At 38.0% G+C, this 288,358-nt stretch overlaps 3 protein-coding genes, 1 long non-coding RNA gene and 2 pseudogenes across 14 annotated transcripts; 3 read left to right on the top strand and 3 right to left on the bottom strand.

The window, feature by feature from the left end:
- The first annotated feature begins 1,370 nt into the window (after positions 1-1,370).
- On the top strand, positions 1,371-62,781 carry DNM1L (dynamin 1 like). Of its 8 annotated transcripts, XM_019935389.3 has the most exons (21): positions 1,371-1,541; positions 31,296-31,443; positions 35,224-35,262; positions 36,731-36,777; positions 37,186-37,257; positions 38,500-38,586; positions 44,372-44,534; positions 46,936-47,056; positions 48,446-48,577; positions 49,505-49,711; positions 53,225-53,345; positions 53,576-53,731; positions 53,979-54,068; positions 55,448-55,540; positions 58,233-58,289; positions 58,962-59,039; positions 59,335-59,367; positions 61,504-61,680; positions 61,839-61,948; positions 62,077-62,236; positions 62,530-62,781. In XM_019935389.3, exons 1-21 carry the CDS (start codon positions 1,440-1,442, stop codon positions 62,584-62,586), a joined length of 2,250 nt encoding a protein of 749 aa, XP_019790948.1. In that variant the 5' UTR covers positions 1,371-1,439; the 3' UTR covers positions 62,587-62,781. The 8 variants fall into 8 exon arrangements, with proteins under 8 accessions (XP_019790948.1, XP_019790954.1, XP_019790962.1 ...); XM_019935395.3 differs by lacking the exon at positions 59,335-59,367; XM_019935403.3 differs by lacking the exon at positions 35,224-35,262 and having other exon boundaries at positions 1,372-1,541.
- Positions 60,879-74,398, bottom strand: YARS2 (tyrosyl-tRNA synthetase 2). 4 transcript variants are annotated; one of them, XR_004529000.2, is made up of 6 exons: positions 73,592-74,396; positions 72,576-72,743; positions 66,868-67,023; positions 66,387-66,557; positions 65,500-65,777; positions 60,879-61,417 (listed from the first exon to the last, which is right to left on the bottom strand). XR_004529000.2 is itself a non-coding variant. In XM_019935446.3 (5 exons), exons 1-5 carry the CDS (start codon positions 74,371-74,373, stop codon positions 65,618-65,620), a joined length of 1,437 nt encoding a protein of 478 aa, XP_019791005.1. In that variant the 5' UTR covers positions 74,374-74,396; the 3' UTR covers positions 63,549-65,617. The 4 variants fall into 4 exon arrangements, 3 of the variants coding, with proteins under 3 accessions (XP_019791005.1, XP_019791022.1, XP_019791013.1); XM_019935446.3 differs by lacking the exon at positions 60,879-61,417 and having other exon boundaries at positions 63,549-65,777; XM_019935463.3 differs by lacking the exons at positions 60,879-61,417; positions 66,387-66,557 and having other exon boundaries at positions 63,549-65,777; positions 73,592-74,398.
- Positions 74,399-134,650: 60,252 nt separating this feature from the next.
- LOC101315782 (S-phase kinase-associated protein 1 pseudogene) lies at positions 134,651-167,363 on the bottom strand (annotated as a pseudogene).
- A 4,915-nt stretch (positions 167,364-172,278) lies between these two features.
- LOC141275890 (uncharacterized) lies at positions 172,279-176,643 on the top strand. The gene is made up of 2 exons (XR_012324455.1): positions 172,279-175,065; positions 175,200-176,643. It is a non-coding gene; the product is annotated as an uncharacterized lncRNA (long non-coding RNA).
- Positions 176,644-180,264: 3,621 nt separating this feature from the next.
- PKP2 (plakophilin 2) lies at positions 180,265-264,103 on the bottom strand. The gene is made up of 13 exons (XM_019935366.3): positions 263,647-264,103; positions 251,436-251,548; positions 250,414-251,087; positions 242,505-242,640; positions 224,300-224,507; positions 217,410-217,587; positions 195,154-195,271; positions 194,124-194,288; positions 193,034-193,207; positions 187,793-187,946; positions 183,660-183,849; positions 180,868-180,955; positions 180,265-180,737 (listed from the first exon to the last, which is right to left on the bottom strand). The coding sequence occupies exons 1-13, from the start codon at positions 263,858-263,860 to the stop codon at positions 180,669-180,671; spliced, it is 2,481 nt and encodes an 826-aa protein (XP_019790925.1). The 5' UTR covers positions 263,861-264,103; the 3' UTR covers positions 180,265-180,668.
- On the top strand, positions 187,815-201,267 carry LOC101316164 (very-long-chain (3R)-3-hydroxyacyl-CoA dehydratase 1-like; annotated as a pseudogene).
- Positions 264,104-288,358: the final 24,255 nt, after the last annotated feature.

Raw genomic sequence — 288,358 nt, 5'->3', positions numbered from 1 at the left:
AAATAAATTTAAAAAAAAGTATTTATTGAGTGTCTATCATGTGTTCTGTTGAACAAATCAAGCATATTCCCCAGGGCCACTGTGTATGGCTGTGCAGGTTAATGGTACCCAGTGAAGTTGTGCGGGGCACAACTTCCACTACTGGAGGTAGTCCTCACTCTCAAGGAGATTATATCTAGTGACTTCTAGGAAGTCTTGCTTGAACTTTCACTCCCCTCTCAGACTAGAAAAAGCACTCCATAATAAACCCAGTCATAGCACTTTATCCATTTGTCTATAATGGTGTCATCCTCTGTTAGACTGTAAGCTCAGAGGGTACTGAGGTTGGGACTATCTTGTTTGTCCCTTTCCAGGGGCTAGGGATGCATCAGTGAATTAAACAGTCAAAAAATCCCTGGCATCTAGGAGCTGATAATCTAGAAGAGAGAGAGAGTAAACAAGTTCAGTATATAGCATGTTAGATGGAGATACACACTATGGAAAAAAATCAAGTAGGGAAGGGGTCTTTCTCCTCTCTTACTTTGGATCTTTGCTCAGATGTCACCTTTTTTTATTTTGAGAGAGGAAACCTTTGGAGGTTCACAGTAGAGGAGAGATACTATCTGTCTAAAAAGAAAAACATTTAGGAATAGAACAGTAAGCACACTTAGCAAACAACTAGTAAGGCAGTTATCAGCTCTCCACTTTGCCAGGAATCAGGTCACAGTGAATAAAGACTTATATAGAATATAGAGAATGAGGGCCCAGCCTTTCCCCTCTAAAACTCTGACACTTTCAGATTCTTTCTAAACACATTTTTAACAAATATCCTGGAGAACCCTCGTGTTCTAACCTGAGCTGGTTTTGCATTGTTGCAAAACAGCACCTCACATCTTTTAGTATCAGCCTACAGACCTTTCGTACGTGGCTAGGGTGTCTGAGGCTATGGAGCTCTTCTTTAAGCCTTTCTAACCCACCCTACTTGAAAAAGTGTCCTTATCAGGAAATGACGTCCTGGATACCAAGAGACTCCGTTATACTTAACACATATCCGGAATTTTCACACTGGTTTTGCCTCGAGGATAGGCATAAATGTACCTCTTCCTTCCGACTCTCTGGGCTTCGCTCCCTAATCTTTAAACAGGAGCCAAGGAAGCATCCTCGCCCCAAGAACCCCTCTCTCCTCATAGGCCACTCGCCCGCGCCGCGCAGCCTTCTGGAAGCTGTAGGTCCCAGAGGTCCTCCGCGTCAGAACTACAACTCCCGGCAGCTTTTGTTTCCCCACACCTCCCTCTTGGCGCATGGCCTGTCGGGAGGGGGCAGGTAGCGGGGGGGGCGGAGTCCAATGGGTGCTGGCTCCCGAGGAGAGGGCGGAGGAGAGGAGGAAGGAGGCGGGCTCTGGGCCGCGGCCCCATTCATTGCCGCGGCCGGCCGGGCGGGGGTTCGGTATTTTCCGAGTTATGGAGGCGCTAATTCCTGTAATCAACAAGCTCCAGGACGTATTCAACACGGTGGGCGCCGACATCATCCAGTTGCCTCAGATCGTGGTGGTGGGAACGCAGGTGAGAGACGAGGGTGGCTTCCGCCCAGGCCAGAGCCCGGGGCGCGGGCCTGGACGGGACTGCGGCAGCGCTTGCTCCCGGACTGGCCGTCGCGGCCTGTGGAAGGAGGGCGCTGTTGCGCCTGGGCGCCCGGGGCTGCGTTCCACTGGGGCTTGGAGTCCAGGGCCCGGCCCGGAGGCGAGGGGCGGAGCCGGCGCGGCGGTCCGGCGGGTCCCGGGGGCGGGACGGACGGGCGGGCGGGCCTAACTGGAGTCCGTCGGGACCGGGCGCGGCTTCGCTCGCGGGCCGCTGCTTCCAAGGGCGCCTGGGGGACGCGCGGGGCACTTGGGGCCGCACTGCGGGGCGGGTAGCCCCTTCTTGATTGGTTTCAGGGCAGCGGGGTGTTTTGTTTCCCTCGTTGCCTTGCTCAGGGGCTGCGGAGTCAGTTTTGGAACTGCGGAGTCGGGGCCGAGAAGGCCGCTACTGTGTGCACCTGAGTGTTTTCCTGCAGTGTAATCCAGGTTTCGAGAACGCCGAAGCAGTTAAAAACAAAAAAAAAACCAAACCAACTTGTACTTGGAGTTTGTGAGTGTTAGGAGGGGTATCCAGTTTTTCTGCGTAGGCTGTGGTTTTTGTCGTCCATCTAAATTGGGCATCAAGGGTCTCTGATCCTTTCATGTTGGCATTTCTTATATATAACACATTTTTATATGCGGAAATATTGAAGAAATAAATGTTATTTCTAGAAGTGACAGAGAAGTATAAGTTTCATTTTTTCTGCCTGCTGCTTTTCTTGGTTGAAGAGTAATCAACCATAGGCCTTTTTTTTACTAGAGTTCAGAGAAACGCATTTTAGAGATTACTTAGTATATTGATTTTAGGTGCTTTCCTTTTTTAATGATGTTTTTTGTTGGAAAGGGGACGGTTTCCTCACTTTCCACGAGGTTCATCGCTACATCTTGCTACAAAATTGATGTGTAGGGTGTAACTATTTTGAGAGGGAACTTAATGTTAAAAGTATAATAGAGTATGTCCAGACACTGGAAACCTTGGAAACCATAGATATCCTAAGGTGGGCGGGAGGGACTTTTCAATAGTTAAAGCAATAGAAATTATTTCAGAAACACATTTCCTTTGTTGGCCATGGGATTGGTATAGATTCTGCCCAATCCTCCCTTAATATTTGTAATGACTAGAGACTCTGGATCATCAACATAATAAATTATGAGAAATATACTTTTTTGGTATATTTTGTTTACTGTTGTGTTCCTATTCCTAGCTCTTGGAACAGTCTGGGGTATGTAGGAGATGCTCCATAAATACTTTGAATGAGTTACTAGATAGTATTTTTAAAACACTGGGGCTTTTATCATCAAAACCGATCTGTTTTTGTAAATAAAATTAGAGATGATATAAATTAAATCTTCTTGGGTAGTAATTTGGAAGTGTTTCCTAGCTGTAGACCAGAAACTTTCCATATACTTTTAAGAGAGTCTCAATGCTTTTTAAGCATGAAGCAGTAAAAGAATCAGAGCTATAGTGTGTCAGTATAAATAGTTTAAAATCAAGAAGGTTTTTTCTTACATGAAATAGAATTTATTTCAGTGAGTACACCTGTTCGCAAAATTGGGGAGGGGACAGGGTAGAAAAGTAAAGATTTCACCATTGTGAAAACCATTAACATATGCCAGCAAAAACCATTCTAGTAGTGATAATTATATGCCACTTTTGCATGTTGATGTTTGGAATTACTCTGAAGGGAAATATTCAGTTTTTAGACTTGATTTAATGAGGGTTATCTCCATTCGTGTCCTTATTAGCTGAAATTCAGTCCTTTATTATTCAGGTACAGAAGAAATAAGAATAGAAGCAATGTCTTTTCTCCCATAGTTTCCTCAATATGTTGGAAAAAAACCTCTTCTTGATTTGAATACAAGTACACCACTACTTTGTCATCTAGGCTAGTTAATGTTGTGTAACATGTATATATACAGCACCTCACATTCATATTTAATGGAGTAGTGTACAGTGAGTGAGTTCCAGATGTAGTAAATGTTCTGTACGTAGTTCAACTGGTAAATTTCTCAGTGGCAGTGATCATGTCTCTGTCTTACGCTTTACCTGTACTTTAAATAGCTACAGGTCGCATTTTTGGGAACTTTTTATAACAGTGATTCTCAAACTTGGGTGTATATAAGAATGACTTTGAAAATAAGTTTCCTGGACCCCATCTGCAAAGATTTTGATTTTATAAGTCTGGGGTGCTCCAGGCACCATAGCCAATTCTGATGCAGATGGTTCATAGATGTATATAGTATATTAGTGAGTCTTTGATTTTATAGCGCATGAAACTGGAAAAAGCAGGGAAGCCTAGTCTAAGGGCATACTGCTGTTAAGTAGTAGGTTGGTTTTGGTGGCATTCTTGCTCCAAAGTATCAACTTCCAGGCAACCTTTGCTGACCCCTAAATATTTTAAACTTTGATTTCTTAAATTGCCCAAGTAATACTGTTTTGGGGCCCAGAGAGTTGGAGTAGTTGAGGAGAGAGATGTTTACAGCTGTCGATCATTCACAGTTTTTATGATTTAGCTGAATAAATTGCTTTCCTTTTTCTCTAGCCAAGATCCTCTGTGTGGAAAGAACAGAAAATGGGGAGAGAGAAGGTTGATACTTTTAGACCTTGGTGTACTTTGCAGGTGGAGAAGGAGATAAGATTTCAATGACATTTGTGACTCAACTTGGGAAATTTAATCACTGTTTCTTAAGTTGAGAATTGGAAGGGGGAGCCCTCCAGGTATGTAATCCAAACCACAACCTAATATAGGAATCTCAATACAGATGACATTAACCTGAGACTCTGGCTCAGTGCTGCTAGTATTGTGCTTTTTTTTTTTAATTTGTTTATTTATTTTATTTTTGGCTGCACTGGGTCTTTGTTGCTGTGCGCTGGCTTTTCTCTATTTGAGGTAAGTGGGGACTACTCTTCGTTGTGGTGCTTGGGCTTCTCATTGCGGTGGCTTCTCTTGTTGCAGAGCACAGGCTCTAGGCGTGCGGGCTCAGTAGTTGTGGCTTGCGGGCTCTAGAGCTCAGCCTCAGTAGTTGTGGCACACGGGCTTAGTTGCTCCATGGCATGTGGGATCTTCCCAGACTAGGGCTCGAACCTGTGTCCCCTGCATTGGCAGGCGGATTCTTAACCACTGCGCCACCAGGGAAGCCCTGTGCTTTTCACTTTGCCTTTTATTTTGGTAATTTCAGCACTCTACTTTCAGTAATTCAGACAAATACGGAAGGAAAAGGAATCTTGGATTTTAAATGACCAATCTGCAAACCAACTGTTCAAATTTAACATTTAAAAAATTAAAATATAATTCATATAACATAAACCCTAACATTATAAAATGTTCAATTCAGTGGTTTTTAGTATATTCACAAGGTTATGCAACCATTGCCACTATCTTATTCCAGAGCGTTTTCATTACCCCAGAAAGAAACTCTGTATCCATTAGAAGTCACTCCCCATTTTATGCCCCCCCGCCACCGCTCCTCTCGCCTGGCAACCACTGATTTCTGTCTCTATGGATTTGCCTATTCTGGACATTTCATATAAATGGAATCATACAATATGTGGCCTTTTGTGTCTGGCTACTTTTGCTCTGTTTTTTAGGATCATCCATGTTGTGGCATGTATTAATACTTTATTACTTTTTATGGATGAATAATATTCCCTTGTATAGATATGCCACAGTTTGTTTATCCATTCATTAGTTGATGGACATTTGGGTTATTTCCACTTTTTAGCTATATTGAATGATGCTGTCATGAACATTCATTAACAAGTTTTTGTGTGAACATATGTTTTCAATTCTCTTGGATATGTATAGTTGACACTTGAGCAACATAGGTTTGAACTGCGCAGGTCCACTTACATGCAGATTTTTTTTTACATGCAGATACTACAGTACTACCAACTTATGAAGATTGTTTTCAATGAATACTGCACTACTACATGATCTGTGGTTGGTTGAATCTGTGGATGTGGAACTGTGGCTCCAGAGGGCCAACTGTATAATTATATGCAGATTTTTGACCACCCTGGAGTCAGTGCCTCTAACCACCTGTGCTGTTCAGGGGTCATCTGTACCTAGGAGTAGAATTGCTGGTTCATTTGGTAACTCTTATTTAACTTTTTAAAGAACTGCACACTTTTCCACAGTGGCTGCACCATTTTACAAACCTTTATCTGGTATATGAGGGTTTCAGTTTCTATACACCCTCACCAACTCTTGTTATTGTCTTTTTTAGAAAGTGCTAAATTATTCTGGAATTCTTTATTTAAAAAAAAGCCCCCCCCATCCCCTCCTCCTGCATTCTGCAGCACTGTTATCTACATTTTATTAGCTCCTTCTGAAATCTTGCTCTGTCCTGCCTGATATGCCTACATTTGTCTTGTGTTTGTAGAGGTGATGGCTTCATTAAGTTTAGCAATTTGGTGCCAAATATTGATCTTAGTTTCATTCCTTCAGTGTTTTCTTGTGAGTACTCTTAAATAAACTTATGTTTTTCCCTTTCCTTTTCTTTTTTACTAGTTTTCTCTGTGTAGATCATGTGCTTCTTACTTAAAAAAAATTTTTTTTAAAGCATTGAAGTGAAACTGATATAACATAAAAATTAGTCATTTTAAAGGGTACAATTCCGTGGCATTTAGTACATTCATAATGTTGTGCAACCACCACCTCTTTCTAGGTCCAAAACATTTTCATCACCCCAAAAGAAAACTCTGTATCCATTAAGCAGTCATTTTGTAATTCTCCTTTCCCCCCCAGTCCCTGGCAACCACCAATCTTCTTTCCTTCTTTATAGATTTACCTATTCTGAATATTTTACAGAAACAGAATCATACAGTATGTGGCCATTTATGTTTGACTTCTTTCACTTAGTATAACATGGTTCATTCATATTGTAGCATGTATCAGTACTTCCTTTTAATTGCTGATTAATATTCTATTGTATATACATACCATGTTTTATCATTCATCTATTGATGGATATTTGGATTGTTTCTATATTTTGGTTGTTGTGAGTAGTGCTGCTGTGAATATTTGTGTACAAGTATTTGAATACCTCTTTTCAGTTCTTTCGGGTATATACCTACAAGTAAAATGCTGGGTCATATGGTAATTCTATGCTTAACTTTTTGAGGAACCACCAAACTTTTTCACAGTGGCTGTACCATTTTACATTCCCCCAGCAACATACTAGGGCTCCAGTTCTTTATATCCTTGTCAAAACTTGTCATTGTGTCTTTTATTATAGCTATCCTGATGAGAGTGTGAAGTGGTATCTCATTATGATTTTGATTTGTATTTCCCTAATGACTAATGATGTGAATACCTTTTTAGGTGCTTGTTGGGGTTATTTGTCTTCTAATTGTTGAGTTGTAAGAGTTTTTTATATATTTTGGATACCAGACCATTATCAGTATATGATTTGCACATATTTTCTCCCATTCTGTAGGTTGTCTTTTTACTTTCATGATCATGTCCTTTGATGCACAAAAGTTTTAAATTTTGATAAAGTCCAATTTATCTATTTTTTTTTTTGTTGCTTGTGATTTTAGTATCATATCTAACACATTATCAAATCCAAGGTCATGAAAATTTATTATTATTTTGTGTTTTCTTCTAGTTTCAGCTCTTACATTTAGGGTTTTGATCCATTTTGAGTAAATTTTTGTCTTTGGTGTGAAGTAGGGGTTCACCTTCATTCTTTTACAACTGCCTGTGCAGTTGATCCAGGACTATTTGTTGGAGACTATTCTTTCCCCCATTGAATGGTCTTGGCTCTATTGTTGAAAATCAGTTGACTATAGATGTATAGGTTTATTTCTGGACTCTCAGTTATTTTCCATTGGTCTATAGGTCTGTTATTATGCCAGTACCACACATAGTTTTGATTATTGTAGCTTTGTAGTATATTTTGAAACCAGAAAGTATGAGTCTCCCAACTTTGTTCTTTTTTTTCAAGATTGTTTTTGCAGTTAGGAGTCCCCTGCCATTCATTCCATAGCAGTTTTAGAATTGGTATTTCCATTTCTGCAAATGAGGTTGTTGGGATTTTGGTAGGGATTGTATTGAATCTGTACATTGCTTTGGGGAGTATTGCCATCTAAATATTAAATCAGATCTAGAATTCTAGGTTGATAGGTTTTTTTCTTTCTGATCTTTAAGTCATGCTATTGCCTCTGGCTTCCAAGATTTCTGGTGAGAAATCTATTGTGTTATTATTGGTCTTATTGAGGATCTCTTGTATTTGAATTGATTCTCTGCTTCTCCCTTGCTGCTTTCAGTGTTTGTGTTTGTCTTTTAACAGTTTGATTATTATTTGTCTCCATGTGGATCTCTTTGTGTTTATCCTGCATGGTGGAGTTGAGTTCTTTAATATGTAGATTCATGTCACTTTCCCCATGTTTTCCTGCTTTTATGGAAAAAGTGGGAATTTTTATGGATATTACTTTTGCTTTTCAGTTATCCAGATCTCACTCTTTTAATTTATGTTCCAGATAGAACTGGGCCTGTATTTTATAACCAAGAAAAAAATTCCTCCCTAAGGACTGTTAGGTCTCTAGCATTTTAGCAAGTTTCGATCCTGGATAATTGAAGTGGTTTAAATTTTAGATTTATATTTTGCCAATAGGTGGAGTGTTTGAGCTCTGCAGTAAAAACTTGTTAGTTTATTTATTTAAAATACCATTAAGTTAATATTTCTAAGGATACTCAGAAATATTTTATTTAAAATAAATAAGACAGGGACTTCCTGGTGGCACAGTGGTTAAGAATCCGCCTGCCAATACACACAAATTTTTAGCCCCTTAATATACAGGGGACATGGGTACGATCTCTGGTCTGGGAAGATCCCACATGCCACGGAGCAGCTAAGCCTGTGCACCACAACTACTGAGCCTGCGCTCTAGAGCTCGCGTGCCACAACTACTGAGCCCATGTGCCTAGAGCCTGTGCTCCACAATAAGAGAAGCCACCACAGTGAGAAGCCCACGCACCACACGAAGAGTAGCCCCTGCTCGCCGCAACTAGAGAAAACCCATGTGCAGCAGCAAAGACCCAAAGCAGCCAAAAATAAATAAATTAAATAAATTTAAAAAAAGACAAATATTAAAGAAACCGTAAATCTAAAACTACTTCAAAATAAAAAGTTAAAAAATTAGGAAATGTACATATTTATCTGTTATATTAATATCAAATAAATAATTGAGAGGTCTGCTTTATACAATGAAAAGTAAAAATTTAGAAGTGAAAAACTGAATCAGCCTTGGTTAATGTGGCATCCATGAATATTTACAATGATCCCATTTTCAATTGCATCAAAAGAATACAACTCCCTGCTCCCAGTTGATGTTAGGTATCACAAAGAACTAAAAATATGACAAAACATTAAGGCTCCATCTCAAAATATAAATTCAAAACACTATAAATCTCAGTACAGTGCAATTTGGAAGAAACTAAAAGATGACACTGAAAGCATACACACAAACTTTTAGCCCCTAAATATACAGGATATTGAATTGATTTGGGGAGTATGTAGAGATGAAAAAAGCAGAAGACGTTGCAGTGCCAAGAGAGTCCTATTTTCAGAGCATGCTGGCTGTGACTTTTGCCACTTTGGAACTGCTGTAGCCACTCACCTTCCTGGAAAGAGTGCAGACATGGAGTGTTTAAATCACCAGGGAGAAACAAGCACTGATCTAAACAATTGTTGAAGAAACCTATGGCCATTTAGAATACTGAGGTGAAAATTGGGAGTGCACAGACATGTTTTGTTTGGTCGATGTGTGTTGACACATAAAATTTTTAAAGACTTGTGATATAATTGACATTATGTTAGTTTCAGTTGTATAACATAACGATTGACAAGTCTAAACATTGGGAAACAATCACCACAATAACTCTAGAATGCCAATAAGTCTAGAGTACCAATAAGTCTAGTAGTCCATCACCACACATAGTTACAATTCTTTTATTTTAATATTTTTTTGGTTGCAGTGCGTGGGCTTCTCTCTAGTTGTGGCGTGCGGGTTTTCTCTCTCTAGTTGTGGTGCACAGGCTTTAGGGCACAAGGGCTGTATAGTTGTGGTGCGTGGGTTCCATAGTGTGTGAGCTCTGTAGTTTGTGGCACACAGGCTCTCTAGCTGAGATGTGTGAGCTCGGTAGTTGTGGCGTGTGGGCTTAGTTGACCTGTGGAATGTGGGATCTTAGTTCCCTGACCAGGGATCAAACCCGCATCCCCTGCGTTGGAAGGTGGATTCTTTACCCCTGGACCACCAGGGAAGTCCCAAAGTTCTTTTTCTTATGATGAGAACTATTAAGATTTACTCTCTTAGTAACTTTAAAATATACACCACAGTATTATTATCTCCAGTCACTATGCTATACATTACATCCCCAGGACTTACTTTATAATTGGAAGATTGTACCTTTTGGCCACTTTTACCCATTTCACCCACCCCCCACCTCTGGCAACCACCAGTCTGTTCTCTGTATTTATAAGTTTGTTTTTTTTGCTGTTTGTTTTGTTTTTGTTTTAGATTCCACATATAAATGAGATCATGTGGTATTTGCTTTTCTCTGACTTATTTTACTTAGCAAGGTCCATTTATGTTGTTGTAAATAGCAGGATTTCCTTCTTTTTTTATGGCTGAATGATATTCCTGTGTGTGTGTGTGTGTGTGTGTGTGATATACACACCACATTTACTTTATTCATCCACTGGTGAACTTTTAGGTTATTTCCATTTCTTGGCTTTTTGAAATAATGCTGGAACGAACATAGGGATGCATATATCTTTTCAATTTAGTGTTTTTGTATCCTTCAAATAAATACCCAGAGGTGGAATTGCTGGATTATATGGTAGCTCTATTTTTAATTTTTAGAGGAACCTCCATACTGTTTTTTATAGTGGCTGCACCAATATACATTCCCACCAAAAGTGTATGAGGGTTTCCTTTCCTCCACATCCTCAGCAACACTTATTTCTTGTCTTTTTAGTAATAGCCATTATAACAGGTGTGAGGTGATATCTCATTGTGGCCTTGATTTGCATTTCCCGGGTGATTAGTGATGTTGAGCGTCTTTTCATGCACCTGTTGGCCATTTGTATGTCTTCTTTGGGAAAATGGCTACTTGGGTCCTAAGTTCATTTTTATTTTAATTTTTATTTATTTATTTATTTTGGCTGTGTAGCTTGTGGGATCTTAAGTTCCCTGACCAGGGATCAAACCTGGGCCCTCGGCAGTGAAAGCCGGGAGTTCTAACCACTGGACTACCAGGGAATTCCCTTAATTTCATTTTTAAATCCGGTTATTTGTATGTGTGTTGTTTTTTGTTTTTTGCTCTTTAGTTGTGTGAGTTCTTTGTATATTTTGTATGTTAGCCCCATATTGGATAAGTGGTTTGAAAATATTTTTTCCCACTCCATGGGTTGCTTTTTCACTTTGTTGATGGTTTTCTTTGCAGTGCAGAAGCTTTTTAGTTTGATGTACTCCCCCTTGTTTATTTTTACTTTAGTTGGCTTTGATTTGGTGTCAAATTCAAAAAATCATCACCCAAACTAATGTCAAGGAGCTTACAACGTATGTTTTTTTCTTCTAGGAGTTTTATATTTTCGGGGCTTATATTCAAGTTTTTAACGCATTTTCAGCTGACTTTTTTTTTTTTTTTTTTTTTTGGTATAGTGTAAGATAGTGGTCTAGGTCATGCTTTTGCATGTGGGCTGTCCAGTTTCCCAACACCATTTATTGAAGAGACTGTCCTTTCCCCATTTTATATTCTTGACCCCTTTGTTGTAAATTAATTGTCCGTATATGTGTAGGTTTATTTCTGAGCTCTCTGTTCCATTGGTTTATGTGTCTGTTTTTATGCCATTGCCATACTATTAGCTTTTTTTTTCTTGGCCGCGCCATGTGGCTTGTGGGATCTCAATTCCCTGACCAGGGATTGAACCTGGGCCATGGCAGTGAAAGCCCAGAATCCGAACCACTAGGCCACCAGGGAACTCCCAGATTATTATAGCTTTTTAACAGTTTGAAATCAGGAAGCATGATGCCTCTAGCTTTGTTCTTCATTCTCATGATTGCTTTGGCTATTTATTTATATATTTATGTGGTTCCATACAAATTTTAGGATTATTTGCTCTGTTTCTTTGAAAAATGCCATTGGAATTTTGATAGGAATTGTACTGAATTTGTAGATTGCTTTGGTTAATATGGACATTTTAACAATCTTTTTTTTTTTTTTGTGGTACGCGGGCCTCTCACTGTTGTGGCCTCTCCCATTGTGGAGCGTAGGCTCCGGACACGCAGGCTCAGCGGCCATGGCTCACGGGCCCAGCTGCTCCACGACATGTGGGATCCTCCCAGACCGGGGCACAAACCCGTGTCCACTGCATCGGCAGGCGGACTCTCAACCACTGCGCCACCAGGGAAGCCCTAACAATCTTGATTCTTTCAATCCATGAGCACAGAATATCTTTCCATTTATTTGTGTCTTCAATTTCTTTCATTAGTATTCTATAGTTGTCAGTGTACAGGTCTTGGTTAACCTTCTTGGTTAAATTTATTCTTAGGTATTTTATTCTTTTGATGCAATCTAAATGGGATCATTTTCTTAATTTCTCTTTCTGATAGTTTGTTATTACAGTATAGAAACACAACCTACTTTTGCATATTGATTTTGTATCCTACAACTTTACTAAATTCGTTGATTAGTTCTAACATTTTGTGGAGTCTTTAGGGTTTTCTACATATAATATCATGTCATCGACAAAAGTAGCAGTTTTACTTTTCCTTTCTGACTTAGATGCCTTTTCTTTTTCTTACCTAATGCTCTGGCTAGAACTTCCAATATTATGTTGAATAGAAGTGGCAGGACTGGGTGCCCTTGTTTTTTTCTAATCTTAGAGGAAAAGCTTTCAGCTTTTCACCATTGAGTAGTTGTGGGCTTGTCATATGTGGCCTTTATCATGTTGAGGTATGTTCCCTCTTTTACTCACTTTGTTGAGAGTTTTTTTTTAAATCATGAATGGATGTTGAATTTTGTCAAATGAATTTCCTGCATCTATTAAGATAATCATCTGATTTTTTTTTTTTTTTTTTTGCGGTACGCGGGCCTCTCACTGTTGCGGCCTCTCCCGTTGCGGAGCACAGGCTCCGGATGTGCAGGCTCAGTGGCCATGACTCACGGGCCCAGCTGCTCTACAGCATGTGGGATCTTCCTGCACCGGGGCACAAACCTGTGTCCCCTGAATTGGCAGGTGGACTCTCAACCACTGCGCCCCCAGGGAAGCCCAATCATCTGATTTCTATCCTTCATTTTGCTTGTTTGTTTTTTTTGGCTGTGTTGGGTCTTCACTGCTGCATGTGGGCTTTCTCTAGTTGAGGCGAGTGGGGGCTACTCTTCATTGAGGTACATGGGCTTCTCATTGCAGTGGCTTTTCTTGTTGACGAGCACAGTCTCTAGGCACACGGGCTTCAGTTGTTGTGGCATGTGGGCTCAGTAGTTGTGGCTCACGGGCTCTAAGAGCACAGGCTCAGTAGTTGTGGTGCACAGGCTTAGTTGCTCCATGGCATGTGGTATCTTCCCGGACAAGGGATCGAACCTGTGTCCCCTGCATTGGCAGGTGGATTCTTCACTGCGCCGCCAGGGAAGTCCCCTTCATTTTGTTAATGTGGTATATGACATTCATTTGCAGATGTTGAGTTATCCTTGCATCCCTGGAATAAATCCCACTCGATCATGGTGTGTGATCCTTTTAATGTATTGTTGAATTCAGTTTGCTATAATTTTGTTGAGAATTTTTGCATCTATGTTCGTGAGGGATATCGGCCTGTAATTTTCTTTTCTTGTAGTGTCCTTGTCTGGTTTTGGTATCAGGGTAATGCTGGCCTTGTAAAATGAGTTTGGAATTGTTCCCTCCTTTTCTTTTTTGGAAGAGTTTGGGAAGGAGTGGTGTTAATTCTTCTTTGACTGTTTGGATTCACTGGTGAAGTTGTCTGCTCCTAGACTTTTGTTTGTTGGGTGGTTTTAATTACTGATTCAGTCTCCTTGCCAGTAATTGGTATGTTTAGATTTTCTTTTTCTTCATGAATCAGCCTTGGTAGGTTGTATGATAGGAATTTGTCTATTTTGTCCAACTTTTTGGTGTATAATTTTTCATGCTAGTTTCTCATGATCTTTTCTATTTTTGTGGTATCCATTGTAATCTCTCTTTCATTTCTCATTTTACTTATTTGAGTCCTCTGTTTTCCTTGGTGAGTCTAGCTAAATGTATGTCCATGTTATCATTTTAAAGAACCAGCTCTTGGGCTTCCCTGGTGGTGCAGTGGTTGAGAGTCCGCCTGCCGATGCAGGGGACACGAGTTTGTGCCCCGGTCTGGGAGGATCCCACGTGCCGCAGAGGGACTGGGCCAGTGAGCCATGGCCGCTGAGCCTGCGCGTCTGGAGCAATGGGAGAGGCCACAACAGTGAGAGGCCCACATACCGGGAAAAAAAAAAGAACCAGCTCTTAGTTTCAGTGATCTTTTCTAATTGTTTTTTTTTTTTTTAAGTCTCTATCTCATTATTATCTGATCTGATCTTTGATATATCCTTCCTTTACTACTAACTTTGGGCTTGCTTTGTTTGTTTTTTAATAGTTCCTGGAGGTGTAAAGTTAGTTTCTTTTTCTTTTCTTTTTTTTTTTTTTGCGGTACGCAGGCCTCTCACTGCTGTGGCCTCTCCTGCTGCAGAGCACAGGCTTTGGACGCGCAGGCTCAGCGGCCATGACTCATGGGCCCAGCCGCTCTGCAGCACACGGGATCCTCCTGGACTGGGGCACGAACCTGTGTCCCCTGCATTGGCAGGCAGATTCCCAACCACTGTGCCACCAGGGAAGACCTAAAGTTAGTTTCTTTATTTGAGATCTTTCTTGTTTCTACATGTAGACATTTATTGCTGTGAACTTCCCTCTAAAAACTACTTTTGCTGCATTCCATAAGTTCTGGTATGTGGTTTTTCTATTTTTATTTGTCTCAAGATATTTTTTGATATCTGTTTTGACTTCTTCTTTCATCCATTGGTTGTTCAGTAGCATATTGTTTAGTCCCGTGAATTTTCCAGTTTTCTTCTTAAGATTGATTTCTAATTTCATACCATGATGGTTGGAAAAGGTGCTTTATACGATTTCAGTCTTCTTAAATTTATTAAGCCTTGTCCTGTGGCCTAACGTGTGATGTATCCTGAAGAATGTTCCATTTGTGCTTGAGAAGAATGAGTACTCTGTTGCTTTTGGGTGGAATGTTCTGTATATGTAAAGTCCATCTGGTCTAACATGTCATTTAAGGCCAATGTTGATTGATTTTCTATCTGTATGATCTATGAAGATCCCCTACTCTTATTGTATTGCTGTGTACTTCTCCTTACATGCCTATTAATATTTGCTTTATATATTTTGTGCTCCTATATTGCGTGCACAAATATTTGCAAATGTTATATCCTCTTGTTAGATTGACCCCTTTTTCATTACATAATTCCTTTTTTTCTCTTAATGGAGTCTTTGTTTTAAAGTCTATTTTGTCTGATGTAAGTATGGCCACCCCAGGTTTCTTTGGTTTCCATTTGAATGGGAATATCTTTTTCCATCCTTTCACTTTCAGTGTGTGTGTTTCCTTACATCTGAAGTGAGTCTCTTGTAGGCTGTGTAGAGATGGCTCTTGTATTTTTTTTTTTTAATCCTTTCAGGGTACTCTGTATCTTTTATTTAGAGAATTTAGCCCATTTACAGTTGCAGTAATTTTTGATAGGTATGTAAATGCTTATTGCCACTTTGTTAATTTTTTTCTGGCTGTTTTGTAATTCCTTTGTTTTTTTCTTCTCATTCTTTTTCTTTGTGATTTGATGATTTTCTGTAGTGATATTTTTAGATTCCTTTTCTTTATCTTTTACATTTCTACTATAGGTTTTTGGTTTGTGGTTACCATGAGGCTTACTTAAACCAGCCTTTATTTATAACAGTCTATTTTAAGTTGATAACATCAGTACAGTGCATTCTAAAGCTCTACATTTTACTCCCCTACCTTGCACATTTTGTTTTTGATGTTATAACTTACATCTTTCTAATCTTTTTTTTTTACATCTTTCTAATCTTATGCATCTATTAATAAGTACTGCAGTTATAATTATTTTGACTACTTTTGTCTTTTACTCTTCATACTAGATTTATAAGTGATTAACCTACCATCTTTATGTTATATTATCCTGAATTTTACTAAATATTTATCTTATTTATGTATTTATTTATTTATTTACTTTTGGCTTTATTGGGTCTTTGTTTTTATGCGAGGGCTTTCTCTAGTTGTGGCAAGTGGGGGCCACTCTTCATCGCGGTGCGCGGGCCTCTCACTATCGCGGCCTCTCTTGTTGAGGAGCACAGGCTCCAGACGTGCAGGCTCAGTAATTGTGGCTTACGGGCCCAGTTTCTCCACGGCATGTGGGATCTTCCCAGACCAGGGCTCAAACCTGTGTCCCCTGCGTTGGCAGGCAGATTCTTAACCACTGCGCCACCAGAGAAGCCCTACATATTTATCTTTACTAGTGAAATTTATAGTTTAATGTTTCCCTGTTACTAATTAGCTCTCTTTCGTTTCAGCTTAAAGGAATCCCTTTAACATTTCCTGTAAGGCCAGTCTAGTGGTGATGAACTCCTTCAGCTTTTGCTTGTCTGGAAAACTCTTATGTCTCCTTCCATAGTGAAGGAAAACTTTTCTGGGTAGAGATTTCTTGGTTGGCAGTTTTTTTTCTTTCAGCACTTTGAATATGTCATGCCACTCATTCCCTTCTGGACTGCAATGTTTCTATCCAAAAATCTGCTGATTGCTGATGATTTTAGGGGGGATTTTCCTTATACATAACAAGTTGTTTTTCTGCTGTTGCTTTTAAAGTTCTCTCCTTGTCTTTAACTTTTGACATTTTAATTATAAATGGTGTGGGTCTCTTTGGGTTCATCTTTTTTGGAACTCTCTGAACTTCCTGGATCTGAATGTTATTTTCCCTGGGTTAGGGACATTTTTAGCTGTTATTTCTTCAAATAAGTTTTCTACCCCTTTCTCTTTTTCTTCTTCTGAAACTCCTATAATGTGAATGTTGGTCCACTTGATGTTGTCCTATAAGTCCCTTGAACTGTCTTTTTACTGCTGATTAGATGAGTTCCAGTGCCCTCTCTTCAAGTTCACTGATCCTTTGCTTCATGTAGTCTGCTGTTGAACCTCTGTTTGGTACTTTCTTGTATTTTCTTTCTGTTGAAAGTCTCTCTTTGTTCACTCATTTTTTTGAGCTTGTTTAGCATTTTTATGACTGTTAATTTGAACTTTATCAGATATATTATCTCCATTTCATTAAGGTTTTTTCCTGAAGTTTTACCTTGTTCTTTTGTTTGGAATGGATTCCTCTGTTTCTTTATTTTCCTTGACTCTCTGTGTTGGTTTGTATGCATTAGAATAAACAGCCACCTCTCCAAGTCTTGTAGGTGTTGTGAGTTCCCTCGTAATTGTGGGTCACTACATTTGGGGTGAGGTTTATGGTGAGATTGTGTCTCCAGCCTGTTTCGATATGGGTTTTTGTCATTTGCCTGATATGTAGGAGTTGCTCAGCTAATTTTTTAGTTTCTTTCAGAGGGAATTGTTCCATTTCTAGCTGTAAATTCTGTGTGTCCATGGTAGGAGGTGAGTTCAGGATCCTCCTATGTTGCCATCTTGAACTGGAACTGATACACACAATATGTTTAAAAAAAAAAAGAGTTGCCAGTGTTTAAAAATTGGTGGATTTAATGGAAAGGGCCAGGTTTCTGGTTTTTCCTTTAAAAAAATCAGAAAATCTGATAACACTACACCCACATTTACAATGGATTTGAAAAATGCCTGCTTTAGATGGGTCAGGCTGTATTTAGTTAGCCTTCCTTCCTTATCATAATATATGTGTTGCTCTTTTTTATAGTTTGAAGACAGCAATGAAATGTTAACATGTTTTCATGTTTCTATAAAAAGGGGAAAGTTAAAGACTACCTGGGAAATGTTCTTATATTTTTACTATTCCTGAGAGACAGTCTTTTATTTTGTGAGATGTGAGATCTTATATTTTTAATACGCAAACAGAATGTCAGAAGAATACAATCTGATGTCATTTTGACTGAAGTCTGAGTTGATTTACCCATTCAGGTTATCTGCTTTGTTTGTGGGGGCAGTTGAGTTTGTAACCCATGTTTGTTAGTTTGCTAGGGCTGCCATAACAAAATACCACACAAGACTGGGTGGCACATAAACAACATGTGCACAGAAGCAACAGAAATTTATTTCCTTACAGTTCTGGAGACTAGAAGTCCAATATCAAGATGTAGGAAGGTTTGATTTCTTTTGAGGCCTCTCTCCTTGGCTTGCAGATGGCTGCCTTCTCTCTGTGTCCTCACATGCTCTTTCATCTGTGTGTCACATCCCTAATGTCTCTCTGTTGTCCCCAAATTTTCTTTTTTAGTAAGGACACCAGTCAGATTGGATTAGGGCCCACCCTAATCACCTTGTTTTAACTTAATCACCTATTTGAAGGTTGTATCCAAATATGGTCACATATTGGGGTATGAGGTACACCTTTTAAGGGGGTTAGAGCTTCAACATATGAGTTTTGGAGAGACGCAGTTCAGTACACAATAACACGTCTTCAAAAAAAACCTATATGTAGATACATAAAAACGTACAACTAACTGAAAATTAGTAGCCATAAAGGAGACTAAGGTAGATAATCACAGTAACAAAATGAGGTTAATACAGGATTTAGGAGAGAAATTTAAAAAGTATTTTTTGTTTATACCTATACTTTGTATTGTCATATTTAAGAAGAAAGAACAAAACGGCATAGTGGATGGGGGTGATGGGGAACAACAGTCACACTAACATTGTTGAAAACCTAATTTATGAAATAGAAAAACAACTTGAGGAATTCTATTAAAAGACAAATCAAAACCGTATGTTATGAAATTTATTAGAGATGAGAGACTTGATGGTGAGAGCTAAGAGAGCCAAAATCCTTTCATAGTTGATTGAGAAAGAACACTTGGATGGACAAAGAATAATCAAACAGTGAGCCAAAGTCCCCCACATCTTCAGATTTCAATTGCTGGGCACAAATATTGAAAGGATTGACATACCCTGGGTAAATTTCTGAAATCCAAACTTTTACAAAACCCCGGAATTCTCCAAGTGTCAAAATAGAAGGAAGGAGGAATAAAAGATTTCCTAAAAGGGAAAGAGAATCAGCCTGGCATCAGACTTTCAATCTGCAACAGCAAATGTTAGATGCCATGGAGAAATATTTAAAATTTAGAGTTCTCAGAGGGATTCATTGTGATTATAAAATTCTGTATTCATCTATACTATAACCATTATTTAAATGCAGTGAAACATACTGAACAAGAGAGAACAGAAAAAAATTTTTTAAAAAATTCCTTCATTTCCCATCCAAGATATTGTGAAATAAAATTGAAATCTTACCTGAATTGCTTCCAGATCTCTGTTGTAGCTTGAATATAGTACTTGGAACTTTCTAGCAGAGTTGGACACCTAAGCTAGTATAAATCACTTGTACAGAAGGCCAGGGTGGACAAAGGGACTAGTCCGTAACCTATATCCAAGCTGTGTGTGGCTATACCAGGTGTCTGCTTAGGGTATGGGAGGGTGGTGGAAATGGAGCTTCTTTAATTACCTCATCAATATGAAATCCCGTACCACATTTGAGGCATTAAAAATTATTTTGAAATATTGAAAACATCGAAAAGGTACAAAGGATAATATTAGGACACCATTGTATCTACTTCCCAGTTTAAGAAAAAAAATATTAACTATCTAGATGAATTTTCCTTCTTCCCACAGAGACATAACCAATTTCCTGAATTTAGTGTTTATCACGCCTATGCATTTCATTTTACATATAGTACATATGTAGATAACATAAGTAGTATATATTGTTTTACATGTTTTACACTTACCTGAAGTAAGTGACGTCAAATAGTACATATTCCTCTTCAGTGTTATTTTTACACAATCATACATGTGAGATTTATCCATACATACACATATATATTCCTAGTTTGCTCACTTATACTGCTGTAATCTAGTATATGAATATATCAAAATTTCTCCTCTCCTTGAATATTTGAGTGTTTGCCCTTGTTTGCTATAGCAGTTTTAGTAAACAACAGTGCTGGAAACATTCCTATGAATGCTTCATTGTACACGTTTGAGAATTTCTCTAAAGTATCAAGTAGTGGAATTACTAGACTGTAGGGTATATGTATTTTCATTTTTACTTGATATTCTTACTTGCTCCTCAGAATGTTTGTAACCATTTACATTCCCATGTACAGAGTGGAGTTTGTTTATTTGTTTATACCTATACTTTGTATTGTCACATTTTAAATTTATGGTATTTCATTGTCCTTTTTATTGCAGTTCCCCGATTACTAATAAGTTGGAGCAACTTATTTCTTGGCTCTTTGTGGTTCTGTTGTGAGTTTCTGTTCATATCTCTGCACATGATTTTCTATTATAGTATTCATCTTTTTCTTAATGGTTTGTAAGAGTCACTTTTACATTTTGGTTGCTAATTCTTTGTCAGTTACATGAGTCAGAAATATTTTCCCCCAATTATTGGGGCTTCCCTGGTGGTGCAGTGGTTGGGAATCCACCTGCCAATGCAGGCGACACGGGTTCGAACCCTGGTCTGGGAAGATCCCACATGCTGCAGAGCAACTAAGCCCGTGCACCACAACTACTGAGCCTGCGCTCTAGAGCCCACGAGCCACAACTACTGAGCCCACGTGCCACATCTACTGAAGCCTGCACACTCTAGAGCCCGTGCTCCAGAGAAGCCACTGCAATGAGAAGCCCGTGCACCACAACAGAGTAGCCCCTGCTCACTGCAACTAGAGAGAAAGCCCGTGCACAGCAAGGAAGACCCAACGCAGCCAAAAAATAAATAAATAAATATTTTTAAAAAAGAAATATTTTCCCCCAATTATTTTGTATGAGTAAAATAAATTTTAATTTTGCAGTAGTTGAATTAACAATCTTTTCTTCTCTAGTTTGTACTTTCTATCTCAAAGTCATGAAAATATTCTTATGTTCTCTAATGTATAAAGTCATGATTTTTAACAGTTGTTTATAATTGTTCTGGAATTTGTGAAATGTATAGTTAACTGGTTTTTACCATGTCCATAGAGTTGTGCAACCATCACCATGATCTAATTATATATTGTATCATCCCCAAAGGAAAGCTTGTATCCATTAGCAGTCACTCCCTACTCTCCTCTGCCCCCAATGTTAGGCAGCCACTTAATCTACTTTCTTGCTTCTTCTGGACATTTCATGTAAACAGAATCAAATAATATGTGGTATTTTGTGACTGACTTCTTTCACATAGTATAATGTTCCATATTATAGCATGTATCAGTACTTTATTCCTTTTTATGACTGAATAATATTAAAAAACTTACATAAAGCTAAACATTAGTCTGAGTGGGTTAAATTTCTTTGTTGGGGATTCTGGGAAGATGACAGCAGTGGTAGAATAGTTTCCTAATCCTTGTATGACTTTCCCATAAAAACAGAACAAATAAAATAGGAAAACTCAAAATCCATGAAGAACATTTAGAAGAATATTAGTTGAGCATGTTTCTCTCTACAAACACTCAAACACCAGTAGTTTGGGGATAGACCACTAACAGCTCCAAGACCTGTGTATTATTGTGTATGAAAGAAGACTAAGGAAGCAATGGAACTTCAAATGAATGTGAGAATTGAAAAATAGCCAAAAGGCAATCACTGGAAAGCCTGGAGGGCCAGTTTACGAATACCAGCTGAAACTAGGAGGAGTTTTGCACACACTGATAATGGGTGAGTGAAAGAGGTCTTTTGTAAACCCTTAAGGGACTGGAGGACCTTGAAACTTCTAAAACCAACCAAAGCTACCTTCCAGGACCAATCTGCACATGAGAAGGAATTGACATTACAATTAAACATCCCCTGAAGAATACAAAGAAAAGAGAAGGTCCAGATAAAAGTGGTAGAGAGGAACAGAATCAAGATATCTCAGAAAACAAAGAACTTTATTTCCAAACACTGTACAAAAACAAGAGGGAGTTTTAGAGTGAAGTTAGAATAGCTATTCTAGGCCAAAACTCCTTCTGAAACTTCAGGAAAATGAACTTCATTTAAATATCAGCAATATGAAATGATTGTTGTCAAAAGTTTACAAAGTATCTGAAGAAAAATGGGACTCTAAATAGCATTCCTATAGACAATGAAAGCACACCAGAAAGACGTCCACAAAACAGATGAAAACCATTAGATATTAAGACAAAAGGCAAGACAAAAGACATTATAATCAGAATAAGGCATTTCAAAAAACAAAGTTTGCATAAGAAAAAAATTTTTTAAATGCTAGGTGGTAGAACTTTGTGAAATATTAGAATTGAAAGAAAATTTATTTTAGAAATGACAAATTAGAAGAAAAACACCAGGGCATATAAACATAACAGATAATACCTTTGAAAGAGAAAGATGTTGAAAAGGAGGAAGACATTTTTAAAGATGGGATAAAAAGGAGCTGTAAAAAGAATTTGATAGAAATTGACATATTGAAAACAGGCAAGGAAGATCCAACATATGTATAATAGGAATCCCCAAAGAAGAAAAAAATGATGGCAAGGGAGCAGAACAGATACGAAAACTTACAATTTAACTGAATTAAAAACAGACTTGGAACTCCATTTTGAAAGAGCTCAGCACATGCCTGAGAACATTGACACAGCAAGACCAACACTAAGACACAGTCTAGTAAAATTATTGAACTTTAAAGGAAAAATAAAAATTCTTCAGGCTTCTAAGCAAAATCAGGGAAGGAAAATCAGATTATTATATTTTTCAACAGTAAAAATTTATGAGAGAAGATCTGTTCTTATTATGAGAGAATTTATGAGAAAAGACACAATTTATTATGGAATTCCATATTTAAGATACTCAAGAAAGCACGAGCCCAATATTTTACATATAACCAAACTGTTTTTCAAGTACAAAAGTCACAAACTGTTATCAGTGTGCTAGAACTGAAGAATATTGTTCCCATTGGCTCTTCCTGAGGAATCTTCAGGAAGAGAATCAAAATGACTAGAGAGACATTAATATAAGGACTGACAGTACTATACATATACTTGTAGAACCAAGACTTAGTGGGGTTAAAAAAAGGAGGAAGTACAGTCTGTAAACAGATGAGAAGGAGAATAGAGGAATCATGTGCAAAATATTTAAAAAACTATTTTCAGTAATCATATTGGTGGTAGTAGTATTGGTATTATGATTTGGAGACTGTGTGTAATGTGAAATAAAAAGCAAATGAGTGTTTTCTTTTAATTTGGCCACAAACTGTGTCCTTGAGAACCAAGATTCTCAGTATAGAAGAAAGAAGATAGAGATGACTCATACTGAGAGATGTATGTGTGTGTGTAGGGTGGATGGGCCAAATAACCCTCTTCCCCAGAAAACAAATCCAGCAAGAAGAAATTAACAGTATTAAAAATAAATAATTACAAAATGAAATCAATAAAATACAGATTTGACCAATAAAATCAATATAATAGTCAATTGGGAAATCTGGTCAGAAAAAAGAACATAAAGATAAAATATTAGAGGACCTAGAGACTGTCATATAGATTGAAGTAAGCCAGAAAGAGAAAAACAAATATCATATATTAATGCATATATGTGGAATCTATAAAAATGGTGAAGATGGGGCTTCCCTGGTGGCGCAGTGGTTGAGAGTCCGCCTGCCGATGCAGGGGACACGGGTTCGTGCCCCGGTCCGGGAAGATCCCACACGCCGCGGAGCGGCTGGGCCCGTGAGCCATGGCCACTGAGCCTGCGCTTCTGGAGCCTGTGCTCCACAACAGGAGAGGCCACAACAGTGAGAGGCCTGCGTACAGGAAAAACAAAAACAAAAACAAACAAACAAAAAAAATGGTGAAGATGAACCTATTTGCAAAGCCAAAATAGAGACATAGATGTAGAGAACAAACGTGTGGACACCAGGGGGAAAAGGGGTGGGTGGGTGGGATGACTTGGGAGATTGGGATTGACATATATATACGCCTAGGTATAAAATAACTAATAAGGACCTGCTGTATAGCATGGGGAACTCTACTCAGTGCTCTGTGGTGACCTAAATGGGAAGGAAATCCAAAAAGGAGGGGACATGTGTATACATATGGCTGGTTCACTTTGCTGTGCAGCAGGAGCTTGCACAACATTGTAAAGCAACTATACCCCAATTAAAAAAAAATTTTTTTTAAATGGGGGAAAAAAGATAAATACTAGAAATAAGAAAAGTGAACAATTTCTAAGAATATTATAAGTATTTATGCTTATAAATTTGAAAATCCATGAGAATTACTTGACTTTTCTGGATAGATTTTTAATCAAACACATAAAGAACAGGAAATTTCCGTGTTTTTTTTTAACATCTTTATTGGAGTATAATTGCTTTACAATGGTATGTTAGTTTCTGCTGTATAACAGTGAATCAGCTATATGTATACATATATCCCCATATCTCCGCCCTCTTGCGTCTCCCTCCCACTCTCCCTATCCCACCCCTCTAGGTGGTCACAAAGCACCTAGCTTACCCCTCCCCATCCCTGTGTCCTCAAGTCCATTCTCTACGTCTGCATCTTTATTCCTGTCTTGCCCCAGGTTCATCAGAACCCTTTTTTATTTAGATTCCATATATGTGTTTTAGCATACAGTATTTTTCTCTTTCTGACTTACTTCACTCTGTATGACAGACTCTAGGTCCATCCACCTCACTACAAATAACTCAATTTCGTTTCTTTTTATGGTTGAGTAATATTCCATTGTATATATGTGCCACATCTTCTTTATCCCTTCATCTGTCAATGGACACTTAGGTTGCTTCCATGTCCTGGCTATTGTAAATAGTGTTGTAATGAACATTGTGGTACAGGTCTCTTTTTTATTTTTATTTTTTAACACCTTTATTGGAGTATAATTGCTTTACAATGGTGTGTTAGTTTCTGCTTTATAACTAAGTGAATCAGCTATACATATACATATACCCCATATCTCCTCCCTCTTGTGTCTCCCTCCCACCCTCCCTATCCCACCCCTCTAGGAGGTCACAAAGCACGGAGCTGATCTCCCTGTGCTATGCAGCTGCTTCCCACTAGCTACGTCAGTGCCACTCTCTCACTTCGATCCAGCATACCCTTCCCCCTCCCTGTGCCCTCAAGTCCATTCTCTATGTCTGTGTCTTTATTCCTGCCCTGACCCTAGGTTCTTCAGAACCATTTTTTTTTTCTAGACTCCATATATATGTGTGTTAGCATATGGTACTTGTTTTTCTCCTTCTGACTTACTTCACTCTTAGTCCATCTACCTCACTACAAATAACTCAATCTTGGATTCCTTTTATTTCTTTTTCTTCTCTGATTGCTGTGGCTAAAACTTCCAAAAGTATGTTGAATAATAGTGGTGAGAGTGGGCAACTGTGTCTTGTTCCTGATCTTATAGGAAATAGTTTCAGTTTTTCACCATTGAGGATGATGTTGGCTGTGGGTTTGTCATATATGGCCTTTATTATATTGAGGTAGGTTCCCTCTATGACTACTTTCTGGAGAGTATCATAAATGGGTGTTGAATTTTTTTGAAAGCTTTTTCTGCATCTATTGAGATGATCATATGGTTTTTATCCTTCAATTTGTTAATATGGTGTATTGCATTGATTGATTTGCATATATTGAAGAATCCTTGCATTCCTGGGGTAAACCCCATTTGATCATGGTGTGTGATTCTTTAAATGTGCTGTTGGATTCTGTTTGCTAGTGTTTTGTTGAGGATGTTTGCCTCCATGTTCATCAGTGATATTGGCCTGTACTGTTCTTTTATTGTGACATCTTTGTCTGGTTTTGGTATCAGGGTGATGGTGGCCTCGTAGAATGAGTTTGGGAGTGTTCCTTCCTCTGCAATTTTTTGGAAGAGTTTGAGAAGGATAGATGTTAGTTCTTCTCGAAATGTTTGATAGAATTCACCTGTGAAGCCATCAGGTCCTGGGCTTTTGTTTGTTGGAAGATTTTGAATCACAGTTTCAATTGCAGTGCTTGTGATTGGTCTGTTTATATTTTCTATTTCTTCCTGGTTCAGTCTCGGAAGGTTGTGCTTTGCTTTTTTTTTTTTTTTGAAGGTTGTGCTTTTCTAAGAATTTGTCCATTTCTTCCAGGTTGTCCATTTTATTGGCATATAGTTGCTTGTAGTAATCTCTCATGATCCTTTGTATTTCTGTAGTGTCTGTTGTTGCTTCTCCATTTTCATTTCTAATTCTGTTGATTTGAGTCTTCTCCCTTTTCTTCTTGATGAGTCTGGCTAATGGTTGATCAATTTAGTTTATCTTCTCAAAGAACCAGCTTTTAGTTTTATTGATCTTTGCTATTATTTCCTTCATCTCTTTTTCATTTATTTCTGATCTAATCTTTATGATTTCTTTCCTTTTGCTAACTTTGGGGGTTTTTTTTGTTCTTTCTCTAATTGCTTTAGGTGTAAGATTAGGTGGTTTATTTGAGATTTTTCTTGTTTCTTGAGGTAGGATTGTATTGCTATAAACTTCCCTCTTAGAACTGCTTTTGCTGCATCCCATAGGTTTTGGGTCATGATGTTTTCGTTGTCATTTGTTTCTAGGTATTTTTTGATTTCCTCTTTATTTCTTCAGTGCTCTCTTGGTTATTAAGTAGTGTATTGTTTAGCCTCCGTGTGTTTGTTTTTTTTTTTAAGTTTTTTTCCTGTAATTGATATCTAGTCTCAAAGCGTTGTTGTTGGAAAAGACACTTGATACGATTTCATTTTTCTTAAATTTACCAAGGCTTGATTTGTGACCCAACATATGATCTAGTCTGGAGAATGTTCCATGAGCACTTGAGAAGAAAGTGTATTCTGTTATTTTTGGATGGAATGTCCTATAAATATCAATTAAGTCCATCTTGTTTAATGTGTAATTTAAAGCTTGTGTTTCCTTATTTGTTTTCATTTTGGTTGATCTGTCCATTGGTGAAAGTGAAGTGTTAAAGTCCCCTACTATGATTGTGTTACTGTCTATTTCCCGTTTTGTGGCTGTTAGCATTTGCCTTATGTATCGAGGTGCTCCTATGTTGGGTGCATAAATATTTACAATTGTTATATCTTCTTCTTGGATTGATCCCTTGATCATTATGTAGTGTCCTTCTTTGTGTCTTGTAATAGTCTTTATTTTAAAGTGCATTTTGTCTGATATGAGAATTGCAACTCCAGCTTTCTTCTGATTTCCATTTGCATGAAATATCTTTTTCCATTCCCTCACTTTCAGTCTGTATATGTCTCTAGGTCTGAAGTGGGTCTCTTGTAGGCAGCATATATACAGGTCTTGTTTTTGTATCTATTCAGCCAGTCTATGTCTTTGGGTTGGAACATTTAATCCGTTTACATTAAAGGTAATTATCGATATGTATGTTCCTATTACCATTTTCTTAATTGTTTTGGGTTTGTAATTGTAGGTCCTTTCCTTTTCTTGTGTTTCCTGCCTAGAGAAGTTCCTTTAGCATTTGTTGTAAAGCTGGTTTGGTGGTGCTGAATTCTCTTAAATTTTGCTTGTCTGTAAGGTTTTTAATTTCTCCGTGGAATCTGAATGAGATCCTTGCTGTGTAGAGTAATCTTGGTTGTAGGTTTTTCCCTTTCATCGCTTTAAATATGTCCTGCCACTCCCTTCTGGCTTGCAGAGTATCTGCTGAAAGATCAGCTGTTAACCTTATGGGGATTCCCTTGTATGTTATTTTTTGCTTTTCCCTTGCTGGTTTTAATATTTTTTCTTTGTACCTAATTTTTGATAGTTTGATTAATATGTGTCTTGGTGTGTTTCTCCTGGGATTTATCCTGTATGGAACTCTCTGTGCCTCCTAAACTTGATTGACTATTTCCTTTCCCATGTTAGGGAAGTTTTCAATTAAAATCCTTCAGATATTTTCTCAGACCCTTTCTTTTTCTCTTCTTCTTCTGGGACCCCTATAATTTGAATGTTGGTGCATTTAATGTTGTCCCAGAGGTCGCTGAGACTGTCCTTGATTCTTTTCATTCTTTTTTCTTTATTCTGCTCTGCGGTAGTTATTTCCACTATTTTATTTTCCTGGTCACTTATCTGTTCTTCTGCCTCAGTTATTCTGCTATTGATTCCTTCTAGAGAATTTTCAATTCCATTTATTGTGTTGTTCATCATTGTTTGTTTGCTCTTTAGTTCTTCTAGGTCCTTGTTAAAAGTTTCTTCTATTTTTTCCATTCTATTTCCAAGATTTTGGATATCTTTACCATTATTCTCTGAATTCTTTTTTAGGTATAGTGCCTATTTCCTCTTCCTTTGTTTGGTCTGCTGGGTTTTTACCTTGCTCCTTAATCTGCTCTGTGTTTCTTTGTCTTCTCATTTTGCTTAGCTTACTGTGTTTGTGGTCTCCTTATCGCAGGCTGCAGGTTCATAGTTCCTGTTGTTTTTGGTGTCTGCCTTCTTTGGGTGAGGTTGGTTTAGTGGCTTGTTTAGGCTTTCTGGTGGAGGGGACTGGTGCCTGTGTTCTGGTGAGTGGGGCTGGATCTTGTCTTTCTGGTGGGCAGGGCCGTGTCTGGTGGTGTGTTTTGGGGTGTCTGTGAACTTAGTATGATACTAGGCAGCCTCTGTGCTAATGGGTGGGGTTGTGTTCTTGTCTTGGTAGTTGTTCGTCATGGGGCGTCCAGCATTGGAGCTTGCTGGCCTTTGGGTGGAGCTGGGTCTTTGTGTTGAGACAGAGATCTCTGGGAGAGCTCTCACAGATTGATATTGCACGGGGCTGGGTGGTCTCTGTTGGTCCAATGTCCTGAACTCGGTCTCCCACTTCGGAGGCTCAGGCCTGACACTAGGCTGGAGCACCAAGACCCTGTCAGCCACATGGCCAGGTACGTGGAGATTTTCTTGCCTTTTGGGAAGTCAGAGGTCCTCTGCCAGTGTTCAGTAGGTGTTCTGTAGGAGTTTTTCCACATGTAGATGTATTTTTTTTTTTTTTTTTGTGGTATGCGGGCCTCTCACTGTTGTGGCCTCTCCCGTTGCGGAGCACAGGCTCCGGATGCGCAGGCTCAGTGGCCATGGCTCACGGGCCCAGCTGCTCCGCGGCATATGGGATCTTCCCGGACCAGGGAAGGAACCCGTGTCCCCTGAATCGGCAGGTGGACTCTCAACCACTGCACCACCAGGGAAGCCCTGTAGATGTATTATTATTATTATTTTTATGCGGTACGCGGGCCTCTCACTGCTGTGGCCTCTCCCGTTGAGGAGCACAGGCTCTGGACGCACAGGCCCAGCGGCCACAGCTCATGGGCCTAGCCGCTCCACGGCATGTGGGATCCTCCCAGACTGGGGCACGAACCCGTGTCCCCTGCATCGGCAGGCAGACTCTCAGCCACTGTGCCACCAGGGAAGTCCCTGTAGATGTATTTTTGATGTATCTGTGGGGCAGAAGCTGATCTCCATGTCTTACTACTCTGCCATCTTGAAGGTCCCCATTGCGTGTTGTTTAAATTATTTTAGAATACAGAAAAGAAATGGGGGAAGCACCCATTTTACTTATGAGAGCGGCAAACCTGGACTCCAAAACGTAGCAAAACCGGATGTGCCACATAATCTTAAATTTGACACTCCTTATCCACTCAACATTAGTTTTCTCCATCATAGGGGACCTTTCTGGACAATAGGAATGTCCTCTGCCTATTGGGTTTGGAAATGGGGAGCCTTGGCAGGACTTAGAGAAAGGAGGAGACTAAAGTCTGGGTATTTATTCCCCTGGCTTACTTCCTATGTGTAGGTGCCTTTGGCTGGCTCTCTAAAAGTTCTCATCCATCTTTTGGAGCTTGTGAGTGATAAGAGCTGCTCTGTCATTACCAGCCCACGTTATTGCACTATCCCTTGTGATCCCCCTCTTCCAAAACTTTGTAAATAGTCCACTTGTAAATAAACTTTCCTTAAATTATTCTAACTTGAATGGGCCATCTGTTTCTTGTAGACCCTTTCTGATACAGTAGATGAGTTTAGGGTGTTTGCTTTTGTAGAAGTATGAAATTAGAAGATGTACTAGTTTTGACTAAGAAAAAATACAGTAAGGAAAACATTCTGTTACAGAAAAATATGAATTACAAAGTTGAAAAAATAGAAAATTTGTAAACATTTATGTATAATATAAAAATACATAATAGAGACAAGTTTATATATTATTTGATTATGTACTGTTTATTAGTATTGTGTCTATGTTAAATTTCCTCACTGTGATCATTGTAGTGTGGTTATATAGTAGAATGCCCTTATTCTTAGAGATATGCCACTATATTTAGGGATGAAATGTCATGACATATTAACCTGCTCTCAAAAGGGACAGCAAAAGAAAAGATGTGTGTGTGTAAGAAGAGACATAAAGCAAATGTGTCAAAATACTAATAATTAGTTAAGGTATATGGTACTTTTGTTGCAGTATATGGGTATTCACTGTTAATATTCTTGCAACTCTTGTGGCTTTGAAATTTTCAAAATAAAAAGTTGGGGGAAAATATTCAAAACAACAAAAAATAAATACTTATATGGATAAAGATCTTTATAAACTAATAAGACACATAATACACCAGCATTTGAACAAGCAAATCACTGAAGGAGAAATACAAAAGGCCCTTAAACAAAGTGATACTAGGCTGAATAATAAAGAAATGCAAATTTAAATGAACTGTCAGTGTTTATCTATCAGAAAAAGTAGCAAAGACTCAAAAAAGTGGTAATGCCCAATGCTGATGGGGATGCAGCAGATTGAACATAAAGCATAGCTTGGTGCCCCCCATCTTGTAGTGTGCAGTCTGGTAGTATCTGAATGCATAAAATCTGTATGCTCTTTAATCACAGCAATTTCATTTAATGAACTAAGTAAATCTAATGAGGTAATAGGATAAGTGAGTAAGGTTATATGTACAAAGTATGTTTATTGCAGCATTGTTAATAGTGGCAAAGACCATTTAAATGTCCATCAGTTGGGGTTTGGTTTTACATACAGAATACTATTTAACTATTAAGCACAGAAGTAAATATATTGATATGGAATGATATCCCTGATTGTTATATTAAAAATAAAAGTGGGTTAGAGAAAAATACACATAGTACTACTATCCCATTTAAAGTAAAATATCTACATATTCTGGGCATAATTTTATGTATACCAATATTATATAGGTTTTGAAAATACCTAATATTATATGGTTGAGAGTATCAGAAAAGGTAGGAAAATTATGGGGAATTGGGGCTTTCATATTGTCACTCTCTTTTGTTTTGAGTTATAAATTTTTATATATCCCATGAAATAATCATAGATATTGTTACCACATAACTAATTGATTTTGCACTAGGGTATATATTTTCTCTTTTTGTACTTTTTTATTTTAAAGAAATAAAGATCATATAATAGATAATAAACTTCATTTTAAACTTTCATTTTAAAAGACTTGGCAATAATTTTTTTTAAAGTAATTATATAGCATAGTCTTACTGAGTTACAAAAAAACCTGTTAAGAAACTCATTTTGCTCTTGTGTATTCCGTTTTCAGAGCAGTGGAAAGAGCTCAGTGCTAGAAAGCCTAGTGGGGAGGGACCTGCTTCCCAGAGGCACTGGTATTGTCACCCGGAGACCTCTCATTCTGCAGCTAGTCCATGTTTCACCCGAAGATAAACGAAAAACAACAGGAGAAGAAAATGGTAAATTTTAGAATTGGAATATAAATTATTTAAAAATTCTTCATTTTTGGTCCAATCTTCAAAAGATATGAGCTAATTAGAAATTAGTGGCTGTAGCAAAATCAGGAGTCTTGTGAAGAAAAGTGGTATGCGTCTTTTCTCATGTTAAAAAAGAGTAATTTTTGTTGTTTTTGAGGACCGTGAGTCAACTTGTTTGAAAAAGAACCTTTTTGGTAATTCAGTTTAGTAAACTGTTGTTAATGCTATTTAGTGGGGGATCTAGTGAGCTACTTGGTAAATGAGAATCAGTTATTTTTAAAAGTTTTTGTGTCTTTTGGAGTGTTTTAAACTTTTTTTCCTTGTGTTTAAAACAATGTTTTTGCTTTTTCACTTTGTTTTAGAATTTAAATATTTTCTTTTTTTTGCCACGCCACGCGGCACACGGGATCTTAGTTCCCCGACCAGGGATCGAACCTGTGCCCCCTGTAGTGGAAGCACAGAGTCTTAACCACTGGACCACCAGGGAAGTCCCTAGAATTTAAATATTTTAGATTCTAGTTTAAATATTTACTTTTAAATAAAATTAAAATGATTTAGCTTTTCAGCATGACAATGTTATCTTACCTTCCCTTTTCTGGTCTTGCCATGTGTCTGCTAATTTTGAACCTTTGGCCCTTCAATCTAAGATGAATATTATCATTTATTTATTTATTTATTTATTTTGCAGTATGCGGGCCTCTCACTGTTGTGGCCTATCCTGTTGCGGAGCACAGGCTCTGGACGCGCAGGCTCAGCGGCCATGGCTCACGGGCCCGGCCGCTCCACGGTATGTGGGATCTTCCCGGACCGGGGCACAAACCCGTGTCCCCTGCATTGGCAAGTGGACTCTAAACCACTGCGCCACCAGGGAAGCCCTAAGATGAATATTATTTTTAGAAAGAGTTTTTTTAAAAAAAATTATTATTATTTTTGCCACTCCACGTAGCATGAGGTATCTTAGTTCCCCGACCGGGGATTGAACCTACGCTCCCTGCAGTGGAAGCATGGTGTCTTAACCACCAGACTGCCAGGGAAGTCCCTAATTATTATTATTTTTTTTACTATCCTTCTCTTGCTAAGGCTTACCTATATAGCACATACTTTTTAGAGTCCTCCCTCACCCAAATAGTAAACGTGGAGTATCATGATAAGAAAATATGCACCATCCTTTATAGCAGTTCTTCTTTGGTTAAACTGAAAATATTTTAAGACACACTATCTTTTTTTTTTTTTTTTTTTGCGGTATGTGAGCCTCTCACTGTTGTGGCCTCTCCCGTTGCGGAGCACAGGCTCCGGACGCGCAGGCTCAATGGCCATGGCTCACGGGCCCAGCCGCTCCGCGGCATGTGGGATCTTCCTGGACCGGGGCACGAACCCGCGTCCCCTTCATCGGCAGGCGGACTCTCAACCACTGCACCACCAGGGAAGCCCTAAGACACACTATCTTTATTAGCATGTTTTAAATTGCCTATTAAATATGTATCCTCTATTAATCATACTTTTACATTAGTGAGGTTTGGAATATTTGATGAGAGTAATATGTTTAATCTTCAGTGTTTGGTTCACATTTTGTCTTATTTATAAAAGTCTATAAAATGTTCTAAGTATTAAATTGCATTTGCAGCAGAGTACCATGTTTGTTTCTCATTCTGCAGAGATCTGTTTTCAGTGAAGTTTCATTCTGTTTCTTACATTCTAATCTAAGATGGGATGATAATTTGATGCAATTGGAGTTACTTTAATTTCTGTATCTGATCTTTTCCTTTACTTATTATAGGAGCATTGTTGTGATAGTTTGATTTTTTTTTTTAAAGGGGAAAAAAAAAAGACCTGTCATGAGCATCTACAATGACTACAGAAAGTTAATCGCTAAAGCAAGTTAATGAATTTGTAGATGTTAACATATAATGATATAATGATAAATATTTTTGGATAGACTGCCAGAGGATATGTAGGAGTCTTTTAATTATATTAGGTAGCTTCTTGGTATATTATTCATCGCTTTGCTTTTCTGTAATATTTCTTTATTATTGAAATTCTGAACCTTGAATTTAATCATTTTGGACTAATTTATGGTCCAGCTTCAAATGTATAGAATAACTCTTTAAAAATTTCATTCTCACTAACATCATCAATTTTACCAAATACCTTAAACTAAGACTTCAAGAAACTGTATGGTGTTAAGTCTGTTGCTTTTAACTCTTCATTTTCTTCAGTCACCTTGAAAAGGGCAGATGATATCCTGTCTCTCAGAAACTATTTGCAGATGTGGGCAGTGTTTCTGGAAGGGGTGTACATTTCAGCTATAGAAGTGTCAGTTCCTTGGTATCTCTTTGTTTGTATGTCCACTCTGTTTTGTTGATGTCTCTTCTTGGTGGTTGGTCAGTAAATCTGCATATCTTTACCTATATATATATATATTTTTTTTTTTCCCCAAGCTTAGTGCTTATTTTTTATATTAAAAAACATAAAACCTCACTTCAAATGACAACTCAGCCACCCAGAACACAAAATAGATTTTGTAAATTTTGAGTACTAAATGTCATATATATTATTAATAACTAGAATAGTTCTTTAACTTCTCATCAGAGCCCATTTATCCTTAGGATAAACAGTTCTACCTTACTACAAATCATTCTATCCTAGAGGAAATTAGGAACAGTGAAGCAGGAGACAGCCAGAAGAGTATGAACTACCTGACAGCCTGGCAACCATACAGGAGAAAGGGGAGGAAAACATAAAGACAGGAGAACTTCAAAAAAAGAAAAAATCAGTGTCTAACCATTTTGTATAGGGATTTGTAGCCTCAAAGGGCTCTATTATGTAACAAAGGCATAAGTTACCATTAATAGGTAAGTTTAAGAGCAGTGGATTCTAACATGACATGGAGCAGTATAATCCATTTTAAATATAGGTCCATCAAAACTGGCTAAACTATTTAAGTATTACTATGTATAATTCAATTATCAGGAAAATTTATATAACATGAGATCCCTCATTCTGCCAACTACATAGGATAATTGAGGTGTCAATATATAGATTTATAGTATTTCTCATCTTGCCCCCCACTTCTGCCAATGTAAAAGAATTTTCTGATAAAATCTTATTAAAAACAAAAACTGTTTTCAAGTGAGATGGTGATTTAGTTTGAACTCTATGATTACCTTTTATATATTTATAAGAAATAAATTAAGTTTTCCTCAGATCTCCTTGTAGACTAAATCCAAAAGTAGCATGCTGACTAAATACCAAAATTGTTTCTGTGGTGTTCTGTTAAATTCAATATATATTTCAAAGAAAATAATCCCTTAGAAAGCTCAATTGGTAAATACGTTCATATTTACTTTAAAGGTTTTGAAAGATGTGTTTGATATGTTTTGTAGATTTTTTTCCACTAGGTAATTTATCTTTACCCATAGTTATCAGATGTCTAAGACAAATTTTTGAATAGTAAATTAATTTTAATCCACTTTGTTAGAATTAGAAACCAGAGGTGATATAATTAGGTGTAATGGAAAATAAAAAATAAATTATGGCACACTATATACTTCATTTGTGTCATTTAAAATATTATATAATCCCTCTAATTATAACTAATTGTAATGGAAGTTTTCTAGTTGTAAATTTGGAATAATTGAATGCATTTGAAATGGCATTTGAAATGTGTTCAGGTTTTTTGCACACTTGATTTTTTAGAAAGGTTTCAAATATTAGGGATAAGCACTAAACTTATCATTCTGTGCTGTTTCTCTTTAACTACAGACCCTGCTACATGGAAAAACTCAAGACACCTTTCTAAAGGTTTCCTTTATCCATTTGTTTTTGGCCCTTCTTTTCCTATTGTGCCTGCATGTGTGCTTTTGTACTCTTACAGGCTGTGTGCATTTTTTTTCTTCCATTTTTATTTGCCTATCCACATTGATTGATTGCAGGTGTTAGTGGTTCTTGTTACCTTTTGGCATTGCATCAGAATGCAGGCTTTTTTTGGTGGTGAATGTAATTTATTTTATTTTTATTTTTAAAAACATGCTTGTGAAGCCAGGCCTCTTCTATATGATAAGGTAAATTAAGAACACCCCTTTGGTATATAGTACCTGCCTCTGAGTTCTATTCATCTAGATTACTCCAGTTCTCCAATGAGACTTCTTGGAAGAAGGTACTAAGCTTCAAGTAGGTGAGCATTTTACTTGCAAAAAGGATCCAGTTTCTTTACCTTTATCCCACCAAAGAAATTGATACACCTTTTCCTCAGTAAATATTTATTTGAATATCTTACAGTCATTTTAATTTGATCTCAGGTGGCTGGTATGTGTTATTCATAAACTTAATCATTAAGACGTTTGAAACTCTGAATTTGGCAAAAACGAATAGCTGTGCTTCGGGGAGGCAAAGTTAGTTTACCTTTCTACAATTAAGCATTTCTAGCTTTTCTGGGAAAATCAGAACAAAATTTGCTCTCCAAGTCTCAGATCACTCAAAACAGTACCTGCAGTGAATAATTTTTCCTTTTTTCAGCAAGTGCAAGAGGAGCAGACCTATTATTGGAAACTACTGGCGAGTAGCAACTCCATACAGGGCATATGCCAGGTTCCCCACACCCCATGCCATTTCATTTCTTACCTACCTTCAATTCCAAGGGAGAACATAATCTTGTTCCTGGGGGGGAAAAATCACGTTGAAAATGCATATAAATTATGGAGTAGCTTCACACTACTGAGAGAGCTCTTTAAAGTAACGACAAATTGTGACTTTATGGGTTACCAACAAGAAACCAAATTAAAATAAAAACGACAAAACAGAATGAAAAGTTAGCTGTTTCATTCACATATTGCAAATTTTTATGAGTTACATGTAAATCTATTATATATGCTTTTTGCATTATTATTCAGTATGACTCATAAGTTTTCTTCTTTTAGCCATTAGCTTGAGTATTTTCATCAGATAAACTGCTTTTTATGTGTAAGATATTTAAAAATAAAGTATACATATTTTACTATAATATGAGGAGAGGTAAACAATTTTATTTGTTGAAATCTAGATTTCAAATAGTGGGAAGACCTGTGAGCAACTCTGAAATTAGTCGTTTCTGAAATACCTGGTACAATTCTTAAAATGTGAGAGTATAATTTAGCAGATCTTAAAATATACGTTAACTTGTAGTTAATGGCAAAATAGGAAAAAATAATATTGTACTGCCTTTTTGAATTCCTAAATAAAGATAAAAAGTAATTTCCATAGTTTCCAATAAATGGAATTTTTCTTTTTCCAGGGGTTGAAGCAGAAGAATGGGGTAAATTTCTTCACACCAAAAATAAGGTAATTGTAGAAGAATATGGTGAAGAAGTAACATGTTGAAAACATTTTTTGGGGGTACAAGTAGTTGATAATTTAGTTTCTTATGATTGGCAATGTAGCATTGTTATCTTGAAGCAGCTGTTCCTTATAAAATAAATCTTAACATTTCTAACCATAGTAGTTTATTTGGAAAACATTTAAGTTGAGCCCTGTTCTCTCTGAGACTCTTAACTGTTGTGGGCTCAGGCAGCTTTGAAAAACTGATATAAACTATGACTCTTTGGCTCAGAAAAAATATATGTGTATATTAGAGTTTGTTTACTAATTCTCTGAAGCAGATCCATAGACATCCTTGAAATTTATCAAACCCTGCTTAAGAACTTTTAATCTTATTTTGAATACCGTGTTTTTTGTTTCAATAATTTTTAGCTTTACACAGATTTTGATGAAATTCGACAAGAAATTGAAAATGAAACAGAAAGGATTTCAGGAAATAATAAGGTAGGCATCTCTTTAGAGCTGGAAATTATACCCATTGATAAATATATCATCAAGAGTATTCTGGTCTTTGAAACTAATGGAGTATTTTCCCAAATATATAAAAACTTTATTTAATACCTTTTGTTTCTTAGAGTTTTTATATGCTATCAGATGTTTCATTTAGGTGTTTATTCTTGATCTTGAGATTTATATATCACTTTATTATGTAACTTTTTAATTTAATACTTCCTACAGTGTTATCTTTTTCTGCTGGATTGACTGTATTCTAATTTAAGAAGCAATATATAACTTACAAGATCCATGTATTTTGAAGAGCTCTTTTTCTTACCTGAGTAAGGCTAGATTTACTTATGAAAGCAAACGGGAAATTAAGGGTTTTTTTTTCAATGAAAATGAAAAATAATGTTAACAGCTGAATTGTCTTCTCAGATTCTGAGAATTTAAATTAAATTAGGTGTCTAAGATACGATTAATTTTGACACGAGGCACTATCACTGACTCCCTTAAATGCTTCTGTTTTCTCTCTCTTCTTTCTTTATTCTTATTACTTTTCTATTCCCTTCTCTTTTGTTGTTACCTACATTCTTGTATGGGTACGTTTAATCCCACAAGTGGGCCTTAGCTAAGTATTAATATTAAAAAATACTTATTGAGTCCTTTTATCTGCCGGATGCTGTGCTGGAGAGGTTTTTCCTGACAAAAAGGCATTTTTGGAGCCATGTTAATTTCTTTATGCCTATTCAGGATATTTGTCTCTGTTTTAGTGATTGACTAAGCTTTGTTTATTATTGGTCTCTGGGCAGGTTACCTTTTAGTTACTGCTGCTGCCGCCATACTTCCCTGATTTGGATAACTTGTTACCTATGTCTCACTCCCTGAACTCAAGAACTTCATAAATTTGGATAGTGATACATTATTCTTTTGTTCAGCACTAAGTCTATTAAACATATTTAAGAAACGTTATCTGCTGAGAATCCAGAGAAAAGAATGTGAAATAATATAGGGGAAATAAATTATGTATATTAATAGTATAAGGTTGGATGGGATTATAACCTATGGCTAGCTGCCTTATTTCCTATATGTTTCATCGGGTTTTGATTGTTGAAATGTTTTAGAAATCATGGTTTATTTAATATTTAAAAGCATCTAATGTATAATACTTAAAATGAGGTTTACTTTAGCATTTTTATTCATTGAAGTTTTAATGTGATTTTAATATGATATTTTAAAACTTATTTTTAGGGAGTAAGCCCTGAACCAATTCATCTTAAGATTTTTTCACCCAATGTTGTCAATCTGACACTTGTGGATTTGCCAGGAATGACTAAGGTAAAGAATAGTTGTTACTCATTGTGGGTATGGTCATGTTTGTTTTCACTTGAACAAATGTAGTTTTTCCTTAACCTCATATAGATTAATCAGCTTTTTTTTTGCAACTACCTTGATCTATTAGCAGCATTTGACATAGTTGAGCCCTTCTTTCTCCTTGAAACACTTTCTTTACTCTGCTTCCAGGATACCACACTCTAGAGGATTATTTCTGATCTTACTGGTCACTCCTTCTCAGTCTCTTTTGCTGGTTTCTTGTCTTCCCAGTGTCTAAACAGTGAGTGCCCCAAAGCTAAGTTTTTGGACCTCTTGTCAAAGGGGTACACCTAACCTCTTGATGATTTTATCCAGTCTTATGACTTTAAATATGAGTGTCTGTATGCTGACAACACTCAAATATCTCCAGACTTGTATATTCATCTTGTGTATCCACTGTCTACTTGACATACACACTTCAGATGTCTAATAGGCATTTCAAACTTGATGTGTCTAATACCAAATGCCTGATCTGTCCCTCAACCTGACTTGATCTTTCTACAGTCTCCTCCATCTTAGTAAATGGCAATTCTGTTCTGCCAGTTGCTTAGCCAAAAAGTTTGTAGTCATCCTTGATACTTCTTATCCTACACCCTACTTTCTCTGTCAGCAAATCCTCTAGCTCTCCTTACCTTTAAAATACAGGCATACCTTGGAGATATTGCAGGTTTGGTTCCAGACCACGACAATAAAGTGAATATTGCAATGAAGTGAATATCGCAATAAAGCAAATCACACAAATTTTTTGTTTATCCAGTGCATATAAAAGTTATGTTTACACTATACAGTCAACCCTTGAACAAGGGTTTGAACTGCATGGGTCCACTTATATGTGGATTTTTTTCAATAAATATATTGGAAAATTCTTCTGGAGATTTGTGACAATTTGAAAAAACTTGCAGACAACTGCATAGCCTAGAAATACTGAAAAAATTAATAAAAATTAACTTACAAATCTATTATAAAAAGTTAAAATTTATCAAAACCTATGCACATACAGACTGTACATGGTGCCGTTTGAAGCAGAAAGAAATGTAAACAAATGTAAAGATGCAGTATTTAATCATAACTGCGTAAGATGAACTGTAGTACATACTGTACTACTGTAATAATTTCATAGCCACCTTCTGTTGCTGTTGTGCTGAGCTCAAGTATTGTGAATAGCCTGTTAAAATGCCGTGTGATGCTAATCATCTCTGCTTGAGCAGTTCATCTCTCCAGTAAATCATGGTAAAAGGTGATCTCTGTGGTTCTTGCATATTTTTCATCATGTTTAGTGTAATACCGTAAACCTGAATTAACACCATGAGACCCATATGAAGTGCCACTAGTGATGCTGGAAGTGCTCCCAAGAAGCAGTGAAAAGTCATGATGTTACAAGAAAAAGTTGAATTGCTTGATATGCACTGTAGATTGAGGTCTGCAGTTGCCCACCATTTCAAGATAAATGAATCCAACTTAAGAACCATTGTAAAAAAAAAGAAAAGGAAATTCATGAAGGCAGTGCTGCAGCTATGCCAGAAGGCATGAAAACCTTGCACTTTATGTGCAATGCCTTTATATCTTGTATTGAAATTTCAACTTTTATGTGTGTGCTGGATTGCTGTAGGAAAGGCATACCTATAGACTATAACGTTATTTGAGAAAAAGCAAAGTCAACATATGACAACTTAAAGCAAAAGGAAGGTGAAGGATCTAAAGCTGTATAATTTATTGCCAACAAAGGATAGTTTGATAATTTCAGAAAGAGGTTTGGCTTAAAAAATATCAAGGTAACAGGAGGCAGCAGACAAGTTCTCAGATGCTATTAAGAAAATCATTAAGGAGAAAGGATATCTGCCTGAACAGGTTTTTAATGCAGATGAAAGTGCCCTATTCTGGAAAAAAATGCCACAAAGGACATTTATTAGTAAGGAAGAGAAGCAGGCACAAGGATGTAAGGAAGGAAGGGATAGGCCAGCTCTACCGTTTTGTGCAAATGCAGTTGGGTTCATGATCAGGACTTCCCTTATCTATTAAGCTGCTAACCCCCAAGCCTTGAAGGCAAAAGAGTCAGCTGTCAGTCTTTTGGTTGCCCCAAAAGAAGGCCTGGACAAAGAGAACCCTTTTCCTGGACTGGTTCCATCAATGCTTTGTCCCTGAAGCGGGAAGTACCTTTCCAGTAAGGGACTGCCTTTTAAAGTTCTTTTGGTATTAGACAGTGCCCCTGGCCACAGGTGTTGAAGTGGTCTACTTGTCTCCAAACCCAATGTCCCTTATTCACCCTCTAAATCAGGGGGTCATATGGACCTTTAAGGCTTATTACACATGGAACTCTATGGAAATGATTGTCAATACTACGGAGGAGAACCCTGTTAGAGAGAACATCATGAAAGTCTGGGAGGATTACACTATTGAAGATGTTGTTATTGAAAAAGCCATGAAAGGCATTAAGTCTGAAATAATAAATTCCTGCTGGAGAAAGCTGTGTCCAGATGTTGTGTAAGACTTCAGGATTTATGACAGAGCCAATCAAGGAAATCATGAAAGAGACTGTGGACATGTCCAAAAAAAAGTGGGTGGGTGGGTGAAGGGTTTCAAGATATGAATCTTGTAGAAATTCAAGAGCTAAAGTAGACAGTGCATGGGAGGAATTAACAGAAGATGACTTGATGGAAATGAGTACTTCTGAAACAGTGCCAGATGATGAGGAAGAAGATGTAAAAGAAGCAGTGCCCGAAAACAAATTGACATTACACGATCTGTCAAAGAGTTCCAATTATTCAAGACTGATTTTGACTTGGTGGAAGAAGGATTGGCACCATATAGAAACATTTTTAGAGTGAAAAAACAAGAGTCAGACAGAAATCATGATGTATTTCTGTCAAGCTACACTGAGTGTGCCTGCCTCTCCTGCCTTCCCTTCTGCCTCCTCCACTTTTTCTGCCTCTACCACTCCTGACACAGCAAGACCAGATCCGCCTCTTCTTCCATCTATTTCACATGAACAACGATGAGGATGATCCACTTCCACTTATTGAATAGCAAATAATCATCATGCCATAGAGTTCTGTTGTATATGTGTGTGTCTTCTTGTGAAATCTAGTAACTGTATGGCAAGAACTGTATGAGAGGGCTTCCCTGGTGGCGCAGTAGTTAAGAATCCACCTGCCAATGCAGGGGACATGGGTTCGAGCCCTGGTCCGGGAAAATCCCACATGCCGTGGAGCAACTAAGCCCATGCGCCACAACTACTGAGACTGCACTCTAGAGCCTGCGAGCCACAACTACTGAGCCTGCGTGCCACAACTACTGAAGCCTGTGTGCCTAGAGCCCATGCTCCGCAACAAGAGAAGCGACCGCAATGAGAAGCCTGTGCACGGCAACGCAGAGTAGTCCCTGCTCGCCACAACTAGAGAAAGCCCGCGTGAAGCAACAAAGACCCAATGCAGCCCAAAATAAATAAATTAAAAAAAAAAATTAGTTCCTTTAAAAAAAATTAAAAAAGAACTGTGTGAGATGTTTTCGTGTCTTTTGTCATCATTGCCTAAGTACTCATTATGTAGAACACCATGTACAAGACTTGTATTGAAATGGATAGCCTGTCTTTATATAGGTATAAGGTGAATGATATTTAATGTAAAATTAATAATGTGTTTTCTTACTGTTTTATAACTTTGCTTTCAAAGAATTATATTACCATGCAGTATGCCTTTCTTTTGTAATTGGAGAAACTGTGTATCAGCCTGTCATCACAGATAAGTGGTTTCCATACTGTATTATGAATATGACTTTAACACTGTATGCTATAAAAATTTTATAACGATTCACTCGTTAGTGTATAGGCTAGGCTACTGTGAAGCAATCATATCGATTACACTAGGCTACCATAAAGCAATCGTATTGCTGCTTCTTTGTTATCAATGTGTGAATTGTTATATATGTAAATAAATATGAATTTCTTTTTTACATTATCTTTTCATTTTTGATATCTAGTGTCAGTAATAACATCTACAGTGTTTTGTTATCATATAAGACTATTGATGTTGGTACTGACAGAAGATTTATCTTGTAAACGGATGACATAAAATATCGATAAATACAGTATTGTAAATGTATTTTCTCTTCCTTACGATTTTCTTATTAACATTTTCTTTAGCTTACTTATTGTAAGAATACAGTATATAATACATATAACATATAAAATATGTGTTAATTGCCTGTTGTTGGTAAGGCTTCCACTCAACAGGAGGCTATTTGTAGTTAAATTTTGGGGAAGTCAAAAGCATATTTTCGACTACCTGAGGGGGTCAGTGCCCCAACACTGTTTTTCAAGGGTCAACTGTACTTTGGTCTGTTAGGCGTGTAATAGCACTATGTAAAAAAGCGATGTACATACCTTAATTAAAAATACTTTATTGCTGAAAAATGCTAACATTATCTGAATGTTCAGTGAGTCGTATGTCATCTTTCTGCTGGTGGAGGGTTTGAAATATTTCAAGAATTATTAAAATGTGATATAGAGACACAGAGCGAGCAAATGCTCTTGGAAAAATTAGTGCCAATAGACTTCCTTCTCACAGGGTTGGCACGAACCTTCAATTTGTAAAAAATGCAATATCTGCAAAGTGCAATAAAACAAGGTGTGCCTGTATATCTGGAACTCTGTCACGTCTTACAAATGCATAGCTACCATCCTGAGCTAGCCACTATCATCTCAGCTGGATTACCACCATAGTCTCCTAAGAGGTCTTCCTCATAATTTATTAACTAAGCAGCCAGAGTGATATTATTAAAGTGAAAATTAGATTGTGTCATTCCTTGGCTCAGAATCTTTGTAGTGGCTTCCCACTTCACTCAGAGTAAAAGCTTAAGTTCTTAAAGAGATCTAAAGTATCTACTTGATCTGTCTCTATTACTCTTCTAGCTCCTTCTGCTCCAGCCTTCTGCTATTTTGTTCACTTTACTGGAATGTTCTTCCCCCAGGTATCTTCTTGTACCTCTCCCTTATCTCTTTCAGTTTGTGGTCATTCTCTCAAATGTCATTATCTGGGTGAGGTCTCCCCTAATTACTCAATTTAAAAGCATAATCCCGTTTAAAATAATGATTTAAAAGTATAAGCTTTTTTTTCTTTAATATTTATTTATTTGGCTGCATCGGGTCTTAGTTGTGGCATGCAGGATCTGCTAGTTGCGGCCTGTGGGATCTAGTTCCCTGACCAGGGATCAAATCTGGGTCTCCTGCATTGGAAGCGCAGAGTCTTAGCCACTGGACCACCAGGGAAGTCCCTAAAAGTATAAGCTATAACTAAGTATTCCTTAGCCTCCTGTTCGCCTTTATTTTTTCCATAGCCCTACCACCACCTAGATACTATGTATATATGAGTTTATTATCTGCTTCTCATCACTAAAGCTCAGTGAAGGCAGGAATTTTGGTCTTTCTCTTATTCACTACTGTGATATAATCTGGTGTGCAGAACAGTGCCTGAAATAAAGGTTGCCAATAAATACTTGCTAATTGAGTGAATGAATGAATTTGTCTCTAGGCAATTAATATTGACCAATCCTTAACATGGTAGACTTTTGATATTTGCAAGATTACATTTTGAGACTTTTACATATTACCAAATTCATATATACTGTAGTATATAATTTCATTTTAATTATCTGTAAATGGAGTAATACCTATATTCTTTGGATTAAATGGAGGAAAAAAAAAAGCAGAGTTGATTTTTATTACTAGTTCCTTGATCATCTCTTTTTGGTCCAGGTGCCTGTAGGTGATCAACCTAAGGATATTGAACTTCAAATCAGAGAGCTCATTCTTCGGTTCATCAGTAATCCAAATTCCATTATCCTCGCTGTCACTGCTGCTAATACGGATATGGCAACATCAGAGGCACTTAAAATTTCAAGGGAGGTAGATCCAGATGGTAAGGACAGATGTTAATTTTTAATGAGATACTTGGTTAACATGGTAAATCTACCCTCGAGAGGAGTTTTTATTTTTAAAAAGAATATCTCTAGCTATTTTAAAAATAATGCTTTTCTATTTTACTTATATTATCAACTAGAAATTTTGGTGGAAATGGATAAATTGCTGTACAGGCTAGGCAAAAATACTTCACATGATGTCCATATTTGTAATGATTACCTAATGATTTTAAAATAAGAAGATGGCTTCGCAAAAAGTTTGTTTTGTATAAATAAAATGATTTAGGTTTTTGAATGGCTGATTTCTAAGAATAACTGTCATGGTAGATAATCATTGTAGACTATTATAGTATAGTAGGTAATTATGGTATCTACATTCTGCAGAGGTTCAAGGCAGAGGGGATTCTTCGAAATATAGTTCATGCTGTGAGTCAGTATATGATACCTGACTAATGCTGCAGTGTGCATCTTATATAAGATGCCAGACTGTAAGTTATTATTGCTGCTAATAAATGTATGCTTTGCTGTATACAGGAGCCATTTTTTTTTCATCTGAGTATTGAGGGTCTGTGGGCAGTGTCATGTTTCTTATTTCCTACTTTGAATAAAAATTTAAAATAAAAATTTGGTAGGAAATGTTAATGCTAAGACTGCTAATTAAAATTCCTATAAACGGCGTCATTTCTTAAAATTTTTTATTTCAAGTTTTTAAGAAACTTTTATTATATGAGTAATTAATGTTCATTTTAGATTAAAAGATAAACTATATCAAAATGTTTATCTAAATTTTACTTTTATTATATAAAGTAAACTGTTAGGCATTTTATATACATTAATTCTATTTTAAACTGACCCTTGAGCCATAAATATAATCGTACTTTTGATCTAGTGATCTTAATCTAGTAATATAGTATAAGGCAATAATCCAATCCAGTATTATTTATAAAAAATAAGAATCAATATATGGCCCACAGTAGGAATGATAAGATAATAATAGAATATGGAATCATTAAAAAGGATGATTTTATAGATTTGGACCAAAATACAAAAATGCTTCTAATTGAAAAATGCCATATGTAAAATTGGAAATTATGCAGAGCAGCTGGAACTCTCATACATTGCTGGTGGGAATGGTATAGCCACTTTGGGAAAAAGTTTCTCAGTTTCTTAAACAGTTAAATCTGTAATTCCACTCCTAGGTTATTTACCGATGTTAAATGAAAACCTATGTTCATATAAAGAACCTGTATGCAAATATCTATAGTAGCTTTATTCTTAATCTCCTAAAACTGAGAACAACACAGATGTTTCTCAAATGGGGAATGAATAACTAGACTATAGTGTGTCCATACTGTGGAATACTACTCAGCAATAAAAAGGAATGAACTATTGATACGTTCAACAAAATAGATGACTCTCACAAGCATTATGCCAAGTGAAAGAAGCCAGACTCAAAAGGCTATATATATGATTCCATTTATATAGCATTCTGGAAGAGACAAAACTAGGAATGGGATAGTACAAGGAAATTTTGGTGGGGGTTGGAGGGCAATGGAACTGTTTTGTTTTGAGGTAGTGGTGACATTGCATTTGTCAAAACTCATAGAACTGAAAAAAAGCCATTAACCAAGAGATGTTTAAACTCTCATCCCTGGATCCTGTCCACGCTGCCATGGTGAATAAATGCTGGCATTTTAGTGGCAATGAGAGGAGCCAGCGATTCATTGAGCACTGTATCCGGGCCTTCCCCACCTTCTGCCTGCTGGGGCCAGAGGGTTCCCCTGTGTCCTGGACTAGACAGGAGAAGTGCAGTTGGGGGTCACCCTGCCTGAGTACCGGGGCCAGGGTCTCGTCTCCCATATGTTGTTTGTCCACACCCAGGCTCTGGACAAACTTGGCTTCCCTGTATATAACCATACAGAGCCAACAAAGTCATACAGAAAATTAGTCACAGTCTGCATCATATCCCATGCCCTGTGATTGGAACCAGTGGAACTGTGTACCTCTGTGAAGCAGCCCTGAACCCAAGACAGTGTTGGGTGGGCTGGTTATGTGGCAAGAGATGCCGAGGGGTGGGCAGAAAGAAAGAATAAATTGTAATGAAGAAAAAAAAAAAAAATTCACTCACTAGGCATGAGTGAATTTTAAACAAATTTTTTAAATGCTAATAAAAAAGTTAGCCTGAAGAGCTAATAAAAAATTATATGTGAAAAATTTTTTAAATTAAACATGATGATTAAAAGTAGTTTTTAAAAAGTATTTGTAAGCAAAGGTTAGAAAAACATTACCAAAATGATGTCAACGGTAATGTTAGGTGGGATTATAGATTAGGATTTTCCTTTATTAATACTTAATAGCTTAATTTAATGGGTCATTTCTTTTCTTTTTTGCATTTACCAGGTCGCAGAACCCTAGCTGTAATCACTAAACTTGATCTCATGGATGCGGGTACTGATGCCATGGATGTACTGATGGGAAGGGTTATACCAGTCAAACTGGGAATAATTGGAATAGTTAACAGGTTAGCAATCAAGAATGGGATAAGAATTGCAGCATTCTCATTTCAAAGCAAATCTGAATTTTTTGAATCAGTCTGAAATGTGATAGTGTCCCTACTTTTTCCCCTTTTACTATAATCTTGGTATTGTTAAAGAATTCATTGCTGTAAAGGAATAGATTCACTAAAGCCTCCTGTAGATATTTTTAAATAGAAAGTGTTTCTAAAGTAAGCAGTGCCACAAAATGGAAGAAAATTTAATGGCTAGGCTTAAAAAGTCCCTGTCTATTACATTATGTATGAGGAGGGCACTGGATAAAAAAACGTATTATTTAGTTTACACCAGTCAAGTGTTCTTAGGGTGGTAGTATTTTAATAGATCGATTTAACCCCTAGCATTAGTGATTCTACATAACTGCCAGGAAGTGACTTGGAGAAATTTTATTAAACATATCCTAATTATAAGTAGGTGAAATAAAAAATTGTGGAAAGGAAACTAACTACAGTTGAGTGTCTACTTAAGTTTTAGATGCTCTACTGTGAAAAATGTTTAAGGGTATCTCTTTGAACCCTTACAACGTCCCTGTGAGATATGTATATTGGTCTGTTTTATAATCAGAAAACTTGTTATACATTTACCAAAGTCACATGGCTGGTGAAAGCAGAGCCAGATTCAAATGGAGATCTTAGTCCAAAGCCTTTATAAAATAGGAAGCACTGAAATTGTCATGAGATCTGGGTTCTACTCCTAGTTCATCTACAAACTAGATATAATGTGGGTTTAAATGGCTCCTAACATCTTTGGTCTCAGACCTTTTAAAATGAAAATGTTACTAAGTGATGTCTTTACAGTTGTCTGCTTCTAATCACATGTCCTTCTCCCTCACCCCTACTCTTTTTTTTAAAAATTCCTATTATCTCTTTTCATGCAAGCAGGTGGTATAAAACTATTTGTTGTATTTGTAGATGGCTACTCAATTTAGTTGCCTGTCCATGGATAAAATATACAGTTGATTAAGACACACATATATTTTCACCTGTTTATCCCTGTTACTTAAGAGTACTGCTTTTGACTGTAGTTAATGGTAATGGTAATAATGTAATGGTAATAATGAGGCCTAAATTATTCAGGCATTGCTTACTTAAAAGTCACACAGTTTGAATCTTGGCTGAACTACTTAATATGTGACTTTGGGTAAGTTAGTTAATCTCCCTGGGCCTTAGTTACTTTGCTATAAAATGGGATAATACCTATTGCATAGACTGATTGTGAGAATTAACAATTCATGTCAGGCATTATAGACAGTGCCTCGTGCCATCATCATTATCATCATTATCATCATCCTCATTATCCAGAGTACTTAGTACCACAGTTGACTTTAGTTGAACAGTTTTGTTATTTTTCAACCTTAGGAGCCAGCTAGATATTAATAATAAGAAGAGTGTAACTGATTCAATCCGTGATGAATATGCTTTCCTTCAAAAGAAATACCCATCTCTGGCCAATAGAAACGGAACAAAGTATCTTGCCAGGACTTTAAACAGGTAACATTTTTTACCTTTTGGAAAATGAGATGTTTCTGGGTTGCCAATAGGTGTCTGAGACCTTTGATTATCAGTTCCTTACATTTTTATAGTGTCCTTGTCTGTAAAATTTCACTTTTTGTTTCTTGTATAGTAGGTTCTTATAATGTAGATATTTATTTTTATTGAGGTGGTTGGCATTAAATCATCGTGTAGTCTAGGAATACTCAAGTGAATTTTAAAATACCTTAATCATGAAATTCTTGACAGTCATTTTACTTTTGATGATAGAACTAGATGGCAGATGACTTCATTTCCATTTTGTATTTCAGGAACTGAATTAAGATTTATAATTTTCACATAACCTATTCTTAATTTAGGATGTCTTCTGTTCCTATTCATAAAAAGAATGTAAACTATACACCTTGAATTCTGAGTATGCACTGATGGTAGAGGGATTAGAAGGCCTTTCTAAATAATTTATAAATGACTGAAGTAAAAGCTATTTTCTTTTACTTTTGGCTTATTCCCTAAATAAATTAAAGGCTGATGGATATGTATCTTAACAAGATTGATTTTCACTATGCTGAGTATCCATTGTAAAAGATAAGTCGGAAACCAAAATAATGTAGGTGGAATTGGATTGAGTAGCTTACATTCTTTGAGGTAACTGCAATAATATAAAAATTTTTTTTAAATTTATATTTGATTCTCTAGCAGTTGCTACAATTTGATGGGTTGAAGGCACATTTAAAAAGCATTTACTAAGATGGTTTCCTTCATGTCATTTTTTTCAGGCTACATATTTACCTTCTAGTCTAAGATTGCATTATTTCCTACCAGGGCAAATTGACAGGTTTCCCTATTATTTGCATTTTAAAATTTGACCTGCCTGGGTCTTCAAAATACACAATTACTTTAAAATTCTTCCTTTCTCACCTTTGTTAGGCTACTGATGCATCACATCAGAGATTGCTTGCCAGAGTTGAAAACAAGAATAAATGTTCTAGCTGCTCAATATCAGTCTCTTCTAAATAGCTATGGTGAACCTGTGGATGATAAAAGTGCTACTTTACTCCAGCTTATTACCAAATTTGCCACAGAATATTGTAATACTATTGAAGGAACTGCGAAATATATTGAAACTTCAGAGCTGTAAGTAAGAAATTTCTCTATGGATTTGGTTACCTGGATTGATAGGTTAGATAAAGATAAAAGATAAAGATCTTTAGTTACAGTGACTTAACTCTGAGATTATCTGATTGTAATTTATTATCTGTAAAACAGGAATATCATTTTGTAGAAATGATAATGTCTCATATGTATGTAAAATGCTTTATAAATTATGTAAAGCACGGTAAAAGTTTCAGGGCTTTCTTTAAAACAAGACTTTAATTGATAAGCATTTATAAAATTTTCATAATTAAAATATGTTTGTTGTTTCTTTAATACACACAATATAATTGTTCATGAAAAAATACAAAAATGCATATAAGTAAGAAGAGTAAAACATAAGGACAAAATTGCTTTTAATTACATCATTAAGAAATAATCCCTGTTACTTTGGCATTAATCTAGACATTTTTCTATGCTTCTATAAAACATATAACTGCCTGTAATACACATCTTTAGAAATCAGATGCTATGGAATCATTTCTTTAAATCAACATGTCACAAACAACTAGTAGTAATTGTATATTTGTACTCTCAGTCTTAAGATTTACATAGTATTTTACTTTTTAGACATACACTCTTATTTGTTCAACCAGTCCCCTACTATTGATAGTTTGCTTTCAGTTATACACAAATATAAACAATGTTGTGATGGACTATCTTTGGGCCATGTATCCAAGTAAACCCTTAGGTTAAATTTCTAGAAGTGGAATTACTAGATGAAAGGGTATATGACATCCTCAAAGTCTCTTATTATTGCTATACTATTAGTAGATTGTATTTTTTAAAATAAATTTATTGATTTTATTTGTTTATTTTTGGCTATGTTGGGTCTTCATTGCTGCGTGCAGGCTTTCTCTAGTTATGGCGAGCGGGGGCTTCTCTTCATTGCAGTGTGTGGGCTTCTCATTGCCGTGGCTTCTCTTGTTGCAGAGTACGGGCTCTAGGTGCGTGGGCTTCAGTAGTTGTGGCTCACGAGCTCTAAAGTGCAGGCTCAGTAGTTGTGGTGCATGGGCTTAGTTGCTCCGCAGCATGTGGGATCTTCCCGGACCGGGGCTTGAACCCGTGTCCCCTGCATTGGCAGGCAGATTCTTAACGACTGCACTACGCGGGGAAGCCCGATTGTATTTTTTTTGTTGTTTTGTTTTGTTTTTGTGTTTTTTTGCGGTACGCGGGCCTCTCTCTGTTGTGGCCTCTCCCGTTGCGGAGCACAGGCTTCGGACGTGCAGGCCCAGCGGCCATGGCTCATGGGCCTAGCCGCTCCGCGGCATGTGGGATCTTCCCAGACCGGAGCACGAACCCGTGTCCCCTGCATCGGCAGGCGGACTCTCAACCACTGCACCACCAGGGAAGCCCCGATTGTATTGTTTTACTACTAGCAATATAAAAGAATATCCATTTCTCTAAACTCTCACCTTTAAAAAAATCTTTTAATTTTGAAAAATAATTATAGACTTATAGGAAGTTGCAACTAAATGTACAGGGAGGTCCCATTCACCTTTCACCCCATCTCCCCCAGCGTTGACATCTTGCATATCTGTAGTACAATAAAAAGCAAGAAAATGGACATTGGTGCAATCCACACAGCTTATTGGTGCAATCCACACAGCTTATACACATACTTCATGTCTGTGTGTTTGTATGTATGTATATAAAGTTCTATGTACTTTCGTGTGACCCAGGTAGCCTTCTGTGTGAGTTAATACTGTAGAATATTTAACAAACTAATTACTGAATGGTTTTAAATGTATGCATATTAAGGGAAGTAAAGATTACTAAGATAAACCTTTAAAGAGTTCAGTGGGTAAGGTAGGTCAGGGTAACACAAGGGTTGATTAGGTGGCAAAAGGAGTATAATTTTTAATTAAATACTTCTTATTAAATATAATACATAACCAGAAAAGTGCATATAACATATGGACAGTTTTATAAGTAGTTAATTAAGCAATATCTTTGTAATTACCTAATCAAACCTTATTAGAACATTGAAGAGAGACCACTTTCATTTCTTTCAAGGATTGGGAGAGCTCCATAGTTAGGAATGCATTTGGGTTGGGTTCTGAATAGAATATGGGAAGGCAGTAAGTAGAAAGGTATTTTAGGCTTTGGAACAAAAAAGATTAACGCAGGGCGAATTTGGAGAATGGCATATACAATGATGGGATGTAACAGGAGGTAAGGCAGGAAAGGTGTCTAAGAACAAGACTGTGGAAAGTCTAGTATCTTCAGAATTTGAAGAACTTCCTACTATAAAAAAATAAAACACTTTTGGTCACAGGAGTAACCCATTTTAGAAAGATATTCTGGTCATTATGGAAACTATTTGGAGAAGGGAAAAGTTGGAGGCAGAGAGACCAGTTATTGGTAATTTTAACTATTTTAAAGTATAATACGTAGCACTAAGTATATTCACAGTATTGTACAACCATCAAATAGTATCTATTTACAAAATTTTTTATTATCCCAACAGAAACTTTGTATCCAAATAAGCAATATCTCTGTGTTCCCCTCTTCCCCCAGCCCATGGTAACCTCTGACTTACTTTCTGTCTATGAATTTCCTTGTCCTAGATATTTCATATAAGGAGAATCATATAATATTTGTCCGTTTGTGTCTGGCTTATTTCACTTAGCATAATGTTAGGCTGGTATCTTCTGCCTAGATCACTGTAAGAAAGTAGTGAATAGTGATGGTGAAAACAGAGAAGATGGGATGATTTGGGGAGATATAAATGTATTTGTAAATTTTCAACTAGACTTGAATGAAAAAAAATAAAAGATAATAACCAGGGTTTCTAGTCATTAAGATAGGAAACACAAGGTGTCCAGTATGTAGGCCCAGAGATTTAATTTGTTTAAAGCAGGGATAGGCAAACTATATATAGCCCATTGACTAAGAATGACTTTTGCACTTTTAAGTGGTTGAAAAAAATTCAAAGAAGAATATTTTGTAATGCAAAAATTATATAAAATTCAAATTTTAGTGGGCATAAGTTTTATTGGAACATAGCTGTGCTTATTTGTTTACATACTGTCTGTAGTTGCTTTTGTGCTCAATGGCAGAATTGGCGAGTTGTGACAGAGTTGTGAAAAGTCTAAAGTATTTATTATCTGGCCTTTTACAGAAAAAGTTTGCTGATCTCCAGATTGTGAATAAATAGAAATAAGACATTGTTTCTTATCTTTAAGGAGCTCATAGTCTAGTTGAAGAAAACTAGGGCAGAGAAAAATGTTTAGTAGTTCTTAGATAACTGATGTTTTCTGAAAGAACAGTTACTCAGTGTGCATGTGCATATGTGAATGCCTTTTGTGAAATGACTCCTTTCCCCATTAAAAAAATTAGAGAAACTGGTTCATAATGGATTTGAGAACACATGGAAATGGTCTAAGTGTGATTGTTCATCTGAGACAGTCTTAAAGCTTACAGTGAGACTTCTAACTTGTAGCTTCCTCCCTTTTAGTAATACTAGAAGTCATATACTTCATTGCCTTTCAGATGCGGTGGTGCTAGAATATGTTATATTTTCCATGAGACTTTTGGGCGAACCTTAGAATCTGTTGACCCACTAGGTGGCCTTAACACTATTGACATTTTGACTGCCATTAGAAATGCAACTGTGAGTATGCTTAACTTTTAGAATTTTTTGAAATGAGGTTAAAGATTATTTTTTAATCCATATAACTCTTATTTTTTTAATGAATTGTACACTTTGTTATTTTGCTCTCATTCTTGAAATTACGAAGTGCTTTTTTATGAAAAATACCAAAAACGTGATTTATTTTAAACTTAAGGAAGAACCAAAATTATATGTGGCTATAATAAGAGCTCATAGTTTTATTTTTTTAGGGTCCTCGTCCTGCTTTGTTTGTGCCTGAAGTTTCATTTGAGTTGCTGGTCAAACGGCAAATCAAACGTCTGGAAGAGCCCAGCCTCCGTTGTGTGGAACTGGTTCATGAAGAAATGCAAAGGATCATTCAGCACTGTAGCAATTACAGTACACAGGTAATTGAGAAATGTAACAGGTTTCAGATTAAGTAGTAAAAGACATGAGGTGGTGGTTTCAAGGGGAAGGAGGAAATATAGAAGATGGGCTAAAAGTTAAAATGTAGTTCCCTTATCTAAAAGTGATTTGAAATAGTATAGTTAAATGTAGCTTCCAAATCTGATTCAGTCCAAATCTGATTCAGTACTTCAGAGATTATTTAATTTTCCTTTAAACAAAACAGACTGTTTCTTCCACCACATGTAGGAGTTGTTGCGGTTCCCTAAACTTCATGATGCCATAGTTGAAGTAGTGACTTGTCTTCTTCGTAAACGGTTGCCTGTTACAAATGAAATGGTGAGCTATTATTTCATAAATCATTGTAATCACTGTTAATAAGTTATTTTGTACAGCTTTATGAATTTAGGCATAATGATTCCCAGTGTATTGAAAAGAAAAAGAAGCAAGTTTGTCTTATTTCAAAGGAAACTTCAGTAATTCTGGTATAAAATGCATTTTTCTCCATATTTTAATCATTGTTAGCCTGCAGCCACAGATTTTCCTGAAAATGGAGTTATTGTTGAGGATTGTGAGTAGTTTTGCTTTATTATATAGCAGCACTGATTTAATGGAAAGTTAGTTTTATCTTTAGCCTCAGTAAACTGAGCCTTCATATAGCAAGCTCTTTTTTTTTTAACTCTGATGTACATCAGGGTAATTTGGCCATTTGTACAGTTTCCTTGTTTGATGACCTAATACCATAATATCATGGTTGCTATCCTTAAAAATAAAAATCCTGAAATTGGCAGAAATATGGAATAAGCATTTGAAATTGTCCGTATGCCTCTAATTGTTGGCTGGTTTCTTTTTTTCCTTTCTGGTCTCTAAAAGTGCATTTGGGTCTTTGGCTCCGGATGGTGAGCCCCAATGGACATTTACTTAAAGAGTACAAAACCATCCTTGGAAGTATAGAATGTAAGTGCTGCTGCTTAGTTGTTTCCCTAGCAAGCATAACCACCAGATTGAAATGAGTAAGAACATGGTTAGCCTGATCTCAGACTCTACCTACTGATATCAGAATCATTGGAATTTCATTTAAATAAATAATTTTCACTTGATCTTTTAGTGCTGTTCTGATACCTAAGATTTGTAAGGACAGTGCAAATGAAGGAGTTAGTTTAATCTCTCTACAACGCTAGAGAAATTAATTTCAACTTTCCTTTTTGATTATTGTCCCAATTGTCCCAATTGAACCACATATATTTAAACTAGGTGCTTCATAATTAAGGCTAATCAATCATTATCTCAGGTCGTTAAATGTATCCTTTACCCAAATACAGTTAAAATCTTTAACTTACATCTGATTATGAAATGTTTTCTTATTGTTGAACCTGAACTTTTGACATGGAATAGTGGATGATCTAAGGTTTTAATAGCCAAGTTGCTTGGAAGTTAGATATGCATCAGGTAGATAACTTTTTTTTCCCTAACAAATACTTCTAACTACTTCAGTGTCAGAAATGCAATCTTAGATGCTAAAATATAGATAATTCAAAAGATAGAGCAAATTGTTATTTGGTATAAACTCTGTCAGTTGGAGTATAATTATCAAGTATTTATTTAGGCATCAGTTTCCTGTACTGTCTTTTAGAATTATGTTTAATAAGTTTATATGTTTCCTTAAGTAAAATTAGGTTGGCATATTTTGTATATAGCCTAATTTTATTTTTTTCTAGGTCCATAACTTAGTGGCAATTGAATTGGCTTATATCAACACAAAACATCCAGACTTTGCTGATGCTTGTGGGTTAATGAACAATAATATAGAGGTAAATACAATTCGAATTTGTCTTTTTTTTGAGAGAAAATCTGTTTTAGCTCAGTTATATCAAATTTACTGGGCAAGGAATAACTAACTATAAGACATATATGCACCATATTATTGTCTGTTATATGCTAAGAAGTATGCTGAGGGCATTACATTGTTTTCTTAAATTTAATTCTCAAAACCACCTGGAGGCATTGTTCTCATTTTCTGCTTGTGAAACTGTAACTCGGAAATGATCTGGGACTCATTGTTTTAGTGTTGAAGGACTGCCTGGCTCCATTTCAGTAACTATTGTTGCAGTTTATTAGACTGAAGTATGTAAAACAAAGTGGATGTTTTTTTTGTTGTTGCTGTTGTTTTTCTGCGGTACGTGGGCCTCTCACCGCTGTGGCTACTCCCGTTGCGGAGCACAGGCTCCGGACGCGCAGGCTCAGCGGCCATGGCTCACGGGCCCAGCCGCTCCGCGGCATGTGGGATCTTCCCGGACCGGGGCATGAACCCGTGTCCCCTGCATCGGCAGGCGGACTCTCAACCACTGCGCCACCAGGGAAGCCCAAAGTGGATGTTTAAAATTGTTTTCATTTGACTCTGAAAGCTGTGAAGGAAACATTCCAAGAATTACCTAAATTATAGTAAATTTGGAAAGACAGTACTGTTTCACCATTACTGTGGTTCCTGCATTTCATGGATCCTTTTTTTTTTTTTCATTTGAGGCTAACGTTGTAGGTTGCATAATAGCTCAGCTGGAGCGAAGGCTGGTGGATAGAGTGATTTATCTGGATGCAGTTTTTTCTCTGCCACTTTTATCCAAAACAGTAAAATTTTCTGCAATTCCATAGTCCAGTAAGACCTGAGTCCCTTCTGTATCAAATTTCCTCTTATGCATATGGGTGGAGAGAATATTGTAAACGTGGAATTTGGGAACTGGAAGGGACCCTGGGTTTAAACTGGAAGGGACCCTTTGGTTAAACAGATGAGGAACCTGAGATCCACAGATGATAACAGCTGTTACTTTAGTGCTTATTTTGCTGGGCATCTGCTCTGTAACAGGTACAGGGAACTGTTTTTTAGCTACATAGTTGAGGTGACTCCTACTGTCAGAAAAAATTCCAGGGAATTGCCATGGCCCAGGTTCAGTCTCTGGCTGGGGAACTAAGATCTTGCAAGCTGTGTGCCACGGCCAGAAAAAAGAAGAAAGAAAAAATTCCAAAATGCATATAAGTAAGGCACTTTAAAACACTCAGAAAGTGGACTAGATAATAGTTATTATGTTAAAAATTAGCATGCAGACACTATCTTAAGATAGGAGTTAGTTCTTGTAACATTGAAGCCTTCATGGAAAATTTGTGTCTGGAACAGTTTTTCTAATACTGACAAGGTCATTTATGATATGATTTCAGATCAGTATTTTTCGTACAAATGAATGTCTCTGGTTTTAAGACTATGTGTCAAAGAACTTTATGCGGATATTCTCATTTAATCTTTATAGCAACCCTATGAGGGTAATGTTAATAGACTAGGAAACCGGGGGTTAAGAGTTGGTAACCCATACAGTTAACAAAGCAAGTAAGCCAGGTCTTCAGGGCCAGCTAAGGTCATAAATGGTTGGTAACAGACTAGGGTGAGAATTTCTAGTCTCTAGATTCCTTTGTGTCCTTCTTCAAAATGTATATTTAAATGCTAACTTTTTATTCTGAAGATTGTTAAAATCCATATATTTTATTATCTATATTTTTTTATCACTGGATAAATGAAAAGTGGGTAAAATTTCTGTTAAAAAATTTTCTTACCCAGAAACATCATTGTGAAGCTTTGTTAATTTTACACCTTTTTGCAAGTTTGAGTGTTCATGAAATGCTTTCTGCTCAGGAGCATTTTGACTTCATTTAATGTAAATACTTTCCTACTGTATTTGATGCTGCCTGAAGAGCCACTATTGGCTCTTGAGAGAGCCACTATTAATACCTACATCTTTCTATATTTTCATAGTCTTGCACCTATCATGGTGCTTGACATACAGTAGGTGTTCAGTACCTATTAATTTGAATTTACAGTTGCTTTAGCTCAGTATCAGAATTACATTGCTAATATTAGCAGATTAGAAGAGTGGGCAGGTGATCAGTCTGTAAAATTAGCCAGGTTACAGAAAGGACTGTCAGTTTTCAACATTACATTTATTTCCTGGAGATAGTTAAGGATAAAGAAAACAGAACACTCTTATAGATATTTCTTATGGTTTTGTGTGTGAATTTAACACAAATGTGTGCAGGTTAGAATGATTTTTAAAGGTTTTGCTTACTTAATTTTTCTGTGATCTGTGTACTTCAAATTCTATATGGTATGCTGAAGGCTTATGTACACTTTGATATGGGAACAGTTTAAATCAGTGATTCTTAACTTGGTGGGAAAGGCAGAGATGATGTTGGTCCGCTTGAGAACCCCTGGTACAGGAAGCCAATGTTACTGACGTTGTATTATATCCCTCAGGTGTGTTGGGGCAGAAAAAAAGATTGAGAAGCATTGGGTTAAATGATTTGTTTGTTTTAAAATATAATTATGGCATGAGTCCGAACAGTGAGAGGATATACTGTAAGTTATTCACACTTTTCAATTAAGCTGAACATTTTTTTAAAGTAGGCTTACATCTCTGTGTTCTGATAATCATGAATCTTCTGCTTGGTTGTGATTTATAGGAACAAAGGAGAAACAGGCTTGCAAGAGAATTACCTTCAGCTGTATCACGAGACAAGGTAAAAAATGTTTTTAAAGCATATTCCCAATATGCAAAGATGGACTGGTAAGCCTCAGAATATTACTCAGTTCTAGGAGTAATTTTTTCTTCTTACTTTAATATTCCATTGGCACTATTTCATTGTTTGAGTAAAGGTACGCAAGTTTAAAAATAGGCTTTGAGTAATTTAAAGATAAAATATTTTGAATACATAGGAATAAATGCTTAAAGGTGGATTTTAAGTATCAAGGATTTAACAGAAATTCAATGACTTTATCAACTTTGTAAAATTAGTTGAAATGACTAATGACTTTATTATAACAAGGTTTTTTTGGAGAGGGAAGATGACATTATGTACATACCAGGTTTTAGTTACCTGTAATAGTTGCAGATATTAAAATTTTTGTGTAAAAATCTGTTACCTTGAATTCTTTACCAGAAAAGATTTTATCAACTTCCAAAAACCAAAATGAAGTTTTTGGATTTGGATTTTTCTTAGGAATTCATCTGAAGAAAGCCTTAAACAAAGGTGACAATAGTACAGGAAATAAGGCAAAATAAACATTAATTTTATGTCCCATTACTTTTGTTTTTCATGTTATTATACAGAGGGGAAAATTCATATTTACAGAATGTTTCTGAATGCATTTTTGGCATCCTTGATTTTTTTCCCTGCATTTTTTGCCTTTAGTCTTCTAAAGTTCCAAGTGCTTTGGCACCTGCCTCCCAGGAGCCCTCCCCTGCTGCTTCTGCTGAGGCTGATGGCAAGGTCTGTTCTGATTCTTAATCTAAGCCTGCATGCCTAGTTCGGTGCAACATAATCATCTGGAAACAAGACACGGAACAGCAGAATATTAATATGGGATATTGTGCTAAGGTCAAATTTTAGTCTAACAGAAATTTAAAATCATTTAACAATGTATACTTCATAAATTATTGTTGACATGCTTTTGCTTGCAATATAGACAATGCACACAGAAAAAGAATTTAAAGAGGAAATTTTCAAGCCATTGGTATTTAAATTTTGCTTGTTAAACTGCATGTTTTAACGTATCTTTTAACAGTTAATTCAGGACAGCAGAAGAGAAACTAAAAATGTGAGTCTTGCTTCAGAATGAAAACGTTGGTACCTTTGGTTCTCACCAAAACACTGTCTTCAAAACCACTAAAGAACTTGTTTGTAACAGTGGCATCTATCTCTTGTTGTCTGTGTTATGTTTTTAATGTTTCTCTTATCTAACTAACTTCTAAGATGGTATTAATTCTAGTTTCAACATTGTTTTAAATAGTAACAACAGCCTTTCCCACTGTTTTCTATTACCTTCAAGAATAGTGTTGAATTTAATATTTTGGTAGGGAATTAAAATTCTGGAGATGGAAACTGTACTTTTGGACTTTTCCTCTTTAAAGGTTCTGAGATCTGTCCAGTGCTAATGGAGAATCCTCTAAGGCTTCTTTCTTATGCTTTCATTCAGTTTGCTCTTTTCACCCTAAATATATTTAGTAGTTTAACATGTGCCTCAACAGCTTAAGCAAATTCAGAACAAACAGGGGGACTGTGAGAGTTTGAGACTGTTGCCAATTCTTGATAACCTTTAAAAAAATTAATCTGTAAGTTATTCAGATCCATTCTTATTTTTAGCTTTTTTTTTTTGCCATTTAGCTCCTTTCCTTACTTATTGTCCAGGTTTAAGATTCTGAACCTCAAATAAAGCCTTATAAATGTCTTATCTTCTCTCAGCCCACTGTGCTAAGGTCTTAAGAGAACCATCTAAATCACTGCTTTTTATTTAACTCCTGGTATCACTCTGAATTTGCTCACTTTCCTTAAGATTTCATATGATCTATCATTCATGTATAGTTAACACGCATTTAAAAATACACTCATTTTAAAAGTAATGTATAAATATACTACTTGTATATTGATATACATTATCTTAACTACATTTTAGAGACAAATTTTGTCCAGTGTTTTGATTCAGAATGATACCCCAAACATTTTTTAACAATTGCTGTAACACTCCTCTGTTAAATTTATATAAGCCATTTTTATTTCTATCTATAATTCTGGATGCCATTTTATCTCCATTTTAGATTGTAAAACCTTAAAGAACATCTAAAAACATCTCTTAAATGTTGATGAATTACTGTTTTCCCCATTATCCTAAACAGTTATTTTTCTTTTAGAAATCAAGACTAACAGATATCCTAAAAAAGAAGGTGCAAGAGCACTTGTGATTAATGGTAGCACTAGATTTTTTTCAGTAGATCCTTTCTCAAGTAAAGGATTTCTACTTTTATCCTATGGTATTGACTATTAGGAACATAAACTGATTTGAGAAATATATAAAGTCTTAAGTTTTGGAGAATGAGTTCATTGACCTTTCAGAGAGATCATAGTTCAACAGTGTTTAAAGTTACTTCGAAGAAATAATGTGAATAGCAGTTCTGGTTTTTCTTGTGCTTTTAATGAGCAGTCCTATTTTAAAGGGCAGCTTCTACATTTTCCACAATCTCTAATGTTAGAGGAGTTGGAGAAGAGGAAAAATTTTGAGAAGTTAGCAAATAATAAAAAAGGAATTTAAAATATACTGGCTGAGGCCTTGCAAACAGTTTACAACAGAACCTCTTATTTATTTATTTATAAACCACAGTGTTACTTCTGCCATTCTTTATTTTCTTTACAAATACACTTTTTTGGGGCTGTGTTGTGTCTTCATTGCTGCGTGTGGGCTTTCTCTAGTTGCAGCGAGTGGGGGCTACTCTTCGTTGCAGTGCACGGCCTTCTCACTGCGGTGGCTTCTCTTTGTTGTGGAGCACAGGCTCTAGGCATCATGGGCTTCAGTAGTTGTGGCACGAGGTCTCAGTAGTTGTGGCTTGCGGGCTCTAGAGCTCAGGCTCAGTAGTTGTGGCGCACAGGCTTAGTTGCTTCGCAGCATGTGGGATCTTCCTGGACCAGGGCTCGAACCTGTGTCCCCTGCATTGGCAGGTGGATTCTTAACCATTGCACCACCAGGGAAGTCCGAACCTCTTATTTAGACAGCTCAGGGTTCCAGTTATACGTGCCACCCATCATGTCTTTCTGACCCTGCCATCTCTCTGAATAGATTAAACTCCAGGTGGTTACTGGATGTGTATTCTCCTTGACTGCTGTCAAAGGAAATTAAATTAACTTTGTTTAGTTAGTATCAGTTTGATATGGTTGGTATAGGTTTTGGAATATGTTTTTTCAGGTTGCATCTGGAGGTGGTGGGGTTGGAGATGGTGTTCAAGAACCAACAACAGGCAACTGGAGAGGAATGCTGAAAACTTCAAAAGCTGAGGAGTTACTAGCTGAGGAAAAATCAAAACCAATTCCAATTATGCCAGCCAGTCCACAAAAAGGCCATGCTGTGAATTTGCTGGATGTGGTAAGCTGCAGAATTTGCTTGAGGACAAATAACCAAATTACCAGGAAAACACTTTAAAAGACAAAAGGAACTGAAGTCTCAAAAACTTATTGAATGTTAAATGTTGTCATTTCAAAATGGCACAAAAGTAACTTTTTTCTCCCCCTCACCCCATTTAGCCAGTACCTGTTGCACGAAAACTATCTGCCCGTGAACAGCGAGACTGTGAAGTTATTGAAAGACTCATCAAATCTTATTTTCTTATTGTCAGAAAGAATATTCAAGACAGGTTAGTACTGTTATATAAATCAGACTAGAATACTGCGAGATGATTTCATAATCTGTTTTGAAAATACAAATATTTTAAAAAATTTACGTTTTTATTCTAAATCAAATGGATTATCTGATGTTTTGCAGTGTGCCAAAGGCAGTAATGCATTTTTTGGTTAATCATGTAAAAGATACTCTTCAGAGTGAGTTAGTAGGACAGCTGTATAAATCATCCTTATTGGATGATCTTCTGACTGAATCCGAGGACATGGCACAGCGCAGGAAAGAAGCAGCTGATATGCTGAAGGTAATTACTGTGAATTTTTTTGAATTTTCTTACTTTGGTTGTAGGTATAAACATTTATTGTTTAAAATGCATTCTGATCCTTGGAGATACATATATATAGTCTTTGTATGATGGCTAATCTTTTTTTCTTTTGGCACTTGATTAGATTCAAATTTCAGAGAAGACACTGGTTAGTATAAATCAACCACATATAAAGTGGAGAGGTTATCCCACATTAATTCAGATTCTTTCTTTGATATTCCTTGTTATTATAACTTAAGCATTTATAATTTTTATAATTTTCTTTAATGCAGGCATTACAAGGAGCCAGTCAAATTATTGCTGAAATCCGAGAGACTCATCTTTGGTGAAGAGAACTATGTAATACTGAGACTCACTGACTTGCTAGTTACTGCCTACTTGAGTAGAATTTTATTTATGAACTCCTGTGTATTGCAATGGTATGAATCTGCTCATGTGAAGACTGGCTATAAACTGAAAATTACACTCTGTATTGCAGAACGAATCACACATTTAATCCAAATAATAAATGGCTGTTTCTAAAATTTCCTAGTATATATAAAATACATCGTCTATCTTGTGACAGTTTCATCTGAACTTAAAAAGAACTGTTAATAATTCTAGTTGTACAAGCAGTTTGTCTGTGGATAAGATGACCTGTGTAATCTGCTAGTAGTCTTAAAGCTGCTGCCATAGCCCTTCAAGAAGAATGCACCAAGACACCATGTCATACGACTATAATGCATGCACTATTATTTAAACCGAACTGGCTTTGAAAGAGGTGGGTTGACAAGTTACTCAGTAGTCAGTCACTATTCCACCTGTTCTTTGATTTAGTTTTATTGAGCTTCTCTGAAACCTTTGATGTGTTTGTAAGAAAGCTGAACACACGAGAGGATCTGTAACATTGACAATGATGTGATGTGCATAATGTGTAGCTACAGTCCTTCCACTTCTGGATCCACATTCCCCTGGTGCGTTAAAAATTACAATATCATCTTTGATCTTACTTAAACCTGGAAGCATGAGTTATGTTTTCCTGCATTAAGAACATCTAGCCTTGATTATCTAGTAAGACTTGGTAATGACCATCTTTCCTTTTAGTTTTCAGAAGTCCTAATAAATTCCCCTTAGTTTTCAAATATAATAGTAATAATTCAGATACATTTTTAAATTGGAGCCCTCAGACCATGCTTCAAGATTCACTTGGAGGTGGGACTTAAAACCAAATACTGTGGTGATTTTAAGTGTATCTTCTTCCTATTAGTTGTTAATAGTTACTTTTGCTTCACACCAACAAAGTACATTAGAATAGAAAGTAATGGTGGGGCTTTATTATTTAAGGAAAAACATCCTGACACACACACATACTCTTAAAGGCTTTCAGGGGTTGGGAGTAAGGTTTAGAACATATATACATTTTACCAAAATTCCCCAGGTGATTCTTGATATGAATTACATTATAAGTTTTAAAATGATAAATTACATATTACAGATATTAAAGTCTATTTTTAAGTTACGACATTTATGAAGGACTATTGGCAGGAACATATGAATATGTCTGTTACTCTTGGCTAATGGCACCCATTTACTGTACTAAGACACAAGAGACTCAGCAACTGATCTCAAACATAAAAAAACAGATTCAGTCTGATAATGATATGGTACTACTTATACTTAGCAGTACCATCTTCATAGAATACATGCTTCCAGAATGTTTATTAGCATACTTTAAAATCACTCTGCCATTATTAAACCTCAGTTTTGAAATTATAGCCATCCATGATTTACTTATTTCAGATAGATCAGATGACTTCCATTCTAGTCTAGCTTTTTTAATTTGTAAGAGGGGAAGAAAACTTACAATGCACCTTTCTCTAGCAAATTTCAAATTGAAAACATTACCTGCTATGATAATGCACTTGCTAGTACTATACACCGTGTACAAAGAAAAACAGAGACAAGAGGTATGCAAAGAGAAAACCTCCTTTTGTTGACACTTAAACTGAGTAAAGTTCTGAAATGCAGAGATGATCTCTGACATTTATAATGGATACCTGTATGTTCTTACTATGTAAATAAACTTGCTGGTATGAAGTGACATTAAAGTTTGTCAATAAATGAATTCTTCCTAACTTTACTCCCAGAAGAAGGTTTAGATAAACTATAGCTTTTTTAACATATAAATCTACTTTGGAACATAGCAATACAGCTTACACTGTATGAAAGTTTTATGACTTTCTTCTTTTTAGATTTTCATAATTGACTGAGGTATTATTACATCTCCATGTTTTGCATATGAAGATAATGACTTGCTCCAAGTAATCCAGGTAGTAAATAGCTAGAATTTGAACTCTAAAGCCATGCTTTGCTGCCTGTAAGATTTTTCTAGAACACATCTGATTGCAAGCCATTTTGTGTTTATGTTTGTGCTTCACTGGATGCTCAGGGCAAATAGGGGTGCTATTACCTTCAATATTTCAGATGTTGGAAATAGTTCTGGAGAATCAACTTGCCTAAAGAATGTAGAGCTTAATTTAACTAAGTCTTGATTCCAAATCCTTTAAATTTGACCTGAAAACTTCCCTTACTGGAATGTCTTTTGATATTCTCAAATGATTAGATATTTAGTGTATATATTTTGCCTCTATTTTATCTTGTTGGTTACTTAACTTTTCAGTTCATCTCAAGCTGCAATCTGCTTGGGGACATAAGTTGAAACTTAAAACTAATTTAAAAGTTGATAAATTTATAAGACATTGCTACCTTTTTTTTACTAAATTTTAGAAAACAAGGCTATGAGTAAATTTAATTTTATGGAAACACAGTCAAGGGACTGGAAAACTGAATTAGAAACTTTCTGAAAAGTCAAGTACTGACTTTTCTTTTCCTTGAAAAGAAACTATTTCTACTGTAATTTCTAATGCCAGCTACGGCTTCCTCTAACTTTTCTCCCTTTTTACGGAGAGCTGTATTTGCTTCCTAAACAACAAAAAACCTCTAATGAGATACACACCTGATATAAAAGTATCCACGATTACTTATACTACCTCTTTTTCATTGTTCCTCCTTATCTCCAAAACAGCAAGGACAGGATAGGAAAGACAGCATTTAGTTTTTCATAAAGCGTAATTATTAAAATAGAGATTAACCCTAGAAATCATGCTTTTCTGTGGTAGTCCTTAATGTTTAAGGATCAGGAAATAAAATATCCCACTATTACACAAACTTATCCAACCTATATAAATAATGAAATTACTCACACTGTGAGGCCTAGAGTACACTCCATTCTTTGTCTTTGAGTTGCATAAGTGAAGGTATAAATTCGTACATCTTGAGAATGAATGATGGATAAGTTTGAACCACTGGAAGGAGTTTTCATCATAGCTGAAGCCATTTTATAATGTAGAAGTTCCTTTTTCCTATTTTAAGTAACGAAAGCCCATTCTTAAGAATATGTTGTCCAACAACTAAAACACTCTCAGGATTTGTTACTTGTCTGTGATTTATACTGACTCCACCTTCTGTTATCATCCGATACCTGAAAAATAAAAATGTTCAGTAATTAGATAAATCTAATCACTGTTGACCGCTCCCAATAATACAGATACATCATTATTTCATTTAATTTCAAAGGCTCTCCTATTGAAACCATTTAGCACTAAATTGTTATCTTCATGTTTATTAGATTCTGCCTCCCCTTTAACGTTCTAAAGGAGAAATTCAACTAATATTTTAAATAGGTTGGGCAACCCCACTACTCCCCAGAATAAAGAGGATACAGACTGAATGTGAGAGGGGTGTGTGAATCTGTTTACTTAGGGCCTCTGTTCCTGTGATCTTCTCAAATTGTGACAATCCCTAAGCTGACTGATCCCAGTGTATTTATACAATAGTGGTCACTTAAACGTAAGCCTTTTCCAATGCTGGAGAAAAAACTGACCAGGTTAGACTAATTAGAGAGAGTATAGTAATACTAGATTTTAAAGAAAATTTAAGGTATTTTCAGCAGTAAGTACTCAGTTTTCACTTGATTCTCAGACTAACTTAACTTCTACAAGGAATGAGATGCCATTATCAGGAAAAACACCACCTCTAGAAACACAGGTTGTGAATTATAACTGTGAACCTAAAAGTTAAACAATCTTACCCTCGGGGACCACCTGGAATGGCATTTGCTTTGCGGCACGTATCTAGGACACTTGTTCCAGGGTCAAGAACTAATTCAGAAAATGAAGCTTCTTTAAACAATTCTTTTAACTCTTGATCAGACATGACCTCCAGTGCCTCTATGCTGCTATGATAAAGGGCTTGTGTACACCTGAAAAACACATTTTGAGAGCCACATCATGTTGAGTGCTTACTTAGACATGTGTTCTAACACCCAAAAACCAGTTATGAAGTACCCATTATGTTCCAGATGGAAAGTTCTTCAAACAGCAACATTGATCTTGTATAATTTATAAGCTTAATTCAGGATAATCTTTCTTTCTAGTAAATGTAGGCTAGTACTTTAAAGCAGTTAACGCTGACAGTCCTTGTTAGTGGTAAAAGATGACTAAAACATTGGCTCCAAATGTCCTCCAGTCTCTTAACTAATTAATCAAGTGTTCATTATTCTAAGAGGCCACCTTTTAGCAGAGTCCAGCCCTTCTTGTCCATGAACAAGCTTTGTTACTTCTGTAGCAAGTCGTTTCTGAGGACCCCGCTTTTCTGGCTCTTTGACATGCAGCTGCATTATGTGGTCAATCTCTGGAAGGGGCAGAAAAGTGAAGAGCTTCAGGTACCTTTGGGACAAAAAAAAAAAATCCCGTTAGATTTATATAACATACCTAATTTTTATCTCCAGCTCCCTTACCCTTTAAAGAACATCCTGCTTACTTTAGAACTTATTTTTGTTTTTGTTTTGTTTTGTTTTTTTGCGGTTCACGGGCCTCTCCCGTTGCGGAGCACAGGCTCCGGACGCGCAGGCTCAGCGGCCACGGCTCACGGGCCCAGCCGCTTCACGGCATGTGGGATCTTCCCGGACCAGGGCACGAACCCGTGTCCCCTGCATCGGCAGGCGGACTCTCAACCACTGCGCCACCAGGGAAGCCCCTAGAACTTATTTTTAATTATGAAATATAACATACAGAAATGTACTGAAAATGACAATAATACACACACCACCCTGACTGAAGATGTTACTATTTTGCCATCTTTGTTTCAAATCCTTCCTTTTTAAAAAAGTCATAAAATAGTATAGATATAGATGAGGGCCCCATCCACCTCATATATTCTCTTTCTTGCCCCAGAGACAACCACTAATCTAAATTTGTAGGCATCCTTCCCAAGCATGTTTTTATATTTTTGTTTTCTGTGTATGTACTCATAAATGAAAACTGTAATTTAAAAACTGACAAATATTTCATATGTATCAACTTTTAAAATCTTATCTTTGGTGAAAAGCACAGAGAAATACACAAACAACAGACATAGTTTAATGAATCATAAAGCAAATAGCTGTGTAACTATCACCTGTCTAGGTATACAACACTGCTCCTACCCAAATCCCCTCACCCCTCCAAGGTAACCGCTCTTTGGACTTTTCATGGTAATTACTTCCTTGTTTTTATATTTTTACCATCTCAATATGCCTCCCTAAACAGCATCACTTAGTTTTGCCTCTTTTTAGACTTTATATAAACAGAATCATACAGAATATATATCTTTTGGTTACTCTGGCACACCATTATGTTGGTGATTCACCCATGTTGCTGTGTGTACAGCTGCTGAGTACACATTCCATGTTATGAATGCTTCGTAATGTATTTATTCTAGTGTGGATATTTGTGTTGTTCCTACTCTTGGACAGTGGTTGATGGTGTGCACATGTGCACTCATCCGTTAGGGATGTGCCCAGGGGGAGGGACTGCTGATCACAAGTCATGAGTATGTGACCTGAGTAGGCAGAGCCACATATTTTTCCAAGTGGTTCTATACCTGTAATGTAAGTGTTTGACATTAAGCTTTTGATTGCTTAATGCCAAGGTATCCATTTCAAAGACATCGATCTCGAATAAGCATACTGCCAAATGTATGACACAGCTAGTACCAAACCAACCAGATAAGGAACCAGGCTGCCGCCACTCATGAAAGTCCCCTTTCAGAAAGCCCTGGGTAGCCGAGATAACTGACTGCTTGAGTGACCCCTCTTCACCTTTCCCACTCCCTAATTCTCACTCTATGTTTTAAATTAGCCAGTGAAGAGTGAACCTGCGAAATCCTAGGCACCCCAATAAGGACAGAGCTCCGGGCCCATGCTCCCTCCTTCCCCATCCCTGACTCACTGTGTGGCCCCTGTAGTGCCATGTGCCCTCCAGAAACTGTAAGTAACAAATCTTTTTTTAAAGTTCCCTGATGATTATTGCTGAGCTGTCTCTTACAATCATAAGGACCACAGCACTGGTCCAGCCACAAGGTTGGCTCTGGCCCAGGAAATGTCTGTGAGGGCTCCTACACAGTATGGACCGAGGTGAGCACCCCCAGGCATTTCTAGCTCATGGTATCACTACCAACAGGCTGAGGCCCACACAACAACTGGCAATGGCATAGTCGGCAGGCCTGCATGATTGCCCTTTAGCTTTGACTAGTTTACTAACTGGCTAACCCAGGTGGGCAACACCATTTGGGAGGACAGCAATGCATGCTGGAGGTCTATCATTCTATGCCTTTTGCATATTGCCTCTGCTGTGCTGCCAGCGGTATCCATCCCCAAACGTCACTGCTGCCATAATTCAATGATCTCCGCAGAGCAGTGTGATCAGTGATCAAGGCCATATGGTCTAATGAGATGATCAGACCACAAATTATACAGACATTGATTGAGTACTAATGTACATGAAGGTCCTCCACATCTCAAGGCCAAGGAAAGCTAATGAGGGTGGAATGGACCCCAAGGCTATTATCACTGCCCAAGCTGAGGCTCTGAGCTAAAGGCAAGAGGAAAGAAGAATTCCCACAGGTAAGAAGGAGGGAGGCCTCCCCCTGGGACTGGTGGGTCATAATGGGATTACACTTCCTAACCTGGATGAATGAAACAGCCTTGTATCAGGAAACTATTGGCAGAGCAAAAGGGGAAATACAGTCGAGGCTTGCTGTCACTCTCTGTCCCCCAAACTCGATGGGATATCGTGGGTCCAGTACCTGGTATGATGTTGCTAAACAATGGACAAATATAAATGTCCTGAACATCTTGTGCCAATGCCTCGTAAGACCCCTGAGGAGGTACACCAGCTCCTTGATAATACAGAACCCCTATGGATGCTTCCTGGATGTTGCTTAGAGTCGCTGAGTACCAACATTCCAAGGCTCACAGTGAATGGAAAACATGAGATTAGGCCTGTCTCCTGCCGTGCAAAAGTGGCACGGTCCAGTGGGTTTATCACTTCTATGACCAGACTCACTCAAGTGACCCCCTCTTCATTCTAACCCTGAAGAAGTCCCATTTGACCCTGAGTCCAGAGAATTCTTTTTACAAAGTGCTCCCTCTAATCACGGGGTAGTGCTCCTACATCTTACTGGGACTGTCAAAACCATTCAAAAGGCACTGGAGAGCACTGACAGTGTTCCTATACATGGAGGAAATTACTCATTAAACCACCACTGTACTCAGATATAACAGGTACCAGGCCTTTTCATGTTCTGGAGGCAACGCCCTCACCGCTCACTAATTCTTTGCCACAATCACAATCACATGCAAGTCTGCCACCTTCCACTGGGGCGAGGCACAACAATGTGTTTTGGAAGCTGCCCAGCAGGCAGTCCAAGGAGCCCTACCTTTAGTCCCACCTGGCTCCACATTCCAAGTCAGTGCTTGACCATATCTGACTATGCCCCCTTGCAGTCTCTGGACCAAACATAAGTCTACCTGATTTCCTATGGGCTTTAGGATTAAGTGCCTAACCCCAAAGGATTCTACAGGGTTCTTTTAGAAACTGAGGCCCTAACTGGCCCCCAATCAATACTACTCCCTAACACCCTGGGTTAGAGATGCCTCTGGCAGAAGCTTAACACCACAACTGATGCCTCCTTGGTAAAATGAAAATGGTACCTTCAGGAGACGGCTAACCTTGATGTCAAAGCCTTTAAATATTACAGGAGGGGGCTTCCCTGGTGGCACAGTGGTTAAGAATCCACCTGCCAATGCAGGGCACACGGGTTTGAGCCCTGGTCCGGGAAGATCCCACATGCCAGGGAGCAGCTAAGCCTGTGCAGCACAACTACTGAGACTGCACTCTAGAGCCCGGGAGCCACAACTACTGAGCCCACGTGCCACAACTACTGAAGCCCATGCGCCTAGAGCCCGTGCTCCATAACAAGAGAAGCCACCACAATGAGAAGCCCATGCACCGCAACGAAGAGTATCCCCCGCTCGCCACAACTACAGAAAGCCCATGCACAGCAACAAAGACCCAACACAGCCAAAAATAAATAAATAAATAAAAGTAGGGAAAACTATATTATGATTCAGAGTTATAATTATATATCTGAAAAATCAAAAAAAATTATAGGAGGGTGTAGCTTCCCTCATGATCAGCTCCTTCCTCTTCCTCTGGCTGCTTGGGGAGCCCGTTGGAACCAACTGTCTGAGACGGACAGGGAATCCATATTCTTCACCAATGGCAGCACCACCATGTATGCACTGCAGCTTGCTGGAGAGCTGTAGCATTCTCCCGGTCTCAGGCACCTCTCTAATTGAAGAAGGCAGTCTCGGCTCAGCCCCATTGGCAGAACTTGTTGCTGTTCACTTAGCCCTTAGGGAGCCATAAAGAGGCCTCTGGCAGATCCACATTTTCACAGACTCCTGGGTTATTGCTAATGGCCTCGCGGTTTCGTCTGGCCAATGGCTAAGGGACAATTTTCTCATATAAGACAAGCCCATTTGGCCCAGACATGGAAGGAGTCCCCAATTCCTATCATTGTTAAGTCTTATGTTTCCGCTCAGACTACCTGCTCTATGCTGGAAGCCATTTTCAACAGTACTGCAGATTCCCTCACTAAGCCACCACACTGCCCAGCACAGACCCTTCCTACCAGCTTGAAAAATGGGCCCACACAACCTTGGGTCACCAAGGAATTAATGCCTTAACAGTTTGGGCTAAATTGAGGGGACTTCCCATCTCCTCAGCAGCAGCCAAAGTTGTGATAGACGACTATTCTCTGCTCCCAAACCAAACAATGGAGGATATCCAGATGGGGACATATTCCCTGGGGAGACCAACCATGCTCCCACTGGCAGGCTGATTTCACTGGCCACTGCCCCCTTCTCCTGGGGCCTCCAGATACGCCTTCACAGTCATTAATACTTACACGGGACTCCTTTGGGCAACTCCCAAATCTCTTTCCTCACTAAATTTATTCTCGTTCCCTTTGGATCGCCAGACATTACTGACTCTGACCCACTTTACCTCTCCAGAGATTAAACAAAGGGCTCTCCAACATAATATTCTTTGGAATTTCCATCTAGGCTATAGCCCCAGGCAGCTGGCCTCACTGAGCATCACTGGCCTCCTTAAAGAGACACTCGTGAAATTAGTTTCAGGCAAGTGGTCCCCCAAATGGACTGAACTCTCGCTCCAGGCCCTCATCTTGTTTAATTCTTGCCTCCTGGGCCTTCCTACTCTATATACCAACTGTTATGCACACATCCAAATCCCACTTTTGGTCACCTCTGGCAATCCTCAAGCGTTTACCCTCCAAGAGAACTCTCCATTCATGTAGCGTTCTTTATTTTTGCTCAATAGTGGTTTTCAATGTTCTGCAGGCAAGTATTATACATTTAAAAATTTTTAAGAATTATTCCTAAGTTATTTTGATGATAGTTATGTCAAATGATATTTTTTTGAAAAATTCACTCCTTTGTTGCAGGTGTATTTCTCATTAATTTATATTCTTCTAAGAGTTTAAGATATTGTGAATTAATAAGAAAATCACTTTAAAAAAGGACCTTCAAAAGGATCTTCTTTTATGTTAAAGAAAAGGAACTTTAGAGACAAAGGTGAAATAAAAGTCAAGATGAAAGGAGTAAAAAACTAGAATATGCAAGCAATAATGTCCTAAGAACCTGCTAGATGTAGATCACAAACTTGGCTCTAAGTTTTCTAGCACCCACAGTGGTTTTCTGCTTTAACCAACAAAAAGTGTTTAACTACAATGTTCTGTGATGTACTAGCCTTAAATAGAATCTACGTTAAAACAAAACAAAAAAACTATGAAGGGTACAGAGAGATTCAATGGCTAAAATTTATCATGAGTTTTAATGAACTTAATTTTTCTCAGCACACAATTAAGAACTCACCTTTCTACCAAATCATCTTGCTGCCTGACAAAAAATTGATACAATTCAAAAGGAGATGTCTTATCTCTATTTAGCCACACAGCATTGCCAGCAGACTTTCCCAGTTTTGCTCCAGTTGTACTTGTAATTAGAGGAACAGAGATTCCAAATACATCTTCTCCAGTCAACCTATGCATAAAGAAGAACTTTATTATGTGCTTTAAGCTCAAATGGTGGTAGGTTCTGCTAATCATTCTCAGATTTCAGTCTGGTTTCTTGCTCTAAGAAAACCTCCTTGACCTCCTAAACCTGGATTCCTGTCCATCTTACTGCTTTCACAGCACTCTATTGTGACATTTGTCATTCTGAGCTGCAATTGAACCAGTGACTCTGGGCAAGCCAAGGGGAAGTGCTGCATAACTGGGGCCTAGACATTTTTAAAGGTTGGGTAGGAAGGGGAGAGAAAACTGGGTAAAGAGGAGTCAGGTAGAGACACTAAAAGAGGTGTCTTAAAGGGATTTTAAAAATCAGTAGCACATGAGCTAGTCCTGTAGTTCATCTCCCTCAAGAAAGTGCCACTGAAATCTACATTATTCGCCAAATATTTGGTGCTGAAAAAAATTTTTTTGGGATGCCAACCAATGACTAACACTTAGCTTCACGGAAGGTGCAGAGCAAAGCAGAGACTACTCAAAGAGGCCCAGTCACGTTCAGGTTATAAATGAAGACAATCTTTCAAATCAGAAACACAGAAAAAGCTTCTTAAAAGCAGCAAACACATACAATCCGAATCCTGACTAGGAGGGTCTATTTCCTGCAGAGCTCTATAATATGTCCCATACCTAATACCATTACTTCAGCCCTTTAGTTCTCATTAGCCAGTGATATTAAATTAATCCCATTACGGACCCTTAATGGAAATAGAACCAACAAGGGCAGGATCGAAGGGCGTCATTCCACAATGCTAACAATGCAACACAGGCTATTCGTGTGTAAATTATTTAGTCTAGGATTTCTCCAGGTCTAAAGGCGCTTACTTATGGATGAACTCGTATCCGGACATGATATTGCCCAGCTGATCAGATCCACCCAGCTGGACCCGGCATCTATAATGCTGGAACAGGTAGTAGAAATCATAGGCCTGGAGCACCTGGTATAGAAACTCGGCCAAACTCATGCCTTCGGAGCTCTTGAGCCGAGTCTGCACGCTCAGCCGGCTTAGCAGCGTGCCCATGCGGAAATGGCCGCCCACTGCAGCTAGGAAGTCCACCAGGTCCTGCTTCTGGTACCACGCCGAGTTGTCCAGCACGGTGAAGCTGCCCCAGGTCCGCCCATTAGCGAAGAGCTGCTGGTGATTAGCCGCCAAGGCTTTGAGCCCTTGGCGCAGGGCGCGCGCGTTGCTTTGCACGCGCTCTGCTTCCAGCGCCTCGCGCTCCTTGGTACGGCCACTTGGGTCTCCCAGGCGCGCCGTGGCGCCGCCCACCAGGGCGATCACGTTGTGGCCCGCTCGCTGGAAGTGAAACAGGCCCAACAGCGCCAGCAGATGCCCCACATGAAGCGAGTCGGCCGTGGGGTCGAAGCCACAGTAGATAGTCTGGGGAAAACTGCCCGCCGTGCCACGGTCGAAGAGCTCTGGGAGCTCTGTCTTCGTACCCCTCTCAGGGAAGAACTCCTTGAACAGACCCCGAGCCTTCTGCATCGCCAGCAACCCCTGAGCGCCCGAGTGGGCCTCACGCAGCCCCAGGGGTAAGACTCCTGACAGGCCTGGGGTACCAAGCCCCTGGCCACGGGAAATGCACCGCAAGATGGGCGCCGCCATGTTAGCGGCGGCACGAAGGGAATGCTGGGATCTTAGAGGCCCACCACACCCCTCAGTGCCCGCCTCCTACAATTCCTACGGAATTTACTTGTGCTTTTTTTCTGCGCATGCCCACGTAGGGCGGGGCGGTTAGTTACGGAGCTCCGCAGCCTTGGAGTTCTGACTACCTGGGTGTAGTTACCGCTTAAAGTCTGGTCACCGTAAGTACACTAAAACTTAATTTCCTCATCCGTAACTTGGCTATGTTTATGATAATAGTTCCTATCTCAGATGAATGTTGTGAGAATTAAGAAGGCACCTGGCACATATTGAGCATTCTAAAATATTACCTTTTGTTTAAACTTTCACGTAAAAATAAGTTGTGTTGCGCAAGTTGTTTGAAATCTCAGTCCTATGCAAAAAATTGTTCACAGAAGTTGTGAGGGGTCAGGAATTGGTTTAACCTCATGGAGAGATACGCGGTTGGCGTTGAGACGCAATTTCGTAATACTGATTTCCAAATGGATGAGAACACCTCAGCCCCCAGTATTCATTAGCCTCTCCAGGAGGTGGCAGTCTTGTCCAAGCTATAACGAGATAAAATTCAATAAATGCAGAAAGCCCAGTTTTATTAATTTATTTCAATTACAGGTAACCAAGTGGGACACAGCTTTGGCATAAGTGGATTCAAATTAGTTATCACATTGGTACAGCAATAGCCAGGTGCTAACAGTTCTCCAAGCACTAGGGATGGGGGTCTGTCTGGCAGCTGGCTGGCAGGGATCCAACTCCAAAACTCCATTTTAAAGTCTCAATTCTGGAATCACTTGCAATGCCAACTGTCTTAGATAGAGTTTCCTGGGAAGGAGACTCGAGTGGGAGATTTGTGTGCAGAATTATTGGGGTGTGCCCTTGGAAACGACGTCTGTACAGAAGTGATGGAAGCAGGGTTGGGCAGAGGGAGGGGTTGCTCTATGAACACTTTTGCAATAGAGGCTTCAGGCAACTCCATAGGGGGTTCTGGAGCTGGGATTTCCTTTCAGAGTCATCCTGATTAGAGGCAAGGGGGCATGCCTTTGTACCCTGTTATTGACCTGTCCTTAAATGTGGAATGCCCCGCTGTGAGTCATCGGCAACCAGTACTCTCAGCGGCTGGGAGATTAAGTGCATTGGTCCTGAAGCCGGCATCTGGGCCATGCTCCAAACTGTTCCCTAAAGGATCTTTTCCATTTCTTAACATTATAAAGTGACTTAACAGAATGAAATATTATTTTAAAAAATTAGTTTCTTTGTATATGTGGTTATCAGTGAGTTTCTCATTGCCAAACAGTAACTTCAGTAGGAATTTTAGATACTTATTCATCAGGCTATGTATTTGTATCCCAAATCCCGTAATTTTTTTTCCCCAAAGCACATAAACTGAATGATTTAATTTAATATCAGCAAGAGCCAAACTGAATCTTGATAATGAAAATGAAGACACAGCAATATTTTCCTCCAGAAAATGAACATTTGAAGGAAGAAACATTTCTTTAAAAAAAAGTTTATTTGTAAAAGACAGCCTTGCAACAAGGTTTTGTATTTATATTTTCATTCTGTCAATTAAAGTGATATTTTAAACTGCATTGAATGTAATTCATTGAATGTCTATCATTATCTTCTTGCCTCAGTTTAAAAGATGCTAGATTAAAAAATATTTACAGTTCCTTCTGGTCCTGAAGGAACTAAGCAGGGCATGTTCTAACTCTCATGTTGCTATTCAAAATATCTTAAAATTTGCCATCATAACCAGTTTAGCTGCAGTCTTGTTTCACACCACTTTGATCAGGGACATATTTCAGTATGTGTAGCAGGAAATTCTCCTGAGCACACAGCAGATGGTGCTTCCTATTTAGTACCTAACACACAGGAAGATTTGAACATTTTCAAAGGAGTATCTTTCATTCTTGAGGTTTCTGGTTAATATGACAAGTAACTATCTGTGACTTTTACAGGTATGTTAGTAATTTTATACCAGAATCTATGACTTCATATTGTGGTTTAGTTACTTAGTCACTTCAGGAGATCATACTTCTTATAGAACTCTACCTGTTTCACCATACCTTGATTGCCTGTGCTTAATGGAGAAGAACTTCTGTGTACAATGAAAAATAGAAAAATTTTATCTGACATTAGAATTTATTATAAGATCTTTATAGATTTGAGTTCTGCTTGGTGTCTTCTTAAATTTAGTTGTATTTCATGAACCGGTAGTGAACTCTGGTACAGAAGGTAATATCAGAACAGGTGCTATATGAGACTTGACAGTGGCTCAATAACAGCAAGTTATTTCCTTTTAATAATTTGTCTTGGTGTAATAGGAAGAGTGCAGCTTTGTCTAAAAAATGGAAGCAACTGAAGAAGGTGGGACTTTAAAATCTTTGGAATTATATACATGGCTGAAATTTTATGACGCTGGAACTTGATTTGAGCCTGGGGTAAGTAAAGGGGCACAAGTTGATTCTTGCTGGGTTTTTTGGCTTCAAAAGTGAATGAACAATGTTAAAATGTATTTTAGAAAATATGGTTTATCTCAACTGTGATAACTTGAGGTTAGCTAACCTTGAATTAGGGGGACATGTATTTCATAATTACTCTTTCCTGAAACAAAATGCCATATAAATATTCATTTTGAAGGAATCTATATTTTATATGGTTTGATTTTCAAAATGTAAACAATTATAAATATAATAGCATTTAAAAAGCATAAAAAGAGTAAAGATTAATAGTGTTTTAACTGGCCTCTCACAAGTTATGCCCTACAGTTTAAAGTTAGGCACTCCTACTTAATTCTGAAGTGTTTATCTGTAACATGGTACATATTCAGACTATAGCAGAGATCTGCCTGGGGCTGAAATATGAGCTTATCTAAAGGTCACAGCAAAATGACAGCAGAAAGGAGGATGAGGAATTCTGATCATTATAATTACTATAAAATATTGTTCTTACTTGTGTTTCCTTTTTTCTCCTGGAGACTGCAAGTATACGTTTGTTCTGGAACATAAGTGGTACCATAGGATGCAGAAAGAAGTGGCTAGGAATAAGGAATAGAAATTGTATTTAGTGATGGCCTTCCTTCCAGATAAAGTATTTCCATGATATTTCTATTTCCTACTACCTGAGAAAAGAAAAAAATAATTTCTAAAGGCTGGTTTTGAGCCTTTGTATAATAATTAATGTCAGTCTGCCTCATAATTTCATCTTCTCTCATGGCTTCACTGTTGCAAATATTCTTGAAACACCATAAATCCTAAAGAATCCTCCCACCCTGTCCACCCTTACCTGTAAGCCAACCCTTCCCATTTCATTCCAAACAAATTCCTTCTAGGAAGTTTCCTTTGCATTAGGTGGGATGTTTTCACTATCCAAGTTTTCATGTCCCTAAAATATATTAAAATGTGAAATTAATATTGCTCACCCTTCTCACAAGAAAGTCCATTAAATTTGGTTAAAAGTATAAATTTATGCAGATCAAGTGCCTTGAAACCTAGTCTACATCCTTTTATTGAAGTGGCTCTGATGCTTTTTGAGTTGGTGGTCATCTTAACATCCAAACATTTTTCAGAAGAGATTAGTTCTTTGAAGCTGTTGGTTGCAGGAGCATATTAGACCAAAAAACAAACCCCCCAAAAACCTGTTACTAAATGTGAATTTTCTTTCTGTACTGGAGTTTAAAGGACACAAACAGGTGTTCATTCTTTGTTATGCTACTTTTGTAGTCAGTGGAATAACCTATAGGGTTCACAGTTGCTTTAAGTATATGCACCTGATCCCATACCGATGTGGCTGGATAATATTTTGAGACATTTATGTTTTTTTTTTTTAATCCTTCATTTTCCCCTTTCTATTCTATCCATTTAAGCTGACAGAAAGTTCCATGTGTCAGTGCCTGGGGGAAGTCAGGGAGGAATGCAGAATAAGTCTGGAATTTTTGTGGCTTTTATTTCCAAAAGTCAAAAACCTAGGGACAGGCTAAAGTTTGAGGAAATAAGCTTGGAGAAAGTGACAGGATTCTCCTTGTTAAGGAGGGCCCTAATCCCGGGCAGGAGAGCCTGGGTTGTTGGCCCTGTTTGCAAGAGGAGCTATGCAGTGCTGCCTGGCCTCAAGGAGATGGTCCTGATGTACCTCAGGCCTGGGGTTCCTGGCCTCACCAAAGATGCCCCTGCTCCATTTGAGACAGGGTAGTGCCTCAGCACTAACTGGAGGCGTCAGAGAACTGCCGTGGGCTTGACCAACAAAGATGGCTAGAGTGATCAGAATAGGTTGGAGATTATTATTTCCTAGGACTCATGAAGGATGATCAAATTTTGATGAAAACCTGGAAGGGGAGAGAAAGAAGCCCAATGATGATGGAGAAGCAATTTTCCACCATTCTAGTTGTTAAGGACTCAGAAGTTTGTTCATTCACTTAACAAATTTTTATTAAAAGTATTCAATGAATCAGGCACTGTTCTAATGTCTCAGACGCATTCAACCAAAGAAAGATCCCAGCCCTAGTGGAGATGAAATTGCTTATGAAGTTATGTTTCGCTGAGTGGTCCTATTCTTCACCAACTTCCTTTTTCTGACCCAGGGTCCTTTTCCACCCCTAGGCCTTGGAGCAGAGAGAGGGAATGACTCCAAGGTTATTGTTCCAGGAACATGCAAGTTAGGATGGGGCTATGGGAGAGAAGCATTGTGGAGAATATGACAAGAGAAGGACACCCCTTGTGGAAGAGTGATGTAGAGTTAAAGGGATCCTGGGCCAAAGAATTCAAACTGTTCTTCCCCTTTCGATCTGCAGTTATGTCTTCCTTCAATATTGCAGCATTGAATTTTTTTTCCTAAAGTAACTCTTTCCCCAACACCTTCTTTTCTGCTCTGAGTTTGGTGATAGCTGGTGCAGTCCACACCAACATTTTGTTTCACAGGATCATGCTTCAGGGGTTATTGTCAAGCCACGGGAGCTACTTATTTGTTTGACAATGTGATGGAATCTTGGAGACACCAGTTTTGATTGTATTTTGAAAAGATTAGTGCAAAAAAATAATGTCTTCAGGCAAGATAATTTTTGAATTTTCCTATTTCTCAATTTACCTTAGTAATTTTCTGTCTCTTTGACATAGTGTACAAATGAGACAATCAACTCATCATTGTCTTTCCATCATGGCCAACTGAATTTATGTCTCCATGAGAGAAGAAGTAATACAATAAGCAATCAGTCTATGTTTTGTAGAGCATTTCCATTTTGATTCAATCTATTTTTGTATTTTTCTTTTTAGTGTCTTCCGTATAGGCTTTATGTGCTTCTGTGTAAGCACTATGGCCAATTATCGAATAAGAAGCAAGTCAGGAAACATCTTCTAACTATTCTATAATGAGAACAAATACCTTACATTTACTTGTCTCAAACAGAAAAGTCAAACATCACTTCCTTTATCCTCAGAACAACAAGAAAACGTGGTTCTGATTTGTGGTACAAAGGACTAGGAGCCATAGAACTGGGTAGTTGTCTCAGCTCAGCCTCCACTAGTTGTACTCCTTAGATAAGCCACTTAACACTATAGGCCTTAGTGTCCTCATTTTACAGATAAAAGGGCTAGAGTAGGTTATCTCTAAAATCCCATCCAGCTCTAAAATTATGAGATGCCTGTTTGCTATTAGATTAGTCAAAGTTCTAGTTTATTGTTTCTTAACTTTATCTTCATTATTTAAGCTGCCACACAAGAGAGGACGTCAAAAGTGTGTTCACCTATCTCCTCCCCTATTGATTTACTGAAGGAGTAGAAGCAAGTTTAAGTCAATGTCTACACGGCTGTAATTAGAGTCAAATTGTTTTATGATAACATTTGAAAAATGAAGATTTAGAAAGTGACAATTAACCAATGAAACATGGATCATATTTGCAGAAATGTTTAGTTTTAGTCCACAGTGATCTCATTCAGAGCTGTCCATGGATGAGAAATCAAACTGGAAGGGTCTCACTAACAGAGAAGGCAAATGAGAATGACTCCTCTATATGCTCAGAGCTATTTTTTCTGAAACCAGAGGAAATCTTGAGTACCCATGCCCCTCTTCATTATGCATTTTATGAAACTTTTCTCCAAGCATGGAGTTTAAGGAAGATTTAAGGTAGCGGGAATCAGGGACACTTTTGTTGGTGTCAGATTGTGACCAAATACATACACTAATTGAGACACCTTCCCTATGAACTCCTAATTATTACTTTATACTACACACTTGAGAATGCATCCTGTAAGTAGGTGACCATAAGCCCTGGTTTAGAGGCCTCTTGTCTCAGCCTAATTCTTTCTCTTTCTCTCTCTTTCTTATTGAAGTACAATTGACCTACAATACTGTGTTAGTTCCTGGTGCACAACATAGTGATTTGATATGTCTATACATTTCAAAATTATCACCACAATAAGTCTAGTTACCATTTGTTACCATACAAAGTTATTACAACATTATTGACTATATTCCTCACACTGTACGTTTCATCCCTGTGACTCATTTATTTTGTAAATGGAATTTTGCACCTCTTAATTTCCCTCACCTATTTCATTCATCCCCCACTCCCCTCTCCTCTGCCAACTACTTGTTTGTTTTCTATGTGAGTCTGTTTCTGTTTGTTATATTTGTTCCCTTGTTTTTTTAGATTTCACATAAAAGTGAAATCATATGGTATTTGTCTTTGTCTGATTTATTTCACTTAGCATAATACCTTCTAGGTCCATCCATGTTGTTGCAAATGGCAAGATTTTATTCTTTTTTAAGATTCCATCACACACACACACACACACACACACACACACACACACACACACATTCCACAGTTTCTTTATCCATTCATCTATCAATGTGTACTTAGGTTGCTTCCAAATGTTGGCTATTGTAAATAGTGCTGCAATGAACATAGGGGTGGGTATATCTTTTTGAATTACTGTTTTCCTTTTATTCGGAAAAATACCCAGGAGTGGAATTCTTGGATCATATGATAGTACAATTTTAAATTTTTTTAGAAACTTCCATGCTGTTTTCCATAGTGGTTGCACCAACTTACATTCCCACCAACAGTGTACAAGTGTTCCTTTTTCTCCACATCCTCACCAACACTTGTTATTTCTTGTCTTTTGGATAATAGCCATTCTGACAGATGTGAGGTGATATCTCACTGTGGTTTTGTTTTGCATTTCCCTGATGATTAGTGATGTTGAGCATCTTTTCATGTGTTTACTGGCCATCTGTATGTTTTCTTTGAAAAAATGTCTATTCATGTCCTTTTCCCATTTTTTAATCAAGTTTTTTTTTAATGTTGAGTTGTATAATTTTGGATATTAACCTCTTATCAGATATATGGTTTGCAAATATCTTCTCCCATTTAGTAGGCAGCCTTTTAATTTAGTTTCCTTTACTGTGCAAAAGCTTTTTAGTTTGATTTAGTCCCATTTGTTTATTTGTGCTTTTGTTTCCCTTGCCTGAGGAGACATTTCCAAAAAATCATCACCAAGATCAATGTCAGGGAGCTTACAGCCTATGTTTTCTTCCAGGAGTTTTATGGTTTCAGGTTTTACATTAAGTCTTTAATCCACTTTAAGTGTGTTTTTCTGCATGGTGGGAGAGAGTAGTCAATTTGATTCTTTTGCATGTAGATGTCCAGTTTTCACAACCACATTTATTGAAGAATCTGTCTTTTCTGCATTGTATTTTCTTGCCTCCTTTGATGTAGGTTAATTGCCAGTCTAAGTGTGGGTTCATTTCTGGGCTCTCTATTCTTTTCCATTGATCTATGTGTCTGTTTTTGTGCCAGGATCATACTGTTTTGATTACTGTAGCTTTGTAGAATAGTTTGAAGTCAAGGAGCATGATACCTCCAGCTTTGTTCTTCTTTCTCTATATTGTTTTGACTACTGGGGGTCTTTTGTGTTTCCATACAAATTTCAGGATTATTTGTTCTAGTTCTGTGAAAAATGCCATTGGTATTTTGATAGGGATGTCATTGAATCTGTAGATTGCCTTGAGTAGTAGGGTCATTTTAACTCTATTAATTATTCCAAATCCATGAGCACAGTTTATCTTTCCATTTCTTTGTGTCATCTTCAACTTCTTTTCTCAATGTCTTATATGATTTATTCCTAAGTATTTTATTCTTTTCAATGCAATTATAACTGGAATTGTTTTGTAAATGAGTCTTTCTGTACTTCCTAGACGTGGATGTCTGTTTCCTTTCCCAGGTTAAGTAAGTTTTCAGCTAATATTTCTTAAAGTAAGTTATCTGCCCCTTTTTCTCTTCTCCTTCTGACCCTTACAATGTGAATATTAGTATGCTTGATGTTGTCCCAGAGGTCTCTTAAACTGTCCTTATTTTTTTTTATTTTTTATTTTTTTGCGTTATGCGGGCCTCTCACTGCTGTGGCCTCTCCCGTTGCGGAGCACAGGCTCCAGACGCGCAGGCTCAGTGGCCATGGCTCACAGGCCCAGCCGCTCCACGGCATGTGGGATCTTCCCGGACCGGGGCACGAACCCGTGTCCCCTGCATCGGCAGGTGGACCCCCAACCACCGCGCCACCAGGGAAGCCCCATGTTCTTATTTTTTAAAAAATCTTTTTTAGTTTTTCTCATCAGCTTGGATGAGTTCCACAACTCTGTCTTCCAGTTTGCTGATCTGTTCCTCTGTATCATCTAATCAACTATCATCTAATCCTTTTTCAAATTATTCCCTCTGTGCTGGGTCTTGAGTGTGTGAGAATTTCATGTGAGGTTTTGTGTGTGCCTTTAAGAGTGGAGTCTCTGATAGCACAGGGAACTCTACTCAATACTCTGTAATGGCCTATGTGGGAAAAGAATCTAAAAAAAAGGAAAAAGAGAGAGAGTGGATATATGTGTATGTGCAACTGGTTCACTTTGCTGTACACCTGAAACTAACACAACATTGTAAATCAACTATACTCCAATAAAAATTGAAAAAAAATGGAGTCTCTGTTTTCTATAGCCCTCCAGCTCTCCTGTATCTAGCGCCCCCCACCCCACCTTCCAGCCTTCAAAGCCAGCTTTCCCAGGGGGCTCATCCTCCTGGTGCAAAACCCCCAGGTTGGGGAGCCTGATATGGAGTCTGAACCCCTTGCACCTTAGGGAGAACGTAGGCACTTGTGATTATCCTCTCGTTTGTAAGTCACTTACTCTGAGGGTGTGGGTCTTAACTATACCATGTCTCTGCCCTTCCTACCTGTCTTGTTGTGGTTCCTTCTTTATGTGTTTAGGTGTGGAAATTTTGTTCCTGCTAGTCTTTAGGTTGTTCTCATTGATACTTGCTCTGTAAATAGTTGTAATTTTGGGGTGCCCATAGGAGGAGGTCTTCCTACTCTGCCATCTTGGCCACCTCAGACTAATTCTTAATATGTCCCTTTTACTCTCAAAAGTGTGCTGTTTTGACAATAAATTATATGGTATTTCTATCTAAAGTTTCTACCCTGGAAAACAGTTAATCCAAATTTATTTTATTAGGAGTTTTTAATATATTTTTTGGAGGATTCTTGGATATGAATTTATTCTCCATATTAATATGAGTTTTTAATAGTCAAAATAGTAGGGTGGGGCTTCCCTGGTGGCGCAGTGGTTGAGAGTCCGCCTGCCGATGCAGGGGACACGGGTTCGTGCCCCGGTCCAGGAAGATCCCACATGCCGCAGAGCGGCTGGGCCCGTGAGCCATGGCCGCTGAACCTGCGTGTCCAGAGCCTGTGCTCCACAACGGGAGAGGCCACAACAGTGAGAGGCCCACATACCACAAAAAAAAAAAAAAATGGTAGGGTGAATGGGCATACAGAACTGGTTAGTAGGTTAGTCCTACAGTACTGAAATGGCAACATGTATAAAGAATAATGAGGGACTTCCCTGGCAGTCCAGTGACTAAGACTCTGTGCTCCCAACAGGGGACCAGGGTTCAATCCCTGGTCAGGGAACTAGATCCCACAGACTGCAACTAAGAGTTTGCATGCCACAACTAAAAAAAGGTCCCACATGCTGCAAAGAAGATCCCACATATGGCCATGAAGATCCCGCGTGCCACAACTAAGATCTGGCAAGGCCAAATAAATAAATTAAATAAATAAATAAATAAATATTAAAGAATAATGGAATGTTTATGTATTTTGGTCTTGATCATATGGAATACAGGAGGATGGGCACAAGGATTGAATCAGGTTATTATTTTAATAGTGAACTGTTGGGAGAAAATGAAATATCTAAAGATAGAGGACTGATTAATTATATTAATTATATTACAGCATAAACCCTACTGGTATGTTTTGTAGCCACTAAAATTATGGTTATAAAATATTAAGTAAAATCAGAAACAAAAGTATACCTATTTTGGGACTTCCCTGGAGGTCCAGTGGTTAAGACTCTGCGCTTCCTCTGCAGGGGGCATGGGTTTGATCCTTTGTCGGGGAACTAAGATCCTGCACGCCATGCGTACTGCAAACAAAAAAAAAGTATACATATTTCATATTAAGGTGGGAAAGAATTCTCTAAGATTAAAAATAATGGTGGGAACATACATGAAGAGATTAAGAATTTATGTTTGTAAAAAAATACAATGATAAAAATAAAAATATAATGCATACAAGAAACATCTAACTTATTAAACATATCTCAGATATGTAAAGAGTGCTTAGTAATTAATGAGAAGAAGGCTAATACTCTAATAGGTAAATGAATAAGGAAATCACAGCACACATACACAGAAAGCCCAGTGGCCAATAAAATAATTTTAGAAAATGCTCAGGCTCACCAGTTATTAAAGAACTGTAGTTTAAAGCCATATTTTCCTCATATAAAATGTTTTGGTGTTTGAAGTGACTGACTGACTTATAAGGCAGCAGGAGTTGATCTTATAAAACTAAAGATATAGAAGATTTAAAGCATATCTCTATATAAATAAGCCTACAGTACTACTCAGATGAGCGATTGGGCAGCCTTGCGAGCACAGAGTAAAAGATCCACAAGGAGAGCCTTGGTAATGCTCACTCAGCCACTGTCCAGGGAAGACAGGGAGGTATAGCCTTCTGACTTGGAATACATCCATGATGATGACTGGCAAGTTGATCCATAATGTAGAGTTAGGTAAAAGGGGCAGGAATAATAATAATGATATACCAATAATAACAACAAACATTGAATGCTATGTACTAGGCCTTGTGGTAAGTGCTTTACATGCATTTTTTAATTCTCACCAAAAACTCTTGAGAGAAATTTCATTATTTGTATTTAGTTCACAGATGAAGAGACATCAGTACTTGAATCCAGATCTTTCTGACAACAAAGAACATATAAGATTTTTAAGTAGTTTTTCACTCAAGAGATATGTATTAGACCTGTATTAGGTTCATGAGAACTTAACAGAGGGGAAGACAGATGACTCTTGTCCTTATAGAGCTTTAATTCATAAAAAAGTCTTTAATCCATTTTAAGTTGATTTTTGTGTATGGTGTAAGATAGTGGTCCAGTTTAGTTCCTGTGCATGTGGCTGTCCAGTTTTCCCAATACCATTTATTAAAGAGATTATCCTTTCCCCATTGTCTATTCTTTGAAGCCATCTTTCTGATGCTGTTTCTGCTGGCAAACAAGCCATGGAAATGTGTCAAGAGGTGAAAAGCGTGACTGTAGGGGCCAGACTCAGTGTTCTGGTGTCTAGTGCTGAGAGGCAGTTATGGAAGTAGTAGAAGCAGCTATGGTTTGCTAGTTCCAGCTTTCTGATCCCCCTATTACTGAACCACAGAAGCTCCAGTGGCAGCCCCTTTACTCCTACCTCTTTGTTCCTTCCAACAGTCATGATTCCTTATTAAATCCCTTGTCTTAAATACCTGGAGTTGTTTGTTTCCTGCACTGAATATTGACTGACATCTCAATTCTCATTTGACTCACTTCACTCTCCTGGTTCTAGTTTCATGCTCCCTAAGCAGCCATCCTATCATGATTTGATAGGCAGTCTGTGTAATGGCTAAGTATAACCTCTGGAATCAGATTTGGGATCAGATCTTCTACAATGATCATAGGCAAGTCACTTAACCTTTAGAAGTCTCAGTTTCCTTACTGTAAAATATTAATAGTGATGCTAATGTACCTCACAGGGTTGTCACGGAGATTAAATGCCACCTTGTATAAGTGCTTTGTACATAATAAAAGTTGATAAATGACAGTTGTGTTATTCCTATAGTTATTGTTATTGATATTACTAATATGTGTCTGACTTTCACACACTTTCTTTGGACTCTCAAAGCAGAGGACAGGCCCTCATGACCTAATCAAAGCCCTGTTCTTAGACATCACTGTTACTATATATCTGTAAGATGATATATTTTGTAGTCGTTAAAATAATTTTTAGAACAATTTTCCACAACATACATAATGGGTGACATTCACATGCATGAAAACCACATGACCTTTGCTTTTACCTCTCATTCCAGAAAGCATGTTAGAATTCACCATGAGCAAAAATGACATTGTTATTGCAATACATCTATGTATGTATTTGTAATTTCTGCTATAATTTGTTAAATAAAAGCAAAATGATTCACAAACTTTTATACATTTCCATTTTCTCACTGCTCAACTGATGATGATATTTTCTCAACTTTCCTGAATAATTTTCTCTCTTTACCTGGTGACAACTGCTGTTCTCTGGTTGGACCCCCCTCACTATGCTGTGGACTGGAAAATGTATACAGGCAGAAAGCAGAGGTGATTGTAGGGCTTGCTTCATTTTATTCTCTTCTCTCAGTGATCAAAGTCCTGGAGTGTCTGTTGTCTCAGGTCTAAAGCCAGTTGTTTCACATTTTTGTTTAGTTTTCTAGTTGTTTACAGTGGAAAGACAAGTCTGCTACCAGTTGCTTCATCTTGGTGGAAGTAGAAGTGCCTCTATAAATATTTTTGATTGAATCATAAAATGTGAGAGGAATTATTAGAACATAATCTCTGTTCTACCAAATTTCTTTTGTGGCTCCTCAGGCACTGAAGATGGCTCTTCCTTTGAGTCTAAAATGTCAAGATTATAATTCTTTTCCCTTTGATCTTTTCCCTGCAGGTCTTGGATCCCAAATCACCACCAGGATGACACTAAGTTTCTTAGGATAAAAAACAATTTTAAATTTACCACACATAGTAGTTTTTAATGGCATTTTAGTTTCTTAAGGCATACATGTAATCCTTCTTACTTCAAGCCTTAATTAACTTAATCCTTGATTTTTCTCATTCTTTTTTGACTTCTTTTGCTCACTCTTCTTATTAGCAGTCTACTTTTTTCTTTATTGGAGTATAATTGCTTTACAGTGGTGTGTTAGTTTCTGCTTTATAACAAAGTGAGTCAGCTATACATATATATATGTTCCCATATCTCCTCCCTCTTGCATTTCCCTCCCACCCTTCCTATCCCACCCCTCTAGGTGGTCACAAAGCACTGAGCTGATCTCCCTGTGCTATGTGGCTGCTTCCCACTAGCTATCTATTTTACATTTGGTAGTATATATAAGTCCATGCCACTCTTTCACTTCGTCCCAGCTTACCCTTCCCCCTCCCCATGTCCTCAAGTCCATTCTTTATGCCTGCATCTTTATTCCTGTCCTGCTCCTAGGTTCTTCATAACCTTTTTATTTATACATATTTTTAGATTCCATATATATGTATTAGCATACGTTATTTGTTTTCCTCTTTCTGACTTACTTCACTCTGTATGACTGACTCTAGGTCTATCCACCTCACTACAAATAACTCAATTTCATTTCCTTTTATGGCTGAGTAATATTCCATTGTATATATGTGCCACATCTTTATCCATTCCTCTGTCGATGGACACTTAGGTTGCTTCCATGTCCTGGCTATTGTGAATAGAGCTGCAGTGAACATTGTGGTACATGACTCTTTTTGAATTATGGTTTTTTCGGGGTATATGCCCAGTAGTGGGATTGCTGGGTCGTATGGTAGTTCTATTTTTAGTTTTTTAAGGAACTTCCATACTGTTCTCCATAGTGGCCGTATCAATTTACATTCCCACCAACAGTGCAAGAGCGTTCGCTTTTCTCCACACCCTCTCCAGCATTTATTGTTTGTAGATATTTTGATGATGGCCATTCTGACTGGTGTGAAGTGATACCTCATTGTAGTTTTGATTTTCATTTCTCTAATGATTAGTGACGTTGAGCATCCTTTCATGTGTTTGTTGGCCATCTGTATGTCTTATTTGCAGTCTTATTTTCTCTCAGGCAGTCTGTTTTCCATCACATTTTAACATTTAAAGACATGTATTTACATTGAATTTTGTTTTGACCACGCCCCATCGCTTGCAGAATCTTAGTTCCCTGACCAGGGATTGAACCCGGGCCCTTGGCAGTGAAAGCATAGAGTCCTAACCACTGGACAGCCAAGGAATTCCTGCACTTACATTGGTTTTACAAAATATTGTTCCCAGAAAAATTGACAGGATGCACATGCAAGCAAGAAGGGAATGATTTCTTTTAGACACCACTGGGATTCAGCACAAGATGGAAAGGACCTGGAAGCCATTCAAAGACTGGTTAAATTGCCAATTGGCTGGAACATTGGAAAGTAAATTGGGATTTCCCACATGTAAAAAATATTAAAGAGGCATGAATAGAAATAAGACATCAATTACTTTTCACTAGAAACATAACTATTATTTTTAATTTTTTCACTAGGAGAGAATTTTTTTTAAAAGAGTCATTTTAAACTTTATCCTCCTTCCCAAGCAGTGCAGACACTTGTGGATGGTTAACAAATGTCATTACCCCCAAATTTGGGATTTTGCCAATCAATTTTGACCTCTTCTGAAAAAATGGTTGGTAGAGTGTGTTACATTACTGTTCTACTTTCAAAATCTCCTCACTAGCTTGTTCATTACGTCTGTCTGTTTCATTTTGTACTTCATCAATACGTTCAATTGCTTCTTGCAGTTCTTTTTCTTCCTTCAGCAAGTTCAGAGAAGCAGACGTTTCCTCTGGCCTGGAGGCAGGAGTCAGTCTCGGTTTCTTTGCTTGGGGTGGAAGTGAAGACTGGTGTTTGGGGACCATGCTGAGAGAAAAGCCAAGAATCCACCCAAGGGAAGAGGCATGTACCAGGAACTCTGAGAATGAGAAAGGTAAATCCTTAATACATAATGAGACCTATGACCTCAGCCATTTGGCCATCATATCCCAGGATCAACATCAAAAGCCTATGGATCAGGGCTTCCCTGGTGGCACAGTGGTTGGGAGTCCGCCTGCCGATGCAGGGGACACGGGTTCGTGCCCCGGTCTGGGAGGATCCCACATGCCACGGAGCGGCTGGGCCCGTGAGCCATGGCTGCTGGGCCTGCGTGTCCGGAGCCTGTGCTCCGCAACGGGAGAGGCCACAACAGCAAGAGGCCCGCGTACTGCAAAAAAAAAAAAAAAAAAAAAGCCTATGGATCAAATTTGAGGCATTTAGATAGGTCCAGTTTTCTTCCAGAAGACAACCATTGCTTTAAGTTTCTTTTGTATCTTTTCAAATACATCATATATAACACTAATAATGACATGCTATACAGACTGTTCTGCATCTTTCTTTCTTATTTAACATTATATCTTGGCAAAGTTACTAGTCAGTACGGGAAGAGCACCCTCATTCTTTTTTATAATCTCATGAAAAGCTGTAACTTTATTTATTTATTTTCTGTTTTAGTTGAAATATAATTGACATATAACTTTATATTAGTTTCAGGTATACACATAATGTTTTGATATTTGTATATTGTGAAATTATTACCACAATAAGTTTAGTTAGCATCCGTCACCATAGTTACAAAGTTTTTTTCTTGTGATGAGAACTCAAGATCTACTTACTTAGCAAATTTCAAATATGCAATACAGTATTTTTTTTAATTAAAAAAATTGTTTGTGATAGTTTTTCTTTTTTCTTTTTTAAATGTTATTTATTTATTTTCTTTTTTTTTTGGCTGCACCAGGTCTTAGTTGAGGCATGTGGGATCCTTGTTGAGGCACGTGGGATCTTTTTTGTTTCAGTGCGTGGGCTTCTCTCTAGCTGTGGTGCATGGGCTTCAGGGCACGTGGGCTCTGCAGTTAGTGGCACATGAGCTTTCTTGTTGAGGTGCGCGAGCTCAGCAGTTGTGGTGCTCAGGCTTAGTTGCCCCACGGCATGTGGGATCTAGTTCCCTGACCAGGGATTGAACCTGCATCCCCTGCATTGGAAGGTGGATTCTTTACCACTGGACCACCAGGGAAGTCCCCACAATACAGTATTATTAACTATAGTCATTTGCTGAACATTACATTCCCATGACTTATTTATTTTATTTTATTACTATTATTATTTTTTTATTTGGCCGCACTGTGTGGCATGTGGGATCTTAGTTACCTGACCAGGGATCGAACCTGTGCTCCCTGCAGTGGAAGCATGGAGTCTTAACCACTGGACCACCAGGGAAGTCCCTCATTCTTTTTCTTATGGCTGAATAATATCCTATTATGTATATATACCACATTTTCTTTATCCATTCATCTATTGATAGACACTTAGGTTGCTTCCATGTCTTGTCTTTTGTTTAATTTGTTTAACCAATACTTACTGATGATCAATAGCACTAATCTTTAGCTAGTACAAATCGTGCTGCATGAATCAAATCCTGCTGCATGAATCATCTTACACATGCTATTTGATATATGTACTAATGCATCTGTAGTATGAATTCCTAGGAATTCAATTGCTGATCAAAAGATATGTAATTTTAAGTTTTATAGGTATTGGCAATTTTTACCAGGAATATGAGAGTGAATAATGTGTCCTTAATAATACTGGGTATTGTGCTTTATAGTTAGGAGGAACTCACGTATTCATTTGTTGATTCAATTAACCTCCAATTAACCTTTGTAAAATCACATAAAGCAGTATATGTGGTGGAAATGTGAAATATATAATTTTTAAGACTAAAGCATTATGATTATTCTCAATAATAAATTCAAAATCAGCTCCTATTAGACAAATGAATTTATGGGTTTATTGCTTCCTTGTCCTGGCCTGGGCACAGTGAGATGACAGAAGTGAGCCTTCCATCTAAACTTCACCCTAAGCCTATAAACTTGCATCATACTAACTGCAATGGCTTTGGCTTCAAAATATATTCACTTTAAGATAGAAGAGTAATGTTAGGTTTTATAAACCAAAAAGCAAGAATAAGTCATTTTCATAGGACTTGTTTGTTCAGATGAAGAACAAAGCTTCCAGGTGTGCTTCTTTGGATAAAAAGATATTCCTGTTAATGCCTCAAATGAAGTCACCCTACTGAGCAAAGATATAGTTCAGTGTTCTCTCCAGTTGAAAACATTTAGGGTGTAAATGAAGTCCTATTGGCAGGGAAGATGGCAACAGTATGTCCAGAGCTCTGAACTGAAAATATACAAAGGCTAAAGAGTGGACGGTGGTTGCAACTATTGGGCAGGAGGGTCCCTCAGGCAGCCACCCCTGTGGGCACAGGGCCAGGAGTTGCTCCTGCCCTGCATTCCCTCCCTCTGCCTTTCACTTCCCAGCTGCCAAGATTATGGAAGCTTTGAAGCTCAGCAAAGAAGGTAAATCCACTGAGAACAGCCTGTAAATGTCCTAGAAAAGCATCCAACAGTTTGTTCTCAACAAATACTGACTGAATGAATGAAGGAGTGATATCAAGCAATATCCAGATATTACCTGCACTCTGCCTGTCCCCTGCCTGAACCTGGGATTCTTGCACTGAGTGAGTGGTCCTGGGTCCCACATTGGCATTGCTCATTTGGTGGATGAAGACAGTTGACAGAGTTGTTGTTGCTGTGTGGCTGACAGGGTCTTGGTGCTCCGGCCTGGTGTCAAGCCTGAGCCTCTGAGGTAGGACAGCCAAGTTCAGGACATTGGACCACCAAAGACTTCCCAGCCCCACATAATATCAAACGATGAGAGTTCTCCCAGATATCTCTGCCTCAATGCTAACACCCAACTCCAACCCGTGGTCAGCAAGCTCCAGTGCTGGACACCCTATGCCAAACAACTAGCAAGACAGGAACACAACCCCCCTCCATTAGCAGAGAGGCTGCATAAAATCATACTAAGTTCACAGATACTCCAAAACACACCACCGGACACGGCCCTGCCCACCAGAAAGACAAGATCCAGCCCCACCCACCAGAACACAGGCACAGTCCCCTCCACCAGGAAACATACACAAGCCACTGAACCAACCTCACCCACTGGGGACAGACACCAAAAACAATAGGAACTACGAACCTACAGCCTGCGAAAAGGAGACCCCAAACACAGTAAGTTAAACAAAAAGAGAAGACAGAGAAATACGCAGTAGTTGAAGGAACAAGGTAAAAACGCACCAGACCAAACAAATGAAGAGGAAATAGGCAGTCTACCTGAGAAAGAATTCAGAGTAATGATAATAAAGATGATCCAAAATCTTGGAAATAGAATGGAAAAACTACAAGAAATATTTAACAAGGACCTAGGAGAACTAAACAGCAAACAATGATGAACAACACAATAAATGAAACTGAAAATTCTCTAGAAGGAATCAATAGCAGAATAACTGATGCAGAAGAATGGATAAGTGACCTGGAAGATAAAAGAGTGGAAATAACTACTGCAGAGCAGAATAAAGAAAAAAGAATAAAAAGAATCGAGGACAGTCTCAGAGACCTCTGGGAAAACATTAAACACACCAACATTCAAATTATAGGGGTCCCAGAAGAAGAAGAGAAAAAGAAAGGGACTGAGAAAATATTTGAAGAGATTATAGTTGAAAACATCCCTAACATAGGAAAGGAAATAGTCAATCAAGTCCAGGAAGCACAGAGTCCCATACAGGATAAAGCCAAGGAGAAACACACCTGGACACGTATTAATCAAACTATCAAAAATTAAAAATGAAGAAAAAATATTAAAAGCAGCAAGGGAAAAGCAGCAAATAACATACAAGGGAATCCCCATTAGGTTAACAGCAGATCTTTCAGCAGAAACTCTGCAACCCTGAAGGGAGTGGCAGGACATATTTAAAGTGATGAAAGGGAAAAACCTACAACCAAGATTACTCTACCCAGCAAGGATCTCATTCAGATTTGAAGGAGAAATTAAAAGTTTTACGGACAAGCAAAAGTTAAGAGAATTCAGCACCACCAAACCAGCTTTAAAACAAATGCTAAAGGAACTTCTCTAGGCAGGAAACAAAGAGAAGGAAAAGATATACAATAACAAACCCAAAACAATTAAGAAAATGGTAATAGGAGCATACATATCGATAATTACCTTAAATATAAATGGATTAAATGCTCCAACCAAAAGACATAGACTGGCTGAATACATACGAAAACAAGACCCATATATATGCTATCTTCAAGAGACCCACTTCACACCTAAGGACACATACAGACTGAAAGTGAGGTGATGGAAAAAGATATTCCATGCAAATGGAAATCAAAAGAAAGCTGGAGTAGCAATTCTTATATCAGACAAAATAGACTTTAAAATAAAGACTATTACAAGAGACACAGAAGGACACTACATAATGATCAATCCAAGAAAAAGATATGACAATTGTAAATATTTATGCACCCAACATAAGAGCACCTCAATACATAAGGCAAATGATAACAGCCGTAAAAGGGGAAATCAACAGTAACACAATAACACTAGGGAACTTCAACACACCCCTTTCACCAATGCACAGATCATCCAAAATGAAAATAAATAAGGAAACACAAGCTTTAAATGACACATTAGACAAGATGAACTTAATTGATATTTATAGAATATTCCATCGAAAAACAACAGAATACACTTTCTTATCACGTGCTCATGGAACATTCTCCAAGATAGATCATATCTTGGGTCACAAATCAAGTATTGGTTAATTTAAGAAAATTGAAACCATTATCAAATATCTTTTCTGACCACAATTCTATGAGACTAGCTATCAGTTACAGGAAAAAACTGTAAAAAATAGAAACAAATGTAGGTTAAGCAATACACTACTAAATAACCAAGAGATCACTGAAGAATTCAAAGAGGAAATCAAAAAATACCTAGAGACAAATGACAATGAAAACACAATGATCCAAAACCTGTGGGATGCAGTAAAAGGAGTTCTAAGAGGGAACTTTATAGGAATACAAGCCTACCTCAAGAAACAAGAAGATCTCAAATAAACAATCTAAGCTTACACCTAAAGCAATTAGAGAAAAAAGAACAAAAAACCCCCCAAAGTTAGCAGAAGGAAAGAAATCATAAAGATCAGATCAGAAATAAATGAAAAAGAAATGAAGGAAACAATAGCAAAGATCAATAAAACTGAAAGCTGGTTCTTTGAGAAGATAAACAAAATTGATAAACCATTAGCCAGACTCATCAAGAAAAAAATGGGAAAAGACTCAAAGCAACAAAATTAGAAATGAAAAAGGAGAAGTAACAACTGACAATGAAGAAATACAAAGGATCATGAGAGATTACTACAAGCAACTATATGCCAATAAAATGGACAACCTGGAAGAAATGGATAAATTCTTAGAAAAGCACAACCTTCTGAGACTGAACCAGGAAGAAATAGAAAATATAAACAGACCAATCACAAGCAATGAAATTGAAACTGTGATTAAAAATCACATTCCAACAAACAATAGTCCAGGACCAGATGGCTTCACAGACGAATTGTATCAAACATTAAGAGAAGAGCTAACACCTATCCTTCTCAAGCTCTTCCAAAATATAGCAGAGGGAGGAACACTCTCAAACTCATTCTACGAGGCCACCATCACCCTGATACCAAAACCAGACAAAGGTGTCACAAGAAAAGAAAACTACAGGCCAATATCACTGAAGAACATAGATGCAAAAATCCTCAACAAAATACTACCAAACAGAATCCAATAGCACATTAAAAGGATCATACACCATGATCAAGTTGGGTTTATTCCAGGGATGCAAAGATTCTTCAGTATATGCAAATTAATCAATGTGATACATCATATTAACAACTTGAAGGACAAAAACCATATGATAATCTCAATAGATGAGAAAAAGCTTTTGACAAAATTCAACACCCATTTATGATAAAAACTCTCTAGAAAGTAGGCATAGAAGGAACATACATCAACATATTAAAAGTCATATATGACAGACCCACAGCCAACGTCGTTCTCAATGGTGAAAAACTTAAACCATTTCCTCTAAGATCAGGAACAAGACAGGGTTGCCCACTCTCACCACTATTATTCAACATAGTTTTGGGATTTTTAGCCACAGCAATCAGGCAAGTAAAATAAATAAAAGGAAAACAAATCAGAAAAGAAGAAGTAAAACTGTCATTGTTTGCAGATGACTTGATACCATACATAGAGAATCCTAAAGATGCTACCAGAAAACTACTAGAGCTAATCAATGAATTTGGTAAAGTAGCAGGATACAAAATTAATGCACAGAAATCTCTTGCATTCCTATACACTAATGATGAAAATTCTGAAAGAGAAATTAAGGAAACACTCCCATTTACCACTGAAACTAAAAGAATAAAATACTTAGGAATAATCCTACATAAGGAGACAAAAGACCTGTATGCAGAAAACTGTAACACACTGATGAAAGAAATTAAAGATGACACAAATATATGGAGTGATATACCATGTTCTTGGATTGGAAAAATCAACATTGTGAAAATGACTATACTACCAAAAGCAAATTCAATGCTATCCCTATCAAACTAGTAATGGCATTTTTCACAGAACTAGAACGAAAATTTCACAGTTTCTATGGAAACACAAAAGACCCCGAATAGCCAAAGCTGTCTTGAGAACGAAAAATGGAGCTGGAGGAATCAGGCTCCCAGACTTCAGACTATACTACAAAGCTACAGTAATCAAGACAGTATAGTACTGGCACAAAAACAGAAATATAGATCAGTGGAACAGGATAGAAAGCCCAGAGATGAACCCACACACATATGGTCACCTTATCTTTGTCAAAGGGGGCAAGAGTATACAATTGAGAAAAGACAGCCTCTTCAAGTGGTGCTGTGAGAACTGGACAGCTACATGTGAAAGAATGAAATTAGAACACTCCCTAACACTGTGTACAAAAATAAACCCAAAATGGGTTAAAGATCTAAATGTGGGCATCCCTGGTGGCTCAGTGGTTGACAGTCCGCCTGCCGATGCGGGGGACTCGGGTTCGTGCCCCAGTCTGGGGAGATCCCACATGCCACGAAGTGGCTGGGCCCGTGAGCCGTGGCTGCTGAGCCTGCGTGTCCGGAGCCTGTGCTCCGCAGTGGGAGAGGCCACAGCAGTGAGAGGCCTGCGTACCACAAAAAAAAAAAATCTAAGTGTAAGCCCAAACACTATAAAACTCTTAGAGGAAAACATAGGCAGAAAACTCTATGACATAAATCACAGCAAGATCCCTTTTGAGCCACCTCCTAGAGAAATGGAATTAAAAACAAAAATAAACAAATGGGACCTAATGAAACTTAAAAGCTTTTGCACAGCAAAGGAAACCATAAACAAGACAAAAAGACAACTCTCAGAATGGGAGAAAATATTTGCAAACAAAGCAACTGACAAAGGATTAATCTCCAAAATATACAAGCAGCTCATGCAGCCAATATCAAAAAAACACACACCCCAATCCAAAAATGGGCAGAAGACCTAAATAGACATTTCTCTAAGAAGATATACAGATTGCCAACAAACACGTGAAAGGACGCTCAACCTCACTAATCATTAGAGAAATGAAAATCAAAAGTACAATGAGGTGTCACCTCACACCGGTCAGAATGGCCATCATCAAAAATTCTACAACAGTAGATGCTGGAGAGGGTGTGGCAAAAAGGGAACTCCCTTGCACTGTTGGTGGGAATGTAAATTGATACAGCCACTATGGAGAACAGTATGGAAGTTCCTTAAAAAACTAAAAATAGAACTACCATATGACCCAGCAATCCCACTACTGGGCATATACCCTGATAAAACCATAATGTAAATTCAAATGTAATTCAATGTAATTCAAAAACAGACATGTACCACAATATTCATTGCAGCACTATTTACAATAGCCAGGACATGGAAGCAACCTAAGTGTCCATCGACAGATGAATGGAGAAAGAAGATGTGGCACATATATAAAATGGAATATTACTCAGCCATAAAAAGGAACGAAACTGAGTTATTTGTAGTGAGGTGGATGGACCTAGAGATTGTCATACAGAGTGAAGTAAGTCCGAAAGAGAAAAACAAATACCGTATGCTAACACATATATATGGAATCTAAAAAAAGGAAAAAGAAAACACAGTGGTCAGAAGAACCTAGGGGCAAGATGGGAATAAAGATGCAGACCTACTAGAGAATGGACTTGAGGATACGGGGAGGGGGAAGAGTAAGCTGGCACAAAGTGAGACAGTGGCATGGACATATATACACTACCAAATGTAAAATAGATAGCTAGTGGGAAGCCGCCGCATAACACAGGGAGATCAGCTCGGTGCTTTGTGACACCAGAGGGGTGGGATGGGGAGTGTGGGAGGGAGGGAGATGCAAGAAGGAAGAGATATGGGGACATATGTATATGTATAATTGATTCACTTTGTTATACAACAGAAACTAACACACCATTGTAAAGCAATTATACTCCAATAAAGATGTTAAAAATAAAAAAGAAACGAAATTGAGTTATTTGTAGTGAGGTGGATGGACCTAGAGTCTGTCATACAGAGTGAAGTAAGTCATAAAGAGAAAAACAAGTACTGTATGCTAACACATATATATGGAATCCAGAAAAAAAAAAAAGTTCTGACGAGCCTAAGGGCATGATGGGAATAAAGATGCAGACGTAGGGAATGGACTTAAGGACACAGGGAAGGTGAAGTGTAAGCTGGGACGAAGTGAGAGAGTAGCATTGAAATATATACACTACCAAATGTAAAACAGATAGCTCTTGGGAAGAAGCTGCATAGCACAGGGAGATCAGCTCGGGCTTTGTGACCACCTAAAGGGGTGGGATAGGGAGGGTGGGAGGGAGACGCAAGAGGGAGGGGATAAGGGGATATACGTATATGTATAGCTGATTCACTTTGTTCTACAGCAGAAACTAACACGAGATTGTAAACAAATAAAGATGTTAAAAAAAAAACTGTTGGGTAAGAAAACTGGTGCTCTTGCATTTGGGTTTGCATATGTATATGTTAATTTGCAATATTTGTACCTTTACTCCAAATGGTGCAGATTATTATAAATGTCATCTCTTTTATGTTTACATCAGCTCCATTAGAACTAAGAAGGCTCTGCAGAAGACCAAATCTTCTTCTCTTAAGGGAATACACAGAACCTTGCCTGGATTTGATAGCTAAACACACTGACTTGGCTGTATTCACCCACATATAACAACTTAAAGTGAGAGCATAGGACAGAAAGGCCCTGTCCTTGGGGTAGTGAGTCAGTCCTGACCAATGTTACTCTTCTGTGGATACCCTCTATTTTTAAAGAGTCTGTGATGCTGATCCAAACAGGTCTAAACTCAATTCTATTCCTGTTTTTTCAGAATTGGCTTAAGCCTTATGTCAGCCTGGACATTTCACTCCACAATACTTAACTTAGGCTGCTGCATGCTGATTTCTTATCCATGATCCTAGTCCTAGGGGCTTTAGTTCTTCACTCTGGCCTGCTTACACAGGATTTGAATTTTGCAGGGGCCTCAGGCCAGGGGAAGCTCAATACTTACTTTTTAATCTCTGCTTTGCTGTTGGAAGTCAAGGTAACCTTGTGCTTCCTTTCCATGAGAGCTGGTGCATGCTGACCCTGTAGCCTGTGTCCTGCTCTAGCAGCTTTCCTGGCGGAGTGTTCTGATTAGAGTCCCTGTGAATCAGGGGAGCCATATAGTGTGGTTAAGAAGACAATCATGTTCTTAAATCTCAGCTTAAATTCTTTCTGGCTGTGACTTTAAGTTACTTAGCCATTTTGAGTTTCAGCTTTCTCACCCGTAATAAAGTGGGAGTAGGTTCTACTTCCTGAGGTTTTATTGACAGGACTGGAAGCAATAATGTGCATTACACTTTTGGTGAAAGACTGACACATTTTATGGACTCTATTATTTTATGCACTTTATTATCTTATGCAGCCACATTTGACCAGAGACTGCTTTTCCCCTCCAATCTATGAGGGCTGTGGGCAGTCTTGATGACATGTATGCCTGTAAAGAGACATACAAGTCATCAACGGAAGCATTCCTTTTTCTTCTCTTCTAATATGGCAGCCATGTGGACTCTTTCTCTTCATGATCCTGAGTAAAAAGACAAAAGTTTTCTCAAGCCCCCTGTTGGGGTGTGGCCCAGTCAGTCCTCTCATAAGTCAAGAGAGAAGGTCTTCTATGGGAGGTCTCAGCCTGAGTTTTCTTTTTAGTGCTAGAAATAGCCTTTAACAAGGTTCTTCGTGGCTGTCAAAATGCAGGCTTTCAGCATGGAGCTCACACACCAACATTCCTTATCATTATCTTTTGTATTCCATAATACAGTAGTATAAGGGGGAAGCAGATTAGAAATCACTTTTTCTTCATGAATATCCTTACATTGAGAAGGCCAATAAGCATCAGTTAATATACAGACCAAGAAAACTACAGATAAGAACATCAGACTATTTTGTGTAAAGGTTCATAAGGAAAAGTAGCAGGTGTATTTGCTAACACTGAGCATTCAAAAACATTTCTTGTTCTGTACCCAAGAGAGATTCAAAATTGTTACTGTTTTGGCAAAAACATTTCAAGTCTGAAGACCATTATTAAGGCTACATTCTGCCATTTCTTACAAAGCTAAATGATTGTAATTTTTTCCAGTTTTATTGAGAAATAATTGACATACATCACTGTATAAGTTTTAGGCATAGAGCATGATAGTTTGATTTACATATATTGTAATATGATTACTACAATAGGTTTAGTGAATATCCATCTTCTCATAAAGATACAATAAAAGAAAAGAAAAAAAAAAGAGAAAGGGGAATATTTTCTTTTTGTAATGAGAACTCATAGGATATACTCTTAACAACTTTCCTATACATCACACAGCAGTGTTAACTATAGGCATCATGTTGTACATTACATCCTAGTACCTATTTATCTTATAACTGGAAGTTTATACCTTTCTACCACCTTCCTACAGTTTCTCTCCCTTGAACCTCTGCCTATGGTAACCACAAGTCTGATTCCTTTTTTCTATGAGTTTGTTCTTTTTTATATATAAAATATATATATAATGAATATATAAAATATAAAAAGATTCCACATACAAGTGAGATCATACACTATTTGTCTTTCTCTGTCTGACTTATTTCACTCAGTATAGTGCCTTCACCATCTGTCCATGTTGTTGCAAATGGTAGGACTTCCTCATTTTCATGGCTGAATAATATTTCATACTATATATATATATATAGTATCTATCTATCTATCTATCTATAGTATATATCTATATATCATGACTTCTTTATCCATTGATCCATTGGTAGACATTAGATTGTTTACCTGTCTTGGCTATTGTACATAATGCTGCTATGAACATGGGGTGCAGATATATTTTTGAGCTAATGTTTTCATTTTCTTTGGATATATTCCCAGAAGTAGAATTGCTGGATCATACAGTAGTTCTGTTTTTAATTTTTTGAGGAGCCTCCATACTGTTTTCCATATGAGCTATACCAATTTACATTCCCACCAACAGTGCACAAATGTTCCCTTTTCTCCACATTCACACAAGAAATTCTTATCCCTTGTCTTTTGATGATGGTCATTCTAACAGCCATGAGGTGACATCTCATACTGATTTCTTTTTCTTTTCTTTTTTTTTTTTTTAAACCAGCTCCCCTCAAGACAGTTCTTTTTTTTTTTTTTTGGCTGCCTTGGGTCTTCGTTGCTGTGCATGGGCTTTCTCTAGCTGCGGCGAGTGGGGGCTTCTTTTCGTTGTGGAGCACAGGTTTCTCATTGCAGTGGCTTCTCTTGTGGAGCATGGCCTCTAGGTGCATGGACTTTAGTAGTTGCACCACGTGGGCTAAGTAGTTGTGGCACGTTGGCCTTAGAGTGCATGGACATTACAGTGGTAGCGGCACATGGGCTCAGTAGTTGAGGTGTGCAGGCTCTAGGGTGCAAGGGTTTCAGTAGTTATAGCATGCAGGCTCAGTAGTTGTGGCTCTTGGGCTTTAGAGTGCAGGTTCAGTAGTTGTGGCACACGGGGTTAGTTACTCTGCGGCATGTGGGATCTTCCTGGACCAGGGCTCGAACCTGTGTTCCCTACACTGGCAGGAAGATTCTTAACAACTGTGCCACCAGAGAAGTCCCCTGATTTCTTTTTCTTCCAGTTTTATTGAAGTATAATTGACATACAGCACTGTATAAGTTTAAGGTATACAGAATAATAATTTGATTTACATATATCACGAAGTGATTATCATAATAAGTTTAATGAACATCCATCATCTCATATAGGTAGAAAATTAAAGAAATAGAAATAAAAATTTTTTATTCTTGTGATGAGAACTGAGGATTTACTCTCTAAACAACTTTCTTATTTTACATACAGAAATGTTAATTACATTTATCATGTTATAAATGATATCCCTAGCACTTATTTACCTTGTATCTGGAAGTTTGTACCTTTTGACCACCTTCCTCCAATTCCCCCTCCTCCCACCCCCCCGCCTCTGGTAACTACAAATCTGATCTCTTTTTCTATGTTTGTTTTGAAGCATAATTGACCTACAACATTATGTTAGTTCCTGATACACAACATAGTGATTCGGTATTTCTATACATTTCAAAGTGATCACCAGAATAAGTCTGGTTACAATGTCACCAAAGATATTATATAGTTATTGCCAATATTCCCCACACTGTACGTTTCATACCCATGACTCATTTCCTGTGCAGCTGGAAGTTTGTACCTCTTGATCTCACTCACTTATTTCTTTCATTCTCCCTACCCGCATTCCCTCTGGCAAACACCCGTTTGTTCTCTGTTATCTATGACTCTATTTCTGTTTTGTTATGTTTGTTCATTGTCTTATTTTTTATTGAGGTATAGTTGACTTATGATATAAATTCCAAGGGTACAACGTAGTGATTCACAATTTTGAAAGATTATACCCTATTTATAGTTATCATAAAATATTGGCTATAAACTCTGTGCTGTACAATATATCCTTGTAGTTTATTTATTTTATACATAGTAGTTTGTACCTCTTAATCCCCTACCCCCATTTTGCCCTTCCCCCCCACCCTTCCCCACTGGTAACCACAAAATTGTTCTCTATATCTGTGCATCTGTTTCTTTGTTGTTATATTCACTAGTTAGTTTTATTTTTTAGATTCCAAATATAAATGATAACATACAGTATTTGTCTTTCTCTGTCTGACTTATTTCAGTGAAATAATACCCTCCAAGTTCAACCATGTTGCTGCAAATTTCATTCTTTTTAGTGGCTGAGTAGTATTCAATTCTATGTATTTATCACATCTTCTTTATCCATTCATCTGTTGATGAACACTTAGTTTGCTTCCATATCTTGGGAACTGTAAATAATGCTGCTATGAACACTGGGGTGCAAGTACCCTTTGGAATTAATGTTTTCTTTTTTTTTCAGACATATACTCAGTATATATAGTAGTTCTAGTTTTAGTTTATTTAGGAATTGCCATACTGTTTTCCACAGTGGCTGAACCAAGTTACATTCCCACCAACAGTGTACGCTGTTCCCTTTTCTCCACATCCTTGACAACATTTGTTATTTGTGTTCTTTTTGATGATAGCCATTCTAACAGGTGTGAATAATATCTCGTTGTGGTTTTAATTTGCATTGCTCTGATGATTACCAATGTTAAGCATCTTTTCATGTGTTTATTGGCCATCTGTATGTTTTCTTTGGACAAATGTCTATTCATGTCCTTTTCCCATTTTTACTCAGGTTGTTTGTTTTTTTGATGTTGAGTACTAATTATCCTGATTCTAATAACTAACACAAGTTTCTACAAAAGTGATAAATACCCATCATATGTAAAAAATACTGTTTCATGTGCTTTTATTACAAGCCTAATCCCAATGACAATATTCCTTCACACAGACCAAGAAATAATCATTTCAAACTGACATTGGATCACCATTCAAACCCTTAAATTAATGCTCAGCTTCAAAATAGATTACTTCTCAATAATATATGTACTAGTAGCATTGTTTATTACATGATCTATCATAGAATTCTCAATATGATACATACATTTAGATCCTTACATTAATCAATTCTTCAAATACCTACTCCTCTTCCTCATTACCATACTAATCTTTGTTACTGCCAACAATCTCTTCCAGCTTTTCACTGGGTGAGAGGGAGTCGGAATCATATCTTTCCTACTCATCGGGTGATAATATGGACGAGCAGACGCAAACACAGCTGCCCTCCAAGGAATCTTATATAACTGCATCAGGGTTATCGGATTCACTATATCAATAGCATGATTTCTATCTAACTCAAACGCATGAGACCTACAACAAAGTTTTATACTCGACCTACTCTTTAAACCTCCCCCTTACAGGACTTGTATTAGCCGCAGCCGGAAAGTCAGCTCAATTTGGACTTCACCCCTGACTCCCCTCACCAATAGAAGGTCCCATGACCGTATCAGCCCTACTTCACTGAAGCACAATAGTCATAGCAGGGGTCTTCCTACTTATCCGATTTTACCCCCTAACAGAAAACAATAAACTTATTCAAACAATAACGTTATGCTTAGGAGCCCTTACCACTCTATTCACAGCTATATGCGCTCTCACCCAAAATGATATTAAAAAAATTATTGCTTTCTCTGCCTCAAGCCAATTAGGCCTAATGATGGTAACAATCAGCATCAACCAGCCCTATCTAACCTTCTTGCATATTTGCACACATGCTTTCTTCAAAGCCACACTATTCATGTGCTCTGGATCTATTATCCACAGCTTAAACAACAAACAAGATATTCGAAAAATAGGAGGCCTATTCAAGACCTTACCTTTTACCGCAACAGCCCTTATCTTTGGATGCCTAGCACTAACAGGAATGCTTTTCCTCACCGGTTTTTATTCTAAAGACCTGATCATTAAAACCGCCAACACGTCTTATAACAAGGCCTGAGCCCTCTTAATAACTCTAACTGCCACCTCCCTCAGCCATCTTATAGCACTCACATTATCTTCTTCGCATTACTGGGACAACCCCACTTTTCCCCCTCAGCTCCTATCAATGAAAACAACCCCCTCCTAATTAACTCTATCAAATGCCTACTAATCGGAGGTATCTTTGCTGGATTCATCATCTCCAACAACATTCCCCCAACAGCCATCCCCCTAATAACCATACCTCTGCACTTAAAACTAACTGCCTTTATAGTAACAACTCTGGGCTTCGTGCTAGCACTCGAAATTAACCTCAACACACAAAACTTAAAATATACCTACCCCTCAAACTCCTTTAAATTCTCGACTCTCCTAGGATATTCCCCCACCATTATACACTACCTACCCCCTTATCTAAACTTATTAATGAGCCAAAAATTAGCATCCTCTCTCTATATTTAATCCGATTAGAAACAATCTTACTAAAAACCACATCCCTCATTCAACTAAAATCCTCCACGCTAATCTCAAACCACAAAGACCTTATTAAACTATACTTCCCATCATTTCTCATCACCCTCACCCTTAGCATACCCTTATTTAATTACCCCAAGTAATCTCCATAATAACCACAACACCAATAAACAATGACCAACCATAGTAACAATCACTAAGTACCATAACTATATAAGGCTGCAATCCCTATAGCCTTCTCACTTAGAAAACCAGAATCACCAGTATCATAAATAACTTAGTCCCCCAACCCATTGAACTTAAACACAATTCCCACCTTCTCGTCCTTCAAAATATAAAATACCATTAAAAACTCTACTATCGGCCTTCCCTGGTGGCACAGTGGTTAAGAATCCACCTGCCAATGCAGGGGACATGGGTTCGAGCCCCGGTCTGGGAAGATGCCACGTGCCACGGAGCAACTAAGCCTGCGTGCCACAACTACTGAGCCTGCACTCTAGAGCCCACAAGCTACAACTACTGAAGCCCAAGTACCTAGAGCTCGTGCTCCACAAGAGAAGCCACTGCAATGAGAAGTCCACGCACTGCAACGAAGAGTAGCCCCCACTCGCCGCAACCAGAGAAAGCCTGCATGCAGCAACGAAGACACAATGTAGACAAAAAAAAAAAAAAAACTCTACTATTAACCCTAAAAGAAATGCCCCCAAGACAACCTTATTAGAAACTCAAACCTCAGGATACTGCTCAGTGGCTATAGCTGTTGTATAACCAAACACGACTAACATTTCCCCTATATAAATCAAAAACACTATCAGACCTAAAAGTGAGCCACCAAAATTCAACACAATCCCACACCCAACACCACCACTCACAATCAACCCTAAACCCCCATAAATAGGCAAAGGTTTTGAAGAAACCCCCACAGAACTAATTACAAAAATAATACTTAAAATAAATACAATGTATGTCATTATTATTCTCACATGGACTCCAACCATGACCAATGACATGAAAAATAATCATGGTCATTCAACTATAAGAACACCAATGACCAACATTCGAAAAAACTACCCGCTGATGAAGATCGTTAACAGCACATTCATTGACCTCCCAACCCTGTCAAACATCTCGTCATGATGAAACTTTGGCTCTTTACTAGGCATCTGCCTGATCCTACAAATCCTAACAGGCCTATTCCTAGCAATACACTACACACCAGACACAACAACTGCCTTCTCATCAGTAACACACATCTGCGGAGACGTCAACTATGGATGAAATATTCGATATATACATGCAAACGGAGCTTCCATATTCTCTACCTGCCTCTACACTCACGTAGGATGTGGCCTATACTATGGGTCCTACACCTTTCAAGAAACATGAAACATTAGAATCATCCTACTACTTAGAGTCATATCTACCGCATTCATAAATTACGCACTACCTTGAGGACAAATATTCTGAGATGCAACAGTCATCACAAACCTACTCTCAGCAATCCCATATATTGGCACCACCCTTGTCAAATGAATTTGAGGTGGCTTTTCTGTAGATAAAGCAACACTCACACGGTTCTTTGCCTTCCACTTCATTCTCCCTTTCATCATCACAGTGCTAGCAGCCGTCCACCTACTATTTCTTCATGAAACAGGATCCAACAACCCCACAGTAATCCCATTCAACACAGACAAAATCCCATTCCACCCCTATTACACAAGCAGATATCCTAGGCTCCCTACTACTAATTCTAGCCTCACTAATACTAGCCCTATTCTCACCTGACTTGTTAGGAGACCCCGACAACTACACCCCAGGAAACCCACTCAATACACCACCTCATATCAAGCCAGAATGGTATTTTCTATTCACGTATACAATCCTACGATCAATCCTTAACAAACTAGTTGGAGTCTTAGCCCTATTACTCTCAGTCTTACTAACCCTGGCATTTATTCCAATACTCCACACATACAAACAGTGAAGCATGATATTCCGACCTTTCAGCCAACTCTTATTTTGAATGTTAGTAGCAGACTTACTAACACTAACATGAATCGGAGGACAACCGGTAGAACATCCATACATTATCGGACAACTTGCATCTATTTTATACTTTTTTTAAATCCTAGTGTTAATACCAGTAACTACTATCATTGGAAACAAATTTCTAAAATGAAGAGTTGTAGTATAACACAATACCCTGGTCTTGTAAACCAGAAAAGGAGAATGACACACCTCCCTAAGACTCAAGGAAGAAGCCCTAAACTTCACCACCAGCACCCAAAGCTGAAATTCTATATAAACTATTCCCTGAAATATAAGACATTCATAAAACTACAGTACAATGTCAGTACTAAAACAACCCATTTTATCACATACATGTCATATATTTTGTGCATGTCTGCACTGTCACATCAATAAATACATGCGTTCCATACATACATATATAAATTGTATGTATAACCGTGCATTACATTATTCACCACATGCCTAATAAGCATGTACATTAAATCATTGATATTGCATCGTACATATAATTTATTGGTCATACATAATACATTAGGTTAAATCAGTCTCGACCAATGTACCTATAATCCTGTCCATTGGACCACGAGCTTGATCACCAGGCTGCATGAAACCATCAACCCTGCCGAGTGGGTTGATGTCCCTCTTCTTGCTCCGGATCCATAACTTGTGGGGGTTTCTACTGGTGAACTTTATCAAACATCTGGTTCTTACTTCAGGGCCATCTCACCTAAAATCTCCCACTCTTTCCCCTTAAATAAGACATCTCAATGGACTAATGACTAATCAGCCCATGCTCACACATAACTATGGCTTCATGCATTTGGTATTTTTTAATTTGGGAGGGGGGGATGCTTGGGCTCAGCTATGGCCTTAAAAGTTCTTAACACAGTCAAGCAAACGGTAGCTGGACTTAATTAAAATTATTTACTAGCATGAACAACCTTCACTGTGCAATTCAATGGTCTCAGGATATAGCACTCCATTCTCCCCCTGATTTAAAATATTTACCTATCACAATAAATTAACCTTTAACCCCCCTCTATCATACCAATGAGCTACTTAGATATTCACCACCCATATAGACAGATAAATAGATTCGCCAGCCATTTTATCAAAAATTTAATACTAAATCTGACATAAACCACACAACACAACCATACAAATGCCACCTATATATAACAAGTTAATGTAGCTTAAACACTTCTTAAAGCAAGACACTGAAAATGTCTAGATGGGCTCACTGTCCCCATGAAAATAAAGGTTTCGTCCCAGCCTATTAGTTTTTTTTTTTTTGCAGTATGCGGGCCTCTCACTGCTGTGGCCTCTCCCGTTGCGGAGCACAGGCTCCGGACGCGCAGGCTCAGTGGCCATGGCTCACGGACCCAGCCGCTCCGCGGCATGTGGGATCTTCCCGGACCGGGGCACGAACCCGCGTCCCCTGCATCGGCAGGTGGACTCTCAACCACTGTGCCACCAGGGAAACCCTCTATTAGTTTTTAATAGAATTACACATGCAAGTATACGCACTCCTGTAAGAATGCCCTCTAAATCACTGAGGTTCAAAGGAGCAGGTAACAAGCATGCCGCACCAGCAGCTCACAGCATCTTGCTCAATCACACCCCCATGGGAGACAACAGTGACAAGAATTAAGCCATAAATGAAAGTTTGACTAAGTCATATTAATCAGGGTTGGTAAATTTCATGCCAGCCACCGCGGCCATACGATTGACCCGAATTAATAGAATTATGGCATAAAGCATGTTAAAGAATTATACAAGATAAAGTTAAACCGTAATTAAGCTGTAAAAAGCCATAATTAAAGTAAAAATAAACTACGAAAGTGACTTTAACATATCCTGATCACACGATAGCTAAGACCCAAACTGGGATTAGATACCCCACTATGCTTAGCCCTAAACCCAAATAATCATAAGAACTAGACTATTCGCCAGAGTACTACTAGCAGCAGCTTAAAACTCAAAGGACTTGGCGGTGCTTCACACCCCTCTAGAGGAGCCTGTTCTATAATCGATAAACCCCGATAAACCTCACCAACCCTTGCTAATCCAGTCTATATACCGCCATCTTCAGCAAATCCTAAAAAGAAGCAAAAGTAAGCACAATTATAATGCATAAAAATGTTAGGTCAATGTGTAACCTATGCAGTGGGAAGAAATGGGCTACATTTTCTACGCCAAGAATACCCTTTATACGAAAGTTTTTATGAAACCTAAAAACTAAAGGAGGATTTAGTAGTAAATTAAGAATAGAAAAAAAAAAAAGAATAGAGCGCTTAATTGAATAAGGCCATGAAGCATGCACACAATTCCTGTCACCCTCCTCAAGTGCTATGACAAAGCCACAGTTCATTAACATAAGCTAAACAATTATATGAGAGGAGATAAGTCGTAACAAGGAAAGTGTGCTTGGATAAACCAAGGCATAGCTTAAATAAAGCACCTGGTTTACACCCAGAAGATTTCATAACCTATGTATGTCTTGAACTAAGCCTAGCCCACACTCTTCCCATCATACTAACACAAGCTAGTCAAATAAAACATTCATCAGACATCTAAAGTATAGAAGATAGAAATTTAGACATTGATGGTGCTATAGAGAAAGTACCATAAGGGAATGATGAAAGAAACATTAAAAGTATTAAAAGGCAAAGCTTATCCCTTGTACCTTTTGCATAATGACTTAACTAGCAACAACTTAACAAAGAGAACTTAAGCTAAACTACCCAAAACCAAATGAGCTACTTATGAACAGTTACTAGAACAAACTCATCTATGTGGCAAAATAGTGAGAAGATTTATAAGTAGAGGTGACAAGCCTAACGACCCTGGTGATAGTTCGTTGACCAGGAAAAGAATTCAGTTCAACGTTAAATAATACTAAAACCCATAATAAGCTTCAACTTATATTTAAATGTTAGTCTAAAAAGGTGCAGCTTTTTAGAAATGGATACAACCTTAACTAGAGAGTAAAAACAACACCATAGTTGGCCTAAAAGCAGCCACCAATTAAGAAAGTGTTCCAGCCCAACAACAAAACACATCTCAATTCCAATATTAAGTAAATCAACTCCTAGTTATACTACTGGACTAATCTATAAAATTATAGAAGCAATACTGCTAATATGAGTAACAAGAAATATTTCTCCTTGCACAAGTTTACATCAGCAACTAATAATATACTGATAATTAACAGTAAATAAATACAATCCAACACTAAACTATTAATTAAATACACTGTTAATCCAACACAGGTGTGCACCCAAGGAAAGATTAAAAAAAGTAAAAGGAACTCGGCAAATATAAACCCCGCCTGTTTACCAAAAACACCACCTCTAGCATCACCAGTATTAAAGGCACCGCCTGCCCACTGACAACCGTTAAACGGCCGTGGTATACTGACCTTGCAAAGGTAGCATAATCATTTGTTCTCTAAATAAGGACTTGTATGAATGGCTACACGTGGGTTTTACTGTCTCTTACTTTTTTTTTTTTTTTGCCGTACGTGGGCATCTCACTGTTGTGGCCTCTCCCGTTGCGGAGCACAGGCTCCGGACGCGCAGGCCCAGTGGCCATGGCTCATGGCTCATGGCTCATGGCTCATCTTCCCAGACCGGGGCACGAACCCGTGTCCCCTGCACCAGCAGGCGGACTCTCAACCACTGCGCCACTAGGGAAGCCCTGTCTCTTACTTTTAATCAGTGAAGTTGACCTCCCCATGAAGATGTGGGGATGACAAAATTAGACGAGACGACCCTATGGAGCTTCAATTAATCAACCCCCCAAAATCATAATCTTAAACCACCAAGGAATAACAAAATTTCACATGAGTTGACAATTTCAGTTGGGGTGACCTCAGAGCACAAAAAAACCCTCCGAGTGATTAAAGCCTAGACCCACTAGCCAAAGCATAATATCACTTATTGATCCAAAAAATTGATCAACTGAACAGTTACCCTAGGGATAACAGCACAACCCTACTCTAGAGTCCATATCGACAATAGGGTTTACGACCTCTATGTTGGATCAGGACATCCCAATCGTGTAACTGCTATTAAGAGTTCGTTTGTTCAATGATTAAAGTCCTACGTGATCTGAGCTCAGACCTGAGTAATCCAGGTTGGTTTCTATCTATTATGCATTTCTCCCAGTACGAAAGAACAAGAGAAATAAGGCCCACTTTAAACAAGCACCTTCAAAACAATTAATGATCTAACCTCAACTTAATAAACAAGCACAAAACAATCACCCGAGACCAGGGTTTAGTTAGGGTGACAGAGCTTGGAATTGTGTAAAATTTGAACCTTTATGCCCAGAAGTTCAAATCCTCTTTCTAACAAATGTTTATAATTAACATTCTAATGCTCATCATTCCTATTCTCCTAGCTGTGGCATTCCTAACATTAATAGAATGAAAAATCCTAGTCTACATACAACTCCAAAAAGGACCAAACATTGTAGGACCACACGGCCTACTCCAACCTATTGCCGACGCAATCAAACTATTCACTAAAGAACCCCTACAACCAGCCACGTCCTCCACCTCCATATTTATCATTACACCCATCTTAGCCCTAACCCTAGCCCTAACAATATGAATCCCCCTACCCATGACATACCCCCTCATCAACCTAAACCTAGGAGTGTTATTCATGCTAGCAATAACAAGTCTAGCCGTATACTCTATCCTATGATCTAGATGGGCCTCCAACTCAAAGTACGCACTAATTGGGGCCCTATGAGCAGTAGCACAAACAATCTCATACGAAGTAACACTAGCAATCATCCTCTTATCAGAGCTCTTAATAAATGGGTCCTTCACCCTATCAACACTAACCACAACACAAGAACAACTATGACTGATCTTCCCATCGTGACCACTAGCCATAATATGATTTATTTCCACCCTAGCAGAAAACAACCGAGCCCCTTTTGATTTAACAGAAGGAGAATCTGAACTCATGTCTGGCTTCAATGTAGAATACACAGCAGACCCCTTCACCATGTTCTTCCTAGCAGAATACGTCAACATCATTATAATAAATATGTTCACAACAATCTTATTTCTAGGAGAATTCCACAACCCCTATACACCAGAACTATACACAATCAACTTCACCATTAAAACATTAGTACTAACAATATCTTTCCTATGGATTCGAGCATCCTACCCTCGATTCTGATATGAGCAATTAATACACCTACTCTGAAAAAGCTTCCTACCTCTAACACTAGCCCTATGCATATGACACATATCACTACCCATCATAATGGCAAGCATCCCCCCACAAACATAAGAAATATGTCTGATAAAATAATTATTTTGATAGAGTAAATAATAGAGTTTCAAGCCCTCTTGTTTCTAGAATTATAGGAATTGAAGGTACCCTTAAGAATTCAATATTCTCCATGCTACCATAGTACACTACATTCTGCAGTAGGGTCAGCTAAACAAGCTATTGGGTCCATAGCCCAAAAATGTTGGTTTACATCCTTCCTGTACTAATAAACCCCATCATCTCCGTCATTATCCTAACAACTGTCATTTTAGGAACTATAATCGTAATAACCAGCTCTCACTGACTACTAGCCTGAATTGGATTTGAAATAAATATAATAGCCATCATCCCTATTATAATAAAAAACTTTAACCCATGAGCCATAAAAGCCTCCACTAAATATTTTCTAACACAAGCTACTACAATAATACTACTTATAATAGCAGTCATCATTACCTATTACACTCTGGCCAGTGGACTATCACAAAACTATTCAACCCAACAGCACCAACCATAATAATGATAGCCCTAGCCATAAAACTAGGACTATCCCCTTTTCACTTTTGAGTGCCCGAAGTAACACAAGGCACCATTAACAGCAGGTCTGTTTTTGGATCAAGATGGCAGAGTAGAAGGACGTGCTCTCACTCCCTCGTGTGAGGCCACTAGAATCACAACTAAGTGCTGAACAATCATCAACAGGAAGACATGAACTCACCAAAAAAGATACGCCCCATCCAAAGACAAAGGAGAAGCCACAATGAGACAGTAGGAGGAGCACAATCACAGTAAAATCAAATCCCATAACTGCTGGGTGGGTGACTCACAAATTAGAGAACACTTATACAAGAGAAGTCCACCCACTGGAGTGAAGGTTCTGAGCCCCATGTCAGGCTCCCAATCTGGGGGTCTGGCAACGGGAAGAGGAATTCCTAGAGAATCAGACTTTGAAGCCTAGCGGGATTTGATTGCAGGACTTCGACAGGACAGGGGAAACAGAGACTCCACTCCTGGAGGGCACACAGAGAGTAGTGTGTGCATCAGGACACAGGGGAAAGAACAGTGACCCCATTGGAGACTGAACCAGACCTACCTGCTAGTGTTGTAGGGTCTCCTGCAGAGATGGGCGTGGTGGTGGCTGTGTCTCACCATGAGGACAAGGACACTGGCAGCAGAAGTTCTGGGAAGTACTCCTTGGTGTGAGCCCTCCCAGAGTCTGCTATTAGCCCCACCAAAGAGCCCAGGTCGGCTCCAGTGTTGGGTTCCCTCAGGCCAAACAAGCAACAGGGAGGGAACCCATCCCCACCCATCAGCAGACAAGTGGATCAAAGTTTTACTGAGCTCTTCCCACCAAAGCAACAGCCAGCTCTACCCACCACCAGTCAAGCCTCTTAGGTAGCCTCATCCACCAGAGGGCAGACAGCAGAAGCAAGAACTACAATCCTGAAGCCTGTGGAACAAAAAAGTATTCACAGAAAGATAGACAAGATGAAAAGGCAAACGGCTATGTACCAGATGAAGGAACAAGATAAAACCCCAGAAAAACAATGAAATGAAGTGGAGATAGGCAACCTTCCAGAAGAAGAATTCAGAATAATGATAGTGAAGATGATCCAGGACCTTGGAAAAAGAATGGAGGCAAAGATCAAGAAGATGCAAGAAATGTTTAACAAAGACCTAGAAAAATTAAACAACAAACAAACAAAGATTAACAGTACAATAACTGAAATGAAAACTACACTAGACAGAATCAATAGTAGAATAACTGAGATAGAAGAACAGATAAGTGACCTGGAAGACAGAATGGTGGAATTCAATGTTGCAGAACAGAATAAAGAAAAAGGAATGAAAAGAAATGAAGACAACCTAAGAGACCTCTGGGACAACCTTAAACGCAACAACATTCACATTATAAGGATCCCAGAAGGAGAAGAGAGAGAGAAAGGACCTGAAAAAACATTTGAAGAGATTATAGTCAAAAACTTCCCTAACATGGGAAAAGAAATAGCCACCCAAGTCCAGGAAGCACAGAGAGTCCCATACAGGATAAACCCAAGGAGAAACATGCCAAGACACACAGTAATCATATTGGAAAAATTAAAGACAAACAAAAATTATTGAAAGCAACAAGGGAAAAATGACAAATAACATATGAGGGAACTCCCATAAGGTTAACAGCTGATTTCTCAGCAGAAGCTCCACAGCCACAAGGGAGTGGCATAACATATTTAAAGTGATGAAAGGGAAGAACCTACAACCAGAATTACTCTACCTGACAGGGATCTCATTCAGATTTGATGGAGAAATCAAAAGATTACAGACAAGCAAAAGCTAAGAGAATTCAGTGCCACCAAACCAGCTCTACAACAAATGCTAAAGGAACTTCCTTAAGTGGGAAACACAAGAGAAGAAAAGGACCTACAAAAACAAACCAAAACAATTAAGAAAATGGTAACAGGAACATACATATAGATAACACCTTAAACGTGAATGGATGAAATGCTCCAAGCAAAAGACACAGGCTTGCTGAATGGATACAAAAACAAGACCCATATATATGCTCTCTACAAGAGACCCACTTCAGACCTAGGGACACATACAGACTGAAAGTAAGGGGATAGAAAAAGATATTCCATACAAATGGAAATCAAAAGAAAGCTGGAGTAGCAAAACTCATATCAGATAAAATAGACTTTAAAATACATAATGTTACAAGAGACAAGGAAGGACACTACATAATAATAATAATCAAGGGATCAATCGAAGAAGAAGATATAACAATTATAAATATATGTGCACCAAACATAGGAGCACCTCAATACATAAGGCAACTGCTAACAGTTATAAAGAGGAAATCGACAGCAACATAAAAATAGTGGGGGATTTTAACACCTCACTTACACCAATGGACAGATCATCCAAACAGAAAGTTAATAAGGAAACACAAGCTTTAAATGACACAATAGAGCAGATAGTTTTAATTGATATTTGTAGGACATTCCATGCAAAAACAGCAGATTACACTTTCTTCTCAAGTGCGCACAGAACTTTCTCCAGGAGAGATCACATCTTGGGTCACAAATCAAGCCTCAGTAAATTTAAGAAAATTGAAATCATATCAAGCATCTTTTCTGACCAAAACACTATGAGATTAGAAATGAATTATGGGGAAAAAAACGTAAAAAACACAAACACATGGAGGCTAAACAATATGTTACTAAATAACCAAGAGATCACTGAAGAAATCGAAGAGGAAATCAAAAAATACCTAGAGACAAATGACAACAAAACACGATGATCCATAACCTATGCGATGCAGCAAAAGCAGTTCTAAGAGGGAAGTTTATAGCTATACAACCCTACCTCAAGAAACAAGAAAAATCTCAAATAAACAATCTAACCTTACACCTAAAGGAACTAGAGAAAGAAGAACAAACAAAACCCAAAGTTAGCAGAAGGGAAGAAATCATAAAGATCAGAGCAGAAATAAATGAAATAGAAACAAAGAAAACAATAGTAAAGATCAATAAAACTAAAAGCTGGTTCTTTGAGAAGATAAATAAAATTGATAAAAAATTAGCCAGACTCACCAAGAAAAAGAGGGAGAGGACTTAAATCAATAAAATTAGAAATGAAAAAGGAGAGTTACAACAGACACCACAGAAATACAAAGCACCCTAAGAGACTACTACAAGCAACTCTATGCCAATGAAATGGACAACCTGGAAGAAATGGACAAATACTTAGAAAGGTATAACCTTCCAAGACTGAACCAGGAAGAAATAGAAAATACGAACAGACCAATCATAAGTAATGAAATTGAAACTGTGATTTAAAATCTTCAAACACAGGCTTCCCTGTTGGTGCAGTGGTTGAGAGTCTGCCTGCCGATGCAGAGGACACAGGTTTGTGCTCCGGTCCAGGAATATCCCATATGCCACGGAGCAGCTGGGACCGTGAGCCATGGCCACTGAGCCTGTGTGTCCAGAGCCTGTGCTCCACAACAGGAGGGGCCACAATGGTGAGAGGCCCACGTACCACAAAAAAAAAAAAAATCTTCAAACAAACAAAAGTCCAGGACCAGATGGCATCACAGGTGAATTCTATCAAACATTTAGAGAAGAGCTAACACTCATCCTTCTCAAACTCTTCCAAAAAATTGCAGAGGAAGGAATACTCCCAAACTCATTCTACAAGGCCACCATCACCCTTATACCAAAACCAGACAAAGATACTACAAAAACAGAAAATTACAGACCAGTATCACTGATGAATATAGATGCAAAAATCCTCAATAAAATATTAGCAAACAGAATCCAACAACAAATTAATAGGATCATACCCCATGATCAAGTGGGATTTACCCCAGGGATGCAAGGATTCTTCAGTATACACAAATCAATCAATGTGATACACCATATTAACAAATTGAAGAAGAAAAATCAAAATTCAACACCCAGTTATGGTAAAAGCTCTCCAGAAAGTGGGCATAGAGGGAATTTACCTCAACATCATAAAGGCCAGATATGACAAACCCACAGCAAACATCATTCTCAATGGTGAAAAACCGAAAGCATTTCCTCTAAGATCAGAAACATTCCTCTAAGGATGTTCAGTCTCACCACTATTATTCAACATAGTTTTGCAAGTTCTAACCATGGCAATGAGAGAAGAAAAAGAAATAAAAGGAATACAAATCAGAAAAGAAGAAGTAAAACTGTCACTGTTTGCAGATGACATGATACTCTACATAGAGAATCCTAAATATACCACCAGAAAACTACTAGAGCTAATCAATGAATTTGGTAAAGTTGCAGGATACAAAATTAATGCACAGAAATCCCTTGCATTCCTATACACTAATGATGAAAAATCTGAAAGGGAAATTAAGGAAACAATCCCATTTACCAATGCAACAAAAAGAATAAAATACCTTGGAATAAACCTACCTAGGGAGACAAAAGAGCTGTATGCAGAAAATTATAAGACACTGATGAAAGAAATTAAAGATGATACCAACAGATGGAGAGATAAGCCATGTTCTTGGATTTGAAGAATCAATATTGTGAAAATGACTATATTACCCAAATCAATCTACAGACTCAATGCAATCCCTATCAAGTTATCAATGGCATTTTTTACTGAACTGGAACAAAAAATCTTAAAATGTGTATGGAGACAAAAAAGACCCCAAATAGCCAAAGCAGTCGTGAGGGGAAAAAAATGCAGTTGATGGAATCAGACTCCCTGACTTCAGACTATACTACAAAGCTACAGTAATCAGGACAATATGGTACTGGCACAAAAACAGAAATATAGATCAATGGAACAGGATAGACAGCCCAGAGATAAACCCACGCACCTATGATCAACTAATCTATGACAAAGGAGGCAAGGATATACAATGGAGAAAAGACAGTCTCTTAAATAAGTGGTGCTGGGAAAACTGGACAGCTACATATAAAAGAATGAAATTAGAACACTCCCTAACACCATACATAAAAATAAATTCAAAATGGATTAGAGACCCAAATTTAAGCCCAGACACTATAAAACTCTTAGAGGAAAACATAAGCAGAACACTCTATGACATAAATCACAGCAAGATCAGTTTTGACCCACCTCCTAGAGAGATGGAATTAAAAACAAAAATAAATAAATGGGGCCTAATGAAACTTAAAAGCTTTAGCACAAAAAGGGAAACCATAAACAAGACGAAAAGACAACTCTCAGAATGGGAGAAAATATTTTCAAACAAAGCAACTGACAAAAGATTAATCTCCAAAATAAACAAGCAGCTCATGCAGCTCAATATTAAAAAAACAAACAACCCAATCCAAAAATGGGCAGAAGATCTAAATAGACATTTCTCCAAAGAAGATATACAGATGGCCCAGAAGCACATGAAAAGCTGCTCAACATCACTAATTATTAGAGAAATGCAAATCAAAACTACAATGAGGTATCACCTCACACCAGTTAGAATGGGCATCATCAGAAAATCTACAAACAACCAATGCTGGAGAGGGGGTGGAGAAAAGGGAACCCTCATGCACCATTGGTGGCAATGTAAATTTATACAGCCACTATGGAGAACAGTATGGAGCTTCCTTAAAAAACTAAAAATAGAATTACCATATGACCCAGCAATCCACTACCAGGCATATACCCAGAGAAAACCATAATTCAAAAGGACACATGCACCCCAATGTTCAGTACAGCACTATTTACAATAGCCATGTCATGGAAGCAACCTAAATGCCCATCAACAGACGAATGGCTAAAGAAGATGTGCACATATATACAGTACAATATTACTCAGCCATAAAAAAGGAATGAAATTGGGCCATTTTTAGAAATGTGGATGGATCTAGAGTCTGTCATATAGAGTGAAGTAAGTCAGAAAGAGAAAAATAAATATCGTATATTAACACATATATGTGGAACCTAGAAAAATGGTACAGATGAACTGGTTTGCAGGGCAGAAATTGAGACACAGATGTAGAGAACAAATGTAGGGACCCCAAGGGGGGAAAGTGGTAGGGGGTCATGGTGGTGTGATGATTTGGGAGATTGCGATTGATATATATATATATATATATATATATATATATATATATATATATATATACACACTAATATGTATAAAATGGATAACTAATAAAAAAACCCAGCAGGTCTAATCCTATTAACATGATGAAAACTTGGCACCCCTATCAATCCTCTATCAAATCTCACCATCAATTAATTTAAGCCTAATACTATCTCTATCCATACTTTCTATTCTAGTCAGTGGTTGAGGAGGATTAACTCAAACACAACTCCAAAAAATCATGGTCAAAAAAAAAAAAAAATCATGGTCTACTTACCAATCGCCCTCATAGGATGAATGATAACCATCTTACTGTATAATCCAACTATAACCATCTGCAACCTAGTAATTTATATCATAATAACCTCACTATATTCATACTATTTATTCACAGCTCAGCCACCACCACACTATCACTATGACACACATGGAACAAAACACATGTCATCACAACCCTCACCATAATCACCCTACTCTTAATAGGAGGACTCCCGCCACTATCAGGATTCATGCCTAAATGAATGATTATTCAAGAAATAACAAAAAACAATGCTACTATCTTACCTACGTTATAGCCACCACAGCACTACTTAACCTGTACTTCTACATACGACTCACATACTCCACAACATTAAATATATTCCCCTCCACAAACAACATGAAGATAAAATGTTGAGTCTATGTATATTTTGGATATAACCCCTTACTGGATATACTGTTTGCAAATATCTTCTTCCATTCAGCACATGGCCTTTTCATTTTTTTGGTAGTTTCCTTCACTGTACAAAGACATTTTAGTTTGATGTAGTCTCATTTGTATATTTTTGATTTTGTTTCCCTTGCCTGAGGAGACATACCCCCAAAATATTGCTGAGATCAAGGTCAAAGAATATACTGCCTATGTTTTCTTCTAGGAGTATTGTATTATGGTTTCAGGTCTTACATTAAGTCTTTAATCCATTTTGAGTTTATTTTTCTGCATGGTGTGAGAGAGTAGTCAATTTGACTCTTTTTCATGTAGCTGTTCAGTTTTCCCAACCCCATTTATTGAAGAAACTGTCTTTTCTCCATTGTATTTTCTTGCCTCCTTTGATGTAGGTTAATTGCCCATCTAATTGTGGGTTCTTTCTGGGCTCTCTATTTTGTTCCATTGATCAATGTGTCTGTTTTTGTGCCAGTATCATACTATTTTGATTACAGTAGCTTTGCAGTATAGTCTGAAGCCAGGGAGCCATGGCTCCAGCTTCGTTCTTCATTCTCAAGATCGTTTTGACTGTTGGGGGTCTTTTGTGTTTCCATACAAATTTCAGAATTATTTGTTCTAGTTCTGTGAAAAATGCCATTGGTATTTTTTTTTAACATCTTTATTGAGGTATAATTGTTTTACAATGGTGTGTTAGTTTGTGCTTTATAACAAAGTGAATCACTTATACATACACATATGTTCCCATATGTCTTCCCTCTTGCGTCTCCCTCCCTCCCACCCTCCCTATCCCACCCCTCCAGGCTGTCACAAAGCACCGAGCCAATATCCCTGTGCCATGCGGCTGCTTCCCACTAGCCATCTACCTTACTACGTTAGTTAGTGTGTATATGTCCATGACTCTCTCTTGCCCTGTCACAGCTCACCCTTCCCCCTCCCCATAACCTCAAGTCTGTTCTCTAGTAGGTCTGCGTCTTTATTCCTACCTTACTCCTAGGTTCTTCATGACATTTTTTTTCCTTAAATTCCATATATATGTGTTAGCATACAGTATTTGTCTTTTTCTTTCTGACTTACTTCACTCTGTATGACAGACTCTAGGTCTATCCACCTCATTACAAATAGCTCAATTTCGTTTCTTTTTATGGCTGAGTAATATTCCATTGTATATATGTGCCACATCTTCTTTATCCATTCATCCGATGATGGGCACTTAGGTTGTTTCCACCTCCGGGCTATTGTAAATAGAGCTGCAATGAACATTTTGGTACATGACTCTTTTTGAATTTTGGTTTTCTCAGGGTATATGCCCAGTAGTGGGATTGCTGGGTCATATGGTAGTTCTATTTGTAGTTTTTTAAGGAACCTCCATACTGTTCTCCATAGTGGCTGAACCAATTCACATTCCCACCAGCAGTGCAAGAGTGTTCCCTTTTCTCCACACCTTCTCCAGCATTTATTGTTTGTAGATTTTTTGATGATGGCCATTCTGACTGGTGTGAGATGATATCTCATTTGTAGTTTTGATTTGCATTTCTCTAATGATTAATGATGTTGAGCATTCTTTCATGTGTTTGTTGGCAGTCTGTATATCTTCTTTGGAGAAATGTCTATTTAGGTCTTCTGCCCATTTTTGGATTGGATTGTTTGTTTTTCTGTTATTGAGCTGCATGAGCTGCTTGTAAATTTTGGAGATTAATACTTTGTCAGTTGCTTCATTTGCAAATATTTTCTCCCATTCTGAGGGTTGTCTTTTGGTCTTGTTTATGGTTTCCTTTGCTGTGCAAAAGCTTTGAAGTTTCATTAGGTCCCATTTGTTTATTTTTGTTTTCATTTCCATTACTCTAGGAGGTGGGTCAGAAAGGATCTTGCTGTGATTTATGTCATAGAGTGTTCTGCCTATGTTTTCCTCTAAGAGTTTGATAGTTTCTGGCCTTACATTTAGGTCTTTAATCCATTTTGAGCTTATTTTTGTGTATGGTGTTAGGGAGTGATCTAATCTCATACTTTTACATGTACCTGTCCAGTTTTCCCAGCACCACTTATTGAAGAGGCTGTCCTTTCTCCACTGTACATTCCTGCCACCTTTATCAAAGATAAGGTGTCCATATGTGCGTGGGTTTATCTCTTGGCTTTCTATCCTGTTCCATTGATCTATCTTTCTGTTTTTGTGCCAGTACCATACTGTCTTGATTACTGTAGCTTTGTAGTATAGTCTGAAGTCAGGGAGCCTGATTCCTCCAGCTCCTTTTTTCGTTCTCAGGATTGCTTTGGCTATTCGGGGCCTTTTGTGTTTCCATACTAATTGCGAAATTTTTTGTTCTAGTTCTGTGAAAAATGCCAGTGGTAGTTTGATAGGGATTGCATTGAATCTATAGATTGCTTTGGGTAGTAGAGTCATTTTCACAATGTTGATTCTTCCAATCCAAGAACATGGTATATCTCTCCATCTATTTGTATCATCTTTAATTTCTTTCATCAGTGTCTTATAATTTTCTGCATACAGGTCTTTTGTCACCTTAGGTAGGTTTATTCCTAGATATTTTATTCTTTTTGTTGCAATGGTAAATGGGAGTGTTTTCTTGATTTCACTTTCAGATTTTTCATCATTAGTATATAGGAATGCCAGAGATTTCTGTGCATTAATTTTGTATCCTGCCACTTTACCAAATTCATTGATTAGCTCTAGTAGTTTTCTGGTAGCATCTTTAGGATTCTCTATGTATAAGATCATGTCATCTGCAAACAGTGACAGCTTTACTTCTTCTTTTCAGATTTGGATTCCTTTTATTTCCTTTTCTTCTCTGATTGCTGTGGCTAAAACTTCCAAAACTCTGTTGAATAAGAGTGGTGAGAGTGGGCAACCTTGTCTTGTTTCTGATCTTAGTGGAAATGCTTTCAGTTTTTCACCATTGAGGATGATGTTTGCTGTGGGCTTGTCATATATGGCCTTTATTATGTTGAGGAAAGTTCCCTCTGTGCCTACTTTCTGCAGGGTTTTTATCATAAATGGGTGTTGAATTTTGTCAAAAGCTTTCTCTGCATCTATTGAGATGATCATATGGTTTTTCTCCTTCAATTTGTTAATATGGTTTATCACATTGATAGATTTGCGTATATTGAAGAATCCTTGCATTCCTGGAATAAACCCCACTTGATCATGGTGTATGATCCTTTTAATGTGCTGTTGGATTCTGTTTGCTAGTATTTTTTTGAGGATTTTTGCATCTATGTTCATCAGTGATATTGGCCTGTAGTTTTCTTTCTTTGTGACATCCTTGTCTGGTTTTGGTATCAAGGTGATGGTGGCCTCGTAGAAGGAATTTGGGAGTGTTCCTCCCTCTGCTATATTTTGGAAGAGTGTGAAAAGGATAGGCGTTAGCTCTTCTCTAAATGTTTGCTAGAATTCGCCTGTGAAGCCATCTGGTCCTGGGCTTTTGTTTGTTGGAAGATTTTTAATCACAGTTTCAATTTCAGTGCTTGTGATTGGTCTGTTCATATTTTCTATTTCTTCCTGATTCAGTCTTGGCAGGTTGTGCATTTCTAAGAATTTGTCCATTTCTTCCAGATTGTCCATTTTATTGGCATAGAGTTGCTTGTAGTAATCTCTCATGATCTTTTTTATTTCTGCAGTGTCAGTTGTTACTTCTCCTTTTTCATTTCTAATTCTATTGATTTGAGTCTTCTCCCTTTTTTTCTTGATGAGTCTGGCTAGTGGTTTATCTATTTTGTTTATCTTCTCAAAGAACCAGCTTTTAGTTTTATTGATCTTTGCTATTGTTTCCTTCATTTCTTTTTCATTTATTTCTGATCTGATTTTTATGATTTCTTTCCTCCTGCTAGCTTTGGGTTTTTTTTGTTTTTCTTTCTCTAATTGCTTGAGGTGCAAGGTTAGGTTGTTTATTCGAGATGTTTCCTGCTTCTTAAGGTGGGCTTGTATTGCTATAAACTTCCCCCTTAGAACTGCTTTTGCTGCATCCCATAGGTTTTGGGTCGTTGTGTCTCCATTGTCATTTGTTTCTAGGTATTTTTTAATTTCCTCTTTGATTTCTTCAGTGATCACTTCATTATTAAGTAGTGTATTGTTTAGCCTCCATGTGTTTGTATTTTTTACAGATCTTTTCCTGTAATTGATATCTAGTTTCATGATCTATCCTGGAGAATGTTCCATGAGCACTTGAGAAAAATGTGTATTCTGTTGTTTTTGGATGGAGTGTCAATTAAGTCCATTTTGTTTAATGTATCATTTAAAGGTTGTGTTTCCTTATTTATTTTCATTTTGGATGATCTGTCCATGGGTGAAAGTGGGGTGTTTAAGTCCCGTACTATGAATGTGTTACTGTCGATTTCCCCTTTTATGGCTGTTAGTATTTGCCTTATGTATTGAGGTGCTCCTATGTTGGGTGAATAAATATTTACAATTGTTGTATCTTCTTCTTGGATCGATCCCTTGATCATTATGTAGTGTCCTTCTTTGTCTCTTTTAATAGTCCTTATTTTAAAGTCTATTTTGTCTGATATGAGAATTGCTACTCCAGCTTTCTTTTGGTTTCCATTTGCATGGAATATCTTTTTCCATCCCCTTACTTTCAATCTGTATGTGTCTCTAGGTCTGAAGTGGGTCTCTTGTAGACAGCGTATATAAGGGTCTTGTTTTTGTATCAATTCAGCCAATCTGTGTCTTTTGGTGGGAGCATTTAGTCCATTTACATTCAAGGTAATTATTGATATGTATGTTCCTATTCCCATTTTCTAAATTGTTTTGGGTTCGTTATTATAGGTCTTTTCCTTCTCTTGTGTTTCTTGTCTAGAGAAGTTCCTTTAGCATTTGTTGTAAAGCTGGTTTGGTGGTGCTGAACTCTCTCAGCTTTTGCTTGTCTGTAAAGGTTTTAATTTCTCTGTCAAATCTGAATGAGATCCTTGCTGGGTAGAGTAGTCTTGGCTGCAGGTTTTTCTCCTTCATCACTTTCAGTATGTCCTGCCACTCCCTTCTGGCTTGTAGGGTTTCTGTTGAGAGATCAGTTGTTAACCTTATGGGGATTCCCTTATGTGTTATTTGTTGTTTTTCCCTTGCTGCTTTTAATATGCTTTCTTTGTATTTAATTTTTGACAGTTTGATTAATATGTGTCTTGGTGTATTTCTCCTTGGATTTATCCTGTATGGGACTCTTTGTGCTTCCTGGACTTGATTAACTATTTCCTTTCCCATATTAGGGAAGTTTTCAACTATAATCTCTTCAAATATTTTCTCAGTCCCTTTCTTTTTCTCTTCTTCTTCTGGAACCCCTATAATTAGAATGTTGGTGTGTTTAATGTTGTCCCAGAGGTCTCTGAGACTGTCCTCAGTTCTTTTCATTCTTTTTTCTTTATTCTGCTCTGCAGTAGTTATTTCCACTATTTTATCTTCCAGGTCACTTATCCGTTCTTCTGCCTCAGTTATTCTGCTATTGATCCCATGTAGAGTACTTTTAATTTCATTTATTGTGTTGTTCATCATTGCTTGTTTCATCTTTATTTCTTCTAGGTCCTTGTTAACTGTTTCTTGCATTTTGTCCATTCTTTTTCCAACATTTCAGATCATCCTTACTATCATTATTCTGAATTCTTTTTCAGGTAGACTGCTTATTTCCTCTTCATTTATTAGGTCTGGTGCATTTTTATCTTGCTCCTTTATCTGCTGTGTGTTTTTCTGTCTTCTCATTTTGCTTATCTTACTGTGTTTGGTGTCTCCTTTTTGCAGACTGCAGGTTCGTAGTTCCCGCTGTTTTTGATGTCTGTCTCCAGTGCCTAAGGTTGGTTCAGTGGGTTGTGTAGGCTTCCTGGTGGAGGGGACTAGTGCCTGTGTTGTGGTGGATGAGGCTGGATCTTGTCTCTCTAGTGGCAGGTTCATGTCTGGTGGTGTGTTTTGGGGTGTCTGTGGCCTTATTATGATTTTAGGCAGTCTCTCTGCTAATGGGTGGGGTTGTGTTCCTGTTTTGCTAGTTGTTTGGCATAGGTTGTCCAGCACTGTGGCTTGCTGGTCATTGAGTGAAGCTGGGTGCTGGTGTTAAGATGGAGGTCTCTGGGAGATTTTCGCCATTTGATATTATGTGGAGCTGGGAGGTCTCTTGTTGACCAGTGTCCTGAAGTTGGCTCTCCTATACCAGAGGCAGAACCCTGACTCCTGGTTGGAGCACCAAGAGCCTTTCATCCACACAGCTCAGAATAAAAGGGAGAAAAAGTAGAGAGAATTAGTAGAAGTATGAGGAAAGAAAGAAGGAAAGGAGGGAAGGAAGGAAGGAAGGAAGAAAGAAAGAAAGAAAGAAGGAAAGAAGGTCGGAAGGAAAGAAAGGAGGGAGGGAGGGAGGGAGGAAGGAAGGAAGGAGGGAAGGAAGGAAAAAAGACTGAAAGAAAGAAGATACAGTAAAAATAAAATAAAGTATAATAAAGTTATTGAATTAAAAAATTCTTATTTAGAAAAAAAAAGGGACGGATAGAACCTTAGGACAAATGTTGGAAGCAAAGCTATACAGACAAAATCTTACACAGAAGCATACACATACACCCTCACTAAAAGAGGTAAAGGGGGAAACATCATAAATCTTGCTCTCAGAGACCACCTCCTCAATTTGGGATGATTCGTTGTCTAAAGGAGGGAAGGAAGGAAGGAAAGAAAGAAAGAAAGAAAGAAAGAACGAAGGTAAAGTATAATAACATTATTAAAATTAAAATTAATTATTAAGAAAAAAATTTTAAAAAAAACATGGACGGATAGAACCCTAGGACAAATGGTGGAAGCAAGACTATACAGACAAGATCTCACACAGAAGCATACACATACACATTCACAAAAAGAGGAAAAGGGAAAAAAATCATAGATCTTGCTTCTAAAGTCCACTTCCTTAATTTGGGATGATTGGTTGTCTATTCAGGTATTCCACAGATGCAGGGTATATCAAGTTGATTGTGGAGCTTTAATCCGCTGCTTCTGAGGCTGCTGGGAGAGATTTCCCTTTCTCTTCTTTGTTCTCACAGCTCACCGGGGCTCAGCTTTGGATTTGGCCCTGCCTCTGCGTGTAGGTCGCTGGAGGGCGTCTGTTTTTTGCTCAGACAGGACGGGGTTAAAGGAGCCGCTGATTCGGGGGCTCTGGCGCACTCAGGCCGGCGAGGACGGAGGGGCACGGAGTGCGGGGAGGTCCTGTGGCGGCAAAGGCCGGCGTGACTTTGCACCAGCCTGAGGCCCGCCGTGCATTCTCCCGGGTAAATTGTCTTGGGATCCCGGAAACCTGGCAGTGGCGGGCTGCAAAGGCTCCGCGGAAGAGGGGTGTGGAGAGTGACCTGTGCTCGCACACAGGCCCCTTGGTGGCGGCAGCAGCAGCCTTAGCGTCTCCCGCCCGTCTCTGGGGTCCGCGCTTTTAGCCGCGGCTCGCGCCCGTCTCTGGAGTTCCTTTAAGCAGCGTTCTTAAACCCCTCTCCTCACGCACCAGGAAACAAAGAGGGAAGAAAAAGTCTTTTGCCTCCACGGCAGGTGCAGACTTTTCCCCGGACTCCCTCCCGGCTAGCCGTGGTGCACTAACCCCTTCAGGCTATGTTCAAGCCGCCAAGCCCAGTCCTCTCCCTGCGCTCCGTCCGAAACCGAAACCCGAGCCTCAGAGCCTCAGCTCACAGCCCCGCCTGCCCCGGCGGGTGAGCAGACAAGCCTCTCGGGCTGGTGAGTGCTGGTCGGCACCGATCCTCTGTGCGGGAATCTCCCCGCTTTGCCCTCCGCACCCGTTGCTGTGCACTCCTCCGCGGCTTCGAAGCTCCCCCCTCTGCCTCCCGCAGTCTCCGCCCGCGAAGGGGCTTCCTAGTGTGTGGAAACTTTTCCTCCTTCACAGCTCCCTCCCACTGGTGCAGGTGCCGTCCCTATTCTTTTGTCTCTGTTTTTTCTTTTGCCCTACCCAGGTACGTGGGGAGTTTCTTGCCTTTTGGGAGGTCTGAGGTCTTCTGCCAGCCTTCAGTAGGTGTTCTGTAGTTGTTCCACGTATAGATGTATTTCTGGTGTATCTTGTATTTTATTTCTCATCAGGTAATGAAACCACAGTGTCTCAGTAAAATTCAATGTAAGATATCTTTTTCCACATGGAGTGTTTTAGATACTTAAAAATCTCAATTCATTCTGACTCTGGCCGGTGGGCCCGGCCTGCCGCAGGCGTCCGGGGTCTTTCAGTGTGGTCACCGTGGCGTGCGTCTCCTGGGACCCCAGGAAGAGAGTCAGGGGAGTCTAGGAGAGAGGAGGGCACGGGCCAGCTGCCATTGGTATTTTGATACGAATGGAATTGAGTCTGTAGATTGCCTTGGGTAATATGGTCATTTTAACAATATTAATTATTCCAATCCATGAGCACGGTATATATTTCCATTTCTTGTGTCATTTTCAATTTCTTTCTTCAGCGTCTTATAGTTTTCTGAGTACAGGACTTCTACCTCCTTAGATTTATGCCTAGGTATTTTATTCTTTTTTATCAGCTTATAAATGGGATTGATTTCTCACTTTCTCTTTCTGATAGTTTGTTGTTAGTGTATAGAAATGCAACAGATTACTATATTAATTTTGTACCCTGCAATTTTACCAAATTCATTGATGAACTGTAGTGGTTTTTTAGTGCATCTTTAGGATTTTCTATATAGTGTCATGTCATCTAAAATAGTGACAGTTTTACTTCTTCCCTTCCAATTTGGATGTCTTTTATTTCTTTTCCTTGTCTGATTGCTCTGGTTAGGACTTCCAACATTATGTTGAATGAAAGTAGTGAGTGAGGGTATCCTTGTCTTGTTCCTGATCTTAGATGAATGCTTTAAGATTTTCATCATTATGACATTAGCTGTGGGCTTACCATATATGGTCTTTATTATGTTGAGTTATGTTCCCTCTATATTCACTTTGTTGAGAGCTTTTTCTCATAAATGGTGTTGAATTTGGTCAAAAGCTTTTTCTGTATCTATTGTGATGAGTGTATGATTTTTATTCTTCAATCTGTGACTGTGGTGTGTCACACTGAATGACTTGCTGATACTGAACCATTCTTGCATCACTGTGATAAATCCCACTTGATCATTATGTATAATACTTTCAAAGATTGTTGAATTTGGTTTTCTAATGTTTTATTGAGGATTTTTGCATCTGTGTTCCTCAGTGACACTGGCTTGTAATTTTTTTTCTTGGTATCTTTTCCTGGTTTTGGTGTCAGTGTGATGCTGGCCTTGTAGAATGAGTTTGGATGTGTTCCTTCCTCTGAAAATTTTTGGGATAGTTTGAAATGGATAGTGTTAACTCTTGTTTAAATGTTTTGTAGAAATGACCTGTGAAACCATCTGGTCTTGGACTTCTGTATGTTGGGAATTTTTTAAGTTGCTGATTCAATTATATTACTGGTAATTTGTCCGTTCATATGTTCTATTTCTTCTTGACTCACTCTTGGAAGATTGTACATTTCTAGGAATTTGTTCATTTCTTCTAGGATGTCACTTTTATAGGCATATAATTGTTTGTAGTAAACTCTTATGAGCCTTTTTATTTCTGTGGTGTCAGTTGTAACTTCTTTTTCATTCCTGATTTTATTTATTTGGACTCTCTTTTTTTCTCAGTGAGTCTGGTTAAAGGTTTATCATTTTTATTTTATCAACTTTTCAAAAATCCAGCTTTAGTTTTATTGATCTTTTCTACTGTTTTTAAAATTTCCATTTCATTAATTTCTGCTTTAGTATTTATGATTTCTTTCCTTCTACTATTTTTGGGTTTGTTTGTTCTTCTTCTATTTCCTTTAGGTATAAGGTAAGTTTTTTGTTTGTTTGTTTGTTTTGTTTTTAGCATTTTCTCCTTTTCCTGAGGTAGAAAATTCCTATAAACTGATTTTGCTGCATTCCATAGATTTTATGGGGTGTTAAAGTCCCCTACTATTATTGTATTGTTGTCAATTTCTTCCTATATGTGCTTTATGTATTTAGGTGTCTTTATGTTGGGTGCATATATATTTATGATTGTTGTATCTTCTTGTTGGATTGATCCTTTAATCATTACATAGTGTAACTTTTGTCTCTGTCCCTGGTACAGTCTTTGTTTTAAAGTCTATTTTGTCTGATATAAGTATTGCTAACCTGGCTCTCTTTCCATTTCCATTAGCATGAAATACCTTTTCCATCCTCTCACTTTCAGTCTGTGTGTGTCTTTAGATCTGAAGTGAGTCTCTTGTAGGCAGCATAAAGATGGATCTTGTTTTTGTATCCATTCAGCCACCCTTTATCTTTTGATTGGAGCATTAGTCCATTTACATTTAAAGTATTACTGATAGGTATGTGCTTATTGCTATTTTGTTAATTGGTTTGGGATTGTTTTTTAATTCATTTTTGTTCGTTCTTCTTTTGTTCTCGTCTCTTGTTATTTAATGACTATCTTTAGTGTTATGTTTGAATACCTTTTACTTTTTTACATGGCTACCTATTATAGATTTTTGATTTGTAGTTATCATGAGGTTTATGTATAGCAATCTATACAGATGTGATTATTTTAAGCTGCTGATCTCTTAAGTTCAAATTCATTTTAACAACAGTATTACTCCCCTCCCCCAACATTTAATGTTCTTAACATAATATTTTACATCTAGTTGTTTTTTGCATCCCTTAACTACTTATTGCAGATATAGGTGATTTTACTCTGTCTTTTTTTTTTTTTTTTTTTTGCGGTACACAGGCCTCTCACTATTGTGGTCTCTCCCGTTACGGAGCACAGGCTCCGGACATGCAGGCTTAGCGGCCATGGTTCACGGGCCTAGCCGCTCCACAGCATGTGGGATCTTCCTGGACTGGGGCACGAACCCGTGTCCCCTGCATCAGCAGGCGGACACTCAACCACTGCACCACCAGGGAAGCCCACTGTGTTTGTCTTTTAACCTTCCTATTAGATTTATATGTGGTTGATTTAATATGTTTACTGTGTATTTGCCTTTACCGATAAGATGTTTTCTTTTGTAATTTTCATGTTTCTAGTTGTGGCCTTTTCTTTTTCACTTAGAGAAATCCCTTAATACTTTTTAAAAGCTAGTTTGGTGGTAGTGAGCTCTTTTAGCTTTTGCTTGCTGTAAAACTCTTTCTCTCTTCCATAAATCTGAATGAAATCCTTGCCAGGTAGAGTATTCTTTGTTGTAGGTTTTTCCCTTTAATCACTTTAAATATATTGTGCCACTCTCTTCTGGACTGCAAAGTGTCTGCCAAAACATCAGCTGATAGCTTTGTGGAGTTCCCTTGTAAGTAACGTGGTGCTTTTCCCTTGCTGCTTTTAATATTTTCTCTTTACCTTTAATTTTTATTTTAATTACAATGTGTCTTGGTGTGGTCCTCTTTGGATTGAACTTAGTTGGGACTTGCTTTCCTTGGTGCATTTGCACGTCTGTATCCTTTCCCAGGTTAGGGAAGCTTTCAGCTATGTCTTCAAATATGTTCTCTTACACTTTCTGTCTCTATTCTTCTTGGGAATCCCTATAATGGGAATGTTAGTTACTCTTGATGTTGTCTCAGATGTCTCTTAAACTCTTAAAGAAATCATACATTTCTTTTCATTCTTTTTTTTTTTTCTGTTCAGGTGCAGTGATTTCCACTCCTCTGTCTTCCAGCTCACTGATCCATTCCTTTGTATCATCTAATCTCCTGTTGATTCATTCTAGTGTATTTTACATTTCAGTTATTATTTTCTTCATCTCTTTGGTTCTTCTTTATATTTTCTAACTTTGTTAAAATCTTCTAACTTCTTACCCTGTTCATCCACTCTTATCCCAAGTTCTTTGATCATCTTTACAATCATTACCCTGAACTGTTTATTGTGTAGATTGATAACTCCACTTCACTTAGTTCTTCTTCTGGGGTTTTATATTGTTCCTTCAGTTTGAACATGTTCCTCTGTCACCTCATTTTGCCTGATTTGCTATTTTTATTTCTATGTATTTCGAGGTTGGCTGCATCTCCCAAACTTGGATAAATGGCCTTTTTAGAAAATATCCTCTGTGTCCCAGCAATGCACCCCACTCTGGTCACCAGAGCAATATTCTCTAGGGGTGCCTCCATATGGGCTGCATTGGTACTTCTGTTGTGGCGAGCTGACAACTGTGGGTGGCCTGGTAGATGTGGCTAGCCCCCAGTCTGGTTGGTTGCCAGCTATGCCTTGTGTGGAGGCTCCCAGCCACTAGTGGGTGGGGCCAGGTAACAAAATGGCTGCTTGCATAGCCCCAGGGAGGTCGCAGTCTAGTGCTGGCTTACTGGTGAGCAGAGCTGGGTCCCAGTGTCTCTCAGTGCAGGGTTTCTGGTGTTCCAGGGCTGGTGCTGGTGCACGGGTGTGTGTGGCCAAGTCCTGGGCCCTCTGGTAGACAGGGCATTGTCCTGAGCAGCAGTGGCTCAGGGAGTCTTAAGGAACCAGCCTGCTAGTGGTTTGGGCTGTGCCCCCACCTGGCTAGTTGCTTTTTATCTTGTGATGAGAACTCTTAGGCTTTACTCTCGTAACAACTTTCATATATAACATACAACAGTGTTACTTATCATGTTGTACATACATCCGTAGTACTTATTTATGTTGCAACTGGAAATTTGTACCCTTTGGCTACCTACATCAAATTACGCCTACCTCCACACCCCATATCTGTAACAACAAACCTGATCTCTTTATCTATGAGTTCGTTTGTTTGTTTTTGAAGTATAATTGACCTGTAACACTATGTTAGTTTCTGTTGCACAACATAGTGATTTGATCTTTCTATACATTTCAAAATGATCACAATTGTCTTGTTACCATATGTCACCATACAAAGATATTACATTGTTATTGGCTATATTCCCCATACTGTACATTTCATAACCATACCTCATTTATTTTGTAACTGGAAGTTTGTACCTCATAATCTCCTTCAGCTATTTCACTCATTCCCCCCCACCCCCTCCCCTCTGCCAACCACCCCTTTGGTTTCTGTATCTATAACTCTGTTTCTGTTTTGTCATGTTTATTCATTTGTTATTTTCTCTTTATTTTCCACATACATGAAATCATACGATATTTTATTTTTAAATTTATTTTTATTTTTTATTTTTGGGCCACACTGCACAGCATGTGGGATACTAGTTCCCCGACCAAGGGTTGAAGCTGTGCCCCCTGCAGTGGAAGCATGGAGCCTTAACCACTGGATTGTCAGGGAATTCCCATACAGTATTTTCATTTCTGTGTCTGACTTATTTCACTTAGCATAAGACCTTCTAGTTCTATTCATGTTGTCGTAAATGGCAAGATTTCATTCCTTTTTAAGGCTGAGTAATATTCCATTGTGTGTGTGTGTGTGTGTGTGTGTGTGTGTGTGTGTGTCACATCTTTATTCGTTTATCTATTGATGTGAACTTAGGTTGCTTCCATAGCTTGGCTATTGTAAATAATGCTGAAATGAACATAGGGGTGCATATATCTTTTTGAACTAGTGTTTTCATTTTCTTTGGAAAAATACCCAGAATTAGAATTACTGGATCATATGGTAGTTCTACAGTAAGTTGCCTACATATGAACCTTCAAGTTGTGAACTTTCAAAGATGCAAACATGCTTTCAGAGTGAGTGAAATTGCAGCTCGCCCTCCATCTCCTATTGCTGATCATCCTTTAGCTCTACCATCTCCCACCTCCTCTCCCTCCTCCAGTCAGTAACTCTTCTTGCCTGTTCACTCGATTCCAGCTCCTGTATGCTAGCTGTTATACTGTACTACTGTACTTTTCAAGGTATTGTACTGTAAGATTAAAAATTTTGTCTTTATTTTTTGTGTTTGTTTGTTTTTATGTATTATTTGTGTGAAAAGTATTATAAACCTATCACAGTACAGTACTACGTAACTAGCTGTTTGTGTTATTTGGGTACCTAGGCTAACTTTCTTGGACTTAGGAACAAACTGAACTTATGAACACGCTCTTGGAATGGAACTTGCTCATACATAGGGGACTTACTGTATTTTTAATTTTTTGAGGAACCTCCATACTGTTCTCCATAGTGGCTGTGCCCCTTTATGTTCCCACCAAGAGTTTATAAGGGTCTCCTTTTCTCCACATCCTCAACAACACTTGTCATTTCTTGTCTTTAGGATGATAGCCATTCTGACAGGTGTGAGGTGATATCTCATTGTGGTTTTGATTTGCATTTCCCTGATGATTAGTGACATTGAGCGTCTTTCCATGTGTTTACTGGCCATCTGTATGTCTTCTTTGGAAAAATGTCTATTCATGTCCTTATCCCGTTTTGTAATCAGGTTGTTTTTTTTGGCTGCACTGCATGGCATGTGGGAATTTCCTGACCAGGGATTGAACTTTTCATGTGCACCTTGGCTATCTGCATGTCCTTATTGGAGAACTGTCTATTCAGTTCTTCTGCCTTTTTTTTTTTTACCTAGTATGTAACTTTTTATTGAAAGTATCTTGCATTTGTGACTGATGCTTTCTGGGTTATGCCACACATTTTAACATTAAAGGTTAAATTATTTTTTACATGCAAGTAGTGTTTATGGTTTTCCCCACATAGGATTACTGATTATAAAAAGATGACACACTGCTTGGGTTAAGTGTCTTCTTTAATTGAAAAGCCAGCAAACTGTCTAATTCTATTTCCTCCCAAACTATAAACTGAGTAAAAACTGAGCCTCTAGCCAACATATTCAAAGCTGATAGGATTAAAAATGCAAAAACAAGTCCTCAGATCCAGTTAAGGGAGCGCTGCTACATACAGGCTAATCAATACCAGCCATACTCTGACTCCAGGAAGCTGGAAGACATTCTGATAACCCCACTCTAATAGCATTTACCTCAAGTAGCCTTTTTCCAGTTTCCAACTCATAAATAAAGATAATATGTTAATTCTATTTCAGAAAATTTTTTGCAAGTTGTTTTATTTACAATGCCAAGTCACTAAACTAAAGGTAACTGGACAATAAACTAGGCAGAAATTGCTTTACAAAAAGAGGGAAAGCCCAAAATGCCACTTCTATAGAGAACCTACAGTTCAATTTTATTCAGAGCAAAGAAAAATGAACTTTTGGTCATACTAGAAGAAACTGAGACATAAGTTTGGAATCTGTACTGAAACTACACATGCAATGAGGGCAACATTCTGCTAATACAACTGATTTGCTGCTGCATTTGTGGACTGTTTTTCTAATATTAACAATTATAAACAAAGCAGTTCAACTAGTATTTGGAACAATCCTTACAGTGTTACAGCATCAAACACAAAATTTCACTTCTCCTCCCACCACTAGTTCTGTTTGCGTACCTGGGCTTCCTCTTCTTCAGTAAAATCATTTTTGATATTGAATGTCTTTCGAATCTCCTCAGGCAACATATTGATCATATTGGCAACAGTCTTGCAGGTAACATCAAGCAAACCTTTGATGTCTAAGTAGTTTGCTACCAGTATAAGCTCAAAAATATTCCTTGGTCAACTTTCAGGAGGAGGATCATCCTTGTGGTGGGTGCACCACTGAATGACCTTTTTTTTAATATTGCTGCATTAACATTTGTCAAGCGGACTCGATCATCATCTCCTTCATCATCCATTCCCAAGTCTTCCAAAATGGTCTTAATAGTCACAGATTGTTTTGCAATTTCAACATCAACTTCAAATATCTCTTCACCAGAACTCTGCAACTTAATTGAAGGTGTGGTGTTAGGACTCAAGGAGATGGCAGGCCAGAGGCTGATGAGAGCAGGGTGGCATCTGCAAAAAGAAAAACAAAAGCGGAGAACAAGGCCAACACCCTGCATATTTTTTAATAGGTTTTGTTTTGTTTTTGTTTTTTTTGGTGATGAGTTGTATGAGTTCCTTGTACATTTTGGATATTAACCCTTTATCAGTCTTTCATTTGCAAATATTTTCTCCCATTCAGTAGATTGTCTTTTGTTTTGTCAGTGGTTTCCTTTGTTGTGCAAAAGATTTTAAGTTTAATTAGGTCCCATTGGTTTATTTATTTATTTTGTGATACGCAGGCCTCTCACTGCTGTGGCCTCTCCCGTTGTGGAGCACAGGCTCCAGACGCACAGGTTCAGCGGCCATGGCTCACAGACCCAGCCACTCCGTGGCATGTGGGATCTTCCCGGACCGGGGCATGAACCCGTGTTCCCTGCATCGGCAGGCAGACTCTCAACCACTGCACCACCAGGGAAGCCCCCATTGGTTTATTTTTGCTTTTATTTCCTTTGCTTTAGGAGACATATCCAAAAAATATTGCTATGATTTATATCAAAAAATGTTCTGCCTATGTTTTCTTCTAGGAGTTTTATGGCTTCCAGTCTTACATTTAGGTCTTTAACCCATTTTGAATGTTTTTGAGTATGTTGTGAGAAAATGTTCTCATATAATTCTTTTACAAGTAGCTTTCTAGTTTTCCCAGCACCACTTATTGAAGAGACTGTCTTTTCTCCATTGTATATTCTTGCCTCCTTTGTCAGAGATTAATTGACCATAAGTGCGTGGGTTTATTTCTGGACTCTATTCTGTTCCATTGATCTATGTGTCTGTTTTTGTGCCAGTACCATACTGCTTTGATAACCATAGCTTTGGGGTGTAGCCTGAAGTCAGGGAGCATGATTTCTTTTGCTCTGCTCTTCTTTTTCCAGATTGTTTTTGCTACTTGGGGTCTTTGTATTTCCATACAAATTTTAGAATTATTTATTCTAGTTCTGTGAAAAATGCTCTTGGTATTTTCATAGGGATTACATTGAAGGTGTAGGTTGTCTTAAGTAGTATGTTCATTTCAGCAATATTAATTCTTCCAATCTAAGAACACAATATATCTTTCCATCTGTGTTGTCTTTAATTTCTTTCATCAGTGTCTTATAGTTTTCTGAGTACAGGTTTTTACATCCTTAAGTAGGTTTATTCCTAGGTATATTATCTTTTCGATGTGATGGCAGATGAGATTGTTTCCTTAATTTCTGTTTCTGATAGTTCATTGTTAGTGTATAGAAATGCAATAGATATTTGTATATTAAGTTTGTATCCTGCAACTTCACAGATTTTGTTGCTGAGCTCTTGTAGTTTTCTGATGGTGTCTTTAGGATTTTCTATGTGAGGTATCATGTCATCTGCAAACAGTGAAAGTTTTACTTCTTCCTTCCCAACTTGGATTTTTAAAATTTCTTTTTCTTGGCTGAGTGCTGTGGCTAGCTCTTTCAATATTATTTTGAATAAAAGTGGCAAGAGTGAGCATCCTTGTCTCGTTCCTGATCTTAGAGGAAATGCTTTCAGTTTTTCACCATTGAGAATGATGTTTGCTGTGGGTTTTTTGTATATGGCCTTTATTATATTGAGATGGGTTCCCTTTATGCCCACTTTCTGGAGATTTTTAATCATATATTGTATTGGATTTTGTCAAAAGCTTTTTCTGCATTTATTGAGATGATCATATGGTTTTTATTTTTTCAATTTGTTAATGTGGTATATCACATTAATTTGTGGATATTGAAAAATTCTTGCATCCCTGGGACAAATCCCACTTGATTGTGGTGTATAATCCTTTTACTGTATTGTTGAATTCAGGTTGCTAATATTTTGTTGAGGATTTTTACATCTAGATTCATCAGTGATATCGGCCTGTAATATTCTTTTTCTGTGATATCTTTGTCTGGTTTTGGTATCAGGGTGATGATGGCCTCATAGAATGAGTTCAGAAATATTCCTTCCTCTGCAATTTTTGGAATAATTTCAGGAAAGGTGCAAACTCTTCTCTAAATATTTGATAGAATTCACCTGTGAAGCCATCAGGTCCTGGACTTTTATTTGTTCAGAGTTTTAAAATTACTGATTCAGTTTCATTACTGGTAATTGGTCAGTTCACATTTTCTATTTCTTCCTGGCTCAGTCTTGGGAGAGTGTACATTTCTAAGAATTTGTCCATTTCTTCTAGGTTGTCCATATTATTGTTGTATGGTAGTTCATAGTAGTCTCTTATGATCCTTTCTATTTCTGTGGTGTCAGTTGTACCTTCTCCTTTATCACTTCTGATTTTATTGATTTGGTCCCTCTCCCTTTTTCTTGATGAGTCTGGCTAAAGGTATCATTAAAAAAATCTTTTCAAAGAATTAACTTTTAGTTTCATTGATCTTTTCTACTGAGTTTTTAGTCTTTATTTTATTTATTTGTGCTCTGATCTTTATGATTTCTTTACTTCTACTAAATTTGGGTTTTGTTTGTTCTTCTTTCTCTAGTTGCTTTAGGTGTAAGGTTAGGTTGTTTATTTGAGATTTTTCTTGTTTCCTGAGGTATGCTTATATCACTACAAACTCCCCTCTTAGCACTGCTTTTTACTGCTTCCCATAGGTTTTGGATTGTTATGTTTTCATTTTCATTTGACTCTAGGTAATTTTTAGTTTCCTCTTTGATTTCTTCAGTGATACATTGGTTATTTAGTAGTATATTGTTTAGTCTCCACATGTTTGTCAGCTTTTTTTCAGTTTTTTTTTCTTATTGTTAATTTCTACTGTCATTGTGTTGTGGTTGGAAAAGATGCTTGATATGATTTCACTTTTATTAAATTTACCAAGGCTTGTTTTGTTGCCTAACATGTGATCTATCCTGGAGAATGTTCCATATGCACTTGAAAATAAAGTGTACTCTGTTGCTTATGGATGCTCTCTATATATCAATTAATTACATCTGGTTTAATGTGTCATTTAAGGCCAGTAATTCTTTATTGATTTTCTCTATGGATGATTTGTCCATTGAGGTAAGTTGGAAGTTAAAGTCCTCTACTATTATTATGTTACTGTCAATTTCTCCCTTTACGTCAATAAAATTTTCTGTAATACATATATACAATAAGCGTTCCTATGTTTGGTGCATTATTATAGTCTTTGTTTTAAAGTCTATTTTGTCTAAGTATACATAACCTGGCTTTCATTTGTTTCCATTTACATGAAATACCTTTTCCATCCTCTCACTTCCAGTCTGAGTGTGTCTTTAGATCTGAAATGAGCATCTTGTAGGCAACATATGTATGGGTCTTGGTTTTATTATCCATTCAGCCACTCTATATCATTTTATTGGAGCATTTAGTCCATTTCCATTTAAAGGAATTATTGATAGGTATGTACTTATTGCTATTTTGTTAATTGTTTTTCAATTTTTAAAAATTATCTTTTGTTCCTTTCTTCTTCTTTGTTCTTCTCTCTTCCCTTGTTATTTGATAACCATGTTTAATTTTACATTTGGATTCCTTTATCTTTTTTTGTGTGTATCTATTTGAGATTTTTGGTTTATGGTTATCATGATATTTATGTAAAGCAATATTTGTAAATACATGAGTATTTTACATTGATGCTGTTAAGTTCAAGCACATTTTAACAACACTGCATTTTTTACTCCCCTTCCTCTTTTAATGTTTTTGACATCATGCTTTTCATCTATTTGTTTTTTTTGTTTCTTCTAACTACTTTTTGTGGATATAGGTTATTTTACTATTTTTTGTTATTTAATCTTCCTTCTAATTTTGTAAGTGGTTCATCTACTATCTTTACCTTCACCAATGGGATTTTTCCTTTTTAAGTTTTCATATTTCTAGTTGGGATATTTTCCACTTAAAAGAGTCCCTTTAAGATTTCCTGTAGAGATGGTTAGATGGTAGTGAACTCTTTTAGATTTTGCTTGTCTGTAAAACTGTTTATATTTCCTTCAAATCTGAGTGATATCCTTGTCAGGTAGTGTATTATTTGTTGTCGGTTTTTCTCTTTCATTACTTTAAAATTATTGTACCGTTCCCTTTTGGCCTGCAGTGTTTCTGCTGAATATTCAGCTGATTGTCTTACAGGAGTTCCCTTGTATGTAACTTGTTGCTTTTTCCCTTGCTGCTTTTAATATTCTCTCTTTGTCCTTAACTTTTGCCATTTTAATTCAATGCATCTTGATTTGTCTTCTTTGGGTTGATACTCTTTGTGGCTCTCTGTGCTCCCTTCACCTAGATAACTGCTTCCTTTCTCAGGTTAAAGAGATTTCCAACTATTAAGTCTACAAATATGTTATCAACCCCTTTCTCTCTTTTCTCATTCGGAGACCCCTATAATGAGAATGTTAGTACATTTAATTTTGTCCTAGAGGTCTTTGAAACTGTCCTCATGTTTTTAAAACTTTCTTTCTTCTGATCAACTTGAGTGATTTCTACTACTCTGTCTTCCAGTTCACTTATCCATTTCTTTGTATTATCTAATCAATTGTTGATTCCTTCTAGTGTATTTTTTGAGTTATTGTATTCTTCATCTCTGTTTTGTTCTTCTTAATATTTTCTAACTCTCTGTTAATGTTCTCACCCTGTTCGTTCAATCTTCTCCTGAGTTTATTCAGCATCTTTTTGATCATTAGCTTTAACTATTTTTGGACAAATTGCTTATCTCCATTTGGCTTAGTACTTCTTCTGGTGTTTTGTCTTCTTCCTTCATTAAAAATTTTTTCTCTGTCACTCCATTTGGCCTGATTATCTATTTTTATTTTATATATTAGGTAGGTCAGTTACATTTCCTGATCTTGGAGAAGTGACCTTATGTAGGACACATTCTGTAGGTTCCAGCAGCACACTCCCCTCTGTTCACCAGAGCTATATGCTCTAGTGATATCTCCTATGTGGGCTGAATGGGCTCTCTGTATTGGTGGGTCCAACTATTATTGTGGGCACACTGATGAGTGTGACTGGCTCCTGGCCCATTTGGTTGCCAGGTCCTGCTTTATTCAGGGGCTGCTGGCTCCTTGTAGGTGGGTCAGCATGCCAGGGGAACTGGCTGAAGTCCTAGAATCCTAGAACTGGTGTTTGCCTGTTGGTGGGCAGGGTCTGTTTCAAAGGCTAGTGCTGAACCACTGGTGTTTGGTGTTAGATCTTTGGGCTGCTGGCTGTGGGTATCAAGGTATCTCTAGTCTGTTGTCCACCTGTTGGTGGGCCAGCTTAGGGCTCAGGTGGTCCATAGCCTGGTGTCCACCCACTGGTGCATGAGGACAGGTTCCCAGGCTAGTGTTGGCCTTTGGTAGTATTACTGTTTTAACAATATTAATTCTTCTGATTCATGAACACAGGATCCTTTCCATTTATTTATGTCTTACTCAATTTCTTTCATCAATGTTTTTTAGCTTTCAGAGTAGACCTCTTTCACCTCCTTAGTTAAATTTATTACTAAGTTTTTATTATTTTTTATGCAATTGTATATGGGATCAATTTCTTTTAGTCTTTTTCTGAAAATTCTTTGTTTATGTATAAAAATGCTACTGTTTTTCTGTATGTTAATTTTGCATCCTGCAACTTTAATGAATTCATTGATTAAATCTAACAGTTCTTTGCTTGAGTTTTTAGTATTTTCTCTCTATAAAATCTTTATCAGCAAATAGAGACAATTTTACTTCTTCTTTTCCAATTCTGATTCTTTAAATTTCTTTTCATTGCCTGATTGCCCTACCTAGGACTTCTACTACTATGTTCAATAGGAGTGGTGAAAGTGGGCACGTTTGTCTTTTTTCTGATCTTAGAGGAAAAGTTTTCAACCTTTCATCATTGGGTATGATGTTAGCTATGGGCTTATCATATATGGCCTTTATTATATTGAGGAATGCTCTTTCTATGCCTAATTTGTTAACAGTTTTTATCATGAATGGATGTTGTCAGATGCTTTTTCTACTTCTATTTAGATGATAATATGGTTCTTTTCTTTCATTCCACTAATGTGATGTATCACATTGATTCATTTGTGTGTGTTGGACCAGCCTTACATCTCAGGGATAAATCACAGTTGATCATGGTGTATGGCCCTTTTACTGTGCTGCTGAATTTGTTTTGCTAGTATTTTACTGAGAATTTTTTACATTTATATTCATCAGGGGTAATGGCTAGTAGTTTCCTTTACTAGTAATATCCTTTTCTGGTTATGGTATCAGAAAAACGCTGGCTTCATAAAATCAAGTTGGGAATGTTTCCTCCTCTTTGATTTTTTTTAACAGCTTGAGAAGAATTGGTGTTATTTCTTCTTTAAATGTTTGACAAAATTACCAGTGAAGCCATCTGGTCCTGGGATTTTCTTTGCTGGTAGATTTTTGATTACTGATTCAATCTCCTTATTAGTAATAAGTCTCTTCAGATTTTTTATTTCTTCCTGATTCAGTAAGAAATTTCTGAATTTCTGAATTTCTTCAGTCAGTAAGTTGTATGTGACTCAGAATTTTTCCATTTCATCTAGGTTGTCCAGTTTCTTGGTGTATAGTTTTTCATTCATTCTAATTTTTAAAAAGGTTTTAGATATTATGTTTATATTGTTTGATTTCCCTTTGAATTCTCCTTTAAAAATCTCCATATTTTAAGTGGAATAACATATAAGTAATCACAATTTTCTAGTGAGTTTTAAAACACTGCTGAGTAAAATTTCAGTTACCTTCTCTGATGCTTTATCACCTGGAAGACTAGAAACAACTGTTTCTGATATAGTGAAGACAATATTCAATCTAATCTTCTGTCTAGGAACATCTCTATCCAAAAGAAAACAGTTTAGCTGCTTTGAGAGTTTTTGGAGGGCTATAGTTAGTTTTTGTGTATGTGCCTGTGAGGATGTGGAACTTAGGAGGCAAGAAAGGTCAATCAATGGCAAACCTAAAATGCTGGTCATAAACAGCAATACTTAGCTCCTTCTCTCTTATAAATCTAAGGAAGCAACCAAGAGAAGAAATAGAGAAACATGTGAGGCAAAAAAACCACAGGATATTTTAGAATTGGAAAAAACTTGCTGAAATGTTTTACTTGACAGGTATCCAAGGCCATGGTACTAGAAAATTGGCAGGTAAAACAACTTTATGATATAGGTATAATTTTTTTGAAATTTAAAATTTATTTTTGGCTGCATTGGGTCTTTGTTCCTGCATGTTGGTTTTCTCTAGTTGTGATGAGCAGGGGTTACTCTTCATTGCAGTGCACGGGCTTCTCATTGTGATGGCTTCTCTTGTTGTGGAACATGGGCTCTAAACAAGTGGGCTTCAGTAGTTGCAGAGCGTGGGCTCAATAGTTGTGGCTCATGGACTCTTGAGCACAGCCTCAGTAGTTGTGGCTCTTGGGCTTAGTTGCTTCACAGCATGTGGGATCTTCCTGGACCAGGGATTGAACTCATGTCCCCTGCATTGGCAGGCAGATTATTAACCACTGGGCCACCAGGGAAGTCCCTATATAGGTATAATATTTATATCAAATTTATGAATGATGAAATTGAAGTAATTCAGACGGAAAGTGGTAGATCTAGAATTTCAACCTAGATTTGGTTGGATTCAGGGTCTGTGTTTTAGTCTCTGTGCTATCTCATACACATCTACCTATGAGGTCCTTTCTTACATTGGTTCGGTTTTTTTGTTCATAATGAGTGACTGCCTTTATTCCACTGTGTTTTGCTTATATTCTCTAAAAGATTTAGGTGGTTTTAGTGTAAGGAAGAGACACTCCTTTAAGTTTGAAAGACTAGGATTAAACTTGTGCTTTTCCCCTCTAGAGAATTTTACAACATTCAGTGCATCCTGGGAGACAGAACAGGCAAAGAAAAAAAGGGCCTGGGAGTCAGGGAAGGATATAGAAGGGCCAAGCTGAGGGTCCAATAAAAACTGGGAAAAAGATGTGGGGAACAATGACCAAAGGATACTTCTAGCAAATTAATATCCTGAAAATAATGCTAATCATACTTTAAAATTGGAAAATAATGTTGGTATAGGAGGTAAGTCAGATGAGTGGCTGAGTAAAAATGATCCTACTATGAAATAAAAAAGGACTCATTGATTTTGCCAAGGCCTGGCTTGACATTTTGAACATTTCATATATCTTTATATAATGAATAGGCAGGAAGAGAAAAGAAAGTGGGAGATCCTACATAAAGCACATTGCAGAGGATATATTTATTTCAAAATACATATATATTATATCTACACCATTTCACCTATTCAGAACTTAAATTTTACTGAATACGTATTCTGTGCCAAGCCTTGCATAAGATATTACATATCAATAGATGACAAATACATCAATCCTAACCTCAACTTACTGCCCAGCAGTGGAAACAGACAATTAAGCCGACATTTGCAATATAATTTGTAAATAATAGGACAATAGAATTTTTAAAAAACTTTCCTCACTTCCCAGATATTTAACTAACTAATTAGTTAATTAATTATGGAAGTATAATTTATTTACATGTTATATTATTTTCAGGTATACAACAAACTGATTCAATATTTTAATAGATTATACTCCTTTTAAAGATATTACAAAATAATCACTATATTCCCTGTGCTGTACTATATTTCCTGTTACTTATTTATTTTATACATAGTAGTTTGTACCTCTTAATCATCAACCCCTATCTTGCCTTTCCACCCCTTCCCTGTCCCCACTGGCACCCAGCCTTTTTTCTCTATATCTCTGAGTCTGTTTCTGTTTTTTTATATACATTTGTTTTATTTTGTAATATTCTACATATAAGTTATGACAGACTATTTGTCTTTCTCTGTCTGACTTATTTCACTAAGCATAATACCCTCAGGTCCATCCAAGATTTTATGACTGAGTAATATTTCATTATATATATACAACTTCTTTATCCATTCTTCTACTGATGTGCACTTAAGTTGCTTCCAAATCTTGGCTATTGTAAATGATGTTGCAGTGAACATGAGGAGCATATATCTTTTTGGATTACTGTTTTCATTTTCTTTGGATAAATACACAGGAGTGAAATTACTGGATCACATGGTAGGTCTATTTTTGATATTTTTAGGAACCTCCATACTGATTTCCATAGTGGCTACACCAATTTACATTCCAACCAACAGTGTATGAGGGTTCCCTTTTCTCCACATCCTGGCCTACGTGTTTTTTCTCATATTTTAGATGATAGCCATTCTGAGAGGTATGAGGTGATCTCTCATTGGTTTTGATTTGCATTTCTCTGGTGATTAGCGATGTTGAGCATCTTTTCATGTGCCTATTGACCATCTGTATATTTTCTTTGGAAAAATATCTATCAGGTCTTCTCCCCATTTTTTAATTGAGTTTTTTTTGGATGTTGAGTTGTATGAGCTATTTATATATTTTGGATATTAACCCCTTATCAGTTATATAATTTGCAAATATTTTCTCCCATTCAGTAGGTTGTCTTTCATCTTGTTGATGGTTTCTTTTGTTGTGCAAAAGCTTTTAAGTTTAATTAGGTGCTATTTGTTTATTTTTGCTTTTGTTTCTTTTGCCTTAGGGGACAGACACAAAAAATATTGCTACAATTTTGTCAAAGAGTGTTCTGCCTGTGTTCTCTTCTAGGGGTTTTATGTTTTCAGGGCTCACATTTAGGTCTTTAATCCATTTTGAGTTTTTTTTGTTTATGGTGTGAGAAAATGTTCTATTCTCATTCTTTTACATGTTGCTGTCCAGTTTTCCCAGCACCAATAATTGAAGAGACTGTCTTTTCTCCATTGTATATGCTTACCTCCTTTGTTGTAGATTAATTGGCCACAAATGTGGAGGTTTATTTCTGTTCCATTGATCTTTGTGTCTGTTTTTGTGCCAATACCATGTTGTTTGGATTACAGCAGCTTTGTAGTATAGCCTGAAGTCAGGGAGCATGATACCTCAGCTTTATTCTTTTTTCTCAAGATTACTTTGGCTATTTGGGGTCTTTTGTGGTTCCATAAAAATTTTAGGGTTATTTGTTCTAGTTCTGTAAAAAATGTCATGAGTATTTTGATAGGGAAGTGTTGCATTAAATCTGTAGGTTGCTTTGGGTAATATGGCTATTTTAACAATATTAATTCTTCCAATTCAAGGGTATGGGATATCTTTTCATTTCTTTGTATCCTCTTCAATTTCCTTTATCAATGTTTTATAGTTGTCAGAGTATAGGTTTTTCACTTCCTTGGTTAAGTTTATTTCTAGATATTTTACCTTTCTTGATGTGATTTTAAACAGGGTAGTGTTCTTGCTTTCTCTTTCTGATAGTTCATTATTAGTGTATAGAAAAGCAATAGATTTATGTATATTAATCTTTAATCCTGCAAATTAACTGAATCCATTTATTAGTTCTAACAATGTTTTGGTGGAAACTTTTGAGCTTTCTATACATATTATCATGTCATCTACAAATAGTGGCAGTTTTACTTCTTCCATTCCAATTTGGATGACTTTTTTTTTTCTTGTCTGATTGCTGTGGCTAGGACTTCCATTACTATGTTAAATAGAAACTTCAAGATTAGGAATCCTTGTCTTGTTTCTGATTTTAGAGGAAGGGCTTTCAGCTTTTCACCATTGAGTATGATGTTAGCTGTGGGTTTCTCATACATGGCCTTTATTATATTGAGATATGTGTTCCCTCTATACCAACTTTGGTGAGAGTTTTTATCATGAATAGATGTTGAATTTTGTCAAATGCTTTTTCCATATCCATTGAGAGGATCATATGATTTTTATGCTTCAGTTTATTAATGTGGCATATCACATCGATGGATTTGTGGATATTGAGCCATCTTTACATCCCTGGGATAAATCCTGCTTGTTCATGCTGTATTATCCTTTTTATATATTGTTCAATTCAGATTGCTAATATTTTATTGAGAAAAATTTTTCATCTGTATTCATCAGAGATATTGGCCAGTAATTTTCTTTTTTTTGTAGCATCTTTATTTCTTTTTGGTATCTGGGTAATGGTGGCCTCATAGAATGAATTTGGGAATTTTCCATCTTCTTCAATTTTTTTGAATAGTTTGAGAAGGAAAGCTCTTATTTATATGTTTTGTAGAATTCCTCTGTGAAGCCATTCAGTCCTGGACTTTTGTTTGCTGGGAGTTTTTTTAAATTAGAAGTTCATTTTCACCATCCTGATTCAGTCTTGAAAGGTTGTACATTTATAGAAATTTGTCCATGTCTCCTAGGTTGTCTAATTTGTTGGCACGTAACTGTAATATTCTCTTATGATTTTTAAAAATCTCTGTGATACTGGTTGTTATTTCTCCTCTTTCATTTCTCATTTTGTTTATTTGGGTCCTCTCTCCTTTTCTTGATGAACCTGGCTAAATGTTTATCAATTTTGTTTATCTTAAAAAAACAGCTCTTATTTTCACTGTATTTTTCCTATTCATTTTTAATCACTGTTTATTTCCTCTCTAATCTTTATTATTTCCTGCCTTCTGTTGACTTTGAACTTGTTTGCTCTTCTTTTTCTAATTCCTGTAGATGGTAGGTTAGATTGTTTATTTGAGATTTTTCTTGTTTCTTGAGTTAGGCCTGTATTGCTATAAACTTCCTTATTAGAAGTTTATTAGATGCTTTTGTTGCATCCCAAAGATTTTGGAAAGTTGTGGGGTTTTGTTTGTTTGTCTGGATGTATTTTCTGATTTCCTTTTTGATTTCTTCATTGACCTGTTGGTTTCTTAGTAGCATATTTTTCAGTGTTCATGTTTGTGCTTTTCCCACTTTTCTTCCTGTAATCGATTTCTAGTTTTATACCATTGTGGTTCAAAACAAAATGCTTGATATAATTTCTATCCTCTTAAATTTGTTGAGATTTGTTTTGTGGCCTAGCATGAGATTTATCCTGTGTACTTGAAAAGAATGTGTATTCTGCTGTTTTTGGATGGAATATCTATTAAGTCCAACTGGTTTAATGTGTCATTTAAGACCACTTTTTTCTTATTGATTTTCTGCCTGGATTTTCTGTCCACTGATGTAATTGGGGTGTTCAAGTCCCTTACTATTATTGTATTATTGTCAAATTTTCCCTTTATGTCTGTTAATATTTGCTTTCTATATTTAGATGATCCTGTATTAGGTGCATAGATGTTAATGAGTGTTATATTCTCTTCTTGTATTGATCCCTTTATCATTATATAATACCCTTCTTTTTATTTTTGCTATAGACTTTGTTTTAAAGTCTGTGGTCTGATATGAGTATTGCTACCTCTGCTTTCTTGTCATTTCCATTTGCATGAAATATCTTTTTCCATACCTTCACTTTCAGTCTCTGTATCTTTTTAGCTCTGAAGTGTCTCTTGTAAGCAGCATATAGGTGAGTCTTGGTTTTCTTTTTTTTTAAATCAAATCAGCCACTCTGTGTTTCAATTGGAGTAGTTAGTCCATTGACATCTAAGTGATTATTGATAGATGTGTACTTATTGCAATTTTATTACTTGTTTTCTGGTTGTTTTTGTAGTTCTTCTCTTTCTATTCTTGTTTTAGTTTCTTCCCTTATGGTTTGATGTTTTTCTTTAGTGGTGTACTTGTGTTTGTTTCTCTCTAGTTTTTGTGTATTTATTATAATTTTTTAAAAAATAAATTTATTTTATTTATTTATTTTTTGGCTGCATTGGGTCTTCATTGCTGTGAGCAGGCTTTATCTAGTTGTGGTGAGTAGGGGCTACTCTTCATTGTGGTGCACAGGCTTCTCATTGTGGTGGTTTCTCTTGTTGCAGAGCACAGGCTGTAGGCACATGGGCTTCAGTAGTTGTGGCACATGGGCTCAGTAGTTGTGGCTCGTGGGCTCTAGAGCACAGGCTCAGTAGTTGTAGCATACAGACTTAGTTGCTCTGTGGCATGTGAGATCTTCCTGGACCAGAGCTCGAACCAGTGTCCCCTGCATTGGCAGGCAGATTCTTAACCACTGCACCACCAGGGAAGCCCTTATTATAGGTTTTTGATTTGTGGTTATCATGGGGTTCATATATTTTGACCAATAACGATATCTACTTGTTTTAAACAGATAGTCATTTAAGTTTAAACACATTCTAAAAGATCTCCACTTTTAAGTTCCCTCCCCCCACATTTTATGTTTTTGATGTCACATTTTACATCTTCATGTTTATTCCTATACTAATTATTGTAGTTATAGTTGATTTTAGTTTTTTTTCTTTTAATCTTTGTACTAGCTTAAGAGGTTGATTCTTAGCCTTTTTATATATTTTCACTTTTACCAGTAGATTTTTCCTTTCCTATAGATACTTACTTCTTATTATAACATTTTCATTTCTACTTAGAGAAGACCCTTTACCATTTCTTTTAGAGTAGGTTTAGTATTGATGAACCCTTTAATTTTTGCTTGTCTGAGAAGTTCTTTACCTCTCCTTCAATTCTAAATGATAATCTTGCTGTTTAGAGTTCCTAGGCTGTAGGTTTTTTGCTTTAAGCACTTTGAATATATCATGTCACTCCCTTCTGGTCTGCAAATTTTCTGCATAAAAATCAGCTTACAACCTTATGGGCATTCTCTTATTTATGACTCTTTGTTTTTCTCTTACTGCCTTTAGAATGCTCTCTTTAACTAACTTTTGTCGTTTTAAGTGTGATATGTCTTGGTGTGGGTCTGTTTGGACTCATCTTATTTGGGACTCTCTGTGTTTTCTGTACTTGAATATCTGTTTTCTTCTTCATGTTAGGGATGTTTCCAGCCATAATTTCATCAAATACATTTTGAGCCCCTTCTCTCTCTCTTCTTCTTCTGGTACCCTGATAATGTGAATGCTGGTACACTTGATGTTGTCTCAGAGGTCCCTTAAACTATTTTCTTTTTTTCTTTTTTCTGTTCTGATTGGGTAATTTCCATTATTCTATCTTTCAGATTACTTATGTGTTCTTTTGTATCTCCTAGTGTGCTGTTACTTCCTTCTAGTGTGTTTTTCATTTCAGTTATTGTATTCTTCCATTCTGACTGGTTCTTTTTTATATTTTCTAGTTCTTTGTTAAATTTCTCCATGTGTTCATCTATTCCTCTCCATAATTTAGTTAGCATTCTTATTACTAATGTTCTGAACTCTTTTTCTGGTAAATTATTTATTTCTGTTTCATTAATTGTTTTTTGGGGGGGGATTTCTTTTGTTATTTTTATTGAAACAAATTCCTCTGTCTGCTCATTTTGCTTAACTTTCTCTGTCTCTATGAAAGTAGGTGAAACAGTTACCTGTTGCTGTTTTGAAGGGCTGTCTTTATATGGGAGTGCCCCTATGCTGTCTGCACACTCCCAGTGGCTTTGGTGGGAGAATTAGATCTGAAATGAGCACAGGCCACATCTTTCCCCAGGGTGTGTTGGCAGCTATCACCTTGGTAGGATGTGGGGCTGGAGATGGAGGGGCAGGGCCAGAGCCACGTGTGACCTGGGGCTTTTCCTCTTCTCAGTGGCCAGCACCACCCTATTGGGAGTGGGGTCATGTCCCAAGTTTCTGAAGCAGAAGCCCTGAGGGTCATTTCCCAGCTGGCTCTATTCCTTTTAAATGTGTGCTCCTTTCCCCATCCCACAGAAGCACCCTTGCCCCAGAGGGGAGCAGAGCTGGAGCAAGAGTGGCTGGTTCATGTGCTCAGGTAGGTCTTGGAGTGGGCTGTGGCAGTCCCAGCAACAGTCAGAAACCTGGACCTCTTCTGGGGTTCTGCCTGCATAATCACCAGTAATGGCTGCCCTTGCCTTGGTCAGATGCTGCTCTGGGTCTGAGCCACCTTTGTCCCTCACAGCTGAGCTCTCCTCTCAGTCTCAGCAGCCCTTACCCCAGTGTGCAGCTGTGTCATGAAGCAAGTGGGGCTGGAGCAGGCACTTGCCTTGGGCTGTGGCACGTGCTGGCATGGTTGCAGGAAACTGGTTAGCATCCTGTGCACTTTCAATCTGCCCTCTATGCCCTGTTTTGGGATTACGCAAGCATGTGTGTGTTCCTCAAGGGCAGAGTCCAGGCTTCCCACAGCCTTCCTGTTAGTCTCAATGGCCCTCCAACCAGCCAAGGAGACTTGTGTTCCTCATGTCAGATCCCAGGGCTGGGGTGCCCAGTATGTGGCTTGAACCACTCACTGCCCAGGGAGGATCTCTTCCTGTGCAATCCCCCTCCTCTTCTGAGTCTCCTTCCAGGGGCACAGGTCCCAACCTGATTATTTCTCTTCCCTTACTACCTGATTCTGTGTGGAACTTTCTTACAGCCTTCGTTGTACAGGAGTCTTTCTGCCAGTCTCCAGTTAGTTTTCAGTGAGAATTGTTCCACATGTAGATGTACTTTTTTTTTTTTTTTTTTTTTTTTGCGGTATGCCGACCTCTCACTTTTGTGGCCTGTCCCGTTGCGGAGCACAGGCTCCGGATGCGCAGGCTCAATGGCCATGGCTCACGGGCCCAGCTGCTCCGCGGCATGTGGGATCCTCCTGGACCGGGGCACAAACCCATGTCCCCTGCAACGGCAGGCGGACTCTCAACCACTGCACCACCAAGGAAGCCCTAGATGTACTTTTGATGTGTTCATGGGGTAAGGTGATTTCCACCTCCTCCTACTCCATCATCTTGATCTCTTCCCCAGTAGGACAATAGAACCTTAATACAACAATTTAAGCAAGGAACTCAGCTTGAGGTATCTGGGATAGCATCACAAAAATTTCTTTCAGTTGCATCCTAAAGGATGAAAGGAAGTTTGTCAGGTGAAGAAATGGAGGAAAAGGTATTTCAGGTGAGTGGCACTGCATGAGCAAAGAAATAAAATTATGAAAGGACATGCATGGAAGGTTTGGAGAAATTAATATGGCTGTAGTTATAGGACTGAAGGTGGTGGCTACTATTATATTAGCTAGTCATAATGAAATTGTTAACAGTTATAATAACAAGTTAGTTCCATTTATGCTAATACCAGACTGGAATGTAGGTTGAGAAAGTCTGGGTCTAATAGAGTGAGAGAGAAAATTTCTGTATATGATAGAGGTTATTAAGATAAATTAAGAGAAGTTTCATATCAGAATGACTGACAATATAACCAAGCTTATTATTTGCAGAGTTTAAGGAAGTCTTTTCAACAAAGAGATAGCTAAATGGATTATTTAACTCTGAGATAGCAGTGGTATGTCATTTCTTGAAGACCAGATGAAACTTGGAGAAACCAGATGCAAAATATCATAGAATAAACAGAAAAATTTGTGCAGTACTCTTGAATTTTCTTTTTTCTTTTCTTTGGCCATACCACGTGGCTCGCAGGATCTCAGTTCTCCCACCAGGGATTGAACTTGGGCCACAGAAGTGAAAGGCCAAATCCTAACCACTAGACCACCAGGGAATTCCCATCTTTTTTTCTTTTTTCTTTTCTTTCTTTCTTTTTTTTTTTTTGGCGGTGCCTCTCACTGTTGTGGCCTCTCCCGTTGCGGAGCACAGGCTCTGGACGTGCAGGCTCAGCAGCCACTGCTCACGGGCCCAGCCGCTCCGCGGCATGCGGGATCTTCCCGGACCGGGGCACGAACCCACGTCCCCTGCATTGGCAGGCGGACTCCCCACCACTGCGCCACCAGGGAAGCCCCTCTTTTCCTTTTTTAATAGAGAAAAATCAAGGAGTGAGCATTCTTCTTGTGCCTGGGTCTGACTGGCTCTGTGGGCAAATCACATGTTTATTAGTATAAATAATATTAATATTATTCTATTAACATATATTTATATTATGATAATTAGTGTTAATATAAAGAGTTAATAACAGTACAGTTCACCCTTGAACAATGCAGAGGTTGGGGCACTGACCCCGACACAGTTGAAAATCCAGATATAACCTAGAGTCTGCCTTCCATATCAGTCGTTCCTCCTAATCTGAGGATCTGAATTCTCAGTTTCAACCAAATGTGGATCGTGTAGGACTGTAGTATTACTATTGAAAATAATCCGTGTACAAGTGGGCCTTCACAGTTTGCCCGTGTTGTTCAAGGGTCAACTATATTTAAAAATATAACTTAGTAGGATTAAATAAATAGTACTTACTTAATTATATAATTAATATACATGATTAATAATAGTATTCATCATAATCATCATTAAAATGTAAATATTTGATCATGAATGCTCACAGCAGCACTATTCACAGTAGCCAAAGCGTGGAAACAACCCAAATGTCCATCAACTGATGAGTGGATAAACAGAGTGTGGTAAATCCATACAGTGGAATTTTATTCAATTGTAAAAAGGGTTGAAAAACTGCTACATGCTACAAGATGGATGAACCTCAAAATCATTACTGTAGGTAAAAGAAACCATATGGAAATGTCACATATTGCATGATTCTTTTTATTTTTTATTTATCATTTATTTATTTATTTTTGGGCCACACTATGTGGCTTGTGGGATCTTAGTTCCCTAAAGAGGGATTGAACCCGTGCCCCCCTGCAGTGCAAGTGCAGAGTCTTAACCACTGGCCCACCAGGGAAGTCCCTGTATGATTCTTTTTATATGAAATACCCACAATAAGCAAATCCATAGGGACAAAAAGTAGATTAGTGTTGGTCAGGGGGTAGAGGAGGGGTGACTGGGGAGCTAATGGATACCCATGTTCTTCTGAGGTGATGAAAATGTTTTGAAGCTAGAGAGAGGTGATGATTACACAGCATTGTGAATACATTTGATGCCACTGAATCGTGCACTTTAAAAAGGTTAATTGTATGTTGTCAGAATTCCACCTCGATTAAAAAAAATGCATGTTTCAGTGCTTACTGCATGCTATGAATTTCTAGTTTACCAAGATACTGAGACTCTGTAAAGATAGGTAATTTACCATATGTCATACAGGTAAAAAGAGAAAAAAGGAAGATGTACAGCCTTCTCCTTTTCTGACTTCTCATTCCTGGGCATGACTCACAAAAAATTGGGGTAACTCTGAATCTGTGCCTCTTCCACCCATCCCTGCCGCACCAGGTCTCAGCGGAGACAGGTGACAATGATTAGGGGGTATTATTGAAAAGACACTTTCCTTGCTTGAGTGAAGACACTGACCCTCCCTCAAGTGGTTGCTGGGCTTTTTGTCATCACAGATACACCAAATATTCCAAAAGACTTGCCTCATCCAACACAGAGATAATAATTAGCCCTGTGACCACAGCTGGCGGAAATGGCTTTCCATCACATTTTTAAAATGCCATTTTCCTCTATGGAGACTGAGAGAGGCAAGGTAATGGAACCAAAGAGCTAATTAGTTCACAATGAAGGGAGACCTCGGTCAAAGGTGATGAGAACTGAAGATTCCTAGCGTCTCCTGCGGAGCTGTCTTGAGAGCCTCTGAAGACACCAGGGAGCAAATCTCTAGCCATCCTCTTGGATTTTCTTTTAAAGAACATGTCTAGGGAAAAGAATATGGCATTTGGAGTCTGAGAATCTGAGGTTTTGAATTCTGGCTCTGTCATTTACTGGCTTTATTGCTGCGGACATCTTGCCTCAGGAAGCCTCAACTACTTCATGTGGAAAATGGAAATTTAAGAGGTGCCTTGACATCTACATGTGGAACAACTCCTACAGAACACCTACTGAACGCAGGCAGAAGACCTCAGACCTCCCAAAGGCAAGAAACTCCCCACGTACCTGGGTAGGGAGAAAGAAAAAAAAAGAAAAAGAAAAACAGAGACAAAAGAATAGGGACGGGACCTGCACCAGTGGGAGGGAGCTGTGAAGGAGGAAAGGTTCCCCACACTAGGAAGCCCCTTCGCGGGCAGAGACTGCGGGTGGCGGAAGGGGGAAGCTTCAGAGCCACGTAGGAGAGCGCAGCAACAGGGGTGCGGAGGGAAAAGTGGACAGATTCCCGCACAGAGGATCGGTGCCGACCAGCACTCACCAGCCTGAGAGGCTTGTCTGCTCATGCGCCGGGGCGGGCGGGGGCTCGGAGCTGAGGCTCGGGCTTCGATCGGATCCCAGGAGGAGGACTGGTGTTGGTGGCGTGAACACAGCCTGAAGGGGGTTAGTGCACCACGGCTAGCTGGGAGTGTGTCTGGGAAAAGGTCTGGAACTGCCAAAGAGGCAAGAGACTTTTTCTTGCCTCTTTGTTTCATGGTGCGCAGGGAGAGGAGATTCAGAACACCGCCTAAACTAGCTCCAGAGATGGGCGTGAGCCGCGGCTATCAGCGCGGACCCCAGGGACGGGCATGAGATGCTAAGGCTGCTGCTGCCGCCACCAAGAAGCCTGTGTGCGAGCACAGGTCACTCTCCACACCTCCCCTCCCGGGAGCCTGTGCAGTCCGCCACTGCCAGGGTCCCATGATCCAGGGACAACTTCCCCAGGAGAATGCACGGCGCGCCTCAGGCTGCTGCAACGTTCTGCTTGCCTCTGCCGCCGCAGGCTCGCTCCGCATCTGTACCCCCCTCCCTACCGCCGGCCTGAGTGAGCCAGAGCCCCTGAATCAGCTGCTACTTTAACACCATCCTGTCTGAACGGGAAAAGACGCCCTCAGGTGACCTAAATGCAGGGGCGGGGCCAAAACCATAGCTGAACTGCAGGAGCTGTGTGAACAAAGAAGAGAAAGGGAAATCTCTCCCAGCAGCCCCAGGGGCAGCGGATTAAATCTCCACAATCAACTAGATGTACACTGCATCTGTGGAATACCTGAACAGACAACGAATCATCCCAAATTGAGGCAGTGGACTTTGGGAGCAATGATATATATATATATCTATATCTATCTATATATATATATTTCCCCCTTTTTCTCTTTTTGTCAGTGTGTATGTGTATGCTTCTGTGTGTGATTTTGTCTGTATAGCTTTGCTTTTACCACTTGTCCTAGGGTTCTATCTCTTTTTTTTTTTTTAGTTTAGTTTTTAGCACTTATCATTGGTGGATTTGTTTTTTTGGTTTGTTTGCTTTCTTCTTTCTTCCTTTCTTTTTTTAAATTACTTTTTTATTTTTAATAATTATTTTTTATTTTAATAACTTTATTTTCTTTTTCTTTCTTTCTTTTTTTCTCCCTTTTATTCTGACCCGTGTGGATGACAGGGTCTTGGTGCTCTGGCCAGGTGTCAGGCTTGTGCCTCTGAGGCAGGAAAGCCGAGTTCAGGACATTGGTCCACAAGAGACCGCCCAGCTCTACGTAATATCAAACGGCAAAAATCTCCCCGAGATCACCATCTCAACGACAAGACCCAGCTCCACTCAATGACCAGCAAGCTACAGTGCAGGACAACCTATGCCAAACAACTAACAAGACAGGCATACAACCCCACCCATTAGCAGAGAGGCTGCCTAAAATCATATAATGTCACAGACACCCCAAAATACTCCACCAGCTGCGGACCTGCCCACCAGAAAGACAGGATCCAGCCTCATCCACCAGAACACAGGCACTAGTCCTCTCCACCAGGAAGCTTACACAACCCACTTAACCAACCTTAGCCACTGGGGGCAGATACCAAAAAGAACGGAAACTACGAACCTGCAGCATGTGAAAAGGAGACCCCCAAAACACTAAGTTAAGCAAAATGACAAGACAGAAAAACACACAGCAGATGAAGGAACAAGGTAAACACCCACCATACCTAACAAATGAAGAGGAAATAGGCAGTCTACCTGAAAAAGAATTCAGAATAATAACCCAAAATCTTGGAAATAGAATGGAGAAAATACAAGAAACGTTTAACAAGGACCTAGAAGAACAAAAGAGCAAAAAAAAACAATGATGAACCACAGAATAAATGAAATTAAAAATTCTCTAGAAGGAATCAATAGCAGAATAACTGATGCAGAAGAATGGATAAGTGACCTGGAAGATAAAAGAGTGGAAATAGCTACTGCAGAGCAGAATAAAGGAAAAAAATAATGAAAAGAATTGAGGACAGTGTCAGAGACATCTGGGACAACATTAACTGCACCAACATTCAAATTATAGTGGTCCCAGAAGAAGAAGAGAAAAAGAAAGGGACTGAGAAAATATTTGAAGAGTTTATAGTTGAAAACTTCCCTAATATGGGAAACGAAATAGTTAATCAAGTCCAGGAAGGGCAGAGAATCCCATACAGGATAAGTCCCAGGAGAAACATGCCAAGACACATATTAATCAAACTATCAAAAATTAAATACAAAGAAAAAATATTAAAAGCATCAAGGGAAACAAAGCAAATAATACACAAAGGAATCCCCAAAAGGTTAAGAGCTGATCTTTCAGCAGAAATTCTGCAAGCCAGAAGGGAGTGACAGGACATATTTAAAGTGATGAAAGGGAAAAACGTACAACCAAGATTATTCTACCTAGCAAGGATCTCATTCAGATTTGACAGAGAAATTAAAACCTTTAATTTCAAAAGGTAAGAGAATTCAGCACCACAAAACCAGCTTTACAACAAATGCTAAAGGAACTTCTCTAGGCAGGAAACACAAGAGAATGAAAAGACCTACAATAACAAACCCAAAACAATTAAGAAAATGGTAATAAGAACATACATATTGATAATTATCTTAAATGTAAATGGATTAAATGACCCAACCAAAAGACATAGACTGGCTGAATGGATACAAAAACAAGACCCATATATATGCTATCTACAAGAGACCCACTTCAGACCTAGGGACACATACAACTAAAAGTGAGGGGATGGAAAAAGATATTCCATGCAAATGGAAATCAAAAGAAAGCTGGAGTGGCAATTTTCACATCAGACAAAATAGACTTTAAAACAAAGACTATTACAATAGATAAAGAAGGACACTACATAATGATCAAGGGATCGATCCAAGAAGAAGATATAACAATCATAAATATTTATGCACCCAACATAGGAGAACCTCAAAACATAAGGCAAATGCTAACAGCCAAAAAGAGGAAATCGACAGTAACACAATAATAGTAGGGGACTTTAACACCCCACTTTCGCCAATGGTCAGATCATCCAAAATGAAAATAAATAAGGAAACACAAGCTTTAAATGACACATTAGACAAGATGAACTTAATTGATCTTTATAGGATATTCCATCCAAAAACAAGAGAATACACTTTCTTCTCAAGTGCTCATGGAACATTCTCCAGGATAGATCATATCTTGGGTCACAAATCAAGTGTTGGTTAATTCAAGAAAATTGAAATCATTATCAACTATGTTTTCTGGCCACAATGCTATGAGACTAGATATCAATTACAGGAAAAAATCTGTAAAAATACAAACACACGGAGGCTAAACAATACACTACTTAATAACCAAGATCACTGGAAAAATCAAAGAGGAAATCAAAAAATACCTAGAAGCAAATGACAATGAAAACACAATGACACGAAAATTATGGAATGCAGCAAAAGCAGTTCTAAGAGGGAAGTTTATAGCAATACAATCGTACCTTAAGAAACAAGAAACATCTCAAATAAACAACCAAACCGTACACCTACAGCAATTAGAGAAAGAACAAAAGAAACCCAAAGATTGCAGAAGGAAAGAAATCATAAAGATCAGATCAGAAACAAATGAGAAAGAAATGAAGGAAATGATAGTAAAGATGAATAAAACTAAAAGCTGGTTCTTTGAAAAGATAAACAAAATTGATAAACCATTAGCCAGATTCATCAAGAAAAAAAGGGAGAAGACCCAAATCAGTAGAATTAGAAATGAAAAAGGAGAAGTAACAACTGACACTGCAGAAATACAAAGGATCATGAGAGATTACTACAAGCAACTATATGCCAATAAAATGGACAACCTTGAAGAAATGGAAAAATTCTTAGAAAAGCACAACCTTCTGAGACTGAAACAGGAAAAAAGGGAAAATATAAACAGACCAATCACAAGCACTGAAATTAAAACTGTGATTAAAAATCTTCCAGCAAACAAAAGCCCAGGACCAGATGGCTTCACAGGCAAATTCTATCAAACATTTAGAGAAGAGCTAACACCTATCCTTCTCAAACTCTTCCAAAATATAGCAGAGAGAGAAACACTCCCAAACTCATTCTATGAGACCGCCTTCAACCTGATAGTAAAACCAAAGATGCCACAAAGAAAGAAAACTACAGGCCAATATTACTGATGAACACAGATGCAAAAATCCTCAACAAAACACTAGGAAACAGAATCCAACAGCACATTAAAAGGATCATACACCATAATCAAGTGGGTTTATCCCAGGAATGCAAGGATTCTTCAATATATGCAAATCAATCAATGTGATAAACCATGTTAACAAATTGAAGGAGAAAAACCATATGGTCATCTCAATAGATACAGAAAAAGCTTTCAACAAAATTCTACACCCATTTATGATAAAAACCCTCCAGAAAATGGGTATAGAGAGAACTTACCTCAACATAATAAAGGCCATATATGAAAAACCCACAGCCAACATCATCCTCAATGCTGAAAAACTGAAGCCATTTCCACCATGATCAGGAACAAGACAAGGTTGCCCACTCTCAGCACTATTATTCAACATTGTTTTGGAAGTTTTAGCCACAGCAATCAGAGAAGAAAAAGAAACAAAAGGAATCCAAATTGGAAAAGAAGACTAAAGCTGTCACTGTTTGCAGATGACATGATACTATACATGTAGAATCCTAAAGATATCACCAGAAAACTACTAGAGCTAATCAATGAATTTGGTAAAGTAGCAGGATACAAAATTAATGCACTTGCATTCCTATACACTAATGATGAAAAATCTGAAAGTGAAATTAAGAAAACACTTCCATTTACCATTGCAACAAAAAGAATAAAATACCTAGTAATAAACCTACCTAAGGCTACAAAAGACCTGTATGCAGAAAACTATAAGACACTGATGAAAGAAATTAAAGATGATACAAATAGGTGGAGAGATATACCATGTTATTGGATTGGAAGAATCCAATGGCATGGACATATTTACACTACCAAATGTAAAACCGATAGCTAGTGGGAAGCAGCCGCATAGCACAGGGAGATCAGCTCGGTGCTTGTTGACCACCTAGAAGGCTTGGATAGGGAGGATCAGAGGGAGGGAGAAGCAAGAGGGAAGAGATATGGGGATATATGTATATGTAGAGCTGATTCACTTTGTTATAAGGCAGAAACTAACACACCTTGTAAAGCAATTATACTCCAATAAAGATGTTTAAAAAAAAAAAAGGGTGCCTTGCAGAGATAATATAATGAAAGACGTAGCACAGTGCTTGGCACACACTGTGAACTCCCAACATGAGAGTTATTATTGCTGTGATCTCAGGGGTATTGCTTTGGCATAACTGAAGTTGCTGCCTTCTTCAAAAAACTATAGAGTAAACCCTTTGGAATAAGCTATATTCACCATGAACCATCTGTGTGGGAAGGTTGTATTGGTAGGATATATGTCTGTGGATAGGTAAGGAACTATGAATGAACTTGGGATGAATACCTGTGTTGAAAATTGGGGTTCAGTGTCGATTAATGCTTTGACCTAAGGTCTCTACAAGTATTTGTTTGTACTGCACTTTTTTTAAAAAAAATTGAAGTAAAGTTGGGACCTCCCTGGTGGCCCAGTGGTTAAGACTCTGCACTCCCAAGGCAGGGGGCCTGGGTTCGATCGCTGGTCAGGTAACTAGATCCCATATGCTTGCCACAACAAAGATTTCACATGCCACAAGTAAGGAGCCCTTGAGCCACAACTAAGGGGTCTGCCTGCTGCAAAACTAAGACCTGGTACAACCAAATAAATAAATAAATATATATTTTAAAAAATTGAAGTAAAGTTGATTGACAATATTCTGTTAGTTTCAGGTGTACAGCAAAGTTGTATATATATATATATATAATTTTTCATATATATGAAAAAGAATATACATATTCTTTTTCAGATTCCTTTCTATTATAGCTTATTACAAGATATTAAATATAGTTCCCTGTGCTATACAGTAGGTCCACGTTGCTTATCAATTTTACTATAGTAGTGTGTACCTGTTAATCTCAAACTCCTATTTTATCTGCTCCCCATTTCCCCTTTGGAATCCATAAGTTTGTTTTCTATGTCTGTGAGTCTATGTTTTGTAAGTTCCTTTGTATAATTTTTTTAGATTCCACTTATAAGTGATAGCATATGATATTTATCTTTCTCTGATGTATTTCACTTAGTATGATATTCTCTAGGTCCACCCACATTGCTACAAATGACATTACTTCATTCTTTTTATGGCTGACTAATATTCTATTGTATATATAAACCACGTCTTTTTTTATCCATTCATCTGTCCATGGACATTTATGTTGCTTCCATGTCTTGGCTATTGTAAATAGTGCCGCTATGAACACTGGGGTGCCTGTATCTCTCCCCTTTTTTAAAACATCTTTATTAGAGTATAATTGATTTAAAATGGTGTGTTAGTTTGTGCTTTACAACAAAGTGAATCAGTTATACATATACATATGTCCCCATATCTCTTCCCTCTTGCATCTTCCTCCCTCACTCCCACCCTCCCTATCCTACCCCTCTAGGTGGTCACACAGCACTGAGCTGATCTCTCTGTGCTATGCGGCTGCTTCCCAGTAGCTATCTATTTTACGTTTGGTAGTGTATATATGTCCATGCCACTCTCCCACTTTGTCCCAGCTTACCATTCCCCCTCCCTCTCCCTGTATCCTCAAGTCCATTCTCTAGTAGGTCGGCGTCTTTATTCCCATCTTGCCCTTAGGTTCTTCATGACCATTTTTTTGTTTTTTGTTGTTTTTTTAGATTCCATATATATGTGTTAGCATATGGTATTTGTTTTTCTCTTTCCGACTTACTTCACTATGTATGACAGACTTGAGGTCCATCCACCTCACTACAATTCACACAATTTCGTTTCCTTTTATGGCTGAGTAATATTCCATTGTATATATGTGCCACATCTTCTTTATTCATTCATCTGTTGATGGACACTTAGTTTGCTTCCATGTCCTGTATTGTAAATAGAGCTGCAATGAACATTTTGGTACATGACTCTTTGAACCATGGTTTTCTCAGGGTATATGCCCAGTAATGGGATTGCTGGGTCTTTTGGTAGTTCTATTTTTAGTTTTTTAAGGAACCTCCATACTGTTCTCCATAGTGGCTGTATCAATTTACATTCCCACCAACAGTGCAAGAAGGTTCCCTTTTCTCCACACCCTCTCCAGCATTTATTGTTTATAGATTTTTTGATGATGTCCATTCTGACCGGTGTGAGATGATATCTCATTGTAGTTTTGAGTTGCATTTCTCTAATGATTAATGATGTTGAGCATTCTTTCATGTGTTTGTTGGCAATCTGTATATCTTCTTTGGAGAAATGTCTATTTAGGTCTTCTGCCCATTTGTGGATAGGGTTGTTTGTTTTTTTGATATTGAGCTGCATGAGCTGCTTGTAAATTTTGGAGATTAATCCTTTGTCAGTTACTTCATTTGCAAATATTTTTTCCCATTCTGAGGGTTGTCTTTTGGTCTTGTTTATGGTTTCCTTTGCTGTGCAAAAGGTTTTAAGTTTCATTAGGTCCCATTTGTTTATATTCCCATTTCTCTAGGAGGTGGGTCAGAAAGGATCTTGATGTGATTTATGTCATAGAGTGTTTTGTCTATGTTTTCCTCTAAGAGTTTGATAGTGTCTGGCCTTACATTTAGGTCCTTAAACCATTTTGAGTTTATTTTTGTGTATGGTGTTAGGGAGTGTTCTAATTTCGTTCTGTTACATGTAGCTGTCCAGTTTTCCCAGCACCATTTATTGAAGAGGCTGTCTTTTCTCCACTGTATATTCTTGCCTCCTTTATCAAAGATAAGGTGACCATATGTGTGTGGGTTTAACTGTGGGCTTTCTATCCTGTTCAACTGATCTATATTTCTGTTTTTGTGCCAGTACCATACTGTCTTGATTACTGTAGCTTTGTAGTATAGTCTAAAGTCAGGGAGCCTGATTCCTCCAGCTCCATTTTTCTTTCTCAAGATTGCTTTGGCTATTCGGGGTCTTTTGTATTTCCATAGAAATTGAGAAATTTTTTGTTCTAGTTCTGTGAAAAATGCCATTAGTAGTTTGATAGGGATTGCATTGAACCTATAGTATGCTTTGGGTAGTATAGTCATTTTCACAATGTTGATTCTTCCAATCCAAGAACATGGTATATCACTCCATATATTTGTGTCATCTTTAATTTCTTTCATCAGTGTGTTACAGTTTTCTGCATGTAGGTCTTTCGTCTCCTTATGTAGGATTATTCCTAGATATTTTTTTCTTTTTTTGCAATGGTAAATGGGAGTGTTTTCTTAATTTCACTTTCAGATTTTTCATCATTAGTGTATAGGAATGCCAGAGATTTCTGTGCATTAATTTTGTATGCTGCTACTTTACCAAATTCATTGATGAGCTCTAGTAGTTTTCTCGTCACATCTTTAGGATTCTGTATGTATAGTATCATGTCATCTGCAAAAGGTGACAGCTTTACTTCTTCTTTTCTGATTTGGATTCCTTTTATTTCTTTTTCTTCTCTGATTCCTGTGGCCAAAACTTCCAAAACCATGTTGAATAATAGTGGTGAGAGCGGGCAACCTTGTCTTGTTCCTGATCTTAGTGGAAATGGTTTCAGTTTTTCAGCATTGAGGACGATGTTGGATGTGGGTTTGTCATATATGGCCTTTATTATGTTCAGAAAGTTCCCTCTATGCCTACTTTCTGGAGGTTTTTTTTTTTTTTTTGCAGGACGTGGGCCTCTCACTGTTGTGGCCTCTCCCATTGCGGAGCACAGGCTCCGGACGTACAGGCTTAGCAGCCATGACTCACAGGCCCAGCTGCTCTGCAGCACGTGGGATCTTCCCGGACCTGGGCACGAACCCGTGTCCCCTGCATCGGCAGGTGGACTCTCAACCACTGCGCCACCAGGGAAGCCCATCTGGAGAGTGTTTATCATAAATGGGTATTGAATTTTGTTGAAAGTTTTCTCTGAATCTATTGAGATCATCATATGGATTTATTTCTTCAATTGGTTAATATCGTGTATCACATTGATTTGCGTATATTGAAGAATCCTTGCATTCTTGGGAAAAACCCCACTTGATCATGGTGTATGATCCTTTTAATGTGCTGTTGGTTTCTGTTTGCTAGTATTTTGTTGAGGATCTTTGCATCTATGTTCATCAGTGATATTGGCCTGTAGTTTTCTTTTTTGTGACATCTTTGTCTGGTTTTGGTACCAGGGTGATGATGGCCTCATAGAATAAGTTTGGGAGTGTTCCTCCCTGTGCTATATTTTGGAAGAGTTTGAGAAGGATAGGTGTTAGCTCTTCACTAAATGTTTTTGTTTTATGGTATGCGGGCCTCTCACTGTTGTGACCTCTCCCATTGCAGAGCACAGGCTCCGGATGCGCCGGCTCAGCGGCCATGGCTCACGGGCCCAGCCACTCTGCGGCATGTGGGATCCTCCCGGACGGGGCACGAACCCGTGTCCCGTGCATCGGCAGGTGGACTCCCAATCACTGTGCCACCAGGGAAACCCTTCACTAAATGTTTGATAGAATTCGCCTGTGAAGCCATCTGGTCCTGGGCTTTTGTTTGTTGGAAGATTTTTAATCACAGTTTCAATTTCAGTGCTTGTGATTGGTGTGTTCTTATTTTCTATTTCTTTCTGGTTCAGTCTTGGAACGTTGTGCATTTCTAAGAGTTTGTCCATTTCTTCAAGGTTGTCCATTTTATTGACATATAGTTGCTTGTAGTAATCTCTCATGATCCTTTGTATTTCTGCAGTGTCAGTTGTTACTTCTCCTTTTTCATTTCTAATTCTATTGATTTGAGTCTTCTCCCTTTTTTTCTTGATGAATTTGGCTAATGGTTTATCAATTTTGCTTATCTTCTCAAATAACCAGCTTTTAGGTTTATTGATGTTTGCTATTGTTTCCTTCATTTCTTTTTCATTTATTTCTGATCTGATCTTTATGATTTATTTCCTTCTGCTAACTTTGTGTTTTTTGTTCTTCTTTCTCTAATTGCTTTAGGTGTAAGGTTAGGTTGTTTATTTGAGATGTTTCTTGTTTCTTAAGTTACGATTGTATTGCTATAAACTTCCCTCTTAGAACTGCTTTTGCTGCATTCTATAATTTTTGTGTCATTGTGTTTTCATTGTCATTTGCTTCTAGGTATTTTTTGATTTTCTCTTTGAATTCTTCAGTGGTGTCTTGGTTATTAAGTAGTGTATTGTTTAGCCTCCATGTGTTTGTAGTTTTTACAGATTTTTTCCTGTAATTGATATCTAGTCTCATAGCATTGTGGTCGGAAAAGATACTTGATATAATTTCAATTTCCTTATATTTACCAAGGCTTGATTTTTGACCCAAGATATGATCTAACCTGGACAATGTTCCATGATCACTTGAGAAAAAAATGTATTCTGTTGTTTTTGGATGGAATGTACTGTAAATATCAGTTAAGTCCATCTTGTTTAATGTATCATTTGAAGCTTCTGTTTCCTTATTTATTTTCATTTTGGATGATCTGTCCATTGGTGAAAGTGGGGTGTTAAAGTCCCATGATATGATTTTGTTACTATCGATTTCCCCTTTTATGGTTGTTAGTACTTGCCTTATGATTGAGGCGCTCCTATGTTCGGTGCATAAATATTTACCATTGTCATATCTTCTTCTTGGATTGATCCCTTGATCATTATGTAGTGTCCTTTGTCTCTTGTAACAGTGTTTATTTTAAAGTCTATTTTTTCTGATATGAGAATTGCCACTCCAGCTTTCTTTTGATTTCCATTTGCATGTAATATCTTTTTCCATCCCCTCCCTCACTTTCAGTCTATATGTGTCCCTAGGTCTGAAGTGGGTCTCTTGTAAACAGCATATATACGGGTCTTGTTTTTGTATCCATTCAGCCAGTCTATGTCTTTTGGTTGGGACATTTAATCCATTTACATTTAAGATAATTATCAATATGTATGTTCCTATTACCATTTTAATTGTTTTGGGTTTGTTATTGTAGGTCTTTTCCTTCTCTTGTGTTTCCTTCCTAGAGACGTTCCTTTAGCGTTTGTTGTAAAGCTGGTTTGGTGGTACTGAATTCTCTAGCTTTTGCTTGTCTGTAAAGGTTTTAATTTCTCCATCAAATCTGAATGAGATCCTTGCTGGGTAGCATGTATCTATTCATATTAGAGTTTTCTTCTTTTTTGGATATATGCCTAGGAGTGGTATTACTGGATCATATGGTAACTTTATTTTTAGTTTTTTGAGAAACCTCCTTACTATTCTCCATAGTGGCTGTAGTAATTTACATTCTCACCAACAGTGTAGGAGGGTTCCCTTTCCTCCACATCCTCTCCAACATTTATTATTTGAAGACTTTTTGATGATGGCCATTCTGACGAGTGTGAGGTGATACCTCATTGTAGTTTTGCTTTGCATCTCTCTAATGATTAGCAATGTTGAGCATCTTTTCATGTGCGTGTTGGACATCTGTATGTCTTATTTGGAGAAATGTCTATTTAGGTCGTCTGTCCCTTTTTTGATTGTGTTGGGGTTTTTTTGATATTGAGCTGTATGGGCTGTTTATATGTTTTGGAAATCAATCTCTTGTGGGTTGCATCATTTGCAAATATTTTCTCCTGTTCCATAGGCTGTCTTTTTGTTGCCAATAAGTGGTGCCAGACAGTTACATATAGAAGAATGAAACTAGAATATTCTCTAACACCATATACAAAAATAAACTCAAAACGGATTAAAGATATAAATGTAAGACAGATACTATTAAAAAAACTCCTAGAGGAAAACACAGGCAGAACACTCTTTGACATAAATCACAGCTATATATATTTTTTTGATCTGTCTCCTAGAGTAATGGAAATAAATGCAAAAATAAACAAATGGGACCTAATTAAACTTAAGAACTTTTGCACAACAAAGGAAACTGTAAACAAAATGAAAAGACAACTTTTGTTTTGTTTGGGAATGGGAGAAAATATTTGTACTTCACTTTTGTGGGTGATATTGAGTCACCTGGAACCATCCTTGTCGGTCCACGTCCTTCTTTCAGAGTACTTTTCAGAGTAGATTTTCTTTTTTTAAATTTTTGTAGCACTCTAGGCCAAATAGCAAATATATGGATTTATAGCTTTCTTGGTCTGGCCATAAGTGTACAATCTGCTTCTGCAGCTGTACTGCCAGGTTCTTCAGGTATAAACTAAGAAGAATGCTGTGCCCACTTTAAAGGCTTAAGAGAGAGTTTTTCGTTGAAATAGTTTTAGAACAAAGAAAAGGAAATTCTACTTTACACAGTGGGCAAATGATAACTATGTGAAACTTTTTACCAGTTAATGTTATATGGTGACTGCCGATTCTCAGTGAAATCACAGACCCTTGTAAGCCCCACAAGAGCTGGGTCATCTTCATCTTGTCATCATATCCCTAGTGCTGAGCACTGTATCTGACACATCACAGGCACCAAACAAATATCTGTTGAATAAATGAATGAAGGGTGAATAGTATTGAAAAGGTTTAGGTATGCTCAAAGATGGCAGAGCCTTAACATAATCCGAGGGAAAGTTGATAAGTATTTTTTGGGTATACTGGCTTGTTTATGTTGACACTGACGTAATAACTGTCATACTATCCCAGTAAATATTCCTTAGTACCATTTTCAGTGAGAGAATATTTCACTGGATGAATCCTTGAGCAGATGAAGTTCTTGAGAATTCCAGGTGGGTAGGTTTAGAGAGTTCATATCTGAATGGACATTGTTATACAAACAGACTGAAGAAAGGAATCAAAACGTTAATGAAGTTTTTACATTCCACTTTTAACCTGAAACCTAAGAGCCTTCAGATGCTTTCTGTACTCTTTTGTATTTTAAGCCACAATAGATTCTTTCTGCCTCTCTCAAAATTTCCCACTTGTTTTGTCATTTAGGAGGCCCCTTCTGAGCTTACCTCGTTGTTAAGCAGAACTGACAAAAGGTGAAGTTTTTCTGTTTAATGCAGACCTTAGAAGTTACCACCTGATTCTCAAATAGGGCTGAAAGACAAATGCTGGTATCATGTTCAAGATGCATTGTCCCTTGAATTCCTGTCTCTAAATATATCAGCCTTTTAACAGCAGCATGGTGATAACTAACGTGGAATTACTTACATTGGTAATATTTCTTTAGAAGGCAAAATTAGGCTTTTATATTTTGTTTTCATTACATTTAAGAAAGAATGTATCACATCCATATAAAGTAAAAGTAGAAATTCCATTTTGGTGTTTTGTATTCAAAATGGTACAGCACCTTTATTACTATAAGAGGTTTCTGATGAAAAACACCTCCTCAAGTTAAAGAGTTTCTGGACAGTACGCAATTTTGATAACTTGTCATTTTATAGAATGATACCTGTTTTCAATAATAATATGTAACTGTCATATTTTCTCAATGAACCTCAAATATTTCTAATATTTTACATAACGATTTAGAGCATGTTTATGTCATCACATTTAAATTTTCTGAGGAAAAAGGGGGCTAGACCTTTATAATCTCAATTTAACCGATCTGTGGATATGGGCTTTCCCTGGGAAGGGGGTTTATGGCTGTCTCTGGCCAAAGTCAAGTCCCAAAGAGGGACTCAGCTGAGAGATGGTGGTTGCCAGCACTCCTAGGAGGTGGGTGTGTGCACTTCAGACCCAGGATAAGGGATCTTGGTGGTACACAATGGCCTCTACTAGAAATGGAGGTGCAAAAAGTGTGTGTGACTGCCCATAGCTCAGGCTCCCTCCATTTTTTAATCATGGAAGCCCATATTTAACTTTAAAATTAGTTTTAAACTTTTTAATCATGACATATAACATACTGGAGAACTTATAATACATGTATTACAAATAGACCATTTTCAATAACTTGGAAGCCCCCACACGAATCTCCTTAATTGTATTCTCTCCAGAGGTAACTGCTGGCCTAAGTTTAGTGTTTATCATTTACTGGCTACTCTTCACAGCTTTTATTTTTATTTTTTTCTTAATAAGAACGTCAGGCAGATTGGGTTAGGGTACACAGTTCAGTCTATAACAAGATTGTTTTTTCCTTACAAACATCTTTATTACAAGTGTTCTTTTTAATAATCCTTCCTTCCTCCCTCCCTCCCTCCTTCTCTCTCTTCCTCCCTCCTTCCTTTCCTTCCTTCCTTGCTTTTTGGCTGCATTGGGTCTTTTTGCTGCGCATGGGCTTTCTCTAGTTGTGGCGAGGAGGGCTACTCTTCATTGTGGTGGATGGGCTTCTCATTGTGGTGGCTTCTCTTGCTGCGGAGCACAGGCTCTATGTGCGTGGGCTTCACTAGTTGTGGCATGTGGGTTCAGTAGTTGTGGCGAATGGGCTTAGTTGCTCCATGGCATGTGGGATCTTCCCAGACCAGGGATCGAACCTGTGTCCCCTGCATTGGCAGGCGGATTCTTAACCACTGTGCCACCAGGGAAGTCCACATGTGTTCTTAAGCACTTTTGTACGTGCATTACAGAAAGGCTGCCTCATGCATTCACTGATATAGTACTGATTGTTCTCAACATGGCAAGCAAGTAGCACTCTTACAAGCATCTTTCTTATATGTGTTCTTAAATGCTTCTCTGCATGCTTTCTTTTTATAGCTTTTGTTTTGTTTTGTTTTTCACTATTTATTTAACATTTTTATTGGAATATAATTGCTTTACAATGGTGTGTTAGTTTCTGCTTTATAACAAAGTGAATCAGCTATACATATACATATAACCCCACATCTCTTCCCTCTTGCGTCTCCCTCACTCCCACCCTCCCTATCCCACCCCTCTAAGTGGTCACAAAGCACTGAACTGATCTTCCCGTGCTATGCAGCTTCTTCCCACTAGCTATCGGTTTTACATTCGGTAGTGTATATATGTCAGTGCCACTCTCTCACTTTGTTCCAGCTTACACTTCCCCCTCCCTGTGTCCTCAAGTCCATTCTCTTTTTTATAGCTTTTTAAAGCCATATAAGTAACTATTCCTAATCAATATATTTTTTAGTTTAGTTTTGTTTTTGAACTTTATATACATGGAATCACCCCATTTTATATTGCCTTTTTCTGCTTAACATGATCTCATTTAGGTTTATTTTTATGGATGCTTGTAGCTGTAGCTCATTCTTCTTTACTGTATATCATCTCATTGTATGATGATTTATTATGTAATGTCACTGATTTGTTTTATATGGTCTTGTTTTGTTGGTTGGACTTTGGTTTTACCTTTCCTTTCTTTTTTTAAATTTTAATGGAAGTATAGTTGATTTACAATGTTGTGGCAATCTCTGCTGTACAGCAAAGTGACTCAGTTATCCACATATAGACATCCTTTTTTAAATTTTTTTCCTTTTTAATTAAAATTTTTTTAAAATTAAAAAAAATTTTTATTGGCGCTACCTTTCCTATGAGAATTTGTATTTTAAGAGCTTCTAATTTAACCAAAGCCTTAATCTCTAATTGTTGACTTCCAAGTACTGTGACAAACTAGATGTAAATGTCTTATTCAAGTAGGAACCTTTTATTTTGATAGAAATATCTTCCTTATACCACCTAATCAGTCTCTGTTGACCCACAAAGGATGGTTGATTTTTGTCAGGGCACAGTTAACATCATAAAATTCAACATTTTGTGACTTTACAGTTTAAAGACTATATTCAGGAATACCGTCTTTAAAAAAGACGTCTCGGGGGCTTCCCTGGTGGCGCAGTGGTTGAGAGTCCGCCTGCCGATGCAGGGGACGCGGGTTCGTGCCCCAGTCTGGGAAGATCCCACGTGCCGCGGAGTGGCTGGGCCCGTGAGACATGGCCGCTGAGCCTGAACATCCGGAGCCTGTGCTCCGCAACGGGAGAGGCCACAGCAGTGAGAGGCCCGCGTACCGCAAAAAAAAAAAAAAAGAAAAAAAAAAGACGTCTCATTTTAAAAAATGAGATTGAAAAGTTAACCAGGAGTCAGTAAATAACTGTGGTATATAGAAACAAATTTTGTGTATGGTCACCTCATGAATAATACTGAACATCATTTTTGAGTTTTATTGCTGTGATTGTCAAACATGGGGTCTTAGCCTGGAACACAGCTATTCAAAATAATGAATCATGGGCAATGAATCAAGAAATGTTGAACTTAAGCCTGCAACTCTAAGAATGGAGAATTCTGCTAATTGCTTGGGTTTTCATATTGTACTAATGCGGTGAATAGCTTTTCGAAAAAGATTAATTTGCCAAGCACAACATTTCTGGAAATGGCCTTTCTCTAATGGTTTTCCTCATGCAGAAGAAATTCCTACAGGAAACCTTGACCTTCAATGTAATTTCCAGTAGCTAAAGACAGAACAAATCAATAGCTTTTAGTTTGCTAAATGTCTAGGTCTACCCTGTTAGATCTATGAAGGCCCAGAGATACATTGAAATTTTGTGATTGTAGTTTAAACTGCTTATAATTAATGACGGTGTTAATTATTTGGGATTAATTATTCTGTTAAACTTATCAGTTATTAAAATAGTAGTCAAAGATCAAGTAAAAGGTTTATGGAAAAATTACTAGATTTATATTGAAAATGACCAGATATTTAAATTACGCTTATGTTTAAGAAATACAAATATTTATGATATGCCAAAGATCCCTTTTTAACATTAAACAACTCGGTTAACAAACAAAATTAGGCTCTTCTGGGAAACTAATTTCCCTAATTCCTAGAAAACATAAGCGACTGGAATACCATATTGGGGTTCAGTGAAGAAAACAGAATTCACTCTAGATATTTGAGTAGAGAGGACTTAACACAGGAATTTGGGTGTTTACACACTTGTGAAAGAGTTGGAGGAGCAGAAATCGAGAGGCCAGCTGCTGCTATTCCTGCCGTCACATGTGTCGCTGACACGGCTGACAACTCACAAAGCTGGTAACTGGACACTGGCACGCTTATATCTGTTGGGACTCGCTTCCCAAACACAACAGCAGCTGGAAAATGGCCTTGACATTCATACCCAACTGTGTCATGCTTGAGGAACCTAAGCTGCATCTAAAACCCCAGCTATAAGACAGTCTGAAAAATGTAGGTTTTTGCCTTCTAGCCCCTATGGCACAGGAGGGAATTCAGAAGAGGTGGGAGTGGGTGCTAAGTGTCCAAAGACAAGATCCATGAAGCAAAAATTCCACAAATCTATATAGGTCTATTTATCATGACTTGGTAATGTTTCCTAAATACCATGATATGTAGGTCAGATATTAGATGCCTTTTGTCAGACAGAGCCCCTGTGAGACGCATGGTATTAGACAACTGTAGATGGTTTTCCAGTTGACATTTTTAAAATGTTTATGACCTAAGTTAGGTGTCTACTTAAGTCTCTTTTCATTGCATAGAAACTATTTTCTCTTGACATTTGTCAGCAAATATATCGTAGAAAATAAGCTTTTATAGTCACATAGCTTTATGTACTGTATTTCAGCTACTACTTCTTCCCCCACCAGGCAATATGCTCCAGAACATGCTTCTCTGAGGAAATCTGATACCATTATTTATTTTTCCATTGAGTAGAATTAATTCCACAACATGGCTGAAGACTGCTTTGTAAAGGACTTTATCAATAGGTTAAAGGGATCTGAGGTCCAAAATTAACTCACTGAATTAACTTCCCTTTCTCTGTATTCTTGCTAACAGTTTAACTGTGTAGTTTGCATTTTGATCTAGGACAGAGGCATTGTATTGATATCTTCTGGTTTGAAATTTTTTTAAAATTTGATTTTGTGCTAGATAATGGTGTCAAGAAGCAATAGTTAGGATTAAGTTTTATCGTGAGTTATAAAAACTAAGATAATAATAGCATAAACCCAATAAAATTTTATTTCTCTCTCTTGTGTGCAATGTCTGAAAAAAGTGGTCTAGAGCTAGTGTGACCAGGTTCCACTCAGGTCACCGTGCTGCCATACCAGAGCGTGGCCTTCATCCCGTGGTCCAGGTGAGTATCATCAGCATTCCAGGAAGAATGGGTAAAGGAGACAAAAAGAGCAAAGGGCACATGCCCACTGTCTCTTAAGGAAGGTTTTGAGGAGCTGCTGCGTTACACTTCACCTACATCCCACTGGCTAGCACTTAGTCATATGACTTTACTCAGTTGCAGGTGAGGCAGAGAAATGTAGTCTTTATGCTGGGCACCATGTGTCCTGTTAAAAGTCAAGTGTATGCCTTACCCAACTTTCATACAAATATTTACTCTTGAAGGTTATCTGAATACTCTCCCCGCAAAATCACTTTTTTCAGAAAAGGAAATTAAGTTTTACTGTTTGGCTGACCTGACACATTATTTACCTTGGGTAGAACAAATTATTTTAATAGAAAAACATACTCAATATTTCCACCTAGGTTAGCAAGAACACATTGTCTCCTGCTGCACCCCTAAGCAGCAAGAAAGGGAGTTGTTTCACTTTGTGCCCCTCGAAGTTTCCCCTGATTTGAATTCTTCAGGAGGATGGAGTTTGGTGTAAAAATGGGCAGGATAAGGGACTGTGGGGTTGTGGATCTCAGGTCAGCAGAAGAACAGTAAGCGAAACCTGGTGGCATGAGGAAGGACTGGAGGGGGCAAGGAAATTCAACACCCAGGTTTTCCTTCCTCTATCATTTCCTGTTTTACCACTATGGAGTTTGCTTTCTGCTTTAAGGTGATCCCTGGGACATCGAAAAGCAGAGGAATAAAACTGAAGGCAGAAACTGAAGCCTGGGGACCTCTGGGCAGCAGCCAGATCTACAAAAAGGAAGTAATCACTAGGAGCCAGGCATTTTGAAAACATCATCTCAGTTTATTCCCTCAACAATCCTATAATCAATAATTTTCAACTCCATTTACCAATGAGGTGAAATTGACACTCAGGAAGTTAAACTCCCCAGAGTCTCACAGCCATTGAGAAGTAAAGTCAGAATCCAAACCCAATTCTTTCTACTCAGCTAAACTAATGTCTCATTGAAGTAACTGGAGATTATCCAAACACCTCAAGCTCAAGCCAAGTTTCTTCCAAGGTAATTTGGTCAATGAAGGTACAACTTCTGTTCCATAATTAGCAGTTAAAGGTGAGGAATAGTAGATGTCAAGAAAAGGAGAGAATGAAAAAAAAAAAGGAGAGAATAAAAAAGAGACACAGTAGTTTCTGAAATGATTTTATTCTACCTCTACAGTTCAATTGAGCATCATCTTCTTTTATTGTTCTCCTTGAAATCATGATTATTCGCTTAACTGCAGTTCCTAGCTCTCCTATCATTCTTCAACCATAAACTTTCAAGGACTTTGTCCTAAATGCAATGCAACAGCCATAGTAGATAAACTTGCTCTTTTATCTGCAGCATTTGAAAGAACAGTTGTCTTATAAGTCAAATGAAATCAGTTTGCTAAAAAATGTTAATTCTTTTTTCTTTGAGTGTCTCTACATAGGGCAGGCAATGTTGGTTGATTATTCTGCAGCCCCCTTTTTCCTTGCTCAATTATACACTGACTTTGTTCAAGTATTCACCATTCATGAGTCTCAGGGAAGGTAGCCCCTGCCTTCGGTGAAATATGATTGGTTTAAGAAAGGAATAGTAGGGACTTCCCTGGTGATCCATCGGTTAAGACTCCGCGTTCCCAATGCAGGGGGCCCGGGTTCCATCCCTGGTCAGGGAACTAGATCCCGCATGCCGCAACTAAAAGATCCGCATGCCAGAACTAAAGATCTTGCACACCACAAAAAAGATCACGTGTGCTGCAACTAAGACCTGGCACAGCCAAATAAATAAATAATTTTAAAAATAATAAATTTATAAAAAAAGAGAAAGGAATAGTAGTTTCATTTTTCTCACCAGGAATTGATTTAGGAATGGATGTGTGACGTAATTCTGGGCAATATGAAATGAGGGATGTCTGATGGAAGCTTCTGGGAAATTTTTCTTTGTTTTTAAAAAAAAGAATGCAAGAAAGGAATGTTTACTTTTCTGGCCTTTGGACATGGCTCTGTGAAGGTGAGATGTTTGGAGTTGCTGCAACCATTTTGTCAACATGAAGAAATCAACCTGGAGACAAAACCTAATATGGTGAGGATGACAGCAGAAAGATTAAAGGAATCTGAGTTCTCTCTTTTTTAAAAAAATATTCATTTATTTATTTTGGTTGTGCCCGGTCCTAGTTGCGGCATGTGGGATCTTTAGTTTTGGCATGCCTGTGGGGTCTGGTTCCCCGACCAGGGATCGAGCCCGGGCCCCCCTCACTGGGACAGCGGAGTCTTACCCACAGGACCACCAGGGAAGTCCCAGAATCTGAGTTCTTGATGACCTCCATGAACTGCTGAAATAACCAAACCTGAGCCTAAACCTGATGTTCCTGTTACTTAGGCAAAAATCATTTATTGCCTAAGCCATTTTGAGTTGGACTTTCTACTTACTCAACTGCAAATGAAGCATCTTAAGTGATAAACTAAAACAGGAGAAACACAACATGAGATGAAGAATTGGGTCATTTTAGAGATGAGACACCAAAAGTTGGAGTATGTTAATATGCTATTTAATATGTTCACACCTAATTCTTTTTAAAAAAAGCTGTTTTGACCGTACCACTAAAATAGATTATTTATGTCTTTTAAATTTAGGACTGTAAAAATCTCCAATTGGAGCAAGGAGTAAAAGAAACAAGTTCCTGAGGAAAATAAATTTTGTCTATTTTCAAAATATTAGAATTTTCATGCACTCATTACAGGAGTGTCAATTCTGACTTAACCCCTTCTGGCTAAAAACAAAGGTATTTTCTTAATTATTCTCTGTTTCTCACTCTAACCATTTCTTGTTTTATGAGAGAGATCTATTCCAGAAGACCTGTGTAGGTCTAGAGTGCCTTAACCCTCACCACACAGTTGATGACTTTTCATTTCCCAGGTGAAGCGAAGGGCACTGTAAACTGTAAACTGTCACAGTGAAGTCAGTTTCATGAAGAGCCATGAGAGCTTCCTCAGAAAGGTACATCTCACTGGTCCTCAGCTCCAGGAACAAGTGCTCAATACATGTATGTTGAAAGATATCCTAATTGAAAATGGATACCCTTAACTTCCTTTCCAAAACAAGAAAACACCCAAAACACTGTTACTGGGAAGAACATACTGCAATGGTTCTAAGAAAATCTGCAACAATTTGGACTTGATTTTTATTCCTTGCCAGATGTGTGTTAGCAGCTTACAAGCAAAATTCAGGCTCCGGAGAGATTTAACTGCTTCTTGAAGTGGGATTTATGAAGAGGTCTGATCAGCCAGATGTAAGAATGTCTGTTGCTGTCTCAACCTGCTTCTCTGAGCTAATACGTACCTCCTGAGTTACCTTCTCATCCACAGATGCAGCACTCCAGGTGGGAATGAGATAAAATGTTCAGGAACTAGTCCTAAATCTATTGAAGTCGCTGATTTTCAGATTTTACTAAATGATGACTAAGCCCAGGTATGGTTTACTAGTAGTTCAGGTTTTAGCAAGATGAATTGGGCTAGACTGTGAACAAGATAAATGCCTTTTTTCCTCTTGACTATGGCTCACATCACTGCTGGTCACAGTGTTTACAACAGAAGCACAGCTTCAAGAATCATCTAGGTTCATTGATTGAACCAAAGGTTTGTGACATGCAACATACTCTAGCCCTTTTTGGAGATTTCACAATGTACGCTGCATATTAGGGGCTGTGAGAAGTCTTGTAATCCAGATTCTTTCAATATTTGTATAACTCAGCCCTTTTCAGACTTCAAGTATGGGATATTTCTTTTCACATAACACTTATAAATACTCCCAAAGATCTTGTGTTCTGAAGAACAGACTTTCAGCAACACTTGTCTGGGCCATATTTATTTTTCTCATTTCTACCTGGCCTTCTGAGGGATGAATCAGTATGTGTATGTGTGGGTGTACAAAATGCATGGCTAGGGGGAAGGTCGGGCTTTTAATTGAACCAACCTATCTGAGAAGTGAGAAATTTCCCCCAACTAACCCTAACCTTAACCCTAACCCTTAGTAGAACAGTCACAGTAAGTAGAACAGTCACAATTTGAGTTCAGGCTGGCTGGTCCTAGAATCAATCCTCTTAACCATTATGTCAGACTATCCTCTTAACTTGCCAAGAGACAAGCCAAAGAGAGCCCCACGTTTCCCTAGCACGGAGACCTGAGTCTTGCATTCTTGGCTCCTGGGGAACCCAGAGAGAAGCCATCCCACCTGGGTTTACATGGCCCCTCTGCACTTTCTAGCTATGCAGCTTTGGAATGTGACCTAACCTTTCTCTGCTTCAGGTTATTTTCATGTGTAAAATGTATTAAAAAAAAAAAAAAGAAAGAAAGAAAAAGAAGTACATACCTCATGAGGAGGCTGTGAGAAGTGCTCAACATATGTCCACTCTGGTTCAGTCAAAGCCAGTCACACAAGCCTCTGCCTACTCACCCTGGTCTGTCTTCTACTCTGTCAGGAAGACTATGTCATCTTCTACACCATGGTCTCTCAGATATTTAAAGACAGATAACACAACACCCTTCTTCCAGGCTGGATATTGCTGGGTTCTTTGTGTCTCCCTATGACTTTCAAAATGCTTTCCCTTAACATATTTCAAACAACTTCTATGCCAATGTGTGGCATTTTGGTCTCTCTTTCTGAATAGATCATAAAAAAAGACAGTTTTCCAGGCTTCCCTGGTGGCGCAGTGGTTGAGAGTCCGCCTGCCGATGCAGGGGACAGGGGTTCGTGCCCCGGTCCGGGAAGATCCCACATGCCGCGGAGCGGCTGGGCCCGTGAGCCATGGCCGCTGAGCCTGAGCGTCTGGAGCCTGTGCTCCGCAACGGGAGAGGCCACGGCAGTGAGAGGCCTGCGTACCTCAAAAAAAAAAGAGTTTTCCTTTTAGTTACAGTTCTTAAAGGGTTGAAGTTTATTTCATAAGAGATGAAACTGTCATTTCCACTATAAATAAAACATTAAATCTAAAGCCGAGTTTTGTTTTGAAGAGTTTGTTTCCTTTTTAATCTATTTTCACTTCCACAATGAATACTTTAAAATGCAACAGTTACTGAATCTGAAGATAGGCCAGTTACAGGGTCATGTTAGGCATTAGTTGAATGAATGATTGCATGTTTTTCTTCTGTTACTTTAATAAGAACTGAGTCTTTTATGATACAAGAAGATACTCTAAAGAGGACTTGACCAGATGCCTTCTAAATTCCCTCCTAATCCTCAGATTCTGTGATTCAAGGCTTCTGCAATTTTGTTCAAAGTACACACATACCGAAGTCCTGCTCATTCCAATGCAGTGCCTTCATTATATATTTTATTCAGAGGAAATTTCATTTGTAACTATAGTATATAAATTACATATATATATACACGTTTCAATATATATTAAAACATACATATTATTTATATATTTAAACATATATATATATATATATATGTGTGTGTGTGTATATATTTCTCCCCCAGCATTTTCTTCTAAGGAATTGCTTCTTCATAGGGTGATAAAATTGGTTTTAAAGTGGTTTATCTACTCATGCTGCTTATTTTCCCATTTGACATGTTAATCCCCTCTTTATCTTATCAGACAACCCTTTGGGTTTTTTCCATCTGGTATAAAATTTTTCATTTGATAGAAATCCAGGGCAGCAACCTCCCATATTCCAGAAGATCGTTAAGAATTCTTGACAAGGCAGCAAGGCCTTTAGATCTCTTAGCATAAATGCATGCAGAGTCCCAGCTCAGTCCCTTTGTTCCTTTGATGACATGGGTACAGTCTGGGACACATAGAAAAGAAAAAAAGCTTTGTGTATAGACCTGTGATCAAAAGTGATATTCAGGGTGCTTCCCTGGTGGCACAGTGGTCAAGAATCCGCCTGCCAATGCAGGGGACATGGGTTTGAGCCCTGGTCCGGGAGGATCCCACATGCTGCGGAGCAACTAAGCCTGTGAGCCACAACTACTGAGCCCAAGGGCCACAACTACTGAAGCCCACGCACCTAGAGCCTGTGCTCTGCAACAAGAGAAGACACCACAATGAGAAGCCCGCGCACTGCAACAAAGTAGCCCGTGCTCGCCGCAACTAGAGAAAGCCCGTGCACAGCAACGAAGACCCAACGCAGCCAAAAAGAAATATAAATAAATTTATAAAAAAAATAAAAGTGATATTCAACTGCATAAGGACCTCCCTCAGAAGTGTTCATAGAAGTAAAGAAGTGAGGTTTTTGTAACCAAAGGGACAAAGCAGGACATGGGGATCAAGCATAGTCTATCTTTTCATGGTCACAGACCCACTCAATTTACTGAAATCTAGCAATACCTAGATTTGTATGTCTCTCCATTTTTACATGTTTTAGTCGCTAGCTAGTCCCATCTTTCTTATAGGAAGTGTTTCTTGGTAAAGAATTTAGGACTAATTAGGGAAGAAATACAGCAATTACGAAGTATTAAATCCTTAGTAATTAAAGTTGAATTTATGTCATGTCAATCATACCACATACACCAAGATACACAAATAAATCAGATACTCACAGATACCAAGGCAGGCAATGTTATTTTTGCCTCATTTTGTGTTTAGTACTATTGAAGGCTCTACTAATGTCTTAAAAACACAGAAACTTCTTGAATATACATTAATTCTCTGGAGGAATAAATATACTCCAAATGCTTATCATCAGAATTCTGATAAAAGGGATATAATTTCTTTCTTCAGTATTTTAAAAATTGGTATCTAAATAATTTCATTTTGAACTAGGTTAGTAACCTAAGTCTTCTTCACTGAGCTTTTGAAATTGAAAAAATTTTAAGTTCCAAATATAATAAAGACTTTGGGAATTCCCTGGTGGTCCAGTAGTTAAGACTTGGTGCTTTCACTGCCGTAGGCTCGGGTTCAATCCCTGGTTGGGAAGCTAAGATCCCACAAGCTGTCTGGCCAATAAAACCAAAACAAAACAAATATAATAAACACTTAAGTACACATTCAAATTGAAAGTGACAATTTATTTCCTATTACACTTTTCTGGCCAAAAGGAGCTGAAGGATTTTTTTCCTTCTTACTTTCTTACAACAGATATTGTCAGATTTTTTTTTTTAAAAAGCAAAATATAACAGAATTATAGTTAAGAAGATTAATTCTATCTGAATGTTATTAATCACAGCCCAGTTAAAATAACACTTAATATAGACTCACTTCAATAGATGATGCTGTCAACTTTAAAACATTAGTATTTCTTGTATCATTTCTGGACGGCCTAGACACATTTTTCCTCAACATAACTTCATTTTTTTTCTAGCTTTTCCTTGACTTAAAATAATGGCCTAAGGAAGGTCACATGAGTTTAGTGGTTCTATTTTTTAAATGTTGGGCCAAGTAGGGCTGGTTGATAATGTACTTCATTAAAATGAGCTGTGTTTTCAGGGCCCTGGCTGGTCCAGTAGTCTGAGAGGCCTAGGTTTCTTTTGTAGCCAAACAGTAGAGTCCATTCTTCCACCAGCCCATAGCAGTGGCTGAAGAAGTCCAGGAAATAGATTACACTGAATGCTACTGTCAGAAGAGATTTGCATTTAATGGTGTTAATATAGGTGAAGTATTTCCTTAAGTAAAAATCCTACTTATTCAGTATTTTGAGGGAACACTGAATTTCATAACCATAGTTGACTTTCTCTGTAGAAAAGACTTTTAAATTTGCTATGATCACTTCCTTTCAATTTCTTTTCCTTATGGTCATGCATGTTCTGTGACCTAAATTTCTTAAGTTCATTGAAAATCAGAGAAAAAATTCAAGAGGATAAAAACAAGCACAAAGTAAACAAACAAGTAATTTTGTCATTACATTTTCACCTGGATAACCCCACAAATATTTCTTGTTGTTTCCATTCTGTTTCAACACTGCAGAACAAGACACTCATGGCTCAATGGTGAAGCAACGTGCATGACAACGTGAGTGACAAAACATGGAAACCAGAAAAGGAATATAAATGTAAATCAAACTTTTAAAATCCTAGTAATACAGCAGCTTCCTTCCTTATTTAGTCTGTTAACGTCCATTCCACATGAATTCACATTTCGATTCCAGTAGGACATACACCGTCAGCCGTGATCAAAAAGACCACTATTTGTAGAGGGTAAAATCGAGCCTGTTGCCAGTATCCACTGGTGGCAAACTTGCAAATGTCCTCTGGAGAACTAATAAAATTATATTTTGATTCTTTGTTTTCTGGATCCTGGGGACCATGGATATAGAAAAGGACAGCAACAGGACACGCTTTTTTGAAGTTTATTGGGCTGGGAAGTAGAAAAATAGGTGTTTTCCTTTGGGGCTTTTTGTGACTGAGAATGATGAGGTTCATATTTCTGAGAGCACTTTTTCATGTTCCTCAGTCTTTCAGGGAGTGGTAGGCTTTGGCAGTCCGGCTGTTGACAAAATCTGTCTTCTTAAACTGAGCCTTTGAATAAGCAAACAGAAATGTGAAAGGTTAACAACATTTTCACACAAGAAAATGCAGTTTTTAGTGACTTCTCACCAGGGTCAAGTCAAGCGGGACATTATTATCTGGCTCTTTTTAGCATTCTTACCTTCTTGTAGGCATTATGGAGCTCCGTGTGGGTCCACAGAGAATATAGGAGAACAGAAGCAGCTTTACTTGCTTTGTTGGAAGCACAGCTGAAAAGAAGAAAAGGACATTTTTCGGAGATCAGTGAGAAAGTATGAGGCTTCTGGATGCTGTCTTTGGACGTTCTGTAAATCTTCTTCAATTGCTGTCACTCAGGAGCCATGCATTAAGTCAGGCCACTCACCATGACAAGAGATTAGATGGTGAGCTTTAGGAGGCCAGGGGCCACGTTGGTGCTTTTGTTTTTTTAAAAATCTTTTCAAACCACTAGCAAAGTGCTAACAAATAGTTTATAAAGCAAATTCCTGATATTTATAAGGCATGTATTCTTAGAGTTTTATAATTTCTTGAATTTATTTATAGCATAAAATTTATATTTGTACATTTATATTACATATTTTTAGAAAATACTTGTATATTTATAACGCATATTTATATAGTACAAACGCTTGAAAAATATGTGTAACTCTTAGACTTAGTGACTCCATGAATGTAGGGATTATGTACCTTTTTCAAATTAATAAATTCTTACTGGAGCAGCTGTTATTTTAATATAGTTTCAAAATTTATGTTTTTGTATATAGCAAATGGAAAGTGTGTTCCTGTTATAAATCCAAGTCCGCACTGAATTTGACATTGTACTTACTTTTTTTTTTGGCCACACTGTGCAGCATGTGGGATCTTAGTTCCCCGACTAGGGATCGAACGTGAGCCCCCTGCATTGGAAGCTTGGAGTCTTAATACTGGACTACCACGGAAGTCCCCTTACTTTTTTTTTAAACTTTATTATTATTATATGTACTTTTTTTTTAAACTTTATTATTATTATTTGTATATGTTTTTGATGTTCTGCTTTTAAATTTGTCTCAAACTTCTTGTTTCTGGCTAAGGATCAGTGCTTTCTTAGGTTTCTCTCTCTTCCATCACTTGAATTAGCACATGGCTGCATTTTTTCTTTTAACAAAGAAACAAAGATTTTATTTTTCCTATCACAGGAGTTTGTAAGCATGCAACCAAGAACAGAGAATGCAAAGCTGTATGAAGAAGCCCATGCTGGGTTCATTTAATAGCTAAAAGACCTTGCCTTTCATACCAGCAGTGTAAGGAGGGTAAGTAAAATTAGCACCTTACAGATTTTTTTTTAGTACCTCAGGGACTTTTCAGAATCACTTGCTAATAACTGAAGTACTAATAAATCCATGAAAACTGTGGATCTCTAATATTTAAAATTGTAAGTTCTTAAATTGCAAGGGTGTTATAGTCATGAAGTTTGTTCATTAAGTTGGTTGCTTGGAACTCATTTATTCAAAGATGAAATGTAAATGGTGAGTGGTTATCAGGCTAGCCCATAAATTATGGGTTAGCTGTACAACACTCTAGCAAGGAAGAGACAGTAGACCCAACTGGTAGGAGTTCCTTGTTGAATTTTTTTTTTCTTTTTGGAGACAGGGCATATGAGGACTGGCTTACAAATGGGACACTCAGTGCAATGAAAAATAACAGAATAGCACACCCTGTAATTTTCTAAGCTACAAGAAATTTCCAAAAGTGATGGTGTATTCCCATGTGCTTCTTACATCTGAATACTCAAATAATTAAAGTCATACTGTCTTATAGAGATTTGGTTAGAAGTTTGGATGACAACTTGGAATAGTCGTTTCTGCTTTGCAGCAATAATTCATACTTTCCACAAAGGCTGAGCAACTGCTTCTTGGGAGCAGGTAAATATTCCCTGCTTTTGGGAAATGGACATTCTAACTAGGGCTCCTTTTAATCATGTGACTCTGAATGTAGTCCTCCTTCCATGTGAGCTTTGCCAAAGGGGAACTGCAGAGCACAAGGGGCCTAAATTGGGCGGGGCTGTGGGGGGAAGGGTTGTGCTCATTCGGGATACCACAGATCCCTATGCTAGCCTCTGCACAGCCAAGCACACATTTGTCTACTACAGGTCAAGTCCGTTTGCTTTGCAACTCATTAGAACTGGCCTATAATAACATTTGTTTTCTTTTTTGGTTACTTACAAAACTAACTTTATTTAACAAGTCAAACAATTCAGAGTCATATAAAGAGAAAAAAATAATACTCTTCATACCCCCTTGGGATCCCATCACTCTGAGTTAACTAACAGTAATAATTTGGTTACACAATGTTTTTCATTCTCTTCTTCACCTTTTATTTTTAAAATGGGGAATATTTGAAGACACAGACACAAGGATGTGGGATGACTTACATGCATTAAACCTTCTACTTCAAAAGAGAATAAGAGATGGAAGAGATGTGATAAAGAAAACTGAGAAAGCAAGGATTTCTTGTTACGCTGCCTCCTACTTCCCCTCCTCATGCTATTACGGGTGACACCTGCTTCACATATTTAAGTGAGGAAAAGGGCACTCCTTGTCCATAGGACTCCAATTTGCTTACTTTCTTCTCTTTTTAAATCACAGCTGTGATTCTGGGAAACAATTAATTAGGTCAATAAAATGCTGGAATGCACGACCCAGATAAGCTATGGAGTTTTACTATTTCTGGATATTTTAGAAGAGAATGAGCAACTACTTGGCTTAGACGATTCAGCTTTCACTTGCCTGATCACCAAGGACTGGAACAGATGATCCGGTCCAGCTTTACAATCTTATTTTTTGGCCATGTTGCCCATGGTACTCAATGCCTGGACATTCACAACTGCATTATTTACATATGAGAGTGGTGGTGGGGAAAGGGGAGACGCTGACAGGCAGATGCTAAAGGACTTACGTGTCACCAGTGCTTATGGTCATAATTTTCTGCAGGCCCCCAGTGTTTAGAAGATCCCGTGCATTCTGGTAACTATTTTGGATTATATTGTTCAATGTGTAACAGGCAGAGGCTGTAGTTTCAATGAGAAGATCAGTACTTGGGACTGTGTTGGGAATTATGGAAACCAAATCAGGTAGAGTTTCTCTGGCTACAAATGAAAGAAAAAAAGAACACTTGATTAAAAAGATTGTTTCTTAACCTCAAGATCCCAATAACATTTAAGAAGAAACATTTGGCTAACAAATGTATGGAAGGATGTAACCATTTTAATACTCAATTTACCAAAAAAAAAAAAAAAAAAAAATATTTTTAAAAAGATGATACTTTGTGCTCAGTGTACTGGAGATCTTTCCAGAAAGCAATTTGACAGAAATGTCAAAATTTTTTTTAAATTTTCACATTTTTTGATTCAGTATTTCCACTTTTGAGAATTCATCCTGAAGACATCACTTTAAAAATGGTAAAAGCAGAGATCTTTATTATAGTATTATATATATCATAAAAAATTTTACAAAGCCTAAACATCCCAATAATATGAATATGATTAACTAAAGCACATCTGCAAAGAATATTATGCACCCCAAAACATATCTATGAAGCATGTATAATAACAAGAAAATATTTGTTAATATTCTATGTGAAAATAACCGGTATACTTAAAGGATAAACACATATACAAGAAATCTGAGAAGAAATACACTAAAACAGTAACAGCCCTTGTTCTTCTACAATAGTATTAGTGGTGACTTAAAAATATTAAAAAAAAAATTATCTGTACTGCCCAAAGTTTCTTTAATACGTAAATAACCGTTATTAAAAAAAAAAGGTAAAGAAACTTTAAAATTTATTTTTTCACTACATATATAAAATCTTGGTTATAGGGTTTTCGTTTAGCTTTTTCTGTAGTAACAAGAGAGGTATTAATATTTGATGATGTCATTATACTTTGTCCTATGGTATATATTTCAGGCAATATGAATTTATACTTGATATTTTGCAAAAGTTCTTTCCATGTATGCTTTTTTTTCCTGTAACTACTTTGGACTCTCCTTGAAAGATAGAGAGCATGCTTCTATTGCTTTGTACAAATACTTCTGCCTAATTTTATTTTCTTCATCTGAGTTTATGTGACACCTTGAACTGCACTTCTCTCTCTGATACCAGACTGTAATTAGCTATGTGCCTGTCTGAATTCCAAATGGAGCCATGAGTTGCTTGAGGACAATTATTGTATTCATTTCTGGATTTCCAGCATCGATCACTATGCCTAAAATAGAGAGGTACTCAATAAAAGGAACGGAACCATATGTCTTCCTTTGATAATACCTGGACCTGATTGACAGGAAAGACATACCTTCTGCTCAAAGGCCTGAACACTTCCTTTTTCACTGTTGTCTAAGCATCTTGGCATAGTGTTAGGAGCTCAGAGCTCAGTCTTTGAAGTTACACTTTTTTAGTTTTAGTCTTGTCTCTGCCACTTCATGGCTGTGTGGTCTGGGTAAGTTACTTAACCTCTTTATGCTGCATTTTCCCAATTTGTAAAATGGAATAATAATAGTATTTACTTCACAGGACTGTTTTGAGGGATTAAATGAGTTACCATGTGCTAACTGTATCACAGTTCCCGGCACATAGTAAGCTCTCCACAGATGTGAGTAACTACCAGAAGGCTTCCTCCTCTTACTAAGTTAAACCACAGAATGAAAGGCCTTGAGAACCTGAATTTTCCTTTTGCTGAATTTAGGTCGACAGCATGAAAACAAGTGTGAGACAATCACAACAGAAAATGTACAACTGATCTCTCTGCAGGGTGCATCAATGGCTGGCTGAGACCAGGCTGCCCACACTGAGACTGATCCCTGCTGAGAGAGTTCCACCTCTCCTCCCTCAGTATGACCAACAAGAATGTTCAATCCTACAGATCAATTTTACGGTTGAAACTTTGGGTTATGTCTGAGGAGGAGTGAGAATTAAGAGAAGTTAGAATCTCTAACATTTTATATCATGTTTGTTTTTCTTAGAAGAGTAGTATAACTGTTTACATAGACAAAGTTAAACACTACAGTACAGTAAAGGAGGGGTCATTCCGTCTCTCTACTCTCACACACACACACACACACACACACACACACACACCCCCTGAGGGCCTGAGTAAATACATGCACTTTGAGACAAAGTTAGATCTTTAATAGTGAAATATAAAATCAAAGGCCCTATCATGATATTGGAGGGTTATAGCTCAATGTCATATTATTGAAGGAGATTTTAGTTAATGCTGGTGCTTGCACATACATTATGTTATCTGATCCCTGGAAAAACACTGTTCTGTAGTGATTACTAATTTCATTCGGTTTAGGGCAGTTAAATGACTATCCAAGGTGACATGTGGCAAAGTAACATTATAGGATGCAGACCAATGTCTTCTGCATGAGACCTGTTACTCCGTCACCATGCTAAGTTGCCTATCTTCAAGTTTTTAAGAAAATATGTTTCAAGTTTATTTCTGTTAAATCTAAGTGAAATGTGATGACTTCATTCCAGGTCAGCCCATGGGAAGTTTTACTTGGCCTAGAAATCTCTCATGAAAAACACAAAGCTTGTATTTCAAACTGATTTTCATTTATTCCTGGCTATTAATACCCTGAATTAATACAAGTACTTTTACTCAAATTACATATTTGACATAAAGCCAATTTGGAATTCAAAAATTGCATTTATCTTGCTGAAGCCTCTTCTCACGATTGTCCTTAAAACAATCATGGGGAGGTTGATCAGTGAAATCACCTTATATAAATTGTGGGGCTACAGCTGTATTGTTCCAACAGTTGGAGGACTGTGGAACTTGAGACAACAGCATTTCTGCCCTGAAGGCATAGGCACAGTGTGCAGAGCGCAGTTCTTCTCATCAGCTATGCTCTAAAGATGGACGTAACATTTCATTTGAGAAGAAATAAGTCAAAGGATAATACACCTGATTGAAGTGCAGCACAAAAGTCCATGAAAGACAATGAGAAGAACACTTTCATAATTTTGAGACAGTGCCTTTGGCAAGGTTTCTTTCAGATTCACTGAAAAATTTCCAGGCCCTCTACGTTCATAATGGGCACAAAGGCATTCTATGAAACCTCCTGTTCCATGTTGTGCTATTGGCTGTTTTTGAAAATGACATTGTTAAAACATAACCACAGACCTTTTGGCACTGTGTCAGTGTGTGTGTGTGTGTGTGTGTGTGTGTGTGTGTGTGTGTGTGTGTGTGTGTGTGTGTGTGTAGATTTCAAAATAATCCAATCCATTAAAAAAACAAAAAAAAATTTAGTGGAATTTTTGAAAAACTGAGTTTTAAATTGTCAGAAATGACTAATTTATGGAGCATTAGAAAGCATGAGTAATTTTAGCATTATCTTCCTATTATCTAATTTTATAGTTTATGACTTAATTCAAAACACATTTTCAGGTATAAAGAAAATGAATGAAAAATGTTATTTGGAAGTGTAACATAGTTATCATCTTTGTCAATAATACGGACTTAGAAAAAAAGGGGCAAGTGTGTTTCATCATATTTATTCTAAAACCTATGCCAAATCTGTTATATTCATGATTCCTTCTTCTTGTGATTATCTGTCCAACCATACCATTTTTTTCTAGTACAACAATGGCCAAGGTTCTGAGGTGAACAACCGCTGTGTGTGTGTGTTTCTTTAATGTTTCAGAAGACTGGTGCTTAAGCAGGCCACACAGAGAACATTCTGAAAGACATGGCTTAAAAAGACTTCACTGGATGGCATAGCTGAGGGCTGGGAAATATCAAATATATTACCTATCTCATTAATTATTAGTACGGTCTAAAATTTCTCTTTGGTAGTAATTAGAACAAAAACAAAGCTGGATATTAAGAAAAATCCTATTTGAGACCAGTGCGAAAGCCAACGCTTGATGTCTGGGTACACAAAAACCAGTTGTATTTATCACATTTTGCTCTTTATTCACATTTTCAGCTCATCATTGTAAAAAGAATGTGATAAGGACAATGTTTTATTGCATTTGTATTTTCAATATATACACTTTACATCTAGACACTTATACTGACTTACCAATTTCATTCTGCAGAGAAAGATTCCGAGACAAATTCCTCAGCAGAGAGACGGCAGTCTTTTTCACACTTGGATCACCAACATGCAGCATCTTTCGTGTGTGCTGAAGGCCATTTTCTTTCTGGACAACTGTCTGAGCTACTGATGCTGGCATCTGTTTTGTGAGACATATTCTATAAATACTATTGTATTTTACTTCATGGTTAAAATTTCTTAATTTCTGTAGATTACTAGAGATTGAGCGAGATGTTTTAAAAGCTAGAGATACTTTCTTTAAATTCTTATTAGGTTTTCAATTTAATTACTGGATACAGACAGTTTATTCAGTATTTTTAAATATAACACTGGATTTGGTTAGCTATTATGTTTTTTGCATCTGGTTATAAATAAAATGGGTCTGTCTTTCCCTTTCCTTTCTTTTTTATCATAATCTTTTTATTCACATTTTCAGTTCATCATTGTGAAAAGAAAAGGACGTTTTACAATCACAGTTACACTAATGTCATAAAATTTAGTGGGTAAGTTTTTTTCCCTTTTTCTATTTTCTTGAACTATTTGTGTAATATAAGAATAATTTCAACTTTGGGGGTCTGGTAGAACTTAGCTCTAAAGCCAACTGAGCTGAGAAAAATTTTAAAGGGAGATGTCTTTGATTACTATTTCAATGTATTTACTGGTTGTTGGCTTATTCATCTTCTCTGTTTGTCTTGTTCAAATTTTGGCATTTTACATATTTAATAAACTTATTCATTTCTAAAAAGCTAGTTTATTCTGAAAGAGATAATGGGCTTTTAAAGGAAGGAATGTATGGCTAGTCAGATTACCTGTAACTCTATTCTCTGTATCAGAGGCTGCATGGGTAAGTTGCTGGTCCAGGTCTAGGTCCACCAGAGGCAAACCTTGTTTGGAATTAGGCTGGTCACCTACTTTCACAGGGTCTGAGTACCAACTAGGCCCTTCCTAGCATCAGCAAACGTCCAACAATACTAAGACCTTAGCTTGTGTCTGCAACTTTATATATTTTTATTTGAAGCTAACATGAGGCTACCATGCCAAAAATCCGTGTATTCTTGACCATTCTTCAGGGTGTCTATCTTCTCTGTTTATCTAAACTCTGCTTGCTTCCCCTACCTCCTGCACAGCGCCCTCCTTACATTCTCCACCGTACCGTCTAAAAAAGGGGTTCTTAATACAGGATCCAGGATAGGTTTCAGGGAGGGAACAGGAGGTCCTTAAAATTATTTTTGTGTTTATAGTAATCTTTTTCAGGGAAAGAGTCCATAACTTTTATTAGATACTCAAAGTGTCCATGACTCAAAGAAGTTTAATAACCACTATTTTGCAATGTTTGTTCCAAAGTTACACTTTGTCTTTCACTAATTTGCAGAACATTCCATTAGACTCTTTTCTTTCCTCTGGGAAGAATCCTTCACTTGCAGCCATTCTGTACAACTCCTCCTTGGACATGGAGGTAGATTTAGCATCCCTCTCTCTTCCCAATGGCCCATCTAAGTGATTATCTTTCCTCATATGCAAAAGCTCTGCTCTTCTGAGTCAATGTCGTCCAGCTCTATCTCTCTCATAGCGTTTTCTTTGTCATCTCAAGGCCTAGTATATAAAAATGATCACAGAATTCTGATTCATTGAGGGAAATGGGAGAGGCTGATGTGGAATGGTCTTTAGAATTTGCTCATTAAGGAAAATAAACAATCAGATTTACCAAATAGAGATTTCATATTCCAGCTTTAGGGAATTTGTGAGAATGACTGTTAGTTATTTACAAACAGCACTTCTAGTTCATATTGCCCTGAGGTTGAGCGCCTTTTCAAATGTTTAATGGCCATATATACATTATGTTTTGTGAAGTGCCTGTTCAAATCTCTTGTCCATTTTTCTATTGAGTTGTCTATCTTTTTATTGTTAAATCGATGAGTTTTCTTTTATTTCCTAGATACCAACTTTGTTACTTATATATGTTACAAAAATCTTTTCCTCCTCTGTGCTTTGCCTTTTTACTGTCTTTTGATAGCTTGTTAATAATTTTAATGTAGTCAATTTATAAAATATTGACTTTATGTGCTTTTTATGTCTACTGTTAAGAAATCTTACCCTATTCCAGGTCAGGAAGATATTCTATGTTATCATTTAGAAGCTTTATTGTTTTACCTTCCACATTTAAATCTCATTGCTGTTGGAGCTGATTTGTGTGTAAGGTGTGAGACAGGGAACACATTTTGGTTTTTTTTCATTGGACATCAAATTAAGTGCCTTTAAAGTGTTTTAGAAACTTGAAAACTGTTTATTTCAATGATTTTTAACTTGTACAATGAATGTTTAATTTTACATGTATATACAACATAATGAGTTGATATATTGTAAAATAATTATCACAATAAATTTAGATAACATCCATCATCACACATAGTCACAAATTTTTTTTCCTTCTTGTGATAAGACCTTTTAAGATCCACTATTTTAGCAACTTTCAAATATACAATACAATATTGTTAACTATAGTCACAATGCTGTACATTACACTCCCAGGAGTTATTTATACTGTACTTTATACTTTATACTTTACACTATCCTTAGAGAATTTGCTAAATGGGTAAATTTTATCAACCCATCCCCTTTCCTTATTTATTATTTTGTGTTTTTTTGGTATCATTTAAAAAATAATGACCATTATACCTGAACTAATAAAGTTTACATTAAGGTATTCTTACCAGCAAGAAATTACTGCCATAATTTTATACTAAAATTATAGAATTTATCGTTTAGAAGCTATTCAGTCCAGTTCAGGTTCTTTGCCATCTAAGGCACATGGCCATCAATGCTCAGTGCTGTCTCAGTTATGAACACAGGTGAATGGACTGGGTATTTTTTGGAACTATGTTTAATGGTCTGCTTTTCATGTTTTTCTATTCAGTGATTCCTTTTAGAAATTACAAAGCCAGGCATTTTTTTATCACACCATCTAAACATAGCAAAATTAGGGAAAGTAATAATTAGAAAAAATATACATGTAAGTCAAAATTTTAATAAAAAGCATCTTGTAACTTAAAAGAACAAAGGGTCCTCATATCATTGTCCCATGCTGCTAATGATTTTCTCCTATAAATCTCTAGTCAAGATCAACTCTAATAGCCTTGAGTATGGATTAATACCAGTTTAGTGTAGGTCTCCTTTCAGGGGACTGGACTGGTCTAAGGTTAGGTATGATTTAAAATCCATTGCTTGGATTCCTTTTGGACTTGGAACTCTTAGATTTCTGTTTGTTTATTTCTTTTTCCCAGCTAGATTATTACCAAACACAGGGATTTTGTCTTATTCACCACCATATATTTAGCACTAGGCTAGTGCCTTTTATGTAGAAGGTGCTCAAATACTGTTTGTTTGATAAATGAATAAAGGAATTATGTAGTCTGAATAAACTACATATTCAGAATGGCATATTCTTGTATGTTGGGTGGCAAATATTCCTGTATTGACAGAAACATGGAAACACCTCTGGATAGTTTGGATTCCATGAAAGATTCTGGAGTGGAAGAGGCTAAAATCCAAGCTTAAAGGGTTAGCTCATATTGAACCATCCTCAGAGCACAGTGAGCTTAAATACATACAGATACAGCAATTTAATTTCTGACCTTTTCTATTAAGTTGGCTGGTAGTCAGTTAATAAGAGGGCTTCTGTAGTTTGGGAAAATGAAAGAAATGGTTTTGGGAAACCAAGCATGGGGAAATGGGAAGATAAGACAATAAATTATGTCTTTCTGTCTGTCAGGGCTCCCTGGTCACTCCCCATTTCTTTCTCTTTGCGCACAAGTACATTCTGAAGAATTTCAAAGAGATTAAAATTGGGTTGTATTCTTAACCACGGTGCTAAAATTAGAGAAATACTGGTTTTAGTATTTCACAATTCAAAACTGAGCAAAGAATGAACATGGTTCATTAAAGAATGAACATGGTTTCTCAAGTAAAGAATAAATAATATTTTTGTTATCAACAAGAGTGCTTTCCTCTATGATGGTGGATAATTAGACTGGCCATAGAGTGAACTACTTGGGGAGAGTTTAATCATTTTATGATCAAGGCAAAGAATACAAGCTTAGTTCAAATAATTAAATATTTATAGAATCCTTCATTATGTTGCAAGCTGTAAAATACATGGGGAAAGGAACAACTTTTTACTCTTTTCTAAAGTAATTAAAAAAATTATTTTATTGGAGTATAGTTGATTTACAATGTTGTATTAATTTCTGTACAGCAAAGTGATTCAGTTATAAATATATATACATTCTTTTTCATTTTTTTTTCCATTATGGTTTATCACAGGACCTTGTAAGTTTTTACTCTTTTTAATATTTTGATTTTGCTGGTATAAAGTACATCTGGAAAGAGAAGTAACTCTTTATTTTATAGTTGACTTTCTGGGACACAAAAGCACAGATAGCCTTTCCAACTGCAGTGGACATGTGTTGTCTCTGCCTTCTAGCGTTCATCCTTCCTTTTGGTAACAACACTCTGACTTTCCATTAGGGAGCCACTCCATGTGGTACAAGTGGTAGTGACCCTCGCTCACTGAAACCCCTGCCCCTGAAATTCACATGTGAGCACATAACCCAGACTTGGCCAATTAGAACATTACAGGCTCCTGGCCACACGTACTGGTTTGGAAATGGGCAAGTGAGACTCATTCCCCCAGATCTTAACAGAGCTATTGGGAAAATAGTAGTAGTTTCTTTTCCTGTGGAGACACTGAGCTGGATAAGAGGTAAGCCTGAAATCACTGGTGGCTATCTTTGCCGTAATATGAGGCTAGCCTTTGAGAATGAAACCAACAGAGGAAAACAGAGTACAGAGATAGAGAATCACAAATACAATTGCTGGGCACCTATGTCCCACCATGACAGAAGGAAAACCCACCCTGGACTCTTCATTTATATGAATCAAGAAATTCCTCTCTTTTGCCTAAGCCAGTTCAGGTAGGATTCTGAGACTTGTAACAGAAAGAGTTCTGACTGATACTCATAAATACCAATGAGTCTTTCACTCGCAGTCTGACCTGGGTTTGCAGAAGCTGAGGCTGAAAGTCCTGCAAAGCCGAACTCTCTCTGGCAATTCCTGAGAACTGTCTTGATTGAAGCGAGAAAACTTATGTTCTTACTTCACTGTCATTTCTGAACTTAATGTAGGTGTGTCTACAATGCCATTATTTTTAAAAGTAAGCATGATACTCACTGGTCCACTTCCTGCCGTGAGATTCTGGAGAGCTCCCAAAGATGCTTCTTGAGTGTAGTTTCGGACACTCTTGGCAATCAAGGACAAATACATCCGTATCACGATGGAGTGCCACAGCCACTCCACGCCCTTGGGGTTGCTCTTTTCCTCTGGCATTGGCATGTCCTGGTATTGCTAACCACACACACGATGAAATCCAAAATTAATGCCTTCAAGTCATTTCTATAATTCCACACCCAAACCAAGAGACCAGAAGTACTGTCTTGTCTAGGGAGACTAATAATTAGCATAATAAGAAGCCCTTAAAATAAAAATGAAAAAGCAAATATGTATGATTCACAATCATTTAACTTTTAGCCCATAATGACTATTTCTCTCTCACAATACCCCATACTCACAACTTTACATTTCACAGCGAGAGAGAATGCAGAGAATTAAGCATTGACTGTTCTAGAATAGTTTTCAGGCTGCTGTTAAGCTAAAAGCTAAATTAGTCACATCCACTCTGAAGATAAGAAAAACAGGCCTCTTCCCTCAGAGTCTTGTGAAGTTGTCCAGGATAGCATCAGGATTCTAAATTTACCAGTCGTCCTCCAAGTTCACATACACCGTGATACTCTTGAGGAGTAGGAGAGATCACATTCCTTCTATTTCATGAAATGCCAGTCTGGACAGCAGTCCTTCCTATGTATGGGGTTTGCTTTTCCGATGTAAAAGTTTGTTTTTAGAATGTTTAAAGCTGAATGTCAGGGCTGCTTTTAATGTTAAAACAATGCTATGCCACTGGCCATGTGGCATTAAGCTTACTTCCTAACCTGCAGGGCATAGAGCAGTATGGTTTGATGGCTAATAGTGTAAATCTGGGGCCAGATTACCTGGGATTCAATTCCATCTCCTCCACTAACTTGAATTATTCTGAATTAACCTTTCTGTACCCTCTGTTTCCTCATCAGTAAACGAGGGTATTAATAATACATACCTCATACGGTAGATATAAGGCTTAAAAAAACTGAAAATGGAGCCTGACATACACTAAGTACTCAGAAACACACACACACACTTATACTTTCAAAGGCCTCCCCCAACATACCTCTTTTACTTTCCTGCTTCTACTGCCAAAACACCCAATACTTTTGTTGTTGTCAGCCTGGATATTCCGGCTTTGAAGATAGATACTCTGGGAATATTTCTCTGGGAGCTCTGCCTCCAGCTGGTAGGAGAGGTTATGAAGAATGCACACACAGTTCTCTGTGGCCTGAGAAAACAGGACATGAATATTGATCATATACATATAGATATCCCTTTGCAAGTGTTATACCACAGGACCTCTTAGGCTTTAGATCTTACAAGGTTAATTGGATGCAACAGGGTGCACTTGGACTGCAGGGTGCCTGGGGGAGTGAAATGAGTACAGCTAGAAAGGCTAGGGCTAAATCATAAATGGTCATGAACACAACACTAAGAAGTAGAGGCTGAATGTTTTAAAACATTGAGGAGCAGTTCTAGTTTACTTTTAAAGAGTGTTCAGAATGATTTTAGATTTTAGGTACATTGTTTAGTAGCCACGTGGACTTGGAAAATAGGAGGAGATATTGCTTATAGAGACCAGTCGACTACAATAATCAGTATAAAAGATGCACAAACTATGACAGCAGTAGTAGCATTAAAGAGGACTGGTTAAACTAAAGAGCATTTCAGAAGTAAAATGCACAAGATTTGTTGTCCAATGGATGTGGGATGTGAGGGAAGAGAGGAAGTCCAACATTACTCAGGTTTCTATTTTCATTTGGTAGATGGTAATAATTATTAAGAAGGTTTATACAGAGGAGTAAGTTCAGAGATGAGGGAAGAGATGAATTTCACTGCTGAATATGTAGCATTTGGGCTCCTTTCAAATATCCAGAGTTGTTAAACAGTTAGAAATTTGGATCTGGAAAGTAGAAAAAAAAATGAGGCTAGGTAGATATTAATATTTATGAGCATGTATGGGAAATCTTAAGCTCAGCAAATCAGTTAATAAATAAAGCCAAACCCAAACAGCTACTTCAAGAATACTCTGAAGAGTCTTACTAAGACAAAATAAGTAATTCAATATGAGAGACATCTAATTCTTGTATCACCTTGTCATCTGGCTGGTAATCTGCAATGGTTCCTCTGACATAATGGACCAGTGAGTCAATCAGTCCATCACACCTTCTCATCACTTTCCTCCCTTCAGGGCCAGCTGAACTCATGTTTCTATCAGGAAAAACAAACAAACAAACAAATAAACGATCAATCATAAGACAGGCAGTGTATCTAATAGGTTTTTGTTTCAAAGTTTTTTCCAAGGGTTCGGAAAACTGTCAAATTTGTCAAAGTATGACAGACTTGTCCTGGGGTCAATAAATCATCAACTGCCTATGGTCATCAAATCTAGACACAACTTGTAAATATATTCATAACACATTATTATGTCAATAAAAGTCTTCTGTCTACTTCATTCCAAGCACCAAGGTCAGAGCATTATTTATTTAATCTTTACACCATTTTGGAGAGGGTATAAATATATGAGGAAAACATTTTGCAGTTAAAAGGAGAACAAATGGCACATTAGCCATAGCAATACACATGTCCAAGTCCCAACTTGTGCCATGCCTTAATTCTAAGTAACTTAAAGCTACTTAAATTCTCTGGGCTTCAGTTTCCTCATTTGTAAATACAGGGTGTTAGACTATATTATTTGGAGGTTTTGTGGGTTTCAGCATAAACTGTTATTGACAAATATTAAACCAAATGATCTAAAATGTGATAATTCTATAATTAAAATGGCAGAGTGATGTCACGAAAAATGTAGTTTTACACTGTGTAAGACCTAAGTTAAAAGCATGATCTATAAACATCTTTGCAATTAGTCTATTTTTTAAAAATAAATTTATCTATTTATTTATTTTATTTTTGGCTGCATTGGGTCTTCACTGTGGTGTGAGGCCTTCTCACTGAGGTGGCTTCTCTTGTAGTGGAGCATGGGCTTCAGTAGTTGCGGTGTGTGGGCCTAGCTGCTCCGCAGCATGTGGGATCTTCCTGGACCAGGGATTGAACCCGTGTCCCCTGCATTGGCAGGCAGATTCCTAACCATTGCACCACCAGGGAAGCCCTCTATTTCTAATTTGGCTAAGCCATGACACCTTTCTATAAACAGTGATTAAATCTACAAGTGCAAGTTGCTTTCTTATAGAGACTGAAGCTTATCAAACACAGCAAAGTAATACATGTAGGGATTATATTTCAGATTCACATCATGTTTATATTCTGGTATTACTGTTACTATGTTCCTTTGCATTAAGTTCTTCTTGTCGGCATTAACTATTTAAAAAATTTTGTTTTCCAAAAATGTTAACAGCTCCATCAACAAGAATGGCAAAAGAACAATGCATTCAGGTTTTTAGAATTTTGAGAACCACCCTTATTCCCTTTTGTTAATTTCACTTGCTAAGAACTATTCCTATAAATTTTATCAGACCAGTTCCTTTCACTGGTAGGTAGAACATTCAAAGTATATTCTTTTTTTTTTTTTTTTAGTTTGCTCCTTTTTAAAAATTTTATTTAGAATGCCTATTTGTTGAAGTTGGCATCATTTTACAGATTAGAAAAATTCAATTTTTCTGTCTCTGCAAAGATTTATAATAGGTTAGGAATAACAGATTAGAAATGTAATACATTACAAAACAGTTGCCTATGACTATCTGTACATTTACTATGCACCTTAAGGAAAAGAATTCGACAGTGTGCTGTACTTACACTGCAGATAACATCCTTTTATTCTATTTTACAAAACTGACCAGTGGTAGTGTTTGAATTTATAAATGGCCATTAAACAGGATATTTAACTTAGATATATAGTTAGCGTGCTAAAAAGTGAAAATTTTCAACTGAAGTTCTGTGGCTCACAAAGCATACTGTTTTTGTGTATAATGTCTCAGTGTGATTCTGAACATCAAAAGAACTACAATTCTGAGAAATTTTGGGGTAGCATTTTCTTCTTCTTTAAAATAATATATTACACTAAGTGATTTTAAAAAGTTTCTGTTCCCAAATACTGTTTTCAATACATTGTGTCAAAGAACAAATGTGCCCAGCATTATATCAAGAACTGCAGGGAACAAGGGAGGAGTATCCAGCATTGCATCCTGCTCCCAGGGAGATCACATCTATAATACTTGACTGTTTCTAACCCATGAAAATGCAATTTCATAATCCAACCTATAGTTGAGGAGATAAGACAAATACACCTAAAACTAAGGATATGCTAATAATTTAGTGGTTGCTGAATTGACACAATGAGTTTCTGATTTTAACAAAATCCTTTCTGTGACTTTGGTTCTCATTTGAGGTTTCTAATGTAATTATTCCCGTCCTATTTTTCACTGTACCTGAAAGACTTTCACACTTAGTCCATTAAAAAAAAAAGATAATGAATAGGCTCATAAGCTGTAAATAAAACCATTTTTCGTACAGTTTGTTTTTCAAGAAATGATTATTTGAACCAAGATCCTCTATCTACTCTCTGAGCCCTTTATGGTCATGGGATCTTAAGAAGCTTGACAAAACTGAAAAAGCATCTTTTACAGTCTCCTTATTTTACACATGGAGAAACTGAGGACCAAAGAGTTTAAGTTACTTTTCCTGGTGAGATTAAATTACTGGTGAAGTCAGGATAGGAGAGCTGTTCTTTATTCTGTGCTAAGGGCGGCTCCAGAGTAGAGCAAACCTTACCTAACATTCATTCAGTCTGCCATTTGTTTATCAAGTACCATATGTCCCCCAACTCCAAGACAGCGTTATCATATTTTAAAGCTCCCTTTGACCTTTTCAACATCTGGCTTTGAGAGACGGCAGTAGTTTTAAAATTGCTTTGCCAAATCAAAAGGTCTCTCTCCCTAGCTAAGCCCACTACATACCTTGCAGATGGATGACTCAGCTTTGTTTAACTTCAAGTCTGTTTATTTTGGGTGAGAATGGTAATTCAATTTGGCAGTACTGCCAGTTCACACACACTAACTGTTGTCTTGTAGTCTGGTATTATCCAGACTCTACTGGCTTGAAATGGGACTTATCAGTGGTTCCTGACAGTTGATACCTTTGCTGACAGAAAGTGCATGGAACCCCACTGCTTCAGTATTTGCTCCTGCATATCAAAAATAGTTCCTACCTTACTCAACTACCCAGAAATATGAATGATAAGGGTGGATTATTTTATAGCAATACATCCATGAATAGAGGTCACTAGTCAGAAAGGAATTTGTTATTGTACCACTCTGAAAATAATCAGAAATTATTAGAAAATGATATATTCATCTTAAAGTATTTTTTAACAGCTAATACATAAGTTTTTTGGAATCAGAGAATTAACATGGCCAATCTTAGGCAGAATTGATCCTTTTACACTGTATCTCCTGAGTCCCGAGAAACATTTATCTATCACTGTTTCCTATATGCAGCCCAATAGAGGTTTAATCTGGAAAACTATCTCAAAACTATACATGAAATATATCAAAACAATTATCTTGTTGAAAAGTAAAAAAGAAAGAGCATAAAAACCACAGTACTCAATAAAAGTTGATTATCAGAGTTACCAATGAACATATTGGAAATGTTTAATTCAGTGTCTATGGTTTGAATTTGATTAAATGAGTCTATTTCCCCTGGTATAATCTAGCAGAAGTCTGAGTAAATATGTGAGTACCTTTTAGGAAATTAGAACTGCACACTGTTGTATACTGAAATTTAAATACCAGGTCCTTGGGACTAGGGGTTGGGGCCTCGGGAGGAGGTGGGTAAAGAAGGATGTGAACTACTCTAAACATAAAAGCAGGACTGTTTCAGAGCTCTTCACCTTCACTGGCCCTGAGTGGGAGGATACCAGCGCGAACTGTGGCTTGTGTTTGATATTAAGAAGAATTTTTCTGCTAATATGACTTATAAAGGGTGAGAAAAAATAGAATCTGAACCTCTGTATGTCTCTGAACAAAACTTCACATATTTAGGAGGCTTCAGGTGATTTATCTGAAAGCAAATCAGTGATTCCTGACTCTCTCCAGGACCATTTATCTCACACATTCCTGAGTGTCACAATGAAAAGGAGAAAAGAAAACCAAACACCCTGGACCTTGCTAGAATTAAAATAAAGAACGGTCTTTGTTAAGATTAAGGACAGTGTGACTAAATCTTAAATTTGTATGGCAAACCAAAGAGTGAACGGTGTCAAATGATAAGAATAACTGCAATTTAGTATGTGTGCTAGACATTATTATAGATACCTTGCAAATATTATGTTTTTACAAAATTCCTTAAATTAGGGTGTGCTAGAATCTCATTCAGAACCCTGACCTATGACTGTTGTTTAAAGTCAGAATTACCTGCTTCTAATGGGATTTTTAATGCCTCTTCCATAAAAAGTTATCTGTGTGGGGCTACGTGCAGGCATGTTGTCAAATACAGCTAGTCTGCCAGCACTGGAAGGAAGTTTGTTATAACACAGAATGTCCAAACTTGGGGTATGGACAACTGGCCTGGTGAAATGATGAGCTAATATGAAATGTTTAAAGTAAAAGGCTATAGTTAGTTACCAGGGCATGAGAATGGCCGGCAATAATAAGGCAGGAGTGAATCTTTTCAAGACATTTCACCAACAAGTAATTCTAAGATACAGAGATTTTTATTAAAAAATGGGGCTATTTCTACTGATAATAGGTGGTTTCCTACTAACATACAATTTACATGTGTATTAATGTGACCTGTCTTAAAGGTCTAACCAGCATACTGAGATAGTGAGCACCACAGTGGTTTTTAAAAAATTGTGGCTGTATCTTCATTTTCATCAATAATTATAGGCTTCCTAATACCATGTGTTATAAATTATATCCCAAGTGGTACCAGTCAATTAAGTGCTTGGTCCAAGTCCATTCAAAGACCCAATAGGTACTTGATAAGACATTAGCTGATAAGGAGGCATCCTTCTTCCTCTGGTTATTTGAGATTTAGGTCTGGGTTTTTGTTTAACTCTCAGCTGATACATATCAAACAGTTGGGCCTTGTCTGTGATTAACCTAGAGAAAACAGCAGAGGCAGTTTGTGGTTGCACAGAACAAAAGAGGAGCCTCATTTGAACTGGCAGAGGAACAAAAACTCTAGGTCAAAAGAAGGGTTTGTCTGTTATTCTGAGTCAACATCAGATCCTGCAGGTATCCGCAAACATCAGCCAAAGTCAGCTGTTCATTCTGCAAAAGGAAGCAACGTTGGGAATAGAACAAAGCTGTACAACCTACATGTCTTGTTCCTTCCAGGACAAGGAACATCAACTTAATAAAGATGTGCTAGCATCTATTACACATCAAGAAACTAGAAGGTGTAGGAAGAGAAAACCTATCCTTAAAAATCCTTTAGTTCTGCTTTCCTACATTTTCAGGTCTTCCAAAAGTATGCTGAAGAGTCAGTTCAGAGACCCCTGCGCGCGGCACATGGGGCGCCTGACGGCCGGGCCCCCTCCCGCTCCCCTGCCCCTCTCGTCCACGTCCCCCGTCTGCACGGCCACCATGGCGTCCAGCGAGGAGGCCGGCACCAACGGCGGCGCCTCGGAGGCCTGCGAGGAGAGGGAGGCCGGCGAGGAGAGGGAGGCCGCGGGCAAGAGGAGGCGCCGGGGCTTGCTGGCCACCGCCTGGCTCACCTTCTACAACATTGCTATGCCTGCGGGGTGGCTGGTACTAGCTATTGCCATGATACGTTTTTATATGGAAAAAGGAACACACAAAGGTTTGTATAAAAGTATTCAGAAGACACTTAAATTTTTCCAGACATCTGCCTTGCTTGAGGTAGTCCACTGTTTAATGGGAATTGTACCTACTTCTGTGCTTGTGGCTGGGGTCCAAGTGAGTTCAAGAATCTTTACGGTGTGGCTCGTTACAGTGTAAAACCAATATAATTTTTTTTTATCATCTTATATCCTGTTGGAGTTGCTGGTGAACTTCTTACAATATACGCTGCCTTACCATATGTGAAGAAAACAAGAATGTTCTCAATAAGACTTCCCAATAAATACAATGTCTCTTTTGACTACTATTATCTTCTTCTTATAACCATGGCCTCGTATATACCATTGTTTCCACAACTCTACTTTCATACGTTAACGTCAGAGAAGAAAGGTGCTTCACGGAGGGGTGACTGTCGAAAAGGATGATTAAATGATCCCTACAACAAGGTGCTTTTTCCAGAATAACCAGGATTACTTGAGTCCAACTTTTAATAACAAGAATAAACAGCTTCATGAAAAAAAAAAAAAAGAGTTCAGCCAGAAATCATCTGGTTGGTCAGCAAGAGTCATTTCCCCTTGACTTAGCAGGCTGTTCAAGGTAGAATGTCAAATTCCATTTTAAATGAATTATAACAGCAAACTAATTTTAAAAATATGCCCAGGAGCCACTGGAACTTGAGTAGACATTCTTAACACCTAAAGGAGAGGTTTGGGATGCTAGACTAGGACAGATGAAGATGCTTAAGATCTAGAGTAGTATTCTACTCTAGAATATGGTGCTCAGACAGCCTGTACCTCCAAGATAGGCATATGTTTTTTAAAATTTATTTTTTATTGCGGTAACATTGGTTTTTAATATTATACAAATTTCATGTGTACAGCCTGATATTTCTACTTCTGTATACACTACAGCGTGCTCACCACCAAGAATTGTTTTCATCCTTCACCATACAGTTGATCTCCTTTATCCATTTAACCCTCCCCTGCCCCCTTCCCCTCTCGTAAGCACTACTCTGTTCTTTGTATCTATGTGTTTATTTTGCTAGGTTTGGTTTGTTTACTTATTTTGATTTTTTGACTGTTTTTTATAGGAGTGAAATCATTTTCTACATATGAGTGAAATCATACAGTATTTGTCTTTCTCCATCTGACTTATTTCACTTAGTGTAATACCCTCAAGGTCCATGACGGCATAAACTTTAACAACAGGATAGCAATAAAGTCATCAGTGGCTTTATCCAAATATATCAACTCACTTTTTTTTGATGAAGAATTTTAAAGCATTTAACAGTAGTTCTATGACAGTATTAATATTTTTTGGAAAATGACTTCGAGTGTCATAAGATACAGTTAATAAGACACTACCTTCAATTTAAGATACACACAGAATTTTTTTTTTCCCCCCGTACGCGGGCCTCTCACTGTTGTGGTCCCTCCCGTTGCGGAGCACAGGCTCTGGACGCACAGGCTCAGCGGCCATGGCTCACGGGCCCAGCTGCTCCGCGGCATGTGGGATCCTCCCAGACCGGGGCACGAACCCGTGTCCCCTGCATCGGCAGGCAGACTCTCAACCACTGCGCCACCAGGGAAGCCCCACACAGAATTTTTAAACATGAGGATGCTTTAAAAAAAACCTCTGACAAAAATACACACTTGGTTTCAGCCTAGCGCTGCAGATATTATCTGTTGCAGAGGGAGACGGGACCTTTGTGGAGAGAACTGCCAGATCACCCTTGACCAAGTGATCAAGCTTGACATCATGGACAATAGGCCAAAAGGATACCATGACACCCAACAGAAGTACACAGCATCACCCCCGACTCTTCTTATTAAAAAGTTTGACTTGAATCTAATCTTGAAGAAACAATTCAATAAACCCATACTGATACAGTCAAAAAAAAAATCTCTGATAAAGACATTCTTGGCAATTTCATTTTCTGTTCAAGACTCATCTCATAAACTAACTGATGCAGAAAAACAAGCAAATACAGTCCTCTTGATATAATAAAAATTATTCTTCTGTTTCCTTCGCTGATTCTTCTTCCTCCATATTATCCCTATTCATGTGTTTTCTTTTAACAATTATCCCGGGGGGCTGGACCCAAAGTAGACAAATGATATTTATGAACTGGTTGGTAAGAATGAAGAATTTCTTTGGCAAACTGAAATGTCATACAATTTCTGTGAAGTACAACTTTTAATCTGGGCCCACCTGCTAAGGACACGAATAAGATAGTGGAAAATTTACTCTGAAGAGTGGGGACCTTTGCAAGGGGGCTGCTTAACATTTCTAATGAGACAAATATTCTTTAAAACATTGGACTCAGGGAGACCAGACAGGGGTGACCAGGTAATCATGGCCATATTTGCTTCATTTGTTTGATGTGTCTGCTTTAACAAGTTAATTATTGTTGACAGATTTAAAAATGACCTAAAACCCCTGAGGCTTAGTTTATAAAACAGTTATTTTTAAAAATCACTTATACCTTTTAAAATTACTGAAAGAGAAACTTACACAATAATTTAACTCATTAGGGCTTCCCTGGTGGCGCAGTGGTTAAGAATCCGCCTGCCAATGCAGGGGACACTGGTTCGAGCCCTGGTCCAGGAAGATCCCACACGCTGCGGAGCAACTAAGCCCATGCTCTACAACTACTGAGCCTGTGCTCTAGAGCCCTCGAGCCACAACTACTGAGCCTGTGCGCCACAGCTACTGAAGCCCACCTGCCTAGAGCCCATGCTTTGTAACAAGTGAAGCCACTGAAATGAGAAGCCTGCACACCACAACGAAGAGTAGACCCCACTCACTGCAACTAGAGAAAGCCCGCGCACAGCAACAAAGACCCAATGCAGCCAAAAATAAATTAAAAAAAAATAATAATAATTTAACTCATTAAGCCACATTTGTTTGTATATCTAAAATATTCAATGTATAAAATGTGATTATGACCAACAGAGTAATATGACTAGAAATACTGCCAATTCCATTATTTATGGACTTTATATTGATTATGTTTATACATCAAATGTTAAGAGTTTCAATAATTAACCAAATAACTGAGGATGAAGTTGATAATTCAACTTTTTATTTCTGGAAAAGTCATTCTCCAGACTGAACTATCTGGATACTTCTATCAGGTTTCTGTGTTGTTTACACTGTCTCAGCTAACATTCTTCTAGTTTATGTTAAACTATTTTCTAGAAGTAAATAACCACATATTTAGATTATGGTTTTAAAAAATATATACACTACCAAACGTAAAATAGATAGCTAGTGGGAAGTAGCCGCATAGCACAGGGAGATCAGCTAGGTGGTTTGTGACCTAGCTAGGAAGGGTGGGAGGGAGGGAGACACAAGAGGGAAGAGATATGGGAACATATGTATAACTGATTCACTTTGTTATAAAGAAGAAACTAACACACCATTGTAAAGCAATTATACTCCAATAAAGATGTTAAAAAAAAATAAGTTCTGGCCTGCTTTTAAATCTATAGTCTTACAAAAAAGGAAAATACTTATTTGATAATAAGGGAAATTAGACTCTCATTTAATTACTAATTCTTAATTATTTAAATAACTAAATAGGATTATGCAGAGACATAGACCAGATAAATCCTTTTCTGTTAGGAGTATTTAGAATAAGGGATAACTGAGCAAAGGTAAATAGAATGAAAAGCATAATTAAGGAAATTCAGATTCAGCAAAGTTCTGAAGTTTGATATCCAGATATACATAAGAAATGAAATTCAGGAACACAATGACATGTTTTATTGTACAGGAGTAGATAGATATAATTGAATATATTAAAAATTTACACGGAGATATTATTTTTCCAGAAAGTAGTTGGTATTGATATTACCAAAAAACTTGCCCTTAACCCAGAGGCTCAACAGGATTAAGGCTGATAATTATAGCTTTTCTTTCTAAATGTAGTTTGCTTCCTCTGACCACTCCCCACCTTAGCTAGATTTATCATAAGTGACAATGGAAGTTTCTTTTAAGACATCATAAATTTTAGTACAAACAACTATATTACACATTCATTAAAATACATTTACTACACTATGACACATATAGGAAAGAGTGAAGTTTAAGTCACTTGCAGGAGAAATGCATTACCAATTGCTTTTCCTCTTCAACTGGCATAAAATATAATTAAGAAAAAGGAGTATATTTCATAATGTTTTATAGTAATGTTTTGTCATTTTGTCCTATTATCCTAAACAAAATGGCAAATTCTGGAGTGGTCTTTACAACGCAGAAACAGTTGTGTGTTTTATAACTTTTCATTTATATTGGAGCATAGTTGATTAACACCGTTGTGTTAGTTTCAGGTGTACAGCAAAGTGATTCAGTTATACATATACATGTATCTAGTCTTTTTCAAATTCTTTTTCCATTTAGGTTATTACAGAATATTGAGGAGAATTCCCTGTGCTATACAGTAGGTCCTTGTTGGTTATCTACCTTAAATATAACAGTTTCAATCCCAAACTCCCAATTTATCCCTCCCCTCCACCCTTTCTCCCATAACCATAAATTGGTTCTCTAAGTCTGTGAGTCTGAGAAACAGTTGTTAATCAGATTGTGGCGATAACATTAAGGCAGCAAGTTTATAAGGCTTTCTCATAAGCAAATGGTTAACAAACAATAGGAGTTTAGGAAGACAACTTTTCAGAGTTTTGTGAATTCATATTTTTAATGACTATGTTGAAAAAGGATAGAGATGAACTAGTGATAGCATGATGAGCTAAAGACTGAGCGGGACATTCAAACAGCTACTCTTCCTTTACCAGCTCCTTAAATGTGACTCTCCAGTCAACATTTTTTCCCAATCCCTAGGCAACATCAGTTAAGCAACTCAATGCCTGCATTAACAGTCTTTTCAAACCTCTTCCACACTTCTTATCAAATGGACTGCGATAATCTCTTCTGGTGCCTTTCCCCCACTAAAACTGGAGTTCCTCCAGGGCAAAGATAGGTCCCACTCCCCTTTGAAATTTCAGAAATTTAAACAGTGCTTTGGATACAGCAGGCACTCAAGTACTGGAAAGGATTGGATAAGAGCAAGAGGGAAGACAGACCAAGTGGTAAAATCCCAAGAAGGCTGGATTAGTTGCTTTTCTCAAGTTTCTGATAACTGCTTCTATTATTGTGGAAGGGTCACTAGTACTTAATTTCTTCAGCTGAAGAATGAGACTGCTAACAGAGGCTTTCTCAGAAGAGTCTGTGTTTGGCCTGAAGTGTTTTCCAGAACTCTGAATGTCACTGCTCCTGGGGTAGGCATTTTTTTCCATTCTCTAGTCTGATAGCAGCCCATAGTCTCACACCTGTCCACTTAAGTGCCTGTCTGACCCCTGGAGGCATTTTAATTTCTGACCTCTAAATTGTTTCCACCTCTTCCCTTTTAAGAGAACAAAGAAGACTGAGGTAAGAAAGGAAAGAAGGAAAGAAGGTAAGAGAAGGAAAGAAATGGTGAGAACCAAATGGAAGAATGGAGAAATAATGGTAAATCTTTGGTAGGAATTTTGAACATACACCCTGATAATGACCATTGGTTTTATTTATGTCACATCCAAAGGTGTCCCAAAAGTGTGGCAATCAGTGAGGTGGAACATAGAGAATTGACAGCCATGTCACACCAATTCCCAATGAGTTACCCATACTAAATTGACAAACAGGGGCTCGCAATAAGTATGTGTAGGAAGGGTGTATAAGCAAAGAAGGCAGCTAATGCTCTTTGGTAATTTACAATTCTATGGTTGTCACATAAGTCTTTTGCAGTTTGAAATGTTTGGAAGAGTATCCTACTAATCAAAATAAATTATTAAATATTTTAACTGTTATACTTCTTGTCCTAAGTAAATAAAAATAATTTTGAAAAAAAGAACGGGGCATTTTAGTAGGTTTTCTCCACTCAAAAAAAAACGTGGGGTGGATAATGCTTCATAATGCCTTCCAAGAAGACAAAGGAAATATTTCTTCTTTGAAAAGAGATATGTAAGGAGAAATATGCCTTTACCCTAATTATCCACATCTTGATGTTAATCAACTAATGGAAATTCAGTGCCAGTGGTATGCCAACCAGCTTTCTGGGTTGGTGGAGTGGGGAGAGCTCTGATTTGTAGCATTTGCCAATTTCTACAGTGTAAATACTCCCACCATGGCTGATTTCAAGCTACCAACATGATGTCACTGAATGTGGAGGTATGAGGAGATCCTGACAACTGCTCTTGATGGCTCTAGCACAAATTGGAGTGTATCAATTTATTTTTCCTCTCCTAACTTGGATTTTATTATTCATTATGCTGGCATAGTGTTTAAGAAAAAACCTGAAACTTGCAATGAACATTGTTTTCCCTATTGCAAAATTTGTATCACCTGTCAGTGAGTAACTTTAGTCATGAAAAGTATGTAATTCCAAAGGAATTACCTAAAGAAAGCACCAAGGCCCACGGTAAATGCTGCGGCAGGCAGATGCTAATTCTGTAGAAAAATGACCTGATACCTGACAGATACGGTGTATCTGACAGTTTTTGAAGGATAAGCTGTGCATGTTCTCCTGTCTGAATGTGATCGCACTGTAGCAGCTCCAGGTGGGCAGAACTGGAGTCACTGTCACAAGTTCATTAATGAAGCAAAGATTTTACCTGCTGAGCAGATTCACTCTGCACCACTATCTAAAGACTAGGGAAGTCCCTCTCAGAACTGATCTCACTGTCAAGTTAGTAAAGGGACAAAGTCACTGGTCTATGCAGAAGTTCTACTTCGAAGTAGATTGAAGGAATTTAGCTACACTAACCTAAGTCAACACAATGCCCAAAATACTACTCATGTTGCCAGTTCACTGTTGGCTCTACACCCAGTGGCGGAGGCCATACCTCCAATGAACTTGTAGCAGTTACAATATTTGCTAACATTTATTTTTATGTAGTTAAGATTCACTCTTATTAGAGCTAGTCAACACCTGTCTTAAAATCTTTTTAGAGTAACTTGGAGTCAGAAATAAGCAACTATTCAGAAGACAGCTCTATTGTGAAAATTGAGACTATTTGATTACAGGTTCCCTACAGGTCCCTTTCTAACTCACATCTCCTTACTGACTTTTATACTCATTGTGACAACATCTACCCGAAGTTGTCTACAAAGCCATCTCCTCTCTTGGAAAGACCTCCCAGTTCTTATGCTTTCTATTTTCTCTGTTAATAGGAAATGTAGTGCAGAGTTCCACTTGCATAGAACTCCTAAAAAAAGACAACACTGAAATGCAGACACAATGCCCATAATGAGACCTGAACGTGACTGTACACTGGCCTACCTGACCCTGCGAGGTTGCGAGACTGTGAAGGGCAGAGGCTTAATCCACAGCAGAGCAGTCTGTAGACATGTGACTAATATCAATGTATCCAGCACACTGATGAAGAGCTTGGCCCTGGAGACAGACTTCCTGGATTAGAATTCCAGCTTTGTCTCTTACTAGCTGTATGATGTTGGGAAAATCTCTTAACCTCTGCTCTCTGAGCTCCAGTTTCCTTATCTATAAAATGGGAAGGTCTACTTTACAAGGGTTGCCCTGAGAATAAACTGAGGAAATCCTCATAAAGCATTCTGAACAGTTTTTACAACGTAAATATTAGCTATTATTATTATAAATTAGATACACAGATGAAATAAGAATAGATATTTTAGTAAGCAAATACTATGATACTCAATTTCCCAAATATTTTGCAATATTCTGCTTCTGAAAGTAGTTCAAATCAGTGGTTTGGACTGACTTTGCAAACACTGTTTAAAATGGTGTCATCATGATGGGAGTGGATTCAGGCAATAACATATCTGAAAAATGTGTGCCAACAAGGGCACTGCTTCACCCAAACCACGCAAGTCTGTTATTCCTTTGTCATAAAAGGAGACTACAGGAAAAGATGTGCAACCAACATCTTTATTTTTAGATTTCCACCTTCCCAATACACCTTTCACGTGGATATTATAACTTTTCTTCTTCATGCAGAACTTATATTTCTATCCTCCCCACACTACTAACTTTGCTTACAGAAGAAAAATATTAACTCCTTAACATGATTTATAAGGCCCCCTCAGTCTGGCTTTAGCTAATGTTTCCAACTTCTGTTTGATTACTTTCCATCACAAATTTGATACCTTGCCAGACATGATTATCCACCTAATTCCTAATGGATTTTCATTTGCTCATTCGTTCATTACTCATTTCACTCAAATACTTTATACTTGCTTACTATATGTCAGAAACCTTGCTATGTGCTAGGAATTAGAGATTAGAAAAATGCATAGGCTTAGCTCTTAGAGTTCACAATCTAATAAAAAAGGTATGTAAACAACTTCCCATAAAAATAGTAATGTAATACAAAGTCTGTACAGAGGTGACTTACCTGTAAAAAGTCCTGTTTGAATTCTTATAAACAAGTAATGGCTTTTGCCTGAGGCAGGAAAATGTTTTACAGAAAAGATTAACTTTATCTTTGCTATTATATGACTAGGAGATTAAGTAATCAGTAGGCAGATAATAGAAAATGTTTACCAGGCAGTAAAATTGAATAAAGCCTTGGCTATATGAAATTACCTATAATATCTAAGGAAAGCAAGTACTTTGTAGCTTGCTTGTACTTTGGGATATGTTTGCAGGAAAATGGGAAGTAAGATTGTAAAGAAGGTTGTGGATAGACTGAGAAAGGTTGCATATGCTGTAACTGAGGAAGGTGTCTTCTATTTTTGTTTTGTTTGTCCACCAAGTGTTCCCCTCCCTCTTGCTACTTTAACAGACCTTGTTGCTATTGTTGTCATGAAGCAAGTATCTGATCCAGGTCTGGTCAATCTAGGGGAACAGAGGCTTAAACGATACACAGCTTTCAGAAGCAGAGTCAGGGTTAAACCTTCCAGGAGATTGACATTTAAAGAAAGAAGTGCACTTTTTCTGCTGGGTGGCTAAGCAAGGGCTGCCTGTGATTTAGGGATCTGCTACGTGGAGAAGGCTTGTTTGCATTTTTAGAGAATGAGCCCAGTAGTCTTCAAAGAAGACGAGTAAGCAGAGATGAGATATACAGGCATACTTCGTTTTATTGTGCTTTGCTTTATTGAGCTTCACAGACATTGCATTTTTTTTTTTAACAAATTGAAGGTTTGTGGCAACCCTGTGTTGTTAGATGATGGTTAGCATTTTTTGTAATAAAGCATTTTTAAATTAACGTATGTATATTGATTTCTTTAAGACATAATGCCATTGCACACTTAATAGACTGTTGCATAATGTAAACATACTTAAATAAGCATTGGAAAACCGAAAAGATCGTGTGACTTGCTTCATTGCAATATTCACTTTATTGCGGTGGTTTAGAACTGAATCCATAATATCTCCGAGGTATGCCTGTAAATAGGAGACTGAGTTCTAGAGATGCTGAATTTACGTCCCAGTCCTTGAGGCCATGGTTCCTGATGCACTTCTTTCACTTCCACAAGTGCCCGTCAACATCTCAGCCACATGAGCCACTTGATTTAAGGAACTTTGAATTGTGTATCTGCCATTTTCAATTGAAAGAGTCCTGAGTCTGTCATGCTAAGAACTCTGTCGCATATGGTAAGGCAATGGGAGCGACAGAAAAATTTTAAGATGCAAAATGTTTTTAAATGAATCAAAATGTTTTAATGAATCAAAAATACATTAAAAAGTGGTTCCAAGTGGGTGGAGTACTAGGAGGATGTGGAATTCGAGTCTCCACACAACTAGGGCACTTACCAGGCACTGGTGGGGGACCATGGACAGCTAAGGGTACAGGAGGAACTCCCAGCGATTGGTTGTTAATTATAGTTTTATTTTTCCTAATATATTTTTTAATCTTTCTAATTTTATTTTGTTTTTTATTCTTTGATATTGTACTGCTCCTTTTTTTCTTTCTTTTTCTTTTCTTTTTTTTTTTAACCACACCGCAAAGCTTGTGGGATCTTGGTTTCCAGGCCAGAGGTTGGGTCTGAGCTCATGTGGTGGGAACTCCGAATCCAAACTGCTGGACTAACAGAGAACCTCAGACCCCAGGGAATATCAATTGGAGTGAGGCCTCCTGGAGGTCCTCATCTCAGCACCAAGACCCAGCTCTATCCAACTGCCTGCAAACTCCAGTGCTGGATGGCTGAGGCCAAACAACCAGTAAGACAGGAACACAGAACCACCCATCAAAAAAAAAAAGAAACGACAAAAAAAATATCTTACAGATGAAGGAGCAAGGTAAAAACCTACAAGACCAAAAAAATGAAGATGAAATAGGCAACCTACCTGAAAAAGAATTCAGAGTAATGATAGCAAACATGAACCAAAATCTCGGAAACAGAATGGAGAAAAAACAAAAAACATTTAACAAGTACCTAGAAGAACTAAAGAGCAAACAAACAGTGATGAACAACACAATTACTGAATTAAAAAGACTCTAGAAGGCATTAATAGCAGAATAACTGAGGTAGAAGAACAGATAGGTGAGCTGGAAGACAAAATGGTGGAAATACTGCCAGGGAGCAGAATAAAGAAAAAAGAATGAAAAGAATTGAGGACAGTCTCAGAGACCTCTGGGACAATATTAACCATACCAACATTCAAATTATAGGGGTCCCAGAGGAAGAAGAGAAAAAGAAAGGGTATGAGAAAATATTTGAAGAGATTATGGTCAAAAACTTCCCTAACATGGGAAAGGAAATAGTCAATCAGGTCCAGGAAGCACAGAGAGCACCATACAGGATAAACCCAAAGAGAAACACACCGAGACACATATTAATCAAGCTATCAAAAATTAAATACAAAGAAAAAATATTAAAAGCACAAGGGAAAAACAACAAATAACATACAAGGGAATCCCCATAAGGTTAACAGCTGCTTTCAGCAGAAACTCTGCAAGTCAGAAGGGAGTGGCAGGACATATTTAAAATGATGAAAGGGAAAAACCTACAACCAAGAGTACTCTACCCAGCAAGGATCTCATTCATATTTGAGAGAGAAATCCAAAGCTTTACAGACAAGTAATAGCTAAGAGAATTCAGCACCACCAAACCAGCTTTACAACAAATGCTAAAGGAACTTCTCTAGGCAGGAAACACAAGAGAAGGAAAAGACCTACAACAACAAACCCAAAACAATTAAGAAAATGGGAGTAGGAACATACATATCGATAATTACCTTAAATGTAAATAGAGTAAATGCTCCAACCAAAAGACACAGACTGGCTGAATGGATACAAAAACAAGACCGATATATATGCTATCTACAAGAGACCCATTTCAAACCTAGGGACACATACAGACTGAAAGTGAGGGGATGGAAAAAGATATTCCATGCAAATGGAAATCAAAAGAAAGCTGGACTAGCAATTCTCATATCAGACAAAGTAGACAATAAAATAAAGACTATTACAAGAGACAAAGGACACTACGTAATGATCAAGGGATCAGTCAAGAAGAAGATATAACAATTGTAAATATTTATGCACCCAACATAGGAGCACCTCAGTACATAAGGCAAATGCTAACAGCAATAAAAGGGGAAATCCACAGTAACACAAAAATAGTAGAGGACTTTAATACCCCACTTTCACCAATGGACAGATCATCCAAAATGAAAATAAATGACGAAACACACGCTTTAAATGACACATTAAACAAAATGGACTTAATTGACATTTATAGGACATTCCATCCAAAAACAAGAGAATACACTTTCTTCTCAAGTGCTCATGGAACATCCTCCAAGATAGATCATATCTTGGGTCACAAATCAAGTCTTGGTTAATTTAAGAAAATTGAAATCGTTATCAAGTATCTTTTTCAACCACAATGCTATGAGACTAGATATCAATTACAGGAAAAAAACTGTAAAAAAATACAAACACATGGAGGCTAAACAATATATTATTAAATAACCAAGAGATCACTGAAGAAATCAAAGAGGAAATCAAAAAATACCTAGAAACAAGTGACAATGAAAACACGATGACCCCAAACCTATGGGATGCAGCAAAAGCAGTTCTAAGAGGGAAGTTTATAGCAATACAATCGTACCTTAAGAAACAAGAAACATCTCAAATAAACAACCTAACCTTACACCTAAAGCAATTAGAGAAAGAAGAGCAAAAAACCCCCAAAGTTAGCAGAAGGAAAGAAATCATAAAGATCAGATCAGAAATAAATGAAAAAGAAATGAAGGAAACATAGCAAAGACCAATAAAACTAAAAGCTAGTTCTTTGAGAAAATAAACAAAATTGATAAACCACTAGCCAGACTCATCAAGAAAAAAACAGAGAAGACTCAAATCAACAGAATTAGAAATAAAAAAGGAGAAGTAACAACTGACACTGCAGAAATACAAAGGATCATGTGAGATTTCTATAAGCAACTATATGCCAATAAAATGGACAACCTAGAAGAAATGGATAAATTCTTACAAAAGCACAACCTTCTGAGACTGAATCAGGAAGAAATAGAAAATATAAACAGACCAATCATAAGCACTGAAATTGAAACTGTGATTAAAAATCTTCCAACAAACAAAGTCCAGGACCAGATGGCTTCACAAGCGAATTCTATCAAACATCTACACAAGAGCTAACACCTATCCTTCTCAAACTCTTTCAAAATATAGAAGAGGGAGGAACACGCCCAAACTCATTCTACGAGGCCAACATCACCCAGATACCAAAACGATACAAAGATGTCACAAAAAAAGAAAACTACAGGCCAATATATCTGATGAACACAGATGCAAAAATCCTCAACAAAATACTAGCAAACAGATTCCAACAGCACATTAAAAGGATCATACACCATGATCAAGTGGGGTTTATCCCAGGAATGCAAGGATTCTTCAGTATATGCAAATCAATCAATGTGATACACTGTATTAACAAATTGAGGAATAAAAACCATATGATCATCTCAATAGATGCAGAAAAAGCTTTCAACAAAATTCAACATCTATTTATGATAAAAACCCTTCAGAAAGGGCCTAGCGGGAATTTACCTCAACATACTAAAGGCCATATATGACAAACCCACAGTCAATGTCGTCCTCAATGGTGAAAACTGAAACCGTTTCCTCTAGGATCAGGAACAAGACAAGGTTGCCTACTCTCACCACTACTATTCAATACAGTTGTGGAAGTTTTAGCCACAGCAATCAGAGAAGAAACAGAAATAAAAGGAATCCAAATTGGAAAAGATGAAGTAAAGCTGTCACTGTTTTCAGATGACATACTATACATAGAGAATCTTAAAGATGCTACCAGAAAACTACTAGAGCTAATCAATGAATTTGGTAGAGTAGCAGGATACAAAATTAATGCACAGAAATCTCTGGCATTCCTATACACTAATGATGAAAAATCTGAAAGAGAAATTAAGGAAACACTCCCATTTACCACTGCAACAAAAAGAATAAAATATCTAGGAATAAACCTACCTAAGGAGACAAAAGACCTGTATGCAGAAAACTATAAGACACTGATAAAAGACATTAAAGATGATACAGACGGAGAGATATATCATGTTCTTTGATTGGAAGAAACAATATTGTGAAAATGACTATACTACCCAAAGCAATCTACAGATTCAATGTAATCCCTACCAAACTACCAATGGCATTTTTCACAGAACTAGAAATAAAGATTTCAGAATATGTATGGAAACACAAAAGACCTCAAATAGCCAAAGCAATCTTGAAGAAAAACGGAGCTGGAGGAATCAGGCTCCCAGACTTCAGACTATACTACAAAGCTACAGTAATCAAGACAGTATGGTACTGGCACAAAAACAGAAATATAGATCAATGGAACAGGATAGAAAGCCCAGAGATAAACCCACACACATATGGTCACCTTATCTTTGATAAAGGAGGCAAGAATATACCATGGAGAAAAGATAGCCTCTTCAATACGTGGTACTGGGAAAACTGGACAGCTACATTGAAAGAATGAAATTAGAACACTTCCTAACACCATACCTAAAATAAACTCAAAATGGATTAAAGACCTAAATGTAAGCCCAGACACTATCAAACTCTTAGAGGAAAACATAGGCAGAACACTGTACAACAGAAATCACAGCAAGATCCTTTTTGACCCACCTCCTAGAGAAATGGAAATAAAAACCAAACTAAACAAATGGGACCTAATGAAACTTAAAAGCTTTTGCACAGCAAAGGAAACCATAAACAGGACCAAAAGACAACCCTCAGAATGGGAGATAATATTTGGAAACAAAGCAACTGACAAAGGATTAATCTCCAAAGTATACAAGCAGCTTTGCAGCTCAATATCAAAAAAACAAACAACCCAATCCAAAAATGGGCAGAAGACCTAAACAGACATTTCTCCAAAGAAGATAAACAGATTGCCAACAAACACATGAAAAGATGCTCAACATCACTAATCATTAGACAAAAGCAAATCAAAACTACGATGTGGTATCACCTCACACTGGTCAGAATGGCCATGATCAGAAAATCTACAAACAATAAACACTGGAGAGGGTGTGGAGAAAAGGGAACCTTCTTGCACCGTTGGTGGGAATGTAAATTGATATAACCACTACAGAGAACAATATGGAGGTTCCTTAAAAAACTAAAAGTAGAACTACCATATGACCCAGCTATCTCACTACTGGGCATATGCCCTGAGAAAACCATCATTCAAAAAGAGTCATGTACTACAATGTTCACTGCAGCACTATTTACAATACCCAGGACATGGAAGCAACCTAAGTGTCCATCGACAGATTAATGGATAAAGAAGATGTGGCACATATATACAATGGACTATTACTCAGCCATAAAAAGAAAGGAAATTGAGTTATTTGTAGTGAGGTGGATGGACCTAGAGTCTGTCATACAGAGTGAAGTAAGTCAGAAAAAGAAAAGCAAATACCATATGCTAACACATACATATGGAATCTAAAAAAAAAAATGGTTCTGATGAACCTAGGGGCAGGACAGGAATAAAGACACAGATGTAAAGAATGGACTTGAGGACACGGGGAGGGGGAAGGGTAAGCTGGGATGAAGTGAGAGAGTAACATTGACATATATACACTACCAAATGTAAAACAGATAGCTGGTGGGAAGCAGCCGCATAGCACAGGGAGATCAGCTCGGTGCTCTGCGACCACCTAGAGGGGTGGGATAAGGAGGGTGGGAAGGAGACGCAAGAGGGAGGGGATATGGGGATATACATATGCATATAGCTGATTCACTTTGTTATACAGCAGAAACTAACAACATTGTAAAGCAATTATACTCCAATAAAGACTTTAAAAAAAAAAGAAAAGCAGTTCTAGTGGACTGTATAGCAAATAAATTTCAAGGGATACTACCTAGAGAATTTCTGTCTACTGAAATAGCCCACCAAAGCCCAGCTCATTTGGCACCTCTGATCCCACTCAGCTGGCATGAATGGTCCTTTTGTTCTGCATCCCTGCAGCACTTCACTTGTTCCTGACACGTGTTCCTGAAACTTCTGATTTAGTAGGTCTGGGGTGAAAGCTGAGAATTCTAATAAGTTCCAGGTAATATACATGCTGCTAGTCCAGGGGCCACGCTTTGAGAATCACTGCTGTAACATATTTCATTGCATTCTAGTTTATTTGCTTATCCCCTGCTAGATTAAAGGTCAGTTAAGAATTTTCTTATTCATCTTTGTAAAACTCTCAGTGGCTAACGTAATTCTTTATAAAAAACTGGCATTTGATATGCATTACTGTGTGATTAACTGTGGAGATAAGATAAACATCTTACCATAATAAATTCCCTCTGTTATCATCCAAACAGATTCCCTCAAGAAGTGAACTGTGAAACTAGAGAAAAGATCAGAAGGCAGAATATGACCCAACTTATTCTGGGCTGCCTATTTTTGATTGCATATCTATCTGGTTTCTTTTAATCCTTGGACATAAAGGACAATGATTATTTTCAAATATATATAAGAAAGCTTGAGAGGCACGCTTCTACAAAAGTTGAGACTAACGTTTCTTCCTCTTGCATGTGTTTCTATTTCCTCTTGGTTTAGCTGGCATCTGACAGCCCAGGGGAGAAAACAGTTCTAGCCATTTTTTCATCCCAATATTTAGAAATGCTGATCAAACTAATGTTTTTTGTAAGCTATTCTTGTGGTAAGACATTCTATCCTTTCAGGCTTTGTTGCCTATTTAAAAACTGCAGGTTCAAAACTATTTTTTTAATCATGTCATTAAATTATATTTTTGTGAACTAAAAATACAGCATGGAACCTGGCTTAAATCCTGTGAGACAGGAAAGGCCAGTGTGCCTGGACTTCTAGGTGTTCGGACTGGATTTCTAGTTTCTTTATTGGAAGACATGCTCTCTCTCATGAGCTAATGTGGGTAGCTTCTGGAATCAAACATGTCTGGAAAAAATACTCTTTCTACATTGTGCTTCTAGTATTTAGAGTGATGTTTATAATTTTTACCATATCTCCAGGTAATTGGGTAGAGTTTTAGACAGATCTGGATGCAATATTTAAAGTGTACAGAGAAAAGGTTGAGGGCGGTTGTAGAGTGGTATTACCTTAGGCATCCTGTGACATTGTAGAATATATCAAAATCGAGCAAACCATTTGCTTTGGGGTAGTCTCCTTCTGGCCACCCCGAAAAGGGGATGATGATATTCTCAGTCAGGGTAAGCAAGGCTTCTGTTACCATGAGATTCTTCAGTCTGTCATTAGAGGACAAATTCCACAGCAAACCTAGAAAAGCAAAGAGTACCATCAAGACAGTGCAGGGTTGGGTCAAAACGACTGCTGAAAAGATCAGTTAAGACCGTCACCCCTAGAGCTATGGCTACTTATAAAAGGAAAAAAAAAAAAAAAAAAGGTAGGGGGAGACAGCCCTTTTCCCAAGGGAAAGAACCTGTTTAGACCTCATTAGATGGCAATGGAAGCTGTTCCATAAGAAAAATTAAAAAAAATATATATATATATATGTATACTAGTGGTGAGACAATGGAATATTACTCAGCCATAAAAAGAAACGAAATTGAGTTATTTGTAGTGAGGTGGATGGACCTAGAGTCTGTCATACAGAGTGAAGTAAGTCAGAAAGAGAAAAACAAATACCGTACGCTAACACATATATACGGAATCTAAAAAGAAAAAAATGGTCATGAAGAACCTACGGGCAAGACGGGAATAAAGACACAAACCTCCTAGAGAATGGACTTGAGGACACGGGGAGGGGGAAGGGTAAGCTGGGACGAAGTGAGAGAGTAGCACTGACATATATACTACCAAAAGTAAAATAGATAGCTAGTGGGAAGCAGCCGCATAGCACAGGGAGATCAGCTCAGTGCTTTGTGACCACCTAGAGGGGTGGGATAGGGAGGGTGGGAAGGAGGGAGACGCAAGAGGGAAGAGATATGGGGACATATGTATATGTATAACTGATTCACTTTGTTGTAAAGCAGAAACTAACACACCATTGTAAAGTAACTATACTCCAATAAAGATGTTTAATATATATATATATATATGTATACACACACATATACATACTGAGAGAGAGAGAGGGAGAAAGAGAACTTACAATGTAAAACTATACATGTTTAATCAAGAACATAAATGAATGCCAAAAATCCTTATTGTTGTTTCTCTTAAATGACCCTACCACAAAGCTGACCTCATTAGTATAAATTCTGGGCTCACCAACAGGAAAGCTTGAAATGATCCTGTTGTAATTAAAGAGTTCAGCATTTTAAAAGTCGTAGTTTTCTCCCTTAGATACATACATATCTAAGGACATCTCTGCCTGCCTACTGCTCCCCACTGCCTGCAACTCCCACTTGACATCTGCCTTCCAATAATAGCAGGAAGAGCCTCTAGAATGCTTTTGCCTATGCCTGTCAACAGCAGGCTTCTCAACATCACCAATTAATATTTATTAACTCCTACCCAATGGCAGACTTTATGTCCTGCCAGAATTTATGCTGGCTCTACCTCATCTACTTCTTATGCTACAGTTTGGCAGAGAAGGAGAGACAAGAGCATTTTATCTACCTGCCAACTTGCATGGCCTAAGCATTGGTCTAAGACTGGTACCACATTTACTCACTTAACTTTCCTATTCCTCTTGAATCCCCTCCACCCCCAATTAAAAAGAAAGGCCATATAAGCCAACTCAGGAAGAAATTAAGATAACAGGATACTGTATTTCCCAGGGCATTTGTGAGACAGGGACTGAAGCTGGGTACTGAGAGAGAATACAAAGTGGCATATACACTTAGGATTTGTTTTTCTCACAAATTTGGTGCTTAAATACCTCTGATTCAGTGGAAGGACTATACCCCTATTGCTTGCTATTCCAGTGACTCCCAGCAGGTGTCAAGTTGCTTTGCCATCATTCATTCTTCAGTAAGTTACTCTAACTCGCTATCATCCAGGAAAGGAGAAACAGAGAGGGGACAGAAAGAGAAGGGATCTTTATTTTCTTCCTGTTTATGCCCCCACCGCCCAGTCAGTTAAATCTTACCTCTTAAATTTACTGCTTCATCTGCATGAAGGACAGAGGAAGCACAGATATACAGGACAGTCCACTTTATGAAAAAAGCAAACATGGTGGTCTTGCCAGAATTACATGGAGATATCACCTCCCTTGATATTAATGACGGAAATAATAGTCTGTATGGTTAAAGCTTAGTAGTTAATCAACCATACTTTTATTTGGCCCATCAGTTAGAACACTCTAGGCCTAATGTAGTCTTTTGGGCTTAAACAGTTTACTTTGTGTACAAGTAACTAATTTTTTAAATAACCAAATTTCCACCATAGCTTACATCTAGCTGCCATTAGACAGAGCAATGCTGGGTCTAGTGCTTCGTGAGGACTAGAATTCTGGCTGATGAAGGTCTTTTCCTGATCAAACTGGCATTTGGGGTTAGTCATGAGCAGTGTCCCTCCGCCACAGGTTTTGCAACACAATGACTTCATGGGTCACACCTCATCTTAAGAGGCCCTGGAGAGGGACAGACAGAATAAAACTCCAAAAACTCCTAAGGTGGTTGAAAACAATTGAAAGAGAGGTCTGACGTTGAGTTTTGGTTACTAAGCTATAAAAGAAAGCTAAAGATAAGAAAGAAAAGAAAAAAACAAGCTTCCTCTTCTAAATAAGCAAACAAATTAACAGCCTCTGCCTGTCAGAGGCTTAAAAATGTGAAGCATAATGATATTTCCTCTCTTTAAAAAGGACCACACAGAGCACTCAAAGGAAAAGTACACCTTACAATAAAAACCAGAGAGGATTAGTTTGAATAAAGGGAGTGGAATTTTCCTCCAACAGTCAATGTCCTTTGTAGCTTGTCATGCTGTATTATTTCTACAGAAGTATAAGGTTTGGGGAGTTTTAGTATAACTTTTGAATTTTTAATGTAGGATATTGTACAGAAGTGTCATGCTTGCCAAATTTCTGTATGGTACAAGGCTAAGGAAGAGCTTAAATGTTCACTAGAGATTCGGGATTGTACTTATACACACACACCCTCACACACATACATACAAAATCAATAAATGACCAATTACAAATTGGGAAAATGTGCATGCTGATATAGGACAAAGGGTTAAATATCATTAGTATACAGAGTTCTAATAAATCATTAAAAATTAAATTACTAGTAGAAAAATTAACCCAAAGCTAAAAGAGTCTAATATACATAGGAATGCAGGCTCTCTAGTAACTAAAGAAATGCAAATTCAACAACTACATATTATTTTCTGTGGCTATAGAAGACAAAACCAGACCAATGAGCAGAAATTCTGAGGATGGAGATTTTGGCTCAGTGAAAGTATAAACTTCTAAGACAGCTTTGAAGAAAACAGAAAGATCTGCTTATAAGATCCAGCACTATCACTGGAGCCAATAAAAAAAATGAGCTCATCCTTTATCAAAATATCGACAAGGGGGTTTAATCTTAAAACTAGAGTGTTTGAAGAGACTAGCAGTCACCAAATGAGCCCAGTGACAAATTAGAATCACACATTCCTGGGCCACACCACAAACTTACTAAGCCTGACTCCCAGGATGAATTCCAGGAATTTATACTTTAAATATGATTCCAATTTCTCTCATTGGGAAATTAATGGTTTAGATGACACTAAATAGATGTCCCTTTCAATGATTAGATTCTATATTCCCCGATACTGTATTATATTTAGGGTTTGGATTTTCATTTGTTTCACCTTTAACTTCCGGTCAATTTAATCATAGTGCCTAAATTTCTATTATTATAGTTCTCTGTTGTAGCTGTTCTGTCTGTAATTTTCTATCACTAAGCTCTCATTCTAGCCAAAAAGAAGGGGAACTGGATTCTGGTAAGGGATATACTTTGAATAATTAGCAATTATAAGAAAGATAATGATAACTGCATTATCTAGGAACTTATTGCCAATTGATATCTACAAAATGCAGCTACCTAGTAAAGGGATTTAATAGATATTGAAACCCATGTTTTATTAATATTGCTCTTTAGGACTGGAAATATAGTTATTTAACTAAATCTGTATAATGTTTAGTAGCAAAACTTGTAAATTTTATGATTAAATCTTCAAGGAGGAGCAGGAGGAGAAGTGGTTGTTTTTAAACTTGTTTTTCAAAATTATCACAGAGCAGGAGGAATATGTTTTTGCAATTTCCCTTGCATGGACATACTCCTCCTTTCACCTAACTTCTGTTAAGCCTTACCTGGAATATCACATTATAGCAAAGGCCATTTATTCAAAACTATAAATAAACTCAAGGTATCTTACTGCACCATTACAAATGCAGAATAAAATAATTATACATTTAAAGAACGTGCGTAATGATTTTTTTTTTTTTTTGCAGAAGCAGAGTGGTGGACAGACTGGGAATGTGCAATACTGAATCATAGAGGCCAGGCACAAGGTTACTGCAAGAGTAGACCAGAGAGATGAAGAGGGTTTGAATCAAGGCAGTGGCAAGAGGAGAGAGAGGAAGGGCCAAAAAGGAGCAAGGGAGAGCTCTCTGATCCAAGATCTCAAAGACAAAGCCCCTTCCTAAAGAAGTGTAAAAATGAGTCATTCTTTGCCCCCAAAACAGTAGGTGGGAGCCACTTTGATACAGCAAAACACCCAGATAATACTGGGTTCAAATCTGGCCTTGTTCTTTGCTAGCTGTGCAACCTTGGGCAACTCAACCCCCTGAGCCTCACACTGGTCATATGTAAACAGTCAATAATACCATACCTTATGGAGCTGTCAGGAAGAACAGAGATAAAAAATGGAAAGCCTAAGCTTATGACTAGCATGTAATAGAGGCTCAATAAAAAGATGTTTACAAAATAGACAAGAAAAGATTCACATATATGGTTACTCACTTTGTGGTTTGTTTTTTTTTTAATTGGGGTATAGTTGTTTTACAATGCTGTGTTAGTTTCTACTGTGTCATTTTGTGTTTCTAAACAAAGATATAAACATGTCTAAATTAGTCAACAATTTATTTTGAGGCCCAAAAAGCACTTATTTAGCACTTCCATTAATAGAGCTAAAGGAAGTTATTTAGTAGGATTTGTATCAAACATTCAACTATCAACTCAATTCAATTAATATGTAATGAACACTTTCTGGTAGGGATGTTTAGCTTATACTAGAAATCCTGGGAACTGCACAATCAAACTCCATTTGTCACCTCAGTAGATTATCTAAAGAAGACAGTGGTTTCTGTGGCATCAATACCACAGAACATTCTCTGTCCTTAGCTTCCTTCTTCCTACACAAGAGAAGAGGAAGTTCATAAACAATGGATTATTTCCTTGACACAGAGCCACACATCCTCCCAACATTTCTGGCTACCACACACCCTAACCTCGATCACTCTATTACCCAAGTTTCCTGTGAACGACCAGCAGCTTCTTTGCTTTGCTAGTGATTTTCACTTTGCTGGGAATAACTTTCATTCTCCTTCAAAACGCTAGTCCAAAGCCTAAATCTCTTTTAAGGTCCACAGTGAAATATATCTCCTCATGAAGTCTTTTCTGAGTGTAAAACAGAATAATCTGTTTGATTCTCTTTCGTGGTTCATAACTGTTTTTTAATAAAGAAAATGTTAGGTTCTAAACATGAGGTTTGGTTGCTATTTTTTTGTTTTTGTTTTTTTTTAATGCCAACCATCACATAATTGTTCACGTTTTAGTAGATGGAAAATAAAATTCACAACCTCTCTAGACTGTGATTCACCCTGGTTGGTACTTGAGCCTGCCCTCTAAATGTTGGCTGAATGAATGAATGAATGAATAAGTGATATCACTCTTAATTTCTGTAGGTGTTTTAATATAAGTCATGGATATGAAAGGAAATCTCTCATGGGACATGACAGCATGCTGGCAGAAGGGTAGTACGGTGCAACCCTTCATATAGTTTTATAAAATTAAAATATATTGAGATAGAAAAATGTGATATTTTGAGATATAAATGGATAGAGAGGATATAATGACAACATTTTTATAGAAAAAAGAATACTGTTGTATAATAAAGGATGGCAAAAGTGCAACATATATTCAGTTCAACTTAAACAATATTTATGGAGTACTTCTTTTAAATAAGTATGAAGACTGTCAACTATTATCATTAAAAAAACTTTTATATGATATATTAGAAAGGGTTAAGTTCTTTGGACCTTAGTTTCGTCATCCGTAAAACTGAGATTTAGTAGCCAATAATACCTAAAAATACCCCAAAACCTAAGGTTTTTGTGAGAATAAATTAAAAATGTCTACTACCTGGGACACTGAAGATACTTAAAAGTTTCCCCAAGGCAATACTACTGATGATTACACTCAGTAATGTTTCTTGCACTCTGTAATGTGTTCATGGAGCTTTAGCCGAGAGCTGATGAACCATTTTCATTTCATTTTCAATGAACTATCTTCTCTTCTATCATACGTACTATTCATTTAAATGAAACTAGTCCTCCTTTCTCCATGCTTCAAGAATTACCAAAACCGTTAGTTTAGTTCTATCTGATTATTTTAGTTTTCCAATCCATGCACAGAAGGGAGATATTTATTTTTCCAAATCAGTATTTGAGTAAAAATATAAAATGGAGAACTGGAAAACATATCCAGTCATGCTTTTTTCTTTTTTGGGGGTGTAGAGGGACAGGTAAGCGAGGAAGCTTGTATTGAGAGAGGTCCAGGTGATGGAAGCTGCATAGAACTTCTAACTAAAAATATTAACCAAAAGCCTCAGAATCATTTCCACTTCAGAAAAAAGGAATTCAAACTTGACTTGAATCTGGGGTCTAAGCTAGCAGTAATAATGTTCCTTGAAAGCCCTCTCAGATAACAATGAGCCCATCAATCATTTGTTCCAGGAAACCTCAGAAAAAAACAGATGATATTAACACATCTGGCTGGGGTGCACTGTGCTACCCCCTGTAATAGTCAGTAAGCACTACCTGTTATTTGTTTCTTAGTCTCCAAGTCTCTGGTTTGCTTCAGCACCTGGAGCAGCCGAGGTACTCCACTGAGTTCAGCTACCTCCAATTTGTTGTCATTATCTTCAAACACCAAGTTTCTCAAGGCCCCACACACAGCTCGCTGGATATCTTCATTCTGAATTTTGAGGAGCTGTAGAAGCTTGGGGATGCCATGAAGCTGGTTAACCTGGGGAAGAAGGAGATGCATATTTCAGATATTTATTAATTTTGATGTGGCATTAAAAATCTTCAATGTAATATGAATGAACAGATGAAGTTCACTGACTTTGTTGATAACTCCCACCAATCAATGTGTGGCACAACCTGGGACTCCAGTGTACAATATACCCCTGCTCTAAGGCAGTATCTCTCATCAAGGAGCTTAGAATAAATCTGCGAAATTAAGACTGAAACCTATGAAAAAATTAAAGGGCAAAGTTAAGTGATAAAGGGTTGAATAAGTGATAAGTGGATAGAAAGAGTTGAATAATAAAAGCCTTAATCATAATGAAGATGAAGAGAACTGGGAATCAGAGAAATAAAGTTTTATGGAAGAATATTATATTACACGAATTTTTTCCAGGACAGAACTATACAGTCAAAATAATATTTTATTTATTTTTGGCTGGATTGGGTCTTGGTTGCTGTGCATGGGCTTTCTCTAGTTGCAGCAAGCAGGGGCTATTCTTCGTTGCAGTGCGTGAGCTTCCCATTGTGGTGGCTTCTCTTGTTGCACAGCATAGGCTCTAGGCACGCGGGCTTCAGTAGTTGCAGCACGTGGGCTCAGTAGTTGTGGCTCGTGGGCTCTAGAGTGCAGGCTCAGTAATTGTGGCGCACGGGTTTAGTTGCTCCATGGCATGTAGGATCTTCCCGGACCAGGGCTCGAACCCGTGTCCCCTGCATTGGCAGGCGGATTCTTAGCCACTGCGCCACCAGGGAAGTCCTATACAGTCAATATAAATAACAGAAATCACTCCCATCAGCAGTAGAAATAAAAATTCATTTACCATGGCAACTGCAGTAGCAATGCAAAACTAACCTTAAATGCAAGCTATTTTTTTTTAATCGAGGTATAAATGACATATAACATTATATTAGTTTCAGGTGCAGAACATAATGATTCGATATCTGTACATGTTGTAAAATGATCATAATAAGTCTATTTAACATCCATCACCACACATAGTTAATTTTTTTTGTGGTAAGAACTCTTAAGATCTATTCTCTTAGAAACTTTTTACAGTCACCATGCTGTACATTACATTCCCATGACTTGTTTATTTTATAATTGGAAGAGTGCAAGCTATTTTTATGATCAATTGCTTTCAGTATTTAAAGACACTGAAATAAATTATGCAAGCATTTTAGGTAAATAACATAACTTTACGCTTTTTAATGTGCTATTTTCTTTTCTTTTCTTTTTTTTTTTTTTTGCAGTACTCGGGCCTCTCACTGTTGTGGCCTCTCCCGTTGCAGAGCACAGGCTCCGGACGCGCAGGCTCAGCGGCCATGGCTCACGGGCCCAGCCGCTCCGCGGCATGCGGGATCCTCCCGGACCAGGGCACGAACCCGTGTCCCCTGCATCGGCAGGCGGACTCTCAACCACTGCGCTACCAGGGAAGCCCTAATGTGCTATTTTAAAAATATTTCTTCTATACACATATGCAAGAAAGGGCATGATATTAGAGAAAGAACCAGAGGGTCAGAACTAGGAATAAAAAAGAAAAATAGAAGGTTTTGATTCTGAAACCTAAGGCTGTTTAAGAAGAGGCCAAATAATGAGTCTGAATAAAGTGACTTTGTGTTTTAGGCTGCAAATGTTATCTAAAGAAATCAGGAGGAGGATGCAGCATTGCTGAAGAGAAATGTTAAGTTGCAGACTGAGGGCTTTCTTTCTCAGAGGCTTCCACTAGCATCTGATTAAAATTTTTTTAAGTTGGTAAGAGCTTTTTGGTAAAGATCTCAGTCATTTTCACCATCTTAATGCAGACATTTTTAGGAATTAAGTTGCTGTGAATGAGCATAAGTTTCCCATTCAGATGATGTTCATCACTTATGAATGATGCCCTAACTGCACGACAGTTCCCACTCAGGAGAGAGCTGCACACCTGGTCCAGTGGCACATTTCACATTTTCTATGTCTCTCATAGACAGACAAATGGAATTTAAGACACTGTCTTCCAATCTTACATCTTCCTTTGTTAGGACTGGGGAGTAGACTAGCAAGTCAGGAATAAAAGTCAAGGTTGTAAAATAATCTAGTAAAAATAATAAACATAATAATAACCACAATACTAACAAAATAACAACTCTTCCTCCCACTTCTATCATTAGGAGGTGTTGGCATAGTGTTAAGAATTTTATATACATTCTCTAATCAATAACTTGCAAGAACCTTAAGAGGAAAGTACTCTTTTGGTCCCTTTAAGGCTTCAGTGGCAGCAGTAAGGAAGAATACTTCCACTTTTGGCTCCCTTCAGAGGAGACATTTGCAGAACAGGAGACAACTGGAAGACTGGCTATGTCTAAAGCCATTCTAATGTATTTGTATGAAAATGCTAATGATAGCTATCAATAAGATCTGGTCCAGCAGATCATCTATTTGATCACTTCATCTATTCCTATTATTACACTTCCTTAAAAGCAGAAAGGCACAACTTATTTGAAAACAGCCTGTAACTCATGTTTTTCACTAATTCTGTCAACTTCTATTTCATAGTTAGGTTTTATGATGGTTGAATTCATACGCTCTAGACTTCATAAATGGCAGCTAGACGATAGAAATATTTCATTACTTAATTTACAACTAATAAGTTGCCTTCTTCAAAATATGATGTGAAATGGCCTCCTGGCTAAATTGCATTTCCAGCTGTGATGATAGCATGAGTGAGAAGTGGCTAGTGCAAGCCTCTACTGCCCTGCCTGGGTGGCATGAATGGCTGTCTTCTGCTAATAGCACTCTAACCCATTCCCTTACCCTGTCACCTTTATCCCCTTGGCTTTCAGCACTTGCTCCAGCCTGGAAAGAAGGAACTGCAGACACCTGATACTCAGATAAATGCTGAAATCCAGCTACAGCTCTGCTCACTGTAGAATGTGACCTCCTAGTATCTGGCACCTACCTCACATTTAAAAATAGATTTTAGTTACCTTTATCCATTTTATCAAATAGATATATATCATATCAAATACAAGAAGTTGGTAATATTCTGCTCATTGCTTATAACTAGGGCAGTTGGTAGTGACTCCTATTCATATTAGTTCCAACGTTAAATGCACTGTTCTTGCCCCTCTGAATTCAGGGAAACAGGTGGGACCAGAGAGGTTGCATATGTTTGTTATACTGAATCCTCATGGGATTTGTTCCCCCTTTGGGAAAGGAAACAACCAGACTAACACAAACATCTCAGAACTTTAAAAAAAGCTTCATTTGAGATGGCTTCTAAATATGTGAAAGGGCAAAATCGCATATTAGAATTTTAACTTTCTCCTTGACTGTTCTGATTCTTTTCCCTGCCAACTCTAGAAGAATTAAATGATGAGGGTTTCTGGTGGCAAATAAGTTGAGGGAACAAACTCTGTTGGCTCACTCATGCCTGGTGCCTTTGCTCTCAGTTCCTTTCCTATCTGGAATGCTCTGCTCACCCTGCTTTTTCCGGCAAAGTCCTACTCATCCTGCATAAGCCAGCTCAAATGTCACCTCCTCTGTGAAGTGTCACCTTCTTTCTCTCCCTTCCCTCCCATTAGAATTAATCACTCCTCGCAAATTGGTATAACCTTTCAGGAAGGCAATTGTCAATATGTGTCAAAAACTTCAAACATATTCACTTTTAGTAAACTTCATTAGGAAATAATTTGAAATGCAGACACGGACTAACATGATAATAGTAACTAAATTATTTATAATATGGAAAAATAAGAAAGCATAAATGTCCAAAGATGGGGGAAGACTGGTTAATGATTAATTGTCACATATCCATAATACTGAGGTGTCCACAGGAGAGGCACAGCAATGTTTGAACTGACATTTTATTTGTCATATAGTTCCCTCATCAGTCAAATGGGGATTGTGCAACATTAGCAGTGTGCTAGGCCCAGAGTAGTTACTCCACACATCATAGCTACTACTATGACCATTAATATGCCACCATTAAAATGAAGTTTACAATATATATATATTTTTGGCCATGCAGTGGCACGACCAGGAATCAAACCCGTGCCCCTGCAGTGGAAGCGCAGAGTCCTAACCACTGGACCACCAGGGACCACCACTTTACAAAATATTTTTAATGTTATGAGAAAATGCTTGGGGCAATGTTATTGAAAAAGTTGAATAAAATATTTAATGCATTTCTGCTCACAGACATAAAGGAGGGAATGAAACTAGGGGGTTTGGGAGAAATGGTGAGGTTATAATGTATGAATGGGGCATGCTACTCTGTATTTTTTTAAACAACAAGCATGTATTTAGGCATGCTTTTTAAAAACAAAACATCCCCATAAACAAAGCTACATATTCAATTTGATGACAGCTGTGTACATGTATGCATTAAAAAAATCAGAGAGCAATACCAAATGATAACAATAGAAGGACTGTGGGCTTTTTTCCTTTTTTCTTTCTTAATTTCTCAAATTTCTTATAATGAGTTTGTATTAGTTTTACAATAAGATTTTGCAAGACAGTTATTGCAGTCACCGCTTCGGTGATGAGATTTGAAGCAGGCATGGAAACAAAACCAGCTTAAGAAGGGTCTTGCAGATTAAATTAAGGGATTTGTCCTTTATATTGCAGGCAAGCAGGGCAGATATTGGAAAGGTCTTGCTGGATGCTGTGAAGAGACTGGGATTAGGAGTAGATAAGAATGGAGGCAGAGAGATTAATTAGGAGGCAGCTGGATTAAAAGGATGATGGTAACAGGGATCAGCATCATGATTAGGGAGAGCAAGATGTAGGCAGATTCAGGACACTTTTAAAAATATTTATTTATTTATTTTTTGGCTGTGTTGGGTCTCAGTTGTGGCATGCGGGATCTTTGTTGAGGCATGTGGGATCTTGTGTTGTGGTGCTCTGGCTCTTCGTTGTGGTGCACGGGCTTCTCTTTAGTTGTGGCATGCAGGTTTTCTCTTCTCCAGTTGTGGCGCGCGGGCTCCAGGGCACATGGGCTCTGTAGTTTCTGGCATGCTGACTCTCTCGTTGAGGCGCGTGAGCTCACTAGTTGTGGCGTGCGGGCTTAGTTGCCCCGTGGCATGTGGGATCTTAGTGCCCCGACCAGGGATTGAACCCACGTCCCCTGCATTGAAAGGCAGATTCTCTGCCACTGGACCACCAGGGAAGTCCCCAGGACACTTTTAAAAGCAGCCTTAATAGGACTTGAAGACTGCATGAACGTGAGAAGTAAGGAAGAAAGAAGGTTCAAAGTCTCTGTTTCTATTTTGGTGTCAAACTACCTGGGTGAACTACCACTCACAGAGGAGTGAGTTATTATTTCAGGGCAAGCATTGTATGATTATCTGATTGCATTCTCACAACAACTCTTTGTAGTAGGACTGTTAGTTCCAGTTTAAAGGAAAGCTGAGGTTTAGAGTGGTAAAATATCTTGCCCAAGGTCACCCAGGTAATTAGGTTGCTGGGATTCACACCCAGCCCCTGGCTACTCTTGAGAGTCAATGCTTAAACCACCACATGCCCTACCTGCCAACCCAGCAGAAAGAACAAGTTTAGAAGGAGAACTGACTGGACAGTAGAGAAAAAACAGCAATGAAGATAATGTGTTCATTTTTAGATAAGTTGATATTGAGTTCAGTGGGATGTCTAGCAAATAGACGGACATGTGGTTTGGAACCCAGGGAAAGGTAAGGTCTGGAGATGCTGTGAGCCATTAGCACTCAGATTACACATTAGTGAAAGCCAGAGGAGTAGATGAGGTGGGTCAGGAGATGGTGTCAAATAAGAAAAGTCCCAGGAAAGCATCTAGGGAACATAAACATTTAAGGTACAGGTTAAGGATAATTTTTTTTTTTTAAAACAGAGGAAACCTGAAGGAGCCAGATAAATGGAAAAAGAGCCAGGAGACTCTGGGGCCAAAAGAAGAAAGTTTCAAAAAGGAATGAGGGATTGACAGTGTTAAATGCTGAGTCTTAATCAAATAAAATAATAACCGAAAAGTTGCCATTGAAGTTTATGATTTAAAATTTTGATCTTTATATTCAAACTGTAACTGTTTTTTGTAAATAACATTAAAAAACTATAGTACCATTCTTAATATTAATGGGATTTTGTTAATGCCCTTGGGTTATATTTTCACTTCTTAGATTTTCTACCAAGCATATACATGTATAGGTTTCATATAGTTTTCATGTTTCATTACTTTTAAAACTAGTGTTTGTTCTAGCTTTATTACAATGAATAAGAGCTAAGAAGGCAAGCATAGGTTTAATCCTATATGCAAGCAAAATGGTATTTACAATCAAATTAGTAATTTAGGGGATAGTGGAAATCTAGCCCAACTTGGGTAACAAGAGAAAATTTCATGTAATTCCACATTATAAAATGAAAGCATGTATAAAAATGCTGAGTTTTAAAAATTGGGAATAAAAAAAGATTTGTGTATAAAGAAGGTTTATTACTAGCTAAATATATTATTTTTAAAAATGCTTACTGGGCTTCCCTGGTGGCGCAGTGGTTGAGAGTCCGCCTGCCGATGCAGGGGACACGGGTTCGTGCCCCGGTTGGAGAAGACCCCACATGCCGCGGAGCGGCTAGGCCCGTGAGCCATGGCCGCTGAGCCTGCGTGTCCAGAGCCTGTGCTCCGCAATGAGAGAGGCCACAACAGTGAGAGGCCCGTGTACCGCAAAAAAATAAAAAATAAATAAATAAATAAAAATGCTTACTTATTTTTTCCATGGAATAAACATAGGCAAAGGGTCAGTGAGAAATACCCAAAACGTACATAACTTTTAAAAGTAAAATAGATGGGATAGGTCTTTTGAAGCAATACATAAAATACAGATATCATGAAGAAAAATATTGACAAATTTACTTCATAAGAATTTAAAATTAGGGACTTCCCTGGTGGCACAGTGGTTAAGAATACACCTGCCAGTGCAGGGGACACGGGTTCGAGTCCTGGTCCAGGAGGATCCCACATGCTGCGGAGCAACTAGGCCCGTGTGTCACAACTACTGAGCCAGTGCTCTAGAGACCGCGAGCCACAACTACTGAGCCCATATGCCACAACTACTGAAGCCCACACTACTAGAGCCTGTGCTCCGCAACAAGAGAAGCCACGGTGATGAGAAGCCCGTGCACCACAACAAAGAGTGGCCCTCACTTGCCGCAACTAGAGAAAGCCCGCACTCAGTAACAAAGACCCAATGCAGCCAAAAATAAAGAAAGAAAGAAAGAAAAGAATTTAAAATCATGCACAATGAAAGATATCATAAGCAAAGTTAGGAAACAACACTGTCACATATGTAGCAATGGATTAACGTGCATAATAGGTAAAGAACTCTTACAAATAATTAAGAAACAGACACACGTCTTGGGACTTCCCTGGTGGCACAGCGGGTAAGACTGCGCTCCCAATGCAGGGGGCCCAGGTTCGATCCCTGGTCAGGGAACTGGATCCCACATGCATGCCGCAACTAAGAGTTCGCATGCCACAACTAAGAAGCCAGTGAGCTGCAACTAAGGAGCCTGAGAGCTGCAACTGGGGAGCCCGCCTGCCACAACTAAGACTCGGTGCAACCAAAATAAATGAATAAATAAATAAATAAATAAATATTTTTAAAAAAGAAACAGAAACAAGTCTTAGAAAAAATAGTCAATGAATTAAAAAATGACAACTGACTGAATAAATACAAAGTCAGAAAAACATCAAAAAATGCTCATCTTCATGAATAATTAATGAAATGCAAGTGAAAAAAAATTAGTGGAAGCTCATTTGTCTGACTTACTAACTGATCTGCAGGATTAATCACATTCTCTCTTCCCTCTGTGACATCCACGGATTTTGAGTACTATCAAAGCTGTAGGTTAGTATATGTTGGTCTTTGCATTCTTATTTCTTCTAGTTTACCAAGAATAACTTAGGTTTCTTACCCAATGCATTTATGTCAGTTATACTTGTTATTGTAATTATGTAATTTACTTACCTATTCTGAAAAAGCTCTGTGTCTCTGAAAACTAATTTGAATGCTTTAGAAAGACTAGATAAAGGTGAAGAGCTTTAAAAAGCTCTGTAATTGGTTGTGGAAGAAATTAACCTGAAAGACTAGGTAAAAATATAAGAATCTAGAAGGATATGAACTCAGATGAATAAGGGCCACTAAGTTCTCATCTCACTCCAAAAAAACTAAAAATGGCAAATGAAACATAATCGGCATAGTTTATGTACGAAAGACAATGACAAACTCTGTAAGTGTGTGTGTGTGTGTGTGTGTGTGTGTGTGTGTGTGTGTATAATTTTTTAAAAGAATTTCTCTGTAACTCTGATTACCTGATCAGTTATTCGTCTTGAGTTCCAGAAATAGCGAATTTCTTCTATAAAGAGATACCTTTCTTTCTCCTTATCAGATTAACAAAAATGAACAAAAAAGAATAATATCTTGTGGTAGTAATGGTGCATGTAAATAGGCACTTTGACAACATGCTGGTGGGAGTGTAAATTTGTATAATTTGGGGGAAGATTTATAGGAGGCTATTTATCAAAATTAAAAGTGACTCACTAGTAATGAGGACTGGATTTACCTACCATTTGAACAATTTTAAAAACCAGACAAAACATACAATAGTTTCAATAACTGGACATGAGGCAATGATGGAGAGTGATCCCTAAGAGATGGAGAACAAGCAAGGACAGCCCTACTGCTGCCTCAGATCACAGTCTAGAGAGAGTTCCCAGGCTGTGGTGCGATTTGGGAAAACCTAAGTGGAATTCAACAAGCAGAGCTGAGGAGAAAGAGTGAAGAATCCAAGAAGAACAAAGAGGCTAGTGTTTGGGGACCCTCTGCAGATCTCAGGAGTTCTCTTTCTGTGCAGCTCTTTTCTTACTGTTACTCCTCCCTGCATTTAGTATTCAGTAGAGTATTAATCAGTTCATCTTTGTGAGGAAGTTGCCTGAGGCCAGGGAAGTAACTGCCTAAAAAAGTTACTGCTCCTCATGCTCACACAGGCCCGTGAACAGGGCCTGTTCTCACTAGCCAGCCAGAAAGCCTCATAATTCATAGTACATTGGGTAGAGTTCTCAGAAGTGTCTTGCCTTAAGAAGTGGGGACTAATTAGTTCTAGAATAAATGCTGCTCTGGTCCCACCAACAAATCTTAAAAGCAAGATTTGAAAGAGTCAAACTGTTTTCAAGTAATTTAATTGTATCCTTGAGTTTGTGAAGAAAACTCAAGAATATCTACAAATATAAAAATGTCCAGCATCCAACAAGATAAAATTCATAATACCTGGCATTCGATAAAAAATTTCCAGGCATGCAAAGAAGAAAAATATTATCCATAATGAGAAGTAAAAACAATCAAATGAAACCCACTCAGAATGTAAATTGGTGCAGCCACTATGGAAAACAGTATGGAAGTTCCTCAAGTAACTGAAAATAGAGTTGCCATATGATTCAGCAATCCCACTCCTGGGCATATATCTGGACAGAACTATAATTTGAAAAGATACATGTACCCCTATGTTCATAGCAGCACTATTCACAATAGCCAAGACATGGAAACAACTGACAGATGAATGGATAAAGATGATGTGATAGATACAATGGAATACTACTCAGGCATAAAAAAGAATGAAACAATGCCATTTGCAGCAACATGGATGGACCTAGAGATGATCATACTAAGTGAGTAAGTCAGAAAGAGAAAGATAAATACCATATGATATCACTTATATGTGGAACCTAAAATATGACACAAATGAACTTACTTATGAAACAGAAATGGACTCACTGACATAGAGAACAGACTTGTGGTTGCCAAGTGGGAGGGGGAGGTAGAGGAGGAAAGGATTGGGAGTTTGGGATTAGCAGATGCAAACTATTATATATAGAATGGATAAACAATAAGATCCTACTGTACAGCACAGGGAACTATATTCAGTATTCTGTAATAAACCATAATAGAAAGGAATATGAAAAAGAATACATATATGTATACCTGAATCACTTTGCTGGACAGCAGAAATTAACACAACATTGTAAATCAACTATACTTCAATAAATTTTTTTTTTTGCGGTACGCGGGCCTGTCACTGTTGTGGACTCTCCTGCTGCGGAGCACAGGCTCCGGACGCGCAGGCTCAGCGGCCATGGCTCACAGGCCTAGCCGCTCCGTGGAATGTGGAATCCTCCCGGACCGGGGCATGAACCCGTGTTCCCTGCATCGGCAGGTGGACTCTCAACCACTGCGCCACCAGGGAAGCCCCAATAAAATAAATTTTTAAAAAATGAAACCCACCTAGAATGGACACAGATGTTAGAATTAACAGACAAGGTCATTCAAGCAGCTATTTTAACAGTCTTCCCTACGCTCAGAAATCTTCAGGAAAGATGAAACATGTTAGGTAGGGACACAGAAGATATAAAAAGACTCAAATTTAACTTCTAGAGAGGAAAACTATAATTTACGAAGTAAAAAATATACTGAATGAGATTAATGGCATATTAAACATTGCAGAAGAAAATTTTAGTATATTTAAAGCATAGAAAATGAATTTATCCAAAAGGAAACATACAGAAAAAAGAAACCAACTAAAAAAGAAAAATAAAGTATGCATGAGCTGTGGGACAACCTCAAGCAGCCTAATATATATGTAACTGTAGTTCCCAAAGGTGGGACAGAAGAAAATTTCCCAAACAAAATTCCAAAATTTGATGAAAAGCAGGAATCAACAATTTGAGAAGTCTAATGAACTTAAGAAGCCTACAGAAAACTGCACAAAGGTACATTGTGACCAAACTGCTCAACACCAATGATTAAGATAAAATCTTAAAAGCAGCTTGGGTAGGCAGGGAGAGACACATCATGTACAGTACAAAAATAAGGAGGACAGGACATTTCTTGTCTGAAACAATGCAGGTGACAAGACAATGGCGCAACAACTTTCAAGTACTGGAATTAAAACACCATCAACCTAGGGTTCTGTTACTAGTGAAAATAACTTTCAAAAGCAAAGATGAAATTCTTTTTCAGATATTCGAAGCTGAAATAGTTAATTGGAGATTTGCATTATAATAAATGTTTTAAAAAATTCTTCAGGCAAAGGGAAATGACATCAGATGACACCTACAAAAAGAAATGAAGAGCACTGGAACAACTTAGATAAAATGAACAAAGACTTGGGTCTTTGAATGACATAAACTACCAAAACGCAATAGGAAGAAATAAATAGTCCAAATAGCCCCATATCAGTTAAAGAAATTAAATTTATAGTTAATAACCTTCTCACAAAGAAGACTTAAGATCAAAATAGCTTCACTGGTGAATTCCACCAAACATTTAAGGAAGAAATAATACCAAGTCCCATCAAAATCTTTCAGAAAATTGAAGAGAAGAGGAAACTTTCCAATTTATTCTATTAGGCTAGTATTACCCTCAATCTAAAACTGGACAAAGACATTACAAGAAAAGAAAATTACAGGTCAATATCATTCGTAAATTAGCTTTGTAATTTCTTGACAAAATTTTAGCAAATCTAATTCAAAAATATAAAAAGTGACAGTATATCATGATCAGGTGGGTTTCATCATAGGAATGGGTAACATTTAAAAATCAAAGTAATATATCGTATTAGCAAAATTAAAACCAGAGAAGTATTTCAATAAATGTATAAAAAGCATTTAATAAAATTCAACAGTCATTCCTGAGGGGGGAAAAGTCTATTAAATTAGGGACAGAAGGGAAGTTATTTAACTTGATTCGGTGATTTATGAAAAACCTACACCAACAGCTAACATCATACTCAATGGTAAAAAGCTGAAAGCTTTTCCTCAAAGATCAGAAGCAACAAGGATGCCCACTCTCACCACTTCTGTTCAACATAGTATTGAAAGTCCTAGCCAGAGCAACTAGGCAAGAAAAAGAAATAAAAGGCATCAAATCAGAAAGGAAGTAGTAAAATCATCACTATTTGCAGATGACATGATATTATGTACAGGAAACCCTAAAGATGTCACAGAAAACTGTTAGAACTAATCAACAAATTCAGTAAAGTTGTAAGATACAAAACTAATATACAAAAATCGGTTGCATTTCTGTATACTTAATAACAAACTATCAGAAAGAGAAATTAAGAAAACAATCCCATTTACAACTGCAGCAAAGAGAATAAAATCCTAGGAATAAATTTAACCAATGAGGTGAAAGACCTGTACACTGAAAATTATAAGACACTGATGAAAGAAACTGAAGAAGACACAAGTAAATGGAAATACATTCCATGTTCATAGACTGGAAGAATTAATATCATTAAAAACATCTATACTACCCAAAGCAATCTCCAGATTCCATGAAATCCCCAACAAGATTCCAATGGTATTTTTCATGGAAGTAGAACAAGCAATCCTAACATTTATATAGAACCACAAAAGACCCTGATAGATAAAGGAATCTTGAGAAAAAAGAACAAAGCTGGAGGCATCATGCTTCCTTGATTTTAAACTATATTAAAAAGCTATAACAATCAAACCAGTATGATTTTAGAATAAAAACAGACATATAGATCAGTGGAACAGATTAGAGAGCCCAGAAATAAACCCACACATTATGATCAATTTACAACAAAGAAGGCAAGAATACACAATAAAAGGTTTTGGGGAGGCTGCACAGCCACATGCAAAAGAATGTAACTGTACCACTATCTTACACCATACACAAAAATCAACTGAAATGGATCAAAGACTTGAACGTAAGACCTGAAACCATAAAACTCCTGGAAGGAAACATAGGCTGTAAGCTCCTTGACGTTGGTCTTGGTGATGATTTTTTGGATTTGACATCCAAAGAAAGGCAACAAAAGCAAAATTAAACAAGTGGGACTATATCAAACTAAAAAGCTTCTGGCACAGCAGAAGAATAGATCAACAAAAGGCAACTTATACAATGGGAGAAAATATTTGCAAATCATATGCCTGATAAGGGATATATATAAAGTATATATACTTTATATACTTTATGTATATAAAGTATACAAAGAACTCATACAACTCAACATCAAAACAAACAACCTGATTAAAAAATGGGAAGAGGACATGAATAGACATTTTTCCAAAGAAAACAGATGGCCAATAAACACATGAAAAGATGTGTCACTAATCAGCATCATTAATCAACAAGGAAATGAAAATCAAAACCACAATGAGGTATTACCTCACACCTGTTAGAACTGCTATTACCAAAAAGACAAGAAACCCTTGTGTACTGTTGGTGGGAATGTAAATTGGAGCAGCCACTGTGGAAAATGGTATGGAGGTTCCTCAAAAAATGAAAAATAAAATAACCATATAATGCAACAATTCTACTTATAGGTATTTATCTGAAGGAAACAAAAACACTAACTCAAAAACATATATGAACCCCCGTGTTCACTGCAGCATTATTATTTTTTAAATAAATTTATTTATTTATTTTTAGCTGTGTTGAGTCTTTGTTGCTGTACACAGGCTTTCTCTAGTTGCGGTGAGCGGGGGCTACTTTTCATTGCGGTGTGCGGGCTTCTCATTGCGGTGGCTTCTCATCGCAGAGCACGGGCTCTAGGTGCACGGGCTTCAGCAGTTGTGGCGCATGGGCTTAGTCGTTCTGCGGCATGTGGGATCTTCCTGGACCAGGGCTCGAATCCATGTGCCCTGCATTGGCAGGCGGATTCTTAACCACTGCGCCACCAGGGAAACTCGACTGCAGCATTATGTATAATAGCTAAGACATGGAAACAACCTAAGTGTCCATCGGTGGATGAATAGATAAAGAAGTTGTGGTGTGTAAATATATATATGTGGAATATTATTCAGCTATAAAAAGGAAGGAATTACTGCCACTGCAACAACATGTATGGACCTTAAAGGCATTATGCTAAGTGAAATAAGTCAGACAGAGATAGACAAACACCCTATGACCTCACTCACATCTGGAATCTAAGAAACAAATAAAACAAAAAAACCCGAAAATCATAGGTACAGAGTACAGTTTGGTGGTTGCCAGAGGTGGGGAGGGGGTTTGGGGCAGGGTGCAATGGGTGAAGGGGGTCAAAAGGTGCAAACTTCCAGCTATAAAATAAATAAGTCCTGGGGATGTAATGTACAGCATGATGACTATAATTAATAATACTGTATTGTATATTTGAAAGTTGCTAAGACAGTAGATCTTAAAACTTCTCAGGACAAGACAAAAAATTTTGTAACTATGTGTGGTGATAAATGGTAACCAGATTTATTGTGGTGATCACTGCACAATATATACATATATCATACCATTATATTGTATACCTGAAACTAATATAATGTTATATGTCAATTATATCTCAATTAAAAAAACAAAACAAAAAGCTGGAAAAAACTGTTGTTAAAAATACTAAAGTATCAGCCTTTTCCCTTTCTTCCAAAAAAAAAAAAAAAAAAAAAAAAGCAAGAAAAGAAAAACCACAAAAATACCCCAGATTAAATTCCTCAAAAAACAACAACAAAAAAAAAACCTTACAGGTAGCATCAGACTTAATAGTGTAAGCACAACTGAATGCTTTCCCCTACAATCAGGAACAGGACATGTCCACTCTCACTTCTTTTTAACATTGTACTGGAGGTCCTAGCCAGTACTAAATTAAAAAAAAAAAAGACATATAAGTCATCCAGATTAGAAAGGAAGAAACAAAACTGTCTTTATTTGCAGTTGGCATGACCTTCTACGTAGAAATGTGATGAATCTACAAATATGCTACAACAGCTAATAAGTGAATTAGGTAATAACACAGGTACAAACCAACATATAAAAAAATCAACTGCATTTCTATCTACTATCATTGAACTACAAAAAATTGAAATTGAAAAACAAAACTTGACCATTTATAAAAGCATCTAGAAATATGATATCTTTAGGGAAAGATCTGACAAAAGAATGAAAGATCTCTAGAGTAAAAACTACAAAACACTGTTGAGAGAAATTAAGGAAGACCTAAGTAAGTGGTGCAGTATACCATGTTCAGAGGTCAGAAGACTTGTTTAGATGTCAATTCTCCACATATTGATCTACAGATTCAATGCAACCTCAAAACAAAATCCCAGCAGTTTTTTAAAATATAGAAATTGACAAGCTCATTTCTAAAATTCAAATGGAAAGCAAAACACCTAGAATAGCCAAAATAACTTGAAAAAGAACAAAGTCAGAGGGCTAACATTACCTAATTTCAAGACTTAATATAAAACTATGGTAATCAAGACAGTATGGTATTTGTATAAAGATAGGGCTTCCCTGGTGGCACAATGGTTGAGAGTTTGCCTGCCGATGCAGGGGACACGGGTTCGTGCCCTGGTCCAGGAAGACCCCACATGCCGTAGAGTGGCTGGGCCCGTGAGCTGTGGCCACTGAGCCTGTGCGTCCGGAGCCTGTGCTCCGCAATGGGAGAGGCCACAGCAGTGAGAGGCCTGCGTACCGCAAAAAAAAAAAAAGATAGACAGAGATCAATGGAATAGAATACATAATCCAGAAATAAACTCACATATATGCATATGATCAATTCCTTTACAACAAAAGTGCAAAAATAACTCAGTACCAAAAGGCTAGTCTTTTTAACAAATCCTGCCTAAACAATTGCATATACATATATTTTAACAAAAGGAATTTTGGTCCACATCTTGCAATATATACAAAAATTAACCCCAAAAGGACTGTTGATCAACTATAAAATATTATACTTAAAAAACTTCTAGAAGAAAATATAGAAGAGTATTTTTGTGAACTTGGAGTACAGAAAGATTTCTTGGATACACCATGAAAAGTATGACCCATAAGGAAAAACTGATAAATTAGACTCCATCAAAATTAAAAACTGTTAAGAGAATGAAAAAACAAAACACAACTGAGAGAAAATATTTCCAAATCATATATATGAAAAAAGATTTATATGCAGAATCTATAAAGAAATATCAGAATTCAATAAGAAAACAAAAGACCCAAATAAAAAAATGGGCAGAAGATCTGGAAACACATTTCACCAAAGAAGGTATATAGATGATACATAAGCAAATGAAAAGATGTTCAACATCACAGGTCATTAGGAAAATGCAAATTATAACCACAGTGAAATACTACTACAAACCTATAGGCTCTAATAAATACTGACCATGTCAAGTGTTAGGATATCGAGGAACTGGAACTCTCATACATTGCTAGTGGGAATATAAAATGGTACAGCTACTTTGTAAAACAGTTTGGCAACTCCTTAAAAAGTCATACAACTACCATATCATCCAGGCATTCCACTTCAAGGAATTTACCCCAGAGAAATTAAAACATTTGTTTGTATACATGTGTTCATAGCAGCTTTATTTGTAAAAGCCAAAACTCAAATGTCCATCAACAGGTAAATAGATAAACACATTATGGTGTATCCATACAACAAAATACTACTCAGCCATACACACACACACATCTTTTGATACATACAACATGGATGGATCTTAAAAGATTTAAGTTAAGCTGAGTAAAAGAATCCAGACAGGGCTTCCCTGGTGGCGCAGTGGTTGAGAGTCCGCCTGCCGATGCAGGGGACACGGGTTCGTGCCCCGGTCTGGGAAGATCCCACATGCCGCAGAGCGGCTGGGCCCCTGAGCCATGGCCGCTGAGCCTGCGCGTCTGGAGCCTGTGCTCCGCAACGGGAGAGGCCACAATGGTGAGAGGCCCGCGTACCATAAAAAAAAAAAAAAAAAAAAGAATCCAGACAAAAAATGCATATTTACTAATATGATTCCATTTATATACAAACCTAGAAAATTCAACTTATCTATAGTAACAGAAAGCAGATCACTGGTTGCCTGGGACTGGAAGTGGGTTGTGTAGGGGTGGGATGTATTGATTACCAAGGCGCACAAGGAAACTTTGGAGGTAATGGATATGCTCATTATATTGATTGTGATGATGGTTTCACAGTATCAAAACATATGTCAAAACTTTGTTATTTTGAACCTTAGCAAGTCTGTTAAAAAACTGAACAAACAAAATTGGTGCACTTATACAAGAGAAATCTATGTGGCAGTTTTAAAGAATGAGGTAGGGCTAATAAATACTGAAGATTTCCAAGATATAGTGTTAGATAAAAACATAAAGTACTGAGTACTATAAATAACCTGTTACCATTTGTGATTTTATTTTAAACAAAAAAGGATATTCAACCAACCCATCCAATAATTGTTTCTACATGCATAACCTATCTCTGGAAAGATACCCCAAAATTGATGAGAGAGACAAAGAGAGAAGGAGGGAGGGAGGAGGAATGAGAATGGGAGGCTGAGAGAGAAAGAGGGAAATGGGGGGTAGACTGGGGTTTGGAGTAGGAGAGAAACTTACTTTTCACTGCATGCCTTTTTGAACTATGATTTTTTTTCCCCCACAAATGTACCACTTTTGAAAACGAACATTGATTCCATTTTGGAGGATCTGTCCTATAGCAACACTGGTGGAAATGCCAGAAGATACATGTACAAAGCTATCCATTGTTGTAATATGTTAAAGAAATTGTTTAAGGAAAACAAAAATTGGAACACATTGCTTACATTTAATATATTTTTTTAAACATAGAAAATAATAGCCTAAAATGTACACTCATTTTCTCTCTCTCACTCCCTTTCTCTCTCAGAAAAATCTGAAACTATACAGACTGATACAAACAATTATCTCTGGGGATGGTTCTAAAAGGTCAGACAAAGACGGCAGAGGTATGTGTAGTGATTTACATTCTAAGTTTCTGGATTGTAGGAAAATTTTTTTTGGCAATCAGTGTATATTTCCTTTTAAATTAAAAGGTCTCAATAAAGATTATTTATTTAATTTTAAAAATTGAGCTACGATTGACATAACTCAATGAAGATTTTCAAAAATTAAAATAAATTAAAATTGGTTTCAGTTTGCAGTATCACTGTAATAGATGTGAAAGTGTGCTAGTTTTACATCAGACTTAATATGATATGCTCACCCTTTTCCGCGCTTCAGATTTCTGGAAGCACTCATGCTGTATGAAAGTAGCTGCAGCAGAAATCCTGGACGGCGGCATGTGGTCTGCCTCAAGCATACTCACTGCTCGCTCCAGAGTCATCTCCGTGTCTGCATTCCTAGACAAACAGTCACAGATTCAGCAAAATTCCAAACCTGCCCTCTCCTGTCAACTTGATCCTCCAGAGATGACTTGGCTAATATCGTGAAGCACCTAGAACGTCTGAGCCTTGCCTCCTCTTCAGCCAGAGGAATAATCAGCCTCTGAGGTCAGAAGGTATAGGAAGCTAGCAGCAGAAACACTCCAGCTCTGGTCAGACTAGCCTCTAAAGATACCACTGAATTGAGAAGAAACTTAACTCTGTTTAAGATAAACATGTATCTTACATGAAATTTAAAAGAAATTTGGTCACAGAAATTAAAAATTATTCCTACCCTGGTAATGTCACACCTGTAAGTTAAACACCTTCCCTCAAAAATCATTAGATTTTTCTCACCAGCTGCTCAAAATCTGTTATTTCACCTGAAAATCAGTTTTAAAAGAAGCATTCTAAAAGTGCTCTTATTTGATGAATATAGTAGTATGTAAACAGTACAAGCCAGGAAAACTGAGTTTGTTTGGTTAAAATAAGTCATGCTAGTGTGACAGAATCCATCAGGAAAGGTAATGATTACATGCAACAATAAAAAGCCCTTTTTAAAGACAATTTTATAAACATTCTGTTACCATTTGCTTTGCCATTGTAATGACATTCAGTTTACATCTATCTAGTAGCATACTTTGTCCTCTACTAATTGCAGGTGTGTAGTGTGATGAAATCTGACTCAGTTTGATACTGACAGGATAATTTATAGAGAACAAATAAAATTGCTATGTGTAAAACAATAGCTCCCAAATGCCTCACAGAAGTGGCATTTTTTTCCTCCCCTTTTACTTCTGCCTAGAGGGTGACTAGGTTAGGTAGCCTATTACCAAGGTAGATGTGCACTTCCTTTTTTCTTTTGCACATCTGCACTTCCTTAAGTATCGCCTCAGAGAAACCATACTCAGGATGGCAACACGTTAGGACTGTGGCTAAAGACATGCTTTAAAGGTAACCTAGGACTTTTTTTTGGCTTCAAAGAAGGTTACACCTGATTCATTTCAGGTAATGGAGACTCCTAAGACATTATGGGAGGGAATTTTCCAGTACCTGCTAGCAAGAACTGTGAGGAAATTCTCTCTTACAGCTGGCTAACCCACCAATACATGCGCCTGTGTACAGAGGTGAGCATGTGTATGTTGTGAATGGCTGTGTGTGTGGGTGTGGCACAGGTGAGGATAAGAGTAATGGGCCTCATGACTAAAAACTAATTTCCACTGCTTCTGAAACACATGTTCAAACACAGAAGTGTTACCTCATGAGTATAAGGGTATTAAAAATGAAGCACTTCTGGCATCTATACTGAGAATTATATAATGATCTCATATTTTTAACTGTTGGGACTTAGCAATCAAGTTAATTGGTAAAAATGTAGGCTATTTTCACTAAAACTAGAATTTGAATCACTTTTATTTAATATAAACACCCTTTTAAAAAGAGATGGAACCTCCATCCTGTTTTCCAATAGTTAGCTAGTGGGAAGCAGTGGCATAGCACAGGGAGATCAGCTCAGTGCTTTGCGATGAACTAGAGGGGTGGGATAAGGAGGACGGGTGGGAGGCTCGAGAGGGAGGGGATATGGGGACAGGTATATGCATATTCACTGATTCACTTTGGTGTACAACAGGAACCAACACAGTACTGTGAAGCAATTATACTCCAATAAAGATCTATTAAAAAAAAAGAGATGGAAATATTTCATATGCATGGACTCCAATTCCTTTACAGGGAAATCAAAAGTGAAATTAGTTTTAAGTCTTTTACCATCCACCACTACAGGTGTTTAAACTAATGAAAGATCATTCATAACCTAAGAATAACCTCCTGTTTAACACTTCTTTTTTTTCAAGATTCAGCCATTAATGTACTTCGTAAGTCATAAATGACTCAGGAAAGTTTGAATTCCCAAGTCTCTAACACCAACAATTAATTCCATTCCTGAACATGATTCACAAAGAACTTCTGCATTCACTACCAGCCAACCTAATGCTACTTTACTTTATCATTAAAAACAATTCCAAAACATAACGAAGACTTCCTCAACAAGAAGGTCTGCCACAGCTGTCAGGGCATCAATTTCCTGTTTTGTTATTGTCTGTAAAGTCCAACTCTATAACATGGCATATGTTCTGACCTCAGTCTGACTCCATCTCCTGCCATCCTCCACCCCATCTCCTCTCCCTCCCCTGATGGACTAACCCATCCTCCAATCACAGCAGACTTTTAATCCTTCTCTAAACACTGCACGCCTCTTCACAAGCCACTCTCTCTGATTTTTCTAGAAAGCCCACCCTTCTACCTAATTTTTTTTTGGCGGTACGCAGGCCTCTCACTGTTGTGGCATCTCCCGTTGCGGAGCACAGGCTCTGGACGCACAGTCTCAGCAGCCATGGCTCACGGGCCCAGCCGCTCCACGGCAAGAGGGATCTTCCCGGACCGGGGCACGAACCTGTGTCCCTTGCATCGGCAGGCGGACTCTCAACCACTGCGCCACCAGGGAAGCCCCCCTTCTACCTAATTCTTAATTTTTCAAGACTCAATTCAAATATCATCACTTCTGTGAAATCTTTCCTGTAGCCCTACTCCCAGATAGAGCTATTCTTTTCCTCCTCTATTCTCCCATAGCACTCCTCCCGTTTCCCAACAAAACTGGAGTCTGCTAGTGCAACACACAGCAGTCAATCTAATGACACAGAGTTGTGGTGAAGGAAAGTACAGCATTTACTTCAGGGCACCCAAGCAAGGAGAATGGGCAGCTCATGCTCAAAAGACCAGATGGCTGTCAGGGAAGGGTTTTTGGTTTTTTTTTTAAATAAATTTATTTATTTATTTTTAGGGTTTTTGTTGCTGCACGGGCTTTCTCTAGTTGCAGTGAGTGGGGTGGGGGGGATACTCTTCATTGTGTGTGGGCTTCTCACTGCGGTGGCTTCTCTTGTTGAGGAGCATGGGCTCTAGGCATGGGCTTCAGTAGTTGTGGAATACAGGCTCATTAGTTGTGGCTCACGGGCTCAGTGTTGTAGCTCGCGGGCTCTAGAGCGCAGGCTCAGTAGTTGTGGTGCACGGGCTCAGCCGCTCCACAGCAAGAGGGATCCTCCCGGACCAGGGCTCGAACCCGTGTCCCCTGCACTGGCAGGTGGACTCTTCACCACTGCGCCACCAGGGAAGCCCCAGGGAAGGGTTTTTAAAGGCAAAATTAGGAGTGAGGGTTGCAGGGTGCCTGATCAGATTGTGGACATTCTTCTGATGGTGGTGAGGTAACAGGATGATGTTCCAGGAATCTCAACAATCAACCTTCTGGTTCCAACCAGTATGGGGTCTAGGTGTTGGTGGTCAGCACATAGTCACTATCCACAATGAGTGGCGGTCCTAGTTTCTGCAGAACTCAGAGATATGTGTTAGATTGTTATCTATATCCCTTCAGGATGAACTAGGAGTACTGTGACTCCAATGTTCTAATCATTAACTACTTGAGCCGGCTCTTTGGAACTCAGAGAGGGCCTAGGAGACAAAAGCCTTTCTTCAAACAAGAAACGTGGGATATGGAGGGAATTTTGCACCCAGGCAAGGCCCTGCAGGGTCCTGCCTGGTTTCACCTCAATCTCTCTTCCTCCCTACTTCCTTCCCTGCTTCCCTTTCGTCCTTCTTTCCCCCCTTTCTGCTCACTCACAAAACATTTCTTGAAGCCTGTAGAAATGTGGGTTGGGAGATGGGGTTGGGGAGGGAAGCATCAGGATGAGCAGTTGTTCCTCGGCCCCATTATCCACTGAGCAGATTCTCCAGAAGTGAGTCTTTTCAACAACTTTAGTTAATATGATATCAATTATATGTTTTACAAAAATGTAAAGAGGAAGCAGTGTAAAATATCACTGGTCAGAATATGAGATATTATACGAAAAATTAAAAACGGTCCTTGTTTTTAGGTGTGCAATCCCTCAGCAACCGCATTCCTGCCAATAATAATACAGCCCTGCCCTAGGTTGGTTCCCAGATATTAGAATAGCTCTGAAGGCCAAGCAAACACCAGATGATGAATGAAGAGCTCCCTCGTGTTGTCAGATGCTTAGGAAATGCAAATCACCCTACCTCACAAAGATTTTAGGTGTGATGAAAGCACTGCTTTGGAAAGATGACTTTGGAGTGGATATGTGTCTCTAGACACAGTTTTGAGGGCACTACAAGAGTCTTAGCTGAAGCAATAAAGTTGTGAACTGGGCTGTTAAAAATGGAAATGGAAAGAAAGATATAACTAAAAGAGACCTGAGGAATCAAAGAACTAGAGAGGTTGTTAATTAAGAGGATGTGAAGGGAAGTTTTTATGACATCTTTTCTGCTCTGTGCTGCTCTATGTCACAAAGTTGACTGGTGATCCTACCAGAGATAAAGTCTCTCACCTTTCTCTCCCTCTACTAATACATCACTCTTTTGTTCTCTGAATTCCTATAGACACTAGTACAATCTAGCACTTGATGTGTCTTATTTTCTTTTTTACGGATCCTCTATGGTGCTTACTGCAGTGTTGCGTACACTGGAGCAACCTAATATTCATTTGCTGAACCACCAGTCCTCCATAGGTACAGAAATCATATTTTCAGTAAAACTGATCTACAGTGTTTTACTTGGTGATTTCTTAAACCTTTTTCATTAGTCTGATTTAGAACAGTTGTTCACTATCTCTCTTTACTCCAATGTTTTGATTTTCAGCTGCATTAGAAACTGACCAGCCATTCTTCTTTTAGAAACAAAGATCCATTGTTTAATACCTGTGTCATTATGTAGCTTTATAGTTTTACCTAACTACTCTATAGGAACGTTCCACAAATATGAAAGAACACTTCCTTACATGTGGGATTTTCACTAGACATAAAAAAGCAGCTTCCAAATATAGGGACTGGATAGAGGTTGAAATGTGAGACACTGCAAGGCAAAGGAGAGCAGAGTGTGAGTTCTCAAGGGCAGAGCTCTCAGGGGGCAGCCCGGGGAACTGAAATGAGCCATGGGGCACACCAAAGGAGGAAGAGAATCAGATATGGATGCCACCTTGATCATTATAGGAAATATCCCTGACGCCCTTTCCTTTCCATACATAGCAAAAATTTCAAGAAGTGTTCATTTCTATGACTTCTGGTCTCTAGGATGACAACTTTGGGAATCATCAAGAATAGAATTCTTTCCCTTTATTTTAAATTTCTTGACCCCAAGTATTCCTTCTAGTCTTTGAAATATGATCAATTATTGTAATAAAATCCACCCTATTAAAACAATAACTCGAATTTAGAAGGGGAACAGATAAGAAAACTAACAACCACAATATACTATTCTGGTAGACACACCCACACAATACAGCTATCTGGGGCTCCTAAACTAGATTGTGAGGGGAGTGGTCAGGGAAAGGGTGGTAACTGAGATCCAGAATCATGAGTAGCCAGCCAAAGCTACTGGGAGGAGACAGATAGATAGATAGACAAAGAAAAGAAGGAAGAAGGGAAGGAGGAAAGAAAGGAAGGAAAGAAGTAGGGAAGGCAGAAAGAGAGAAAGAAAATATGTAAATAAATATTTTCCATTAAGAGAAGTAAAAGAGGTTCGAGGTGGTTTGACTGGGGATGTGTTTGGGGAAGGTGATGATGACAGGTGGAGGATAGTAGAAAGAGATGAGACTAGAGTAATAAGCATAGCTGAAAACATGGGCCTTGTGTGCCATGGTAAAAAGCACAAAAATTTGGTGGAATTATGGGAAGGTTATAAATTGGAGAGAGGAATCATCATATTTGGGAAGACTATTCTAATGGTCCTAGAGAATGGTTGAGAGAGCAAGACCAGAGGCAGAGAGACCTATGCAATAGACACAGAAAGAAGGGTAAAAATTTAAGACCCATTAAGGAGAATAAAATATGGCTTGGTGATATGTGACTATGGAGGGAAAAGATAAGAATGACTCCCAGGTTTGTAAAGATAGGATGTAAATTTAGGACTTTAGTATGAGAAGATAGAAGTAGAGGGTAGGAAAGAGCTGATAGATTTAGTTTTGAACATACTGAGTCCATGACTTTGTTAGAAATACATACAGATCTAGAGTTCAGGATGGAGGACAGAGCTGAAAATAAAACACTGGGAATCACAGGATACAAGTGCAGTACACAGGGCCTCTTTAGAAGAGCACCAAGAGCAGAAGAGAAGGGTTGATGAAGATGACTTCCTTGGGCATGCAGAAAAGTCTTCTCAGAGAAGACTAAGACATGGCTAGAGAAAACCAGGAGAAGCTGGTGCCCCGACAACCCAGGGAAGGGAGAATTTCACAGATAGTGGTGTCAAATGCTGCCCACAGACTGAGTAATATAAGGACTGCTTCAGATGTAGCATTAAGGCAATCATTGGTAGATCTGTGGGGAGCCTATTTCAGTGAAATGGTGGGGACTAAAGCCATACTGCAGTGGGTTGATGACAGACTGGGAAGTGACAAGGTGGTGGAAGCAGTGTGGGGACACAGAGATGCAAGAAGAGAAGAATGCCGGTTGCTGGAGAGCGTGGCACAATAGTTTTGTTATTGTTAGAATCATTTTGTTAAAACTGTGCTTGAAAAAAAAAAAAGAAGAAAAAAACTGTGCTTGACTCAAATCCTAGAATACAGTAGGCATTTAATACATCTTGAATTATCCATTTAAAAGACTTGACCAGCTTTTTCCTCCATAATTACCTCATGTATTTTTCTTCTTTATGTGTCCATATTGACAAAGATCTGCTTTCTACAAGAAATGTTGGAAGTCTCATGCTCAATTTTGCTTTATAAAAAATATTTCTTGCTTCAAGATTAGATTAGCCCTAACATCTTTTCTCACCAGTGCCTACCTAATCAATGAGTATACTGCACAATTTCACTTAAAGGGATGATTAAAGGTAACAACTTCCATTAGAAATTTTTAAAAGTCATGTATTTAATGTTTTACCATAATGATACCACATCATTATTTTGGGAGTTACTGATGTAATTAATCATCCATCCATTTCTTAACCTTTCTCTTAGTGAGTTCCTCAGTTTAAGAAATTTGTGTTCCACCATTAAACTTGAATAAAGGTTAAAGTTCCAAAAACTAGATTAGTCAAGGTATAAAGTAAATAGGAGAGGCAAAGGAATGACTCTGAAACTTCAATTATTTTAATTATTCAGTATTGCAAAACAAAATCCCTCCAATCACTGATACCAGAATCAAAAAGTAAAATTATCAGGTATCAAAGGAAGGAAGAGACATCTAGAAATTAGCTGCCTTTGCTTAGCTCCATCTTTTTGTGGTAGTGTTATCAAAACAGCATTTGAGGTTCACTCTTAGCACCAGGAATAAACACTTTTGCCTTTTTCCTTCCTTTACTTCAAGGAATGATTGAGAATAATTGATGCATGCAATTATCCATTGCTTGGTCTATTCTGGAGTTAGCTCTCATTCAAAGCATATTTTCATATAGCCAAGGGGCAGCCATCCCTCAGCCATCCCTTTAGCCAGCATCTAATTTGGAACAGATGGATTAAAAGTCACATTTCCCCCGCCGAGCTGCCATACAAGCAGGTAGCTTGGCCCCTGTCCCTGAGGCAAACAGGCTAATCTGTCAATTAGGCAGCTGCCTGAGAAGTCATTGTTTTAATCACTTATCTCTGGAAGCCTTTCTCTGCAGCCCCAGGAGCACCAGCTCACACGGTAAGAGCTGTGGGAACAGAATGTGCTGGCACCGACTGTGCTGCAGACTGAGAAGGGGACTCACCCAGCCTGCGCGTCGGTGAAAGTGCTTCTCTCCGCGAGCACGTTTCCACTTCCTCCTGCTGCCACTTGGCCCACAGTCATGTGGGTCCTCCTCCCGCCTAACTCGGCCTCCCTCAGCGTGCGGGTGCTGTGGAAGGAGCTCTGATGCCAGGACGACCGCGCCGCCCGGCCCTGCGTGCCCGGCTGCACGGACGCCGGCCTGGCCTGCCCCGCGGCGGGCCCTGCAGTCACGTAGTTCTCCTTCTCCAGGAGGTTGCCCAGGCTGTGGCTGGTCCCAGGCCTGGGGTACGTGAGCACCACCGGGTGGACCTGGGCGCCGTCAAAGACGGCGTCATTCACAGACCGGTACTGGTAGCGCCTGTACGAGTCGTAGTGGCGCTGTCTGCCCACCGCCCCGGAGTGGCTGAAACCCACAATTTCTGAGCGGGCGTAGCGAGGTGGCGCGAGAAGCGTGGACCTCCTGCTCTCTTGCTGCCGCGAGGTGTGCCCGGCCTGGCTTCTCTGGCTGTACTGGTGCTCGCTGTGTGTGTACTGAGCCCGCTCAGGGCTGCTGTCCGGGGAAATCTCAAGTCTCCTCAGAGGCTGCCTCAAGAGCCTTTCTTCCACTGACTTCTGAGAGCTGTACTGCGAAGTTCCTCTCCCCCAGTGACCTTCATAAGTGGCAGCTGTACCTGTCTGCGCAAGAGAGAAATAAAGTTTAAATGAGGCATGAATCAGTTTTCATCTTTGCTGAAGATTAACTATTCTAGGACTATTACACAAGGTGTTGGTTTCTCTGAATCACACGGAGAAGTCAGCTCCTTTCTGGGTAAAATCTGTCTTTAAATAAGACTTGGTTGTCTAGTTATTTGCACCAGGATTTAATAGTTTAAAGTTTCCAGTTTTCCATGGTGTCCACTTCTCATAATTCATTTAGGAAATGGTAATACTTGAGAACAGTAAACATTAAAAAATAACCTACAGAAGTTTAAAAATGTTTTCTTGGTAACCTGGTAACTAGGGTTATATTCTTTGGTATCCTACCTTTAGCATGTCATACGTTTTAGTAACAGGTGAACGGCCCCCAGCAAAATCATTTTCAACCAAGTGTAGATTGTAGACATATTCAGGAACACTGCTAGTTCGGTGAAGATTTCCTGTAATCAAGCATATATTAAAATAAGTGGGCCAACCAGTAAATATTATATAACAATAATATATTTTAAATTTAAGTAGTTAAGGTCAGGACTTCCCTGGTGGTACAGTGGTTAAGAATTCACCTGCCAACGCAGGGGACACGGGTTCGAGCCCTGGTTCGGGAAGATCCCACATGTCACGGAGCAACTAAGCCTGTGTGCCACAACTACTGAGCCTGCGAGCCACAACTACTGAGCCCACGTGCCACAACTACTGAAGCCCTTGCTCCTAGAGCCCATGCTCTGCAACAAAAGAAGCCACTGCAATGAGAAGCCCACGCACCGCAATTAAGAGTAGACCCCACTTGCCGCAACTAGAGAAAGCCCATGCGCAGAAACAAAGACCCAACGCAGCCAAAAATAAATGAATAAATTTATTAAAAAAAATTAAGGTCAATGACAAGTACTAGATTTACATTAGTGTTTTTTAAGTGCTAGGTTATTAACAGGACCCTTGGATATGGCAAATGATTGCAGGTTATGACAACATTCTCCACAAGCTTTTCAAACTAAAAGTTGAATTAAAATTAAAAATATTTATTTAAAAAAATTTTTTTTTGAGAAAAGGGAAGAAAGGAGAGAGGAGATTTTCACAAAAATCTAAAAATGTTAATTACAGTTAACAGTTCGGTAAGTCAGAGGAATACCCAAGGCAGAAACTCTGAAGCTTCCTGAGAGGATGTAGGTGAAGGCAATAAATATAATGGGTGGTGTGGTCAAAGAAAACATGGATCAGTTTGAAAAATGCCAAACCGGGGCCTGAGGCATTTAGCAACATGAGAGTTAGGCAGGAGAGAGAATCAACTTGTACACCACAAACAAATTGCCGGCTAGTTCTTAGTTTGGGGTATAACAAGTCAGCCCTTTCCTGCAGACACTGCACAGGAGGCAGCCCTTCCTGCTCAGCTCTGTGGGGCCTGCAGGGACTCTCAACTGAGGCAAGTCTTAAAATGCTCCTCTTTGAGCTTAAAAAGCTCCCAGCTTTTTGTTTGTTCTTTTGCGATCTCCCACTGCCCTACAAAAAAAAAAAGCCTAATCAAAATAATAAAAGATCTCTAAAACCTAGGTAATTTCTAGTTCCCTAACTTTAACCAAAATTACTCTGTCACGTAGCATTCTTTTAGAAATCAGAGGAAAAAATAAAATACTCAACTCTTGCAGGATTGAGAGACTTGTGAAAGATGTTGGGAATAAAACAACACAGGTAGACCCTTTCCAGTACAATTGGAACATAGCAACATACTTTTCCAATAAATTGTTATAGAGTCTAACTGACAATACTTTCACAAGTTATTTTGAGGTAGAGGCGGAATGAAGAGTGTTGTTGCCAGAGAGCTAAAAAGTATGAATCCATCTCAAATTATGTTTGTATATGTGTGTTACTTCCTGGAGCCAAATAATCTGGCTGGTAAACAAGTTTCAGGCCTCAAGGGCTCCTGGCGGAGGCAGGTGCAGGCTTGTAACTGTCACCCTAAAGACCAAGAGAGTTGAGTCAAGCCAGTCTTCTCCTGTTTCCAGGGGCCTGATTTCTTCTCAAGGGTTAGCAAAAGGTCAGGCAGCTCCTTAATTTTTAACTTCAATGACAGAGGATGCCTGGAACCTGGACATTGAATAAGGGAAAGGAATCTTCCGTCCGACCCCAGAGCAAAAGCTGTGAGAGGCTTAAGTAGTAGCTCTCAATGCCTGCCTGAGGCTCCTGCTGAGGCTGCCCAGGCTGTCGGTAGTCCCCAACTAGGGCCCCACTGTTCCTTCTCTCACCCCCACCCCCACCCCAGGCTATCAGGGAGGCAGGCTGCAAGGGTCCTGCTGGTGTGGGAAGGGAGGCTAAATGTTTAGTTTACATTCTTTAACTCACGTTGTTGCTGAGGCTGCTAAGGCATTTTAAAGCAACTCCTTACATTTCAATACTACTTTTCTTTAAGGAGCTCAAATTATTTTATTTTTCAATACTTTGTGATGCAGAGTTAGCTATTGGCATGTCCCTTAAAAAAGAGGGAAACAAATTACTTGCTTCAAATTGTGAAGAGATTTAATATCGGGTTTGAACTCTGGGCTCATCCTTTCCACTGATCTCTACTATTTGACTGCGCTGTGGCTCTTCTGAAATTGCCATTTATCAAAACCCTGGAGAGATTATTATTATCAGAGTTTTTTTTTTAATGAGAACCAAAAACAGTCATTCTCTTTCCTCTAGAACCTTTACCTGGGCAACTCCAAATACTCTGTAAAAGTTCTTTATTTGCTGACATAAATCCTTAAAAGGAAGCTTCTCCTTCAGTTTTCAGATGAAAGAATTGAGACCCATTTACTGGTTCCCAAAATAACTACAAGGTAGTTGGTAACAGGGAATAAAACCAGATTAGATCTTTAAACCACAGACACTCTTCCTGTTCAAGGAAAGTTGTGACTCCTGATAGTCAACCTGCAGGATGGCTCAATAGATGGTTTCTCTAGTTAAAACGCCAATCTTAAACGACAAATAACGCAGATTAATTTGCCTAGGCAGTCGTTGAGTTTGAGATCAGTATAGTGGATTAATGAATTAGCAGCTGTGTTCTAAGATTTTAAAGAAATTTTAAACTGGGTAGAATTAAAAAATAAATATTAATCAGAATGGAAACTAACCTCTTTAAGGCAAGTCATTATTTTCTGTTCAATTGGAGAATAAAACAAATAATAATATGACAGTTAAACATATAAAATAACTCAGCCATGCCCTTCTCCAAAAACAGAAATAAGAAAGCAACAAAAACATATTATACATACAGGCACATACTGCTTTAAATAAATCCAACATAAAAATCCATATTTTCTAACATGGAAAATTAGAGCATGACTATATTTCAAAGGGCTTGCTTACATCACAGAAGTATGTGGGTATCTTCCCTAAGCTGATGAAATCTGTGGACTTGGTCTGGAGCCTCCAACTCTACTCCTTTCCGTGTGTCTGGACAAATCGCCTAGATTTATTTCCCATAATTCCACCTACTAACAGAGTTGCTGAGAGAGAGGTTTACCTGAGAAAGCATACATTCAAATACTTTTAAAATTGTAAAGCAACATGCAAAAATGAGATACGGTTTTAAAAAAGAATTTGGGTCACAAAATCTGTTTTCCACACATTTTCATGAATTAATCTGTTGTAGAAAGAGGGATAAACTAGTTTGCATGCTTTAATTTACACAGTGTTGTATCTAAGAGTTTTGATTCGGGTACTGAATTTGGCTTTTTCTGGTTATTTTTGATTGACCCAGCCACTGAGGATGATCATTTTGTGGTTTTAACTGGTCATTCGTTTCACTTACACGCTGCATAATGTGCTTTTGCTGTCTCCTAAAGAGGCAATGATTTTTAGGGACTATTTCAAATTATTAATAATACTGACTCAGGCAACATTATCCACACCTTTTCTTCTAAGAACACTGTGGACATCTATGGAGCCCACTTTAAGGGAAATGCAGGACGCACTTACAGAACTCCATCCTCCTCAAATAACAAGCAATTCAGGTCAAAGCAATTGTGGGGGCAGGGTGGAAGGGTGAGAACGAGGGGGGTTGGTTTCGATGGAAGGATTCCAAATTGCTCAGAAGACTGCAGAGGTGCAGACCTCACGGGAAATGTAATTTTCTCTCTTTCCAATTCTGAATGTTAATCTGAATGATGTGATCCCTAAGCAGCTGTTCGTGGGAAAATATCTTGATTTCTGGTCATCTATGCAAGTGTTGTCCAAAATAATGAAATATTGTTAGGGTTAAAAATAGAAAATTAATTTCCATAATCAGTTCTTTGTAGCTTTTGTGACCAGCTTTATTACCCAATTGGTTAAATTTAATATAGTTATGAAATCAAATTGACAAGCCTCTATTGTGACTCCATTACCGGTATCTGGGCACGTTTAAAAATACAGCTTCCCTTATGGTAAGCAGATGATAGAGAGTTGCTAAACAAACAAACAAGACCTTTAAATAACCTGCTTATATTAGAGAGAAGAGAGTAGCATTCACATTCAGAGAAGCATCTTTTCTTTCAAGCATCTAGCACTTTCTGAGCATAGGTGAAAAACTGATTTGGTTCACACTGAGCTTTAAAAGGAGAATGTGTAGAGATGGAGGTATAAGAAATTCCCGTGAAAACAGGTATGCATAGAAATCAGTATGTGTTCACTACCAGTACTGATTTAAATGCTACAATTTATTGTGCTCACAATCACAAGCAGTTGCCTTCACTGTGTGGATTCACAATGGTCTTTTTGATGGAAAGAGATTAGATTCTGGAAGTCTGAAAGCTCTGAAAGCTATCACTTTCTGGTATTTGGTCTTTTCACAGCAACCTCTGGGTAGCAACAGCTCTCTTTCTCCATATACCTTAAAAAGATTTAACTACGTGACCTCTTGAAACTTATCAGAAGGAATTTGTATAGCAATTCATATTTAAATGGATCCTTAAAATAATTTACTAACAAAAGTAGGTACTTAAAAGAAAACACAAAATATGTAAGGACCCATCAAGAACCATACAACAGGACTCCTTTGCCTGTGTGGGCATATAACATAGAATTCATTTTCCTGGACTTAACATTAAAAAAAATATATTTCTTTTATCTTCTTCTGTTTTTACTTTCTAAGAAAAATGATCAGATATTCACACAAACTGCAATTCTACAACCTTGTGTGCAACTCAGGTAAGCACTTGCTCAGGCTGGAAGAGGAGCGGAATTTGTTGGCTTAAAAAACTATAGTGAAAAATTGTTTTAAAGCAGACCAAAGCCTAATAATGTTTTGCATTATTGAAAAATTAACGAAAAATGTGCAGTGCTGTAACTTACCAGTTAAGAAAGCTCACATAATCAACCATGAGGAACAACTCAGTGTACTGAGTGTACAGTTGGAAAGTACTGGCTATGAGTTCTTACAAAGTGGAATATGCCAGGAGTCAGTGTTGGTAGTACAGTGGTGAGCAGAGCTGGCTTCAAAGAAAGTTGAATATGCCAGGGACAGACCAACAATCCTAGCAAAAGGTCCACACACTCCATGTGCCACTGTGTCACTAAGTCAATGGCTATCACCCACTAATAATATACTAACTAGCCACCAGAAGTCCTTATTTTTCAGGAGCCTCTTATGCAGTTTATGACATCAGTTTATGACATTTTGGGGGTAATCCTCAAATTACTGCTCTAGATAACCACAAAACACATATTTAAAAGGCCCTTAAAAAAAAAAAAGGCCCTTTTATACTGCAGGTGTCTATATCATGTATTTTGTTTGAGTAGCCAGAATATGTGATCATAAAATTTGTGATTATAAACTGGTAACTTAGCACACTAGTAAAGCACTAAGTTGGTACACCCTGGAGGTTTCTAAATCTATATGAATTCCTATAATTTATCACCTTACTTTGGCATTCTTGCCAATTCATTTTCTGAGATACCTCATAATGATCACTTGTAAAACTTTAGAACCACAATGACAAATAGCACATTATACTCACAGTGATACAACTAATAGTCAAAAAAGATGAATTTAAAGAACGTTTTGCTTTAAAAACTTGCTATAGGTTTTTGTAATGACTCAAGACATGATATTTCCACTGCCCCTCACTTGACAGTACTAACCTCTTCTCTCCCAACTGATACATAACTGCTGTCCCTTCTTTAAATTCACCAAATCTGCCAAATGTATTTTCAGAAAACCCCTGCATTTTTTCATGTTTTTCCCCTACTGAAACATCTTGTGCGCATCACAGTGATCAAATCTTTAACTTGGATCAGGATGGATGAGGGACGGCTGCCTATACAGGGGCACAACTGAACTGAGTTTTGAGTGGCGTTTAAGAGTTAACCCAGCCAAAAGAAGGGAGAGGCGAGTGAGGGCAGTAGGGGGTAGGGATAGGAATCGAGCAAGATAAATCGCTGGTGTTTGGTTGGGTGTGGGAGTAGTGGTGATAGGACCCAGTTTGAGAAGATGCAGGCATGGAGAACTTGGAATGCCATGCTGAATAAGAATTTCACTCCTATAGAGAACAGCAAGAGACCGAAGTAATTTAAATCAGGAAATGATGTGCTGAGATTTTAGAAAGTTTACTACCTAGGTGAGGAATGAATTGGAGTGAGGCCAGATTTACCTTCTTGATATAAAGAATCACATACTTTACTACCATTTCTGGCACAGTCCTTCATCAGCACCTCACAAGTTAATGGTTGATTAGTCAATATTTCCTTGTACATTAAAAATATCCTAGTTATACACATTCAGTTTGCACTTAATCCTTCAGGCCTACACATCTATCCTGTGGATTACCACAGTGGAGCCAAAATGTGAAGATGATAGTTGCATGTATGCTTTTGTCTTGGAGTGGATGGAAGGTGCTCAAATATTTCCTACTGTTTCTCTGTCATTCTGGGAATATAGAGAGAAAAAAAATTTTCCCCCAAATGCAGGCAGACGCTAAGTGATTAGAAAAGATGACTATGTTCGTTGTGGCAAGGTTGATTCTACATCTGCATAATATATATTTACTGTCATTCTCTTATCTGTATGGCTTGTGTTTTATCTGCAATATTTTGGTATTCTATAAGTTCCTATGATCTGTCAAGAAAAGTTTCCATTTATTTTCCTCCTTCAAAGAAAAAGGTAATCAAGATACAATAATTCGGATGTGATCCTTCTCACCCGTATCCTGTGAACATATTAGTGAGATTTAAGATAAAGTGGGAATAATTTATTAAGCTTCTAATGAGCAGTAATTTTCTTCTGGATATCAAGGAATTGCAGAACTTTGATTATGATGCTTTGGCCAATTAATATTGTTAAGCCTAAAGCTGATTACTCCAAGAAAACAAATATGTGAATTCTTTTAATGGTAATGGTGAGCTGTGTTTTCAAATGCTCAAGATTCTTTTTTCTAAATATGCCTTTTCATTTAAGTCTACATATTGATTGGGCTCCCCAGCTCATCTTTAAGCACTTAAGAATAGAGCAACTGTTTTTACGTCCTATATCCAATCACCATTAATGGCATAACACAAAATATACACAATAGATTTTTCAATCATTCTATTATAAGAAGACCTGAAATTCTGCTTATTGTTCTTATATTAATAAGTCAGGGGAGTGAGATGGCTCACTCTAGCACAAAGATTAAGTTTTCTACTAATTGTGTCTATTCCCACTTGCAACACTCCTTTTACTGTTTACTTCCCTAGAAGGAGTATGGTATTTATGTCTTCATACATTTGTGTACTGGCACAAAATAGTTGGAGTCCAACATTTATCTCAGAATTGTATAACTTAAAATTCTTGAATGTCATCTGAGATAGTATCAAATGATCTTATTACAGACAATATTAATCAAGTCTGACATATAAATTCCAGAGGTTTTAGCAGCATATTTGTTATACATTATTATCATAGATAGGTTGTCAATAATATGCTTGCTCTCAGAAAAGAAAAAAATTAAGCTTTTAATAATTTCTATTGATCAGACCAGAAATTCAATGAGTGTAAAATTAATGTTGACTATTTGAAGATAAAATAAAGTAAATATGTATGACCTTATTTTAACACATAGGGGAAAAATTTAAAGCTGATATACAAAACAATTAGGAGAATAAGCCAATGTGAACAACAAATACCTAGAATATCTAATTCAAGTAAGCTGTTCCCATGACTGGAACTTACTAACACAGGGCGTAAATAACATTAATGCAGTCTTTTAAAAAGCCTAAGTGAACAGCTGTTTTCTCTTAAGGAAATTTCTTGCACCTTATCTGGGACACATAGAGCAATGTACTTTTATAATCAAACACTGTTAATACTTCCATTGATTCTGAAGCACCCCTACTCACGCCTTCACTCAAGACCTTATCCATAAAAGATGTGTTTTCACCATTTCTAGGGGAGGGGAGTTAATTTTTTTGTAATCACCATGTTGTTAACATTCTATTTCCTTTGACTTATTATAATCAGAAGAATTTCTAAAAAAAAAAAAAAGGCACTTTTTTTTTTAAGTCATTGCAATTGATCTGCTAGACACTGGCAGACAAGGAAGTACATTAAATCATGTAGCACTACTGACATTTTACAATCACAGCAGCATGGCCATGTCCCTGCCACCCCACCATCTAACTTTTTTTCCTTCTCTCTTGATTTCTCCTGCTTTCTAAATGACCAGTCGCCTCGCTTCCAGAATTGCTTCATTCCTGGCATTCCTTTTTTTTGGCAACAAATAATTCATACAGGATTTAAACAATGTCTAACTCCCCCCCACCCCACCCTGGGCCTCTGCCCCACAAATAATACCTATTAATTGCCTTTTTTGCTACCTTAGCCAATTTTCAGTCTTTTCTCCAAAATTCTTTCTGATTACAGATATTCAAAATATCTTGGCCAGGAAAACCATTTAAGTAAACAGCATGCCTTTGGCTGATTTCCAGAGAAGCTGCAAATTTTATTAGGATATTGTTCATTGTGTTTTATACGTATCGTATACATACAATAATTTAAAGCATGACTTTCTTCCTTACCCAGGCACCCAAGGGGGAACTGTTGTAATAAGTAAAGTAGTAGTACTTTCAAAGTAAATGTAATAAATAGAATATGGACACTAAAAATTCTTCCCTTTGCTAATACTGTACTTGCAATTCTTAAATGTCTTCTATGTGACTTTTATAAAAGAATTTTTTAAATTTCCTACAATACAGACTCATCTCACAGTGCTGCTATACACCTCTGTTTCACACACCACCACCCCCCCGCCCCCCACTCCCCCGTCCCCAAGAGTTACAGCCAATTTTAAAATGTTCAACACAATCTAAAATAACAAAAGTTAGAGTAATTTACAATGAAAACCATTCACTTATATAAAGGCATTAGAGAGAAGTTGACAGCTTAAAGACCCTTGCAGGGTATTTATCAACAAATCAGTCACATTTATCTCATCCCTGTTTTCAGCATATTATCTGCTGCCTCAATCTTACAGGTATGTCAACAATTCAGAATTCTCCAGGTCCCTGGAGCTAACAGCAGTTAACACCAGGGTCATTTCTTCCCGGAATTTATGTTGATACAGGATTCTTTCCAGGCCAGCACTGTTTCAACAACTGCCTGTCTGTTTCAACTTTAGAGACAGGATAGTAATACGGAAATAATAAAAACAATACTCACAACCATTAGGAGCCCCCAAACCTTTTCAAAGAACTTTAATTAAACAACATACACAAATCACCCCTGGTAATTGTTCCATGGTGTGTTAACGCTAAATTCCTTTGAAGCTGATTTCCCCTTTGAGTCTCAGAAAGCTGAGGTTTAAAGTAAATAGGTGTTGTTTGTTGCCTTATCTCTCTGCCTGGCTTGCACTTCTGTGTAGGCTGAGTGTATTTCAGCTTGTTGGGAAGCTCCTGTTGCAATAAAAATATTTCAAACACTTTGTTTCTTAGTTGGACTCAAGCAGTTGCCCTAAGCATTGGAGCAGAAGCATCATGACAGTGCCCTTTGTTCTATCTACGATATCAATTCTGTGAACTGTGTAATATTCCTGCTGTTCCCTCCTAGAATGCTCTTCCTCCAAACCCTTCCCTCTGTCCAATCCTACTGAATTTTTGAGACCTAAAATCCCAATTCCTCCAAGAAGCTTTTCAAAATTCCCTTCAGCTAGTAGTCTAACTCATTCTTCTAAACTCTATAATTCGTTGGCTCTTCTTCCTTTGGGTAGCTTACCATTTTTTATTTGATAACGCATTTTTTTAGAGAGAGCATTTTCCTTCTACAGACTTTGAACTCCTTGCTTTAAAGCAAGGAGAGTGTATGTTTAATTCAGCACCTGCATAGTGCCCTGCGTGAAGAACAGACTCACCTGATAGTTCCTGAATTCACCAAACAACATGAATGTGCCATTGTCAAGAGAACAAATCATGTGTGGGTTTGGGACTAAGCGTCCAATAAATATTGAGAGACTGACACATTCTTCATATGTGAAATGGATCTGCATATCTATCTCATATAATTGTTTTAAGGATATAATAAAATGCAAACATATTCTTGAACAGGGTCAGGCACATAGCAGATGCTCGGCAATGCTCCCTTTCCTTCTGTTCATTCCCTGCATTTATTGAATAGTTGATGTCTGGTTGCTCTTCCTAGCCAGCCATTCTCAGAGGGTAAGAAAGGATATTTCAGGTGCATCCCTTGTGTTCCCCTATGCAGAAGTAGCTAATTTGGTTTCAGTTTGGCACTGGACCTGCACAGACTAAAGGGGTGCAATGACTCCACTGGTCAAAAATTGACCTCAGTTGTCCTAGGGTCTTTAGTCGGACTCCTAAATGTAAATATACGTTCTTTTTTCCATGTGCTGTGGCAGTTCTATGTCACTGAGACCTCCCCACTCTCTCAGAACTATCTCAGTTTTATTTAAAGGAAAATGGGATGGGGGCTTAGAGAGGCTTAAGGTTTAATTAAAATCCCACTTTCTATTAATTACCAAAAAGCTTAACAATATAGCTGATGAGTAGTTTAAAAATTCAGGCTTGGGAGTTTAAGTACTACCAGTTTTGCTACTTACTACCTGTGGGAAATTGAGTGTTACTTAACTGCTTCGTTTCCTCATCTGTAAAATGGGGATTAAAGCACCCTACCTCACAAGTTTTTTTTTTTTCTGGAAACATAAGTAACATAATGAATGCAAACCACAGAGTTCAATTCTTGGCACATAGTAGGTACACAATTACATCAACTGTAATTATTAAACATCTCTTTACCTTTCAAGTATGTAAATATTGATTGCCTGATCCTTTAAAATTCTTTTACATAAATGTAAAACAATACAGCTTCGCAGGGTCTGCTGTTTTAAATCTCTGATCTGATCTGCAAGCATTTTTCTTTTTCCTAATGGGTTCTACATTTGCCATTTCTCAAGTTAACTTCCTAGAGAAACAGTTCAACATTGCAGGAAACAACTGATAACCCAAATTAACTGTTTAATTTCTTTCCTCTCGTTTCCATAATAAGCCTAGAACACTTTTATAATGAAAAAATAAATTAAACAACTAGTAAAAGAATTACTGAGTGGCTCTGATCATCTGACTTTTAGCAGGAGAGAAATGATATTTCACGTTCTCTAATTTTCACAACTGGTTTGCCATCTTCTTCCCCTTCCACCTCCTTTGACTATCAGTTACTAATATAGTGTTCTTTGTGTGTGTGTGTGTGTGTGTGTGTGTGTGTGTTGTTTTAACTCTGTTCACCTCCAAGTTTAATTTTTCGTAGGTACCAGCGCTGTGCTCACGAGTGCGTTGGCGGGGCGCAGCAAGGCCGGCGGGGCTGCTGCCGGCGGGGCCAAAGTCCCCTTCTTTCTCCTCCTCGTCACCCGTGGGGTGGGGTGATTGTTCCCCAGCCCAAACTCTCCTACCCAATCTTTTCACTTCCTAGATCAACCACTCGCTCAGTACACTGGGTGGAGTGCTCCGAAGTACCTGGGCGAAGCACCACAATCGCAATTTACAGGTTGTAGGAGCGCCACTGTTTTCAGGTTTTCTTTTTAAAAATATTTATGGAGGTCATAGATCCTTTAAAAATTTTTAGTAAAACCTAGGGGCGCTTTCTCCCAGAAAAATGATCATACCAAATTTCTGCAGAGAATTTCAAAGTATTTACAGACTGCCGGAGCCTCCAGATGAAGTCCCCTGGGGTGGGGGTGGGGGCGGGGGGGCCTAGGGGAATAGGTTAAGAAAGGGAATCTTGGACTGAATTCTTTTCATATATATATATATATATATATATATATATATATATATATAAACACTTAATATACGTAGATACATATACGACACATCTGAGTAAGAGTTTGTTTTTAAAAACAGTGCTTTCCCAAAGTAAGCTGGTCTGAGTCTGGAGGCGCGACAGATCGTACAAAGGGCCGGCGACCCACAGGTGGGCAGAACACCAGGTTCCGCACCCTCAGGAAGAAGCGAGTCGAAGCAAGTGGGCGCTGAGGGTGAGGGAGGGGGAGGGAAGGGATAAGGAGCAGGGTGGGGGCGGTACAGGGCACAGCGGGGCTCCACTCACCGTTGCCCACGAAACTGCGGCCCTTCCGGGCCAGGGTCTGCTGCACCTGCTCCTGGATCCGCAGGCTCTTGACCGCCTGGCCGCTGCTCCCCACTAGCTTCAGCTTGGCCTCGGAGGGCAAGGCCAGGCTGGAGCTGTCCAGCTGCCCCAGGATCTGCTGGCCCAGGACTGTACGGATGTAGCCGCACTCAGCCGAGGAGCCTAGAGCTGCCATGGGGCCGGAGCTGGCGACCAAGCCACGCGCCTGCCTCTAGACCTGCGGGCGAAGCTGCGGCGGAGCCCGGGGCACTGGTACGAGCCCCGCCCCGCCACGCCGGCCCCGCCTCCGGCCCCGCCTTCGCGCCGGTGAGAGGCCAGAGCTGCGGCGAGCGAGGCCTCGGGAATCCTGGCGCTGGGCCTTTGCCCGGGAGAGGGGGCGCGGCTCCAGCGCGGCAAGCGCAATCCGCCAGGGAGCTGGGCCGCGCGGGCCGCGCGCGCCGACACCTGACTAGTTGAACTCCTTGCAGGGAAACGGGAGAGGGGCGCGGTCCGCCCCAGGGCGTGCACACTCTCCGAGTCACCTCGGATCCTGTGGCCCGGGGCCGCGCACCGCTCTCTTTGCCTCGCCCGGCCTCGGCCCAGCCCTCGAAAAGGATGTGATTTCCGCTTGATTGCTCAAGGGCCGACCTCCAGGCACGTGCACCCTGGAGAGTCACTTCTGTTCTTGGGCTCGGGTTTGCCTCTGGGATCCGGGAGTGAGTAGTCTCTCTGGTTAGTCAGGCTCTGTCAGACTGTTCGAAACATTTCGTGGACCTGGGGTGAGAAGGGGCTATTTGGTCAGGCGGAAAAGGAAGTAGGAGGGAAATGTGCCAAGAAGATGTCTTGTGTAAAATAAGACATTTTAAAATTGTTTGTTTGTTTTGTTTTTCCTTTAGTACAGTTTCAGGGACTGTGTCCTTTTTTTGCACAGATGCCGTCCCGTAAACCTATGTTTTTCCTCACTGAGAGTTTCTGTTTTCTCTTGTACATACTCAAATTGTACCCAGTACACTCTTGCTCACCCACTCCTCTCTTAGGAACACACCCACACAGAGAAACTCCAATAAGAGAGCACACTTGCAATAGGTGATACTTTCTAACAGCCCTGCTAACGTTGATGAAGTCCTCTTTATGATAGGCTCTTTGTAGGGGTCCCATGGAAGGAGCCTCTGACTTTCAGTCCTATCTTCCACAACTTATACTTACCCGGCTATTAGTTATGTTTCACACTTAGTTGACTTCTGAGAACTTGAGAGCTAAGCTCAACAGAAAGAGTCCTTGACCTTAAAGTTTACAACAAAGCCACTCCATTCGTCCTGCTTTCCCTCTTTAGACTTGAGAAGCAGAAAGAAAACACCTACCCCTGGTATTAAGATAATCTTCCCTTTGATTGCTTGGGATTGTATGTCCACTTTCCCTCAAATCACTCAGTTATTGCAGAACCCCACTTATTCAGTGGCTGGAGAACACAGCTTCCCCTGTCCTCATTTTCCTACAGCATACCCTTCTATCTTCGCACACACACTTAATGCACAGGTATAAGGCCTTCCGGGGGTGAAGAGGAAATCAAGGGGTCCAAAGCCTGGACAGCTGGAGCGGTGATAGCTCTGCCACCCTTTGTCAGCTTAAGTGAAGCCATGTGGATGGTGGGTCTTGGATGCAGTTCCTTCTATCCCTGCAGGACCAGTCTTGTGAAGAACTCAATTATATAGCCAGATGTAAACATCCAAACCTGGTGCTGAGATTCAACTGAAAAGAGAAGGGTGAACTGAAGGGGAAGTGATATAGAGACTTCCAACATCAAACTCCATTCCTGTTCCCTTCTTCTTCCTCTCCCCCCTCCCTACTCCCGGCCTCCTGTGGCAGCTCTGTGAATGCTGCTTTGAAAGACAATTTCAGTACCTGCCCCACAGGGTCAGCTGGGTCATTCTTTGTTTTTTGTGCCTGGAGAGCCATAACTTACAAGGTCAGCTCTGTTTCCATCTAGATCCTTCACCACGGGGGTGGAGAGGAATGTTTCTCATTTATTTATTTGATTGAGCCAAACTTCATTTACTTTTTTCCTCTCAAATTGATTTTTTTTCCAAGTGTGATGTTGTAACTGACTAGCCTAATAGCCTATTGAGCACGTAGACATCTTGGTATTGGGTAGTTGCATGATTTGACAGGATGGTTAAAAGCACAGCTTGTGAATGAGGCAGATCTGGGTTCAAATCTTAACTTGTCCTTTGTATACAGTGTGGCCTTAAGCAAGTTTCTTTACATTTTTAAGCCTCAATCCTCTTAACTGTAAAATGGGAGTAATAAAAATACCTACCATGAAGTGCTGCTGTGAGGATTAAATAAGTGGTTCATAAGAAACACCCAATGAATAATTGCTCAGTACTCTTTAACAAACATCCTCCTGAGATCCAGTTTTGGATTTCCTCACCTCCTTCAGGTCTCTGTTCATATGTCAACTTATCATTTGGATGAGATGCTTTCTCTCTCTCTCTCTTTCTCACACACACACACACACAGTCACTATTTGCCTTCTCTGCTTCATTTTTCTTCATAGACTTATTTTCATACACATGCTTTATGTTTAATTTATTTGTTGTTTCCCTACTGGACTGTAAACTCCATGTGAGCAGGGACTGTTTTGTCCACAGCTGTCTCTAGGACCTAGAATAGGGCACATAGTAGAAGATAGAGATATGTTGAATGAATGAATGAATGATGTATAAAAACACTTATATATTACATGAGTACTCAACAACTGTTAGTATTTAGGTATTCTACTAGTTAGCTATGTAATAGTCCCTGTAAATAAAAAACAAACTAAACTGAGGTAATTTTTGAATGCTTTCAGAATTCAATGATTTATTAGAATAATCCCTTTGAAAATAAGGTAAACATAGAAATTAATTAAAAGAATAACTTTGGAGGTGAGAATCCTATTGCAATAACAATGGTTATTTACAAGGTAAGAAATGCAGACTCTGGCATTGTGCCCCCAAACATAGTCTAGATGTACTTCTGTTCCAACAGAGTGCAGGCCCTGTCATTTTCTCTGCATTTACTGGGAAAGCTGCCTAGCCGATTTCCTAAACTGTGAGCAATACGTGTGAGATAACTGCTAATCGTAGTTTCTAGCCAACAAATTGAAGCGTGGAAATTAAACACTATGAATACTTTTGTGGTGTTTTGCTGTTCTACAATCTGCTACTTTTTAGTGTTTAGGTTCAGTTTTGAAAACTCTTCCATCTCTTTTTTTTTCATTTACCAACAGAATCTGATAAAAGGAAAAAAGAAAGTAAAATCACAGGAAGTTTGAAGTGGAGTGTAAATAACAGATAACAATTATGAGGCTACAGTTCCTTCTGCTGGAAACCTACAATAAGGATTCAAAAATTCTTGAGTTTTAAACTTGCATTTTTATCTGATTTACACACTATAGCCTTAAAACACTAATCTTTTATTGTTTTCAAATCTATAGTTAGGGCTTCCTCAGTATAATCTCTACTTTCTTTAACCATATATAAATTCCAATATGAAAAATCCAGGAAGTCACTAAAAGACTAAACATAGTATAAATTTTAGAGCAGAAATAATATTTTAGTAGAAAACATTAAAGAACATTAATGGCACCAAAACTCTTTGGTTCAGATTTAAAAAATAAACTCTAACATTTTCATGAGTATCTTCCCTTATGAAATATTTTCCTGTTACTATTTGTAGGCTACTAATATCTATTGCTTTTAAAACCTATTTCCCAGGAATTCCCTGGCAGTCCAGTAGTTAGGACTTGGTGATTTCACTGCAGAGGGCCCGGGGTTGATCCCTGCTTGGGGAACTAAGATCCCTGCAAGCCTCGCAGCCCGGGCAAATAAATAAATAAATAAAACGTATTTCCTAAATTAGTGTAAGAAACCTGGCAGATAGAAAATTTAATATAAACCACGGGCTTTATTTCCTCTTTTAGCAAATGGATATGTCGCCAAGGCAATGGTAGCAGGTTTATCTTTAGCCACATATAATGAGGCTGGATCAGGAGTGGAAAAGGAAGCTCTGAACATGAAGATGCTGAACACCACTCTCTGATGGGGACTTTCAACAGCAGTGAGGGTTAAAGTGTTTATCTTTAATGCAGACGTTCATTTTATCTGCTATTTTGGATATATTGTGAGTGTGTAGGTCTGAAAATTATTCGTTTTAAAAGACCCCAAATATGATGTGGGAGATGGAAACCAGGTGGGCAACCATGAGGGCTAGCAATGAGCAATTTGTTCATACAGAGGCTTTCAAAAGTTCCTTTCATGACTCATGGGCCTGTATGCTTTCGGTACATCAGTTAAAACTAGTACCTTCTGGGTGGATGACTACAGCTGATACATTAATGGTTGTCAGATCTTCCATCTCATGGCCAAAGAGGCTGAAGGGAGGGAACAATTTGGTGGATTTCCACCATAAATTTTTGGCTTCCTATGAGACAATGTTTCTTACTTCTTTGTCTCTGCCACAGAACCTAGCAATGAGATTACTAGCAGGTGCTCAATAAATAGTTAATTGAATGTAACCTCTCACCTATGGGCATTTTGATTAATTAGCTTGCCTCAGAGGGGGCCCAGGTGCAGCTGGGGATCCTGAAGGCGGTGGCTTGGCCTGAAACAAAAATCTCAAAGTGACTTGAGTGCCCAAGGGAGCACAATGTTTAGTGTTTTTAAGTTTATGAAGCTATGAAGCTTAAGTTTATGAAGGTATCAGAGAAATTTGGTAGAATTGATTTTTTGTAACTTTGTAGAACAGCGGTCCCCAACTTTTTGGCATCAGGGACCGGTTTCATGGAAGACAATTTTTCCACGGTGTGGGGGGCATGGTTCAGGTGGCAATTCGAGGGATAGGGAGCGATGGGGGAGAGCAGACGAAGCTTTGCTTGCTTGCACACCGCTCACCTCCTGCTGTGTGACCCGGTTCCTAGCAGGTGGCAGACCGGTACCGTGGTTTGGGACCACTGTTGTAGAGGATCTAGCACCTCAGCATCATGCATTGTTTAAATTTTTAAAATTATTGCACTATACACTTTTTGAGTGCTTTGAAAATTATTTGAATACATGATAGTGATTGATATACGTGTATGTATATTCAGTGACAAATAAATTATCTGTATTTTAGATTTGTCTCCTTTTTCGATACATACTATTATTTTTTTGCAATTCCAAAAACTGAAGTATTATATTCCATGTAGAAAAATAATACAGGCTTTGATTTTAAAGGCCTCATCACCCACCATTTTTCCTTCACAAATATTATCATAGAATGATATTGGGCTGGCCAAAAAGTACCTTCGTTTTTAAAGTAACAATAAAAGACACATTTATTATTTTCACCAAGAACTTTATTGAACAACGTATTCACCCTTTTGTTCCCTACCTTTTGCCATTTTTCAAGCAAATTCATAATTCCATCTTCCCAAAGCTTTTTATCTTTTTCAGCAAAGAACTGTTCCAGGTGCCTTTTACAGTCTTTTACAGGGAATTGAAATTTCTTCCATTAAGAGAATTTTGTAAAGATTGAAATAAATGGAAATCTGAAGGTGCAATGTCTGGTGAATACGGCAGATGACTCAGAACTTCCCAGCCAAGCTGTAACAGTTTTTGCCTGGTCATCAAAGAAACATGTGGTCTTGCGTTATCCTGATGGAAGATTATGCGTTTTCTGTTGACTAATTCAGGACTCTTTTTGTTGAGTGCTGCTTTCAGTTGGTCTAATTGGGAGGAGTACTTGTTGGAATTAATCGTTTGGTTTTCCTGAAGGAGCTCATAATAGAGGACTCCCTTCCAATCCCACCATATACACAACATCACCTTCTTTGGATGAAGACTGGCCTTTGGTGTGGTTGGTGGTGGTTCATTTTGCTTGCCCCACGATCTCTTCCATTCCACATTATTGTACAGTATCCACTTTTCATCGCCCATTGCAATTTGTTTTAAAAATGGAACGTTTTCTTTACATTTAAGTAGAGAATGGCACGTGGAAATACGGTCAAGAAGGTTTTTTTCACTTAACTTATCTGGAAACCAAACGTCAAAGGGATTAACATAACCAAGCTGGTGCAAATGATTTTCAACACTTGATTTGGATATTTTGAGTATGTTAGCTATCTCCAGTGTGGTATAATGTTGATTGTTCTCAATTAATGTCTCAATTTGATCGCTATCAACTTCAACTGGTCCGCCTGACTGTGGAGCATCATCCAGCAAGAAATCGTCAGCATGAAACTTCACAAACCGCTTTTGACACGTTTGATCAGTCACAGCACCTCTCCATACACTGCGCAAATCTTTTTTTGAGTTTCAGTTGTGTTTTTACCTTTCTTGCAATAATAAAGCATAATGTGCCAAAAGTGTTGCTTTTCTCCTTCCATCTTCTATATTAAAATGGCTACACAAAAATCCAGTAATTTTGATAAGTCTTTTTTAAATGCACGCTGATATGACAGCTGTCATACACCACCTAACAAAATTGTTTCCAATGAAGTTAAAGACAACTAAGTGCTACTAGGGCCATCTTACGGAAAAAACTGAATGAAACTTTGGGATAACTCAATACTTTAAAACATCCTCATAGAATGGTAGAGTGATATAAATAGTTTCCTGAGGCCAGAGCTTGATTTAATTTGTTGCTTTACCTTCAGCAAGTTACTTAAATTCACTGACCTTCAAGTTCTTTATTTGTAACGTGGTGTCTTTAATAGTATTGCCCTCACAGTATTGTTAAGAAAATTCATTTAGATACTAAATATAAAACACTTAGATCTCCTAGTCCATACTAAGGATATCATTTATCTATAATTACAAAAAATCCACCCCAACGTTTAAGAGCTTAAAGAAACGATTTTTTGGATTGGTTCAAGATGGCAGAGTAGAAGGACATGTGTTCACTCCCTCTTGCGAGAGCACTGGAATCACAACTAACTACTGAACAATCATCAACAGGAAGACACTGGAACGCACCAAAAAGATACCCCACATCCAAAGACAAAGGAGAAGCAGCAATGAGATGGTAAGAGGGGTGCAATCACAATAAAATCAAATCCCATAACTGCTGGGTGGGTGACTCACAAGCAGGAAAACAATTATACCACATAAGTCCACCCACTGGAGTGAAGATTCTGAGGCCCACATCAGGCTTCCCAACTTGGGGGTCTGGCAATTGGAGGAGGAATTCCCAGAGAATCAGACTTTGAAGGCTAGCAGGATTTGATTGCAGGACTTGACAGGACTGGGGGAAACAGAGACTCCACTCTTGGAAGGCACACACAAATTAGTGTGTGCATCAGGACACAGGGGGAAGGAGCAGTGACCCCATAGGAGACTGAACCAGACCTACCTAGTAGTGTTGGAGGGTCTCCTACAGAGGCAGGGCATTGCTGCGGCTCACTGCTGGGACAAGGACACCGGCAGCAGAAGTTCTGGGAAGTACTCCCTGGCATGAGCCCTCCCAGAGTCTGCCATTAGTCCCACCAAACAGCCTGTAGCCTCCAGTGCTGAGTCACCTCAGGCCAAACAACCAACAGGGAGGGAACCCAGCCTTACCCAACAGGAGACCAGCAGATTAAAGTTTTACTGAGCTCTGCCCCCCAGAGCAACACCCAGCTCTACCCACCACCAGTCCCTCCCATCAGGAAGCTTGCATAAACCACTTAGATAGCATCATCCACCAGAGGGCAGACAGCGAAGCAAGAAGAACTACAGTACTGCAGCCTGTGGAATGAAAACCACATTCACAGAAAGATAGACAAAATGAAAAGGCAAAGGACTATGCACCAGATGAAGGAACAAGATAAAACCTGAGGAAAACAACTAAATGAAGTGGAGATAGACAACCTTCCAGAAAAAGAATTCAGAATAATGATAGTGAAGATGATCCAGGACCTTGGAAAAAGAATGGAGGCAAAGATTGAGTCAATGCAAGAAATGTTTAACAAAGACCTAGAAGAATTAAAGAACAAACACCTAGAAGAATTAAAGAACAAACAAACAGAGATAAACAACACAATAACTGAAATGAAAAATATACTAGAAGGAATCAATAGCAGAATAACTGAGGCAGAAGAACGAATAAGTGACCTGGAAGACAGAATGGTGGAATTCACTGCTGCGGAACAGAATAAAGAAAAAAGAATGAAAAGAAATTAAGACAGCCTAAGAGACCTCTTGGACAACATTAAAGGCAGCAACAATCACATTATAAGTATCCCAGAAGGAGAAGAGAGAGAGAGAAAGACCCAAGAAAATATTTGAAGAGATTATAGTCGAAAACTTCCCTAACATGGGAAAGGAAATAGCCACCCAAGTCCAGGAAGCACAGAGGGTCCCAGGCAAGGTAAACACAAAGAGAAACATGCTGAGACACATAGTAATCAAACTGACAAAAATTAAAGACAAAGAAAAATTATTAAAAGCAACAAGGGAAAAATGACAACATACAAGGGAACTCCCATAAGGTTAATAGCTGATTTCTCAGCAGAAACACTGTAAGCAAGAAGGAAGTGTCCCGGTATATTTAAGTGACGAAATGGAAGAACCTACAACAAAGATTACTCTACCTGCAAGGCTCTCATTCAGATTCAACAGAGAAATCAAAAGCTTTACACAAGCGAAAGCTAAGAGAATTCAGCACCACCAAACCAGCTCTACAACAAATGCTAAAGGAACTTCTCTAAGTGGGAAACACAAGAGAAGAAAAGGACCTACAGAAACAAACCCAAAACAATTAAGAAAATGGTAATAGGAACATTCATATGAATACCTTAAATGTGAATAGATTAAACGCTTCAACCAAAAGACACAGGCTCACTGAATGGATACAAAAACAAGACCCATATGTATGCTGTCTACAAAAGACCCACTTCAGACCTAGGGACACATACAGACTGAAAGTGAGGGGATGAAAAAAGATATTCAATGCAAGTGGAAATCAGAAGAAGGCTGGAGTAGCAATACTCATATCAGATAAAATAGACTTTAAAATAAAGAATGTTACAAGAGACAAGGAAGGACACTACATAATGATCAAGGGATCAGTCCAAGAATAAGATATAACAATTATAAATATTTTTGCACCCAACATGGGAACACCTCAATACATAAGGCAAATGCTAACAGCTATAAAAGTGGGGGACTTTAACACCTCACTTACACCAATGGGCAGATTATCCAGGCAGAAAATTAACAAGGAAACAGAAGCTTTAAACAACACAATAGACCAGATAGATTTAATTGATAATTATAGAACATAACATCCAAAAACAGCAGATTACAGTTTCTTCTCAAGTGTGCACAGAACTTTCTCCAGGACAGATCACATCATGGGTCACAAATCAAGCCTCAGTAAATTTAATAAAATTGAAATCATATCAAGCATCTTTTCTGACCACAACACTATGAGATTAGAAAGAAATTACAGGGAGAAAAATACAAACACATGGAAACTAAACAATACGTTATTAAAAACCAAGAAATCACTGAAGAAATAAAAGAGGAAATCAAAAAATACCTAGAGAAAAATGACAATGAAAACACGACAACCGAAAACCTATGGGATGCAGCAAAAGCAGTTCAAAGGGGGAAGTTTACAGCAATACAATCCTACCTCAAGAAACAAGAAAAATCTCAAATAAACAATCTAACCTTACACCAGAAGGAACTAGAGAAAGAAGAACAAAGAAAACCCAAAGTTAGTAGAAGGAAAGAAATCATAAAAATCTGATCAGAAATAAATGAAAAAGAAACGAAGGAAACAATAGCAAAGATCAATAAAATTAAAAGCTGGTTCTTTGAGAAGATAAACAAAATTGATAAACCTTTAGCTAGACTCATCAAGAAAAAGAGGGAGAGAACTCAAATCAATAAAATTAGAAATGAAAAAGGAGAAGTTACAATGGACACCACAGAAATACAAAGCATCCTAAGAAACTACTACCAGCAACTTTATGCCAATAAAATGGACAACCTAGAAGAAATGGAAAAGTTCTTAGAAAGATATAACCTCCCAAGACTGAACCAGGAAGAAATAGAAAATATAAACAAACCAATCACAAGTAATGAAGTTGAAACTGTGATTAACATTCTTCCAACAAACAAAAGTCCAGGACCAGATGGCTTCACGGGTGAAGTCTATCAAACATTTAGAGAAGAGCTAACACCACCCATAATTCTCAAACTCTTCCAAATAATTGCACAGGAAGCAACACTCCCAAACTCATTCTGTGAGGCTACCATCACCCCAATACCAAAACCAGAAAAAGATGCCACAAAAAAAGAAAATTACAGACAAATATCACTAATGAATATAGATGCTCAATCCTCAACAAAATACTAGCACAAATCCTCAACAAAATACTAACACACAGAATCCAACGACACATTAAAAGGATCATGTACCATGATCAAATGGGATTTATGCAAGGGATGCAAGTATTCTGCAATATATGCAGATCAATCAATATGATACCCCATATTAAGAAATTGAAGAATAAAAACCATATGATCATCTCAATAGATGCAGAAAAAGCTTTTGACAAAATTCAACACCCATTTATGATAAAAAGAAAACTCTCCAAAAAGTGGGCATAGAGGGAACCGATCTCAACATGATAAAGGCTATATACGACAAACCCACAGCAAACATCATTCTCAATGGTGAAAAACTGAAAGCTTTTCCTCTAAGATCAGGAACAAGGCAAGGATATCAACTCTCGCCACTATTATTCAACATAGTTTTGGAAGTCCTAGCCACTACAATCAGAGAAGAAAAAGAAATAAAAGGAATATAAATTGGAAACGAAGAAGTAAAACTGTCACTGTTTGCAGATGACATGATACTATACATAGATAATCAGAAAGATGCCACCAGAATTTACTAGAGCTAATCAATGAATTTGGTAAAGTAGCAGGATACAAAATTAATGCACAGAAATCTCTTGCATTCCTATACATTAACAACAAAAGATCAGGAAGAGAATTTAAGGAAAAAATTCAAATTACCATTGCAACAAAAAGAATAAAATACCTAGGAGTAAACCTACCTAAGGAGGTAAAAGACCTATACTCAGAAAACTATAAGACACTGATGAAAGAAATCAAAGATGACACAAACTGATGGAGAGATATACCATGTTCTAAGATTGGAAGAATCAATACTATGAAAATGACTATACTACCCAAACCAATCTACAGGTTCAATGCAATCCCTATCAAATTACCAATGGCAGTTTTTACAGAACTAGAACAAAAAATATTAAAATTTTTATGGAGACACAAAAGACCCTGAATAGTCAAAGTATTCTTGAGGGAAAAAAGCGGAGCTGGAGGAATCAGGCTCCCAGACTTCAGACTACACTACAAAGCTACAGTAATCAAGACAGTATGGTATTGGCAAAAAAAGAGAAATATAGATCAATGGAACAGGATAGAAAGCCCAGAGATAAACCCACGCATCTATGGTCAACTAATCTATGACAAAGAAAGCAAGAACATACAGAGGATAAAAGACAGCCTCTTCAATAAGTGGTGCTGGGAAAACCAGACAGCTACATGTACAAGAATGAAATTAGAACACTCCCTAACACCTTACACAAAAATAAACTCAAAATGGATTAAAGACCTAAATGTAAGCCCAGACACTATAAAACTATTAGAGAAAACATAGGAAGAATACTCTTTGACAAACCACACCAAGATCTTTTTTGACCCACTCCTAGAGAAATGGAAATAAAAACAAAAATAAACAAATGGGACCTAATGACACTTAAAACCTTTTGCACAGCAAAGGAAACCATAAACAAGACCAAAGGACAACCCTCAGAATGGGAGAAAATATTTGCAGATGAAGAAACTGACAAATGATTAATCTCCAAAATTTACAAGCAGCTCATGTAGCTCAATAACAAAAAAACAAACAGCCCAATCCAAAAATGGGCGGAAGACCTCAATAGACATTTCTCCAAAGAAGACATACAAATGGCCAAGAGGCACATGAAAAGTTGCTCAACATCACTAATTATCAGAGATATGCAAATCAAAACAACAATGAGGTATTTCCTCACACCAGTTAGAATGGGCATCACCAGGAAATCTACAAACAACAAATGTTTGAGAAGATGTGGAAAAAAGGGAACCCTCTTGCCCTGTTGGTAGGAATGTAAATTGATACAGCCACTATGGAGAACAGTATGGAGGTTCCTTAAAAAATTAAAATAGAATTACCATATGACCCAGCAATCCCACTACTGGGTATATACCCAGAGAAAACCATAATTCAAAAAGACACATGCACCCCAATGTTCATTGCAGCACTATTTACAATAACCACGTCATGGAAGCAACATAAATGCCCATGAACGGACGAATGGGTAAAGAAGATGTGGCACATATATACAATGGAATATTACTCAGCCTTAAAACGGAATGAAATTAGGTAATTTGTAGAGATGTGGATGGACCTAGGGTCTGTAATACAGAGCGCAGTTAGAAAGAGAAAAACACAAACTACCACTGGCATTTATCACAGAACTAGAACAAAAAATTTCACAATTTGTATGGGAACACAAAAGACTCTGAATAGCCAAAGCAATATTGTGAATGAAAAATGGAGCTGGAGGAATCAGGCTCCCTGACTTCAGACTATACTACAAAGCTACAGTAATCAAGACAGTATGGTACTGGCACAAAAACAGAAATATAGATCAATGGAACAGGATAGAAAGCCCAGAGATAAACCCACACACATGTGGTCACCTTATTTTTGAAAAAGGAGTCAAGAATATACAGTGGAGAAAAGACAGCCTCTCCAATAAGTGGTGCTGGGAAAACTGGACAGGTACATGTAAAAGTATGAAATTAGAACACTCCCTAACACCATACACAAAAACTCAAAATGGGTTAAAGACCTAAATGTAAGGCCAGACACTATCAAGCTCTTAGAGAAAAACATAGGCAGAACACTGTATGACATAAACCACAGCAAGATCCTTTGTGACTCACCTCCTAGAGAAATGGAATTAAAAACAAAAATAAAAAAATGGGACCTAATGAAACTTAAAACCTTTTGCACAGCAACGGAAACCATAAACAGAGCAAAAGACAACCCTCAGAATGGGAGAAAATATTTGCAAATGAAGCAACTGACAAAGGATTAATCTCCAAAATTTACAAGCAGCTCATGCAGCTCAATAACAAAAAAACAAAAAACCCAATCCAAAAATGGGCAGAAGACCTAAATGAACATTTCTCCAAAGAAGATATACAGACTGCCAACAAACACATGAAAGAATGCTCAACATCATTAATCATTAGAGAAATGCAAATCAAAACTACAATGAGATATCATCTCACACCAGTCAGAATGGCCATCATCAAAAAATCTAGAAACAATAAATGCTGGAGAGGGTGTGGAGAAAAGGGAACACTCTTGCACTGCTGGTGGGAATGTGAATTGGTTCAGCCACTATGGAGAACAGTATGGAGGATCCTTTAAAAACTACAAATAGAACTACCATATGACCCAGCAATCCCACTACTGGGCATATACCCTGAGAAAACCGAAATTCAAAAAGAGTCATGTACCAAAATATTCATTGCAGCTCTATTTACAATAGCCCAGAGATGGAAACAACCTAAGTGCCCATCATCGGATGAATGGATAAAGAAGATGTGGCACATATATACAATGGAATATTACTCAGCCATAAAAAGAAACGAAATTGAGCTATTTGTAATGAGGTGGCTAGACCTAGAGTCTGTCATACAGAGTGAAGTAAGTCAGAAAGAAAAAGACAAATACCATATGCTAACACATATATATGGAATTTAAGAAAAAAAAAATGTCATGAAGAACCTAGGGGTAAGACAGGAGTAAAGACGCAGACCTACTAGAGAACGGACTTGAGGGTATGGGGAGGAGGAAGGGTGAGTTGTGACAGGGCGAGAGAGAGTCATGGACATATACACACTAACAAACGTAGTAAGGTAGATAGCTAGTGGGAAGCAGCCGCATGGCACAGGGATATTGGCTCGGTGCTTTGTGACAGCCTGGAGGGGTGGGATAGGGAGGGTGGGAGGGAGGGAGACGCAAGAGGGAAGACATATGGGAACATATGTATGTGTATAACTGATTCACTTTGTTATAAAGCAGAAACTAACACACCATTGGAAAGCAATTATACCCCAATAATGATGTTAAAAAAAAATCTAGAAACAATAAATGCTGGAGAGGGTGTGGAGAAAAGGGAACACTCTTGCACTGTTGGTGGGAATGTAAATTGATACAGCCACTATGGAGAACAGTATGGAGGTTCCTTAAAAATCTATAAACAGAACTACCATATGACCCAGCAATCCCATTACTGGACATATACCCTGAGAAAACTATAATTCAAAAGGAGTCATGTACCAAAATGTTCATTGCAGCTCTATTTATAATAGCCAGGACATGGAAGCAACCTAAGTGTCCATCAACAGATGAATGGATAAAGAAGGTGTGGCACATATATACAATGGAATATTACTCAGCCATAAAAAGAAACGAAATTGAGTTATTTGTAGTGAGGTGGATGGACCTAGAGTCTGTCATACAGAGTGAAGTAAGTCAGAAAGAGAGAAACAAATACTGCATGCTAACACATATATATGGAATCTACGGGAAAAAAATGGTCATGAAGAACCTAGGGGCAAGACGGGAATAAAGCACAGACCTACTAGAGAATGGACTTGAAGATATGGGGAGGGGGAAGGGTAAGTTGTGACAAAGTGAGAGTGGCATGGACATATATACACTACCAAACATAAAATAGATAGCTAGTGGGAAGGAGCTGCATAGCACAGGGAGATCAGCTAGGTGGTTTGTGACCACCTAGAGGGGTGGGATAGGGAGGGTGGGAGGGAGGGAGATGCAAGAGGGAAGAGATATGGGAAAATATGTATATGTATAATTGATTCACTTTGTTATAAAGCAGAAAGTATCACACCATTGTAAAGCAATTATACTCCATTAAATATATTTTAAAAAATAAATTAATTAATTTAAGAAAAAAGAGTAAAACAAATATCGTATATTAAGGCATATATGTGGACTCTAGAAAAATGATACAGGTGGGGCTTCCCTGGTGGCACAGTGGTTGAGAGTCCTCCTGCCGATGCAGGAGACACGGGTTCATGCCCCGATCAGGGAAGATCCCACATGCCGCGGAGTGGCTGCGCCCGTGGGCCATGGCCGCTGAGCCTGCGCGTCTGGAGCCTGTTGCTCCGCAACGGGAGAGGCCACAACAGTGAGAGGCCCGCGTACTGCAAAAAAAAAAAAAAAAAAAAAAAAAAGAAAAATGATACAGGTGAACCAGTTTGCAAGGCAGAAATAAAGACACAGATGTAGAGAACAAACTTATGAACACCAAGTGGGAAAAGCGCAGTAGGGGTTTGTGGTGGTAGGATGAACTGGGATATTGGGATTGACATATATACGCTAATATGTATAAAAATACATAACTGATAAGAACCTTCTGTATAAAAAAAATAAAATTCAAAAAAAAAAACCTAATGATTTCTTTCTCATGATTTTTGTGGTTGACTCCACAATTCTTCTGTGGGTCTTGCCTGGGTTCATTCATGTGGCTGAGGTCAGCTGATGGCTTGGTTGGGGCTGGTTGGGTGGTCTAGGACAGCCATTCTCATGAATCTGGGGTCTCAACTTGTATGGCTGGAACATCCAGGATGGTTGACCCTCTCTTTTCATGTGGCCTAGCGTTCTCCAGTAGGCTGGTTTCGGCTTCTTTACAGAGTGTTCTTGAGCAGCATTCTAAGAGAGCAAGAGCAGAGGCAATAGACCTTGTAGGCCTAGGCTCTGACACTTGCCCAAAGTCATTTGACCACAGTCTGTTCATTAAAGCAAGTCAGAAGACCAGTCTAGATTCAAAGGGCAGTGAAAGACCCACTTCTTAAGGGAGTGATCACAAAGTTTTATTGTGGCCATCTTTGCAAACTGTCTAACATACTTTCTGCTCAATAAAAGGTAGCTGCTATTATTATCATTATTATTCAGAATTGGCTTATCTCTTGACGGTTGGCAGGATTGTTGTTATTACCTTTTGATGGCTGGAGGAGTGAATCTAAAGGAAAGCAGTCTTGATTTACCCAAGATAGTGGATACATGTAACTCTCTGCCTGTTACATCAAAGCAGTTTAAACTCTATTCAGAGGAAGCTTGGATACCCTTAGAAATCAAGTGCAGTTAATCCAGACATATTTCACTGGATGTGAAAGATTCCCTGTTGGTCCCCTACGGGTTCAAAAGTGGATGGACTTCCAGTATTTTCATCATCTCAGTTATGTCACTGGTGCTCCAATGATCGTCATCTTGGATTATATTTATATATACTTATTAATAATTTAAAAAATTATTAAAAATGCAAATTTGAACCTCAAAAGTGATTAATAGTATAATTTTATTGTGGCATTCCTACTTATAATGATAAAAGAAGAATACATGACACCTTTACAATAATAAGAAGGACAGCGTACTATTCACTTGGAATATCGTTGCTGTAGTCTAAAAGAAGAGCAATTACCAAGAGAACATGTAGATGAGAAAAGGTAGACAATTGTTAGTCCAACACCATTATTTCACATTGCTTTTCCATTATAGTCGTAGTCCATTCATGCTGCTACACAAAATATCATGAACAGCGTAGCTTGATAACAATAAACATCTATTTCTTAAGTCTGGAGTCTGAGAAATCCAAGATCAAGACACCAGTAGATTCAGTGATTGGTGAGAACCCACTTCCTAGATCACAGAAGGCATCTTTTCACTGTGTCCTCACATGGCAGATAGGGAAAGGATCTCTCTGGGGTCTGTTTTATAAAAGTACTAATCCCATTCATGAAGGCTCTACCTCCATGACCTATGCATCTCCCAAAGGCCTCACCTCCTAATACCATCACATTGGGCATTAGGTTTCAACATATGAATTTTAGGGGGACACAAACATTCAGACAAAAGCAATTCTGTTCTGTTCACTTTTATTAGGTCTGAAGAATGGACCCCAGTTTAAAAATTGTCCAGGTGAGGTTGAGCAATGGGGGTAGTAACCTTTTTTATTTCTTGATGAAATACACTTGTGCCTTAGTTCTTTCCTCTTCCTGGAAGATGCTTTCCCCACATTTTCATGGGATTGACTTCTTGTCATTCAGATTTGTTTAATATCTCCTTCCCAGAAAGAATTTTCCTGGCCAACCAGTCTGAAGTACCTATCCTATCACTCTGTACAAAGCACTTACAGGACCTAATAGTTTTCTTATTTACAGAAGTATATGTATTCATATTTGTTATTTCCCTACTAAAATGTAAGATTCATGGAAGCAGAAATTTTTCGTGTTCACCAATTCATCTGAAGTTCTTAGAATCCAACATATAGTAAGCTCATGGGATTTGTTAAATGAATGCATAATAGAAATACATTTAAATTTTAGTTCTTCACTCTTTAATAGAATTTAAGTGTGGGGACAAATCGTTTTGTGTTTTTCTGAAAAAAAAATGGTTTATAATGGAAGATGGGATTCTAGACTTATTTATTGATACTAATTTTATTTCACCAGATTGAACTAAACTAGTCCAAATTTAGAACATGTCCAGGTCTGCTCTTTTTAAGCTTTAAGTGTTGTATCTTAGATAGCAGGAAACATTTTGAAGAAATATTCTGGCCATAGAACCAAAGCCACATAGGAATCCTAGTGATTGCCCTGTGAGACAGAAAAAGGGGTAAGAAAGTAGTCCTTCTGAAGTTGTGATTGTGGCAACAGCTTCTGATAAAATGGTTCAGAATGATTTGCTGGGTGTTTTGATTGACCCTGCTAATATTTCAATGTTGTAGGTTTCAGCAGAAATGTTAAGCTTTGGAGCCATAAATAACAAGGCAATAGTTGACTCAAGAGAAATTTCAAAAATGTTATCAGGAAAGCACTTAAGTGAGGAAATGACCCCATTAACGATTGGTTGCATAAGGAATCAAGACAGCATTAATTTCATGGCATTCTAAGATCTTTTTCATCAACCTCACTGTACCAAGCTGACTTTATCTCACAGTATGGAACTCTCCAGTGCAAACATTCTGAACTAGCCAGGCTCAAATTCTTATCACACCCTAAAAATTGTTGGTGCTCATTTACTCTGATTTTCAGTGGCTGCCTAGTTTATTTCTACCCGTCTTTTAAGGTCCAATTTATGCTTCCTCTCCTTAGCAAAGCTGATTTCATTTGCCCTCATGGGTTTCCCCTTGCCCCACCCTCCAGACTCCTTAGATTCATTTGTTTTTGCTCCTGGGAATTAAACGACATGGCATTTTTAAGAGTTCAGACTCGTTCCTGAATAAGGATCACAGTTTTATGTTTGTTTGCTTATGTAATATACATAAGATAAAAATTAGGGGATAAAAAAGTAACCAGTAAGTGTATGATATATAAAGAAATATACCATAATAATTCAGAACTTAGCCTCTGGAATTAGATAAACCTGGATTATTTTTCATACTCTGACACTTTATACTTATTTCATCTTGGTCAGATTGTTAGACTTCTCTAAGCCTTAGTTTCTGGCTTGAAGATAGGGGTAATAAATAATACCACATTTAATAGGGCTAATGTGACAAGTGAAATAACAGATATAAAAATTCTTTATAAATCATAAAGCATTATGTGAATGTTAAATATTATCTTGCATATTTTAGAATGTTTGATATGTACCGTCAAAGTAACAGATTGTGTTAAAGCTAACAATATGCAAGACAGTAGCTGAGAACTTGGTATCCAAAAGAATAAGGCACATTCTTGTGCTGGAGGCCTTTCTATTGTAGATAGGAAGATAAAACAAAAATATGTCAAAATTTAAATAACAATAGCACGTCAAAAGTTATTCAAGGCAACAGTAAAGGAGGTGGTACAGTATGATGTGCCAAATAAATTGGAAAGATAAACAATATTCCTGAAGTCCCAAGAGTAAGAGATTGCTTTCCAGTTGGTGCCATCAAGAAGGATATTTGTAGAAGCTGTGACTAGGTGTTAACTGAGCCACATCTTGAGGGCGGGTAGCATTTGATTAGGTGGAAAGTGGGCAGAGGGTATAAGAAGATGGGCAGCAGATGTTTGGAGGTAGAAAAGTGTGATAGTTGGAAGCCTGACTAGGAAAGTAGTCTGAACCAGAGTAACTTCAGCGTATGTTCGCAGATCCAGTTGGGCATTATAATGAAAGAGGGAACTTTAAAAATTATACAGATTCCAATTAAAATTTAATCTTTTAGAATGCCAATTAAATCAGAATCTCTGAGGTGTGGTATCTGGAATCTGTAGCTTGAAAAAACTTTCAAGGTGATTGTGATGAACAGCTAGGTTTGGGAACCACAAGTTAGAAGGATTAGTGAACCATAAAGTAAGAAATTTAGTTGAGGTCCAAATTCCAAAGGCCTTGGATATTAAGGGTAGGTTTTGCCCTTTATGTAACAGCACTTCTCAAATTTAGTAATGTATGGATATCTTTAAAAGGGAAAAATATCCTTGGGGACTCTATGATAAAACTGCAGGAGTCATAGAGAGAATCATAGAAAACTGTGGAGAATCATAGAAAACTGCCACCAACTTGTAAGAAGTGGATTGACAAAATAATTATTCAGATTTGGTAATTTGCAGGTATTTTCTTGAAAATAAGTGGAGTAAGTCTGCCAATTCAAGGATACCAGCTACAAGTATTTGTTACAAATGACAAGATTCAAGCTTTTAAGCAAAACTTAGAATTTTAGAAAACACGTATCTGCCACCATTGTGACCTTGAAAGCTTCCCATATTTTTCTAATGAGATTTACGGTGATATTAACAAATATGATTTTTTGGTTATTGTGTAATATGATGTACCAACATTTTGAGGAGAGATATAGCTCAGTAAACCAACATTTATAATGTTAAAATCACGCATGGATGAAAGAACTATTCAAAGTGCTTAAATAGAAAAATGGATTTTAATGTTACCAACTAGGAAAAATTCATTAATATAGTTTCGGATTCCACATCACAACTAACCTTTAAGATTCTACCATTTGTTACATTTTCATGTAGTATCAAAGAAAATGCCTACAAATATCTGAAAAAGCTATTAAACCACACCACCCCTTTTCAACTACATATCGATGTGCAGCTAGATTTTCTTCCTATACTTCAATAAAACAACTTTTCACAACAGATTGAATGTAGAAGCAGATATGAGAATCCAGCTGTCTGGATTAGTTGTGAATATATAAAAATTCCACTTGTCTCCAAATATTTTCATTTTGGAAAATACAGTTATCTTTCTAAGACATATTTATGTTAATATGTAATGGCTCCATTATTTTTAAAAATTCTCAGTTTTAATTTCTAATACAATAAATATTGATAGACATGGCCAACACAATCAAAAGCTCTTTGGGTTCTTTAAAAATGTTTGAGAGTGTAAAGAGTTATGGAGACCAAAAATTTTGAGAACTGCTGGTTTAATTGAAGTAGTCCTACCAATTCCTTTAGTTTTCTGTCTTAACGGAGGCTGATGGCAGGAGAAGAGATGTGGTACAAGAAGTATTACAGCTGCACCTCAAAAAGTTATACATAAAATTACCATATGATCTAGCAATTCCACTCCTAACTACACCAAAATTAATTAAAAACTGTTACTCAAACAAATGTATCAATACACACATGTTCATTGCAGAGCAGTGTTATTCAAATTAGCCAAAAGGTGTAAATAACCCAAATGCCCATCAACAGATGAATGGATAAACAAATTGTGATATAGACATACAATAAAATGTTATTCAGTCATAAATAGAAATGAAGTATCAATACATGTTGCAATACAGATAAGACCTTGAAAACATTATGTTAAGTGAAATAAGCCAGACACAAAATGGCACATATTGTATGATTCTGTTTATATGAAATATCTGGAATAGGTAAATCCATAGAGACAGAAAGCAGACTGGTGGTTGGCAGGGCCTGGGAGAGGGGAATGGGGAGCATTGGGTTGGCCAAAATGTTCATTTGGGTTTTTCTGTAAGATGGCTCTAGTAGCACTTAGTTGTCTTTAACTTCATTTGAAACAATTTTGTTGATTGTATTGTGACAGGTGTCATATCAGTGTGCATTAAAAAAAACACTTATCAAAATCGGTGAATTTTTGTATAACCATTTTAATATTGAAGGTGGAAGAATAAAAGCAACGTTTTTGGCATATTATGTTTTATTATTTCAAGAAAGGTAAAAACATAACTGAAAAGCAAAAAAAAAAAAAAGATGTGTGCAGTATATGGAGAAGGTGCTGTGACTGACTGAACGTGTCAAAAGAGGTTTGCAAAGTTTCATGCTGATGATTTCTCGCTGGATGTTGCTCCACAGTCAGGTGGACCAGTTGAAATTGATAGCGATCAAATTGAGACATTAATTGAGAACAATCAACATTATACCACACTGGAGATAGCCAACATACTCAAAATATCCAAATCAAGTGTTGAAAATCATTTGCACCAGCTTGGTTATGTTAATCCCTTTGACGTTTGGTGTCCAGATAAGTTAAGTGAAAAAAACCTTCTTGACCGTATTTCCACGTGCCATTCTCTACTTAAATGTAAAGAAAACGTTCCATTTTTAAAACAAATTGCAATGGGCGATGAAAAGTGGATACTGTACAATAATGTGGAATGGAAGAGATCGTGGGGCAAGCAAAATGAACCACCACCAACCACACCAAAGGCCAGTCTTCATCCAAAGAAGGTGATGTTGTGTATATGGTGGGATTGGAAGGGAGTCCTCTATTATGAGCTCCTTCAGGAAAACCAAACGATTAATTCTAACAAGTACTCCTCCCAATTAGACCAACTGAAAGCAGCACTCAACAAAAAGAGTCCTGAATTAGTCAACAGAAAACACATAATCTTCCATCAGGATAACGCAAGACCGCATGTTTCTTTGATGACCAGGCAAAAACTGTTACAGCTTGGCTGGGAAGTTCTGAGTCATCTGCCGTATTCACCAGACATTGCACCTTCAGATTTCCATTTATTTCAATCTTTACAAAATTCTCTTAATGGAAGAAATTTCAATTCCCTGTAAAAGACTGTAAAAGGCACCTGGAACAGTTTTTTGCTGAAAAAGATAAAAAGCTTTGGGAAGATGGAATTATGAATTTGCTTGAAAAATGGCAAAAGGTAGGGAACAAAAGGGTGAATACGTTGTTCAATAAAGTTCTTGGTGAAAATGAAAAACGTGAGTTTTATTTTTACTTAAAAACCGAAGGCACTTATTGGCCAACCCAACTGCTTAATGGGTACAAGGTTTCTTTTTGGGGCGATGGAAATGGTTTGAAACTAGTTAGAGGTGGTGGTTATACAACATTGTGAATATAATTTATGCCACTGAATTGTTCACTTTAAAATAGTTAATTTTATGTTATGTGAATATCACTTTAATTAAAAAAAAAAAATCATGGCTGGGTCATCACCAGATACAAAACCTGGCACTTGGCATAGATTCAGAATCTCTTTTTCAATTTTACTCAAGTAAGCATAATTAATGATATCTGTTTTCTTTCTGTTGGCAGTATTTCAAGTATCTGGTGTTAGTGTAATCAGTATTTTGGCTATTATCAGAATTAGCAGTGCAATTTTTTTTTTGATATTCTTCCTAGTTGTTTTTTCAGGAAAAAGGCAGAATTAGGCAGTATGTTAAAATCACATCAGTATTTCTTATATAAATGATTGGTTTGGGCAAGTCTGTTTTTAGTCACAAATCTCCTTTGAAGTCTAAAAGCAAGCAAGAAACTTGATATTGCTGACATTTTTTAACAGGAGAGCTATAGAAATGTACTGAGTGTTACAGAAAGAACACAAGAAAACATAATCTTCATTTTATCAGCCAAAGGTGGGATTACTAATTAGGTTCTTTTTCCAAAGGATAGGTTCTTCTGTCCCTCACTTAGCAAAATTTTGAGAAATATCCTATACATGTTGGATTGGGGCAGAGCTGCTGGCTCACAGTTCTCGAGTTTGCCATCAGCCCTTCTTCCCTGGTAACCAGAAACAATATGACTCATCAAGAAGATTGCATATTATACCATTATGCAGGGCTCTTTGTATTTAACTGGTAGTCTAATTTTCCTTGAGGTCTGCACACTGGGCACTTAATAAATTGGTCAGTAGCAAGGTGATCATATTTCTGATAAGACAAAGCAGCATCTAAAGGAGAGTGCAAAAACCTGAGAAGGTGTTTGAGTTAGAATTTCTGACCTTCAGATTAGGGTGTGGGGGTGGAGGAGGCAATATTCTGGCTTCAGTTTCTTCATTTGTAAAGATAAGTTAATGGTACTATTCACACAAGGTTTTATGAGAGAATGTACCTATGTAAAATGTCTTATTTAGGATTAGGTATGTAATTGGCCAGTTTAGGGAGTGCTACTGTTGTTGTTGCTTTAAAAATATATTTGACATATAACATTGTGTAAATTTAATAAGGGAGTTTGCTTTTATTGCTTGTCATAAAAGGGAGGATCAACAGCTCAGTTTTCTTTCAATTGAAAAATAGATATATCAATAAAGCAAAATATAAAATTATTGCTATTAAGGGAATGTATGCTATGTAATATTTAAAGAAGGGAAAAATAAAGAGGCAATATGACAAAAAGAAGATTAGAGTAAGTTGAATGAGAAATGGAGTGCAACCAAAAAATTCCTTTTGAGTGATGTATGAGGATGTGAAAACGTAAAATTGTTCAGTTAAATAGAACATCAGGTCAGCTTATGTTCTCTAATGTTACAAATTAGGAGAGGTATAGGGCAAAGTGGAACAGAGATTTCCAATCCTTACTGATGCTGAAACTTGGTCTCTGTGCACCGGTGCCAAATTGATTCTTGGAAACAGAGTTCTGGGTGCTTTGCCATGCAAAGGGGGACATGGTGGGCTCCTGCCCTCGAAAACTGTGTGTCCCACCTGGAAGGATTTGGTAAGGAGTCTTATAGCAATGGTTCAAGGGTGGTGTGGCTGATAAGATTAGGGTGTGTGCAGGGACTGCACTCCTTTTAATCTGGCCTCAGGTGGTATTCTCTGGAATGATGAATGCTGACATCTTCCGTTTATTGGGGGTTTTAGTTCTATAAAAAGTTCAAAAGATATTGTTATGTGTATCCCTTGTGTCAGAGCCAGGACCCTGCCCCAAGGCTGTACTATTGTTTCTTGACTGCTCTTTCCTCGTCTCTGCATCCTCTCTCTTCCCTGATTAACAACTCTTTGAATCTGCCCTTTGGGACTCTGGGAAGGTTGTGGAGGCTGGAGTCTGTTTCCTACAAACAAGGAATGGCTTCCATGCCCAGGAGCCCCACAGGATCCTGCTCCGTTTCATTACTGATACTTAGAATCACTCTGAGAAACTTAAAATATAAATCCCTATGCTCCATTCCAGAGATTCTGATTCCAGAGTTCTGAATCAGAGTTCTGAACCCCATTCCAGAGTTCTTGGGTGGAGTCCAGTGATTTGTGTTTTAAAAAGATCCCCAGATGAATTTTGATACATAGCTACATTTGAGAACTGCTGATATGGGAGTGGAATATTTGTCTTTGTCTAGTAATGTCTGCTCAGTATCTTCATGTAA

Source organism: Tursiops truncatus, chromosome 11 (genome assembly GCF_011762595.2).
Source record: "Tursiops truncatus isolate mTurTru1 chromosome 11, mTurTru1.mat.Y, whole genome shotgun sequence".
In the NCBI taxonomy this organism is placed as follows: Eukaryota; Metazoa; Chordata; class Mammalia; order Artiodactyla; family Delphinidae; genus Tursiops; species Tursiops truncatus.
Note: the sequence above shows the minus strand (reverse complement) of the source record. Positions and strands in the feature narration are given on the sequence as shown.

Excerpts from the sequence above, each read along its gene's own strand:
- YARS2 (XM_019935446.3), bottom strand. The coding sequence starts at position 74,373 with ATGGCGGCGCCCATCTTGCGGTGCATTTCCCGTGGCCAGGGGCTTGGT. Across the intron at positions 66,558-66,867 it reads GGGCTGGACTCTGCTAAAAG|GTGTACACAAGCCCTTTATC; the intron begins GTGGCCTCTTAG and ends TGTGTTTTTCAG. Across the intron at positions 65,778-66,386 it reads ATTCCAGGTGGTCCCCGAGG|GTATCGGATGATAACAGAAG; the intron begins GTAAGATTGTTT and ends TTTATTTTTCAG.
- PKP2 (XM_019935366.3), bottom strand. The coding sequence starts at position 263,860 with ATGGCAGCTCTAGGCTCCTCGGCTGAGTGCGGCTACATCCGTACAGTC. Across the intron at positions 224,508-242,504 it reads AATCTGAAGCGCGGAAAAGG|GTTAACCAGCTTCATGGCAT; the intron begins GTGAGCATATCA and ends CTTCTTCCCCAG. Across the intron at positions 195,272-217,409 it reads AATGTCACAGGATGCCTAAG|AAACATGAGTTCAGCTGGCC; the intron begins GTAATACCACTC and ends TTTTCCTGATAG.
- DNM1L (XM_019935389.3), top strand. The coding sequence starts at position 1,440 with ATGGAGGCGCTAATTCCTGTAATCAACAAGCTCCAGGACGTATTCAAC. Across the intron at positions 59,040-59,334 it reads CTGCTGAGGCTGATGGCAAG|TTAATTCAGGACAGCAGAAG; the intron begins GTCTGTTCTGAT and ends ATCTTTTAACAG. Across the intron at positions 61,949-62,076 it reads AGAAAGAATATTCAAGACAG|TGTGCCAAAGGCAGTAATGC; the intron begins GTTAGTACTGTT and ends GATGTTTTGCAG.